At 40.1% G+C, this 235,889-nt stretch overlaps 6 protein-coding genes across 11 annotated transcripts; 3 read left to right on the top strand and 3 right to left on the bottom strand.

Annotated features, from left to right (window-relative positions):
* The first annotated feature begins 239 nt into the window (after positions 1–239).
* Positions 240–38,498, top strand: nsrp1 (nuclear speckle splicing regulatory protein 1). Of its 2 annotated transcripts, none has more exons than XM_068008251.1 (7): positions 240–469; positions 8,924–9,008; positions 21,340–21,396; positions 23,889–24,017; positions 24,937–25,144; positions 29,350–29,461; positions 37,280–38,498. In XM_068008251.1, the coding sequence occupies exons 1-7, from the start codon at positions 450–452 to the stop codon at positions 38,379–38,381; spliced, it is 1,713 nt and encodes a 570-aa protein (XP_067864352.1). In that variant the 5' UTR covers positions 240–449; the 3' UTR covers positions 38,382–38,498. The 2 variants fall into 2 exon arrangements, with proteins under 2 accessions (XP_067864352.1, XP_067864351.1); XM_068008250.1 differs by lacking the exon at positions 240–469 and adding an exon at positions 2,410–2,453.
* A 2,571-nt stretch (positions 38,499–41,069) lies between these two features.
* Positions 41,070–91,450, bottom strand: slc6a4a (solute carrier family 6 member 4a). The gene is made up of 14 exons (XM_068008248.1): positions 91,239–91,450; positions 88,201–88,785; positions 85,100–85,234; positions 80,834–81,053; positions 76,822–76,960; positions 69,878–70,012; positions 59,494–59,597; positions 57,986–58,113; positions 55,604–55,716; positions 54,894–55,025; positions 52,799–52,898; positions 51,334–51,434; positions 47,914–48,081; positions 41,070–45,336 (listed from the first exon to the last, which is right to left on the bottom strand). Exons 2-14 carry the CDS (start codon positions 88,631–88,633, stop codon positions 45,259–45,261), a joined length of 1,986 nt encoding a protein of 661 aa, XP_067864349.1. The 5' UTR covers positions 88,634–88,785; positions 91,239–91,450; the 3' UTR covers positions 41,070–45,258.
* Positions 75,798–225,080, top strand: LOC137344955 (uncharacterized). Of its 4 annotated transcripts, none has more exons than XR_010968511.1 (3): positions 75,798–75,921; positions 199,008–199,184; positions 222,760–225,080. XR_010968511.1 is itself a non-coding variant. In XM_068008254.1 (3 exons), exon 3 carries the CDS (start codon positions 117,495–117,497, stop codon positions 118,404–118,406), a length of 912 nt encoding a protein of 303 aa, XP_067864355.1. In that variant the 5' UTR covers positions 75,798–75,917; positions 98,228–98,372; positions 117,303–117,494; the 3' UTR covers positions 118,407–121,842. The 4 variants fall into 4 exon arrangements, 3 of the variants coding, with proteins under 3 accessions (XP_067864355.1, XP_067864356.1, XP_067864354.1); XM_068008254.1 differs by lacking the exons at positions 199,008–199,184; positions 222,760–225,080 and adding exons at positions 98,228–98,372; positions 117,303–121,842 and having other exon boundaries at positions 75,798–75,917; XM_068008255.1 differs by lacking the exons at positions 199,008–199,184; positions 222,760–225,080 and adding an exon at positions 117,303–121,842 and having other exon boundaries at positions 75,798–75,917.
* blmh (bleomycin hydrolase) lies at positions 114,249–202,869 on the bottom strand. 2 transcript variants are annotated; one of them, XR_010968510.1, is made up of 13 exons: positions 202,725–202,869; positions 198,969–199,166; positions 196,287–196,396; positions 195,256–195,409; positions 186,822–186,910; positions 185,738–185,830; positions 163,028–163,183; positions 162,114–162,272; positions 157,231–157,298; positions 154,985–155,102; positions 145,554–145,623; positions 144,331–144,459; positions 115,564–115,649 (listed from the first exon to the last, which is right to left on the bottom strand). XR_010968510.1 is itself a non-coding variant. In XM_068008252.1 (12 exons), the coding sequence occupies exons 1-12, from the start codon at positions 202,732–202,734 to the stop codon at positions 115,501–115,503; spliced, it is 1,374 nt and encodes a 457-aa protein (XP_067864353.1). In that variant the 5' UTR covers positions 202,735–202,868; the 3' UTR covers positions 114,249–115,500. The 2 variants fall into 2 exon arrangements, 1 of the variants encoding a protein (XP_067864353.1); XM_068008252.1 differs by lacking the exon at positions 144,331–144,459 and having other exon boundaries at positions 114,249–115,649; positions 202,725–202,868.
* On the bottom strand, positions 209,269–224,767 carry LOC137344956 (transmembrane and immunoglobulin domain-containing protein 1-like). Its single transcript, XM_068008256.1, has 6 exons — positions 224,414–224,767; positions 219,313–219,591; positions 217,393–217,677; positions 216,885–216,988; positions 213,084–213,149; positions 209,269–212,993 (listed from the first exon to the last, which is right to left on the bottom strand). The coding sequence occupies exons 1-5, from the start codon at positions 224,490–224,492 to the stop codon at positions 213,096–213,098; spliced, it is 801 nt and encodes a 266-aa protein (XP_067864357.1). The 5' UTR covers positions 224,493–224,767; the 3' UTR covers positions 209,269–212,993; positions 213,084–213,095.
* A 4,144-nt stretch (positions 225,081–229,224) lies between the features above and the next one.
* On the top strand, positions 229,225–235,153 carry LOC137344957 (uncharacterized). The gene is made up of 4 exons (XM_068008258.1): positions 229,225–229,582; positions 231,283–231,387; positions 233,465–233,534; positions 234,095–235,153. The coding sequence occupies exons 1-4, from the start codon at positions 229,274–229,276 to the stop codon at positions 234,385–234,387; spliced, it is 777 nt and encodes a 258-aa protein (XP_067864359.1). The 5' UTR covers positions 229,225–229,273; the 3' UTR covers positions 234,388–235,153.
* The last annotated feature ends 736 nt before the right edge of the window (positions 235,154–235,889 follow it).

Below are 235,889 nucleotides of genomic sequence, written 5' to 3'. Positions count from 1 at the left end.
TGCACACGACAGACATATCAACTGCCTCGTGTCAGAAATAATATTAAATGTAAATTATAAAAAGCTGGCTGTACATGTCCTAAGGAACATACGATGTAAATTGCCGATTTATTCCCTGTTCCACGTCTACAGAAGTGAATCACAAGGATACAAACACATTAAGATTTTAATTCCCTTATTTCCCCTCCTCCCTTTTGCGGGGATGTTCTGTGCAGCAGGTGATTGGCGTTGAACCGCTGGGACTGTCGGGGAGGGGGAAGCTTTCACTCGACGCGCCACATTTCGCTGAAGCACCGCCAGCGGGCGGGGGCTGGTTTGTTCTCGGGATCTTTAAATTGTGTCCGTGTGACGGGGGTCGGAAGGAGGAGGGTCGGAGCCGAGCTTTGCCTCTTCTCCTCTCCTCCTCCTCTCGCAGCTGGTTTGATTTCTAGGCCGCGGCGGCTGTGAAGATGGCGGCGCCTGTGAGACAGTAAGTGACCCGCGGGCCGAGGGAGTCGGCAATTCGGGCGGGCCCATTACTAGAACCCGGGGCCTGGGCCTGGGCCTGGATCTTTGCGAGCTAAAGCGGCGGGTTTCGGCCTCAGGCTCCTTTCTGCATTGGCGGGCGGGCCTATGAATAAAGGCGGCAGCAGTGGGGGGGGGGCGTAAACCGGGCTCCTGCTCACCCGCTGCGGCCTCTCTTTTTCCCCCCAATGTCCTCTGTCCTTGTCCGTTAGATTTGGGCCTCCTCCTGTGCTGTAAAATTCCACATTTTAACTCCTTGTATTTATAACGAGGAGTCACTTTGTTGACACGAGGCCATCTGGAGTCACCAGGTTCATCTTTACAAACACTTGGCAGATGAATAATGTAAACCAGATGAGCAGGTTTTTAAAAATTGATCTTTTTTTCCTTTCCTACTCTGTCCTGTTGCTCTCGATTTTCCTCACCCTTTGGACTTATGTGTTTGTCAGTTGACAGCGAATAAACACTGATTTTTTTTTATATCCCATGTTTAACTTAATAGTGCCAGGTGCAGTGGTACGGTAGGTTGCACCAAGGTGGTACGAACAAAGGGTGTTACTGGGCGCCACTGTTGGGTAGCTCTTGATTGCAAATGGGCTATGATGTGATGCCAATAAACTGTATTTATGTAGTGCTCCTCATGTGCCCAAGATGACTCTAAGTACTTTACAATAGTGGAAAGAAATATGACTAACACTGAGCATAGGAAAAGGGGAAGAAATGGAAAGCCAAGGATGGGGAACTGAAGACAGTAAGGAAACCTTTGAAACATGGAGGCAGGTGGAAAAGTGAAGGGACTAGGTCGACAATTCTAGAGGGCATGAGTGTAAACGGTAGCCAAAGGTGGAGTGGAGGGCAAGAGGATTGAAGAAAAGTCTGGTAGAGAAGTGGAGGGTGTGTGCAGCGATGTAAAGCAGCAGGAGATAATTGTTAGGGTAGGAAGATGTCACTGAGAAATTTGAAAACAAGGATGAAAGCTCCGTTCTCACCTCTGATTTTGGTGGTGTAATGGCAAGCATGTGACAATTTCACACTATATCCAGATAAACTATGAAAAGTATATGGCTTTACAGTTACAGGATTCTGTAGGATGGAATGAGAGGCAATTCTAGAGTTATTTTTGTTCAAAGTATCGCCCATTTTATATGTGCAATAAAATTTTGATTGAATTTTTAAAAAAATCTGTTTTCTTGCGCAGAAGTCCTTGAGTCTGGGTCTCTCTTGCTGTTAGGCTGCTCCAATGATGACTGTGCCAGTGGAGTATCACCATGTGTTCCATATTGGTTCCATAATAAACAAAAGGGGTTGTGATGTCAAACTGGCCTGAAAGCCACTTCAGACCACAGGACTTGCAAGAAACGAAACCACAGGGTGGGAATGCAGATCATAATGATTTGGATTCACTTTCTTTGAGCTAAAGAGTCATCTTGTGTGCAAAGTGCAATTACACCTTGCATTTATGTAGTGCTTTTGATGTTGTAAAAAAGAAAAGTAATCTGTAATAACATGCCATGTGTGAAAAATAAACCCATTTATTCTCTGGAGATTAGACGTAGGATTTCCACTCAGTGCTCATGTCACTTCGGAAGGTCATTAATATGCCATGCCAGGCATTTGCATAAGACTTAAATATGGAATTGGTTTTTCTGCAGATATTAATTTAGAGAAGCAAACAGTAACGTTGAATTGTTGAAGTTGGTCCAAATATCACAACAACTTTGAACAAGTTCACAAAAAGGTTAAATAGATAAATCCATCAGTTTAGTTCATTTAATTGGCTTTCTTTTCAGAACTTTTTTTCAAAAAAGGGATGGGCAACCTTTCTTGGAAGGGGCGTAGTCATCTGATCCTCCCAGTAATACTTTCTCTGAATTACTTGGACATTCCGACCTCTAGCTGCAGGACATACACACAAACACAATGACCATTTTTGCCCCACTGCTAACATTGTGAGTACAAAAGTCTAGTTAAAACTTGTGCAAATAATTTGAAATGGTGAGTCTATTACAGAAAAATTGTCTTGTGCAAAAATGAGTAAAACATTACCGGAATATCCTTTTCACACCATTGTATGTGCTGAGTGATGTTAAATGATACTTAGGCTCTAACCCTCTTGGGTTTTGTCACTCCATTGCAACTATGCAATTTTGAGTTTTTCCAGTTCAAAACAAACACTTGCAGTGCGAATGACAAGTTTTATGTTATAAATTAAGCCGATGCAAATACCTAGTAGTGAGGTTAAAGGCCATTGGGTTAATTCTTGTAATTTGTTGACATCCTTTGGACCATTCAATTAAATTACCTTTTTAATGTAATCCCTGGTGTCTGTTCTAAAATATGTGGATAAGAACTAGTGTATATATTCTTGGTCATGTGATACTATAATAGCTTAAATGTTACCCTTGCCTTGATTACCATTTCACCAACATTGTGCCACTTCTACTGAACCACCTGCATAAAGGAAAGAAACTTAAAAATATTTACTTTCAAAGCCAGCAGGGTTCCAGGTATGATCTCTGATATGCTAGTTAGCTAATCCCAGTTGGGATGACAGTAGGCTAGGCATGGGAAAATGAGCTTTGATTTGTGATTGCCATACCACAACCCCTGCTGGAAATGCATATGTAGAGATAGCATGTGAGAACAAGATTGGACTCAGCTGTGATATCCTCAAATATCCTGTTGGCATTCACTGTAAGGCTCACATTTGAAGAGTGTAGATTTGGGTGAGATGCTGTTGAGCAGTTGCTCCATCAGGAGCTGTATCCCAGTGAAGAAGAAAGTTAGAGAGGAAAAATACATTTTCTTTTCAACTTAAAAAAAAACTATAAACTATATAATTTAGTGACCAGTGAATTTAAGACTGCTATTCAGTGTTGGAGGTTCTATGATGTAGATGCTCAAGCTGCTATTTATATTGTACAATAAGTTGGAATTTGAAGGAGAAAAGTTTTGTCTATTGGGGTAAATAATTTTGGATAAATTGGGAGTTTAATATTGAAACTGCATGTGTCTAGATGTGACTGTTTACATTAGGCTTACTTAAAAGATCCTAGTGTCATCACCATATTTGCCTTTGTTTTGTTGAAATATTTGCAAGATATGTTGTAGCAGCAACAGATCTTAAAGATTTTCATGGAATTATGTTTGATAACGGTTGAAGCTACTGCATTGGTATTTCAGCAGATGCTTTGATAAGGAGGAAATTGCATTTGGATTAAAAAGATTATATTGCATGAGTTGGGAGTTGCTTTTCAGATTCACTTAATTTGTTTTCTTCACGCAGCAATCTATTTGTTCTCCCTTGTGTAAACCTCTTGTGAAGTATTTCTGCAGAATAGGAAAAAATGTTCCAACATTTAGATAAGTATTCTTTAATTTATTTAAAGGGCTAAGAAAGCTGAATGGTCCTTTGAAATATTTTGTTTTGGTTTTGTCCTTGTCACACTTTAGTTGGCCACTAAGACGTGGATGCGAGTGGCCAGGAATAACTCGCCCTCTTAACTTTCTTTCCCTCTCCCCCTCTGAAGAATTTCTTAGTGTCCACACATGCGCCTCCCCTTATTGTAAGGCTGAGGCAACAAATTTGCCTTGTAGGGAATTACGGATATGAGCCTGTTATGATGAAAGCAGAGTTTTCATCCTGCAGGGCAGGTGTATATAAAATCCCCAAATGTTTTCTTGGAATTTGTATTGGCAGCTGAAATAGTAGCTTTTGTTCCCTAGTTAATCATATTTTAAGTTCTTTGAAAAGGGTGGCTAAGGCAAACGTAGGTCCCTTAGAGGATGAGACCGGGAAATTAATGGTGGGAAACGTGGAAATGGCGAAAATGCTGAACAAATATTTTGTTTCAGTCTTTACGGTAGAGGACACTAAGAATATCCCAACACTGGACAAACAGGGGGCTCGAGGGGGGGGAGGAGCCAAATACGATTAAAATCACTAAGGAATTGGTACTCAGTAAAATAATGGGACTCAAGGCGGATAAATCCCCTGGACCTGATGGCTTACATCCGAGGGTCTTGAGGGAAGTGGCAGTAGGGATTGTGGATGCTTTGGTAATAATTTTCCAAAATTCTCTGGACTCGGCAAAGGTCCCGGCAGATTGGAAAACTGCTAATGTAACACCCTTATTTAAAAAGGGTAGTAGGCAGAAGGCTGGAAATTATAGACCAATTAGCCTAACATCTGTGGTGGGTAAAATTTTGGAATCTATTATTAAGGAGACAGTCGCGGAACATTTGGATGAACATAATTTAATAGGACAAAGTCAGCATGGCTTTACGAAGGGGAAGTCATGTCTGACAAATTTGCTTGAGTTCTTTGAGGACATCACGTGCAGGGTGGATAAAGGGGAACCAGTGGACGTAGTGTATTTAGACTTCCAGAAGGCATTCGACAAGGAGCCACATAAAAGATTATTGCTCAAGATAAAGAATCACTGGATTGGGGGTAATATTCTGGCATGGGTGGAGGATTGGCTATCTAACAGGAAGCAGAGAGTTGGGATAAACGGTGCATTCTCGGACTGGCAACCAGTAGCCAGTGGTGTTCCGCAGGGGTCGGTGCTGGGTCCCCAACTCTTTACAATCACATCGTTCACCTGACGAAGGAGGAAGCCTCCGAAAGCTTGTGAATTTAAAATAAAATTGCTGGACTATAACTTGGTGTTGTAAAATTGTTTGCAACTTTACAATCTATATTAACGATTTGGAGGAGGGGACCAAGTGTAACATATCAAAGTTTGCAGATGATACAAAGATGGGAGGGAAAGTGGAGAGTGAGGAGGACATAAAAAACCTACAGGGGGATATAGACAGGCTGGGTGAGTGGGCGGAGATTTGGCAGATGCAATACAATATTGGAAAATGTGAGGTTATGCACTTTGGCAGGAAAAAGGCGAGAAACTGGGAAGTACTGCAGTACAAAGGGATCTGGGGTTCCTAGTGCAAGAAGATCAAAAAATTAGTATGTAAGTGCAGCAGGTGATCAAGAAGGCCAACGGAATGTTGGCTTTTATTGCTCGGGGGATAGAATATAAAAACGGAGGTATTGCTGCAGTTATATAAGGTATTGGTGAGACCGCACCTGGAATACTGCATACGGTTTTGGTGTCCATACTTAAGAAAAGACATACTTGCTCTCGAGGCAGTATAAAGAAGGTTCACTCGGTTAATCCCGGGGATGAGGCGGGGGGGGGACATATGAGGAGAGGTTGAGTAGATTGGGACTCTACTCATTGGAGTTCAGAAGAATGAGAGGCGATCTTATTGAAACATATAAGATTGTGAAGGGGCTTGATCGGGTAGGTGCGGTAAGGATGTTCCCAAGGGTGGGTGAAACTAGAACTAGGGGGCATAATCTTAGAATAAGGGGCTGCTCTTTCAAAACTGGGACGAGGAGAAACTTCTTCACTCAGAGGGTAGTAGGTCTGTGGAATTTGCTGCCCCTGGAAGCTGTGGAAGCTACATCATTAAATAAATTTAAAACGGAAATCGACAGTTTCCTAGAAGTAAAGGGAATTAGGGGTTACGGGGAGCGGGCAGGAAATTGGACATGAATTTAGATTTGAGGTTAGGATCAGATCAGCCATGATCTTGTTGAATGGCGGAGCAGGCTCGAGGGGCCGATTGGCCTACTCCTGCTCCTATTTCTTATGAAAGGCAAGGGGTGTGGGATTCCCTTCAACCATCCAGATGAAGTTGAGACTTCAGTTGCTGTGAGGTGTCAAGAACAGACTATTACATGTCCACAAAATTCAATTTTCTTGTCCACCCAAGTATTAAAATGGTTAACATTTTAGTTGTCTGACCATTGGGGGAAACAAAATAGAAATTTAAACATCAAATGGGTCTCCTTTTACATCATTTTAGGGCTAGTCTCATGGCCTTCAGTTCACAGCTTGGCTGTCCCTCAATACATGACCAGAGGTTTTATTTGAATTAGTTCCCATGTAACTTCATCAGAAACTGTTAAGAGGTTACTGAAAAGGATTATGGATATTTTGTACGTTGGGTCTTGAAATAGTTAATGAATTTTGTAAGTATTGCACTTGCAGCCTTTTGGCTTCTGTGAAGTATTTAACCTGTAAATAAATCTGACACATAGTATTAGCATGTACCCGTTGATCTAACGGTTTGTTATTTTGTGCCTTTTGAAAGGGCTTGGTGAAATGGTGAGCCTATCTCATACTTTCCAATGAACAATATACTACAATTAGAGATTAATTGTTAAACCTCAGCATGCTGACCTATACACAACACTATCTAAGGAGATTTGTTTTGCTTATGGAAACTGGCCGTTAACATAAGACAAAAGTGTTCGGTAAAAGCTCAAATTTTAACACTTGCATCCTACCAATTTTTGGTGCAGTGTTATGCAGCCGTATAAGTTTGCTCCATACATTTTGCTGCTTGGTGGCAGCAGAGAGCAGGCACTGCATCTAAAGGAAAGAAAGAACCCAATGGAAAATCTGTATCTGCAGAGTTAGTGACAAAAGGCGAGGATAAAGTTGCTTAACAATACAAAACTGTAGTGCAAGGATGATCACATTAGGAAACACTATTCATGTCCTAAAGGCTTGATTCGTTTCACAGCAGATTAAGGGTTTTCTTCTGATAAATTCTAAAACAGAATGTTTATTTTGGGGTAAAATTTGATTTAAAGCTTTTTTTAAAAAATAAAACCTAAATATGTAAAGAAAACCTCCTTCCCCTCCCGGGATCAGAATATACCAGTTGCTTTACTAGTAGTGAGTTATCAGGCTGGTGAATGGGTTTAGATTAGTTAGCTGCCTGTTTCTCAGAATACTTTACAGCAGTACAGATTGCTTTCAGTTCACCATTAGGATCTATAATAAGTCTGTTCCACACACATTTGTCATTTATTTCCATTTTTCACATACAACCCTGTGGAGGTGATGGACTAAGATGGATAGTGGTACGATTTAATATGAATCAGATGGTGACTCAGAATCACACATACTGTCATTTCCACCACCTCCAACATGATCCCAGCACCAAACACATCTTCCCCTCCCTTCCTTGCTTTTGGAAAGGACCATTCTCTCCATGACACACAATCACTCTTGACAAAGGGTCTGTACGCTTAAAATGTTGATTTGTCTGTTCTCTCCACAGATACTGCCTGACCTGTTGACTGTTTCCAGCATTTTCTGTCTTTGTTAACAAATTTGGGGTTGATTTTAGGCTGTATTTTCTCTGCACATTGTTCACTGTTTATTTGTATATTGAGTTTTAGTGTTGTAACTCTATCACAGGTTCATCATACTGAGTGAAAAACTCTTCTGTACAGCACCATGAATCATAGAATCTTGCAGCACAGAAGGAGGCCATTCGGCCCATCGTGCCTGTGCCAGCTCTTTGAAAGAACTGTCCACTCCCCTGCTCTTTCCCCATAGCCCTGCAAATTTTTCCTTTTCAAATATATATCCAATTTCGTTTCAAAAGTTACTATTGAATCTGTTTCCTCCACCCTTTCAGGCAGTGCATTCCAGATCATGACCACTCACTGCATAAAAAATTTTCTCCTCATTTCCCCTCTGGTTCTTTTGCCAATTATTTTCAATCTGTGACCTCTGGTTACTGACCCTCCTGCCAGTGGAAACCATTTCTCCTTATTTACTCTATCAAAACCCCTCATAATTTTGAACACCCCTATTTAATCTTAACCTCTGCTTTAAGGAGAACAATCCCAACTTCTCTAGTCTCTCCACATAACTGAAGTCCCTCATCCCTGGTATAATTCTAGTAAACCTTCTCCAGGGCCTTGACATCCTTCCTAAAGTGTGCTGTCCAGGACTCTCTTTCCCACCTCTTTGGGTTAAGTGTCGTCTTTCTCATCGGCTGAGACTCCAGGAACCACTCGGGGGAAGAGTTGCTGGTGTTTGAATCAGTTTCTTAACAGTAGTGCTATTTCATAGTGGAAATGGGAATTATGGGGGGCTCAAGAACAAGGTCACAGCAAACGTTTCAAGCCATGCTTCAGGATCTAATATAGGAACAGGAGTAGGCCTTTGAGCCTGTTCCGCCAATCAATTAGATCATAGCTGATCTGTATCTTAACTCCATTTGCCCACCTTGCAACAACACCACAGGAGATCCACAAGTTGGTTATGAATATCCTGATTTTAAATTATGAAGCGGGTTTAGGGGTAGGAGGCTTCAAAATAATTAGGAGCAATCAGAAGTGAATGCCAACATAATTGTAACCACAAACACAACTTTATTCCCCAGAAATAGGATGAGTGGTTTAATGGTTACATCTATGGCACTTGATAGAGATTCAATTGATGTGGGTTAGGCATGCTGTGATTTTGGGGAGTAATAACTCATTGTACCAAACCTATTGCTCTTTTTTTCTTCATTTAGAATAATTGTTTTGTTTCTCTCTCCACAGATATGGGCTTATTTTGTCCAAGAAGACAAAGCAGAACACTGTAATATTGTCTAAACACTCTATTTTTGATGACTCAGATGATGAGGTAAGTTACATGTTTTGATATTAGCAGATATTGCATTATCTTTTTAATTCCCATTTCCTAATGCAACATGATGGATAAGGCATTGATGTTTCAAACTTAAAATTACTCAATTAGATTTTTGGGCTAGAGTTGTAGGGTTTTAATTTGAAGAAGGCCAATTTAAAAATTGAAAACACTTTCAAATGTTGTAAACTTCTTTGGTAGTGTTACATTTTGTGCTTGCTCCCAATACCTTTCATTTGCTCATGTCACAAAGGGCTTCTGTAGGCAAGCCCATGCTCCCTGTGATTTGAAACTTCATCTTGTGTGTATAGTATATGAAATATAGCATGAAGTAGGGCAAACAATTCTCTTTTTTATTGTAAACTTGCTACTAGGTAGAACATAGGATTCCACTGTCATGCAAAATTTCAGAAGATGGAGCTTACCATCCAAGCAAGACACTGTTACAAGTTTAACTATTAAACAGGGTTATTCTCCAATGGTATTGTATGCTAATGCCAGCAGTATAGATGAGATATTGTACAGTACTTAGTCAATCAAAATAAGCTGTCGGAATACTCTTTTTAGAACTTGAGTTGAAGTAGGTCTCGGAAAGAAACATGCAATCTTGTTCCTTAGTGAAAATATTGTAGTCTTTCTAAGAATTATGTAAGTTGACATGTTTATGAAGCTTAGGTAATCACTTTTTGCTCCATAAAAAGAAAAATTTAACTACAGATAGGTGGCGTGCGCTTTTTTTATACTCCTGATTCCTTTAAAGAACGTTCACCTACTTTGAAAACCACTGTCAGATTAAGGTGATTTGTTGAACAATACCAATAATATTTACACAAGATAGTTATAATGAGGAAGATCATTCCACTCATCATCTTTCATCCACACAGAAAGATTCTCAAGTTCCCCATTTCAATATTAAATTGTTTCTTTTAAAAAAAATTCTAGGGTTTCCTTCTCCACTATTCTTCCTGGAAGTGCGTTCCATATGTTGACCACTCTTTGTATATGGAATAATTTTGTGACATCAGTCCTGAATTACTTTTACTAGTTTGAATCTATTTCCCCTTGTCCTAACCTCACAATTTAACTTCCAAGTGTATTCTGGATTTAACTTTCTTATTCCTTAACTATCTTCTGTAGCTCTATAAGGTCATCACTTTGATGCCTCCTTTCCAGACTGAAAAGCCCAACTTTCTCCAGTCTTCATAACTCAGACTTTTGACATTTGGGATCAGCCTGGTGGCCTTTTTCTGTACTGCCTCCAGTGCTCGATTGCCTCCCTTATGTATCAGCAATCAAGGATGCAGTATTCAAGGTGTTGTCTGACAAGAATGCTATATGGTGTAGTCACAACTTCCTTTGACTTGTATTCTATTTTTTGACTCTGTAGTTCACCATTCTTTTAGCTTTGTTGATTGCTGCTCTGCATTGGTTTGATGTATTGAGCATCAAGTATACCAAGACTCCAAGTCACTTTTGGCTTTATCCTTAACTTGCAACGCCAATCATGGAGCATGTGTATCATTTATTTATTCTTCCCATGTGCAGCACTTTACATTTGTCTATATTAAACTTCATCTGCCATTGCTCTGCCCAACTACATATTTTATCAAGCTCATTCTGTAATTTCTGAGCTGCCTCTCCTAGTTTGGTATCATCTGCAAGTGTCACCACTTTGCATTGAGTTAACTGAATCCAAGTAATTTATAGCAATTTACATAGAAACTACAGCACTGAAACAGGCCATTCGGCCCAACTGGTCTATACCGACGTTTATGCTCCATATGAGCCACCTCCCTCCCTACCTACTTCATCTAACTCTATCAGCTATTCCTTTCTCCCTCATGTGATTATCTATCTAGCTTCCTCTTAAATGCATCTATGCTATTTGCCTCAACTACTCCTTGTGGTAGCATGTTCCACATTCTTACCACTCTTTGGGTAAAGAAGTTTCTCTTGAATTCCCTATTGGATTTATTAGTGACTGTGTTTTATATTTATGACCTCTAGTTTTGGACTTCCCGTAATTTACGTAAATTAGCAACACTAGTGGTCCCCATAGCGAGTCCTTCTTCCCCCATCCCACCCCCAATCCTGATGATATTCCTCTATTGACTACTTGTTGTTTTCTAGCCTTCAGCCAATTACAAGATGTAGACACAAAGGATGACCACGTGGGGTGTTGAGGACTCCAAGTATACCTCATCTGGGTTTGGGTACTTTGACACAATTTCAACACACAGTAGAGGTTAGACATTTCATTCACATCTGGTTCAAAGCATTCTTTAATTTGATGTTTTTGGATCAAAAGCAAGCAGTTGTCTTTAGTCTTGATGGGATTACAGAAGTGTTCTTGTGGTATATCATCTTTTAATGACTTGGCAATCAAGACATTAGCATATCAAAATATTTTGTCCCCTGGAAGAAGTACTGTGGCAGTAAAGCAGACATCTCTTCTCCAAGCAAACATGCTGAATTTTAAGAAAAGGTGCAACTCCCCCTTTTGAATGTAGTGTTTAAAACTACTAGGGGAAAAAGAAGAGAAACCATGGACTAAAATTCAACTTTGAAAGATTTTTGAAAGTATGCGTATAGACTATTCTTCTGCAAACTTCTTCACGATCTTTGAAACAATAAATACATTGAACAGCTACATTATACCTATCTTTTGTTTCCAATTTTCTCCCCATTACAATTTTTGTTCTTACTGAGGAACAGTGTCGTGGGTATTAGAAACATGTTTTTTTTAACCTCTCCCCTGCCCCTAATTCAGGAGTGCTGAGTCCAGTTGTAGAGCCACCCCAGTTGAGAACACTGTGCGTGAAATATGGGTTGTTCTTTTTCTTTGAGTCCATCCAATGAGTAATTGAACTAAATGTATAAACTCATTGGACCCCCCTCCCCTGCCAAGTACATTACATCTAAATTTTATTTTAAAATAACACGCAGTCCCAGTCTGTAATTCTAATTTAACCTTTCAAGACTTAAATTAGCTCACTTTAATTGGTTACATAATTTCTGTAAAGCTGTACATTAGACAGAATTAACAAAATGTGGTAATAAAATTTAAACTTCCTTCTCCCGTAACAAAATATCTATTCCCTTTTCTAAATAAGTATGCACACAATTTAAGAATATGGGAGCAAGAAGGAGACCATTTAATACATTGTTCTGTCATCCAAGTCCTGTTCATGCCCTGACCTGTTTCAACAATAAACCTATACAAAGGAGGGAAAAAATTACATTATTTTATAAATAAACTAAACCAAGCATTTACTATTGCTACATTTTTAAGTAAAAATGTTTACTTCAGTGGAGCAAGGAATCCTTTTTGCAGCTTGCATTCAGTAGAAAAAACTTTTTATCTTGAAATAATTTGAACAAAGAGAAACTAATAATTTGTATAAGTTTAAGAAGAAAATTGCTGTTTATTGCAGCGATGCTTGATGTGGCTCAAAGTGCACAAAAAGCAATAAAACATTGCCGTTGGTTTGATTGTATCTTGAGGAGATAAGATGTGTGTGTTTTTCTTAGAAAAATTACTTCATTAGTTTAGTAATAAATTGCGAATGATGTAGATAACTAAAATCATGGTAGGTAGGGAATTTCATTTCCTGTGAGGTATGATAGTAGTAGTTGCATGTCACTTTTGATATTCAAAGCTGGCTCAGAGTGTGCTGCAAAAACTTTACAGTACACTTGTCTTATTATAACATTACATTTTTCTGTGGGGGGGAGGAAATGAAAGGAGACAAGATGAGATAGATTTAGTATAAAATTTGGAGCACCAGGTATTAAACTTTCATAAACACAGTTTGTATTGTGCCTGGGAATGGCAGTGTATATGTTTTTGGCCAATATTCCACATTACACCTTGGGACAAAGGATTCATAATTAAAATGGCTTAAATTACAGGAAATTATATATTTGCTAGCCATTTCAATAACAGGTATATTTTAATTGTCTTGTTTGATGCAGGCAGTCTTTCTATACTAGCTCAAGCAGTTCAAATCCATCCACGTTACAGGTTTTGTTTGTAATTAAAAGATATAAAGATCTAGTTAGGTCATATCTTATCGTAACACGATGGCCCTGGTTATCGGTCATATTTGTATTGATGCGAACTGGTTTTGGCATTGCACTACTGGAAGTTGACAGCATAACTCGAGTCAGCTCCCTGTCTGATTCCCCGGTCCACTGAAGGGAAGTGCTGTTGAGACCCTCAGTGAGGTTGCCACGTGTCGTTTGGGCTTCGCACCAATGTGGGTGGGTGAAGCGGAGGACTACGTCTTCACTCCCTGTAAAAATGAGTTTTAAAAATCCTTGGTGCTTTGCCAGATCTTTTGGGTCCTTCATAAATTAAGGATTGATTTTTTTTCGATGTTATGAGAAAGTGGGCGTAACACCCATGCACAGAGCTCTCTCCTGGCAGACAAAGTTAGAGTTGCAGCTCACAGTATAACTTGGGTCTTGACAGCAGTGAAGCTTTCTGTCTTAGACCGGAAGTGTAGTATAACTGCAGCTTAACATACAGGGGATTGTGCTACAATATTGCAACTGTTTCTGTGACTTGGATAGTGAGGATCCATTGTACAGATGCTAACTTCTTGCAGATTTTTTTAATGTGCAACTTGAAGGTGTTCCGAATTAACTGGTACAGTTTTGAGGTTTTACTGGCCTAGGCCGGGCTGATTTTTTTTATATACTGATGAGAACCAGTTGATTGGATGTTATAATACTTAACAAAGTTTATTTACCTACTGGTTCCGATTACATTTATGCCAGTCTCGTCATCAATATACTACATAAACTCATCAAGTCAATTTGTAGCTAAGAAACTCCCAAAGAAGTAACTTTGGTTTAGTAACAGTCATATTTTGTGTTCCTATCTCTCTTTGTTTAACGTGAATAATTGTTCTGTGAAAAGTTTGTTTAGAAAATACATTTTCCTGTTCTCTCTCGCTCACTAACTCTTGTACTGAATTACCCTCGGACTTGAACATTTTGATTGAAACCTAAGCCGGCATAGAAATATAGCTGATCCCATTTCAATAACCGCACTTGGCACAATGACCCCGTGCTGCAGATCACAGCCTGAGGGGGTTTGCATTCAATTAAATGCTCCTGCTTTAGTTCTTTCTGTATTAAAATGCATTTATTGTGGCGTTATAGTTGTATAGAACTGGCTAGCTTTTTCACTGCTACAAATATTCTTCTCAAGGAATCTCAATGCTAATATTTTTACAAGTGCAATAAGATTTATGTTTGAAGGAATTTTTTTTAAGAATCCAATGTGCTGGCCATCTATTTGCTATCTTGTTTTTCTTTTAGAACTTCTGACAAATTAAGTATTATTTCTCAAGATGAGCAAGGTGAAATGCTGTCTTATTATTACCATCATAAAAGATGACTGGAATTACCAGCAATTTGAAGCGGAACATTTAATAAAGATTTGATTATATCTCACAGGCATCTAGCAAAAGAGAAAATATCTATCTCTGGGCTTAGGAAATGATTATAGTAAATTGCTGGTGTGGTTTAATTTTCATTTTATTTTACTTGAAGTTATCTATTTTAAAAGAGCAAACACAAGTGAATTGTAGAATTTATTCTGGGAGTTAGCTTTCACCAATTACTTTAGGCCCGATTTTGCTTTTAAAAAATAAGGTCGAGGCTAACAGCGTTCACCGTTATGTGCAAATCGAACAGTAACTTCCGGCGACCACGCGTGCACACTGCAGTCACAGTGCGCCGGTGGTGAAGGGAGTGAATGTTTAGGGTGGTGGATGGGGTGCCAATCAAGCGGGCTGCTTTGTCCTGGATGGTGTCGAGCTTTTTGAGTGCTGTTGGAGCTGCACTCATCCAGGCAAGTGGAGAGTATTCCATCACACTCCTGACCTGTGCCTTGTAGATGGTGGAAAGGCCTTGGGGAGTCAGGAGGTGAGTCACTTGCCGCAGAATACCCAGCCTCTGACCTGCTCTTGTAGCCACAGTATTTATATGGCTGGTCCAGTTAAATTTCTGGTCAATGGTGACCCCCAGGATGTTGATGGTGGGGGATTCGGCGATGGTAATGCAGTTGAATGTCAAGGGGAGGTGGTTAGACTCTCTCTTGTTGGAGATGGTCGTTGTCTGGCGTGAATGTTACTTGCCACTTATGAGCCCAAGCCTGGATGTTGTCCAGGTCTTGCTGCATGCGGGCTCGGACTGCTTCATTATTTGAGGGGTTGCGAATGGAACTGAACACTGTGCAATCATCAGCAACCGTCCCCATTTCTGACCTTATGCTGGAGGGAAGGTCATTGATGAAGCAGCTGAAGATGGTTGGGCCTAGGACACTGCCCTGAGGAACTCCTGCAGCAATGCCCTTGGCCTCCAACAACCACTACCATCTTCCTTTGTGCTAGGTATGACTCCAGCCACTGGAGAGTTTTCCCCCTGATTCCCATTGACTTCAATTTTACTGGAGCTCCTTGGTGCCACACTCGGTCAAATGCTGCCTTGATGTCAAGGGCAGTCACTCTCACCTCACCTCTGGAATTCAGCTCTTTTGTCCATGTTTGGACCAAGGCTGTGATGAGGTCTGGAGCCGAGTGCTCCTAGGGGAACCTAAACTGAGTATCGGTGAGCAGGTTATTGATGAGTAAGTGCCACGTGATAGCACTGTCGACGACACTTTCCATCACTTTGCTGATGGTTGAGAGTAGACTGAAGGGGTGGTAATTGGCCGGATTGGATTTGTCCTGCTTTTTGTGGACAGGACATACCTGGGCAATTTTCCAGTTTCTTGGGTAGGTGCCAGTGTTATAGCTGTACTGGAACAGCTTGGCTAGAGGCGCAGCTAGATCTGGAGCACAAGTCTTCAGCACTACAGCCGGGTTGTTGTCGGGGCCTATAGCCTTTGCTGTATCCAGTGCACTCAGCCGTTTCTTGATATTACGTAGCGAATCGAATTGGCTGAAGACTGGCTTCTGTGATGGTGGGAATATCAGGAGGAGGCCGAGATGGATCATCCACTCGGCACTTCTGGCTGAAGATGGTTGCAAACACTTCAGCCTTGTCTTTTGCACTCGTGCTGGACTCCGCCATCGTTGAGGATGGGGATGCTTACAGAGCCTCCTCCTCCTGTTAGTTGTTTAATTGTCCACCACCATTCACGACTGGATGTGGCAGGACTGCAGAGCTTTGATCTGATCTGTTGGTTGTGGAATTGCTTAGCTCTGTCTGTAGCATGTTGCTTCTGCTGTTTAGCATGCATGTAGTCCTGAGTTGTAGCTTCGCCAGGTTGGAACCTCATTTTTAGGTAACACCTGGTGCTGCTCCTGGCATGCTCTTCTACAGTCCTCATTGAACCAGGGTTGATCCCCTAGCTTGTTGGTTGTGGTAGAGTGAGGAATATGCTGGGCCATGAGGTTACAGATTGTGCTGGAATACAATTCTGCTGCTAATGGCCTACAGCACCTCATGGAAGCCCAGTTTTGAGCTGCTAGATCTGTTCTGAATCTAACCCATTAAGCAAAGTGGTAGTGCCACACAACACGTTGGATGGTGTCCTCAGTGCAAAGACGGGACTTCATCTCCACGAGGACTGTGCGGTGGTCACTCCTACCAATATTGTCATGGACAGATGCATTTGCGACAGGTAGATTGGTGAGGACAAGGTCAAGTAAGTTTTTCCCTCGTCTTGGTTTGCTCACCACCTGCCGCAGGCCCAGTCTGGTAGCTATATCCTTTAGGGCTCCGTCAGTGGTGGTGCTACCGAGCCACTCTTGGTGATAAACATTGAAGTACCCCACCCAGACTACATTCTGTGCCCTTGCTACCCTCAGTGCTTCCTCCAAGTGGTGCTTAACATGGAGGAGGACTGATTCATCAGCTGAGGGAGGGTAGTAGGTGGTAATCAACAGGAGGTTTCCTTGCCCATGTTTGACCTGATGCCATGAGATTTCAAGGGGTCCACTCCCTCCTGACTGTATATCACTGTACTGCCATCTCTGGTGGGTCTGTCGTGCCGGTGGGACAGGACATACCCAGGGATGGTGATGGAAGTGTCTGGGACGTTGGCTGAAAGGTATGATTCTGTGACTATGTCAGGCTGTTGCTTGACTAGTCTGTGGGACAGCTCTCCCAATTTTGGCACAAGTCCCCAGATGTTAGTGAGGAGGATTTTGCAGGGTTAACTGGGCTTGGTTTGCCTTTGTCGTGTCCGATGGTCCGTTTGGTTTTATTCTTATTGTGACTTTTTTTAAGCAAGATTTTACAACTTGCTAGGCCATTTCAGAGGGCAATTAAGAATTAACCACATTGCTGTGGGTCTGGAGTCACATATAGGCCAAACAGCAGGTTTCCTTTACTAAAGGGCATTAGTGAACCAGATGGGTTTTTACGACAATCCAGTAGTTTCATGGCCACCATTAGTGATACTAGTATTTTAATTCCAGATTTTATTTAATTAATGGAATTTAAATTCTCTAGCTGCCGTGGCGGGATTTGAACTCATGACTCCGGATTACTAGTCCAGTAACATAACCACTATGCTACCGTACCCGACCACGTCTAGATACGAACTAAACTCGCCAAAAAAGTTAGGGCTTGTCCTCTCCAGTGTAAGTACTCTTTTAACTGTACGTCAGTCTTAATGACTGCTAAACAACCCCTCTGGCTGTGAAAATTAACTTTTACAAGTGTAGAGTTTCATTCCTTCAGTTTTTAATTTAGACATTTAAAAAAAAATTTAAGTACTTATTTTTTCTGTCTCTTATGCCAATCTTTTTCTCTTTATTTCGCTTTCTGCACCTGATTTGACATTGAATTCACTATACTAACTTACACTTCCTGGTTCAGTCCTTGCGCTGCTCGCTAATGATTCTTCAATCTGATTGGTTAAGGAGATACATAGTTGCTTGCCCTGTTCACAGAGGTCCAGGATGCCCTATGGAGAGCACCATGCTGAATGGATATCTAACTTACAGTAACTTGCTGTGCAAAAGCTCATAGACTTGCACTTGCCCATTGTCTAACGGATGTCTAGTGCCGTTCCTTTGCTGCTCACAGCAAAATCCAGCCCCTTGTATTTTAGACCCACCATTCGAAGTGTTCAATATTTTCAACCGTGCACCACCTTGTGTCCAACTTCCTCACTATTAATAGATATTTTATTTAAAGAACATTGGTCCAAACCTCTAGATTTCTGAAATTTAATGGTATATTAATCCAGTGCATGGACTTTAAAATGATAGATTTCAGATAATTCATGTGGAATGAGGTCAGTTAACTCAGCACGGATTAGCCGGGGAGGGTTTCTCCAACTGGTGATTGCTGTTCCGAGCCCTAGTGCACGCCTGGATTGCCTTGGAGTGTGAGCAAACGGCGTCCACTGCTTTGATGAAAGCCTTGCATGACTTGTGGGCATCGCAGGACAATGAGAACCAGATTATCTTTTAACACTATGCAGGTGCACAGAAAACCGTTGTCACTGCATCCCAGTTTACTGGATTATATCACGTGCTGTCAAGTGATCTCCTTGTCTTAAGTAGGTGGAAAAATATATACTTAATCAGACTATAAGCTGCTGGACAAATTTATTGAATGTGTTCATTTACCTGTTGTGACAATCAGTAGTGGCACAGTAAATACTTTCTTTTGGACCTAGGAATCAAAACAGCAGAGGCTAACTCTCCCCTGTGCTAACTCAACATCAAACTAACCTGTGAAACATGGGTCCTTTCCTTCTTGCATGGCTTTTCACTAACATGGAGTCCTTTGACCTAACTTTATACCCCGGATAGCTCAGATTGACTATTGTCTTACTGCAGTACCACTCCACGATACCGCTTGAACAAAGGTACATTAAAAACTGTATCTCTCATAACTAGATTAGGTTGTTAGCCATTTGCAGGATTCAGAATGATGTTTGTCTACTCAAATATAGATGTCAAACAAATATGTACTGTACACACAGCCCCACACATTGCTTGTATTTGAATTGAATGGCTTAATTCATTGATCAGTTCTAAGCACTTTCATCTGATAAGCCTAACAGGTCATTCAATGAATTAAGCCATCCAAGAACAATGGCAACAATCAACCCATGCATATCAACCAGTCTGGGATGTGTATTCTTTGTGGTCTGCAGAAATAGCTCGCGGTAAACAATTCTAACCCTGTGTGAGCTGTGACTAGCAAGAAAGAGTCCAATAAATAACCCATTTATAGGCAAAATTGCTAACTTTGTCACAATAATTTAGTACTAATGTTGGAAATTCGTGGATAGCTATTGGAGGTTACATGGAGGAGACCGGCTACTAGTAGAAGGAAAAAGAGATACAGTTCGGCTAGAGCTGTTTATCTTTTTGCGAAAGATGGTACTTAACTGCATTGTTTTTCCTTGACAATTTTCTCCCTTTCCTTCCTTTACTAAAAACATTGATTTCTTGTTGGGGTAATGTTCCACAGGCAACAGTCAGCCATACTGCCTCGCTCAAGTGATCTGTATGGCTGTTATGCACTGGGTAAACACACTCAGCCATTGGGGGAGCTGTGCCAAGTTTGTCAAAGTCTACTAACAAATAGTTTACAAAAAATGGCTTAAAACTGTCAACATCCAAAAGTTTTGCAAATACTTGTTAGATTGTGATTGAAGTATTAACAAACAGTTAAACACTAGTTCAGCTCATGGTGCTTGGGGGTCCATATGAAGTAAGTTTAGTTTATATTTGTTCTGTATATGCCTCCAGCATTTGGCCACTCTACTGTATGATTGACTGCTCAGTTCCAAGATCCTGCATTTAGTACAATGTTTATTGAATACCAGTGTGTGCCTTCATTAATTGCACTTATGCATTGCTTTATAAAACCATTGTAGTGACTGTTCCACTAAAGCTAGTCTCTGTCATTGCAAAGCGCATTTTAGAAGCACATTGCAGTTGCTTTATAATTTTTCCAAGTATAGGAAACTTTTGTCCATTCCATAAAGCTCTGAAGCATTAAATTCTCCTTTTTTTGAAGTATTGCTCCGATCAATCTGTATTAAAACTTCCCCCTTAATTTAAGATTTGCCTCATTGTGAATTAGAGCATTTGATTTTTGGAAAGGCTTCCATCAAAGATAATAAACTAAATTAAAAACAGAAAATGCTGGAAAACCAGTCAGGCATCATCTGTGGAGAATCAGAGTTAACGTTTCAGGTCGATGACCTTTCATCAGGCCTGGAAGATGTTAGAGATAAACAGTTTTTAAGCAACTACAGAGTTAGCGAGGGGGGGAGGAAAGAACAAAGGAGAAAGTCTGTGATAGGGTGGAGGGCAATAGTGATTAAATGACAAAAGGGGATGGTAATGGGACTTGTAATAGATTATTCCGATGTGCTGCAGGCTGTGTTGTGAAGAGTTGCAACATTTCTTCCTGGAAAAAAATTTTAGTCTACAATTGGAACAATTTTGATAAAACTATAGCCCCATCTTCCTTTTGATATTGCATATTTTATTAAAGCACAATATTCAGTTTACACAATAAATCACTCACTTGCAGTATTAATTGATATTTTTAAAATTGAATGTCCATAGCTGTACTCCACACTACAGCCTAGATGTAATGCTGTGAGGTTAATGTATTCATATGAAACTATTTGATGTTTTTAATGGAGGCATTAATCCATTTATTATAATTTCATACAAATATTTTAAGTATTAATATACTAATAGCATACATCACAATTTCTAGACTCTGTTCTAGGCTTAATTACTTGCACTTAGTTCTGTAACTCATTTTAAATTCTACTTTGAATATTAATATGTCTCCATTGGCTTTTGTGATTCTGATTTTAAAAAGTAATAGTAAGTGTTGCTGTAATAAAATAACTGAGTTAAATCAAAACAACAGTTATTCCACATAATTTGGATATTATTTTGATAAATTGTGAGGGAAAGTGCTTTGGGAAATAGGAAATTTCTTTTGGTGATTGTAAACTAACCCTGTGTTTAGAATCTGATCATTATTGGTTACTTCAGGCTCTCTCGTGAGCAGTTACCTTTTGCAGTCAATCACTACCTAATAGGAATTGAACTTTATTAATAAGTTTTCATGTAAAGGCAGAGAAAAAATATGTTCAAATATTTATTTAATTCTCTCTCATACACTCACTTTTGCACACATGGATACACATACATTGTCTCTCTCAGCAATGGGTAAAAATTTGAAAAGGATTTAAGAAACAACGATCAGAATAATTCATATTTAATTTTGTATTGTTAGAAAAATATGTGTAATAATTAACTGCAAGATCTCAGACCATGTTTGAATGTTGTTCAGTGCATTTATTTTCTGCTTGCAGACTTCGGTCAACGAGAGCCTTCAGAAGGAGGCGCTGAAGAAAAAAATGATGAAGCAGGTAATTTTCTGTTTAAACTATTCAAGCCATAATTTTTACCCTATAAGAAAATTATCTGTATATATTCATCAATTTTAAATAAATCAATCAGTAGTGAATTCTACTTATTTCAGTAAATACCACAGTAAAACTTCATTGTAACTGGTGTAAAATCATTACAAAAATTCAAATATTGTGCAAGAAAATGGATTCTTAAGTTTCATGTGCAGTTGTATTGGTTCGGCCAGTCTCCTCAACTGTAGTATGGAGGTCATGATGTGGAGATGCCGGTGATGGACTGGGGTTGACAATTGTAAACAATTTTACAACACCAAGTTATAGTCCAGCAATTTTATTTTAAATTTAAAATAAAATTGCTGGACTATAACTTGGTGTTGTAAAATTGTTTACAGTAGTATGGAGGGAATGGGGTAGGGAATAAAGGAGGAAAAAAAATCAACAATATTAACACAAAATTAATTAAAATGAAACCACACAGTATGAAAGGGGATTCATAACACATTTTCAGTGTACACCTTTGTAGAATGAGGAGCTTCTATGACTGCAGTGGTGACCAATCTCAAATGGCCATCAAGCCATAGTTGTAAATGGCTAAGATGTCAACTAGATTGAGCTTGTGCTATAATGACCATAAGTACAGCATTTCCCATACCAGATATTTGGGTTATTTGCTGTTGATGTTCATATCTTTCACTCTCACCATGGTGGGTAGATATGCCTGCAACTTTTAACTCTAAAGTTATTATTTCTTCGTTAACAGCTGTAGGTATATACTCAACCAAACAACTTTCACTTGAATGGATAGTTTAATATTTAGAAGGCTGACTTGAAATGTATCACTAAAGTATTAAGATGAATCACAGTGAGGTCTCTGGGTTTAGCATGCTTGCTAAATTACGTGTCACGGTTATACCCACTAACTCCAAATACTTTTAATTTAGACACCTATTTGTGGTTCAAAACTGCATCCATATTTTAAGTGACTAAATATGGCTTTGTGGGAAACTCCCTTGGAATTCAGAAGGAATTCAAAGCACATGCTTTGCCATCCCATATCAAGCACATTTACAAACAAAATCTTGTATTAATGCACCTTTTGCAAGCTATTTTATATTTCAAGAAAGTTGTTTGATATTAAGTGTGCAATGCTAATTATAAATGAGAATAAAAAAGATGAGGTCCTGAATCAATAGATCTGGAGAGAATCCTGTTACAGTTGAACATGAAATATCCAAACTGCATGGAAAACACTGATTTGATTCAGTCATGTCAGCTGAATGATCAGTACAGGTCTATCATGGACATCTATTTAAAAAAAAAAGTAGTTTTGGATATGTAGTGTCCTTCTGTATTCATCAGTTCCCAAGTTACTGAATGGATAACACACGATAAGTAGCCCTTTCACTGCTAAAGAAAGCAGGGAAGAACTTATGTTTATATAGCACCTTATTTATCATAACATCTCAAAGCACTTCACATATAATGAATTACTTTGAGGAGCTGTCACTGTTGAATGCAGCAGCCACTTTAAGTTGTATTTTTATAGCACCTTTCATGTCTCCAGGTTGCCCCAAAGGTCTTCACAGCCAACAAATTACTTTTTGAAGTTTAATCATTCTTATTTTGTAGGCAAATGTCAGCCATATTGCACATAGTAAGGTGCTACAACCAACAAATGAGAGAAATGACCAGTTGATCTGTTTTGATGGTGGTGATTGAAGGATGAATGTTGGCTAGGATACCAAGAGAACTCCCTTGTTTTCAAAAAAAAAATATTGTTATGAGATCTTAACATCCACCAGAATGGATTGTTGGTTTGATGTCTCATCCAAAGGATGGAACCTCCAACAATGGAGCACATCCTTGGTACTGTACTGTACTGAATTGTCCTTGTTGTGCATTATACTTCCTTGACTTCTCTAGCTTTTGATACAGTAGACCACACCATTCTCTTTCAACACATCTCCTCCATTGTCCAGCTTGGTGGGATAGCCCTGACCTGGTTTTACTCTTTCCTAACTTACCGTTTTATGGCCTTTCCCCTCCCTATCTCTTTAATGTTTAATGCCATACAATTCCCCCAAACTCTCCATTTCTCTGACTCTGGACTTTTGTGCATCTCTTTTCCCCCCCCCCCCCACCTTTTGACCCACCATTAGAAGTCATGCCCTCAGTTGCCTAGACCTTGTGCTCTGGAATTCCCTCCCTAAACCCTTCTTCCCCTCCACATCCCTCTTCTCTTTCAAATCCACCTCTTTGAACAAGCTTTTGGTCATCCCTCCTAATATTTCCTTTGGTTCTGCATCCATTTTTTGGATTATACCTCTGTGAATTGCTTTGGAAATATTTACGGTGCTATACAAATGCTTGTAGTAGTACTGTTTGTTTTTAAGATTCTATACGTTTTATGGCAGAAGTTGTCTTCTTGCATGATGAAGTACCAAACTTCACGTTTGAGTATTTGATCAATATATAGTATTTTTTTTAAACAGACTAAGTTAGAAATACAGAAGGCACTGGAGGAAGATGCCACAGTCTATGAATATGATAGTGTTTATGATGGCCTCCAACAGAAGAAGATGGAAAGCAACACAAAGTTACTGTCTGGTACAAATAAACAGGTAGATGTGCTAATTGTGAAATTATTTTAATTTTGTATGGCTGAGGCTAACTTTTTAAAAAAAAAAAATCCCCCTCCCCTTTCTTGTGGGTCTCCATACCAAGGGTGACCTCTGGCCAAGAGAGCAATCAGGTGACTTAGTCCTAGTCCACTGTCAACACCGCTCTGAAACCACCAATCAAATTGCAAAAAAAAACTGTAGAAGTAATTGACCCAGATTTTTCAGTTGTAATATTGGTGCTAATCCACTTATGAATGGGTTACATTCAAAAAGTTTAAGTCTGTCTGGCTACAGGGTGCCTAGAACCGAAGGGAAACTCTAGCAGCGTCCAAGAACTGAGCGAGATAATAGACCAGCCTCTGGGTAGACCAGCCTTTTCGAGCATTCCTGCAATCTTGATATTTTTTTTTAAAAAGGAGTAAGTTATCAGGGAAACTATTCCCTAATTTGTCTAACATTGGAGAACATACCAGAGACCATTATCAGTATTCATATAAACAGCATAGAGGCTGTTGGGAAGCTAGCACAGTTTTGAAAGGAAAAACTCACACCTCACTTGGCTTCAGTCTTGACCTTACCGTAAGCATATCCATTATAGAATGCAAGAGATTGAGGTAATATTAATTTGATATCCTGGACAGTTTTTCACTTACTATCTTTTCAGGTTAGGAAGGAATTTCAGAGCACCTCCTTTTTAGGAAGTTACTAGTAATTATCCATCTTCATTAGAGTAAATTGGGACTAGTCCATGATGGTATACATTATATGTGGTCAGTAGGAGGAATGGGCTTCAAGGGTCTAATAACTTAATGACCTTTTCTTATTCCGTGCTTTGTGGTCTGTGTTCGTATTGGTAAGTTTTAAAAACTGATTTTAGTTGAAGAGTAAGCTGCCAGTTTTCCCCCATGTATCTTTAAAGCCCAGGTACATTGAGAGCCTTCTGAAAGCTGTAGGGGAGCGAAAAAAGGAGCAAGAGAGAAGGATGGAACGAAAAATCCAAATGGAACGAGAGGCTGAAGGAGAGAAGTATGTGGACAAAGATGCATTCGTCACTTCTGCCTATAAAAAGAAGCTCCAGGAACAAGCCGAAGAGAAAGAACAAGAACGCAGAGAAGCGGAAATAGAGGGTGAGCTATCGTGTATGTGCATGAATAATGCACAGAAACCCTATACTCAGCTTTAGGTAATTCCGAGCAACAGGATGTAGCCAGAGTTCAGGAGTACTCAAGGTTGCATTTTGTTTTGTGTAGGAATGTAATCTTGTTAAAATATCCTTTGGGGTAATGGGTTCTGTCTTAATATCTTATGCTTAGAAGGAGTTATAAATTCAAAGGCAATATGCCAGAGGGCTTTCCCTCCCCCTACTGTATTTGTGAGAATTACTGATTTGGATGGAGATGCCATCTACAATTATACACACTGTTATAGAACACATATACAGTTCAAGTGGTACTATTCTAAAATCAGGGCTCCATATAAAATAAATGAACACCTCAATTTGTACTGAAAGTTTATTAAAACGTCCCTTTTTTTGATAACTCGTCTGTAATAGTAAACAGAAGTTGAATTGGCCAAAATTAGTTACTTCCCATTACTTTCTGCAAATGATTTGAGCTGGCCTCAGAGCAACAAGATGCATCTGCTGGTCTTGACCTTGGATTACTTGAGAGATGCACGGAATCTGGCCAAGATAAACTTACAGGTGAGCTGCAACACATAACGCTTAGCACAAAACTAAAAAGGCCATCGATGCTCCAACCTCTTCCGGCCTCCCATTGCCAACATATTCTCCCATGCAGTGTTATTTCTCCAACCCTCTACTTCACTGCCTTTCTAAAGGCATGTTATGATTTAAATCAAGCTAATGAATTCAAAGTTTTTTGCACATACTCCAGATTTGCTTTACTTGGTTGATACAGAAGTAGCACTGAAGGACACAAAAACTGCCGTATGCAATTAGAAGCAGCCAATTTGAATGCTGGTCCCTGATTATGATCATAACTATGAATATAAATAGGAATTTTTATTTGTTTAATTTATGCTGAAACCCAGTGCATTCTGTTCAAATTCACTGATGTGGGGAGGTGGGGTTGATTTGTTTTATTGCTGATTAACTCCTCTGGGGGCAGAGAGGAAAAATCTACATGTAGCTCAGTGATCCAAGGATGATGGATAAGTAGGAGATTGGGACAGGATACGTGTGAAAAGCTTTTAATGCAAGTTGAAGTTTATGGATGATTAGAGGCCATCAAGGAGAACATTAAAGTAGTCAAGTCTGGAAGTGACAAAGATATATGTATGGGTTTCAACAGCAAAGGAACAGAGGTGGTCAATCTGGTGGAGATGGAAGTAAGTGGTCTTGGTGATAGATTGTATGTGCAGTTAAAGCTCAACTCAGGCTCTAACAGGACATCAAGATTGTGAGTGGTCTGGTTCAGCCTAAGAGAGTGGCCAAGGAGGTGATAAAGCAAGTGGTAAGGGAGTGGAGTTTTTGACAGTGACTGGTCTTCCTGATACTGAGCTGGAAGTAAACTGAAACTCATCCAGACATGCAGTTTGATAGCACTGTTGATTGTCTGTATAATACAGTGTACCTTTAGTAATTTGTCTACAGAAAATGGAGATGGTCAGGAGATTGGTACATCAGGAATAATGTTTGCAACAATAGCTGACCCATTTTTTTTGTGAGATGTTGAACAACTTTCTCATTGGGTTTTATAAGCTTTTTGGATAGATTTTTGGACTCTAGGGGAATCAAGGGATAAAGGGATCGGGCAGGAAAGTGGAGTTGAGGTCGAAGATCAGCCATGATCTGATTGAAGGCAGTGCAGGCTCGAGGGGCCGTATGGCCTACTCCTGCTCCTATTTCTTATGTTCTTATGTTTAAATACAGTTCAGTTCTAATAAATTTCTAAGTTTACCAATAAATATTAGGCTTGGATAAATGCAAATAAAAATAACTGGTTGACAAGTCTGAGTATAATCCATTTAACAGAAATACAGATGGTACATAGCAAAACATTTTATATAGAAGCATAAAATATAGTTTTCTCTAATTGAGGTTTGGTAATAGATTCACTGGATTTTACACAAAGATAATTGGAGAACATTTTATGCTCACATCAAGAATTCTAAACCATAGAAGTGAAAAGAGGTTAAGATTGCAGTAAAGGAAGAATTCGATGCACAACTAAGATATGTGCTCATCTGGAATGAGTTGTGTTAATCTGCCTATTTGGAGAGTATTTTATAAATCATCTTAGAAAGACTTTTCCCCCTCTGGTCCTCAAATGTTGGCAAATGAAGACTTTTTAATACTGCACATTCTGATTGCAATAGACTTTTAAGGGGTACTTAATATCATGACCACCGAGCCAAGAGCAGCAAAGCAGGTAAGAGATAACATGGTGGGGCGGAATAGAATAGAAAGAAAATAAAAGCAGGGGAAAATAAGAGAACAACAAATAGCCTAATCCCACCAAGCAGATGGGAGCTTAACTACATATTTATCATTACAAAATTAAATGCACACCCAAAACCACAAAATATGCAAAATAGTGCAACCAACGAGACATACTGGAAAAGAATTGAGATGCCAAGGAACTGGCATAAAGAATTACAGTGTCATTGTGCCTTGTACCACTATAATGCTATTCATGCACACCACGTAACCCAGACATGAAGTTGATTATGCTGCTGCAAAATGACAACTTTAAAAAAAAAAATATGAATAGGATATCAGAAAAATGTGCAATAGATTATACAAATGCAGTGTCATTCATTTTGGATTGCTTTCTACCATGCCATAAATTTAATACTTTCTATGAATTGCAAACCTGTAGATGATTGTTTCTGCCCCTAGAATGCCAGCAGGCCTAGGGAGATTAATCTTCTGAGTGATGTAATGCAATTTTGTATGTTCGTCAGTGAGAAAGCACTTTTTTTTTTAAAAAGACTGTTCGGCTGCAAAAATTATTGATCATCAGAAATATTCTGCTTCATAGAAGTGCATAATGCTCATTAAAATAGTTGATAATGCGTATGTAATTATTAATCATTTGAAAATTTTTAAAAGATTTAGTATCAACCATCCTGATGAACCTTTATAAAACACTGGTTCGGCCGCAACTGGAGTATTTTGTCCAGTTCTGGGCACCGCACTTTACGAAAGATGTGAAGTCCTTAGAGAAGGTGCAGAAGAGATTTACTGGAATAATTCCAGGGATGAGGGACTTTAGTTATGTGGATAGACTGGAGAAGCTGGCGTTATTCTCCTTGGAACAGAGAAGGTTGAGAGGAGATTTGATAGAGGTATTCAAAATCATGAAGGGTCTAGACAGAGTAGGTAGAGAGAAATTGTTCCCATTGGCAGAAGGGTCAAGAACCGGAGGGCATAGATTTAAGGTGATTGGTTCTTTTGCCAAAGGTGACATGAGGAAAAACTTTTTTACACAGCAAGTGGTTAGGATCTGGAATGTACTGCCCAAGGGGGTGGTGGAAGCAGATTCAGTCATGGCCTTCAAAAGGGAACTGGATAAGTGCTTGAAAGGAAAACATTTGCAAGGCTATGGGGATAGGGTGGGGGTGTGGGACTAGCTGGATTGCTGTTGCATAGAGCCAGCATGGACTCGATTGGCCGAATGGCCTCCTTCCATGCTGTAAACTTTCTATGATTCTATGATCCTTTCATAAATTAGAAAGGGTTGGAGCTGCTTGACACAAAGATTCAATGGCTGAAAGGATTGTATGTAAGTGGGGGGAGGATATTACAAACTGATCTGATTAATCCACTGATTGATTGAAAGTTATAAAGTGTAAATATGTCCAAGTAGTGAAGAAAACTGCTTTCAGGACTTTTTTTGGCCATATTTTGCATGCTTTATTGTAAGGAAATATGAAAATTTTCATTGTTGGCTAAAAGTGTTTTTTTTCTCTTTTGAATGAAATAAGTAAAGGATTAATCTTGCATATCTTCTATATATGGAAGTTTGTGTCTGTTATGCATCTGTCAAACTCTGGACGTCTTATTTTGTTACGGATTGAACCTGGAGCCTGAAGATTACAAACATATTCTTAGTTGAAAAATTACTCTGACCAAATAACAGTGAAACTGTGATTGACCTGAGACTTTATTTGAGAGCATTTAGACTTTGTGGCCTTATGGAACACAGCTCCTCTTAATGCACAATGTATTATTCTGCTGCTAATGTGGTACAACACTGCCACCCTATTATAAAACTAGTCTCACTTCCCATGAGCAATGCCAGTGGATATTCACTAGTTCAGTATAAAGCATGTCTTTACTTTGATGCTTTTTTTTTACTCCTGTTAGCTTCTTTGGATGTAACTAAACAGAAGGACCTCAGCGGTTTCTACCGACACTTTTTGAATCAGAAGGTGGGTGAAGAGGTGATGCCAGAATGCAGCATTCGTGGAACCAAAGGGTAAGATGTGTAGTTGTACTGCAGTATTGGTGCCTGAAAACAGGTGGGATGTGTACAACAACAATTTAAACTAGCAAATTAACGATGTAGGGCTTACACAAAATATTTGACTGCTTAAAACTACAGCCAAACATTCAATTTGGGGTCCATTTAATACTTGCAGGCTGTCAAAACCATTTCCAAAGACACATCATGATTAATAAATGATATAACACCTTTCCAAGCCATCCATGAACTTCAGTGATAAATGTTAAAAAGGCAGCTATTTCACCAGCTTAGAATAGTTTGCAGGGTACAGTACAGGAATACAACTACAAATGCCACTTGATTGACCCCAGCAATTAAGGAACCTGGGTTTACCTTGTTTGTTTTTGTTTACTTACATAAATTGTCATAACAATGTGATTCTGTGTAATGCTTTCTGATCAGAACTGCACTGTCGGTATCCACTGTTGGTTGTTCCAAATAAAGATCCCAGAATGGGTGCATTAGGGGAAGAGATGGAAGGCAATCCTTTCTCTGCATTACCCCGGCCCCAAAAGCCCAACTGTACTAGTCTGATACTTCCACTTTCTACACAAACAATGGGTTTTTGACCAATCTGATTGAGACTAACTTTAGTGTCCGCTAGCAGCTGAATCCTGAAAATAATTCTTTATCACTCATTGGTAATATAAGAACATGAGAAATAGGAGCAGGAGTAGGCCATACGGCCCCTCAAGCCTGCTCCGCCATTCAATAAAATCATGGCTGATCTTCGACCTCAACTCCACTTTCCCGCCCGATCTCCATATCCCTTGATTCCCTTAGAATCCAAAAATCTATCTATCTCAGCCTTGAATATACTCAATGACTGAGCCTTCTGGGGTAGAGAATTCCAAATATTCACGACCCTATGAGTGAAGAAATTCCTCCTCCCCTCAGTCCTAAATGTCCAACCCCTTATCCTGAGACTATGCCCCCTAGTTCTAGACTCTCCAGTCAGGGGAACCATCCTCTCAGCATCTATCCCATCAAGCCCTCTTAGAATTTTATATGTTTCAGTGAGATCACCCCTCATTCTTAACTCCAGAGTATAGGCCCATTCTACTCAATCTTTCCTCGTAGAGCAACCCTCTCATCCCAGGAATCAATCTAGTGAACCTTCGTTGCACCGCCTCTAAGGCAAGTATATCCCTCCTTAGGTAAGGAGACCAAAACTGCACACAGTATTTCAGGTGTGGCCTCACCAAAGCCCTGTACAATTGCAGCAAGACTTCCTTACTTTTGTACTCCAATCCCCTTGCAATAAAGGCCAACATTTGCCTTCCTAATTGCTTGCTGTACCTGCATGTTAACTTTCTGTGTTTTGTGTACAAGGGCACCCAAATCTCTCTGAACACCAACATTTAATAGTTTCTCACCACTTTTTTAAAAAAAAATTCCTACCAAAGTGAATAAACTCTCATTTCCCCACATTATACTTCATCTGCCACCTTCGTGCCCACTCACTTAACCAACCGATATCCCTTTGCAGACTCTTGGCGTCGTCCTCACATATTGCCTTCCCACCTATCTTTGTATCGTCAGCAAACTTGGATACATTACACTCGGTCCCTTTATCCAAGTCATTAATATTTATTGTAAATAGCTGAGGCCCAAGCACCAATCCCTGTGGCACCCCACTAGTTACAACCTGACAACCCGAAAATGACCCGTTTATTCCTACTCTCTGATTTCTGTCCGTTAACCAATCCTCAGTCCATGCTAATATATTACCCCCAATCCCATGAGCCCTAATCTTGTGTAACAACCTCTTATGTGGCACCTTATCAAATGCCCTTTGAAAATCCAAATAAGCTACATCTTCTGGTTCCTCCTTATCTACCTTGCTAGTTACACCCTCAAAAAAAACTCATAATAAATTTGTCAAATATGATTTCTCTTTCATAAACCATGTTGACACTGCCTAATCATATTATGATTTTCTAAGTGCCCTGTTATTATGTCCTTAATAATAGATTCCAGCATTTTCCCTACTACTGATGTCAGGCTGACTGGCCTATAGTTCCCTGTTTTCTTTCTCCCTCCTTTCTTGAATAGCTGGGTTACATTTGCTACCTTCCAATCCGCAAATCTAGAATCTAGGGAATTCTGGAAGATCAAAACCACTGCATCCACTATCTCTGTAGCCACTTCTTTTAAATACCTAAGATGTAGGCCATCAGGTCCAGGGGATTTCTTAGCTTTAAATCCCATTAATTTTTCTAAAACTTTCTTTACTAATCTTAATTACTTTAAGTTCCTCCTTCTCATTAGACCCTTGGTTCCCCACTATTTCCAGTATGTTTTTTGTGTCCTCTACTGTGAAGACAGATATAAAATATTTGTTTAATGTCTCTGTCATTTCCTTATTTCTCATTTATAATTCCTCCTGTCTCTAAGGGACCCACGTTTACTTTCGTTAATCTCTTTCTTTTTATATTCTTGCAGAAGCTCTTACAATCTTTTTATATTTCTTGCTAGTTTACTCTCTCATTCAGTTTTCTCCTCCTTTTATCAATTTCTTGTGTATTCTTTGCTGAGTTCTAAAACCCTCCCAAACCTCAGGCTTACTACTCTTTTTGACAACATTGTAAACCTCTTTTAATCTAATACTATCCTTAACTTCTCTAGTTAGCCACGGTTGGATCACTTCTCCTGTGGAATTTTTATTCCTCAAGGGTATGTACATTCGCTGGGAATTATGAATTATTTCTTTAAATGTTTGCCATTGCTTATCTACATCATATCTTTTAATCTAATTTCCCAATCTACCTTAGCCAACTCGCCCCTCATACCTACATAATTGGCCTTGTTTAAATTTAAGACCCTACTTTTGGGCTTAACTCATCACTGTCAAACTCAATATGAAATTTTATCATATTATGATCACTCTTCCTCCCAGGATCCTTTATTATAAGATTACTAATTACTCCTGTCTCATTACACAATGCTAAATCTAAAATAGCCTGTTCCCTAGTTGGTTCCTCAACATATTCCGTGAAGTCCGTGAAGTCCTCCAAACTACTTCTGACAACTTGGTTTGTCCACTTTATATGAAGAGTAAGGTTCCCCCATGATTATTGCATTACCCTTGTTACATGCTTCTCTAATTTCCTGATTTATACTCTGTCCAACACTATAACCACTGTTAGGGGACATGTAAACTACTCCCACCGGTGTTTTCTGCCCCATGTTATTTCTTGGTTCCACCCATACTGATTCTATATCCTGATTTTCTGAGCTAAGATCCTTTCTCACTACTGCCTTTATCTCATCCTTTATTATCAGGGCTACCCTCCCACCTTCTTTTCCATTTTGCCTATCTTTTCTAAAAGTCAAGTACCCTGGAATATTTCGTTCCCAACCTTGGTCACCCTGCAGCCATGTCTCTGTAATGGCTACTAGATCAAACCCATTTATCTCTTTGTGCCATTAATTCAAGTATCTTGATAACGAATGCTTTGTACATTCAGATACAACGCCTTTAATTTTAACTTTTTTTACTTTTTTTTGCTGATGTGACCTTAGGTCACTCATGCCCTATTGCCTTTGTTAAACTCTCTGTCCCTTCCTGGCACACTCTGCTTGTTTTTACCCAAATCGCTACTCTGCTCTACAGCCTTGACTTTTCTTTTAAGACTAATAAAATTACCCTTACCTGACTTTCCACTCCACCGCCCCCCCCCCCCCCCCCCCCCAGCTTATTAGTTTAAAGCCCTGTCTTTTGCCCTTGTTTTTCAATTCGCCGGGACACTGGTCCAAGCCCGATTTAATTGGAGCGCGTCCCAACGGAACAGCTCCCACCTTCCCCAGTACTAGTACCAGTGCCCCATAAATTGAAATCCCTGCTTCCCACACAACTCTTTCAGCCACACATTTAACCATCTAATCTGCCAGCGCGTAGCTCAGGTAGTAATCCAGAGATTATTACCTTTTTTGAGGTTCTGCTTTTTAATTTGGTCCCTAGCTGCTCAAACTCCCTCAGCAGAACTTCATTCCTAGTTTTACCAATGCCATTGGTTCCTACATGGACCACGAGAACGGGATCCTCCCTCTCAAGCTCCAAGTTCTTTTCCAGCCTCGGAGATGTCCTTAACCCTGGCAATGGGCAGGCAACGTAGCCTTCGGGACTCCCAATCGCAGCTGCAGAGTATCTATTCCCCTGTCTATACTATCCCCTACCACAACCGCATTCCTTTTTACTCATTTCCCCCGCCCCGCCACTTGAATGGCCTTCTGTAGCATGGTGCCGTGGTCAGTTTGTCCATTCTCCCTGCAGTCTTTGACCTCATCCATGCAGGTAGCAAGTACCTCGTACCTGTTGGACAAGGTCAAAGGCTGAGACTGCTACATCACTGCATCCTAGGTCCCCATACCTGCCTGACTTGCAGTTACATCCACCTGTCCCTGACCACTGACCAAACCTAAACTACTACCTAACCTAAGGGATGTGACTGCTTCCTGGATCAAACTGTCCAAATAACTCTTCACCCTCCCTGATGCATCGTAATGTCTGCAGCTTGGGCTCCAGCTCAACAACTCTGAGCCAAAGTTCCTCAAGTTGCAGAAACTGACCGCAGATGTTCAACAAGTTAGACACCACTACTTAAACAACAATTAATACTTAATAAAATTGAAAATTGCTTTAACAAAAGTTTCCAATAAATCTGCCCTAATCAAAACTTCTGTGGATGATGTTGGTAAAGATCAGTTAAAGGATAATCATTGTGAAGATTGATTTAATTATGCATATACAGATTTGTATAACTGCCTATTATCATTGTAAACAATCTTACAACACCAGGTTATAGTCCAACAATTTTATTTTAAAATCACAAGCTTTCGGAGATTATTCCCTTCGTCAGGTTGGATTATAACTTGGTGTTGTAAAATTGTTAAATCGTTGGACTATAACTTGGTGTTGTAAAATTGTTTACAATTGTTAACCCCAGTCCATCACCGGCATCTCCACATCTCAGCCAGGGGCAGTTCATTGCATGGAGATGCCAGGGAGAGGGGAAAAGAAGGAAAAAAAGATATAATATCTATTTAAAAAGTGTGGCTGGCATGGCGGAATACAGATTTGGCTTCCGGTCTGTACTGATTTCAGACATACTGTTACAGAAGGAGACTGAAAGGAGGCCGGATGCTTTCCCAACAAGGACGAATATTGGCAGGAAAATCATTCTCAGGCCATTCAACACTGCCTCCAATTGGTTGGCTTATATTAGTATTGGTGGAGGCCTGGAAGCAGTTAGTGCATGGCTTAGGAAAAAGCTGGGGAGATGTTAACATTAAAAAAGCATTATTTTAAGTATAGATGTAATTTATTTGTTTCTTTAAATGATTGTTGATCATAATCCTGCAAAGTATATTGCTCACTACAGGTATATGTCTCTATTTCTCAAAAATAATCATTCTAGAAAAGAAACGTACTATGCACAAGTTTGCACAAATTCCTTTGCTCTCGAGTTCAAATTCAGAGTTTCATGTGACTAATCTGACTCGAAAGTTCTAACCCTTCGAGGTTCAATGTGAAACATTAAAGTTACATATGGTTTAATAAATGTTAAAGTTGTGAGTGCTATTAAAACTGTTTATACTAGAGTGGAAAATTTATGCTTGTTGTCAGTTTACAGCTGGATTGCAGCAGTCATCTATTAGTGTGCGAGATACTCACTCAGATGGTAATGCAGATTAAAGACTCACCACCTGACCTTAGAATTGGCCTTGTCTTTGAAGGAAGAGGTTTGCATTGGGCTGAAATAATGTGAACCTCATGTCTTTTTTTTGCCAAGAAGAAAATCTCTACATGTTTCAAACAGGGAATGTAGTACCTCCTGGCAAATGAACTGAATTAGACCATCTGGAACTATAAACCTTTTGGGAATTTCATTCAGAATGTAACACTCTGGTCTATTCTGAATGTGGCCACTATAAATAAGGCTGAAAGTACTATAGGAGAGAGTACTTAATGTAATATGCTCTCTCTGCTTAATTGATATACCAAAGTCATGTGAAATCTTTTCCACAGCAATACTTGGCCAGTACTGACTTTTAAAAATTGGTGGTTCAGTATTGGCATCCAGAACTGAAAAGAATGCTGATTGTCCCTGACTGACTTTTTGTTAAGATTGGCAGAGCAATTATTTCTTGACCATTAAACCAAAAATAGCAGGCAGGAAGGAAGGGTTCTGACCTACACTTTTGCCCAACATCAGGATGTGGAGTCAAACTCATATCTACGTTAATTTCCTTATATGAGGACCTAGATTAAGCTGTTAGTGAGGAATAAGCCTTTACATAGCATTGAACTTGTGCATCGAAGTAGCTAGCAAGGTGCTATCCTGCTAGGTCTTTCCACCATGGTTTAGACAGGTGTTTGTCAACAGCTGACAAAACTCTTGAGAGGCATGGGACTGCAGAAGCCAAGTATGTGACTGTGTAGCCACTGTTGGAAGGTTAGATGTGCACTCATATTGTAGTCAGGAAGATGGTTGAAGTGCATTCATGAACTATGTAGTGAGTTGTGCGTGTCGCCATGCTGTTCAGGAAAAGTTCTCCTCCCTGCCCAGCAAGGCTCAAGCCCACACTTGTCAGTTGTCTAATGACCATTCAGTGACTATCTGCGGGGTGGGGGGTGCTGGGCTGAGACTGAGTAGGTAAACAAGACCTCTTTGGAATCAAGCTGGTTCTAAGGTGACATGACTGGCAATAGGAGATTGGAACTGGATGGTTACTTTTTGGAGATCAGAAGTGGATAGTTACTTAGCAGTCCGATACTTGAGACAGTTTAGCAGTACTCTAAGGCACTATTAATTGTCCAGCCAAGCAGTTAAACTCCAGCAGAACACACCATGGGGTCCTAAAGCCTTGGCTGTTGCCAACCTGCAACTATGTTCTCTGGGCTTGGACAGGTGGAATGTGCCCCTTACAGGGACATAATCAGGCAAAAGGACACAACTTAGGCAGGTTTTTCAGGTTTGTTTTGGAGACTCTTAAACATGGTGGGTCTGTGTGCATGTCAGGCATTGTGCCTGACCAAAAATAAAATAAAGTCTGGTATACATGAGCCAGTCCATCGATGGATGTTTCCCATCTGGTATAAAAGATCTTGAGTTTTGTGCATTAAGTAAATGAGAGGAATACTTAACATTTGGAGTACTGCTTCTTGTAGCAATGTTCCCCTGTAATGGGATCTAAAGCTGGACTTAGGAGAGTGGGTGTGATTTTAATTTGATTTAGTATGATTGTGAAGGAGTTGATAAATTGATGCTTGACTAAGAGTAATCAAGTTTGGGAGGTTGGAAAGTTTAAAAACATGGTCCATTTCTCAGCGTTACCATTCTGTACCTTGAACACACAATACTTCACCAAAAATTAGTGAAATCTAAATGGCACAGAGTAACTTATTTTTGAAACTTCTGGTCACCTTTGATTTTGTTACATGTGATATAGCTTGTCCGAATTTGAGTATAATTCTAGAAAAGTTTACTGTCGTGTGTCTTTAAATTAATTTTAAAATTGGAATGTTTCTAGAGATGTTGACCATTTAATACATAAATAAGACTTCTATCAAAATTTGGAAAGAGCTTTTGTCTTCCACAAGGTTTCTTGAAATCAGTCCACTAGATAATTTACTTATTCAGTAAATGAAAGTGTTTATCAAATAGAAATTTTAGTAGCATTTAGGGTCCTGGCAATTCCATCACTCATTTTATCTTAATTTTAAAAAAAACTTATATTTTACATAATTTTCTTAGTCAGAGTTACATTCTGTATTTGTCTCCTCAGTGTGAAAGAAGAACAATCAAGAAACTATCCTGATGAAAATGACTGTAAAATCCCTGATGGCATATCAATGTCTGTGGATAAAGTCAACCAAAGCCTAGATGCAGACAGTGACTTTGAAATTGACAGTGATGGTGACAACGAAGCTAAAAATGGCCAGAAAAGATGGGCTTCCAAAACAAGAAATGATGATGAGAGCTCAGAGATTAACGAAGAGAAGGCAAGAAGTCGTCAATACAGAAGGCATGTAGAGTCTTCTAGTGAGGAAGAGCAAAGTCACCATCAACGCATGGGCTATTCAACCAAAGAAGGCAGAAGTGAGAAAGGCAAGAGCCACTCAAAGAGTTACAGAGATAAGGAAAGGAACTGCAGAAGTGGGGAAAGTTCAAGCCATAAGGAGCACAAACATGACAAGGAAAAGCATAGAGAAAGAGATTATGGTAGAAAAGATAGAGAACGAGAAAAGTATAAAGATAGCAAAGATCAGAAGAGAACCAAGGAGGAAAAATCTAAAGGTAAAGATTACAACAGTGGAAGGGACGAGAGACACAGAGATCATGGAGAGAAGCATAAAGAAAGAGACGAGCAAGCGAGAAATGAAAAGCTCAAGGAACGAGAGCGGGACAAAGAGAAGTATACAAAGAAAGATGACAATAGAAAGGAAGAAAAATACCGAGAGCATGACCAAGAAGAGGGAAACCAGGACAAGGAGGTCCGTGGAAGAGAAACCTACGAAAGACCTGATGAGAAATATGGAAGCAGTGATATAAAGGAAGATAGCTCCAGTACTACATCAGAAAAAGAGAAACCTAGAAAACATGATCACAAGAGATCCAGATCGGAAGAAAAAGAAAGAGACGAAGAACAGAGTGTAGAAACAAGAAATAACGAAGAAGAGGACAAGAATCTGAATTTGTTGTGTGAGCAAAAACCAAAAGATGATCCAGAAAAGGAAACAAATGGGACTGTACACGCCCAACAGCTCAGCAAATTTTCCAAGCGCAGCAATCAAGAGACTATTATGTCTGCAAAAGAGCGGTATCTTGCAAGGCAGATGAACAGGGCTTCAACAAAGTCATATATTGAGCCAGAGGAAAATGAGTAGTTTTATTGGGACTGCTATCTACAGAAATTCAAATATATAAAATAATCTTTGGTGAAGGTTTTTGTGAAGTCTTGTATGAAACCATAATAATTATTAAAAACAATTCTTCACCTTCAAGTAGCAAGCCAAGATAATTGTGACATTGTGAATGAAAATGAATGGTGTAACACATCACTTTTGAATCAGTATTCCAGCATAGGTGTGTATATTTAGGTATTTTAAGGCAGACCATTTGCTGTTTGTTATCCCCCTAGAAATAAATACTTGGGGCTTAAAAGAGTATTGTAAACTGCATTCTGCTAAACTTGAGATTTTATTTATTAACTTAACACTTTCTTTATACAAGGGTAAAGCACTATGGTAAAACTATCAAACATGCTGCAATAATTGCAGACTACTGTAGATAGGGCATAGCTGTAAACACCTTGTTAAACTAAACTTGTTATAGCTGAAAAGTTTGGGTTTTTCCATAAATTTGATATTTAATTGAGAAGACTTTTGTGAGCTGGTATTTCATGACTACATTGAAAAAGGCTGAAACTCAGAAGGTCTTTGCAAAGTTCAACAGCCTGCTTTCTGTTAGCCTCTGATCTAGCAAGACAGTTCAACATTCTACTTGCTTTATTTATTGCTGCTCTGCAGTGATTTGACATTAACTGCCAAATCTAAAATGCTGCCAAATCTTTCAATTTCACCTTTTAGCTATTTCAACAAGATTGACTATCCAACTTTTCTTGGGGAAATAATCATAAGAAATAGTCAATGCTATACTAAATAAACACCTGCATCTCCAAATATTTAACATGGTATTGTGTTGTGGGTTACATGTATTGAGTATTGGACCCATGGTTCCTGCTCTTGATCTCTATCCAATGTTGCTTGCTTGGAAGTATGTGCACGGTGAGGACAGTATCACGCTTAGCTATAGCACTTTGTGCGGCCTGCTGATTGATGTAGCCGTCCAGCATTCACTTGAAGAATAATTACTTGGATGAGGTACTGGATGCCAACAATGCCCATTGAACTGTACGCCAACAAGGAGTTGGAATATTCTGGAGTGATGTTATTCAGTGTATCTAAAGCCCCACTAACAGCAGGTAAGTTATTTGCCTCCAAGACATTTGGGTTGAAGCATTTTCAATTTAGTCATGAAATTATAACCTTGCAAAAAGTTATTACTAAATTCATACAATATCTCAAATTTAGAGGCTTTTGTTCTGACTAACAGAGTAATCATCTGAAAGAGAAGAAAAAGGGATGACTAAGTCTAGGATCATCAAAAAAGATGCTGCTGGGTTAATTAGAGATAATGTCTCCTGATCCAGCCATTCAGATTGGTCTTAAAATTCCTTGTCCCCAAACCCCAGTCTGAGCTTCCCATGGGAAAAAAGCCATCTCCAGGATGTTGGCTGGTACTGTTCTCATTTCTAGCAGCAAGCGCATGCATCCCCCAGGGTCTGGGTAAACTATCAATGAGATAGATGTATGTCAATCAGAATGCATGATATTCAGCAAATTCCAAGAGCTGGAGAAAGACCAGGCAATCTGGGCACTTCTCTTGGAGATTCACAGAACAACTTACCATCCACAAGTGCCACACCCCCATAAAGCAGTGAGCTGACCAGCATCAATGACGCACCAAGAGTGAAGCACATCTCCACCCTAAATCTGCAGTGGATGGCAGCACAATATAAAATGCACTTCCTTACTAAAAATGGTGTCCTTCCCCCAGTCATAGCTAACAAACTATCTAGACGCATAATACCACCCAAATGTGTACAACTGAGTCAACAAATGCCAGTACCGAACCATGATTCTAAATTCTCTCAATGCAAACTAACTTCCACAAAGCTAAATTGAACAATTAGTTCTATTTGGTATGTAATATATCATATCGTACTAATGCTTTTTATGTAGACTGAAATATGTAAATTCCAAATTGCTAAATGAATATAACAAACAGTCTGATAAATTAATGCTATTCTGGCAGGGACCACCTGAATGTGGCTGGAGTATGTTAGGGAATTCATCACAGTGCAACTTGAAATTTTCTGTTTTCCACAGACCCTTGCAAAAAGGAGCAATTTGTTTTCAAATGTGAATATCGTCTGTGGCACCTTTTTGTGTTTCGTTATGTGGAACTTCAGTCTACAAAGTGAAACCAACTCCCCAAAATAGCAGGATTTATTTTGGTCTATAAGGATTATCTTCTACCAAACACAATAGGGAACAAAACCTTGTCTGCTCATATTGGAAGCTTTGTGACCTCATATACGTTGCAGATAGAACCATTTATTTTAAATTAATAGTACAGTTTAATTGTTATCTCTTGTCCTATCTCTTTATCTTTGACTTAGCTACAACACTTTGTTCTCTCTCCATTATCAGCCTGCCAGTGTATCAAGACTTTTTTTTTGTGAAAGAAGAAAAGTAAAATAACTCCAGAATGATTTCAAAAATTCCTCGCTAACTTCACAGGAAAATAAGCTTTCATTTAAAATATTACTTTTATATTTGTGTTTTCAAAAAAAAAGACAAGAAAGGAAAATTGCCATTTCACTGAGACCAACAATTCTGAAAATGAATAGCCCAGGTGAACTATGGTGGATGGGCAGGAAGCAACCAGAAGTGCATGTGATTTCTGCCTTGTTATATACAAGTTTAAGTTCCATTAGTTAAAGTGAATACTTTGGGAAATGATAAACTTTATTTAATAACCATGTAAAATAATAATAACTGTAGGCACACATTTGCATGACATAATTACAACAATTTAGAAATATAATTTGCATACATACAAAAGCTGGACAAAGACATTTGACAGTAACAGATGACTAACAGTTTCAATAAACACAGACTCAAGCAACAAATACAGTAGACATACAAAGATGGCTTGATACATTAGCAGTTGCATGAGCAAATCAATCAACCTCACAAATATGGAAATACTGTACTTAGTGAGTAAAACTTCACACACTAAAGAGCAGTTAACGATCTTTTCAATATGCAGCAAATTCCAACAGGTACATTTTTTTTTAAATGACTGGAACTCTAGCGCAAGAGTTGATCAAGAATCTATAATGTTATAGGGCATGAGTTTGTCAGCCAATCTGACAAGTTTATCCAGAATATTATTAGCCCCAGTTTACACATTTTTTGTATGTGTGTTGTGCTTACGTTGCGGAAAGCCTCATTGATAACCAATATGAAGCAAGATCTGAAATCGTTGTTCATTAGGAACATTTTGGACTGTGAAAACTAGTCAACTACAGGCACTTATCCCTGGGCTGAAGGAGGGAACAATTGCTCAGCATTCCCATTCCTGAAACCCATCCACTGATTCCTAATGGAAGTGCATTTATGTAGATGACATCAAAAACTATGGACTCATGATGCTCTAATGGCAACAAAGAATTTAAAGGTAGGTATTGTCCTAATTTATGACCACTTTCTGAATCCTTTATTGTACCATTTTTAACACCCTTTTAAAATTAAAGACAAAGTATACTTGACTGAATTATCCCATTATCCTAAATGTTCTGAAAGGAACCACCTCTCTTTATGCCCTAGAATTGTCCAAGGAAGTCATCAACGAATGGAACTTAAAAGACATCACAGACTGAGCAGTTCCACACACAATGTCAGCGTCCATGCTGCCTCTAACTAAACAGAGTAACGAGATACTGATAAGTGTGTCTATTACATTTAGGATTATGGGGTAATTTACTTGAGTGTACTTGTCCTTCAGTTCTCTAATCCAAGTATTTTACTGTAGAGTTTGTACAGTTACCTAAATCAAGAGATTGTCAGAGCTAGTTTTGACTAAGACCCAAACAACAACTTGTTACCAAAGCTGCTTACTTAAATTATAAGAATATGGGTTACTGTTGAGGGACTTTGCCTAATTTGGTGAATCCTTTTCCTGCCAAAATTTATAAAGAATTAGTTTGCAGAGCAAAAGAATTATATCAGAAAAATTATTTCTAAATACATAACCAGCAAAAACACCACTTGTAATTAAGCCTCATGGCACATCTCAATGAAATTCATTTTGCCTCTGGTGAAGCAGAGGTTATTTATTCCAATGATACAAGATAATTGTGAGCTGTACTCCAGCCTTCTATCACAGGTTCAAATACCAGCCTCTACTAACATCACAACATAGTTTTCTAATGGATGATGAGCTGCAATCTCAACTGAAGGAGTAAGGGGAAGGAAAGGGCTCCACCCCAGTACTTCCTAGTGGTCAAACAAGAAATGGCATTGATGCTGCTCTTGCAGGTGGGCCCGACCATTCAAGTCATCATGCCCTGGTGGTGGAAAAAGTTGTCTGTTGCAGAGGCAAATTGGGGAAATAAAAATGAGATTGCTACAGTTTATCATTTTAGGAATTGATCATTTAGCTTCCCCAATTTTTGTGGGGGGGGGGGGGGGGGCGGGGTGCAAAGAGAATTTTCATTTCTATTCCACTAACAAAATAAAGTGTGTACCTAGTACAAGTCATTAAGGGGTTAATCTGTGCTAAAACTAATCAATACTTAGTTCACTAGATGGAGTGTTTTGCTGCACTGTGTATGTGGAAACTTTGATATTACAAATCTTAAGCTTGCCAACTTTTGCAATATTTGCACTGCCCTTTTAATTGGCTGGTCCCATTCATCTGCTGGATCTCAGTAATTAATGTTTAAATTGATTTTACAGACAATTACATTCTTGTGCTACTGATCCTGACTCTCAAAAATAAAATACAGTGATCGGTATACTGCATAGCAGAAGCCCCTTGCCAGGAACATATATGTTAGGGGAACATTATTAATCTATTTCAGAAATGTTTTTATATTATTAAATGTTTTTTGTTTTATTAAAATACTTTTCATACTTGGCACAAGCAACAGAACAGTAACCGCAGGGGAGACTGCAGCCAATTAATTCAATCCTCCCCGCTATACAAGAATGAAATAGGTGCCTACACTGAGAAGAAAACAAAAATCAAAGAAACATTTTGTTGGGTGATGCAGGAAGACAAAAAGGGCTAGTAGGGTAACAATCACAAATGTTTCACTTTGACTGCTTCAGATCAGTCATTTGGTCTAGCCATTTAAAAAAAAAACAAATTGATGTTTTGAACAAAGTAAGATGGATGACCTTAACAGTTGCAGTGGTTCACATTTGCCTGTGAGTGGTGCTTTGATTAGAAGAAACTTAACCTACACAGCCTAGTGTTTGGATAAACTGCCACTATTTCAATATGGCCTTAGAAAAATAACAGTACTACCCATCCTGAGCAGAAAATCATATAGAATATAAACACACGAGCTCTGTCCGTGAGAGTACACAATTAACGTCCTTTTAATTGACTGAATTAGGTAGAAGTGACTGCTGTTAAGGACGTAGTGCTGAAATGTTGCCAGAACAGTTACGTGGATGAGTGATGGTGCTTTTTAGCTCACTACATAATGTAAAGCAGTAACTCCAATTTAATGTTACTGTAGTTGTCCTTTATTTGCAATAGGAATCTCAATACCCCATACACAGAATTAGACTTTTTCATGTCAAGAGGGAAGATTTTGTTGCATCATGAAATTTGCCTCTCTGCCTTTTACAATGGTTGTTAGGCATCGTAATTTGGACCAAGCATGCATGCTTAGCGCATTAGTGAGATAATGGTATGGGCCACCTTGTAACCTCCAGGATAACATTTGTAACACCTTGGTCCTGAACAGAAATCAGTAAATAGGATACAAATTCCACACAGATTCATATTTTTTTTAAATGAACAGCTCAGCCAAATATGCAAAGACTAAGGATTATGTTACTATGTGGTTGTAAATTAATGTAATTTGAATTATAGCCATCTTGTCTGTGGATGTTGCTGTTTTTATTAATTGACATTCCCCCTTTTACATATCGAATTACTGATGTTATTTGACCAGAAAGTCCAGCATAACCGTCGCATTTATTTTAAAGTACAGTATTTAAGCCTGTCTTGAATTTATTTTTAATTTAAAAAGCATGTATTGCAATGTTTTGTAAAAATTATATTCATTTCCTTTGATATGTTTAAACAGAAAATAATTTATGTACAAAAACTAAAGTTTACTATTCCAGTTATCTTTTCCTTTGAGTGACTTAGAATGTTTCCTATTTACCTGCATTTGTTTTTAAAAAAAACAATGACCTAATATGGAAGGAATAAGGCACCCTGAACATAGATGTGACGTACTCCATCACACAACCGAAAATCAGGCTCGTGACTACATTTGGATTAAAAGTGGACAAGTCAACAGCTTGTTTTAAGATTTACAATTTTAAACAATGCACAAGCCAATTACAATGACTTCAAGTGACCTTTAACAACCCAACAAAAATCCAGCTTATGTTAAAATCAAATTTATAATTAACTGAAATGTTGCTTTGGAGGCTTGGTCATAAAAAAAAATTCTAATCTATTGTAATTCACCAATAAATTGCTTACCTACAAATACCAATTACTCAGTAAAATACACAAACTACATCATAAAAGGACATAGCAACAGTATGCAAACACTGGTATTCATTCTTATAAAAACAATGTGTAGTATAATGCCCTGTGGGCAGTAAAAAGAAATGAGTACATTTTTCTGACTTTTATCATTTTGTGTGTGTGTGTATAATTAATTAATTGTATGTGTGGGGTAATATTTAATGGACCCCAGTACAGTAATACAACCCAAAAATCTAAAGAATTTGAAGGGAGTACTGACATCATTAAGCTGCATTTTGAGGATCACTGTGTCTCCTTGTGTCTATTACTCAGGGCATGTTTTTTGACCTCTTAATGCCACTGGCTGAGTTGAGTAGTCAGTCCAAGAAGTTATGGGCACTCACTATGCCTGTATCAAACAGTATTCAGGTGGACACCAGAATTAGGAGTTTCACTTTCTTCAACTTCTGGAGTTATGCTTCTCAAAATCCGCTGTTAAAGAAAACAATTAAAAGGCAAATTACAAGTAAGTTAGTGAATATAATTTATTTGCTATACAATAAAAAGTCACTGCTCCTAGAATCAATATGGTATAAAATACATAAGTGATTATAGAATAGATTTGAATCAAAGAAAAGATAAATTTCTCTTTCTGGTACTGGGCTTACTAGTATACTATATGTGCAGTGTGTACGGATGTTGTAACACAAGTTGTATAACAGCACTGCTTCAAATTTACAGAACAGTTTGCCTGACTGCAGCCTGACACATTAAATCTAACACAGCAACATAAACATCCTGGCTTCCATCCTGTATCGTGTCTGCCATGTTGTTCATAGACCAACATCTTATCTCCTTGACACAAAAGTTACAAATTGGTACTATTTGCTTCACAGTCCTTTATCAAATTGCTTAAGCTCCCCAGCAACGACAACTCTTGCAGCAGAAGTTAATGCTCTATTGTTTTAAAAATACAACCTAAAATTTGCATTAGGGAACTTTTAATCATCTTCAACATAATACAGACCAACTCTCCCAGTAGTGGAGGAATGAACTACATGCTGTGAGACTGAGCCACACAGGTCAGGAAGGTCCTAGGCTTGATCTTTCTAGGGTGAAGCAGCTGGACAGCAGCAAGTTGCTTCAATTGGCTGTGGTATCCCTGGGTATGGGGAGGACAGAAAATCATTCATAATTGCTATCCACTGGAAATAGGTATGTGTGGGGAGAGATTTGCTGCCATTGGTTGAGGATAGAACTGAATAGACCTCTAGCACTAACTATTGAGGCTCAGACATGAAAAAATGGCCACTTGAGTATAGTTTCTGAGAGGCACCACTTTCAGTGGAATGTTGCCTCCTTCAGGAAAGTAAGAGTAAAGACTGAGAATACAGGAGGGAAGGAAGTGCTATCAATAGCCCACGAAAGCTTACAACAGTAGTTTACAATATATAATTAATTAATCGAATGGACATAACTAATTCATGACATGATCGTTTATCAGCTGTGAAGTTGGGTTCCCTTTGGGTGTAAATATCAAACAACTAGTGTGAGTGTTTTATCTGTTGAAATGAAGAACCAATTGATCTGTTTTTGATTGAGGGAGGAAAATCAAAAATTGTCAAACTCGGAATGGGGCTTGAACCTACAATCATCTGACTCAAAGGCAAGAGTTCTACCAACTGAACTAAAATAACATCGAAGACAAGTGACTAGCTGAGCAATACAGACAAGGATTTTCTCAGATTCAATACTTGGTATGTGCTGAGTTATCCGATCTCAACAGGGTTTGGTTGGGGCACTACAATGTGGTCCTGGGTTAGGAAAATCAGCCTATGCTCCTGCTTCTTAATGCTTTTCAGCAACCCTTGCTGGAAGAATGTGTAAATAATTTGTATGAGGACAGGATTGGGTTCAGCTGTGCCTCCATTTGCGGTTCAATAGATTTGTCCTCTTTTACTGTCTTAGTGATGTGCTGCACTATGGGTCTTGACTTTTCACCTTAGTAGTTGTACAAGACATTAGTTAGGCCACACTTGGAATACTGTGTACAGTTCTGGTCACCCTATTATAGAAAGGATATTATTAAACTAGAAAGAGTGCAGAAAAGATTTACTAGGATGCTACCGGGACTTGATGGTTTGACATATAGGGAGAGGTTGGATAGGCTGAGACTTTTTTCCCTGGAGAGTAGGAGGCTTCGGAGTGATCTTATAGAAGTCTATAAAATAATGAGGGGCATAGATAAGGTCGATAGTCAAAATCTTTTCCCAAAGGTAGGGGAGTCTATAACGAGGGGGCATAGATTTAAGGTGAGAGGGGAGAGATACAAAAGGGTCCAGAGGGGCAATTTTTTCACTCAAAGGGTGGTGAGTGTCTGGAACGAGCTGCCAGAGGCAGTAGTAGAGGCGGTTACAATTTTGTCTTTTAAAAAGCATTTGGACAGTTACATGGGTAAGATGGGTATAGAGGGATATGGGCCAAGTGCAGGCAATTGGGACTAGCTTAGTGGTTTTAACTGGGCAACATGGACATGTTGGGCCGAAGGGCCTGTTTCCATGTTGTAAACTTCTATGATTCTATGATTCTAGTTGAGAAACAGAGACTGTCTAGGTTCACAGAGTCCTGAAGTTGCGAGAGACAGGACAGCAGATTGGAGAATTGAGCGCTCCCATTGACAAAGACTCCATACTGCAATTTTAGGACAATGAAGAATGACCAATGAGCGAGTTACTGCAGGGTGTCTGAGGTCTGTGGAACTGTACCCCAGCAAGGAGTCAACAACTTCAATGGTGGAGGAGAAAATATTGGCAGAAAAGGAGCAGAAAAAAAGCATACAAATCCTTTCTACATCTAAGCAATGAGTAGAATATCAAACACATCACTGAAAATACACGTGAATAAGCAAGTGAACATTTCAACATGTGAACACGGCAACAGTCAGTCAATCTGTTGACTCTTGCATAGTTCCCTTGGAGTAATCTGAACATTCTGTTCTCTCTCCATGTTCCTTTCCCCACTAGTTAGTAAAACTGAATATTAATATTTATTTGAACATCTGCCACATACCTGTTTAAATGTTCCTGGAGTAATTATAATTTTGTAAACCATGTAGGACAGAACACAGATAAATGATGAAGTACCAATGCAGTAGCCAACTACTGCAGTCCAATAAGGGTAAGTGTAGTTAAAGAGCTTAAGTTCTAGAGGAGTTGACAGGAAACTGGCAATGATGAACTGTTGAAAAATAGAACAACTGTTGTTAATGGAAAGATAGAAACAATCAAATCCAAACAGATTTACAACACTTTGTATTTCTCCGCTGCCAAACAGCTTAATTTATTTTACAGTTTGATGGTGCTATTACGAAACAGCATTCACACAATTAGGGTTTGACAAAAATCAGCCATTTCAGTGAGAAAGTTGTATGAAACATTGAATATTGGCATTTAATTTATAATGAGTGCTCCCAGATCAGATATAACATGGGTTAGATATAGTTCCGTTTCCCAAGACCCTTCTAAATTGTACCTTTAGCTCCAAGTTCAGAAGAGCCTTTGCCAAAGCAGTGTAGCAATTTATTTAATTCCTGTGTTCAATATTTCTCACCTTCATTCATCTCCAAATTGTATTTGTAGTGAAATATGGGAACCTTATACAATATTTTGTTTCATAGTTTTAGAATTGTTTTAAGTAAAGATTTGCAGTAAGTGGGACATAGTTTAACACAAATCCCTCTTTGTGTCTCTTTTTCTTCACTATCAGTGTCATTCCACGATCTAAGATTGGCTGACAGGACATGTGCTTGCCTTGGACTAAAACTGACCATCAATTTTTCTCTTCTCCCAAAATAGACCACTTCCTATGAAACAGTGCAAGTGTCGAAGACCATAACTCATTCAGGCACAGATATGTTGGTGGTAACCATACCAATGGTTCGTGTCAAACTGTGTCACAGTAGTATTGGTTATTGTTCATACTTCTTGGAACCAAGTGTCCTTGCTTACATATAAACAATGTTGCTTTGAAGCTATTAATTTGATGAGACTTCTCAGCATTTTCATTGAATGGATAGTAGCCTCTCACAACCTATGAACTTCACCAGACATAACACAGGCAAATTCATTACTTGTGTTATGTAGTCAGTTATCTTATACAAATGTGATGTAGTGTAACACTACATATCTTCGTAATGATTAACTACTATATCTAGTGGACCAACTGTAAACTGATGAAATTCATCTAAACATCACAACTGTGAATGAGGTAATGAATTGATGAGATGGCCTGGGATCTAAACACACCATCATCTGATCATGAAGTGGCTGTCACCTTTTATCACTATGAAACTAAATGGGTTCACAAAAGTTAAATATATATTTTGAGTTTGGTACACAAGCTGTTCTTGAATCTTCAAGTTTTCCTTGCCAAAACCCATTTTTAAAAATACTTTTCTTGCTCTTCATTTTATGCATTCATGCTTCATAACTATAAAATAGCTTTGAGAAACCACATCTGGATATCTGCAGGGTAATGTTCATAACTGCCAGAAAAAGAGCAATAAAATCTATTTTTTTGCTATCCAATTCTCAATAAATGTAGGCTTATGAGGGCAGTACAATGGAATCCAATTAAAATCAACTTGGATAAAATATCAACTCATACTTCAGATCAACTTTTTCCAAGTACAAGACCATTTGCTGCAGTGTCATATATGTAGGAAAGCAAAAGCATAAATCAAGCTGTTTGCGATAAATACTTTCAGTTCAGTTATTTTAAGATTGAGTGTTTTCAACAAACTATTTCTTTAAACGATGAATATCAATGGCATAATTGAGGGAACTGGCTTAGAGCAGTTACTGAACTTAAGAATTACAAGGTAGTTATCAGTATACAGTTATTAACCCACAAGGATCAGTTTCATATATGTTAATTCATGCTTCCTCACACTGTAGGGCTCAGAAATTCCTCCAAGCCAGTTTCACTGATGCTAATTAGCACTCACATTTAAGCAAAAAATCATCAGAACAATCCAGATAAAAAGATGCTGATGATAATCTTCTTTAGCTGATTTTAAAAGGGGGGCCATGAAGATATCATTCACATTTTAATTTACAATTCATGCCATCCTCTACTCTTTCACAATAAGTAAGAGAGCTGCTCTTTGACTCGTCTCTGGTCAATGAGGTACACTTCTAAAACTAGTTCATGTCTCAAATGAGCGAAACCACTGGCCATGTTATTTGGGAGAATAATACCTCCACAAGACTTCTTTCATATTAATTAAGTTCAAATCCCACTGAATCTTTTTTCCTTCTGCCAAATTGAAAGTGATCTGTATTAGAAAGAAGCCTGGTTTGTTTCAACAGTAAGAACAACTTGCATTTATATGGCACCTTTCATGACCTTAGGACACCCCAAAGTGTTTCACAGCCAGTGAAGTACTTTTTTGAAATGCAGGCACTGTTGTAATGTGGGGAAAAGCAGCAGCCAATTTGCACACAGCAAGGTCCCACAAACAGCAATGAGACAAATGACCAGATAATCTGGTTTTTGGTTGTGTTGGTTAAGGGGTAAATGTTGGCTTGGACAGCTGGAGAAACTTCCCTGCTCATCTTTGAAAAGTGCCATGGGATTGTTTATGTCCACCTAAATAGGGGGACGGGACCTCAGTTTAACATCTCTCCTGAAAAACAGCATCTCCATCGGTGCAACGCTCCCTTAGTACTGTGCTGCTGTGTCAGCTTAAATTATGTGCTCAAGTCTCTATAGTAGGGTTTTAACCTATAACCTTCTGACTCAGAGGCAAGAGTGCTATCACTAACTCAAGGCTGACATTTAACATAGAAAAATTGTCCTACGTACTTCACAGAGGTGACAGGAAAAACATGTAATGTCATGGCTGTCATAAAGATTGAGATATGTTGTAATAATTTGCTTGACAAGTATCTAAGATAGATTTAACTGACAGGGAAGAGAAAGAAAATACCATAGACCTGCTACAAAAGTTCTATCCTTGAGCATCTAAGATACCCAAGACCATTTGATTTGTAAGGATCAGTAAACTCGGGGGCTGTGTACTGAAGTACGTTCAAGAACACTGTCATTTCACCTTTGGGTCGAGCCAAAAAGAGAGGAAAGACCTCTTTCCCAACAGCTGTTAAAGATCTTACATGAAATTAATTGTTTCAATCCAATGTCCATTGGATGCAGCATACATCTGGTTTCACATTTGGCACCAAATGAAGTGTTTGGCCATAGTGCCCAGAAAGACAGAGCATGTGTAAGCAGAAAAATCAGTCTGATCCAGTACAGGGCACCTCGTTGAGGTTGGGAATTAGCAGTATTGTTTCAATGCTGGGGAAAGTTTTGCATCTGTTGTCAGTTTCCCATGCCCTGACACAAGTGGCTCATCTTACTTAGTACGAAATAACACAAAGAGGAATCAGTAACAAGCTGACTAAGTATTGTCCTCAAGGTCAATCTTACCAGAAGGAAAATTGGGCTAATAGCAACCCAGCATATCTGCCAGTACCAGCCGGGGCTGAAACCAAGCATTTCTTTAATGTCCGTGCAGAAACGCTTCATTCCTAAAGTAGTAAGAACAGAAAAGAAAGTGAACATGAATCAAGTCAAACAGATCAAAGTTCTATTTACAGCCATTCTTTATTTACATAATCCCTCCTGGTAATTCTGTATGAGAATGCATCGACCTATTTTAAATATTTGAAGTTTAACTGAAAGCTTTTCTAATACTTATTCCATCACCTGTGGCATTACATACAGGGAGTCGAAACTACATGTAGTCTTCAGGTGAAAGTCAGAGGATGGGGGAGAATTCGAGCGGGATGTGCAAATGTAATTCAGTCGCCATTTTAAAGTCACATGTCTGTCTTTGATTTTATATTATTATTCACAGTTAAATAGTAAAAGTACTTATATTATTATAGTGCCTTTAACTTAGGAAAACTTCCCAATTTCACAGAGGCGTCAATAAAAAGAAATGGACTCCAACCCAAAGGCAATATTAGGAGGGGTGACCGAAAGCTTGGTCAAAGAGGTGGGTTTTAAGGAGGAGAGGCCCATATCACTTCGGTTGGTGGATCATGTAATACTTTGAGTAATTAATTTTTTCCTGACACCTGTTCTAAATTTTTATTTTTCACCAATTTCCATTTATGTCCTGTTCTAACTTTCCTGACTTATTTTAAATAACCCGAGTTTACCTTATCTATAGCATTTATTATTTTGTATACTTTAATGAAATCCTCACCTCTTACCTGGCTTTTTTCTAGACTGTAAAGCTCAAACTTACATGGAAATTACAGCACAGAAACAGGCCATTTGGTTCAACTGGTCTATGCCAGTGTTTATGCTCCACATGAGCTGCCTCCCTCCCTACTTCATCTAACCTTATCAGCATACCCTTCTATTCCTTTCTCCCTCATGTACTTATCTAGCTTCCCCTTAAATGCATCTGTGCTATTCGCCTCAACTACTCCATGTGGTAGCAAATTCTACATTCTAACCACCCTCTAGGTAAAGAAGTGTCTACTGAATTCCTTATTGGATTTCTTAGTGACTACCTTATATTTATGGCCCCTAGTTTTAGACTCCCATCTTCTTTATGTCTTCCTATCTCATCACCTTTACACTTGGGATCAGTCTTACCGAGTTTTTTGTTGCATCCTTTATAATGCAAGCATATCTTTTTAGTGGCATGGTTACCAAACTGAACACTTTATTGTAAGCATGGTCTGATCAGTACATTGTAAAGCATCATCAGGAGAAATCAGTAGGCAAGGACAATCCATGAAAACCCTTTAAGCTCTGAGCTTCTTGTGCTCCTCAAGTGTGAAGTGATTTGGAACATGTTTCACAATTCTATCTCTGCCAAACTAGTATTCAAATATCCCCAATGCTGTGCATTTTTCATTTGCGTAAAGTAACTTACCATAAAACCAAGACACGGCTATTGATTCCAGAAACACAACAGCAATGACAGCAGCTCCTGTAGCATATCCTTCAAAAAATTTCACCACATATGCCCCACCCTAAAATGATAGAAATGTATGACATTTACCAATTAATGCACTGTATAGGAGAGGAACATTGTATTTACATTAAAAACATGATGATCTTCATCTTCATTTGACTTTTCTTTTCCTTCAGTAAGCTTGTTGAAGACTTATGGAACTGCATCTGTTTCGTATGCACTCGACACATAGAATTATCCAACAATGGCAAATTTTATTGGTAAAAATATGAGAGTTTTGAAAAGCAAAATAGAAGGGGGGATTTTAATTCCCTTTGCCCAACAGGAACCTGATGGAACGGGAGATAAAACTGAGGTACTTTTTGGCACTCAGATACAGCCTCATAGCTGTTTAACAACAGGCAGTTGAGGTGTCCGCCTAACTCAGGCAGATGCCTCATAAGTATACGCAAATAGGGGTCCTATTGCTCAGAGGGGACCCCGAGGCAATTTTAATGGCCTACTAGCGTCCACTGTGGTTTGCCACAAAAAAAACCTCCAGTCAATTCATGAATCTGGAGGAGAACATTGTGGGCAGCATCAAGGTGGAAAGTGAGGGAGACACATTTTAAGATGAAAAGGGCAGCAAACAAAGCTGGCATTATAGAATTCCATCTTGGGAATATGAAGACAGGTTAGAACCGACACAGCGGCATCAGAAAATATCTTATTGCTTAGCCAGGCAGCAGTAACGGCTCAAAATCACAAGATGCATCACAAGAATTTGTGAAAATTCAGACAGGCTATATCCAATTATGACAAGGCTGAAGAAGAGGAGAATGAGTGTGGTCTTAGGACCCAAGTTAAAAATAGAAAATGACGCACAAAAGGTCAGTTAGCGACTGAAAAAGACAGGCTAGCATGTTGGGTGGGGCTTTCATCAGAACTGCATTTTTTTTATCAGAATTTTAATCTCTAGTTTCAAAATTGTGATTCTGATATCTAAAGACAGGATATTCTTGCACTGTGCTGATAAAATGTGGGTAGTTTTGTACACATGTGAAGGTATGGAAGTCTGGTTCAACAAGGATCAACTGTTTTAACCCAGTTATTCTACAGGTATAACTTCATTCATTTTAATGTTGAAGTAGTCCTCTGGCCATGTCAGGGAGCAATCCACATCATTCACCTGAGGAAGGAGGAAGCTTCCGAAAGCTTGTGAATTTAGAATAAAATTGCTGGACTATAACTTGGTGTTGTAAAATTGTTTACAATTGTCAACCCCAGTCCATCACCGGCATCTCCACATCAGGGAGCAATGAGGCCGAGAAGATCAGCAACCAAATGCTATGTTAGCTCAATAGTTAGGTATTTGCACCACAGCAGTTACAGTAAATAACTAAAGCATTTGCCTCACAACTTGAAGATAAACAGTTGTGTAACAGTTCTCCTAAAAGAAATTTCTGAGTTGTTTGGTTGGGGGGGGGGGGGGGGGGTGGGGGGGGGGAAAGAGGGAACAGGATGGAGAAAATTGGCTACGATTTGAATCTTGTCCTGCACAAATGTTACTACTCTAATACATCTGCTAATGATAGGAATGGTTGTGTCTACGGAGAAGTCTACAGGCCAAGCTCTCCTGCTCTTTTAATCAAGGAAAATAACTTGGAGCTGTGGAGAGGACTAACTTAGCGACAGGAATGAACTACGTGGCTAACTGTTTGAAAGAATCTGTTTGAATTTACCTACATCAATAAAACAAAACAACAAAATAAAAAATACTTTCCATTTTGGTTACTTGCTGCTGTTAACTCAAAGCTTTAGTCTGTCGTTTGCCCAAATGTTAAACTAAGTTGTAAGATAAGGGCTGGGTGAATCACCTCTGGTGTACCACTTAATATTTTTGCAGAAAGTAAACTGTGATCAGGCAAAGTACAAATTATGTTTACTTAACTTGAATTTATAAAAATACTGGCACCAAAGTAAATATATCCATTATTAAGCACGCTCTAGTGTAATTAGAAGGAAGAGGGGAACCACCTGTAGTTTACCACTTTTAAAAAACCTTTGCACTTACATATGTAAGGGTGCTCAAAGCTCCCAAATAGCAGACTATGACCAGGCCAAGCACAAACCATTCACGCCGTTTTCCAAGTGTCTCTGAATATTCATCCAGTACTGCAGTTATCACTCCTTCCAGGCCAGCAAACTAGGAATAAAAACAAAAAACTTACCAAAATAATAGGCATTCCTATTTTACAGAAAGACCTTTACCACAATGAATTGTAAAGCCAAACAGCACACAGCAACTGTTCATTTGTTGTCACTGTTTATATTATTACTTATTCTGCATATATTGGGCTAGAGTTTCCGCAAGATTGCATTGATTTTATCAGCGCAATCTGGCCAGATCAGCACAAAAGATCGAGGAATTGCGATGTATGCTGGGCGTAAATTATGTCCAGCTTAATTCGAGTTTCCGCGATCTTTTGCGCTGGTTCAAAAATCATCACGCTGAATCCGGCCCAACCCCAAATGAAATAACGAGGATGGCAAGTTTCCACTGATTGCGCCCGCCAGCAGCTGTTCGGTGAGGGTCTTCAAATTAAGCTAGTTTTCTTAGACGTTAAAAAATATTTAATTTAATAAGAACCTGACTAGTGTACATGCTCCCTCAGGTCTTGAAATATGAAAGTGATCAATACTATTGAACCATAAAGAATTATATTAGATGACTAATGGGATAATTTGTATAATAATAATTTGTAGATAATTTTTTTTGCTTACCGTACTGTCCAAACCCAATGTAATCAGCATTAGGAAAAATATTATGGCGAAAAATGTGGACGCAGGCATATTGGCTATCGCCTCTGCATAAGTGATGAAAAGCAGACTTGGCCCTGGGAGGAAAAGGACAGAAGCAGATTACAAACTAACCAGACTAACATTCTGTTAATACTGTCTTCCTCTGCATTCTAGCTTCTTGCTCGGTTGTATCTTTCTGCAGTGTGGGAACGAGGTAAGTAGGCTACATACTCGCACGAAGCTTCCATTACTCTTAATGTTACTCGTAAATCAGCAGGTGAGACTTTAACATTGGACGAGATAGTCAGAAATGACTGATATTCACCCAGTTACTGTCTGAAAACCAATGAAATTCTGTCCATGCATTTGGCTGGCACACTTAAATCATGATGTGGAGATGCCGGTGATGGACTGGGGTTGACAATTGTAAACAATTTTACAACACCAAGTTATAGTCCAGCAATTTTATTTTAAATTCACAAGCTTTCGGAGATTTTCTCCTTCCTCAGGTAAATGTTTCAAGATCTCCTTGAAGCCTACATAAATGCGTAGGCTTCAAGGAGATCTTGAAACATTTACCTGAGGAAGGAGAAAATCTCCGAAAGCTTGTGAATTTAAAATAAAATTGCTGGACTATAACTTGGTGTTGTAAAATTGTTTACAACACTTAAATCAGACATTGCTGGGATCATATGCACTTTATTGTATTGGCAAACTAATTTTTACACTTATAGCTCTTGGAGAGCCATCCATAAAGTATATTATAATAAGGTGGGGGGGGTTTATGTTTTCAAATTTAGAGAAGGAGGCATACAATTGTTATATTAGCACAAAATTTCTTTGTAATACTATAGTTATTGTGACACTACCCTGTGTACCTACAGGTCCTATTGTCGGTGTTGTTAATAACATGATAATTAGCTGTTTAACTTTTCGGCAAAGATCTCTGTGGAGCAGCGCAAAAGTTCCAGGAAATTATGGTGTGGGGTATTTAATGGCATAAGTCACTCGCGCCAGAGTTTCCTGAAATGTCTGCACCATAATAATGGCGTACACATGGATTCGCTGTTACTATAGCACAAGTTTGCACCAAATTCGGGCCCAATATATTCTCTGTCATCCCTACTCTAATCAGCAGATGTTGATCTTAGGGCCATGACTAAACAGCAAATTCTGCAACTGTCAGGGCAGCCTTTCTGGGTATTGCAATTCTTCAAACTGAATAGCCACCTCCTATCTTTTTAGTAACTATTTCTCCTTTTAGCCTGGAGTTGTTTCTTATTTTCTCTTTCCTGCCCATTGCAAGAGCCTGCCAGAAATTCTGGCAATATGAGCAAACCAAAGTCAATCATTTTTTTTTACTTATTCATCAGTGAGAAATGTGTAATATGTACATTGATTAAATTGGTAAATCACTCCCAGCTATCTATTGTTTGTTTTGTGTCAGATGTTAGAGTGAGATAATCAATGCTTTCATACACAGTTATAGATCTGGTTCTATATTTACTTTTTGTAACCTCATTCTAAATTTAAGATTTAATTTTCAGGTACCATATTGTAATATTCTGCAAATTACCTGCAAATTATTCAAGTAAATGCATAAAATGTAATGGTTCATGAAATGGTTCATTTGTCCTAATGCTCCTTTCAGGATTTGTATTGGGGATAATTGGCTGTTTCCTACAATACACACGTTTGTATTTTTTTTAAGATGGGACCTCCATCCATCTCACAAATACTGAAACAAATTATCCTCATAGATTTTTTGTGATAGTGATTTTAGTAAAACAAAAAACAATTGGGAATGTCATTGTAAAGTTATGTATGGGTAGCTGACCCTACTTTGATAAAAAGATATTATTTTCTACATATAACTGTCAACCGTAAGGGTGTTGAGGTCCTCAGGAATCACAAGCCATTCAAAATAACTCCCAGCCCCAACTATCAACTATATTTGTGAATAGACGATGGGGTTACTATCTTCTTGCTCAGAACACCCAACAAGTGGCTTTTATGCTAGTCCTTAAAGAAAGTAAGAGTTTTTAAGATACAGGAAATGATCGTTGGTCCAGGCAAGCCCACCAACCTCACTTCCTCACCAGAACTCTCAATTTGTCAAAAACTGATTTTTCAATTTAAAGAACTACTCAGTAATCAATAATATGTTTTAGAAAACACACCACTGTCATTGGTTATCAACTTGTAGAATTGTTGAAAGTTTGATTGTTGTTATTGCAGTCTCTGCTGACATCACTGTACATTCTGGGAATCAAGGAATTGTTACTGGAAAACTGGCAAGGTGAGAGAAGCTTGAGGAAGATTTTTTTAACTTGTTGACTAAAAATAAAGTCAATGTCATCCTACCGGTGTCTTTGGCCACATCTGCCACTTCTTCATTCCTCTTTTCTGCCATGTAGCCAAGAACAGTAAATATAACACAGCCAGACAACAAACTGGTCATGCAGTTCACAGTGCTGGTGACCAAAGCATCCCTAAAGCAAGGAAACAAGAATTAGTCCATTGCCCGAATTCAATTTAGATGATCAAATTTTAATTTCTCACAGACTATTGATGAGCATACTTTCTGAATTTTGTTACAAATCAATGTAGAATACTTATTGCACCAGGTTAATGCATTCTGACCTCATTAATTGAGCTTGGTTATAATGCAGCTTGTACATTAAAACATGGGTCTGAGATCTATTCAATGTCCCACGACAAAATAAAATGCAACTATTAAATTTGGAAGTTGACATTAAGCTGCATTATAATATAGGCTGCTGTATAACAGAAGGCCTTGTAATGGGGATCTGGGGGGGGGGGCAGGTGGCAGAAGTAAGTAAAATTTTCAGGGTTATTTAAGGTCCTTTCAGTGGTAAAGCACAGAGGTGATTTTTTAAAATGAAAACATTGCAAAGTTGAATATATGTCAGTGCACTGTATTAACGGGAATGTTTATTTAAAGGGAAATTTCATGAGGCACCAGAGCATTACACATTCTACAGTGTTTGTTTAATATCAATTGGATAAAAAGTACGCCTTGCTTATCACATAGACTGCACCGTACAAATCTTCTATAGCACACATGTGCACACTTGCTTGACGGTTGTTAAATGGGATTAGCTTTTCTACAATGTCTGGAATGGGTGCAGTTCCTGGGTAGCCATCATTTGTCATTCTGGAGAACAACTTTTTAATGAAGTGTTTACTCCCCTCCCTTTTTTAAAGCAAAGTATATTTCATCATATAATCCCAATGTGAGCAGTTATGAGAAGATAATGTCATTAGACACCATATTTACTAACAGAAGGAATAACAATTTATTTTAGTAAAACACCTACAAAGTGTGTATTGAATTTTGCAATTCAACAGGATGTTTTCAAATCCCACTGATACACTTTGTATCAAAATCCTAATGATGTTCCAGATTGAGGGGTGCAGTGGGTTGGCACCATCGCATCACCCAGGGGAATGAGTTCAAATCAAGCCCAAACTGATGGAAGGAAAATCTCCACTTTCTCCCCTGCATTAAGGGCCCTTTAACCAAGGTCTTAGTTGGTGTGTGTCCACTGCGTGAAAACACACTCCATTCAGCACAAAACTGGTGCAGTGGAGGGTGCACCTTTAAGGCTGGGGAATATTGTGGGGGAAGAGCTTCACCCTGTACCCTGCCCTTGTTGTAACTGACTTGATCCAGACATTGGGTGCCAAAAGTGGAAATGTGTTTTCATTTCCCTGCACTGACATGCTCAATCCTACTGGGAGCCAACATTCAACAAAAACAGAAAATAGGAAATAAATCTAATGATAGTTGCAAGCCTAAACAAGATAACTTGTTGAAAAGTAATTCACACATTGTTTATGAGACTGACTTGTAACAGTTGTTGTTGAATTTGTTGTAGCTGGCAAATGCCAAGAGGACACCAAATCCCGGGCCAAGGGAAAAGAAAATCTGTGCTGCTGCATCTACCCACACCTGGAAACAAAAGAACAGATGCTATTCAAAACATCTTTAAAGTTTACAGCTGTATTTCTGTACATCATTACAGTCAACAGAGAGCAAGAGACAGGAAGGAGGATGAATTGTTTATTGAAGCAAAAGTCTTTTATCACAAACATTGTAAACAGAAGTAATGAATGGTTTTCAACCTCAGGGCTTCTATCCCTTCCATTCCAACGACATCCAGCTCTTTGAGACTACTGATTGACTATGCAAGAAAAAAAAACAAGCAGATTTGATGCAAATATTGTCATATCATTCCATAAAGGACTGCGATGTGGAGATGCCGGTGATGGACTGGGGTTGACAAATGTAAGGAATCTTACAACACCAGATTATAGTCCAACTGTTTTATTTGATGATATTTTGATTTTCAAATAAAACAGTTGGACTATAACCTGGTGTTGTAAGATTCCTTACATAAAGGACTGCAGCAGAACTCCAGTTGTATTGTTCGTTCTGTGACAGAACAGGAGAACATAGGGTCAATTAAAGCACAAAGCAATAGCCAAGGCTTTAATTAGCTTGCGGTCTCCTATTCCAGGACAGAATGTATGTGTTCTTGCACTCTGGCCATTATAGGTATGTAGGCACTCAGTCCCTTTAAGAACTGAATTCAAGGGGTTATGTCACTGACTTAATCTGGAAGTACGTGTGTGGATGTCAGGTAAGAACAGGATTAGGTTCGGCTGTCATGACCTCCACAGTCGAAGAGCCTGCTGGCACTCACTGTCGAGCCTCACACATGAATAGTACAAATATATGAAAAGGACAGACAGGAGAAGACCCACAGGCCCATCTAACCTGTCCCATATAGTTGTGATACCGCATACATTATGATATAGTCACTTCCTACCCACCCGGAACCATGTACTCTCCTGGGAGAGGTGAAAAACCAGATAAAAACCCTGGGCAATTAGGGGAGAAAAACTGGAACTTTCCTCTCCGGCCCCTTTAGGCGAACGAAACTAGGCCAGGAGATCATATTGACCCTGATTTATATTACGGGGTACCTACCTCTTGTACAAGGTAATCTCCGCCCCAGCCAGAAACAGGTCCAGCTCTCACTTGGAGGAATACAGTAAATCAGCATTCACTACATGAGCCAGAAACCTGTTCCACATCCACTATTCTCTGGAAAAGAACCACCGCCTAATATGCAACCTAGTTCCACCCTTTCATACCTTGTAAGCGTGATCCCTGGACCTCCTTAAACTAACCAGTTAAAATAAATGGTCCACATAAAATAATGAAGCGACTAGGTTTTGTTTATCAACCTCGATCAAATCACCTCCGAGTCTCTGCTTTTCTAAAGTATACACATCTGGGTAACTCAGGTGTTTTAAACTCTGAATTAATCTTGTGGCAATCTTCAGCACCATTTTCAAAGCCTCAATATCCCCCACCATGTGAGGAGACCAAAACTGAACACAGTATTCTAACTGAGGCCTAACAGAGGACTTGCAAGAGGACAAAATGGTGTGCTTTGTTTTATAGTGAATTGTCTTGTGAATACAACCTAGAACCTCATTTGCTTTAGCTATAGCTTCATGGCATTGATCATGAACTATCAGAGATTGATTTAATATAACGCCCAGATCTCTTTCTTTCACCACTGGCTTTATTTCTGTTCCCTGTAGTGTGTATATATATTTAGCATTAGATCTGCCCACACACATTACACTTTTCTAAGTTAAACATAATTTGCCAAACTTGGGCTCATTGCCTTCACACATCTAGGTCTGCTTGCAATAGATGAGCATCCTCTACATTCCTAACACTCGCACACATCTTGGTATTGTCCACAAACTTACAGATCATTCTCACAACACCTACATCGAGGTCATTAATGAAAATAATAAAGAGCAAAAGTCCTAACACCAATCCCTTCAGGACACCACTGGTAACTGGTCTCCAAGTAAATGGCCACTTGGACAAAGTCCCAGAAGGCAACTGCTAACCACAGAATTGTATTTCAGCAAGGAGTCAATGCCTTCAAGAAAGGAAGGGATGGGAGGGAAGAATAGATCCTGTTGTGTTCTTGGGGGAATTTATTGAGCAAACTGAATTTCTGGAATAACCTGAATAACCATGTCAGTTGCTGCAGTATAGTTGATGGTCCAGGGAAATAGTATATATGCTGCAGTTTGAAGTTTGAACTGGTGTGTGTGTGTTTTACATATTTTAACAATGCTGAAATATGTCAGTGTACATATGATTAGTGAGGTGGTCACGTCACTGTGCACTGTTACATTACTGCAAAGTTACATGTAGGGTAGTTAATCCACGGCAATGAGTTACAAGAATATCTTTCAAATTGAGTGGTTCCAATGTCAAACCATAGTAGTAAAACTGAATGTTGCGGGTGAGAGATATCGGTCTTCACTTTTGTCACTCAGTTTCAGATGAAGAATAAAGTTCTCTTTGTCCTATCGACATCAATCAGCCTTAATCCAAACTTCTGGACAGCACCACATTATGAAACTTTCCACTTCCCCAACAGCCTTCCTAAGCGCCTCTTTGAATGAGATTGCCAACTTAGTGTGCATTAATGGCAAATTATGGGTCTGTTTTGTTCTATCCAATGTCCATTGAGAAGATGTGTCGGATTGCTCAAACTCTCTTCACCTTTGTAACCACAGAGAGAGAAAAAAAGAATCCTCTCCTCACTGTAGACCCATAGGTGAAAGTATTCTGTTCTAACCCACCGTACGGCCCAGTTTGGGATTTGAATTACAGTATTGTATTCCATGCCAGCTGTTATTTTAATTACATAAAACACTTTTTAAATTGACTTTTGTTACTATTATTGAATGGATGTGCTGAGAAGTGTATAAGCAATGCAATATTGCATTGTGTAAAACCAATACCTGAAGGAATATGGTGGGGGAGGGGGGCGATTTTCAACTGCTAGCTGCCCATTTCTTGCCTGAAAAACAGGCAGCCGGCAGTTGACAATCTAGGGGATGGGGGAGGACCTCAGCTGCTCTAAGGATGGCCAAGACCCACCTGATGTAATTTTCAGCTGGGCCTGTAAATGGGCAAGCAGAACACCCACCAGTTTTGAGCAGTAGGCTGCTACTAATACAAATCAAAATCCCACACCAGTTGTAGCAGCCAGTTTACAATTTTCAGGTACAAATGGGCGGAGCACACATCTCAAACGATCCACCCATTTGTACAGGCAGTGAGCAGACTAACAAGCAGTCCTTAAAACAACTCTTCCTACATTACACAAGTGACTACACTTCAAAAGTACTTCATTGGCTGTAAAGCACTTTGGGACGTCCTGAGGTTGTGAAAGGCGCTATATAAATGCAAGTTCTTTTTTTCTTTTACTCAGCAATGTAACTCTGCAGCGCAATCCAAGATGCCTATTGTTCTATTTGAACAGCCAATCAGATGAGATCATTTCAATTATCTGTCCTCCATAATCCTCGTTTTCAGTTTTTCTGTCTTCATGAGGATCTGGTGACCACTTCATCCCTGAGACAGGAAATGGTTCCTGATAAAACCAGGAATACAGTCATTGAAGTGTAATATTCTGCAAACTGTGACTTCTGGAGAGTTGACCTGTTTACACCAGTGATAAATGGTACCTTGTTTGCCTGCCAAGTCAATATTAAGTTCTTTTATAATTGAACACAAGTGGGACAAGTTCCATTTAATTAAAGCACGGATTAAATCTTCAATTAAATCGCCACCCAGAGCTTTTATACATTTCCAAGTAACACAGTTGGACGATAATTTTATGGCCATATTTCCATTTCCTGTCTGGGATGCTGTCTCAGTTTGAGTGTTTTGATTCTAAAGGATACCTACTATCAAACCATGTAAAAATCACAATGGAGGACCTTATACACAGGGAAGGCTAACAGTTGCCCAGGAACTGCTCTTTTTATAAATTAGGTTATATATACATACTGTGCAAAATAACTGATGCTGGGATGTTTCTTAATCAGGATTGGTAGCATAATGAACTAAGTAAGAGTGTCTCACTTTCCACAGTATGGAGATCAGGAAGATGCATCAGCAAATTCCTTTGCAGCTTTGCCTGGGAGGAGACAGATGGAGTCACGTTTGAACTTGTCTTTTATCCTTGTTAACTAGTGGTCATTTTGGAAAAAATTCATGAAGTGCTACAAATGTCCAGCAGGCAAGTTAGGCACAAACTGAGACTGTGAAGAAAATTCTCACTGCTCAAAAACTGATATGTAATTCTGAGCGCAGTACATTTGGTAAAGTTGAACCAAGAGGCATTATTCAGCTTTAGTTTAGGTCAGATAAAATACTTTAAAATAAAGCAATACTCAACTTCTATTTTGATAATATCACAATTTCAAATAAAGTCAGTTTTACTTCTGTTCTATGGTATAAAATATTTGCATATTTTAATAACTCCGGATCACATTCATTGCTCACAGCGCTAAGCTTCAGAGTCAGATTTCCTCAGTGAAGCTAACTTGAGAACTCACAAGATCATACAGTTCTTCGGACTAAAATAACATCCTTCTCAGTCGTTAGAGCAAGGGAGGCTGCGACAGACAAACAACTATATTGTAGATTACCACAAATGCCCATACTTTAATCATGAAGTTATTATCTCTGGGAAGTATCTACTTTAGGAAAAGTACAATCGTTTCCCTATCTGTTCATGACTCCAACTCAAGACCCAAGATACAAGGGAGTCATTGGGGTCTGCCTTTATATAATAGGGATGGCTGGGGCCCCTCCCACATCTCACTCCAAGTAGACACCAGTGTCCTTTGAGTGTTGTGACAGACAAATAAAGTTTATAGTTAATTTCAATCGATGCAATTCTTCTCTCCCCCCCCACTTTTTATTTGTTCTTAGGATGCAGGCAACACAATCAAGGCAGCATTTATTGCCCATCTCTAGTTCTGTGAGGGCGTTAAGCGTCAACCCCACAGTGTAAATTGAAGTCTTGTGTAGGCCAAACTGGGTAAGGGTGGCAGGCTTCCTTCCCTGAAAGGCATTAATGAACCAGTTGAGTTTTTAATGACAATCCAGCAACTATCATGGTCATCTTTTTGGTGCCAGCCCACAAATGACCAGATTTATCAAAATCAGTTTCACATCTTGCCATGGTGTGATTTGAACTCACTAACTCTGGGTTGCTAGTACAGTCCCCACTTATAGCGGACACATTGGCGTTAATATGATTAATCCGCTATAAGCGCTGGACAGTGTATCACCTTTAAAGGGACTAAGACCTTCCTCGCTAATGGAGAGCTGAGAGCAGTGCACTCACTCATTCTCACAGTCTGGCATCGCTCTACGCCCGTTTGTTTAAGCTTCTTCCCTTCACAGAAGGTGAGGATCTCTCCAGAGTCAGTGCGCACTGCCCCGAGTTTGGTCACGTCCCTCCAGAACTAAGCACCCTGTTCATCTTCAACATTGGGGGAAACACCCCCTCCTACATCTGTCAACTAACGAGTGAACTCTACCATACCGACAACAACCAAATCTAACTTAACAAACCCCGCTGAGACCCGAAAAATAAACAGACACAGACTGATCCATGGAGGGATTTAAATACAAATACAGTATGATAATGAGATGGGAAAAGCTTATAAATTTGTCTGAACTAGCAGACGCAATTAATGTGATGAATGGCGCCTTTGTAATTGACTTCAGTGGAAATGGCAAATGGTTAGCGTCATTTGCTCAATATAAGCGGCTGCTCGTGATAAGTGTGGGCGGAGTAAGCGGTGGGGACTGTATCAGTATTGGCACCTTTGGTTGGGAATTGTCCACTTTGTAGGTGTCCTCAAAGGCTTCCCTTCCCCTCTCCCAGGAGTTTTACACTTTGTCACAGTCCAGTTGTACACTTTGCTAGCTCGCAATTTACAGGAGTACACATTAATGCAATGAGTCTTTTCGCATAGATGTGTTCTAGTGTTACACACTTCAGGAACAGAGACCTGGATTTCTTTTCCAGTGCTCCTGGCACTGAAATTCCTTACCTGCAGCCCATGATTATCCGACCATTAGAAAGAATTAACTAAAAGAAAAGAAAGAACTTGCATCATGACCTCAGGAGATCCCAACACGCTTTACAGCCAATAAAGTATTGTTGAAGTGTTGTCGTTGTTGTAATGTTGGGAAACAAGGAAGCCAATTTGCGCACAGCAAGGTCCCACAAACAGCAATGAGATAATCACCAGATAATCTGTTTTTAGTGATGTTGGTTGAGGGATAAATATATAATGTCTTTTGTGACCATAAGACATCCCAAAGTGCTTCAGAGGCAATGAAGTTCTTTTAAAATGTAGTCCTATTTTTCCTTTTGTAACAGCCTGCCCCTCATTGTGTGGCTCTTTTATTTGCTTCATGCTCCAGAACACAGGCTTCTGCAGCGTGACAATTAGTTCCCAGACCATATTTTTTGCCCTGCTCCTCACGACTGACCCAAGATCAGAAAATCTCATCCATTTGGGGCATCCCGATTCCAGGGGCATGATATTTACTCTGAGCCACGTACCCTGTGCGTCCACAAATATTCACGTGGGGAACCTGGAAGCGAATTGAGTGTGCTGCAATCTGCGATCGCAGCTCAACTGAAAGTATGTGAGCTTCCGAGTTTCCCACATGCCAGGCAGCCAGATTGACAGGGGTCGTGGATGTCCTCTGTGGTGTGGGGGATGGGGGGGGGGGGGGAAGTCAAGCCCATAACGGAGATCAGGGGACAGGGTGTCCAGCATTTTGGGGGGGGGCGGGTGGGGGGGAAGAGGCCGATCAGGGGTTCCTATCGGCCAGATGAGCTTGTTGGACCTGGATGAAGCACTCTTGCTCCTCCAGGCTCACAAGCACTGCATAAAGGCGCTCCAAAAAGCTGTTATTTTAACCTCTCCCTCACCCCCAACCCACTCGTTATTGGGGGTTAAAATTTACCCCCAGTTGTTAGTTAGGATTAGAATTACTCGCACCTTTCGAGTCGGAAATACAGCCATCAGTTTGGTAGCTGTTCACATCAATCAAACTAGTTGAATGTTTCACACTATATTTAAAAGCTTGAAAAAAGACTATCAGCTTTGTACAGATAATAACAACTGAGGTTATGCAGCTGAAAGGTTTTGTTAGTTTAATTACAGGCAGTTGCGTAATAAATTAGTAACAAAAGTCGTAAGGAACAAGTTATATATCGATAGTTTCGTTGCCTCTATAGTTTCATGCAATTATGGAACTATCTTTAGATAAATAATGCAGGTGGTTTAGTGTTCAAACCAAGTGACAGCTTGGCTGAAAGGTAGGGCTCTCACCTCTAAATGAGATGATGTGGAGATGCCGGTGATGGACTGGGGTGGACAAATGTAAGGAATCTTACAACACCAGGTTATAGTCCAACAGTTTTATTTGAAAATCACAAGCTTTCGGAGGCTTTCTCCTTCGTCAGGTGACCTCACCTGACGAAGGAGAAAGCCTCCGAAAGCTTGTGATTTTCAAATAAAACTGTTGGACTATAACCTGGTGTTGTAAGATTCCTTACATCTCTAAATGAGAGTGAAGCCCCACTCCAGGAGCTGAGCACATAATCGAGGCTGACACTTCAGTGTGGTATGAGGGAGTGCTGTGTTGCTGGAGCAGTCACCAAACCAAGACGTTGACTGCTTGTTCAGGTGGAGATTCCATGCACATTCAAAGGAAAGCAAATGTCCCCACAAACATTTATCCCTCATAGCATCAGGTGGGACCTTACAGTGTGCAAACTGGTTGTTGCATTTGTCTATATAACAGTGAAGTAATTCATTGGCTGTGAAGTGCATTGCGACATCCTGGGGAAAAGAAAGACACTATGTAAACAAAAGTTATCTGTCTTTCTTTAACGGTCGATACACAATTGTAGTCAACAAAGACAGGTTGAATGTTTTTTTTCTATTCATTCTTTTGATAGTGTTAACTTCTTACAGAAGAAGATGTGATCTTCTGTGACTTAGTACAGAAATCCCTAAATAAAAAGCTAGAAAAAGATGCCACGGTAAACATATAGTGTGGAGGAAGAAACTACTGATTACAATATTGGTTCACATTTTGGTAGGGCAAATCAGCCGAGTTTTTATTTTTATTTGCTTTTCAACTAAATGTCATGCATTTATTTACTTACCCTAAAAGTGATTAAGGAGAGGGAAAGATTGAAAACACATTCTGCACTTTCTAGATATATAGTTTGCAGTTAATTGGAAGACTGAAAGATGAAATTAAAAGCGTGTTGAACGATAACAGTACAATGCATATGGTTGTAATTGGATGTTAAATGAAATTTTAGAAATATTTTCAATCTAATGGTCTAGTTGTGTGTGTGGGTGGGTGGGTGGCATGTTCCCCAGCTCCCTGGTGTTTTGGAGATCTTTGTGTAATCACTTGCAAGGATCGAGTTTCAGCTCTTTAAATATCTAAATTTTAGATGCTTCAATTTTGCTGCTGCCCCCTATTTAATATTTATTATTTTCTGAAAGATGGGCTGGTGCAGATCTGGAGTGTAAGCAAACATGAAATGCTCTTTCCTGACCAACACACTTTTTTCCTCTTCCTGTGTTTAATTAGATCTGTGTGAAATTTGCATTTTGCAATTAATTAGGAGTTGACTCTTGATGCACAAGCTGAGGCTTAACATTACTTTCGTAGTGATATTTCTATTATACGTTGACTTGGACAGATACTGCCTACTTAACACAGCTCAAGTTTGATTTATTTTGGGCCTGGTTTAAAGGCTACATAAAGCCTGTACTTTTAATTAGTCTAGTGTGATAAAGACATCAGGTTTGGCAGCTGAAATCTAGTTTTAAATTCTTTGTTCTAAAAGTTATTTTTAGATAACATAATTTTCATTAAGCTTTGAAATATTGAATTAATATTTCGTACTGAGTTGAGGCCTGTTCCTCAGTCAAAGGACACAGTTCTGTTGTGTAGACCGAACAATGGCAGGAGAATGAAATATATTTGTTTCGATAAAAGTCAGATTTCCCCCTCAGTTTCCCAAATTTGTTTTTGAAGAATTTTTACAAACCGATGCAAATGTAGAGAATTTGGAGACACTTGCTAATGTGGTCAGAATGGGCAGTAACAATGCAAATTAGCAAAGCCAATAAGGGGTAAATTTTGATCAGGACACTAGAAAAATGTTCCTTGGCACTTCACAGAGGCTACCTGAACAAGCAGCCGGTGTCGGTTTAATGTCTCCTTCAAAAAAAAGACACCTCCAGCAACACAACATTCCCTCAGTACCACACTAATATGTCAGTCTAGGCTATGTGCTCAAGTCCTGTAGTGGGGCGTGAACCCATGACCTCCTAACCCAGTGGTGTTATCCTCCACTGTTAAGTCATCTCAGTTCCTCGACCGAGTGTTGCAGACTGGCACATTCCAAGGTCCAGGACTACGTGCTCAGGGACGCACTGAGGCTGGGTGCGGCAGCTGCAAAGGCTCTGTGGGGAAAGGCAACCATTTAGACTCTTCCCGCCTTTGTATATCGAGGGGCTGCAATCAGGGAAAAACCGCCCCGGGCAGAATGTAAAATTCAAATTGATGTAATGTACCTGTAATCAATAATCTCTACTGAGTGTAATGCAATGAGGCACCCTAGAGTATCATGAACTGTAATTATGTATAATGTGTTCATTGAACTGTACTTGATGTAACCTGCAAATTGTATAATCTGTATTGTGTACGTTTGGAATGTGATATGACAACTGTATTGTATGTATTGCTGCAAATTTTATGAATAAAGTATATTATAATAAAAAAGTTAAGTCATCTCAGTCTCCAGCCTCATGTATGAAGATTGGCCACTTGGACAAGGTACCCGGGGATGGGAGGCTGCGTGGAGGTGCAGTTGGAACTACACCCCGCATAAACCAGCTGCTTCAGGAGTTAAGGAAATACAAACAGTGGGAGAGGCTGAGGAGGGAAAGAAGTTTTGAGAGTGAGAGATTTTACTTTATCCCCTTACTGGGGCATTCTACAACCTGATAAAGTGAACATTGCTTATGTCTCTTTCACTACAAACCTTTATACAACACCCTGTCAGTGTCATGGCCCCAAAGACAGCTTTATCCAAGAAATCTACTGTATTATTCCGCACGGTTAATTTTGTAGTGTTTTGACAGACTTTAGAGCATTGAACCACAGAGATTACACAGTGATATACCGTGGCTGCCTCACAGGTCACAGAGGACACGAAACGTAGTAAACCAGCAGTGTGAAAGTTAGAGCCAATCTGGCTTTGGTTGACTCACCTGGGTGGTAAGCAGTTTGCTCCATTCAGGCTTTAGATAGAAGAGGAGTCCTCGCCAAGCCCCAGGAAGTGTGGCACCCCTCACCAAGAGAATAAACAGTACAACATAGGGGAAAGTGGCTGTTACCCATACAACCTGCACAAGCAATATAAATAGCAAGCATTTAGACAGTTATAAAAATAAGAACGGCAACATGCAATTTTTGTATGCCAAAAATATTTATACTGAACAGACTAACTGCTGGGAAACTTCCAAGCTGAACAGAATCATTTATAGCTTGATTATATTGTCCATGCCGGTGCAGGTCTGTTTAAATGCTGTACTGGTGTGAGCAGAGCTTTGTACTGCCAGGGGAGGGGGAGTCCTGGGGAATCAGAACTCTGCAAATGCATGTTCCAGTGCCGTCACTGACTGTAATTCATGCTGCTTCAGATCAGAAGAAGAACAGAGCAGCATTGCAGGGCACAAGTTAATTTTTTAAACGTGGGTGACCTCATGAATCTTGTTGTGCTGCAGCCAGCACAAATAAAAGTTTGACTATGGCCATCTCTTGGATGGGGTCTCATTTACACCACTAGTCAAGGTCAGAACATTGTTGGGGCACCATCTGCAGGCAAGACAGCACATCCTGCTCTGGGACACTGTCACTTGAGCTGGCTACCAGGAAGTCACAATCACAAGCTACTTATGGATGAGGAAAGGCCAATCGGCCCACTTTAATTCATCCATCCAGAGTCACCCTTATTGTTGCATCTAATTGTTTCTTAAATGACTCCAGGGTATTTGCCTCCACCACTCTGCCAAGTCCGTTCCAAGTGTGATAAAGTTGCTTATTGCTCATTAGAACCTGTGTCTCCTTGTTCTACTCCCACTGATTAAATTAAAATACTATCCCGAATTAACCTTTACAGTGCCTTTACTATCTGATATATTGCCTGCAAATGGCCAGGAATGACTTTTTCTGACTTATTTTTCCTCCACCAAAGTAAAGGTGCCTGGCCTTCGGAGGCTTCCTACAACATGGAGCTGAGATCAGGAACTCAATAACATGAAGATTAAATCTATGTTTCCTCTTTTACTCCCCGCCCTCCAACAACCTTAGACATGGTGCAGCATCACATAGGTGCTCCAAAAATGTGCACACCACTACCATTTTTGTAACTCTAATTTTGAAAGCATTTCATTTTTTGCACACCAATAGATAATGTAACTCAAAATGAAATGTGTGTCTAGGATATTTGGATTGCAAATAATTAACCATTTTCTAGAACCCTGTACCTTATAAAAGACAGTAGGGCCTCAAATCTGGGGGACAGCAATCCCAGCACCTATGTTGGCATCAGTCCCATCAGGAACTTCCACCACTGACCCCAACAGACCTTTTGAAGTCAGGGGGATGTTCCCTCATTACCACTGGAATGTTGGGCGTTTATGCCACTATGGTAACATCTAGAGCACCCACCATGCTGGATAGGCCAGAAATTATGGCCAAAGATTGGCAGGCCGGAGGGGGAAGACTGGGTCCCTACCCCACCCCCGAAAGATCAGAACTGTCCCCATTGTCCTTTTTGTAAGAGGGCCACCTATAAATATGCTGTCGGAAAAAGTATCCCCTCCTCTTCGGGGGACAAGGTGATGTCCCTGGCCTGGACCTCCAAGGCGGGCCCCACATCCACCATTCAGCAGCTTGTATACCTGGTTTCATCGCCAGGCCCCTCAGAGGCCAGGGACAGGGCCAGGCATGGACTCGATGGGCCAAATGGCCTCCTTCTGTGCTGTAACCTTTCTATTCTATGACACGTGATCTCTTGGTGTAAGAAATACACGCCCCCTCTCCTGTGCCAATGGTCTTGTTTGGTGCAAGCAGAGGCTCTGCCACAAGGCCAAACTCCATGGCAATATAGAGAACCAGCATATCCCGGTTTTGACCTATTTGTGGCACTTGGAGCTTCCAGAGGTCACGAAGGACACCATATAAATGGGAGTTATTTTTCTTTGTCACTTTGTGAACATCAGACATTTTAAACAGCATCAACTCATCCAGGTATGTGAAGTTTCAATAAAAATTGGATTATCTACAGTGTGCTTTCATCCTGCTTAATAATTTTACACCGGAGATGTGTGTGTGAATAGCTTGGAGAATTTTTACAGAACCTAATGGAAACGGGGGAGAATTAAAGCTGGATATTTTTGCAGTATTTTTATCAGATCGGTATGATAGAATTACATGCCTAGTGATAAAATATTTAAAACAGAATTAAAGAGATTTAAAAGTTTGGTATTAAAATAATTGTTAATCAGGCGAGTTAGAGGAATTTCAGTCAATTGGAGAAAGCGGTGAATCAGCACTCAGTGAAAGGTCATTTCCTTGCACAATTTCCAGAGAAATGGTACTACTGTCAGAGCTATAAAAGAATTCAGCATCTTTTCTGTCACAGGAGATACTGTGGGATGAACAAAAATCTATTTCAGGCCTGAGGCAAATGTACCTCCCTCCCCAACAGGTGCCAGGCAGACGAGCCTCAGCATCTGGCTTTGGAATACTGTTAAAGGACATGTAACTATGCTGAATGTTTTGTGTTTGACGAATGTTCTTATGTTGTAAATCGATTTCAAACATCTGTGAATTGTGAACACCTAATACAGTTGGATTATATTTTAAAAATTTTAATTGACCATGTAAATGTACAAAGTATAATCTCTTAAGTATTAATAAATTCAGTTTATGTTTGTTAACAGCTGCAATGAAACATTGAGGTTAAGAGTTAAGCTAGGTGCAGTGAAAGGAATTGTTTGAACACATCAAACTTTTTGTTTAAATTGAGAAGCCTAGCTAAAGGGCGAAGGCCCATAGTGCAAGGCATTACCAAGGATCAAAACAGTGAGAGAGGAGGAGGTGGTAAATCAACATGCAGTGATTAGGCGACCCCAAGGCTAGGTTTTAAAAGCCTACACATATAACAAGAAGGAAAGACTAAGGGAAGGGATGGGAAGGAGTCCCATAGTTTTGAAGTTGTGAAAACAACGAGTTACACTAGGAGACAATGGAGAGAGTTGCGATTTCAATACAGTGAGGATGCAGGGGAGGAGCAGCATCATGTCAACTGGTACATTTAAAGCTTATGAGGAACAAGAGAAGGTCAGAAAATAAATGAGAGTAATATGGATAAAATCAACACAAGAAAATTGACACAAGTAAGGTTGTGCTGGAGACAGTTTAGGGGTGAGAGAGGGACTGCCTATCAGACAAGTTTTTTTTGTATCCTGTCCAAGAGAATCAATAAGATGTTAGGAGAGCTTCACCCCCAGAAGCAAGAACAGTATTCAAGTTTCGGGCAGATTTTATAGCGTTAAGAATGAAAAAGAAGTATTTGGCATTAAAATGGACACCAAAGTGTCCACGTAAAAGCGGTAGGAAGAGAAAGGCTAAGGATTTGTGATCACAAAGGGTATGCACAAGGGTGTCTGACAGACTGTCATGTTTTTCATTTATATTTTGTTAAAGTCACATTAAATGTTATCATTCTCACCACCACTGCCACATCTTGCCCATTTTTGACTGGCTTTTGTGACAGCACCCTTTCATGTGCTTCATCATGAACAGCAACACTTGATGCCACCCATGGATCACTTTACAGTGGGTGTATGTGTAATTGCAGGACTGTTTTGTGCAGGGCGGGGAGGAGGGGTGGGGCTGGTGTGGGCACTGCTCTTTCCAGGTGATGTAAGGGTTGGACTCTTCTCACTTTGATCTTATGAGAACTGTTCACATATGAGTGACTCCCTGGCCTCACGAGCAGCCAGGTAAGCTGCTGCTCTGCCCATGGGTTCGTCCTCTTCAATGTGGGTGGCAGATGTGGATGGTGGATGAGGCCTCCTCAACCGGTACCCATCTCTGTTGCGCCATGCTGTGCAGGACACAACACACTACTATAATGTGACCCGCTCTCGCTGGTGCATATTGAAGCGCTCCTCCAGAACGATCGAGGGACCAAAATCGCATCTTCAGCAGTCCTATCACATGTTCAATTATAGACCTGGTGCCGATGTGGCTGTCATTATATTGACACTGTTGCTTGCTGATGGGGTTCCTCAGAGGTGCCATGAGCCACATGTGCAGGGGGTATCCCTTGTCCCCGAGGAACCAGCCCTTAAGGGTGTTCGGTGCGTGGAAGAGCCCCAGGATGTTGGAGTCCCTCAGAATGAATGAATTGTGGCAGCTGCCAGGGAATCTGGCACACACATGAAGAAATCTTCTGCGGTGGTCACAAACAAGCTGAGCATTGATGGAATGATACCCCTTTCTGTTGATGAACAGTCCTGGCTCACGCGGGGGTGCTCAGATTGCTATATGCGTGCAATTAATTGCACCCTATGGGAACCCAGGCAGAGTGGAATCCCACTGCCCTCTCCGTCTGGCTGAGGTCATCCATGGGGAAGTTGACGTATTGCGAATCCCTGCGAAACAAGCAGTCGGTGACCTGCCTCATGCATTTGTGTGCAGGTGACTGAGAGACCCCGGCGATGTCACCTGTGGCACCCTAGAATGGTCTGGTGGCGACGAAGTTGAGGGCAGTGGTCACTTTAACTGCGACGGGTAATGAGATGCCGCTAGGCCCAGCCGGGAGCAGCTCGGCATGAAGGAGGCTGCAGACGTCAGCGACCACATGCCAACTCACTCTCAGCTTCCGTATGCACTGCTCCTCAGAGATCCAGGAAGCTGAGCCTTGGTCTGTAGACCCTCTAACGAGGGTAGTGCTCTTGTGCAGGTGCCTGTAGCGCAGTACTGTGTTGTGGAGCTACAAGTGGCAGAAGTGCACGCCATGCCTGGTGAGGATAGTGATGTTGCTCGTCCTCTGATGTACTGGTGAATGCAGCCATCGCACCCCCCCATTCTGATAGTGTCAGTTTGAGGGAGTCGAAAAGTTAGTTAATATGTGTAAACAGAACAATTCTGAGTGGAAACCAAGAATTTTCAGTCTAAACACAAAGATCTCCCAGCCAAAAGTTTGTCTGAGAGACCTGTGTGCCTTGCTGCAATAACTAACTTTTTATCCCCATCTTTAAAACAGAGATTTAAATGTCCAAATGGCTAACGGCTGAAACACGACTCCTTCACCATGGCACGTTTCACATAGCACGGAAAACACTTTGAAGCGTTGAAATTGTTTGCCTTCATTATAAATTGCATTTATTCATTTTTAAACTAATTCAATTGCTGCTTTAAATATCATCCCGCCCGATTTTAATTGTTGGCAGGACTTCTGGGTTCGGGAACTGCGCACGCACCCAGCTGACTCTGGGTCTTGCATGTTCTTCAGCGTGTTGCAGCCGGGATTTCTGCCCACCTCAAACAAACACGATTTTCTTTGCCCCCCCCCTGAATCCAGACTTTGCTTTTAAAATTGAGCCTAATGAGTCCAAGAATGTCAGCAGATTAACTGCTTCTATGTGAATAAAGTACAAGTTCTGTGGGATCATTTTCATTATAGTTTAAGGTTTTGTTTTCCTGGAAACAGAAGGCATGTCCTGGGCCAAAAATGGCGATTTCAAAAAAAAAAGGTTACTTGAGCCTGACCCAAGGTTGTTTTGGCCCAGCCAAATTAAGTATTCTTCTGATGGTCCAAGATCCATGGTCATTCGTAATTATGACATGAGTTTATTGGAGGCATGGTCAGCACTATTGCACAACAGACGTGGTCATATATGTAGTAGTACTAGGTTTGTTCATATTTTAGTTAGTGGCAAACAGAGACTGGAATTGTCGAAGAGTTGGTCCCTACAAAACAGTACGAGCAGTTACCAGTAACATATTAAGATTGAGCTTTGGACCTTTCCCAGGGAGATGTCACTGCTGAAATCATACACTTACAATTAGACATTGGACTGTTGTGCTTCCAATGAAACAACTTAAACTATCTGCTGAGCAAGTCGACCCTGAATGAGTCCAAGAGATTACATCACTGATGTGGAAGGAAAGGACTGCAAAACAGAAGCATGACAGTGTTCCAGCAGCAGAAATGGGAGCCTCCAGAGAAAAGTAGGCAAGTATTCTTTAATAGGGCTATGATCTGAATCACAGTTTCTATAAATGTTCTGAGTTTGTTGAAAATAATAACTGCTTAAAAACACTATTTTCTGTCTCGTGTTCTGAAATGATTTTATCGGGCGAATGTACCTGTTCTCTGTGGAATTGTTCTGTTTTGCTTCACTGAATAAAATCAAATGACTTCTTAGATATTCTTTATGGAGAACCTGCACTATTTAGGATTCCCACTTCTACATGTGCTGTGAGAATAGAAATTTGTGAGGATTCAAAATTAAATAGTGTAACTTCTAAATGTGCCAAATTTTACAAAAGTAAAATTAGTAGAGTGCTCTAAAAACCTTTACTGAGGCCCTTAAAAAGGAATGTTCAAAAAGCAACAATGAACTTCTTTGCTTGCTAGCCCTGTGTCCAATTATTCAGTGTATTGCTCGATATTTAATTTATCAAGGTAGTATAGGTATGCCATTTATTGCCTGGACAATAGCGAGCTCATGGTACAGTATGGACAAGCAACAACAACTTGTATTTATATAGCGCCTTTAATGTAGTAAAATGTCCCAAGGTGCTTCACAGGAGCATTATCAAACAAAATTTGACACCGAGCCACATAAGATGGTATTAGGACAGATGAAGGGTAGGTTTTAAGAAGGTCTTAAAAGGAGGAGAGGGAAGTAGAGCGGCGGAGAGAATTCCAGAGTTTAGGGCCTGGGCAGCTGAAGGCACCGCTGCCAATGGTGAAGCGATTAAAATCGGGGATGCGCAAGAGCATAGAATTGGGGGAGCGCAAAGATCTTGGAGGGCTGTAGGGCTGGAGGAGGTTACAGAGATAGGGAGGGGCGAGGCCGTGAAGCACATGCTGACATTCTCATTTTTCACATGATTTAGCTCCACCTACCTTCCCAGAAGTCTTTACGCCTTTCCAAATACTGAAATATACCACAACAAATATAAAGAGCAGGCAAAGTGCTAACTGCCAGCTGATGCCACCCAGGTCCTCCAGTCCGTGAGATTTGTGTACCTGAAGTACCTGGCGGCTGCAATAAAAATAAATGTCACAAATGAATGATATTTTCAAACATAAATTTGCACCAAAACACATCATTGGTTTCTTTCGCACCAAGGTTCCTATGGTAGTTTTCTCTTACAACCTCCTATTCCCCCTCCTCTACAAGGTGTTCACTATTTAACAAAATCCTTTCACTGAATGCCAGGACAGGATTATCTGGGCCTTTGAATTATTAATTAATGCCATTCAATGAATGACCACCGGTAAGTATTGTGGGCCAAATAATGCTAGGTTTTTCTTCTCCCATTCTTTCTCCTCCAAGAAGAGACATCACACACATTCCATCTAATCGGCTGACTCAGTTGAAACTTGCCCATTTGAGGTAAATTAATTTGTCTGAGCTTGAAATCCCTGCATTGCGGTTAGGACTCAGTCTTTCTCGCATCTTGCCAATTAGAATGGTATATCCCCGTTTCATCTCTTCCCCCACCCAGAGTTCAGAATTCCAGAAGTTCTTTAAGCCAGTAAAAGGATTGTTGTTCTGAGTTTCTATTGATTTAAAAATAGAAAATGCCAGATCTACAAAGCAGGCTGCTGTAACATGAAAAGATGGGATAATGTTCAAATACAGACTAACAATAGAAGTATTTTGTCTAAATTTTAGCTTAGTGTTGGGTTCATAAATTCTGTCATAACCCTTGCCACAATTTGGGGGTTTTTGCACAAGGTAATTTCTTGAGTTCAGCACTAATGGCCACTCCTGGAGAGCACCTTTTCGGGTCTATTATCTAGGTAATCAATAACATATCCAGAGATCATAACAGAACATTTACTCTGCATACTAGCTACTAAAATATAACATGTCACCATGTGAATTCTTCACCCTTTACTCAAAGCAGTATGAAATAACATTTTACTGAGACAAGAGAGAGCTTCAAACCTCAAACTGATTTATTTAATATATGAGTGAACAGTATATAGTTTTAATAATGAATACAATCAATTTCCCTACACCCATCATTTATGGAAAATAACAAAAATGCCACTTAGTAACTCTTTGTACATTAGCTCACCTTCTCTAACTAAGCCTCTTAGTTAAGAAGCTAAAACATAGCAAGCTTCTTATTGCTGCCGTGAGACTATAGTTCACCCTCTGTGAATGTCTGTGCATGTGTCTGATTTTGTGTGAGCAGAGAGAGAGAGCGCGCAAGTGCGCAGATGTGTGAGCTCTGCGACCTTCCCTCTTAAGTCAATGAAATAGGGGTTCATCCCATCGAGCTGTCAATCACAGTTATTACCCTGAGATGAATGCCTATCCTTTGATGTGTGAGCAAGTGGCTCCCCAGCTTCTGCATAATTAAGCCACCCTGAAAAACAGAATAAAGCAAATCCTGTACTCTCAGATGTTGCTAGGAGTAATCTCACAATAGCTCAAAATATTTGAAATGGTACATAATCCTACCTTTATATAATTAACTATAAAACACTTCAAAACACCATTCCAAGCCTAAATTAACTTTCAGGCTATGGGTTCACTGTTGAGAAAATTGCTCAATCTAGCACTACAGAAATATAAGAAGTTTAAAAGTTCAAGCAACCCAGGGAAAATCCAAGTTGCTGCAGCACTTGTTAAAAACTTCCTTCACTCACAGAAATCATGTTCCAGCTTAACTAAATATAAAGTTGTGACAATTATTCAGTTGCCAGGCAGTTTGCTTAAGGGAGGAGCCACGTCACAATTCAAACATGAACTGTGAGATTTGTTCAGATATTTGTCTGATTGGCAACTTCTAACATTTTAACAGGCAATTATTAAAATTCAGCTTGGTTCTGATTACTGTTTCAGCAGGAGATTTCAGTCTACCTCGTTAAAAATCGAAGCATTTTGATCTAGTCTTTCAGGAGCAGTTTATATAATCAACCTCACCTGTGAGAATAATCTGAAATATGGAAGCCAAAAATATCCATAGTAAAAAGGGTATAAAAGTCCAATAAATGCTGTAATTCATAAATATAACATTGGTTCCCACTACTTTCTGTTTAGAAACAATGGGGTTCAAGTTATGTCTTGGGTGGTCGCTGAAAAAGGGAGATAGGGAATCAGCAGCCTGTTTTACACTCTGCCCGATTTTCTTTTACATTGTTGGAAAAGGAAATTGGGCACCGTGTAAATTGGGCAGCTAATTCACTATTGCTCACTTTGCATTACTGCCCAAATGAATTTCAGCCCCAAGTGAGGCTTTTTCCTTTTAGCCGACAACGTTTTGCTGCGCACCAAGTATAGCCTCTTTTTCTACCAATTTTTAATACAGATTAGAATTAGTTCTATGATGCCTGAAATGTTTCAAGTTTGCAAAGGGGAAATTAGGGGCACAATTTTCATTCGTCACTTCCAAGCTCAGCTTCTTTTAACACGCTTCTTGGCAGCCTCATAACCTTCAGCCTATACAAACTGCAAATCATCCAAAACTCCACTGCCCACATCCCATCCTGTACTACGACCACCCAACCATCATCATCTTCTCGCCAACCTCCACTGACTCTCCATCCTCCAGACAATTGATTTCAAAATTCTTGTTTTTGTTTTGAAGTATCTTCATGGCCTTATCACATCCACTGCAACCTTCTCCAGCCCTGTGTCCCAGCTTACAGACTGATTCTTCTGATTCTGGCCTTCCATGTATCTCTTCCTCTCTCTGCTCCACTGTTGATTGATAGTTGACTTAAATAAAATGTATTTTCAATCTTCTTTTGCCCCTCATGTAATAATATATGCAAATATAATGGCTTGTGTTAAAATATATCTACACTTTTATGCAAATAACATTTTTACAGTTGCGCCTAGATGAGACTCTGGATGGAATAAGTAGATCAACGTCATTTCACAACCAGGATCTAATTTGTATTGGAGCAGTTGCCTATTTTGTTTAACTCAACATTATAGAATGGAATATGATTTTAGTTCAGCCATTGTAAGTTTTGGAATAAAAACGGGAGTAAGATCTCTGCAGGATTGTTAGTGTGAGAAACTGGGGGAAGGGAAGGGGTGGAAAACTTTCCCTGCTGACTGCAACACCGATATATGTAGAACTATTCACAGGAGAGACTGGAAAAATCAACAAACAACTTCACTGTTGCACATCAAAGAGCTGAAACTGAATGAAGCCAAAACAGAGCCATAGCCAGGCACCTGCTATATCAACAGCCTGGAAAACAAAATGAAGGTTTCAGTTTGCCAAGAGCCAAAACAGCATATTAAAGCAATTGCTGCCAAGTGTTCCTAGACAATTAATCCTCTACAACAACAAAAATCTTGTTAGAATTGTCGAATAAGCATTCAATGCTTAGGTGATAATTTTGTAGGTTTTCCCATTTGTCCTACAGAATCTTCTGGATTTTTTGAGTGGGCTATCCCCATGGAATATGTCATAATAGTCTATCACAATTAGCGAGCAATGAACCCAGGATTTATGGAGGGGGTGCAGATTAATAAGAACTAGCTGTGATAATTTGTAGTGCAGTATATAATTATAAAATGCACATACAAGATCATTTGACAGAACACACAACGAAATTGGACCTGCTGTTCCTAGATTGAAGGACACAATAGCTAGTCTCAGAAAACACACTATCAATAAATACCACTACAAACCATTCCACAAGTCTATTTGAGATAATGGAGATCTTAATCTATTGACGGTGTGCTTTGATCAAACTATTGATAAAAGGATTTTAAAGTGACAATGACTGAGGCTACTACTGCCATGAGTCATTGTGTGAATGAAATCAGAAGTGTTGTTACAATGTACACTGCTGCTTCCTGGAAGTGACTGGTAAGACAGATTCTTAATTTGACTGAGTTTTCTCGCCCCAAATGCTGCATCCACTTACATGCACTTACGTATAAAATTCTTCCGCAGGAGAGGTGGAGTACTTTGTCCAGGTGATGTTACCTTTTAGAAAGTAGTTGGTACAGTTTTGAGTGTTCCATACATTGTTACAGCTAGTCCATGGGAGCTCAGAAGTAAATGATGAGTAGAGGTAGTACAGAGCCCAGGCCATAATTGTATTGTAGTAAAAGGAAACAATTAGAGCTATTATACAGATTGCATATCCAATCCCTGCAGAGAATAAAAGGGGATAATTTTTTAAACCATCTAAAATTGATATTTTGTTCCAGAAGAAGCATTTATCCAAACACTGAAGAATCATTGCAATAGTTAAATATTCAATCTATCAAAATTAGTCATCAAGGCCTTAGTCTTATTTACTTGAACTCATTTAGGGTCGACAATTGTAAACAATTTTACAACACCAAGTTATAGTCCAGCAATTCCAAAAATAAAATTGCTGGACTATAACTTGGTGTTGTAAAATTGTTTACAATTGTCAACCCCAGTCCATCACCGGCATCTCCACATCATTTAGGGTCGCAACTGAACTGTTACCTGCTCAAGTGACTATCTCAACGGTCTTTGTGGTCAAAGTGTGAAAAATAAAACGATTATATACTAAAACTCGTCCCTGTCGATTTCAAATCTTCATGTGAAAGGATCTCTTTTGGTAAAGGAAGGTGAACATTAATGTAAAAGGTAGTTCTGAATATTAGTGTAATGTACCACCTAATACAAGAATAACTACAACATCCCATGGGATATATAATAAATTAACCCCTCAATTATTTTGTACCAATATCCATTCTGTGTAGTAACCAAAAGATTTTTGTCACTTATTCTTTAGGTGTATGTCAGTTTATTTGTGTGAGTCAATTACATAAAATAGCTGTGCATACTAATTATGGTTCCCATCTTGGGTTTACAGCAATCTACTTTCAGTTATTTGCTGCTTTAAGTTCCATTTCAATTTTATAGATTTTTCTTTATGGTTCCCATTTTAGATTGTCTAATCTTCTCACCAGTTGTAATGCAAGTTGTTGATTCAACACAAGTCCAAGGTATTGCTTTTTTTAATTATTGATCGTGGCATTCTAAATTTTCTGATGCAGTGCACTTGTTTTATGTGTATCATTCATAATGAAAAATGTTATTTAAGCCAATAATAAAACAAATGCAAACAATTATGGGTTCATACTGACACTGTAGGTTTGTGCTGGTGGAAGAGTTCATTCAAAAGTATCCTCCAATAATGACATATTGAAGCATTAGAGGATTAGTGGTTACTCAGGCTATTAACATCCGTGATTCGAATCTGCATCTGTGAAGTTGCAATTTTATTTTCTCCTCTACTAGTAATCCAAAGCACTCTCTATAGTGACTCCTTATAACAGGTGTCACAGAATCCCATTTACTTACAACCCAGCAAACACTTCATGTGTTGCATTTTGTCGCCAGCATGTGTTCATGCGTTTCTTCAATGTGTTAGTACTTTGCAATTCTTTCTTGTCTTTTCTGGGGGGTGCACAAAATTCAGCGAACTGCCAGTACTAGAACACCAGTACTGAGGGCATTCCTAATTTTCAGACCATTTGTATAACCTACTTATTTGACCATTTGTGTAACCTGCCTCTTTGACCAAGCTTTTGGTCACCTGTCCTAATATCTCCTTATGTGGGTCGGTGTCAAATTATGTATGATAACGCGCCTGTGAAGCATCTTGGAACATTTTACTACCTTAAAAGGTGCTGTATAAAGGCAAATTGTTGTTGTTATATAGTTCTAGTGAAGCTGGGTTTAGGTTGTATTTAATACTGTGCTTTAATCCTGTTTTCCATGAGAAACAAATATTCCAGAATCAGATTCACAGCAAATATGTTTGCAATGTTAAAGTGTGACACATGCTGCTATGAACCCTTTTTCGATACATGATGATAATGTAATTCATAATAGGTACGATAACCCAGACTGGGGATGCTGAAGGTTCGAGTGAGTTATCTTAACTTACACCTCATTTACAGTAGAAACGGGACACAAGTTAACCTGTAAATCTGCTTTTTTTTTTACTATGAATAGTACAATTTCATGTGACAAACTAGAGCCAGACATTAGCCGTACATGAGTAATGAGGATAATAATGGAATTGATCAGAAGCAAATTTAAGGATTACCTGTACAATAATAACCTAGTTAATAGCAGCTAGCTTGGCTTCTGAAGAGGAAGATCATGACTGACCAATCTCCTTGACTTTTTTGAGGAAGTGACATCCCTTAGATTGTGGAAGTTTTTTGATGTATTCAGTAATTTCCAGAAAGGTTTGGACGAAGTTGCAAATGAAAGGCTGTTGCATAAAAATTTTGGGGGAGGGGGATTTAAGGTAAAACATGGAAATGGGCTGAATGGCAGTAAACTTTTAGGGGTGAAGTCAAGGAGAAGTACTCAGTGGGGTACCTTGGGGATTGGTGTCAGGGTTTCACCAATGAATTATTTAAGAGGCAGTTGGATGTTGTGATGGGAGGACTATAGATTCTTTCTGATGGATGAGCTGAAATACACAGAATGGCCTTCCTTTGGATTATATATTGAAATGATCTTACACAAGTCCCTGGTATTTCTCAATTGTAAACAATTTTACAACACCAAGTTATAGTCCAGCAATTTTATTTTAAATTCACAAGCTTTCGGAGGCTTCCTCCTTCCTCAGGTACATTTACCTGAGGAAGGAGGAAGCCTCCGAAAGCTTGTGAATTTAAAATAAAATTGCTGGACTATAACTTGGTGTTGTAAAATTGTTTACAATTGTCAACCCCAGTCCATCACCGGCATCTCCACATCATGACTGGTATTTCTCAGCATTGTAAACTGTAGCAGTTCTGACAGTAAAGACAGTGGTAGCCAGAAAATGAATGCCACTGCCAATCTTGGTGACCAAACCACAAGTTGTGAAACAGTTTCACTTGCATAGTGCTTCTCCAGCAGTGTGGGAAACTGTTTATAAAAGAAGAAAGCTTATTTTGTTCAAGAAAAAAAACTGCACTTCTGCTAACATTGACATATCCTTGTGCAGGCCGATGAAGTTTAAGAAAAAAATTCTTAACAGCTTCTTGAACTATTGGAGAAGCTCCATAGCAGGAAGATAAGAGATGATATTGTGCTACCAGAAAGGAAATAGAAGGCTTCAGCCACGCGGGTTGATGGTAGCCATGCCTTTTGGTTGCTGCTTTTAATCTTCCTGCTGGTAAAAGCTTCCCACACTATAAACAGGCAATTTTAACAGCGGGAGGATGACACCCTGAATTTACTTTTGATGGGGCCTCTGTACTATAAAAAGAGGTTAGCTGTATGTCTTAAGTGTAACAAAATCCAGATTTCACTACCATCTGTGTAATGGTTTGCTCTATTAATATAAATGGAAAAAATGATATATTTATTTTTTTATTCCTAGTTTGAGGAGGAAAGGGCGGGGGGGGGGGGTGGATTATATTTTTACTTTCCATTAGTCATTTTTTTCCACTGTCTCCTCTTCTCCATTATCTTCTGAGACTTGTATTTTTTCCTCCCTTATCACTGCTTCTACTTTATGAATGACCATTATTTTTAATCCTTAATAATTTAAAAGATTGTTTTCAAGTTAGTCGCTACCTTTCCTCCCTATTTTCCTGTGATTGTGTTGCTGAGATCAGTAACTTGCCACACGAGGAACCACGGGCAAAACCAACTTCCCACCAGTCTCTGGCACAGCCCACTGGTGCTGCAATGCACTGCATTAATGTGCCAACCTAAACACCAACAACTTGCATTTATGAAGTGCTTTTAACATAGAAAAACATCCCAAGGCACTTCACAGAGGCATAATGGACACCAAGCCAAGGAAAGATATTAGGATCAAGCTTGGTCAAAGAGGTGGATTTTAAGGAGGGCCTTAAAGGAGGAGAGTGAAGTGGAGAGGCTGAGAGGTTTGTGGAGGGAATTACAGAGTGTGGGTCCTAGATGGCTGAAGACACGGCCGCCAATGATGAGGCAAAAGGAGTGGGATGCACAAGAAGTTGGAGTTGGAGGAATGGAGAGTTCTATGGGAGTTTGTAGGGCTGGAGGACATTACAGAGATGTAGAAGGGTAAGGCCATGAAAGGGATTAAACTCGAGGATAAGAATTTTGAATTTGAGGTGTTAGGGGACAGGGAGCTAATGTAGATTAGCGAGGACAGAGGTGATGGGTGAGTGCGACTTGGTGCGAGAATGGTTCTTCAGTGCCAATAACAGAAATATCCTTACCTTTGAAAATTGGGCATATTTTCCTCCATATAGAAATTGCTCCATTTCTGTGGTACTGTCCCAGTGCCAACTCCATATAAAAGAGTGGAATACCTCCAAACACAGCCATCAGGAGATATGGGATCAGGAAGGCACCTGGAATTTATGAAATTGATTGGTAACATATATATGGCAAGAACATTTTTGAAGACACCATGAGTATTACAAGGGCAAAGAATCAACTCAAGAACCTGGTGATTTTAACACTGACTTTTGGATTATGTATTAAAATGGTATATACAAATCTGACAGACAACAATTTTTTTCAGTTGTTTTACTAATGTTTAGATTGTCATTGGAATAAAGTACATTTGAATGTACCTAATAGCGTAGTTTTGTTACATTACTGGACTAGTGATCCAGAGGCCTGGACTAAATCCAGAGAATGTGAGTTCAAGTCCCACCATGGCAGTTTGAGAATTTGAATTCAGTTTATAAAATCTGGAAATAACAAAAAGCCGGTACCAGTAAAAGTGACCATGAAGCTGAAGGGTTATCGTAAAAACCCAAATGGTTCACTAATGTCCTTTAGGGAAGGAAACCTTCCGTCCTTACCTGGTCTGGCCTATATGTGACCCCAGTCCCACACCAATGGGGTTGACTCTTAACTGCCCTCAAACTGCTTTGGGCAACTACAGACGGGCAATAAATGTCAGCCTTGCTGGAGATGCCCACAACCCGAGAATGAATTTTAAAAAATTCTAACATGCCCACTCATAATTTACATAAGAATATCATGCAAACAGTATGTCACGCGAATTTGATCACAAGATGGAACTGTAGTGTACCATACAGTGGTAGTGCATGACTTTATACCAACAATTCAGCTGAACTGTCAGGAAGAGACGCCAAAAGTGTAAGCAAAAATTGATGTCTGTCAGATTTGTATATATGTAAGGAATACCAGGTTATAGTCCAACAAATTTATTTTAAAATCACAAGCTTTCGGAGATTATCCCCTAGATTTGTATATAGCATTTTAATACATAATCCAAAAGTCAGTGTTAAAATCACCAGGTTCTTGAGTAAGTAAGTGTAAGCAAGGTTTTTTGTCACTGGGAGGGAAGGAAAATTGGAGGATGTCAACCCAAGCCAGATTCATACACTTCCTCGTGTCTTTTTATATAGCAGCATTTACTGAAACCGAGGAGCACATGCTTGCCTATCTTCCAGTAAGGGAATGGTCCATGATTTGAGGTGCTGCAAAGGAGGAAGAAATTATGATGAAAATGGGGAAAGAAAAGCATATCATGAAGAAGGTTGAGGAAGAAAGAATAAGTGTTTGTACAGTGTTTTATCACGTCCTCAGGACATCCCAAAGTGCTTTACAAGCCAATGGATTACTTTTGATGTGCAATGACTGCTGTTATATAGGCAAATGCAGCAGCCAATTTCTGCACAGCAAGGTTCAACAAAGAGCAAATGAACAATAACCAGGTTTCAAGTGTTAATTACAATGACTCAGTATTTCTTATAGCAAAGCACTGAGCATCAAAGTAGAAAACCCAAATTCAAATTACAGCTACAAGTACCAGTGAAAAAGAAAGCTTGATTGTAGTTGGCAGAGTAGGTACATGGAGGAAAAATGATTAACAAATATAAACATCAATAAAGAAAAAGTTGTTTGCTATTATTAGGCATGGGAACTTGCAGTGCATTTCAATGTGGTGCTCACTTTAATACTGTAATAATCCTGCATCAAAACCTAATGGCAAAAGTCAGTTTAGGTGTTATCTTGATTCGGTTTTCATGATGCTCCTTGATTTGGCTTGAAGGATCCCTCTTGCTAATTTTATGACATATGTAGCGTTGTACTTCAAAACTGGTAATGGGCAATTGCAATTGGATCTCCTCATTTTGTTATATATAGTTATATTTAATTTTATTTCAAATCTTGAATGTATATTAGGCCATAATAACCATATCCAGTGTTTACATCACATCAATTTCATTCCGATAGAATTCATGGGTTTCAGGGTATCTTTATAAATCAGTTCAATTGCATGCAAAGTTCTGTGAGTTTGTAATTCATTTTCAATAAAATCCCCTTGTAAATAGTGTAATACAAGTAGCAAAAGTACACTCCATGGGTGGAGTCTCCTTTTTTCTTTAAAAATTCCCTTACTTTCCCTTCTTTGCCTTTCCCACAAGAATGAGCAGGTAAACTGCCCTCAAGTGCCTGTATTGTCAGTCTATAGCTGGCTATTAGGATTTGCAGAATGAGCAATTCTATATAATTTCCACCCTCCTTGTGGAACAAATGTCTGGCTTCCAGTTGGTGCCTCCCCAAGCTTGCTCTAAAATGATGGTATGGAGCCAGAATGCTTCTTACCAGTCAATGACTGATCTCAAACACTTGCATAACAGTACGGCTCCATGAATCCTTAAGATAATATTTACATAATCTAAAACTGGAATCCAAACCCTAAACATTCAGAGCACAAAAGCTCACTTCATAGACTGAGCACATCATTGTGTTTATCATTTTGTAACGACATAAGTAAAGTGTGACAACTTTGGAAAGTGTTTCCCCCCTCCCATGACTAATTCATAACTCTTCTATTGGCATAAAGGTCGAAACAGAATACTCAAGAGGGGAAAATTCTACATTTTGACCACTAGCGTGATGTGAATAGAAGTATTTTACAACAGTGTGGCACAACTGAAAATAAACACTATTCTGAATTCCTCATTTATTTTTCTCAATGCAGGTGCCATCCATTGTCTATACGACTCACTTCAGATGGTCATAAGATCAATAATATAACAGCTTAAACCTTCTGATACAGCTGCAGGGAGTGGGTAATGAATATAACCCAAATGAATAATGAACCAGTTGAAACCGTTTCCACCAGCAGTAGAAAGGCAGGGGAAATGGGACTAATTGGATAGCACTTTCAAAGAGCAAGCACAGGCACGATGGGCCGAATGGCCTCCTTCTGTGCTGTATCATTCTGATTCTAAGAATATCAGGCAGTGCGCCATCGGATGCCGGATTTGCACCACAAAACATGGTAAAGATGTGCAGGATTGGTTTGTACCGGGTGTTACCCACCACTTACCGCCTCCGTTTTGGTAGCAGATGTACGGGAAACGCCACACGTTCCCCAGGTCCACCGCATACCCTATGACCGAGAGCAGAAAGTCTGCTTTTTTGCTCCAGGTTTCCCGGCCAGTTGGAGCCAACTTATTCAGCTCCCGGACTTCACACGCGGCCGAGGGCAGAGGACAAGCCCCATCATCTCCATCGCTATTCCCATTACATCCAGCCGGACTCTGGACAGCCGAGTAACCGTTGGATATGCGGCCAGATTCCCCCTTCTCGCACGGGCTGGAGGGCGACTTGCTGCTCTCCTCCGAAACCTTGAGGGTCGATCTGGAGTTTTTAATCAAAACTCCGTTCTCTTCGCAATCCTCGAGTTCCTTAATGGTTTCCGACGCCTGTTTTTCGGAGTTGAGAGGCGAGAACTCGTTCAAGGGAAGAATCACCTCCATTCCGCTGGTTTATGGGACTGTTTTGATGTCCATTTGTAGCAAGGGCTAAGGGGTGACACCTCGATCCGCTCTGGAGACACCTTCTCCCGGTTACAAATCGCTGACTGCTCCTCACAGATCCGCCTCACATGCGCTGGATTTTCCACGCACACCTATAGATTACACACACACACAAAATAAATATGAATTAAACAAACACACAAAGATAAGGCGTTTCCCGTATAACAAGATTAAGGAACACGCGTATGGCAAGATAATACTGAACAGCTGTAGATAATAAAGGATTTGGTGCACGATTTTATATTAAAAATAATTTTAAAAGCATGTACTAAAACCTGAGATGCCATATTGTCCCAAAGTACAGTGTTCCAACTCCAGCCCTTTCCCTGTGAACGTTTTTATGTATTTGGCTTTGAAATAAAATTCGACCTATACAAGTTAGATCTTCCTTTTGGTTACTTATCCAGGGAAATATAAGCTGCCGACCTCCTTAAAAAATGTTTGCTTTATCTATCTAAATTTAAATGCATTTTGTCCGGCTCCCTCTGAAATTTCCCAAACGTTAGGTGTTTATTTGCACAAACTAAATATAAGCTAGATTGTAAATACTAGAGCCATTTAAAACCTCTTGAAAATGATCATTTTAAACACCAATAAAACGCCTCTGTGGTCCCACGAGTACATGTCTAGTAACATGTTCAAAGTATCTAACTTGTATAAACTACTTGCCTCTTAGGAAAGATGAGTGAACATTGCACGTGCTCTATAGGAACGTCCCAGTTGTAATGACTAATAGAAGTCCGTGTGCATAAGAGAATATATTAAACCTTAAAAAACACGAACATTAATCGAAGTTGGGGAGTTTAAAGTTGGGGAGCACCTGCTCTAACTGCGACAGTTGTACGTTTCCCCTTTTCGAGTAACATTTATAAATGTAAACTCGACAAACACCTGACTATTTGAGATTGGAAGTTGGTACTCCTTATAAATAAGAAACATTTAATCGTTATTAACCTGTGGTTCCTAATTGTACAGTCACACCATTGCCCAAGGCAACTGCAGATCGCAATGGGTAATTCAGTTTTCTCTTTGTTGTTGATCGGTTAAAGAAGAATTGTCTTCTTGAAAAACAGTAAGAATTCTAAGCATATTCCCTGTTTACAAGACCGCTCCTATGCTCTTAAAATAATACTCGGCTAATGTATTGGTGCCTTAAGATGCCCCACTTCATTTAGGTCGATTGCGAGAGGTTTTAAATACCTTGTGTATTTGCGCCTAGGTTAGATTTGGATTATAGGGACAAATACCTAACACCTGACTTAACGCCCCCCTCTTGTTGGCTGATCTCTTCCAGACGCTTATTATAAATGTGTTAAAGTGAAATCATAGCTTACAAGATGAATCTGGTACTATCTGGTGTTGTGTCCTGGAATCCACTCCTGAAACATCAAAATATGAAGTTTCAGGTTGTAAAAAAAAACTGAACTAATCGCTCCAACTGGTTGGTTCAGAAAACAACTATGCCTTAAAAAAAGCTTTCATCCAGATTTCTTAAACTATGAGAGTCAGAGTGAAACCAACGTGTTTTAAAACAAACACACTGGGTATTGCATGGGGCGATTAAACAGATTGCTATACTTGCCCTCTGAATATGCTGTGAACAAAAAGTGAAATTAGAAACGCAAAAACGTAAACGATATGCTCACGGGCATTGTAAACTACTGATGGCCGAGAGCGGATTTTAAAATTGGAGTTTCCACTTTGAGGATGTGTTGTGGAATAATTTCTAACAAATCAAACTTGCTGGTAACTGACCCGAAAATGAAGCTACAAGTGACGCCAGTCAGCTCCCTTCAAAGTTAAAGGGGAAAGTAACATTCCTTTCAATGTTATTGCAGTCGATAATCACCCGGTTTACATTATGTTAGTACCCTGTTTGTCTATTGCATTTAAAAAGGTTTAAATAAAACAGCATGCTCAGCCCGTCATTCCGTTTCTAAAGCACCGCGTTTGCTTCCTCTTATAGTTGAGTTGATTAATAGCACCTTCCTTACATTTCAAGTCATTTTGCATTCTGACTCACCCAGGACAGTTACCATCAGTTGCATTTAAAGAAAGATTTGCATTTATATATAGCACCTTTCAAGACCTCAGGACGTCTCAAAGCACTTTACAGCCAACGGAGTACTTTTTGAAGTGTAGTCACTGTTGCATCGCATCTTCATTTTAACTGCATTTAAAGTTAATGCACTCCATTAACTATATTGCATTGAACGACAGTCACTCAGCGTTGCATGCAAAAACAGCTTTCTGCACTCTTATTGCCTCATAGTTAAAGTAAGGCACTCACCTTAAAAACACAAGGATCCACCGTTAAGCAAAACACAAGCAGCAGTCATTGTATTTGCAACGGGGCCACCTTTATTGTGAAGACTCACCTTCCACTAGTAACACGCTCCCCTTCAATGACACACGAGACACGGTAACAAGACTCGCGCTCTCTGTCGCATTAATTTTAAGCAGTAGACTTGTTATTTACTACACTGTCCAAAGCACCTAGCTGTTCAAATAGCAGAGACGGTTCCCCTAAACTTGAACACATTACCTCTCACTGGGTCGCAGGTTACTGGGTATGAGTGATAGCTGAAGCTTGTTCCTGAAGTTGTGCCGTTTTCAGGCTCTTGGTAACCTGAGTTCAGTCGTTCAACACCTCCTAGGAAATATGGGCAATCCAACATATTTCAGAGCTTTTGTAGACAAGCCCTCTCACATGGTTTGATTTTCAGATAATCTGACTGCCAAAGAGCTCTTTAGCGCGTTATTCACGTCACATGGCAAAATTTATGTTTTACACCCAATACTCTACACTTTGGCAAATGAGGACGGTCGTTGATTTTGTTTTTTTCCCCCTCTCTGAATTGGATAACAAGGAACCAATGCTTATCTAATGCCAGCCAACCGCGATTCTTTGGTGATCCTGTTTGTACAAACCAGCAGTGAAGTTAAGATTAAAATTGGTTACTAATCCATACGTTTACAGAGAGAGCGCTGTAATATAAATGTTTTTAAACAAAGTGTCTGCATGTTCTGAACCACACAAAGATTTGAAGGTTTGGCGAAGTCTGTACATATAAATAACTTGGGTTGTGATTGTAAATGGCTTTAGTTGGACCTCTTTAGCTAATGTTAGAAAAGCAGGAAAAATGCCAATTAATAATAGATGCTTTTTATATATCAAACAGACAACATGCAAACCCGCTCTCTATTCACGTCACTCTATTCATTGAACAATATTTAAGTGAATGTTGGAGCAAACAGCGGTTTCTATGTAGTTCTGCAGACATGGAACAACTGGGCAGCGAGATACGCAGAGCAATTTATTTTTCAATAGGAATTTGAACCAAGGAGTTTTGAAATATTATTCCAGTTTTAATAAATGCACCAGATAGACAGCTAGTCCACCGAGGGGATGACACGATGATAATTCGTCTGAAATATACTGTAGTTCCTGAAATGTGAAACTTGCCAATGGTAAAATTACTCTATTAGTCAGTCGTCCAATTATTTACTGTACAAGTGGTGCCACCCTGCAGAGATTGAGTGTATTACAAACAGTTGAAACGACAGTACTTTCAGAAGAAACCTTGCAGCAGGTCATGACCGGAGAAAGCGTTCAAACCTTTGGTGCAGTGCAAAATTTACACATTTATAGCTGTGTGTGTTTTCTGCGAATTTGACTTTAAAATAAACTTTGGATAAAACAGATGCCTTCGTTTTGCAGTTCTTGTTCAAATGATTTGGATATGTTGAAACTCAATGCACCCCAGGAAAATTGAATGCACAATTGGAGTAGGCAGCATTTCCAATATATTAAAGCAGTCTAAGGGAGCAGTGGGAGAATTCTTGGAAACCATAAGGATGTGGTCTCTGTTTAAATGTAACGTTAACTTGGGGGTATAAATATATTTGGATTATATATGACCTATTCAAAGAATTGCTTACAAAACAAAAAAAACTTTGTATATAATTCCCAAAGACTATATATATATACATATTATTCATTATCGGGATTAGGCCTCGTTGGAAAGGCTGGCATTTATTTCTCATTCCTAGTTGCCCCTTGAGAAGGTGGTGGTGGGCCTTCTTCTTGAACCGCTGCAGTCCGTGTGGTGAAGGTGCTCCCACAATGCCGCTAGGTCGGGATTTCCAGGATTTTGACCCAGCAACAACAACAACTTGCATTTATATAGTGCCTTTAATGTAGTAAAATGTTCCAAGGCACATCGCAGGAGCAATTATCAAGCAAAATTTGACAGCAAGCCACATAAGGAGACATTAGGGCAGGTGGTCAAAGGGGTAGGTTTTAAAGAGTGTCTTAAAGGAGGAGATAGGTAGAGAGGCGGAGAGGTTTTGGGAAGGAATTGCAAGAGCTTAAGGCCTAGGCAGCTGGAGACATGGCCGCCGATAGTGGAGTGATTAAAATCGGGGATGCGCAAGAGGCAAGAATTGGAGGAACGCAGAAATCTCAGGGGGCTGGAGGAGGTTACAGAGATAGGATGGGGCGAGGCCATGGAGGGATTTGAAAACAAGGGTGAGAATTTTTAAATCGAGGCATTCCCGAACCGGAAGCCAATGTAGGTCAGCGAGCACAGGGGTGATGGGTGAACGGGACTTGGTGCGAGTTAGGATATGGGCAGCGGGGTTTTGGATGAGCTCAAGTTTATGTAATGTGTAAGATGTGAGGCCAGTCAGGAGAGTATTGGAATAGTCAAGTCTAGAGGTAACGAAGGCATGGATGACATTTTCAGCAATAGATGAGCTGAGGCAGGGGTGAAGAAAGGCAATGTTACGGAGGTGGAAGTAGGCGGTCTTGGTGATGGAGCGGATATGTGGTCGGAAGCTCATCTCAGGGTCAAATAGGGCGCCAAGGTTTCGAACAGTCTGGTTCAGCCTCAGACAGTGGTCAGGGAGAGGGATGGAGTCGGTGGCTAGGGAACGGAGTTTGTGACGGGGACCAAAAACAATGGCTTCGGTCTTCCCAATATTTAGTTGGAGGAAATCTTTCCTCATCCAGTACTGGATGTCGGACAAGCAGTGTGACAAATGAGAGACAGTGGAGGAGTCAAGAGAGATGATGGTGAAGTAGAGCTGGGAGTCGTCAGTGAACCTATGGAACCTGAGGTGAAGGAAGGGCAATATCTGTCCAAATTGGGATGGTGTGTGACTTCGAGAGGAACCTGGAGGTGATGGTGTTCCCATGCACCTGCTGCTCTTGTTCTTCTAGGTAGTGGAAGTTGCAGGTTTGGGAGGTGCTGGTGAAGAAGCCTTGGAGAGTTGCTGCAGTGCATCCTGTAGATAATACACACTGCAGTCACAGTATGTTGATGATGGAGGGAATGGATGTTTAAGCTAGTTGATGGTCAATTGGGTTGCTTTGTCCTGGACAGTGTGGATCAGGTGGAATACTCTCCTGTGGCTGTGGTCCATACCTATCACAGATGAAGATGGTTGTGGTCATTGAAGGCCAATCATCTCAGCCCCAGAACATCACTGCAGGACTTCCTCAGGGCAGTGTCCTAGGCCCTATTATCTACAACTGCTTCATTAATGACCTTCTTTCCATCATAAGTTCAGAAGTGGGGGTGCTCGCTGATGATTGCACAGTGTTTAGCAGTTTCTCAGATAATGAAGCAGTCCATGCCTGAATGCAGCAAGACATGGGCAGCATCCAGGCTTGGGCTTATAAGTGGCAAGTAACATTTGTGCCACACAAGTATCAGGCAATGACCATCTCCAACAAGAGATCATAACCACCTCCCCATGACATTCAATGTCATTACCATCACCAAGCCCCCATCTATCAACATCCTGGGGATCACTATTGACCAGAAACTTCATTTGATACAAAATGGTTTTATAACTAGCCTATAAGGTGCGCAGGCATACCTTGTACACAATCTCAGGCCAGTTGGGATGGGTGTTCCAAAGAAAGAAGGGTGCTGAACCGATACAGATGCTCAGCTATCAGACTATTGACAGGATGCACATGTGTAAAAGTATTTAAAGACATTGGGCCAGAATTTGCTGTCAACGTAACGGTGAGGCTAATGGCACTCACTGTTATTTATGCACAAATGCTACAGCAGCTTCAGGCGAGGGTCAGATGTGCGGATAAAAGCGGAAATCCAAAAGTTGCTGTCCAAGATCCACCACTCTGCTGTTAGCTTCGCGAAAATGGCATCTCACTGTCTGCCTCACCATTGAAATGTATTGAATGGCATGAATTTGCTTTATTTGCACGGTAGATATGAACTAAACTCGCCTCAGAAAGTTTAGTCTTGTCCATTTCAGTCAAAGTACCCTTTTACCAAAGTGATGTGTTAATTACTGCCAATCAACCTCTGGGACACTGAAAATTAAATATTACAAGTGTGGATTCTCATTCCTTCAGGTTTCAATTGTTGTTGGAGCTTTTAAAAATGTAAAATTTACTTTTCCTTTCTGTCTCTTTTGTCTCTCTCTCTTAATCCAATCTTTCATTCCTTCTTCTCTTTCTGTACCTAATTTGACATTGAATTCACCCACTCTAATTTATACTTTCTTATCAGTTCTTGTACTGTTAATTTCACAATCCTTCAATCTGATTGGTTTAGGAGATACACTGTTGCTTGCCCTGTTCACTCAGGCCCCAGATCCCCTCGCTGTGACGTTATTAGCTTGCACTTTCAGCAACTTTGCCATCCAAAAAATGTAAAAACCTAAACGATCAAGGGCAATTAATTAATGGCAGATGATTGCACAGTGCTCAGTTCCATTCGCAACCCCTCAAATAATGAAGCAGTCCGAGCCCGCATGCAGCAAGACCTGGACAACATTAAGGCTTGGGCTCATAAGTGGCAAGTAACATTCGTGCCAGACAAGTACCAGGCAATGACCATCTCCAACAAGAGAGAGTCTAATCACCTCCCCTTGACATTCAACAGCATTACCATCGCCGAATCCCCCACCATCAACATCCCGGGGGTCACCATTGACCAGAAACTTAACTGGACCAGCCATGTAAATACTGTGGCTACAAGAGCAGGTCAGAGGCTGGGTATTCTGTGGCAAGTGACTCACCTCCTGACTCCCCAAAGCCTTTCCACCATTTACAAGGCACAAGTCAGGAGTGTGATGGAATACTCTCCACTTGCCTGGATGAGTGCAGCTCCAACAACACTCAAGAAGCTCGACACCATCCAGGACAAAGCAACCCGCTTGATTGGCACCCCATCCACCACCCTAAACATTCACTCCCTTCACCACCGGCGCACAGTGGCTGCAGTGTGTACCATCCACAGGATGCACTGCAGCAACTCGCCAAGGCTTCTTCGACAGCACCTCCCAAACCGCACCCTCTACCACCTAGAAGGACAAGAGCAGCAGGTACATGGGAACAACACCACCTGCATGTTCCTCTCCAAGTCACACACCATCCCGACTTGGAAATATTTCGCCGTTCCTTCATTGTCGCTGGGTCAAAATCCTGGAACTCCCTTCCTAACAGCACTGTGGGAGAACCTTCACCACACGGTTCAAGAAGGCGGCTCACCACCACCTTCTCAAGGGCAATTAGGGATGGGCAATAAATGCTGGCCTCGCCAGCGACGCCCACATCCCATGAACGAATAAAAAAAAATGCCATTAGATGCCCTGCCACTGAAGGTTATGGCCCAATAAAATCCTATACCCATTTTATTATAAGTGTAGGACATGTAACCACTGACGTTTTTCTTGAGGCATTGTTGCAGTTCTGATAATTGAATCAAGATCATTTCAACGTTGTAACATATATGGTGTAACCACATAAAAATGAATGGCATAAATGGTGCTGCATATGATTCCGCAGCTCTTGCTGCCTTCGAGAAGTAGACTTATCAGGCTAAAATTATCATCTGAAATCCCTCATATACAACAATATGCAACAGCTTTCAAAGCAGGATAACACAAGTGGTCCTACTAAGGCTTGAGATTAATTTTATAAATCCCTTTACAAATTATCAGTTCACCCAAGCACCTCTGTTTCTGCACTCGTTCTGTTATTAGCCATGGCTGCAATAGTTTCATTATTTGCAATATTTAAATATTTGGGCATTTCACTGAAAGGAACATGGGGTAAATGTATATTATAGGACCCTGATTTGCATACTAAACGGACCTACTGCCTAACTCAGGCGGGAGCTCCGGCCGCCCAGTGATAGGCCCGGGGGAAGATTGCACCGGCCATGGCAAGGGTGGCAATGGGATGGTCAGTTGCTCCCCACCATTTTCTGAGTGGTACTGACCCGTTTCCACCGGGTGGGAGACCTTATAATCTACCCACATATGTTTATGTACACCACTGTCTTTTATAATCTTATGGGAATTAATGGTGACCACTATAAATATCCTATTAGCAGGATGTAAAAGAGTGTGAATTTAAAAATAAGTTTAACATTTAGAGCATATTAACTACATAAACAAAATGAAAGTTGTAGCAAATTAGATATTTTGTAAGTAGACCACTGACTATTTTTGGGACCTCTGCTGTTTGTGGAATACCATGTTCTCTTTAATCCTACAATGTTGAACTAATCAGTAACTGTGCGACAACATGCAAGAGTAAGACATCCGCATAACTTTGAATTAAACTTTACAATGAATAAATTATCATGACTTTCATGCATCACTGTGGTCAATCCTGGCATGACAAATGACATCCAATAATAGATTCATGGAGCAATTTCAAATAAAATGACTTTCTAAAGTTGTATTGTTGAGGTTTGTACTGGCTATAAATAAAACATGTGGAAGGAGGCGAATTCTCTGGTATTCCATCATCCAAATTAGCCAAATATCCTGGGAGGTCCTTTGTAACTTGGTACTTGCCTGAAATATCAAAAAAAAACATGCGACCATTATTATTTTTCAACTCCATATAGTCTAAACCGTATTAGATCTCCAACACAGGGCCACAGGCAGTAATCTAATCTTTCTGTTCAACTGAAGGAATAAAAACATTCAAGCTTTGCTTTTGTGGTTTGTAACATTATCCAAACCCACCAACTTGGTATTACTGTGTAATCCCCTGCCAGACATCCAATATCCTCTATTTGTTTTTAAATCAAGGCTCTCAGTTCTTCATATTGAGTATTAAATATGAATAATTTAATTGTTAAGCAAACCTGAGCACTCTTTCAAATTAGCTAGCTGGTCTCTGATAAATCAGGTGAAGGGTTTATTATGAATCTTGAGCAAGGATGGATCAGTCTATTCTCATCTTTTAACCATTGACATCCTACTAGAAATATACAGAATCTCTGTATTTAATATAAATAGATAACTAATCTGACAGTTTCTGTGCAATATCTGATTGTCTATTTATCTCTTACAAGTAAATAAACTTAAGGTTATTATCTCATTTAAAGACCTACAGCATGAGAGTAAATTACATTTTTATTCTATTTAAACTGATTTCCTGGGCAAAAAAAATCAACCTATCAAACTAAAGGCCATATAGACATGTCAGTCCATTGCTCACCACCTAATGTATTTTCCTCTTCTTGTTTATTTTAGCTTAAAAAGTGTTTGTGAGTAAAAAGGAGCAAGTGGAATGTTACTTGTAATGACAGTAGAAAATGCATATGGGCAATTCATCCAGCTTCAGCATTGATCTAAAGACTCAACCTTTTCAAAAATGGATTAACAACATGAGTGAAAAGTGAGTTTAAAAAGTCTGTTTATCTTTTGCTTGATAAAGCCATTATTGGGTTTGGTAGCCTACTGGTTTTGGGACTGGACTAGCTACCTAATGACCCTGAGTTTAAATCCAGTCAATTCTCTAATGCCTTATATGGAAGAGAACTTGCTGCCCCTAAATGCTCTGACCTACATGTGATTGGCCTCCAGTCTCACACTATACGGTGGACTCTTAATGCACTCTGAAGTCGTAAAGCAATTGATACAAACCAAAATTGGTAATGATCGAGGCATCAGATCAGATCAGGACAAGACTCACGCCATCCCAGCAGATTTGACCCTGCATAGTCCACCAGGTGATTGGTACCAGAGTTAGGAAGGTGGTCTTGCAGACTAGTCAAGCAACAGTCCAACAGAGTCTTACTTACAGAGTCATATCGAGCAGCCAACATCCCAAACTTTTGCATCACCATTCCTGAGGATGTCCTGTCCCATTGCTATGTGCAGTAGTGTACAGTTGGGTGGGCCTGGCTCTGGGAATCCTCAACATTGACTCAGGACTCCATGAAGTGTCATGGCTTCAAGTCAAACAAGGTCAAGGAAAACCCAGCTAATCACTACCTGCCACCACCCGCCCCCCCCCCCCCCCAAACACCCCAGTTGATGAATCAATGGGGTGAAATTTAATTTTGGCGGGACACAAAACAGGCAGCAGCAAATCAACAGTGCATTATATAGTCTGCCCGATTTTGCTTTCCACTGAAGGTGTGGAAAGTCATAATTAGACATAAAATAAGCTAAGGGATAGAAATTGTTTGCACCATTAGGACAGCACGAACTGGGCACAAGGAATGATCACTGCACCCGAACAGGTAGGCCCGAAGCACGATCGAAATTGGGCCTCGGACCTCAACTGAAAAATTGGTGAGAGCTCCAGTGGCAGCTCGCCCATGTCGAGGGATGCAATTTGGGATGCCTGTCTCCTAAGTGCTAGGAAGGGGAGGGGAAGGAGAACAGGAGGGGTGCGATCGCGGGCCGGCAGCTATGGCTCCTCCTGGCTCCAGATGAAAGTTTTTATTTTACAAAAGGTTCACTTTCTGATGGCGACCGCTTATAAGGCCACATCCACGACAGGAAAACCTCAGCAAAACAGGCTGCTGCTCAGGGCAGCCAAATTTCAGGAAGGGGTCATAAAACAGTCGTTAGGGCCCTCATTAACTTATGCAAGGTGCTGAATACCTGTTTTAGGTGGCCACCAGAAACGCCTGAAAAATCGCCCGACCCAATATGGAGGGCGGATATATTTCAAGTGTCTTTGGCACTTGGGACATAGCCCTGTGAAATTGTTTCTTTTTGCTCCCGGAAAATGGCGCAACAAAGTCCAATTTCTACCCCTATATTTCCTAAAGTCGTCAACTCTGTGCAATACGTTCTTCACATCTATATACCGTATAATATGAAAAGCTTGTGTATGCTGTCCACAAGCTTCACTTCCTGTTGTCACAAATTTTCATCAGGCTTTTTATATAAACATTTAATATTGCAAATGGCTATGTAATCAGTTATAATAGGAATTGGCTATGTAAACTGATCCTGGTGGCGCTGTCGTTGCAGGCTGGGGCCACTAGGTGGTGCTGTTCCCTCTGAGGATAGTTGTGATCTGAAATGCTCAGATCCTTTATATCTTTAATTTACTCTAAACATTGGGGGTAGGGGGAATGTGGATGATGAGGGATACAAGGAAGTGGTCAGAGACACCCTTGGCTGTTATCTAGACCATGGGAGTAGAGAGGACACATGAGATGGCAAGGTCGATGGGGTGGTCATGAATATGCATAGGAGAGTTTATATGGTGGGAAAGTTTAAGAGAGGGCAGTTTCTCCAGTGTTCCCACAGATCTTCTGCTGAAGTTATGGCGGGCGATCGGGGGGGGACCTCTGTCTAAATTCAACCCCATAATATATTCCTGCAAGTAAAAAAAAGGGGTCTGGGTTGGTTGGTAGTTAAGATGATAATGAGCTAGTTTTGATGTTGCTTCCTTATGGACAGCAAATAATAAGCTACTGACTGAATTGAACTCTTTTTTCTTCAGTCATGTCAGTGGAATATTTAATTGGCAGTAATGAGGACTTACCTGTCAAATTAGCTCGGAAAATAGAGTGGTTAATAGAAAAAGAGAATTTTTCTGGAATATAGCATTTAGCGCCATCCTTTTTAACAATTAGGATAGTGGAACCCGATTTAACTAATCTCCCACTCGTCCTTGGAACCTGTCTGATTGCCTAGTCTTTTCTATCTATCAAAGCATTTATTTTTTGTGGCCAGTTGTGCAGCACAGTTGTTCATTAAACTAGGGCTGTTGTGAGCCCGTGCCAACACGTAGCTGCTTGGATGGGATGAGGCACCCTGCATTAATCAATATGAGGTACTTGATCTGGGCCTTTTGACTGGTAGTTGGGGTGTCAGTCCCAATGTGCTACTTGAGAGCATTTCGGTCAGCCCTGTCATACAGAAAAAAACGTGCACTTAGTATTCCTTACAAGGGACCAATGAAATGTTGGATATAGACCAAGGTCATAATTGCCACATGTTTGGTGTCTTATTAAGTGTTTTTAGTTGATTAGATGTTTTTGTCAATTTTAGCTGCAAGTTGCCATTAAGTCCAAAGCAGATTAGCTGGATGAGGGCATGAATGATTGAAGATAGGTTCCACTTTTGCATGGTCGTCCTTTTATTGTTAGCCAATTCTCATAGTGGCATTTGAAGTCCCCGATCAGAAAAACGGTGTATCGTAGGGTAAACAATCAGATTCAGTCAATAATATCTGACAGACATCAATGCATGGAGAACTGTAAACAGCTACCGAAATGATCTTCCTTTCCTTGAGTAGTTCTTGTGTCCAAAGGCATTCAATGTGTGATGCACTTCAAGACATTTTGACATAATAGGGGGCTAAATGAATGCAAGTATTTTTTATAAATTTAAATCTAGGACCTGCCCGTAGGAGGTTGCCACTGCTTAAAATATAGAACAATCCAACCAAACATGGTTTCATCAAAGGAAAATGATAGCAGTGCCTCTACCTGGTACTTTAAGAATAATTCATAGTTAGTTTTTATTCCAGGATTGTCAGCAGCTACATCTGTGAGAGATACTATAGCCTGTCCTGAAAGATCTGAATATTTGTGTCATGCTGCATAAAGTTTTAATCCATATATGTATAGAAGGCAAATGAATTCTGAGGACAGAGCTGATGTACATTAGCCAGTGCAGATGAACCATTCCAAACATACGAAAATAACAGGCAGGTAAAGACCAGCTGGTCCATCAAACCTGCCCCACACTCACGATGGCTGGAGCACTATGACTAGACATTTCCTACCCCCACTTCCCCCGGAGCCATATCATCTCCAGGGAGAGGCAAAAACACAGAGAAAAACCTAGGGTCAATAAGGGGGAAGGAAACGCTAGAGAATTCCTCTCTGAACCCCTCAGGTGTTACTTTGTGCCAGTCTGATGTTATACTTGGCCTGAAAGTGATTGATGCTAACTAACACGATAAAAAAAATTCCACTCCAAGCACATTCACCAGAAAACACAAAAAATTCCATCCTACTGAAACAAAATATGGAGTGAATAACTTACATTGATCTAGTTTCATGGATTCTTGAAATTTTAAGTTCCTGGAGAAACACTCCACAGTTCTCCGTCCCAGGGTTATGATTTTGTTCACATCTAAGGCTAGAAATTAAAGTTGGTGAGAATAATGGACCAGCCATTACATGTTCACATGGCGCTCCTCTGCGGGCTACTTGAATGGAAACATTTAGATTTAATTTGAATGGATTGACACTTCTGTTAAAATAGCAGACAGTGGAATGTCATTTAAATGCGTCAAGTATTTGCAGGCTATTATTGTGAACAGTAATTTCTAGACTATATTTCATGACACACTAGCTTATACAATGTGTTTAAAACTATGATTTTTTTTGCTGATGAATGAACTAAGCAAGCAAAAGAATGCTACAGTGTAACAAGTTACAAATTTGTCAACCATACACCAACTCCAGAGTCAATATTGTACAGTACACATGACTGAATCCAGCACATTGCCACAGATTGTGATCATGGCTCTATTTGTGGTTATTTATCTTTCCATATGCTGTGCACACATAATGCTTTCCAAAAGTATGCCTCGTAAGTACTAACAGTTTCCAGATCTTCCAAATTTAGGTTAAATTCCGTTTTTTCCCTTAACTATATCGGTCTGACAATGGGAGTTTATAATTCTAATTTAACCTCTTCACTACCTGGGATTTTCACTTTTGTTCAATACTGTTCCTTAGAATCTTTTCCTATCCATTTTTGCTGCAAGTCTGTTACAAATGTTTTTCTAAGATAGAAAGAATGCTTCTTGTAATGAAACAATTGTTTTAAAACTTCCACAATTGAATTTTAATATAAGCAACTTATTTGTGGCCAGAAATGAAGAGGTTAAAGTAGATGTTCAGTTATACCAGACCTGTCATCCAACAGAAGGAAGTATTATAGTCACCTTTAGCTTTCAAGCTTATTCCTTCTACTGATACGTGTGGTTGCTGAGTTAAAAAGCTAAGATTGTGTTTGAGGATCGGGGAGGCTTTTACATCAAAAAACTGTGTCGAACAAAGAAAACGACTGGTGCCTTTGATCAGAAATGGGGTACATTTGGCTTTTATATTTAGTAATACTCTACAGGTTCAGAGACTTGGTACATGACTTTGATAGAATATTTGAAAAGGCTCAACTACTTAGAACTCATATTTTATTCATTATCTCTCACAACTGCAATGTGCATAGTTTCACTATGAAGTGTAGATTTTGTTATCAGGGCATATTTAGGACTACTAGGATTTTTTTCACTCACAAAAGACTACAGTAAAGTTGCTTGCTGGCTCAAGGACCATCCAGACCTTTTAAAAAATAGACGCATGGTCCCAGTTCAACTTAGATACTTTCTCAAGATTTCAGCAGATTTGTATCCCAACCCCTCTTCCATGAAATCTGACTTAACATGTTTTTAGGGCACACTTGCATTTAAAATGAAAAAGAAAATCCAAACTGAAGGCAGTAATCTGGTGCCTTGTCTTAGATCAAATTAATCCACTCAGGTAGTGGAGAGCTTTAGCAAAGCCTTCACGTTTCCACAGATAAACAAGTTCTTGCTTTCAATTTTCTTCACAGGAAATCATTCTTAGATGGATAAACCAACTGCCAGATGGCTATGTGTTTAATATTTGACCATAAAATAGTCATGAACATTCTTGGGATAGCTCCTTGTGCATGTCAAACCTCAATTTTCAACTCCATTTGAACAATGATGTAGCTCTTAACTGCATCCAAAGTGTTCTTAAAATTAAACAGCAGTATCTTATTTGATCAGGGTAGTTAGTTGTAGTTAATGTGATGCTAAAAGTCTGCTTGTCTGGTATGTTCAGCATAGTCATTCTTTTGTCAGTAGAAATAATACGCAGGCAGATCATTTTTTGATATTCTGCTTTCTTGTTGCCTTTTTAAATGGTTGATATTATAAATACTAAATATCACTTAGTACCCAATAGTGATGAGATGTGCTTGTGTCAATTAATCCCCATTTTATTGGGTTCCTCATCCCTGCAGTGTTATCTTGGGATGCAGTAAGCAGAGGCCAAGCAATTTCCCATGAGAAGGTGAGACAGGGTAAGAAAAGTGAGATATTGGATTCACACTTCACAACAAGGCACTTCTAGTCTCTAGTTCATAGCAGTTGGGTTGGAAGCCCAGTTGATGCATTAAAGGGACAAAGGGAAGAAATAATTTTTTTATATTCTTAAACAATGCTGTAAGAAGCTAGAGAAAAGAGAAGGCTGAGAGGTGACCTGATAGAGGTCTTTAAAATTCTGAAGGGATTCGATAGGCTAGATGTAGAGAAGATGTTTCCACTTGTGGGGGAGTCTAAAAGTAGGGGCCATAAATATGATAGTCACCAATAAATCCAGTAAATAATTCATGGGAAACTTCTTTACTCAGAGAGTGGTTAGAATGTGGAACCTGCTACTACATGGAGTAGTTGAGGTGAATAGCATAGATGCATTTAAGGGGAAGCTAGATAAGTATATGACGGAGAAAGGAATAGAAGGATATGTTGATCGGATGAGATGAAGTAAGGTGGGAGGAGGCTTGTGTGGAGCATAAATACCGACATAGACCAGTTGGGCTGAATGGCCTGTTTCTACGATGTAAAATATATGTAATTCTACGTAAGCTGATCTTTACATCATTAAAGATCTATGTGTCTATACAATATTGACCCAGTTTTTAACGCAAGGGCGAGGTTGGCGACATACACCGTAAATCTCAGCATCTAGCCTGACAATCTCGCTATTGCTAACTTGCTTCGAATTTTGCTGGTTTTCTAATTATAATGTACCACGGCAAGCACAGTGACGAATCAGGCACTCAGTGCCCATCTAAGAGCTGAAGTGACAGCACATTCATCATCTGGAGCCACGGGAGGCTTTCAGTGAATGGAAGTGTAACTTCTTAAATAAACTTTAATGTACAATTAGTTTAAGCTGGAGCGATCCTTTTCGAGTTTCAAGATTGTTGTCAATTTCACATCTGTGTGTGATCTATGGATTCAGGCCATTCCAAGTCGCTACATTATAAATTATTCATGATTTATGAATAAATGACTGACTTTTATCTTCATGGATTACGAGGGCATAAAATGAACTAAGCAAGCTAACCGTGAGTTTTTAACTTATTAAAAAGTTCTGGGTTTAAATGAAACTGAAGATCGCAAATCTTTGTGGACAACAAAAATTTACATAATGACTTGCTGGCTTTCCTCTGAGTAGATGGGCTTGAAATGTTTTGAGGTATATGTACATCAATTTACTCATAACTGATTGAAACAATAGTGATTAATAAGCAAATTAGAGTTATTAGAAAATATATTTTATTGTGTTAGTGGCTTTAGTGACGTTGAGCACTGTGGGAAACAAGAGAAGTTATTACATTCTGAAAACAATTTGTTAGAGGATTGATTTTCTATTCATGATTAGATGGTCTATCTATTCCTCAGAATTAATAAGGTTCTTGAAACATTGAAGTCAAGCATTCATAGATTTATTAAGTATATAGTACATACAACAGTACTTAGGAATACACTTAAAAAAGTACTTACAACCACACCTGATGGATGGAGACTCTATTGTGTTACAGTTCTGAGCTAGTATTCATATTGATCGAACCCTACAAATCCTAATTCTCCTTACAATTTGGCACTTGTACGTTTCTCTTACCTCTTCTACATATCAATTAGCATGTTTTCCCATTACAGTTACATCAATTGGTAAAAATTCCATATGAAGAGAAACTAATCAGAACCTATACTGTATCAATACTCAGTTAATAAATTGCCTTCCTTACTAACCATCTCTTTTTCCATTGAAAGACCAGAATAATTCCCTATTTCTGTTGTCTTATGCATATTCCTGTTACATTTCACCAAGTGAAACCTGCAGTTATGAGTCTGTCTTTGATTCTGTGTCATTCGGCACTGGTCTGATAACTCTAATTAAAAATATAATGTTCTGTACTTGCAGCTACAGATGAGTGCCTCAATGATTGACATGTTGAAAATGACTCAACCTTTAGTCATCTTTGTTTCTAACTCCCTTAACTTGGCTAAAGAAGGCACATTCTCCCTATCCTTCCCTCTCAAAGTCACCAGTTAATTTTGTATAATATTGAGAGCCAAACAGTCTCTCTCTCTCTCTCTCTTTAGTGTTTTGGTAGAAAGAGAACCTTTGTGCCTGTGATGCACTGTTTCACTCTTGAACCCATATATACTGCCTGCTTTACTGGGGTTATTACCATTGGGTGTAAAAGTTCCACTTGACTTTCCTTATTGCTTGTAACATCTTCGTTTTTATGTTGTGGCCCCTGGTATTTGAATCATTCACCATGTCAACAGCTTTGTCAGTTCCATTTATAATCCTGAAAACTTCAATGAAGTGACTTCAAAGTCTCTGCTTGTCCAAAGTTAATTTGCTCAACTTTCTTAACCTTTTCCTCATAAGTTAAATTCCTGAGCACTTGAATCGACTTCATAAGCAGAAGGTTTTTCTAACAGTCAATTTGGAAATATGAAATTTATCTGGAACAAATAATGCTTTTAAACATTGCTTGCACAGCAACTTATCCCTTGTTGGAGTGGGGGAAGGCGCTGCCTATTTTTACCCTAGAAGAGATTCATAAAAGCTGTCCCTTGGAATTTCCCTACCTCTCTGGAAGAAAGCATCTTGCCTCCATTTGCCATCTCCCCCTGGTGGCACATCCAAGATGGGAAACACATGTATGAAGCCATGTGGTACCATTTCATGGCATAATATGTTGGAAGCATAACAAAACTAGCAGGGACACTCATTGATATCTCCCAACTCATAATCACAGCGTGAGATTAAAACATAACTGTTTTGGTCCATAGTTTTCAATATTTTTGATTTTTTATTTGGCCATCTTTCACTTTGGCACCAAGATGAAAAGAGCAGTGATCGAGGGCTGTATATTTTGCACAGAGTGGAGTCGCTGAAACTCTTTGAAGTTGGGTGGGACCAAATGCATTTCATAAATGTATGCTGTAGACTATGTGGAATATTTATGCAGAATATATTGGGATCATTATGCCCTCTCTCTCGGCCAACTTCATAAAAGGTTCAGCGACTCCATGAAAAAGTATATTCTTAATTACTCAGTGACAATTAATCTATTAAGATAGTTTGATAAAATTATTTCAGTTTCCATTTAAAATATTAACAGCGTTTTTTTGTGTTTAATTTCAACTTTTTGTGTAAAATAGTAGCGTACATAAATGCAACACCAATCTCATCACATCGTTCTAATGGGTTCTGTGCATTTGTCCATTTTTCTCCATGTTTTTTTTCCTATATGTAGTCACGTTTTGGCCTTTTTTTCCCTTGATGTTAATGAATTTATGGTGGCATGGCTTGAGCCAAGCATGTGTGCATTGTGCTCTGTCATTTGATGTTCTACATAGTTACAGTTTGGCTCCAAAGTACTTTTCGTACATGTCACACTTTACAAATTACAATCCATGATGGTATATGTGAGGGGTTATTCATAATATTAATCATTAAGACATGTATCGGTGTTTATTTGTTTGACTCAAAAGAAGCATTGGGAAGATTACTATATATATTGGGATTGCTTCATCTATAAACTGCGGAGTTTCACTCAAGATAAATATGTACCCATGATTCTTCTGAAGAATGTTGTAGTCGCATAATGGGGAAATAATGATTTCATGACTTTGATTTTTCTGTCCTGGATGACTGTACCATCTGATTTTTGACAGAGTTTGACTGGTGGTAAAAGCTATCCCCTGGCCATACCAGCAGCAATAACTTACTGTCAAATGGGTGGAACAGGGTGATAATGGGGAGAGACATGTTCTTGAAATTACTCACTGTTATCTCACTAGAAACTGGGATTATTTCTGCACTGCTAAGTTTAAAGAAAGAAAAAGAGAAAGAAAACAAAGTTATAGATTACTTAAAATACTACTAGAGTGATGCATTGTCTCAGTTCAGAATCAGAAGATTGTGGGTTCAAGCCCCACTCCAAGACCTGGGCAAATGATCTAAGTTGACATTTCAGTGTAATATTAAGGTAGTGCTGTATTGTTAGAGGTGCCATCTTTCAGATAAGACTTTAAACTGTAATCCTATCTGCCTGTCCAAGTGGATGTAAAAGATCTTATGGCACTATTCAAAGAAAAGCAGGGTGTTCTAGTCATCATTCCTCCATCAACCAATAACACCAAAAATGTATTTATATGCTGTCTGTGGGACCTTGCTGTGTACAAATTGGCTGCCGTGTGACTTCACTGCAAAAGTAATCCATTGGCTGTAAAGCTCTTTGGGATGTCCTGCGACATGATAGGCCACTATCTAAATGCAAGTTCTTTCTTAATTTTATATTTGACATTAACTCATTCCTATTTCACTTTTATTGTCTTTTTATTCAGAGAAAGGATATATTTTGTGAAGTCACTGCACAGTTTTGTCACATGGCACATGCAGAAAAATACAATGGCGTTATGCTTAATGGGTTGTCATTATGCTTGAGGACACACTGGCAACAATGCACTGTTGGGGGTCAGGAGAATTTGGCAGTGTTCCTAGGGTTCAATTAGTAATGGGAATATCGAGGGTCCTGTCTATGTGGCAAAGAAACTTTTGGCTTGGGTTGTTGCCTTATGTGGGGCTTCAGGATCTCAATCGAATAGAAGAAAATTCTTGTTAGCTTGTGGCTGTGTTCGATGTTGGTCTGTTCTTATCTTCCTGGCAGGCAACTTGGGTGTATGTGGTTAGGGGAAGGGACATGTTTGGACCATGTTGACTTTGAGGAAAGGGCATAAGACCAACCTGTACCTCAGAGTTTAATAACTCTTTACATTTAATTTGCTGTCAAAGAACAAAATAAATAAAAATAAAACTGAGGTGATGAAAAGTACGATTGCATCTTATGTAGAGATATAATTTACAGTTTTAGGCTAAAAGTTTTAAAAGTTGCTTTGTAACAGCTTCTTAAACTATTATTTTATTTCATATCTCAGATTTGTTGATATGTACTAGAATGAGCGGCAATTAGCTTTACACAAACTAGTATATCTTACCTTGGATTCATCCCTTCTACCATATCTAAGAGAAAACTCATGGCATTTTACTGATCCTTTCTTTATGGATCCAACATCATAAATAATATTAAAATATTTTCTATCATCTATCAATAAATCGCCCTTGGCCTTGCTCACAGCTCATTAGAGAAAGTGATATATCTTTGATTGTTTGTTGCAACAGGCCAAAATGGTGGGCGGACCTGGGCAACTCACACTATAATGCCACCAATGGTGGGAGGACTGAAAAGCAGGTGTTAGTGATACCTATTGGAAGTAATAGAAGCAGACTTTAATGTTACACTTCAGGCATTACCTCTAAGTATTAAAATATCACATAAGTGTTACCAAATCTTGATAGCAAGAAATAAATGTAAAAAACAGCAAGTCTTAAGAATTTTGATTTTTTATATGACTATTTCTTGCCAACACAGCTTAGAAAAAGTTGGACAAAAATATCCTATTTGGTTGAGGGTAAAGAGGAAAAGACGAGACCCACTTCCCTAACATTTAACACAAACAACAATCTCCGATTTTCCAAACTTTTAATAAATATACTTAAGCAGTTTCCCATTGTTTTCCAATTCATGCCAACCCTGGGTGACTGCTATCTTAGAAATGGTTACACTCCCAGAAAAGGATGTTTTCAACAGGTAATGAACTCTTTGACAAAGGTTTGTCTCATCATTTTGTTTTTACAACCTTTGTTTATGGGCCTGTAAATCACCCGCAGACTGTACCTGCCTGTACCTTGCTGCAAAAACAAAGCTAATCAATAACAGGTGCAAGGATTGTATTTTTATTGATTTGAATCAGATTAGCCACTTTGAAGAGCAACCAAATTATTACTTGCTTTTCTCTAAATGTAAAGAAAATAGAGTTTGACGTTTGACTACTTGTCTTGAACATTGTTTACAAAGTTTGCTTAGCTCATTTCTGAGGGGAGGGCTCTGTGAGAGTGACTTAATATTGGCAAGGATAGATGGGGCAGAGTTTTCCTATATTCCAAACATAGGCTGGCAACCTCCAACAATTAAAACAAAGACTTGCATTTATACAGGGTCTTTCATGACCTTGGGATGTCCCAAAGCGCTTTACAGCCAATGATGTATTTTTGAAATGTAGTCACTGTTGTAATGTAGGAAACGCGGCAGCCAATTTGAACTCAGCAAGGTCCCACAAACAGCAATGTGCTAATGACCAGATAATCTGTTGATTTTACGTTAGTTTAGGAATAAATAATGGCCAGGACAGCAGGGAGAACTCCCCTGTTGTTTTTCGAAATAGTGCCATGGCATCTTTTACATCCACCTGAGAGGGCGGATTAACATCTCATCCAAAGGTAGCAACTCAGAAAAGTGGATTGTATTATTCATTTACTTAATAGTCTTTTACTTGGTAAGGTGTAGCATTTTTTAAACCGAGGAATTTGATTAAGTAAATTGTTGACCCTCTCTACAGTTTAATAAAAATGACCCAGTACATATGGGGTTTTAAAACTCCATTTCCCTATAGCAGTTAATTCTAAGATCACTTTTCAAACAAAATTTCTTCATTTCTAAACTTAATTTAACCAACTTGCAATTAATCAGTTGAACCAGCTTAAAAAAGCAAAGGAATCTCAACATACATAGAAACATAGAAAATAGGAGCAAGAGTAGGCCATTCAGCCCTTCGGGCCTGCTCCGCCATTCAAAATGATCATGGCTGATCGTCTAACTCAGTACCCTGTTCCCGCTTTCTCCCCATATCCCTTGATCCCTTTAGCATTAAGAAATATATCTATCTCCTTCTTGAATACAGCTAATGACTTGGCCTCCACTGCCTTCAGTGGTAGAGAATTCCACAGGTGCACTATCCTCTGAGTGAAGAAATTTCTCCTCATCTCGGTTCTGAATGGCATACCCCATATCCTGAGACTGTGACCCCTGGTTCTGGACTCCCCAGCCATCAGGAACATCCTCCCTGCATCTAGTCTGTCTAGTCCTGTTAGAATTTTATATGTTTCGATGAGATCACCTCTCATTCTTTTAAACTCTAGTGAATATATGCCTAGTCGGCCCAATCTCTCCTCATACGTCGGTCCTGCTATCCCAGGAATCAGTCTGGTAAACCTTCGTTGCACTCCCTCCATGGCAAGGACATCCTTCCTCAGATAAGGAGACCAAAACTGCACACAATATTCCAGATGTGGTCTCACCAAGGCCCTGTATAACCGCAGTAAGACATCCCTGCTCCTGTACTCAAATCTTCTTGCAATGAAGGCCAACATACCATTCGCCTTCCTAACTTCTCGCTGCATCTGAATGCTCACTTTCAGCGACTGGTGTACACGGACACCAAGGTCTCGTTGCACCTCCCCTTTTCCCAATCTATCACCATTCAGATAATAATCTGCCTTTCTGTTTTTACAACCAAAGTGGATAACCTCACATTTATCCACGTTATACTGCATCTGCCATGTTCTTGCCCACTCACCCAACTTGTCTAAATCACATTGGAGTCTCTTTGCATCCTCCTCACAGCTCACATTCCACCCCAGCTTTGTGTCGTCTGCAAACTTGGAAATGTTACATTTAGTTCCCTCATCCAAATCATTGATGTATATTGTGAATAGCTGGGGCCCAAGCACTGATCCCTGCGGTACCCCACTAGTCACTGCCTGCCACCCGGAAAAAGACCCGTTTATTCCTACTCTCTGTTTCCTGTCTGTCAACCAATTCTCAATCCATGCCAGTGTATTCCCCCCAATCCCATGTGCTTTAATTTTGCACACTAACCTCTTGTGTGGGACATTATCAAAAGCCTTCTGAAAATCCAAATACACCACATCCACTGGTTCTCCCCTATCTATTCTACTCGTTACATCCTCAAAAAACTCCAGTAGATTTGTTAAGCATGATTTCCCTTTCATAAACCCATGCTGATTTTGTTCAATCCTGTTAATGCCCTCCAAGTGTTCTGTTATCACATCTTTTATAATAGACGCTAGCATTTTCCCCACTATTGATGTTAGGCTAACTGGTCTGTAATTGCCTGTGTTTTCTCTCCCTCCTTTTTTAAATAGTGGGGTTACATTTGCCACCCTCCAATCTGTAGGAACTATTCCAGAGTCTATAGAATTTTGGAAGATGATCACCAATGCATCCACTATTTCCAGGGCCACTTCCAGTAGTACTCTGGGATGTAGATGATCAGGCCCTGGGGATTTGTCAGCCTTTAGCCCCATTAATTTCCCGAGCACTATTTTCTAACTAATACTGGTTTCCTTCAGTTCCCTCCCTCTCACTAAACCCTTGGTTCCCTAACATTTCTGGGAGGTTATTTGTGTCCTCCTTTGTGAAGACAGAACCAAAGTATGTGTTTAATTGTTCTACCATTTCTTTGTTCCCCATTACAATTTCCCCCATTTCTGACTGTAAGGGACCTACATTTGTCTTCACTAATCAAGTAAGTTCATTTTATCAAACTGATAGATATTTGTAAAACAATCCGATTCCTTACAAAAAATCTGACGAGAACAAAACCTGTCTTGTGTTAACAATTCAGTTAACTTGTGAAACTTTAAAACAAATTCCCTATTCCTGGTCTGGCCTATGCCTGACTCCAGTCCCACCCTCAGTGCCCACTGAAGTGGCCTAGTAAGCCACTAAGTAAACAATCACTATGAAGTTTAATAATAAGAAAATTGGACAGACCTATCAACAACAACCCAGGATGCTTACGACAATCTCAGCCCAATCGGCCCTGCAAAGTCCTCCTCACTAACATCTGGGGGTTGGGTGCCCCATTGGGAGAGCTGTCCCACACATTAGTCAAATAACAATGCAACATAGTTGTACTCACAGAATCGTATCTACCAGCCAATATCCCAGGTTCCTCCATCACCATCCCTAGATATGGCCTAGCAGGCTAAACCCAAAAGAGGTGGGGCACAGTGATATACAGTCAGGTTGGAGTCTTCAACATTGACTCTGGACTCCACAAAGCCATATGGTTTCAGGTCAAACAGTCAAGGAAAACTCACAATCAGTACCTGCTGCCTCCCCTTAACTGATGAATCAGTGCTCCCTCGTGTTGCTCATCACTTGGAAGGGCACAGGTTGCACTCTGGGTGGGAGGACTTCAATCTCCACCATCAAGCGTGGCTCAGGAGCACCATCACTGACTGAGCTGGTCAAGCCCTGAAGGGCATAGCTGCCAGACTGGACCTGTGTCAGGTGGTGAGGGAACCAACAAGAGGACGTACCTGACGACCTCTTCAGCAACCTACCTGTTGCACATACGTTTGGTCACAATAGCACTGATAGAAGTGACCACTGTACAGTTCTTGTGACGGGCAAGAAGCATTTACTGCCTATCCCTAATTGTCATGAGAAGTTAGTTCTAGGCTTTCTTCTTGAACTACAACTGTCCTTGTGGTGATAGTGCTCCACAATGGCGATAGGTAGAAAATTCCAGTATATTGATCCAGAGATGATGAAGGAACAGCCATCTTTGTTGCAGTTAGGATGGTGTGTGACTTGGAAGTGATGGTATTTCCATGACATTGCTGCTCTTGTACTTCTCCGTGGTAGCGGTCACAGGGGAGGAAGGTGCTGTTGAAGTGATCATGGTGCGCTGCTGCAGTGAATCCTGCAGATCGTACATTCTGCAGCCACAGTCCGCTGAGTCCCCCACTATCAGCATACTGGGGGTCACCGCTGACCAAATTACTTGGACTAGCCATATCACCATAGCAGCTACAAGAACAAGGCGGAGGCTTGGTACTCTGTGACAAGTGGCTCACCTCCTGACCCTTACAAGGCTCAAGTCGGGAGTGTGATGGAATACTCAGCACTCACCTGGTTAGTATTTGCCACAATGTTCATTATGCCAGCAATAATGATTTCCATTTTGCAGACCTGGTGGGTCTGCTCTCAGCTCTCCTCTCCTCATTGGTCGATAAATCCTACATCCCTGGTGATTCCTGCCTTCCCCCAGTTGATAATCTTAATATATGTGAAGAATAATGGAAGGAATAATATTTTATGTTCTATGCATCTTTTTACAATGTCCAAGGCAAAGAAAGGTGATTAAATTCAATCATTCATGAATAGTTAACATTTTGAAAATTTCATGCTATTTTAAATGGCAGTAACAAAATATCACAATAAAAACAGAAAAGAGTTACAATGCTTTGCATTCACCTTTATTCTAGTACCTCAACAGCAACTTAACATTTCTTTGCTTGCCCTGCATACATTCAAGTAGATAATGGGGCACTGAGCCTGCACCAACATTTACACAAGCATGCATAGTGTAGGTCTGCTAGTGTAGCAATCGTGTTGTCTGATTTACTATCCTGTTTTCCTAGGTTCAGTTTCTCAGAACTGACTTTCATTTGAATCTAGTTAAAAGTAAATATAGAATGATGTTGCTCAATGCATTGGGCCAACAACTAACCCAAGCTGTGAATTGAAAGGACATGGCAATTCCTACATAGTGAGTTCCAGATCCCTGCTACGCCCTTAAAAGAGGATGTCAAGTTGAAGCAGGTAAGAAATTTAAAGATGCATCACGAGGTCATTTGCGCACATCTTAGTGACTGGCTTTATTGTGGTGTTAGCAGAGGCCTAGAAATAGATCACCCGCCCTTTCAGCTGAGAATTGCTGGATGGGCTTTGGGAGATCGAAGGGGAGAAGAGAAAAATTACAAACACGGTGAAGGGAATAGCAAAAATAGGTGTGCATGCAGATTTTAAAAAAATTTTTGATTAGTGGGCTTTGAACAGATACTTCTATCAGGAGTTCAGGGAGAGAAAAATTTGAATGGGGCTGGGTATGTGCTGTGGGTCCAAAAAGAGTACGCACTCACCTCTGGGATCTTTGCCAGAATGCAGTTCATGCAAATAGGATAAATGTCTCCTCTCTGATAGATGGTAAGGGATGTGTATAATTATTTCAGATTGTCATTACCTAACCTTCAGTAGACTTTGCCCAAGGTTTACAGCAAAAAGAATATAATTTGTATCCATACTGCTGCCTACAGTGGCACTTGTTCACTGCATCTGTCTCACACAACTGGGTCACTGAGTGCAGGGTGTTTTATTTTGTAACATCTCTGTTCTTTGTCTTGAGGAACATAACATAATATGAGCAAAAAATATACTCCATGCATACTTGTTGAAAATATTGAATAGTCTTTGTTGAGGTTGCACAGTAGATGGATCTTTTCAAAAATGCTAAAAGACTAACTACAGGGCAACAAGACAGGAATTCTCATCCCTTCAAAAGTCTGCAATTTTGTATCTCAAATGCACATACAATGGTAGTTCAACAGTGAGAAAAAAGTTCCAGCTAAATGTAAAAATGCATATTTGTAATTTTAAAAGACTAGTATGTAGAATGCAAAACATCCTTTTAAAATGAAGAAAATCTTCGCTGTTTATGCCAGGGCGCCCATCGGATCCCAAGCTGGTAGAACTTTGGGTTCCTGCTCCAATACTTTCAGAATCTCTGCTGGTACATACTTCTTATCCACAACCACTTCAAAGACATATTCATTGAACCAATCATCCGATAAAACCAGGTAACCTTTCAAAACAAAGAAAAATGAATAGGATTATAGAACTGAGACTTTAATAGTGTTGTGAAAACAGCCATGGAAAAGTAAAGACCATGACTGATTCTTGAAAAGTCTGTCATGCCTTTTCCAGATAGCATTTTCAAAATGCAGACCATCTTGATTGTTCGTTAATCCATTCTGAGGCCAAAGCTCCATTTATTTTTCACCACTATAAAGTTCGTCTGCCTTTTCTTGTAAGATTATAAACTAGAACTATAATCAGCTCCCTTCATTTAAGTGATATGTTAAATTTCCCATCAAATTTATTCATTTGCATTCTGATTCTTCCTTTTTGATGCATTGCAATCTTCAAAATGGTGGGATTCGAATCTTTCATACCATTTCACATATTTTATTGTGTATTCTATTGACTGTTGCCTCCTGCTGCCAGACTGCCAGTTCTTTTTCTTGATCTATATATTTTTTCATCTGACATGTAACTTGTTAATTGCCCATTGACACCTTTTTCTTTTAAAAAAAAGTATACATTTTCTTGTTCTCATGTCACTACTCAAAAGCGTGTTCGGGTCCCCTCTACATAATCAAAATAAGGAAAATTTCCACAACTGTTTCCCTGAGAAAAGCATGGTTTAGTCTCTTTGACTATTACTAGACTTTGACCAAATCTGTATTATTAAAAGTCTTACATGTGCTATGATTTCCTATCCACATCACAATTTTGTGTCAACATTTTATAATGGAAAGACCATGGGCCCGAATTTTCTCAGGGAAACATTATGAAATTCAACCCTTCCACATTATCATTTTCCTTTCTGCTATATGTTGAAGCTTTTATCAGTTACTGACACTGAACTTTTAAATACTGCAGCATTAGGGCTTTACGAGAGGAATAGGCTATGTTTTCCTTCGTGACAATTTTTTGTTATAGTGCTGGCAAAGCCTGCAAAAGTATATGGAACAATTTACAGCCGACAGTGAAACATAAAACACTGAACCATCTTCAGGATATTTCAACACATAGTAAAAAGAAAAGCAGCATTTCTATAGCATCTTATCACCTCTCTCAGAAATGTCCCAAAACACTCCATCTGCAATTAGTTACTTTGAAGTGCAGTAAGTGTGGTAGCCATTTTCAAAACAGTAGCATCCTGCAAGCAGCAATGGCCCGAGTGGCCAAATGGTTGAGGGGAGAGTGTTGGTTAGACACTTGCCATGGAATCTTTAAAACCCACCTGAACATACAAATGGCTCCTTGGTTTACCACTTAAACCCTGCCGATATTTCTCTTCTGGTGAAGTATATATGCGTAATAATCGTAGGCGTATTAGCTAAGTAGGTCAATGCATTAGTAAGTTATCTATCCCTGCCACAGAATGCAATGAAGCTTACACAACTTGTTACATTAATACTTTGACACAGTTATTTAAAAAAAAACATTGATCCATAATAAGATCTTATAAAACTGCTTGACGTTGCAGTGGAAACTTGATGAGCCTACTTCCTGGTTGTTGTTTCTTTTTACCTTACAAACTGAAAGAGTGATTGCCAGAAACCATTGTATTTAATAACCTATTTTAAGTAGCTTCATGCAGATATATTTATATTCATCAGTTTATAGGCAGAGTAATGACTGGTTAACAACATGCCTTTATTACCTCTAGACTTGACTATTCCAATGCTCTCCTGGCCGGCCTCCCATCTGCCACCCTCCATAAACTTGAGCTCATCCAAAACTCTGCTGCCCATAACCTAACTATAAATCAGAATCAGTTTCTTTCTTGGACACACGAATCTCCATCAAAGACGGGCACCTCAGCACCTCACTCTACCGCAAGCCCACGGACAACCTCACGATGCTCCACTTTTCCAGCTTCCACCCTTACCACGTCAAAGAGGCCATCCCCTATGGACAGGCCCTGCGAATACACAGGGTCTGCTCAGACGAGGAGGAACGCGATGGACACCTACAGACGCTGAAAGACGCCCTGGTAAGAACAGGATATGACGCTCGACTCATCGATCGACAGTTCCGACGGGCCACAGCGAAAAAGCGCATAGACCTCCTCAGGAGACTAACACGGGACGCAACCAACAGAGTACCCTTTGTCGTCCAGTACTTCCCCGGAGCGGAGAAACTACGCCATGTTCTCCGCAGCCTTCAACATGTCATCAATGACGACGAACACCTCGCTATGGCCATCCCCACACCTCCACTACTCGCCTTTAAACAGCCACCCAACCTCAAACAGACAATCGTTCGCAGCAAATTACCTAGCTTTCAAGAAAACAGCGTCCACGACACCACACAACCCTGCCACGGTAACCTCTGCAAGATATGCCAGATCATCGACACAGATACCACCATCACACGAGAGGACACCACCCACCAGGTGCATGGTTCATACTCCTGTGACTCGGCCAACGTTGTCCACCTCATACGTTGCAAGAAAGGATGCCCCAGAGCATGGTACATTGGCGAGACCATGCAGACGCTGCGACAACAGATGAACGGACACCGCGTAACAATCACCAAACAGGAGGGTTCCCTCCCAGTCGGGGAACACTTCAGCAGTCAAGGACATTCAGCCACCGACCTTCGGGTAAGCGTACTCCAAGGCGGCCTTCGAGACACACGACAACGCAAAATCGTCGAGCAGAAATTGATAGCCAAGTTCCGCACCCATGAGGACGGCCTCAACCGGGATCTTGGGTTCATGTCACGCTACACGTTACCCCACCAGCGAACAAATGTTATCTGTTTTTAATATAACGGGTCAGTTGCGGTCTTTTCTATGTTTCTACCTCTCTATCTCTGTTTTTTTTTTGGTGATTTGTATATTCAGAGAACTTGTAGGTAACACCTGTTTGTCTGCACACTGATTGCCTTGGCAACGGGCAGTTGAAAAAACTGTCTGTAATCACCAAGCATTGTTCTGTGATTTATAAATGCGATTTCATTTCGAGGATTTCATTTCCAACAACGTTCACCTGAGGAAGGAGGAAGCCTCCGAAAGCTTGTGAATTTAAAATAAAATTGCTGGACTATAACTTGATGTTGTAAAATTGTTTACAATTGTCAACCCCAGTCCATCACCGACATCTCCACATCATATCCTAACTCGCACCAAGTCCTATTCACCCATCACTCCCGTGCTTGTTGACCTACATTGGCTCCCGGTGTGGGAACGCCTCGATTTTAATACTCTCATCCTTGTTTTCAAATCCCTCCATGGCCTCGCCCCTCCCTATCTCTGTAACCTCCTCCAGCCCCACAACCCTCCGAGATCTCTGCACTCCTCCCATTCTTGCCTCTTGCGCATCCCCAATTTTAACAGCTCCACCATACGGCCGTGCCTTCAGCTGCCTAGGCTGTAAGCTCTGGAATTCCATCTCTAAACCTCTCTGCCTCTCTCTCCTCCTTTTAAGACGCTCCTTAAAACCTACCTCTTTGACCAAGCTTTTGGTCACCTGTCCTAATATCTCCTTACGCGGCTTGGTGTCAAATTTTGTTTGATAATGCTCCTGTGAAGCACCTTGGGATGTTTTACTATGTTAAAGGTGCTATATAAATGCGAGTTCTTGTTGTTGAGAGGCTACTGTGGTCCTGATTTAGTTTTGTACTGTATGCGCAAGAGCAGCACAACTAAGAGTCCAACAAGAATACCCAATGCCTCTCTGTACATAAATACAAATTTTTAAAAAATTCGTTCATGGGATGTGGGCGTCACTGGCGGGGCCAGCGTTTATTGTCCATCCCTAATTGCCCTTGAGAAGGTGGTGGTGAGCCGCCTTCTTGAACCGCTGCACTCCGTGTGGTGAAGGTTCTCCCACAGTGCTGTTAGGAACGGAGTTCCAGGATTTTGACCCAGTGACAATGAAGGAACGGCGATATATTTCCAAGTCGGGATGGTGTGTGACTTGGAGGGGAACGTGCAGGTGGTGGTGTTCCCATGTGCCTGCTGCTCTTGTCCTTCTAGGTGGTAGAGGTCACGGGTTTGGGAGGTGCTGTCGAAGAAGCTTTGGCGAGTTGCTGCAGTGCATCCTGTGGATGGTACCGGTGGTGAAGGGAGTGAATGTTTAGGGTGGTGGATGTGGTGCCAATCAAACGGGCTGCTTTGTCCTGGATGGTGTCGAGCTTCTCGAGTGTTGTTGGAGCTGCACTCATCCAGGCAAGTGGAAAGTATTCTATCACACTCCTGACTTGTGCCTTGTAGATGGTGGAAAGGCTTTGAGGAGTCAGGAGGTGAGTCACTCGCCACAGAATACCCAGCCTCTGACCTGCTCTTGTAGCCACAGTATTTATATGGCTGGTCGAGTTAAGTTTCTGGTCAATGGTGACCCCCAGGATGTTGATGGTGGGGGATTCGGCGATGGTAATGCCGTTGAATGTCATGGGGAGGTGGTTAGACTCTCTCTTGTTGGAGATGGTCATTGCCTGGCACTTGTCTGGCGCGAATGTTACTTATCTATGAAAACAAAGGTGAGAAAGGACCATCACGCTCATTAATGCTCATTCTAGCTATAACAAAAAGTGCAACCTCATGTACTACCCTCTCCAACCACACATAATGCTTCTCCTGACCCCCTGTGGCCAATTTAAAAAAGAACTCTCTGAAATTTCCTCCGTGATAATCTAAAGCAAACAAGTAAGGTTACCTATGATACATCATACGACATACTTAAACTGACACCCACCTCCCACGTATCCCAATATCCTTAGGAGTACTGGACTATATAGGGCCGAAAAGGACTATTTCCATTCATCCGACATTCACAGATTTCTTAGCCCTCTACTTCTGATACTCTTCAATTGCCCTGTCTGCCAAAAGTTTATGCATCACCCGTTTGAAATTTATAATTTTCTGTTGTTTGTATCTCAAATATTGATTTACATAAAAATACAAATTCTTTTTGCCTCCTTCTGTCAATGAAACAATGGCAGTGTTGTTTTCGTGGACTGCATCGATTCAGAAGCAGTGTGTAATGAATAAAATGTGCCCTGTGTTTCTCAGTGCTGCAACTCAATGGAACTTGTTCAATGACAATGGTACCTCCTGTGTTTGGATCCTTCCATCAGCTCAACCAGTCAGCAGGAAAAAAATTAAATCCAAAGGAGCAGGATGATGACTGAGTCATAGCATTGCAATTGTTGGCCATAACTGTGAAAGGAGGAGAGTTGTGGACAGAGCTAGGTCCATCACTAGGAGGGGGTACCAGCACCGGCAAATGAAGTACAGGCAGGGATCTGAGGATAAACACTGGAGGTATTGAGAAAATTCAAACTCTCACTGAGAAACGACTGAATAAATAACACAAAAGATCAGTAAAAATAGACACAAGGAACCCTATGAATAAACAATAGTGTGATATCAGAGATACAACATTATATCATTTATTCAGTACCTCAAGCATAAAGTTAGACCAAATAATCCATTAAGTTTTGACAGAAGTGTGCAGCACGCCAGATTTTGGTAAAAGGAGCTGCTATTAATTATGCTTTTAATTATTAAACAAAATAACTTTCTATTCTGCAGAGATATCACTAAAAATCAATTTTTAAAAATGATAAGCTAAGCAACCATTTTAAAATAGGAAAACAGTTTTAAATCACTGCCTACAACACACTTGCAGTCCATTCTGTAACTAATAATGTCATTTTAGTACCAGAGCATGGTCAATATTTGTAAACTACAGAGAAAATGTAATTAATTTTGAGAGTTTTTATTCAAAATGAATACAGTTCTTATCTGGGGTTGGCTTTCATTGTCAATTCCTATGCATGTTTGCCAATAATTGAAAGCAGGACAAGTTGTGATAATGATTTTGAAGCCAGCATTCCTGCATCTGTTCTCTCAGATTAATATTCCAGCTATGTAAACAGCACACACTTATTATACAATAGGTGTCAGCTTTTACAGTGCAATGTGAACGGAATGCATTATATATCGTTAAATAAAACCTTCCAGTTTTCCAACAGAGTAATAAGTGAAAGTGCGTTGATGTTTATTCACACATAACTACTACTGTACCATGAAAGTCATCCAGAACAGCCTGTGATGTTTGTGCAGAACACTCCATTTACTTAATTATATTTGTGTATTTTGTTAATTATTTTGTTTGAAGTACACATGACTGTAAAGAAAATATTTTCCAAGGTTATATATTTCCAACAGCTTAGACTCTGCTTCAATATATCCTTTATTGCTCATTAATTCAAAGTTTAAAAAAAAATCTTTTAAATAACTTCTCTGTGCAAATCCTTATTTCTCAATTATGTCACATTTCTTTTAAATTCATTTTACGCTTGTGATTTTTTTTTTGGTGAAAAACTGCTCACGGACATCCCCAGATCATAGGATGTGTCTTCAGCAAGGATAGAGAGTGGGGAAAAAAAAACTATTTCCCCCCACAGGATCATGGATGTGCAGAATAGACGTCTGGAGAAGGTAGTTAATTGAGGACCAATCCGCACCTTTGAAAAGGAGCTGTGTTGATAGAATGAGAAGCAGGAGTGAGGATTTTTTTCAGGGAAGTTTGGGGAAGGAAATTAGTGTTCCCTAAAATAGGGGATTAATAGGCAGTGCATGTGGGGAGTCCATGTTAGAATAATCAAACATAGGATGGGGAGGTCGTAATGGACTAAATAGCCTTTTCCCACTGGTGAAATGGGAGGTTGGGAAGAAAAAGTACATCCTTTTAAATGGAAAAGTTACCTGAAACATCACACAGCGACTCTGAGCCATAATACTGTAATATTCTAAAGTCAAAAGGGACGAGAAAAGCTGTCCTTTGTTTATTTTTACAGTGCCACTGAAATCAGTTTAGAGAGGCCAATTGAGGTAGTTTCCACAACTTTGAGGAATTTTATAATATACTTTCAAGCTTGTGAAATAGCTTGGAACAAAATACTTGGTTCATTATCATTTTAAGTCATGCTGCAAATATATTTCTAAGTCTGGTTGAAAATAGCATTTCTACTTTCTCCTTTGCTACTACTTTGGACCAGGATCCTGTCAAAAATATTTATGGAATGCTCTGTTTTTACACAAATTCCACAGTATTTGGATTTCCTCCATATTGAAATTAGATAACTTAATGTAAAACCATTTATTTACTTTATTTTGGTGCTGACTGTCCAATGTACTGCAACATACAAATAAACTAATCCCCAGACTAAACATCCGATTATCCACTGGTTAGGATCTTGCTCCTATTATATGACAAATTATACACTTAATGAATAAGAAATTGGCCCATGAAAAATTTTTTAATTCGCAACTGTGATTTGTTATGTTACTTTCATTACTGTAGGCAATTGTATTAGGGTGCTTATGTAGTTTAGAACATAAGAAATAGGAGCAGGAGTAGGTCATACAACCCCTCAAGCCTGCTCCGCCATTCAATAAGATCGTGGCTGATCTTCGACCTCAACTCCACTTTCCCGCCCGATCCCCATATCCCTCGATTCCCTTAGAGTCCAAAAATCTAATGATCTCAGCCTTGAATATACTCAACGGCTCAGCATCGACAGCCCTCTGGGGTAGAGAATTCCAAAGATTTACAGCCCTCTGAGTGAAGAAGTTTCTTGTCATCTCAGTCCTAAATGGCCGACAGCTTATCCTGAGACTATGCGCCCTAGTTCTAGACTCTCCAGTCAGAGGAAACAGCCTCTCAGCATCTACCATAAAGTCCTCTCAAAATCTTATATGTTATATCTTATACGCGATATAAGGGATATTTAGGGGTGATGCAATAATTTTGAACATCAATGCAACTTGGTAGTACACAAACCACATGGCATATTTCAACCCTTATTATTATGGGTTGGGGATTTTCTTTGCAGCAGGCCAGTGTGGGGTAGCGAGAACACTATCAATGCACTATTAGAGATGCTACCAACATTGTTTTCTTTGGAGTGATGGCTCCATCCATTGCTGGCAATACCACCATGTCCCACTGCACAGATAAACAAGAGGGGTTCCTGTTAGTTTAACTTGTGTACCTTCAATTCCAGTGAGGAAAAACTTCCCAATGCCAATGTTATTACTTTTGATAATTAAAAAAAAGACTTTCAGATATTAGTTTAGCAACCTTGGAATTATCTTCTTCATGCTTTGAATATACTTGAATCTCCACATAGGAATGATTATGCCATCATCCAAAATGCAACGGGGGCAGAGAAGGGGAATCTTGGGATAGTCCCTTTCAGAGTTTGGTGATATACAGGAGCCATACTGTAGTAATGAATAATTAAATTGCAACAGGTTAGAGATATATCAGAGGAATGAGAATTGTGTGTGGAACCAGAACTACATTCATTCATTTATCTCCCAATATAAAATTAATATGGCCACAGGAATACAAAAAAAGAGGTTGGAGCTTCAATAATGGAGACCAACATGAAATACCGATGTGAGAAAAGCTTGCATTGTCAAATCAAGATATTATTGCTCTGTAAAAGCACCTAAGTTATTTTATGTGCTAGACTGTAGACGGTGTAGGGAAACCCTTAGTGTGCAGGCCCAAAAAGTAACTAAAACACCAGAATGATTCGATGATTCTAAGAGTGAGTACTGCTTTTTATTCCAGAATGGATTACAACCAGCTAAAAATTAATCTAATAAAACACATTCTAATATATATTTGGCTCAACACTACTTATTGATGGATTTGATAACAAAATCTTAGGTAGACGAAGCCAACAACTGCTCAGATTGGGGATGGTCCTTAGTTTTATCGACAAAGACTGCTAAAGCTCTTTATTCATTAACACAAGATGACTGAATGGTTGAGGAAGATTTTTTTTTTAAAGCTGTTGGACAAGGAGGACATGGCCCTTTAAACTTTCTATCCCACGTGCAGCCATCCCCTTCCCATCACGGACTGCAATAAATTAGCACAGAAGTATAACGTAACCTGTTTTTTTTTGTTGCTAGCACAAAAGTACGCTGTAGCCTAGGTTTTGTGTCATTAAATCAAATGAGTTTCCCTGGCCCTCCACTTGCCAGCAACTATTCTGCTCACAAGTTTGAGAACTTGATAAAGCTCCAATATAGTACTTGGCAAGCATTGTACTACAAAGGAATCTTTATATTCACTTAATCATTGAGAACTCAAAGGTTTCTGCTGTCAAGAGGAGAAGGATACCAGAATTCTCTGAGAAACGTTTGTTAGGTTAACACCTAGTTCAAACAATTGGCCTATCTCCAGTCATAAAATACCGACGCACAACCTGAAGCAATTGGACAGCTGCAATATATCTATATCGATCATATTCAAAATCTTAGAACTGCACACATTTCCTGTCAGCTTTTGCCATTATTAATTCTTATGTCCACATTTTATAATGGAGACTGCCTGTTGTCACACTGTAATTCTCTCCCCACCACAGTGCTGCAGAACCACCACTGGTGGGTGGGCATCATTACCTGACATGTTTACATGGTTCCTTCCATTCTAAATGTGAACATGGGAATTTATAATAAACATACAAAAGGACAGAATCTATGACTTTGAAATGGGAACTAAATTACGTCTGAACACCTTGGTCCAATTATGCCCCACCCTCAATTCTCACTTTACCTGAAGACTACACTTGGTCCTGACTCCTGATACGCAATGCCGTTAAAAAAATTGATGTGTGCATACACTTCCCATCTACTTTTTCCATTATAAATTCCTATGTCCATATTTATGATGGAAACTGGCTATGTAAACTTGTCCTGCTGTAATTACACTCTCTGCCATTGGAAGCATTATAGTGCCACCAATGGCAGAGTGTGTAATTATAGCATGACAAGTTCATATAAAGTTTACATTATTAACATGGACATTATTTTTATATTTGCATTATAAATTACAAAGACACAGTGTATGACTCTAAAATGGGGACTGAATTATATCTGCACACCCTGGCCAATTATCCCCACCCTCTAATCCTGTTTCACCTGACGACTACATTTGGTCTTGAATCTCCATGCACAACACCATGGCAGATTGACTGGCCTTCACAAGGTCACAAGATATTTATGGATGAGTAAGGCCATTTGGCTCATCTTAATTCATCCACCCATAATGAACCTACATACATCACATTGCTGCATTTAATTGTTTAAATGATCCTAGGATTTTTGCCTCATCACTTTGCCCAGAAGTCCATTCCGAGTGCCCAATGAAGAACTTCCTAACATCAGTCCTAAAGTTACCGTTACTAGTTTGAATCTGTGTCCCTTTGTCCTATTCCCACGGTTTAATTTAAAGTAGTATCCCAGCTTAACCTTTTCCATATCATTGACTGTTATATACTTCTATAAGATCACCTCTCAAACTCTTGCTATACCGCGTGAAAAGCCCATGTCTCTCCAGTCTTTTCTCATAACTCAGACCCCGATACTAGGGATCAGCCTCATGGCTCTTCTCCGAAATGCTGCCAGCACTTGAATATCTCCCTTGTTTCTCAGTGATCAAGACTGTACACAGTACTCAAGGTTCAGTCTGACTGGAGCGCTGTTCAGTTTGATTATGACCTCCTCTGACTTGTATTCTACTGTTTTGGCTATGTAGTTCAACATTCTGTAGTCTTAGTGTGAAATTTTGTACAGTACTGCACGAGCATGGCTCACACTAGTGATCGGAGAGCTAATAGGATGGTAAATATTTGCAGAAGAATCCAAAATCATTTGTATTTTAAAAGAACTGTTACAACTCCAAAAATTAATTATAAACGTACTCTTAAATGAGAATTGGCACTAACTGCTCTACGGGTGAAGTAGTTAGTAGGTTCTAAATTATGCTCATTCCATGTAATGTCATTGTCCTGCCATTTCTTCCCTCCCTTCCATTTCCCCCCAACTGGTTTCAGGTCCCCCTGTGCATACATATAAAGGGATAAACAGCAACACAGCAATATGAACTGAGGCGCTAATCTCTTCCCATAACAAGACTTTGACTTCTTTATGATAAAGACAACTTTCAATCAGAGTGGTTGCAAACAAGTTTATACCAGAAATCAATCAAATTCAGTGAATGTCACATTAATGATCCAAACAGAACCCCCAATCTCCCTAACAGTTACAGACACCTATTTACTGAGCATACTGTGAAGCATGGCATATTGCACAGTTGACAGTTGGCAAGGACTTTGTTAGCTAGTTATGTAATTCTAATTAAAACTAATCTGCTCTCAGGCTCATTTAAAACTGAAAAGTAATAAGTGAAAGAAATCTGCACCATTCCTATTAGGCTAGCTGTGACACTGTTCAAACATGTTAGGTTGCATTGACATGTTCAATTATTTTCACTAGAGACTTTTGACTGGTGTATATAGAGAGTAAATCTAAGAGTCAAGTCTTGGACTAAAGCAAAAGTATATGTACTGCCTTGGGGATTTTGAATAAGTTTAATTCCTAGAATAGCCAGGGACAGTGCTTCAAAAATACTTATCAGATGCCACCAATCGACCACAGAGAAACTTTTGCATTGCAGCAAAATGCAAACCTTTACATCACAGTTTACAGATTTTGATCTTTCTTAAAAAAATATACTAGAAAATGGTGATGTAACTGTAATTGCTCACTCTTCTACAAACAGGGCACACTGGCAAGAAACTCTCCTTCAAGAAATGTCATCCATTGCAGGGCAAAATTCAACCAATTCCCATCACATTAAGAAGATCCATGGGATTTGGTCAAATTACATTGGGCTGTGTAGATATTCAGAAATATTCACCTTAAAAGTGTTGGACCAATAAAGCTGGCTGAAGACCAACCATTAGGGTAATGACATTACCAAAATTCAACATTCTTACGAAACAACTGTAATATTATCAGCTTGATCAGACTCTGTTTTTGTGTGGCCAAGGGGCTAAGTAGATCAACTTTCCTGTTTGCACTAAAATAACAGTTGAAATTAATCTGCTTTTTACAGACGCCAGCTGATTTTTGTGAGGACAGCGATTATTATTATGAGGTTGCAGCTTCATTTTGGCGCTTTCATTTCAACACAACAATGACAGATCTAAAAGGATTTTAAAAAGCCTTGGCAGCAAACACTTAACACGTTTTCATTCTTCTTGAACAAATATTTCAATACAATAGGAGCTCTGTCATCACCATAGAATCATAGAATCATAGAAGTTACAACATGGAAACAGGCCCTTCGGCCCAACATGTCCATGTCGCCCAGTTTATACCACTAAGCTAGTCCCAATTGCCTGCACTTGGCCCATATCCCTCGATACCCATCTTCCCCATGTAACTGTCCAAATGCTTTTTAAAAGACAAAATTGTACCCGCCTCTACTACTGCCTCTGGCAGCTCGTTCCAGACACTCACCACCCTTTGAGTGAAAAAATTGCCCCTCTGGATCCTTTTGTATCTCTCCCCTCTCACCTTAAATCTGTGCCCCCTCGTTATAGACTCCCCTACCTTTGGGAAAAGATTTTGACTATCGACCTTATCTATGCCCCTCATTATTTTATAGACTTCTATAAGATCACCCCTTAACCTCCTACTCTCCAGGGAATAAAGTCCCAGTCTGTCTAACCTCTTCCTGTAAGTCAAACCATCAAGTCCCGGTAGCATCCTAGTAAATCTTTTCTGCACTCTTTCTAGTTTAATGATATCCTTTCTATAATAGGGTGACCAGAACTGTACACAGTACTCCAAGTGTGGCCTCACCAATGCCCTGTACAACTTCAACAAGACATCCCAACTCCTGCATTCAATGTTCTGACCAATGAAACCAAGCATGCTGAATGCCTTCTTCACCACCCTATCCACCTGTGACTCCACTTTCAAGGAGCTATGAATCTGTACTCCTAGATCTCTTTGTTCTATAACTCTCCCCAACGCCCTACCATTAACGGAGTAGGTCCTGGCCCGATTCGATCTACCAAAATGCATCACCTCACATTTATCTAAATTAAACTCCATCTGCCATTCATCGGCCCACTGGCCCAATTTATCAAGATCCCGTTGCAATCCTAGATAACCTTCTTCACTGTCCACAATGCCACCAGTTTTAAGTATTAAAATGGTGATGTACTGTAGTTACAATAATGAAGAAATCTTGCATTTATATAGCACCTTTTATGATCTCGGAAGATCCCAAAGAAGTTCTTCACAGCCAATTAATTACTTTTGAAGCTTAGTCACTGTTGTAATATAGGGAAAAACAGCAGCCAATTTGCCCCCTCACTTGTGCACAGTGAGGTCCCACAAACAACAATCGGATAAATGATACGATAATCTGTCTTAATGATGTTGGGTGAGGGACAAATGTTGGCCAGGACAGCAGGAAAATTCCAGTGCTCTTCTTCAAATAGTCCAATGGGAATATTGATTTCCACCTGAGAGGGAAGTTTAACGTCTCATCCAGAAGACGATACCTGACAGTACATCATTCCCTCATTACTGCATTGAAATGTCAGCCTAGATTATGTGCTCAAGTCCTGATGTGGGGTTTAACCTACAACTTTATGACTCAGACGAGAATGCTACCACTAAGCCTAGGCTGACACCTAAAAGCTGTTAAATGCTAAATGACTTTGAAGCTAGCTAAAACTCAACTTCAGATTATTTAGTCATGTTTGAGTGACACTATATATAGTTTTGGTTTTTATAACCTTGTTATGAAGGTTTAATTCTATGCCTTCAATGACAAAGTATATAAAGGCTGAATGCTCTATCTGAATGCTTTACAAAGGCAGCATAACACAATCTCCTAATTTTGAGCAGAATAAGTATTGTGGTACAGCCCCTAATATGAAAAAATTATAATATTAAAGTATCACTCAACATTTTATTAGAACAACTGGATTTTCTTCCAGTGCGTAGTTTGATATGCTTGCAAGAGCATTTTGGTTTAAGCCAAGGTTGAGTTGCCTTTAAGTGTCAATTTAGTTTCATGAATAAGACAGTCTCTGTCTCCTTCCTTAATGTTTTGCATTGTATTCATTTAAATTCTTACTCCTCCCATAAAATAGTCTAAGTTTAAACCATTTTAACTTAAAAGGATTAGCAAAACTTCCTTTGTAATTAAAACAGAATATTTGAGCGCCACACAGAAATTTGCAACTTCTCTTTTTTCCTGCTCATCAAGGTGCGGTGAAATACTGCTGTGGAATGGTAACACTTTGCATTTCAACCACCCAGTGTCAGCATTCAGCACTCCTAAGTCACGAATAGCACAGGTCGGTAATGGAGAATATACATCAATAAACATATATAATTATGACAATGAAAACATGTATATTAGGGGGTTTTGCACATGATGGCCAAACCATAAACTTGATAAGAGTCTCAAAGCTACAACTGAAGCTGACTAAAATGTATTTCTCTTCAACACTTACTGCATTCCCACAATTTTTAACTTAAGGGGTTATCAGTGTTTACTCCCCTCCTTTTTGAACTGTCCAACTATTCCATTAACTCGTTATAATTCCTCTTTGAATTTTCCCTAAAAGGCTGGCTTGTTGTGCTCTTTCACTGCTGTGATATCCCAATAAAAAGGCTCCACGTGAGAGGTACTACTCAAAGCATTTAACTGCCAAATACTCCTTTTACCAAAGTTTTTTTTCTCAAACAAGCAATTTAGCTTATATGTTTTATCTGGAGCATGCGGGTTGGGGAGGGGAAGGAAGCAGTCAATGGAAAGAAAGAACATACATTTGTATTGTCCCATATCACATCCTCAGGACATCTCCGAGCACTTCATAAGCAATGAATTATGAGTTACAAAGGGCTAGGTCGGAAAGTAAGCTGTTACAAAGCTAGGTGGGAAAGTAAGCTGTGAGGAGGACACAGAGTCTGCAAAAGGATATGGACAGGTTAAGTGAGTGAACAAGAAGGTGGCAGATGGAGTATAATGTGGGAAAATGTGAGGTTATTCACTTTGGTAGTAAGAATAGAAAAAGAGTATTTTTTTAAATGGTGAGAAACTATTAAATGTTGGCATTGAGAGAGGTTTGGGTGTCCTTATACAAGAAACACAAAAAGTTAGCATGGAGGTACAGCAAGCAATTAGGAAGGCAAATGGCATGTTGGCCTTTATTGCAAGGGGGTTGGAGTACAAGAGTAAGGAAGTCTTCCTACAATTGTACAGGGCTTAGGTGAGACCTCACCTGGAGTACTGCATACAGTTTTGGTCTCCTTATCTAAGGAAGGATAAACTTGCTTTAGAGGCGGTACAACGAAGGTTCACTAGATTGATTCTTGGGATGAGAGGGTTGTCCTAGGAGGAGAGATTGAGTAGAATGGGCCTATACACTCTGGAGTTTAGAAGAATGAGAGATGATCTCATTGAAACATATGATGGTGAGAGGTTGTTTGCCCTGGCTGGAGAGTCTAGAACTAGGGGGCATAGTCTCAGGATAAGGGGTCAGCCATTTATTACTGAAATGAGGAGGAATTTCTTCACTCAGAAGGTTGTGAATCTTTGGAATTCTCTACCTCAGCAGGCTGTGGATGCTGAGTCGTTGAGTATATTCAAGATGTGGAAATGCCGGTGATGGACTGGGGTTGACAATTGTGAACAATTTTACAACACCAAGTTACAGTCCAACGATTTTTATTTGAAATCTACAATCTTTCGGAGGCTTCCTCCTTCCTCAGGTAAATGTTCAAGGCTGAGATAGATAGATTTTTGGACACTAGAGGAATTAACGGATATGGGGATCAGGCAGGAAAGTGGAGTTGAGGTTGAAGATCAGCCACGATCCTATTGAATGATGGAGCAAGCTCGAGGGGCCATATGGCCTACCCCTGCTCCTATTTCTTATGTTATGTACACAAATGTGGTACTCAACTTTGCACACACCAAGATCCCACAGATAGTAATTTTTAAAAAAAATCTTCTTGAAGTTAATCTTTTTTTCTGGTGGCGTTGCTTGAGGGAGGACTGTTGGCCAGGACATAAGGAGTACCACTTGCTGCACTTTGAATAGAGCCCTGGAATCTTTTATCTCCATCTCAACAGGCAGCCTGGGCTTCAGTTCAACGTCTCTGAAAGTCAGCACTTCTGAAAGTGCAACACTCCCTCAGTACTGCACTGAAGTGTCAGTCTGGATTATGTTTGCAAATCTGTTGAACCCACAACACTGTTACCTCAGGTGAAAGTGCTACAACTGAGCCACACTGACAAATTTGGAGCCACTAGATAACTGGGAAAGGAACTTCCTTTCCTGAACAGTATAAATGTGGAATGCATTTGCAGCATTTTTTCTGAATTTTCCTCGAGGTGGTGACTAGAGTTTTCAAGGAAGCTAAAGCCCTACTGTACATCACACAGGTGGTAGATCTACAAATGAGAACCCAAACAGTGAATACAAGCTGAGCACTGCAGCATCATGTCTGAGCCTGACCCCATTTGCACCCAAAGCCCACACACGAACCTTTTCTAGTAGAGTTCACAGAATAAAGATCAGGAGGAGAAACCCAGGTTGATTTTGTTCCTTTCCTTAGTACAGAAACTATTAGGCCAATTGTACTCACCACTACCTGGCTAACTCTGCCCAGACTAGGGATTGAACTGGGGTTGGGGGGCTCAATACCACGCTATGTGGTGCATTTACCCACTGAGCTATTCGAGAAGCCTCAACAGCCACCTTCTTAGAATAATGTTTTGTTAATTTTTTTTAAAAAATCGTGAAGAGGCCAAACTTGTGTGGACAGAGAAAAGAAAATTGCAGGCTAAGTGTAGTCATGATGTCAGTCTGCACTATTATCCAGAATGAACTGGAAAAGAGAGTGAGTTCTTCAATTACAGCATTACAAATTGGATTTTCCTACAATGCATGGCTTAGTACACGTGAAGGATTTTGTTCATGAATAAGTCATTGAAATTTAAAACAGGGCTGAGTTCCCTTTAAGTGTCTATATGGTTTTCATAAGAGATCTCAGCCTCCTTCCTTATAGTGCATGTTCCTCAAAATGTGGATTTACTATATGCTACCGCATTATTTCCAGTAGGAATTAAATGGTGAACTAGTACCTGCCAAATAGAATGTACCTTGGGTCTCAGGATTTTGTCAGATGCTGTTGACAAGTTACAATGCAAATTCACGATTGCGATATCTCAATATAACAAAATGTTAACTCTGTAGATCAGCGATTTTCACCAATGTTTTGTCACAGATCCACAAACCAAAACTCATCTTTCTCAAGAGCCACTTTCAGGAATTTTCCAACACTACATCATGGAGTAATGAGACATGAGTCAGTACTTGTACAGACACAACGAGCTCCTATTTCAAAATGTGCCACCCTGGGCATTTGTCAAGTAGAGTCTTGGCACTTTCTTAATGGGAAGGGAAGGGAAATAAAAACTTCACTAATAGTTCTACTAAAACTACAGGTCCTGTAACTTTCTTAATGCTACTAACCTTCATGCTCTGCAGGCTGTGCTGCTTATTTTTGAGTGTGCAGCTTATTCTGCTGAATTGTAAACTGTTAACCTTTGACTAGTGACTGACCCTTGTTATCCTCATTGTGAGGCAAGGCAGCTATGTGATAAAAGAGGAACAATGACCCAAAAAGTGGAACAATAATCCAAAGATAGCGATAAAACCAGGTCAACGACGAGATAGCTAGTTGAGTGCGGTCAAAGAAACTGGCCACTTTGAAAAACAACCTTGCAAAGGATCTTGTGGTTAGATGGGTAATGTTATAACAAGCTGACAATCTTGAATTCTTTGAAAAAGCAACTTTGTTAATCTATAAAGGGTCTTATGACTAACAACTCCACATATGGTGTGAGGTTCCTGCCAGGGGAGACATAAAAACCCAATGTCTTTTGAGCTCTGGGCAGAGGAATCAGCAAAGCTCACCCAGCTGTCAGAAGTACATCTAGCTGTCTCAAGATGGCACTGCCGTCAGAAGAACACCTGACTACCAGAAGACTACCTCACTGCCGGAAAACATGAAACGACCACGTCACCAACTTAATTACGAACTCTGCCCAGAGATCCAATGGGGTAATATTGTTTTGACCTTTGTTCTCGAATATATTTTATACTTTTACATGTTTGATTTAACTATTAATAAGTGAGACATTGATTACCAATTGGTGTCATGTCCGAATCTGTAACACATAACGCAATGTAAAGATCTACTGGCACGCTCATCTCCACAAGCTTGACGGACACAGGAGATCTGAAACCCAGCATCTGCCATGGTTTCAAACAGTGCCAGCCAGTGATTGTGATTGATGGGCTCTTTCATAGTTCTGCCCACATGAAATGTCCCAAGGCCTGAAAAGGAAGTCCTTTAGCTTACAAGGTTATTTACCATCTTGTGTTTATATTTCTAAGCAGAACATTTTTTCTCCATTTCCTAAAAAACAGGATGCCAGCAAGCAATCAGGCAGTTTTGGAATTGAAACAAGAAATAGATTCCAAAATTGCAATTAAACTAGCAATGGGGAGACAGGTGCCTCCCTTCCTAACCCCCTGGAGCTAGAGCTACAATAACAAGCAACAAACCATAGCAGTACATATTTCTACTCTTTAAAAATTCATCTGATAAAATCAATTGAATTTGCCGATGCCCAAGTTAAAGGTCTAGATTTTTCTGCCCACTACTGTGAATGGGTAGACCTTTAACATATTTTAATGTTACATCCTGCATTGTACAATGCCCCAAACTGAAACAATCCATTCTTTATCTTTCAAAATATTATCCCTCTATAAACAAGTTCTCTTACCAATACGACATGATTGAGAAGGGATTGAAATAATATGAGGGAAAATATTGGCAAAACATGGAGAACTGCGTGTTCCTCATTGAATAGTAGCATGGGACCTTTAACATCCAGCCAGACTACCAGATGGAGCGTTGGTTTAATGTCTCATAAAATGAGAACAGCTCCGACAATGCAGCACTCCCTCAGTACTGTACCAAAGTGTCAGCCTAACTTAGTCTCAAATCCTGGAATGGGGCTTGAACAGACAAGCTTCTGATTGAAGGGTGTGAGCTATCAACTGGGCCCAGCAAGAACCACAGTACACTCTAGAACAATGAGGGTAGGCATGCCTCAAACACAATCCTATTCACCACCCTCAGACGGACAGTTTCAAAGGCAATTCAGTGATTACTAATGCTGTTCTAGATCATTTCCATTACTTTTCTCTTGCCTAAAGTAGCTTTTAGGCATTCAGCATGAGGCCGTTCCATCTTATAGCTGTTGTATTTGCTACTATTTTCTATTTCGTAATGCTGGTCTATATAGGGTAGAAATTACAGTTGGTCATGTAATCAGGTGAACATTTCATATGCTTGTATTAAATTCCTCTCTCTCTGCTCGTTTAAAATAAACTAATGTCTTCATTATGGTTGTAATTAGTAGTTTGCCATTGTTTAATTTTTAATGAAATCCTTTGGGTACTACATAGATTTTGCAAATTTCAAACTACTTACACATTTTCTGCAATGTGGCACCAGTGAAAATGACTTTTTTTTAAAGGTTTACTTAAGAAGTGGAACTAAGGTTTCCATGTCCCATGACAGACATCCTTGTGTTTTTTTCTAAGCGAGACTACCGATCGGTGCTGAATTAAGGCAGGAATGTCTAATCTTTTGGAGCCGAGGGCCGATGTGTGTGCCATAACTACTAAGTGGACTGTGTATGATTAAATTAATTTTGAGTCTGGCAAAGTCATGATTAAACACCACATCCAACTCCCAATCTATTTTGCATTTCTTGGACCAAACCATTTCCAGCAGAGAAGACAGGTTTAAAAAAAAAACAAATAGCTTTGAAATAATAAAAAGATTGCTCCAATAGAAGAAAGGATTGATCAGTTGATATTCTTTATCAATCTGAACTTGTTTCTAAACCAGTGGCAGTCACGGCTGAATTTTCAGCTAGGCAGCTGTATGCACACATTGTCAGATATGTCAGATGTGTTACCTCTTGCTGTTCAAGTGGGGGTAAAGTAGGCCAGGATGATGCAAGACATTTCATTGCATCTCACTGGGTATTTATAGTACCACTGAGTACTTACAGTACTCACAAGTAACCAGTGAGTCAAAGTTGGCTTTTAAAAAAAAAATTGTCCATTGCATTTTGCAAGATTAGGAAAAGTAGTTTGTGTGCCTGCTTGATTCTCAATTATTCTGACTTACTATCAGTCCAGTGATTTCCCATTACTAGTGCAAGTAAGTTTATCTCTTTAACCTTTTATCACATTTTGCCTGTCTCCATTGACCGATTCTTGACTGGGGCAGAGATCGCATCATATAGAAGGTAAGTGCCTTTATAGATAACACTTGGTCCATGTAATCTCCTGGACTGGTTTTGATCGCCTGAGGGGATCGGAGAGGAATTTTCCAGAGTATTTTTTCCCTTCTTGGCCCTGGGTTTTTTTCCCTCTCTGAGGAGATTACATGGCTACCGGAGGCGGGGTGGGGGTGGGCGCGGTTAAGGAAGTGTTTAGTCACGATGCTCCAACCAGCATTGTACGGGGCAGACTTGATGGACCAGCTGGTCTTTTCCTGCCCATCAATTTCATATGTTCGTAACACGAACAGATTATTCATCTGGTAGCTGTTGGTGGTCACAGAATGATCATTGTCTTCGCCTTCACAACAAATCACCACTCAAAGCATAAAAGCAACTCATTGTATGAAACACAGATGTTTTGTCATGATAAGGAACTGTACAAGTATTCCTCTCCATTCTGTGTTTATCCCCCTCTCTCCGTTCCTTTACTTCCCCTTTATTACTCTTCAGCAAGAAAGACCAGTGTCTGTCTGTCTTTAAATAAAGATACATCTGGGCTTTAGTTTTAAAAGGCAATATCAAGGAATCAGAGGATAAACACACCAAGACTTTTACATTGAACAATGTGTTCTCAACATTCAACCAGCTCACTGATAACAAGCCATTGAACTTCTGATTTCCTTCAAGAAGGCTTTAATCTGTTTTGACTATAGCACAAATTAACTGCAAATAGGTTTTATTCAGATGAGGAAAGCAAACACTCCTGTCGTCGGGACTTCCAACCTATCTTCCCTTTTACCTGTGTAGGCTCTAGATTTATTTTTTGCTCTGCAAGTTTTCTCCCCTTGCTTCCTCTCCTGAAGACAGATTCCTTGATAGGGTACAGTTCCACTGGTGCCAGTCCCTCTTTGGTACCATGCCCAACTGGTCATAATTCACACACAAGTCTTTGCATCAAATGTCGGCAGGCTATTCAACTTTAGAGGGCTTACAGACTTAATCCTGTTCAATCCATACTTCCAGCAGGGATCAGGGCTAAATTATCGAGATCAGGATCCCTGCCACAATAATCCAGGACACTGAAGGCCAAATGTAACACTCTTACAGCCACTTCTGTTAAGATCAGCTAACTCAACACAAACTGGGGAACTGCCTGGTCTGTATAGCTCAGTTACTGACTGGGTAAGATTGCTGAATCATGGAGAGCTTCCCACATTAAAGCAAAAATCTATTTTGCAGGTGGTGTTTTGTAGCATATTGAATTTTGCCTGGATGGTGATCTAAGCACTTGCTTTCTTGGTCTGGATAAAAACCATTTGCAGTTAATGTGTGCTACAGCCACAACAGCCTATGTCTTTCTACCAGGAAACCAGAAGGGCTGGATAAATGCTGAAAGCACATTCTTCAGTGTAAAAGGCTACAATAATATCCAGCATTAGGAGAGTACAAAACATGGGGTGCTAAATTGGGCCATGTAGCGCCCGTTGTTTCAGCGCTACACGGCCTCTCGAGGCGCCAAGATGGCATCTTGACTGCGCACGCACGTTTCCAGCATGACGTGCGCCGGATGCCATCTTGGTATTGGAGTTAGTGCATGCGCAAATACCGAATGCCGGCTGCATGTAAAGTAAGGAGAAAATGGATACAATCAGTGTGCAACACTGATTTAAAGTGATAGAAATCATTTTGGCACTGAACACTCAACTCAACGCAGAGTCTTAACCCCGACCACCAGAACGTATCTTAGAGTGCCTGGAGGACCCCCACCAGCGCTATTTAAAGGGACCATGCAGGATTTACAGGTTGGTGGCTGGATTATTGCTTCTGGCTGCAGAGACATTTGTAACTGTTTTTGGAGGTCTCCAATACTTGAATACTAGGGCTAGGGGACATAGCCTAACAGGGAGGTATTGCTGCAGTTATATAAGGTATTGGTGAGACCGCACCTGGAATACTGCATACAGTTTTGGTCTCCATACTTAAGAAAAGACATACTTGCTCTCGAGGCAGTACAAAGAAGGTTCACTCGGTTAATCCCGGGGATGAGGGGGTGGACATATGAGGAGAGGTTGAGTAGATTGGGACTCTACTCATTGGAGTTCAGAAGAATGAGAGGCGATCTTATTGAAACATATAAGATTGTGAAGGGGCTTGATCGGGTGGATGCGGTAAGGATGTTCCCAAGGATGGGTGAAACTAGAACTAGGGGGCATAATCTTAGAATAAGGGGCTGCTCTTTCAAAACTGGGATGAGGAGAAACTTCTTCACTCAGAGGGTAGTAGGTCTGTGGAATTTGCTGCCCCAGGAAGCTGTGGAAGCTACATCATAGAATCATAGAAGTTACAACATGGAAACAGGCCCTTCGGCCCAACATGTCCATGTCACCCAGTTTATACCACTAAGCTAGTCCCAATTGCCTGCACTTGGCCCATATCCCTCGATACCCATCTTACCCATGTAACTGTCCAAATGCTTTTTAAAAGACAAAATTGTACCCACCTCTACTACTGCCTCTGGTAGCTCGTTCCAGACACTCACAATAAATTTAAAACAGAAATCGACAGTGTCCTAGAAGTAAAGGGAATTAGGGGTTACGGGGAGCGGGCAGGAAATTGGACATGAATTTAGATTTGAGATTAGGATCAGATCAGCCATGATCTTATTGAATGGCGGAGCAGGCTCGAGGGGCCGATTGGCCTACTCCTGCTCCTATTTCTTATGTTCTTATTTAGAGCCAGGTCTTGCAGGAGTGAATTTAGTAAATGCTTCTACACGCAAAGAGTGGGAGAAGTTTGGAATGCTCTTCTGCAAATGGCAGTTGATGCTAGCTCACTTGTGAATTCTAATCCGAGATTGATAGATTTCTGTGAACCAAGGGTATTAAGGGATATGGGGCTAAGGCGGGTATATGGAGTTGGGTCACAGGTCCGCCATGATCTCATTGAATGGCGGAACATGCTCGAGGGGCTAAAGTGCCACTGCCAATTGCTGCCTCCTGATATGCACCACCTTCTCCTGCAAGAAAGCAGGACGTGTGTCTGGGTGATGTGCTTGTCATGGTTGAATAGCTGCCAGTATGTGTGGCCTGTGAGTTGTGGGTGGGCGGCTTGAAACAGTGGTAATGTGTAAGGGTGAGAGGAAGCAACTGATTGGAAGAGTTGTGTACTGATGGAGTTTGTTGGTATGTGGGTGATGGGGGGTGTAGTGCATGGAGCAGTGGATGCGGTTAGTGATGTAGTTGGTAGGAGACGCCACCTGACAGTTGACCTCACTCACCTTGACCACTTGTATCAAAACACTGAACTTCTTCCTGCACTGCATCCATGTTTGTGGTTCTATGCACCTGGCATTGACTTCGTCCCCTGCTGCCTCCCACCGCCTTTTGGGCATATGTCTGGAGGGCCTCTTGTCCCCCCCCGTGGATATAGGATGTCCCTCCTTCTGTCCACCTCTTGCACCAAGGCCTCAAGTGCAACATCACAGAACCTTGGTGCACGCACTCTCGCAGGCCTGGTACAAACACAGATCGGCAGATTGGTGAGGTCTGGCATGCAGATTGGAGGATGTGGGATTTAGTAGTGCTCAAGCTTTATTCAATGTTTTAACATAACTCAGTGTGTAAACATAGGGACGGGACCTGCATCTGTGTTTTGTGTGCGAGATGTCTGATCTCCGTTCAGACTCCGTGCAGACAGCAGACTGTTATTTTTAGCAAATAACAGGTACCATCTATCTAAGATTTTTTAAGACAGCCTCCCTTTAAGAGACTGGGGCTCCCCCTGCTGGTGGAAAGTGTGAATTGCATTGAATTGACATGCAAGGCCTGGATTTGAACACAGCTTGCAGGTGAGTACTGAGGCTGGATGAAGTTCTTCTGCCTGCCTGCGCAGGGGCTACTGGGCACGGGTTAATAGCAGATCATGCTACCTACACCCAATAATAGGCCCTATTGAATTTTTCCCCCTTGATCTTTATAAGTACTTAGTTATAAACTATTTAGTGAAAAGGTTAAGTCAACTCACACAATGGTCCAAAGCTTCACTTATGTACACAGCAATTGAAGGAGACATGGCAATTAGTGGAGGCAGTCTATGAACTGATGAGTTAAACAGCATTCCAGATCATAGCAGGAGTTTGCAATGGTTGTTTCAGTTACTTAAAAAATTAGATTAGTTCATTTCCTAGATTTAATTAGCACTAATCCATCAACTGAAAGAACAGGTCTGTTCCATTGTGAAGTATTGGTATGGTTGACAAAGATGTGCAAAATGTCCATATTTTCCAGGATAGTCACTGCTGTATTTGTGACATCTGTTCCTGGTTGGTAATTGGAACACGTATGCAGTATTGTAGTAAAAACAGAAAATGCTGGGAACACTTAGCAGGCCAGCCAGCATCGGGAGAGAGAGAGAGAGAGAGAGAGAGAAACAGAGTTAACGTTTCAGGTCGATGACTTTTCATCAGAACTGATGACATTTCGTCATCAATCTGAAGCATTAACTTTGTTTCTTTCTCTCTCCACAGGTGCTGCCTGACCTGCTGAGTGTTTTCAGCATTTTCTGTTCTTATTTCAGATTTCCAGCATCTGCAGTATTTTGCTTTTGTTGAAGTATTGTAGTGAGTTCTTTCAAAAGCTACTCTCTGATTAGAATGAGGGGCTCAGCTTGACGGATGAACGAGTACAGGTGGTTTGTGAGACGATAAAGTGGGTTGAATTTGCCGTATGGAACCAAGAACTTTGTTCATCCAATTTACAAAAGACTCAACCAGAAGCTGTTCTTAAAAAGACTATTTGAGCCGTTACACGCTTTGTCATGCAAGGTGCTTTTAGTGTTTACCAATTACAGGTTACTTATTTAAACAAATATTATTTGCTTTACTCTGTAAATTCTGGTCTGTGTGGTAATATGTGCCGTTTGAAAGAGAATTTGTCGTGTTGCGCAAGTTCATGTTAACTCTGTTGATTGCTGCAACTGATGTAATTTTAGATCTTTCTGTATGCAGCTCGGTGAGGACAGAGCAATGAAAAGTTCAGCTTCTGGATCAAAGAGCACAAAAAGTGTCCTTACAGAACCATGTTAGACCGTTGAGAGGGAAGACAGCTCTTGAAAAAAAACTTTAACATTAATTCAAGCAGTACCAAATTTTTCAAAATACTCGATTTTATTTCCTAGAAGAGATATTAGAGACTTTTTAAACCTTATATGAGAATTCTTGAACCCATTTTGTTCTGTTATTCAGACATTCTTCTCATTAGCAGTAAACTCTTAAAACAGCTGATTTCAGACATGGAAAATCCTTCAAGAATGTCTCCATTAAATTGAATTGCACAGGCTAGACTGAGTAATTATCTTAGTTAATTTTTTGGCAAACCTTGAAAGTAACACCCAGAAGGTTCTTGACCTCTTAATTATGCCGCTTGTTTATTCATCTGCATTATTACATGTGTGTAGATTAGCAAATAGAAATACCTGGCAACTCTGAAACCAATTTTGATCTGAAGCAAATAGTAATAATAATGCTCTTTCTAGTCAGTCAAATAGTTAGGGTTATCTAATAATAGTTTCAAATCAGGTGAACTCTGTTGTTCCCTGTGATTAGTACAAATGTATTCATTCATAAGTAAGTGCTCAGTAGAAAAATGCACCACTGGAGGTGAAAGGTAATGTGGTGTACACACAGTTCATTAACCCAGTGCTGCTCTATGATGGCAAAGAGTAGGCTGCAATCTGATATATATTAATGACCTGGACTTGGATTTAGGGGGTGTAATTTCAAAGTTTGCAGTTGACACGAAACTCGGAAATGTAGTAAACAATGTGGAGGATAGCAACAGACTTCAGGAGGAAGACAGACTGGTGAAATGGGCAGACACATGGCAGATGAAATTTAACGCAGAGACGTGTGAAGTGATGCATTTTTGGTAGGAAGAATGGAGAGAGGCAATATAAACTAAAATTGGTACAATTTCAAAGGGGGTGCAGGAACTGGGAGACCTGGGGATGCACATACACAAATCTTTGAAGGTAGCAGGACAAGATGAGAAGGCTGTTAAAAAAGCATTTGGGATCCTGGGCTTTATTAATAGAAGCATAGAGTACAAAAGCAAGGAAGTTGTGCTAAACCTTTATAAAACACTGGTTAGGCCTCAGCTGAAGTATTGTGTCCAATTTTGGGCACCACACTTTAGGAAAGACGTCAAGGCCTTAGAGGGTGCAGAAGAGATTTACTAGAATGGTACCGGGGATGAGGGACTTCATGTGGAGAGACTGGAGAAGCTGGGGTTGTTCTTCTTAGAACAGAGAAGGTTAAGAGGAGATTTGAAAGGGGTGTTCAAGATCATGAATGGTTTTGATGGAGTAAATAAGGAGAAACTGTTTCTAATGGCAGAAGGGTCAGTAACCAGAGGACACAGATTTAAGGTGATCGGAAAAAGAGCCAGAGGCGACATGAGGAAACATTTTTTTTAAAAATGCAGCGAGTTGTAATGATCTGGAATGCACTGCCTGAAAGGGTGGTGAAAGCAGTTTCAATAGTGACTTTCAAAAGGGAATTGGATAAATACTTGAAGGGAAAAAAAATTACAGGGCTATGGAGAAAGAACAGGGGATTGGGACTAATTGAATTGCTCTTTCAAAAAGCCAGCACAGACATGATGGGGCCGAATGGCCTCATCCTGTGCTGTACCTATGATACTATATTAAAGCTATGGAATTAAATAAATAAAGCTGATGTTTTACATGAAAGGGCTCATTAGACACAAAGTACCAGTTTGAGAGGGAAAAAAAACACTGGTACAAATCTACTTTCTACATAACATTGGACCACAGGAATATGAGTCAAAATAATTAAAGGTAAAAGCATTTTTAATTATATGCCCAGTCATTGATGTAAAGTAGCAATTATAAATGCAATTATGTTAAATATATAAAACCTCTAAATTTGCATATTTTAATTTGGATTTATTACTGCTTTTCAACCTCTTGCATCATCCTTTTTAAGATGGCCATAAGCTGAACATTTACAGAGTGAGCAAAACCTTGCATCCCAAACACTTCACTGCTTCCAATTTGGTCTTGTAACAATTCTTCATCTGTCCTGAACTTTTATAGTCGTTGATAATAAATATTTGGGTACGTTCTAATTTTGGATTTGGCATGTGTAAAACTCTCAAGTCACAACTTGAAATGGTGATGGTATTTAACAGCAGTCCACAATGTCCCACCGACCCCCCCCCCGCCAAAAAGAGAATATTAGCCACAGCCTAACTGGGACAAGTAAAGAGACTAGTATGAGCATTCTATAGAAATGAAATTGAAAAGACGTTTTTGACTTTGACTCATTCCACAGAAAATGAGCATCTCTAGGAAACATTGCTGATGTACTCTGCCTTAAGTTTGAAAGTATATCACTGGTGAGACAGAAGAGGTTTAAAGTTTTCATAACATAATGGGCGAGAATTTGCTGTCAAAATAAAGGTGAGGCTAATGGCGCTCGCTGTTATTTATGCGTAAATGGTACAGCAACTTCAGGAGAGGGGCAAATGCGCATTAAACATGAATATCTAAAAGTTGCTGTCCAAGTTGTGCTGCTCCGCCATTAGCTTTGCGAAAACGGCATCTCGCTGTCTGCCTCACCACTGAAATGCATTGAATGGCGTGAAGTTGCTGTATTTGTGCAGCAGATACGAAGTAAACTTACCACAGAAAGTTAAGTCTTGTCATTTCAAGTCTAAGTACCCTTTTAACGATGTGATGTAATAGATAATTGGCAGTAACTAACACAAGTGTGGAGTCTCATTCCGTCAGGTATTAATTATTGTTGGAGATTTTAAAAATGTAAAATTTTAAATTTGTTTTTAACTTTTCTGTTCTTTTTTCGCTCTCTCTTAATCCAATCTTTCTTTCCCTCTCTGTACCTGATTCGACAATGAATTCACCCACTCTAATTTACACTTCCTTCTCAGTCCTTGCATTGTTTATATCACAATCCTTCAATCTGATTAGCTAAGGAGATACACAGTTGCTTGCCCTGTTTCCCTCGCTGTGACGTTACCAACTGCACTTTCAGCAACTTGCCACATGCAAAGCCAAGTCTAACTATGCCCTGCTACAGCAAAATCTGGGCCATTATCCCCTTCAAACCTAAGCACAATTGTGGTGCAATTTACTAAAGTTTGATTTACCCAAGGATGTTCATGAAAATATTCATTAAATTCAACTGTGATTTTTATCTGGGGCAGTCAGTTTACTTACAACTTTGTTCATATTTCCCATACACTTAAGAATGAGACTCCCATATCTGTCGTCTGTATCTTATTTCACTATATCCAAAATCAGTAAACTATTATGTAATTATACTTTATACATAACTATACAGAAAAGTATCTATGCAATTATCAGTTATCCTATGCTGGCTCCAAATTTTGTTATTTCATCTCACGTTCATTACTCTAGTGGTAGCACTCTCACCTCTGAGTCAGAAGGTTGTGGGTTCAAGTCCCACTCCAGTGTCTTGAGCACAAATTCCAGGCTAGCACTCCAGTGCCGTCTTTCAGATGAGATGTAAAACCGAGGCCCCATCTACCTTCTCAAGTGGACCTAAAAGATTCCATGGAACTATTCAAAGAAGAGCAGGGAAGTTGTCCCTGGTGTCCTGGCCAGTATTTAACCCTCAACCAACATCACAAACAGATTATCTGGTCATTATCTCACTGCTGTTTGTGGGTCCTTGCTGAGCCCAAATTCACTGCCGCATTTCCTACATTACAACAGCCACTACATTTCAAAAGTACTTCATTGGCTGTAAAGCGCTTCACGACGTTGAGAGGTCGTGACGCAAGTTCGTTCTTTCTTTCATTCAGTGCATTCTTTCTAATGGTCGGATAATCATGGTTATCCGATATGCAGCTATAAAATTAAATATTGAGCTACAATTTGTCATATTGAACACTGAATGTGTGCATTTAAAAGCATCGGATGAGACCTTGAGTATGGAAGGTTATGGGGTGATTTAACTGAGGTGTTTAAGATGATTAAAGGATTTGATAGGGTCGATAGAGAGAAACTATTCCCTCTGGTGAGGGAGTCCAGAACAAGGGCCATAATGTTAAAATTAGAACCAGGCCATTCAGGGGTGATGTCAGGAAGCACTTCTTCACACAAAGGGTAGTGGAAATCTGGAACTCTCTCCCCATAAAGCTGTTGAGGCTGGGGGTCAATTGAAAATTTCAAAAAACTGAGATTGATCGATTTTTGTAAGGCATGGGTATTTAGGGTTACGGAACCAAGGCGGGTAGATGGAGTTAAGATACAGATTAGCCATGATCTAAGTGAATGGCCTACTCTCCTGTTTCTACGTAAATAGAAAAATAATTTCCTAAGAGATCAATAAGGAAACAAGTGATTTGATTTAATTTCCACTGTTGAACTTTGCTGTCGTTGTTCATGACCTTGCTCGTGGAGATTTACCTGTGCTGTGTAAATGCCACAAAAACAACAATTTGAAAACTTTTCATGCAACAGTCCAGAGAAGCACATTCCCGATTATAGCATAGATTTCCAATTGTACAGAATTTTTGTTTGTTTGGATTATCCTGATCCAAGCACAACAACATTTATTTTAAGAGTTATACTTTCATCAGGATTCAAACTGTGTCATGAGTTAATTTGTATATATTTTTTTGAAAACTTACCTTTGTTCCCACTTTCCTCTCCCCATGAATTTTCCACTCTCCATTTTTCAAAGTCACCTTCATTTTCATCCTGTGCGCCAAAGTACACAAGAACAAAACATTAACAAGTTATGTTATTCAATGTGAATTAATTTAATGAATAAGTAGTTTTGGAATAGTGTGATGCAGTAGTCTTATAGAAACATAGGAACAGGAGTAGGCCATTTAGCCCCTCAAGCCTGCTCTGCCATTCAGTGAGATCATGGCTGATCTGTGACCTAACTCCATATACCCGCCATAGCCCCATATCCCTTAATACCTTTGGTTAATAAAAAATCAATCTCAGATTTAAAATTAACAACTAAGCTAGCATCAACTGCTGTTTGCGGAAGAGTGTTCCAAACTTCTACCACCCTTTGCGGATAGAAGTGTTTCCTAACGTCACTCCTGAAAGTCCTGGCTCTAATTTTTAGGCTACCCCCTAGTCTTCGACTCCCTCTCCAGCGGAAATATTTTCTCTCTATCTACTGATCAGTTCCCCTGAATATCTTGAAAACTTCAATCAAATCATCCCTTAATCTTTTAAATTCAAGTGAATACAACCCTAGTTTGTGTAATCTCTCCTTGTAATTTACTCCTTGGAGTCCAGGTATCATTCTAGTAAAACTACGCTGCATTCCCTCCAAGGCCAATATATCCTTCCTAAGGTGCAGTGCCCAGAACTGAACACAGTGCACCAGTTGTGGTCTAATCAGGGCTTTGTATAGCTGTAGCATAACTTCTACCCCCTTGTATTCTAGGTGAAGCTGTAGCATAACTTCTACTCCCTTGTGTTCGAGTCTTGCATAAAAGTAGTGGGGTATTCACAATCAGAAGCAACACCACACATACACATATATATTGTACATGTATTAATAGATTTTGGGGTACATAGCACTCAACTTCCCCAACTTTGCAGGTGAAATTCAATCCTTTCCAGCTGTATGACTACAATCCACATTCACTCTGATTGATACCATCTGGTGTCAGCGACTACACTAGCAATGACATCTACATGATTTTCAGTAGTGAATGAGTTTTAAATCCTTTTTAGATTTTGGTTTCTGTACATTAAAAAAAAAATCTAATTTTGTATGATTTATGCTTATCCCAAAATTGTGATTTTTTTTCCCCAAATCCTTATTTTAATATCAGCATTATTTTCCTTTCAGATCACATTGGGACTACCAAATTTTACAAGACAACTCTGTGCAACTTAAATTCCACTTTCACACAAGAATGTTTTTGTAGTTGGACTGACTTCAATCCCAAACTACAAAGACCTAATGGCTAAATGAATTTGTTCAAGATGAATTGTGGCCAAACCTCTTTAGAAACTGTGAATCTGAATAGCATTTACTGCTCAAAAGAACAGAAAATCCATGGCACAAAAGTTGTCATGTATCAGATTGAAAAGTTTCAAGGTATGCAACATCGGGTTGTCAACCCTCCAGGATTGACTGGTCAGACCACACCTAGAATATCGTGGGGTGTTTTTGTGGTATGGTGACCAAAACTCAAGATATACTTGCATTAGAGAGGGCACAGAAAAGAGCAACAAGAATGATCCCAGTATAAAAGGGGGTGAACTACAAGGAAAGGTTAGAGAATCGTAAGGTTTATGGTATAGAAAGAAGGCACTTAGTATAGTGAAGAAAGAAGGCACTTAGGTGGAAGTGGACCTCATAGTACATCAAATATCAAGTACAAAATATTAAAAGAGCATATATAGATAGAAAAGATAAACCCAGATCACTGTTTCAACGAATGCCACGAAAGTAGGATGAGAAGACATAAATCGCCGTTCCTTCATTGTTGCTGGGTCAAAATCCTGGAACTCCTCACCTTACTGTGGGAGTACCTTCACCGGTTCAAGAAGGCGGCTCACCACCATCTTCTCAAGGACAACTAGGTAATAAATGCTGGCCTTGCTAGCGACACCCCTACCCAGACAATAAATTTTTTAAGAATGGAAATTAATGAAAACAGATTTAGAATACATATTAAGAAAAACTTATTTGATCAAAGAGTGATAAATAAGTTTTTGGAATAAAGTTATCAAACAAAGTAAAAGGCAAGAAGAATGGGTTATTCAAAATGTAGTTAGATGCCACAATGGGAGAATTAGGGCTCGATTTTCAGACGTCCAAGCCGGTGGGTTCGTGGCGGGGGTCTCCGAAAATCAGGGATTCCCGGGGCGGGTCCGGAGCCCGGCTCCAACCTGCCCACTTCCGGGTTCCCCAGTGACACGCTTAGATGCGCGTGCAGCCCCCGCATGCAGGACTCCCGCCGGCAATTAAAGCCGGCGGGATGCCACTTAAACCAATTAAGTAGATAGTTCAGGTCGTTTGCAGACCTGATTTGTAGGAAATTTTAGGAGGGGTGGGATTTTCAACTCAACTGAGACTGTTTCCCGTACTCCCAGTTGAAATGAACTGCGCAAACCAGACAAGATTTTCAAAGACGTGGCAGTAGTGGTGGTAACAATTTTTAATGATTTTTTGCAAAACAAAGGAAAATAAATCAAAAACATGACATTTCGTCTTTCACCCCTGTGCATCCCCTTTGTGCTCACAAATCCTTCGCTTTACGTTTACGGGAACCCCTACGTGGTGCTACCCATGTGGCTTCAGCAGAGGTAGTGGCAGGTTGCTCTTGTCCATGCTCTGATCGATGAGATGCTTTGCGCGGACGTCCTCTGGGTTTCGGTGCCCATGAGGGCCCCTCCAAAGACTGCTCCACCTGCACCTGTGCAGGGGCAGACTCGGCCACCTGGAGAGGGGGCAGCATTGCGGATACAGGTTGAGAGGGGGGCAACAGGTGAGACGTGGGAGCGCTTTGAGTGGCGTCCCCACTTCCATGTCCCCTTTCACCATCATCCCTCTCCTGGCCCAGGCCCAAATCACTCCTTCCACCCTGCTGGACGACAGTTTGAAGGACTTGTGTGAAGCCTTGGAAGACCAGTTGTAAGGTATCTGTCAGCCTGTTTAAGGCGGCAGAATGTTGCTCACCCTGAATCCGAACGGCCGTTGTCAGGGCCTGAATGCACTCATTGTTGAGCCGTGCTTGACGCTTGATGGAGGCTAGCCTTCCCTCCATCGCAGACATTCCCGCACCTACCCGCGACACTATCTCAGAGATGCCTTCACGTCCATGACAGTATTCCACACATGCAGGAGCTGGACTCCTCCATTCTCTGCGTGATTGTGGAGAGTGCACGTGGCAACTGTTCCAGTACCTCGGCAATGTGCTGCTTGCTCTCGATGACTGCTCCTAAATTGGTTGTTTGCTGCTGGAGGAGCTTTGGAGGACTGCCCCTTTAAATCGGGCTCCTCCTGCTGACAGCCTGTGATGCGGGTGCGCAGTGCGCCCACTGCGCAGCATTCCAGTGCGAAATCCGGAAGCCAAGGTAAGTGCCTTCAATTAGGCTGCGATCGCGTGCGGAGCACCCAGAATTCACTGGGCGCGTTACCCACGTTTCTTGTTTTGTTTTGTTTTAGAGCCCTTAGCAACAAGTATTTTACAAAATGGGAACTTAAACATGAGATAAAAAGAACTGCGAGGAGGCACTACTGCTCGATTCAAATATAGAGGATACTGAATAACAGTCCATATAATTGAACAATATTTTCACCAATGAGTAACTGAACAAATCCTTTCATGCTCGCCTTTTAATTTGGATTCTAGGAGCCAAGCATTTATGAGTCAGTTCCTGATATTTATACTGTTAAATCCGGTTTCTGCAGACTCGCAATTGCTTTACCAGACTGTACATATCTGCAGCTGGCCCACAGAAACTAGATTCAACAGCAAAAATGGGCAGCCAGCTCCTAGGATAATTTAAAATGTGCTAAAGATGCAATTTTAGGCAGCACACGGACTGACGTTTAGTGTTGTGTTTATAAAATGTTTATATCACAAGTGTGATATAGTCAGCCAAATCAGTTGAAACTATCAACTAATGTTCTAGTAAAAGAACTGCATAAATACCATGTTAGAATGGATCTGGAGGTTCTAGGGATATGTAGGTCCAGAATTTCCTGGAACTTGTTGGCGTAACTATATAAAAGTGGAGTTGCACCATTTTTTCCCCCCCAAGGGAATTCGAGCTTAACTGAGTTACGCTGGTTTTATGCTGAAACGTTGTAATGTGCAAATTTCCGCCGTTTCCACACTACATCTGCCAAAAGGCTCTGCCGTTGATGTTGATAGCTCCACCCTCACCATGCAAAAAACCAGCTCACGCAAATTTCCTGCATTTACGCTAGTAATGAGCTGGTGTAGATTTACCCCCAAATTTAGACACAACAGGACCTGAAGTCAGTTGATATCAGCATAACTGGGGGAGCAGCTGCATTTAGGTCTAAACAGACACTTCTATAACTTAATGAACATTTAGTCTGAATACATAAATTGCAAGATCCAGAGCATTCTCCATAGAACTGTATTAGTGCACACGTAATTTCTGAAGAAGTGTGGTTAGCTAGCATGGAGGACCGGAAGGGAAGTTGGGTGGTCAGCAGATTAGTGGGAATAGGGTCAAGAGAGCAAGAGAAGGGTCTTGTGGATAAGATGAGTTCAGAGAGAGCACTAGGGGAGATAGGAGAGAAACTAGAGAAAGGGCCAGGTTCAGGGCTAGCGCAGAGGGGCAGTTTGCGTTGGTGGGCTAAGGGATAGAAGGGGTGCAGCAGAGGGAGCTGAATGGATGGTCTCAACCTTACTATCACACTAGTGTTCAGTTCCATTCACAACCCCTCAGATAATGAAGCAGTCCATGCCGCATGCAGAAAGACCTGGACAACATCAGGCTTGGGCTGATAAGTGGCAAGTAACATTCGCGCCTGACAAGTGCCAGGCAATGACCATCTCCAACAAGAGAGGGTCTAGCCACCTCCCTTGACATTCAACGGCATTATCATCACCGAATCCCCCATCAACATCCTGGGGGTCACCATTGACCAGAAACTTAACTGGACCAGCCATATAAATACTGTGGCTACAAGAGCAGGTCAGAGGCTGGGTATTCTGCGGTGAGTGACTCACCTCTTGTCTCCCGAAAGCCTTTCCACCATCTACAAGGCACAAGTCAGGAGTGTGATGGAATACTCTCCACTTGCCTGGATGAGTGCAGCTCCAACAACACAAGAAGCTCGACACCATCCAGGACAAAGCAGCCCGCTTGATTGGCACCACATCCACCACCCTAAACATTCACTCCCTTCACCACCAGCATACTGTGGCTGCAGTGTGTACCATCCACAGGATGCACTGCAGCAACTCACCAAAGCTTCTTAGACAGCACCTCCCAAACCCACGGCCTCTACCACCTAGAAGGACAAGGGCAGCAGGCACATGGGAACACCACCACCACCTGCACGTTCCCCTCCAAGTCACACACCATCCCGACTTGGAAATATATCACCGTTCCTTCATCATCGCTGGGTCAAAATCCTGGAACTCCCTACCTAACAGCACTGTCGGTGATGGACTGGGGTTGACAATTGTAAACAATTTTACAACACCAAGTTATAGTCCAATTTTTTTTTTTCATTTCGAGGATTTCATTTTCACATCGTTCACCTGACGAAGGAGGAAGCCTCCGAAAGCTTGTGAATTTAAAATAAAATTGCTGGACTATAACTTGGTGTTGTAAAATTGTTTACAATTAACAGCACTGTGGGAGAACCTTCACCACACGGACTGCAGCGGTTCAAGAAGGCGGCTCGCCACCACCTTCTCAAGGGCAATTGGGGATGGGCAATAAATGCTGGCCTCGCCAGCGATGCCCACAGCCCATGAACGAATAAAAAAAAAACTTGAAGCAGAAATCGCTTTGCTGCAACTCTAAAGTTGGTGCATAAATACACCCTAAAGATACACTGCTCCCTTAAAGAAAAACATTCTGAAGTTAAAATTTATTCCAATAACTTTATCAATCAGTTTTATGGATGAGTTGAAATGGTCACAAGGCCGTCTTCAAGATTTATCTTATGGTCTTATGACCACTGGACACAGGTCCAAAAGATATTGTTCTCCTCGACTTGGCACCTAGTTTTTCAACATTGACTTGGCGAGATCAAGGAGAGTGTGTGGGAAATGAAAAGTTCCCACCAATGTGGCGGATATGTTCCTCAATTCGAGGTTGAAGTGCTCATTGTGGGAAAAAAAAATAGAAATCCAGCAATGATTCAAATCTGCCCCATATTCGAGCACCGAATCTCTATCCCTAGCAGTTATTTATCATTGCTAAACGGGAGAAAGTCTCACACCCACATCAGCTTTCTTTACTGCAGATGCAAACAAAAGGTTGTCAAATAGTGATTAAAGAGAAAAATAATTTCAGGAAGTCAGTCACCAAGTTTTGTTTCAACTAGTATTAACAGTAGTAGGTCATGTAATCTATTTAGTTTCTGATACCATTCATATGGTTTATAACAAAGAATCTGACAGAGCTCTGTCCAAACAAAGATTAAAGAAGCAGCTTCCCTTTAATTGGATGTACATTTTACTTAGGTTTATCTGTTATCAGTTTAATTCCATTTTAAAATGGAACATGGGCGATGGCCATGACAGGCAGCTCCAACTGAACTGCTACACACAGGAGGCATTGTGATTTCCTTGCACTGTTTGCACACATTTCTTCAGTTCGACAAAGTTCTGCTTCAAATTCAGAATTACTTCAGTCACATCGACTATGAATGGTAATTTAAAAATCATTTTTATTTTTAATTTCATCAAAATGAGAGGTGTTCTTGCTAAGGAAATGGAACTCTTCGCATTTCAGGCACCCAGTATTAGCATCAAGCACTCCCAGGTCACGTATAACATATCCTGAAGCACAATGAAGCTCTCTCTACTCTGCCCCAATAATGTGCCTCAGCCCCAGCCTCAGGAGAGCATCTATGTGACATTTTTTCCACACCAGCCACCCTACTGGCTTTCTGAGCAAGATTGCCAAATAGTACAGAATTCGGGGCACTTTTGAGCTGCAGGCCCATGTCCACTAGGAAGTGGACTAAGAATACCAAAAACTCATTTCACATAGCATCCTTAAAGTCAGCAGACAGAGGAAACTTTCATCCCACCACTCTAGGTTGGATTCAAACCCAGGGCCCAGAAAGACCAGTGTCTAACTTACTGTGCTACTTAATTACTGACATGTGAAGTACTTTTTTTTTAAAGTCTAATCGCATGTGGTGATCATGTAGTGATGGGACCACTATTAGCACTCTCTACTAAATCTGCAAGAAGATGTGATTAATAGTGATACTATCTGCCAACACTAAAGGGCCACTGAACAGAGTTAACACATAAAAATGTGAGCAGTTCTATGATCTGGGCCTACACTCGATCATACGTGTGTTTTACTGTGCAACAAGCTAGGTGGTCACTGATTAGTGATGTAAAACTGGTGAGAATAACTATTTTCTTTTATATCTGAATTGGCTGCTTGAGCTGACTATTCAAATTATTGACTTTAATATATTTTTCATAATCGCATTCTTTTCACTTGGTAAGCGGGACTGTCACTTTTTACAGCACATTTACGTATAATGCAACTGATGGAGGCAGACGTGATTTCATTCAGTTAGCTGCACTCGTACAATGTGAACAAGCAAAACTCACTGATCCCTTTAGCACTGCAGACCCATGAAAATCTTTTTAGAGTTCTGCCATTGAGAAAGGGGAACTGTTTTTTAACAATGTAAACACAAGAAGGCAGTACATAAATGTCGCCCTCCCACAACCTGATCTACAGAAGTGTGAAACATAAAAAGTGCTTTTTTAAAATTTGTAATGGAGCCTACAGATGATTCAATCATGAGGCAATTCAACAACTTACATTTATATAGCACCTTTAACATTGTAAAACATGCCAAGGCGCTTCACAGGAAGATCAAGCAAAATTTGACAGCGAGCCACATAAAGGGAGATGTTAGGTCAGGTGACCAAAAGCTTGGTCAAAGAGTTAGGTTTTATGGAGTCTCTTAGAAGAGGTGAGAGGGGTAGAGAGATCAGCGAGCACAGGGGTGATGGATGAACGGGACATTAATTCATCCCTAGGACCTCATTAAATCAACCCAGGGCTTGGTGTGAAAAGGCTTAGGTGCATTTTACATTAAGCTGTGGTCACTTCAGATGAAAAAAAAACTGGACTCTACTCGGTCACAAAAATTAGGAACCAATTTCAAATTCTCTGGTGTTTGCAATGCAGTATGAAAATAAGATGGGCTTTAAGCTCTAATCATTTCAGCCAGCTCCCAGTTTGCAATCATGCCAGAAAAATCAAGGACCAGGAGAAATTTGGAAAAAAATTATATTATAGGTATAAAAACAAAATCTAAATCAATGCAATTGTCTTGGGTGAGGAACAGAAAGCAAATATTTTACTGTGTTTAAAATTTGTTCTTGCCTGCAAAAGACAACAGAAGGCAAATTCTCAGGTTCTGCATTCATCTCAAAACAATATAAAAAGGAGGATTTGAAACATGCACAACAGACTCCCCACACCTTGTAATGGGTTTTAAGAAATCTTATTGAAATGGACATTAGTAGCATTTTATACCCACCATGATTGAGATTGATATTTCCTAATTGAGTCTGGTTTACGAATGGCCTTTGAAGTTTATGGTACTCTTATAATTACGTTAGTGACTTAAATGGAAAGCAGTATCATTTTTTTTTAAATTTCCCATTTTGTTGACTCACTGGGTCTTTTATTTTAAAAACACTTTTACGTTGTGCTTTGCTTGCCTCTCTCCAATTCTGTTCCCGAGAGCCAGACTGCATGAGCTTTACATCCATGCCATTTGTGTCGGTGTATTCTTGTGTCGGTGAGTAATATGAAATATTGTATTAAGGGGTTTACATTTTCAAGAAGTTTCTTCTCAGCTCATTTGGTTTATGTAAACATTAGTACGAGGGCATACTAGGTCCAATTTTTTTAAAAATGTCAAATTATTGATTTCAAATGCATTGAATTCAAATACAAGCAATCAACTGAACTAAAAAAAATGCAGATTAAAATGACATGTTGAGGAATTTTGTACACACTGGTGAAACTTAAAATGCAGAAGGCATTTGGCCAAACTAAATTTAAAGAGGAATGTTTAATTGTAAGCCTGTTGTTTGTGCAGTTTTACTATGGGCAAATCCAAAGTTTGCAAGTTCACAACATCATACCTCCTTCCATGAAGTTGAAAGTACACAGCAGTGATGTGTACTTGTCTGACTTCAAAACCAATGTATTAACTTTTGGTAGAACAATGCACACTATTGTGTATGAAATAGTGGCTATACACTGTTTCCCTCTCTCTCTCGAAAACATCACTACAAATCAAATGGCTCTGGACAGGCCCAGTCACCTGAGTAAACAAAACCTGAGGGACACTTAACTGCTGAGTATGAGTTACCTTTTCAGAGAAGCCAGTCAGAACCATAGCATGCGTCATCAGTGATTCACCATACATCAGCCTTTCTGCTTTGTCTAAGTTGCTTAGAGAAACTCCAAATAGCAGCTCTCTGTTAAGTCTGCAATAAATACAAACTTTTGTGAATTGCCAGTACATCTTTATTTTTATTTTTTAAAAAGAGCACTTACGTTCGTCATCATTCAGTCTCATTTCCAATACATGTTTTCTTTTTGTAGCTATGCACCGCTTTTCCCCCATTCCCTGCAACAAGATACTCTTGTGTAGAATAAACAACATCTATTTGCCTATGCTCAGTCTGCTAACAGGTAGAAGGAATGATAATCCACACCAGAACTTACATCAGTGACCAAAAATGTTTAATACAAGGGTTCTTAGCTGCTGTATGGAGTGGTGCTGTACATGAAGAATGAGTACCATAAAATCTGGTACATTGGTTAAAATCTGGTATATTGATCACACCAACAAATATTATGCCTACTAAGTGTTCACAAAAATGACACTAATCATAACTTTAAATGTATAAGCTGCACCTTTGTACAAAAACAACTGATACCTTCAAATTATTACAGGTGTATACACTACCTTTTGAAATGACACAGTCCATATTGTCCTTGCTATTACTGGATGCACACTTCCAATAACCAGGCACTAGATTATTACTTATTGATACTTACCAAAGTGCACTAAGGATCAGATTTACTGCTTAGATTCTCTAGGATAATGGCAATCTGGGTCAGGTGACAGAAATTCATGCATTCTTTTCTATATCAGGGTTATTTCAGTAATCTCCCCTGCACCCAGCAAGCTGCCTTGCTTGAAGGAAGCATTGATTGGAGAATCAGTGCTACAAGTATTGGAGCCCTATCCCTTTGAGCACACTCCATGGTGGGAGTTGGGGGGGGGGGGGGAGGGTTCACTGAATTTACCTGATAGTGTACACCCCACAATTATACCCATGTAGTTTATACCTCCTAGTGCCAAAATTTCCCCAACTCATTTATTCAGAAGTATATCCTATTAAGTGCGTTACCCATAACCTAACCATTCCTAACTATACATCTATTTATCAGCTTCTGGAACTAAATGAAAATGAGAATACACAGTACTTAATCTTAAAATCAGCTATTTTTTGCATCTAGAGGGAGCTGTGAAACCTTCATTTGACTGGTGTTACAAAAAGTGAAAAGTGCACATGTGTAGAAAGGCTTGCATCGAGAAAAGAATTTAATAAGTGGTGATACTGATAAGAAATAAGCCCATGATCTTGCCTGATTAAAATGAATAGGTATTTTAATTAAATCCTCTTTTGTTACTTTTTTTCAAAAATCTCAATTTTGTGGAATCCACTGCAGTTCTATTTTTTTTTTAAAGAGCAGAAATGATTCAGAGCATCATAAAAAAGAGATTGCATTTTGTGACAGCAATTTTATTTTGGTGTTTTAGAAAAAACATTTTGGAGCTGTATTTCACATTATTTGTCCAAATAGGGTGAAAAAAAAGAGTATACACGACCATCATCTCAATGACCCTTAAAAAAAAACTTAGTATCCCTGCACTGAAATGAAACCATACAACTTGATACAACTGTACGCTTGTGGGGGTTAGGGCTTTTCAAGGTGTCCGGTCATGATCTCATGCCTTAGCTAAGTGGCTGTTTTTCGTACAGTACGGTGAAACAGCTGACTATTCAAACATGGAAGGGGCATCAGGGCAGACAGCGATCCTGTCCTCACACAAGCGATTTCCAGCAAGAGGTACTTTTCAACAAAATGAGAGGAGAGCCCTGGCTGATTTATTTTCTCTTCCCCCTCCCACCCCCACCCCCACCCTGCTCAGGGGCATCGAGTCCAGTTACAGCGCCCATACGCCCGCCTTGGCTGAGATCTGCTACCTTGGCACAGAGCAGAGATGGTCGAATCTGGGCAATTGGACTTTACTGAGGGAACACTGAATGGTTGCACATCTCTCCAAATTTATCTTGTAAAATTAATTATTGGAATTTGCAGTAAGATCACTTTTCACTGGAGGGTATACAATAAAGAAAATGAAAATATTGCAAAAGTATTTCATGTTCAATAAAGCAAACAGTAAAGTGTACAGCAAAGAATTAGGCCAACTGAAATGGGCCTATTATCCAGACAAATGTCTTGCAATGTAAAGTATTGGTTTATGCTACTTTTAATCTATACAGCACAACTTTATTTGTTTCATGGCTTTGTACTTACATTTTGGGATCACTGATCCCCAGCTTGCTGTAAAATTGTTTCCCTACATCACAACCAAACCAGACTGCCTAAACAGAAAAGATAATTTAACAATATTAGAAAGAAACAAAGAACTTGCATTTATACCTTTCACGACCTCAGGACAACCCAAAGCGCATTACAGCCAATGAGGTATCTTTGAAGTACAGTCACTATTGTAATGTAGGAAGCACAGCAGCCAATTTGCCCATAGCAAGGTCCCACAAACAGCAATAAGTTAATGAGCAGACAATCTGTTTTAGTGATGTTGGTTGGTGATAAATATTAGCCAGGACACCAGGAGAACTCCCCTGCTCTTCTTCGAAATAGTGCCATGGATCCTTAATGTCCACCTGAGGGGGAAGACAGGGCCCCAGTTTAACATCTCATCTGAAAGATGGCACCTCCAATAGTGCAGCACTTCTTCAGTACTGCTCTGAAGTGTCAGCCTAGGTTTTGTGCTCAAGTCTCTGGAGTGGGACTTCAACACACGACCTTCTAACTCAGGCAGGAGTGCTACCACTGAGCCCAGGGTGACACCTCGAAGTATTCAGAGAGATACATCACTAATTTATTATACTAATAAAAAGGTTGTGTCTGCTTTTAGGCACCAAGTCACAGGATTAGCAGGGATCAGTCCTCCTAGTGGTATTTCTCCATGTTATCAAGGTCCTGGGTCGGACACTGTACTTGCAGTAGGTCCAGAAAAAGTTCAGTTTCTGCAACAAAAGTTGTGGTCAGAATCAGGGCCAGATCAGTAGCCATGACTTTGGGCCAGGGCACCTGCAAATGACTGAGCTGGACAGGGAGAATGAGTCCCATAGGGACCGGCACCCAGGGAATAAACAGGAAATAAAGTAATAAAAAAAATGATAAAATATATAATATGCAACAGAGTCGCAGTGGATGTGAGGTGCCAGCTCCCACTCTCAGATTTTCATGGTCTGTGAGCACGGGGAAAATTAAAATGGAACCAAAGAATCTTTTATAGTGTCCCTTAAAAAAACAATCTTCTACTTCGCTGCTGTGCAGTCATATTAAGGAAACTGCATAGAGACAGTTAAAATTAAAAGAAAATCTCATTAAGTTGATACAATTTCAAAGACATTTTCTAACAAAACCTGAATGTTTTGATGTGTTTTCATATTGGGTATTAGAGAGGTTTGTCGAGCAACTGACCACTAACAGACAGACTCTTCTGTAACTTAAAAATTATTATGGTTGTGAATGTTTTTAATCTTGCAGAGCCACCTTCTGGTCTAAGGAGTGTCTCCAATCCAGGGGGTAAGGGAAGGTGGAGGAAACTCCCAGTAAACTCTGGTGGAAGCAGGGCAGGGCTGCTCACACTCCCACCCAACGGTTGGGACTCCTGCTTTATGTGAGAGGGAGAGAGAGACCAGTCAAGGAGCAGACACAATGCATCCCATGTGTGGCTTCCAGACTCAAAAATCAAGCGGTTTTAGCGAACCCACATCTGTTCGGAGAGCAGAAGGCAACTCAGAGATCAATTTACCACAATTATTTTAAGGTTACAATGAGGTCAGTTACTTTTTAAAAATAAAATTGTCCCTGAGCAACACCATGGGAAATGAACTAGTTCTTTCTAAAAGGTAAAATAACGTGGTCAGAGCAATGAATGGTTTCGACAAGTAACATATACACTAAAAGTGGAAGCTGAAGTTATACTTGAAATGTGTGTGCGCGTGGCATTGTTCACGGGTAGTCTGGCACTTGGCGTGTGATTGTGATGTTTAAGATGGAGCTGTGCTTAACCTGGTCTGTCTGGTTAAGGTCACTGCTCCAGTGCTCCCTGTGGGGAAGTGGTTTAAATGAGTACAACCTGAAAATCCGTAACGGGCTAAATGTTGAGGAAAGTTTCTTAGATTGGCAGCTGCTTGTAAATCCACAGCTCCTACCCTTGGGAAAAGACCAGGTTATTAAGGGCAGGAAAAACACAGCAGCAAATGACAAGCTTTATTCCTCTCTTTTATTTTAAATACCCTGTTGGCAATATGAAGCTTGATGATCCTGTGCTAGCCACAAAACCTTTTATATATAAAAGGAAGACGTGCATTTATATATCGCCTTTCACAACCTCAGGTCGTTCCAAAGCAAAAGTGCAGTTACTGTTGTAATGTAGGAAACCTGGCAGCCAATTTGCACACAGCAAGGTCCCACAAACAGCAATGCAGTAATGGCCAGATAATTTGTTTTTACGTGTTAGTTGAGGGATAAATATTGACCAGGACACAGATAGAACTCCCCTGCTCTTCTTCGAAATAGTGCCCTGGGATCTTTTACGTCCATCTGAAAGGGCAGACGGGGCCTCAGACCAGCAAATCTTCCATGGTGCCGTTCAAGCTAAGTCAGAGGATGCGTTGTTCCATAACAACAGGAACATTATACCATGTAAAGCACAATGTATTATTCTGCTGCTAACATGTAGGTGCATGTTTCTAGAAGGCTACAAAGTCTAATTGATATTAAGTAAACAGCTTTTGTGTCTTTATATTTTACTATCCCCAAAGCATGACACTGAAATTTGCCCATGTGTGCCAGAGACAGGAAACGTGAGTATATGGACAGCTTTTATAACGTTACCAGTAGATCTCCAGCAGCATTTTCTGGGATGTGTAGCATGGTTTGTGATGTTTACAGAAACCCCATATGATTAAAAGTTACCATTTGTCTGCCATGCAGTTAAATAATAGAGGAAATCCAAAGAGAATTTATTGGAACATTTTCTTTAGGAAAGTAGATTAAAAGTGTGAAATTTTAAAGTGATTATTGGCAGTTTTAAAAAGAACTAGAATAGGGGCGAGTAGAGGAGTTGGGAAAATGCAAATATATGAAATTATGAGCAGCAGTGATGGGGAAACACATTAAATGAGAAGCAGCAGCTGCTGTGGAAAATAAATGAAGAAAAGTGTGGGGCGTAGATCCAGGTTTGGGTATAATATGAGCCTTTAAAATTACTTGGCTCTGAAAGCCATTGTTGGGAGCCACTTACATCAGTCGGCTCAGGGAATAGAGACAGGTGACGGGACGATAAGCTCAGCGAGCCATAACAGGAAACCATTTAAATTACTGGGCTCAGGGAGCCATCTTACATCAATATAAATTAATCGGCTAAAATGCATCTGTAATGAAAACAGGCACATAGATCCACGTAAAATATTGAGAAACGTTTCTCTGAGTAAGTATGCTGAGTGAAGGGACTTTGTTTCACTAACTCTCCTGACTCTTTAACCAATAACACTGGAGGCGCACCTTTCGCTTGGGACTCTGGACCTGCCACCAGTTCTGAGACCTTGACCTCCTAAGACAACACATTTAAGCAATTTATACACCTCTAACATAGAAAGGAGTACAGAGGCATAATCAGAGTAAAATGGACGCCGAGCCAAAGAAGAAGATATTAGGAGGGGTGGTCACAGAGATGGGTTTTAAGGAAGGTCCTAAAAGGAGAGGGGGAGGGATTTAGGGAAGGAATTCCAGAGAGTGGGGCCTAGACAGCTGAAGGCACAGCCATCAAAAGGTAGGGTGAAGGGAGGTAGGATGCACAAGAGGCCAGGGTTGGAGGAACGGAGAGCTCAGGGAGGTGGGTGGTTATAGGAGGTTACAGAGATAGGGAGGGGTGAGGCCATAAAAGGATTTAAACAGGAGGATGAGAATTTTAAATTAGAAGTATTGGAGGACTGGGAGCCAATGTAGGTCAGCAGGGACAGGTGTAATAGATGAGCAGAAGTTTATGGATGGTGGAGGATGGGAGGCCAGCCAGGACAGCATTGGAAGAGTCGAGTCTGGGCAAAGGCATGGACGAGGGTTTCAGCAGCAGATGGGCTGAGATAGAGGCAGAGGCGGGCAATTTAAAGGTGGAAGTCGGCGTTCTTTGAGATAGAGAAAACATGGGGTCAGAAGCTCAGCTCAGGGTCGAACAGGACGCTGAGTTTGCGAATAGTCTGGTTCAGCCTCAGACAGTGGTCGGGAAGGGGGATGGAATCAATGGCTAGGGCACGGAGACTGTGGCGGAGGCCAAAGACCATGGCTTTGATCTGCCCAACGTTTGACTACAGGAAACCCCCCCACCCATGCCGAATTCCTGCCCAAACGAGACCATGCCAAATTCCTCCCCCCGTAAACAGATGAGACCTCCTCTTACTCCAGGACACTCAGGAAATCACTTTCAATGTGTGCACCAGAACTATTGGTTAAAATTTCAGGAACATCGCATTTTTGGATGTCGGTTTATCTTTTCAAAAAAAAAAGCAGCGACTCATTTGTACTATAAATCTTCAGGGGTTAACAAATACTTCTCGATTCTAACTGTAGTGCAAATGGGGCATCATTCCAGTATTGACTTGGATATAGAATTATTTTCAAATTTTGGTAATTTTATCATCTTCTCCTCCTCCTCCCAAAGTCTGACTTGTACACCTATCCTAACCGAGGCCCACGTTATAGAAAGTCTCTACAAGGGGCGCAAGAGCAGTCCAATGTGTCCAGCCCTCAGATTATACTTTTCCTCCCCCTGGGAGGTGCGGGGCAGAAACGCAAAGCACCAGGTCTCTACTCAGTACCTCTTCAGAACAGCATGACTGAAAGACATTAGTGCAATACAAGTAGACAATTGAGGCAGAATGGTCATGAGTTCCTCTTTGGGATGGACATAACTTTCTTATAATAAAACTTGCTTATAACCAATATTAAGAAGCAGATTCAGACTTTGTAGAGGTTTGCCCATTGGTTACCAACTGTTTACTCCCATAGATTTAAACACAAGTGGATTGCACTGTACATTGGTGAATGCTTTAATTTCATTACAAACTGTAATTATAGACGGGTAAATTTTAGAATATGCAAACCTCTCCATCCTTGATGGAAGCAGCGGCCATATGCTTTAACACCTCAATTGGCTGGTTGATGTATAAAATCTTCCTTGCATTCAACATGTTATTCAGGAAGTCTACTGTGTACAGCTTTCCATAGGGGTTGAAGGATCTGGGATCGTTAACCAAGCACACCTACAAAATAAACATCAAAAATCCTTCTTAAGTATGGTTATCAGTACTGGAGAAATAGTTCACCACCAAGTCTTGCAAATTAAGCCCAGCAACTATCTCAATCCTAACTGATTAGTCCACTTGACTGCAAACTGCATCTTCAATTAGTTTGATAGCCTGATACCATTAACAGTGTTAAGCTTCATCTTTTTTAGGGCAGCACTAGCCAGCACCAAGGAGATTTGAGCAATGTTGAAAGCCATCTTAAAGGTCTGTCACTAGATGCCTTTTAGCCTGTTCTGGCATTGCTTTATATTATTGTGCTTGCTGTAAGACTTACAGTGCACTGAATTCCACCAGTGAAAGCACATCGTAAGAACACAGCATTGTGCAGGCTAGAAAAGATCATTGTGGTTCATCTGACCAGATCCAAAGATTCAGAAAATGCTACATTCCTTGATCACTTATTTTTAAAAAAATGTAAAATCAATACATCTTACAATGATTGGTCAAATCCAACAAAGAAAAAGACTATATAAAGTACATGAGGGAGTAGGGAATGGAAGGATATGCTGATAGACGTAGTAGGGAGGGAGGCTTGTGTGGACTAGTTAGGCTGAAGGGCCCGTTTCTGTGCTGTTAATTCTATGTAATACAGAATATTGTCTCTGATCGGTCCAGAACAGAGTTGGTGTTCAATTGTCACTACAGGAGAAGATATTACAAAAGTAAGGACATCACTTCTGGGCAACAACTCCGCAGTTCCTTTCTCGTACCTTGTCTTCCATGTTGAAAAGTGGCTTCACATGTTCCGTGTAAAACTGAAGAGGTGTTAGTGGCCCAATCTTCTGGTAATTCTTTTCTTTGTCTCTGAATTCCCAAGTAAACGTTTCAGGAGGGGTGCCCAGACAAATATTAACTATTCTGAAGACCTACAAAAGACAACAAACACCTATTTAAATGGCAGATAATGGAACTATTTACTCGGGAGCAACTGCTAAAACAGGAGGAAAATATTTTTATTCTGGTTGGAAATTCTGCAACTACAAAATGGATGAAGTAAGATTACAAAATACGTGAGCATCCATCACAAACAAGGCTGCTTAAATATCAAAACTATTACCAAACATTTGAGGCATTTTAAATTTTTTCCATTGTGTAATCTTCTGTCATTTCTATATGGTCAAATGTATATACTGTACATACTGTGTTGTTCCGTCATCATCACTGGGTCAAAATCCTGCAATTCCCTACCTAATATTATCATGGGAACACAGTCAGCACTGCAGTGGTTCAAGGAGAAGGACTACCAACACCACCTTCTCAAGGCAAGTAAAAGATAGATAATGATTGCGGCTTAGCCAGCATTGCCCACGCCCAAAGAGAAAAATAAAATTTAAAAATTGGAATAGGAGTGCAGCAATCATTTTTAAAATTTTAAATTCCTATTAGAAATTACATAGTGAAAAATAAAAGATAGGTCAATCTCACAATTCCACTTTGAGTGTTTATAGGTTACAACAGTTTAAGTATCAACAGTGATGCTGGGTCTCACATTAATGCATCCCATTCTATACAGCAACACCAGGCAATAATTTGCACATTATATGTTTGTGCTCAAGTCATTTAGACTTTACAATTCTGGTCGCATACCCTGCCCAACGTTGGGGAAGGATTTGTGCCTGCCAGTAATGTGAAAATTGCATTGTACAGGGTACTGGCTGGAACAAAATGATCTCCTCCCCGCCTCCCCACTGCCTGCCTGTCCCTTGCTGGTGATGGCAGCCTCTTGTGTTTAGCAGTGTTCCACCTCTGGAAGCATGGAACAAAACCACCCACATGATGATTCACTGTGCTTCCTCAGTTATATTACAGCAATGCTTCAGAAAGCAGTTCTGTAATACAAATGAATATTATACAATCCAGGCTACTAAAAGTAAGTGCAGTTTAAATAACTTAAACAGAGCAAAGTATTATTATCCACATAGTTCAGCCAGTGTTTTGCAATTAGTGAAAGGTTTGAAAATAAATTTGAGAATGAGAATTTTACCTGCAAATAAATTTGGTCTTTTTGGAATGCTAGAGAATTTAAATAATGCTAGCAGAGAAAACAGCAATAACTGCAAAATTTAGTTAACGTACAAGATACTAAACATTTCTGAATCAACACTCCCAAATGATAATGAAGTTTAAATCTTTTCCCCCATCATTTTTAGAACATACTGCAGTTAAGTGGATGGTGTTTTGTTTTCTCAGTGCACTATCCCGCAGTGTTCAGTAAACCTTGACCAGCTGCATCAGGCAACTTGATGTCTGCTGACGTCCAACAGTTATATTTGATTACCCTCCATCAACCTCTGCCTCTATTGGTTTCTTTCACTAACCCAACTCAGCAGACAAAATGAAAACAGAAGTGTCTCTTTTTTTAAAATACGTAGTCCTGTAGAAAGACAAGCATTTTCACTGCCATCATATGAACAGTGCAAGCACAGAGATACCTGCCTCTAGAGAGGGAAGAAAAACAAGCAGGACTTTAGATTTGGTCAACCCTCGAGCTGTGGTATAAATGTACATTGAATTTTAAGCACCGTGGGGTGGATTTTCAACATGCCACCTGGGCGTAAATCTGGCAATGCGGATCGACCGCCTGTCATTTCCATTAAAATCAGCAGTAGTTTTACGCCCAGGTTGCAAGTTGGAAAATCTACCCCTATATTTCTTCTGTGGATTTACAGTTGGATGACATATTGAATACAATATAATTTTATGTGGATTGTACTAACTTTACCTCAATCTAGAACAAAACCCATGGGGGAAAAAAAGAGGCAAGAAAGGGTCATCATCCCATTGAAACAACAGCATAACTTGCATAGGATTGCTCGTGCATAGAGTCGGCACGGACTCGATGGGCCGAATGGCCTCCTTCCACGCTGTAACCTTTCGATGATTTTAACTTCATACATCACTGATCCCCTAACCATGCAATCTCCCGAGAGGCAAAAAAAAAGTTTTAAAAAAAACAATTTGGGAAAAGACCTCTGCAAAATTCCTCACCGACTCTCCAATGAAACAAGACTCTGGGAGACTTTAGTAGCCCATAATTTCTCATGATTCCAGATAATTTACCCTCTATGATTGGCAATACCCTCTTCTCAGAAACTTGTCAAATTCTCTTTTGAAAGAAAAAAGGAAAGAAGGAACTTGCATTTATATAGCGCCTTTCACGTCCTCACGCGTCCCAAAACACTTCATAGCCAATGAAGTATTTTTGAAGCGTGGTCACTGTTGTAACATAGGCAAATGCGGCAGCCCACTGAAAGGACCCACAAACAGTGATGACTTTTTAAAAATGATTTTCTTTACTTTGGATCCAGTTTCAGAATACAAAATAACTTGGGGAGGTAAAAAGAGCTTGTTACCCTATACTAATGTAACTTTTCAATAGTCTCAACAGTTTCAGTAGCCTCAGCTATTTCCCATAACCTGTCCAATACAGTTTGAGTGATTTGATCTCAGGAATGGAAAATAATTTTGTAATAGATCAGTTTTCTCAAGTACATTTGAAATAAAGTGAATATTATTTCAGTAAAATTATACTCTCTAGTATTTCTGTTCTAATCTCCTGATAGGTCTAATTATAGAAAAACGATCTATAAAATTTGAAGACTGACAAGGAGCAGGCAGTTCTTTACCATGTCTTCAACCTTTTCGTATAGGGAATTGCTGCCAAGATTGCTTTACAATATCAGTCTTCAACGCAGCCCACTGGGGATTCTGCAAGTCATAGCAAATTACAGGTAATAAAAATAATGCCCTTACAGGAAGTTGCAATTAACAATAATCATTGAATGCACTTTAACTGAAGCCTTGGCATATAACTAGAACACTTTACGTCACAGACTTATTCACTGGGGGAAGATTCCTGTAAATTCATAGAACTGCAATAGTATCATCTTCCTACAGCTTAGATGGGTGGAACTTTGAGGTACCACAGGACAGGTGAGGCTTCACCCACAGCAGGTGACTTACCAGAAAATTGTGGGTGCTTTGACATTAATGAAGAGAAAATAGTGGGCAATGCACCAGTGACTTTCTGCTAAGTTGCCCGCTGCGTGCGAGGCCCCATCGGTTGTGTGCAGCTTTGGAAAGTTCCACCCCAGTCTCTAATAACTCAAGGCCTTCCCAGGAGATTGTAAGGAAAGCACTCCCATGGCCCAGATCCTACCATGTTAAGCTCATATTACAGGCTTTTAAGAGTTCATCTGGTCCAATGTTCTTGGAGCAGTGATAATCAGGTGGTTTGAACTAGGAACCTTCTACTGGAGATTTCTGTGAAAAGGTTCAAAAGAGGGTGGAAAAAAAAATTAGGGACAAGGGGTTCATTTTGTCAAAAAACACTTCAATATGAAGAGGGCATACTAACATTATCTATACAATTGCCCTTTAGAAGTCCTCGGTTCCTTATTAAAATATTTTGTCCAGTGATACGTTGTTATCATCGACATATTTTTTCCACAGTTCTCAGGTGTTTGAGCAACTTTGTTGGACTAATTGTCCAACCTAGTCAATGGTCCTCAATAACTGACATTTTGCTTTTGCAGCTTGAAACAAGATCATTTACCACAGAAAAAAATACAGGGGTAGATTTTCAAAAGTTAAATTGTTGCATAAATACTCAAAGCCAATGTAGAGCATTTAGACCTCGGCTATTCACCATTTTGCCTCTTTACTAGATGGACAAATTGTAGATGTGGGATTTTTAGTTGAAAACTGTGTAGCCGAGGCCACTCATAAAACATGGAGCAAAGTGCCAACTTACATCAATCACAAGAGCCTCGAGAGGCAACCAAGTTTCTCTTTTCCTGCCTGTTGTGGGATTTGAAAAGGTTTTCTCTTTCTTGTAATAAAAGCACTGCTATCACAGCCTTCATTTGAACCTGGGATCTTCCTTTGCTGTACGGCTCAAGTCCACTCCGGGCATGATGATTTGACATTGACTTGGAGTCATTCATTTATAATGGGTCACCAGCTTGGCCCAATCATTTATGTTCCACCTGATGGGATAACTGACAATTCTCAACACTGCAGAAAAGATAGCTGCTTACACTGCTTCAAACTTTGAACTTGCGGTATGGAGGAATAAAAGCAGCAATTTCCTCGTGACAATAATATCTAATGAACAGTGCCTCCTTGTTTGAATTACAGAAGGAATGTGCTCCCTCTTAAGGGAAATGCTATGAAGTAACAAGCCAAATGTGGTGTTTTTGTATTAAACGGCACAAAGTTGCTGAATAAGGAATGTGCTTGTTCTTGAAGTAAATGCCATTAGGTGACAACGGCCAAATATGCATTTCTGATATTCAAGGGCACTAAGCAAGGTTTGTTTGAGCTAGATTTCTTTAAAAAAAATCCTTCACTCTGTTACGCAAAAGGTTTTATTTGGTTCCCATCTCCAGTTACCATACTGGAATCCTATCTGGGTATTTTATGCAATCATATATTTAAAGACCTAGGATACAAATGACTATTTAAAAAAAAATCTCTGCTGCAAGAAAAAGGGACATATCTAAATTGTACCTATAAGAATTTAACGGGATAGAAATTGGTAATCATTACGCCAGTTTTCCACACAGAAAATGGTGAGCAAAAATTAACAATTTCGGACGGCAATGCCCTGCACCCTAAGGACGCTTGGAAAAAATCCAAAATGATATTGGGTCGGGCCATTTTTCAGGCGTCCAGGCTAGCCACTTAATATAGCCGTTAGGCCCCACGTATATGCTAATGAGGGTTCTAACACTTGTTTTGGGGCTCCTGAGGGAAATTGGGCTGCTCTGAGCTGAGCAGGTGTCGTCCCACTGTATTCCACCCGTCCCACTGTCTTCCACCCTCACCCCCGGCACTTACCCGAGGGCTGCTGTCAGCGAGGCAAGCTGCCCGAAACTCGTTCTCCAAAAACAGGCCTAGACAAATTTCCACCCCAACATGTATCAAACTGTACAAGACACGGTCAGATGAAGAAAACCCTTCAGCCCATTTCATTTCATCCTTCCAGAATACCATCTTAACAGTCCAATGCCCCAGCTTCAACCACTCTTCCTAGCAACCTGTTTCAACTGTTGATTACCTTCTGTGTAAAGAAATAGCTCATGGCATCTGTCCCTACAGATAGAGCTCCAGCAGCAATCATTTGATAAGAATCAGGAGCAACGACCTTGGGCGATTTTACCCTTCTTAAGCAGATGTGCAGAGGCCAATTGACACCCATATGCCCCAGATGGGAATCAGGGATTGAACCTGGGACTTTCCTGGTCTTTATGGCTCAACTACACACTGAGTTATTGTGGGAGTCAATGGACTGCTTTCCAACTGGTTTTACATGCAACTAAAATGAGTTTATCTTTATCTTAAAATAAAAAATACTACTGAATTTTACAGGATGATTCCTATCGTGGTAATACGTCTGGCAAAACAGTTTACCATATTTGTAAGCAGAGGATGCAATTGGCAGTATAATCACAAATTTAAGGCTCACTACATAAATTGGGCTTAGCACCAGTTTTCGTAACCTGTGAAACTGGAGGTGTCACTGCTTTGAGTGATCTTTTACCATTCAGCTGCCTGGCATAGGGATAACATTTTGAAGGTGATCTTGTGTCCAATAGCAAATGTATGGCACAACCACAATAATAATAACAAAGACTTAAAGCAGGATTGAAGTTTGCACAGCAGTGGATAGTGTATTTTGCTGATAATTTTTAAAGAAATAGGCAGATTGAAAACAGCAGATTTACTTTAAAGCTAATGGGCACAGAAAAGTTAAAATGCTGGAGTACAGCATGCTCCAGGGCATTCATAACAAATCTGCGGAAATGCTTCAAAAAGAGGTACAATGATTACCTGTACTTTGTCTAGTTATTAATCTGTGCCACTACATTATATTTACGCAGGTTTAAAAAGCATCAACCGCGCAATCTGCTTCTCCTTTCATGTCTGAGTGCACAGCCAGAGACACGAAACAACTAATGTCCTGTTAATGTCATCCTAAACCTTGTTTTGACAAATGGCATCAACCTATTTAGAAAAGTACACAGTAGTTAAACTATTCCAGAGGGTATTCTGGTATCAATTAATGTCATTCCCAATACTGACATGAAATCACTGATCCTACTCATTTTTCACCCACGCAAATGTGGACTCAAAGTTTAATCATTTTAATCCTCAAATATTCACTGGTTTCTTTTTATTTATTACAAATCCAGGGAGATCTAATTGTACGTGAGATTAAAAATTCAATTTTAGCTCTGCATGGAAAACATCAACTAAGAAATGACAACGGCTATAAAAGTGGACATAAAACAGATCATTCAGATCTAAGGCATCGTCACCAACTTTAATCTTATAAACTCTTCACATTTTCGAGATGATGACAGATGAAAGCTCCAATTCACATATGCTCACAGGTGGGTGAGCTGCCCGATGTCTCAGTCAGTAACTACAGTTTAGTGTGGAGCTGAGCTATAAATTAAAAAACAGAAAATGCCGGAAAGACTCGGCAGGTCATCGGCTGTGGACAGAACAAACCAGTTATTATGTCGGATGCAGACCCTTCTTCAAAATCCCGATCTGTGTCGCATTAGCTGATCCTTGCCCCGAGTGATGTGATAGGGGAGGAAGGCAGTCTTGACTACAAGAGAGAAGAGCAGTTATTTTATTCTTAATGAACTTGTTCTTAACTTGCACTAGAATTCCTATCAAATTATTGGTGTATCTTTGAAGGTTTATAAAATGAAAATAGTTATCAGTGCAAAAATTCAGAATGCACAACTGCTTGACAGAAGGTGGCTGCTAGTTAAAATGTTTAGCTAACTGCAATAAACAAACTATGAAGTTTAAGTTTTGTGTCCCAGTATGCATCAGTTTCTATTAATAAAATTCTCATTTGTCTCACCATTTAAGACAGCTCTGGCATAAGCTGCCATGGTCAAGTGTACAATGTAAATGGTTAAGGATATTTAGCTCTGTCATGTGAAGCTTATGAGCCACTTACAAACAGCCATTTAAACTGGAGGAATCATTCTAGTATCAGTACATTGCACCTACAGACGCTGAAAGACGCCCTCGTAAGAACGGGATATGACGCTCGACTTGTCGATCGACAGTTCCGACGGGCCACAGCGAAGAATCGCATAGACCTCCTCAGAAGACAAACACGGGACGCAACCAACAGAGTACCCTTAGTCGTCCAGTACTTCCCTGGAGTGGAGAAACTACACCATGTTCTCCGCAGCCTTCAACATGTCATCGATGATGACGAACACCTCGCTAAGGCCATCCCCACGCCTCCACTGCTCGCCTTCAAACAGCCACCCAACCTCAAACAGACCATCGTTCGCAGCAAGTTACCCAGTTTTCAGGAGAACAGCGTCCACGACACCACACAACCCTGCCACGGCAACCTCTGCAAGACATGCCAGATCATCGACACGGATACCACCATCACACGAGAGGACACCACCCACCAGGTACATGGTTCATACTCCTGTGACTCGGCCAACGTTGTCTACCTCATACGTTGCAGGAAAGGATGCCCCGGAGCATGGTACATTGGCGAGACCATGCAGACGCTGCGACAACGGATGAACGGACACCGCGCAACAATCGCCAAACAGGAGGGTTCCCTCCCAGTCGGGGAACACTTTAGCAGTCAAGGACATTCAGCCACCGATCTTCGGGTAAGCGTTCTCCAAGGCGGCCTTCGAGACACATGACAACGCAAAATCGTCGAGCAGAAGTTGATAGCCAAGTTCCGCACCCATGAGGACGGCCTCAACCGGGATCTTGGGTTCATGTCACGCTACACGTAACCCCACCAGCAAAAAAGGGGGAAAAAAATTATATGTTTTTTAAAATTCTCTCTCTCTCTCTGCCATTTTGAGTTTCTTTCTGCCTGCCTGTGTAATAGACACAATGTATATCTAGTGTACTGGGACGTGCTGTTCTCCGTGACTGGCCTGTTTGAATAACAACGACACCTTTTGATTGGTGTGATGCTGTCCCAACATAGTATAAGATATGCGATTTGAGAACCTTTTCATTCATTCATCTGACGAAGGAGATAATCTCCGAAAGCTTGTGATTTTAAAATAAATTTGTTGGACTATAACCTGGTGTTGTAAGATTCCTTACATCAGTACATTGTAGAGGGACTAAATGATTGTTGATACATAACAGTGACTACACTTCAAAAATACTTCATTGGCAGTGAAGGGCTTGAGGACGTGAAAGGTGCTATATAAATTCAAGTTTTTTTGAAGAAAAAACAATCCTAATTGATTGTTCGTGTCCCATTGAAAAGGAAATGTAACCTAAATATTTTATCCTAGTTTCACAAAATTGCAGATAAACATGGTCAGAGTTAAATCTTATACAATTTGCAAATAGTGTACAAACATTATTTTCTTGCCAATTTTTTTCTCCTCCTCTTCTCATTAGGGGACCCCACTTGTATCTTGCACAAGTGTCCATTTTTCATGCAAGTCACGATAGAGAGTATTCAATCACAGTAGACATGACAAGTGAGCCCAATCCTGTTTTCACCCAATATCTGTGCACTTCCAGCAAGGGTCACTGCATATATCAAATCAAGGGGGAGTCCAGGCTGATTTTCCCCATCTCAACCAAAATGACACTGAGGCCAACTGTAGCGCGTCAAAACCACCTGTCTGAGGCCAGCTAGCTCAGCACAGGCCAGGGATAAAACTTGTTAATTTCCTGGCCTGCACAGTTCAGCTAGTTGTTGCATAAACTGAGGAGCTCAGATTCACTTTCTGATCCTGAAAGCAATAAGACTGTGCAGTGTCTGCATCAATGACAGGAAATGCTGACATTTCCTGTCAGTCAAGTTGTGCAAACACATAATAAAAAAGGAGCAAATGTAACAGTCTTTATTCAGTATTGTATTACATAAAAAAAATCATAGAACACGGAGTCTTTAATGCAAAAAGGTGTGTGTCTGGCTAGTACTGTACAGAGCAACTGTGTTACAGTAACTCAGATGATCAATCAATACAAGTAATAAGGAAACCAATAAAAAGCAAAATTCTGCAGATGCTAGTAATCTGAAACAAAAACAAAAAAATGCTAATAACACATATGTAGATCAGTCAGCATCTGTGGAAAGAACAGACACGTTTATGTTCAAATGAGGACTCTTCTTCAAAACAGTTCTGAAGAATGGACTGCATCCAAAACATTAACTTGTCTGTTCTCTCCACAGATGCTGACTGACCTAATGAGGAGACTAGTTAAGACTAAGCTACTTTAAAGAACTGTGTCGACTTTGTTATATCGAGTTTTATTTAACATTTTATAGTAGAAAGAGAAAAAAATTACCAACTGTGGAAATCCAACAAAAACATAAAATGCTTGAAACAAAACAGTGGGTCAATCAGCAACTGGAAAAAGAGCTAAATTAACATTTTGGCTGTAGACCTGTCTTTCTACAGCTATTACTGGATCAGTAATAAAAATACGAATTTTTCTGGTTTTATCACATCTTGTAGACTATTAGTTTTATAGGACTGTAACCTATGCGCATTACTTTAGATGTAAATTGAACTAAAACTTGTTTACTACATGTAGTTTCAGTACCTATCTGTAATTTTAAAATGCCGGTGATGGACTGGGGTGGACAAATGTAAGAAATCTTACAACACCAGGTTATAGTCCAACAGTTTTATTTGAAAATCACAAGCTTTCGGAGGCTTTCTCCTTCGTCAGGTGAGTGTGGGATTCCTTGAAATTTACCGCATATATAGTCAGAGAACAATGCCTGGTGATGTAATATTGATTAGGCTGTTTTTGATAGACACTGCAAAGTAGCAAATTAATTCCTAGCTAGAAAATCACAGCTGCTCTACTGGATATTTGTAATGTACCTCTGCGCCTCATCATATGCCATAGACTATTTTATCTCTAATTAAGTTACTGTATAAACCACCAAATTCACATGTTTCACAGTTCATTCACACTACGAGTTTAGCGTCAGTGTGAAGAGGTTTTGGCTTTGCACAGATGCTAAACTTGGGATGTGTAAACTGGGTGTGAAGACCTGATCCAACTCCAAACCAAAGCAGCTTGTTCAAGTTAAACCCAGGTACCGAATTCTATTTGCAATTACACTACAACAGAAGCATTGATGTGAAGTGAAACTGCTTCAGACCAATGGTATATTTGTCCTGTAAATGCACCATTTTAGGTCTGCCATATATTGGTCAATGCTTTCATTTAATCCTTTTACTCTATATGTTCTATTTTTGCAGAGTTACAAACCATTAAAAGAATGTTAAACTTATCCCTTTGTTCCCCTGCAAGTATAAATGTATTGAAAAAACTTCTAAAAATGTATTTACATTACAACTGTAACATTAGTGTAAAGTTTCACAAGGATTCCACAGCTGTAGTGTAAATGCAGTTTAAACTATCTTCAGGAACAGGGAATATTAGAAGTTTTTCAGCTTTTTTTTCAGTTCCAGTGGTAGTCAAATATAGCTGGAAACATGGCTTAGTTTTCACTCACCACGTATTCCAGGCTCAAAAACATGTGTTATAATATTTGCTGCAAAAACTTTCAATGTTGGCTGCTTTCATACAGAGCAAACTGGTTCCTCGTTGAACAAACAGCCTAATAGATACCCTACAAGTATAATACTCTCAAATTCCAAATGATTTTTGAATGCAGTCACCATCTTATTTTTCAGATGTCATTCTGCATTTAAAATTCAGAACAAAAATATTTATTCTATAAGCAGAAAAACAGAACCCAAATTTGAATTACTGGCTCTGCAAGACTTGATTAAAAAGTCACTGAAAAGTTAGCCAGAATCTTTTGTTTATCAATGCACAAAAGGTTCAGATTACCAGCCAATGACATTTCAATTGATATCTCTCAAGTACGTGACTAAATATTCAATGATTCTAGGAACACTGAAAATGCATGCATATATTCCAAGAATTTTACTGATGGATTATTCAACCGAAAGGCCTCTGCGGCATCACAAGAGTAATCTTCAGGAGGTTGCTTTTGAAGAGCAAATGAGTATGTGGAACGTTCCTACTAATCATTTCCTCAAGTATAAATCACTAGTCCATTCAGCATAATTTTTAAATGCAGTGTTTTCAGTTTCAAGGGAACATAAATCGGCATTTAATTTTAAGAATACTGTAAAGTCAGAAACTCCACAACCCCTGTTATAGTGAGGATTTCCATGCCATTATAGTCATACACATGAATACAAAAATAATTTCTCACATACCTATTTGGGGCCTTTTCCTCTTCATCACCTGGCATAAGGCGGAGCATGCACGATGCGCACTCCGCCCATTTGTACCTGAATTTGGCAATCAAGGTCATACAATCAGTGGACGACCCAGATTTGCATATCTAAACACCCGTTTCAGGCACATGGACTGCTCGGCCATTTACAGGCCAATCTGAATATTTCATCAGGCAGCCAATCAGGTGGTCAATAAAGCGGTTTTTCAGGCTAGGTTCTTGGTCACCCCTTCTAATCTCTTCTCCTTTGGCTCAGCATCTGTTTTCCTCACACTTCGGGACATTTTTCTGCATTAAAAGGCACTATAAAAATGCCAGTTGTTCACTTTGGAAGTATTGACACACCAAACTCACCTAGCTACTTTTTGATGTATATACACTGGTCATGATATCCTTATGTTGCTGGTATGCTCAAACTAGGTCTCTCTCATTGCAGGTATCATACGCCAAACAAGTGTTTTCCTACAGCCAAATAATGTTCAAATATTGATTATTCTGTCTAAAGTTACTCACGTTTCTAAAATCTTGACTGTTTTGTTGAATTTTGTGCTCATCAAGATGATTGACGTCGGTGCTGGGACATTTTTCCACTTCAGGAACCTGTGTCAGAAATAGCTAACTGTGCAATAAATTTCCCTCTAATGTACCTCAACAATATACCTCAGCCTCAATTGAACAGCACCATCTTTTACACAGGAACACAGGAATTGCTAGACGAAAAAAGACCAAGGTCCATCTAGTTCAACTTCTACCATCCTGGTGGACACATGTTACAACGATAATGGAGCTGTTGACTAATCAATCTCTATCAATTAATGTACAACAGACCCAGACACAAGGCGAGGAAATGCCCCATTGGTGGAAAGGTTTGGGAACTATAAGTTCATTCTACACTTACCAAATGTCAGGTCTCAAATTATTCATATTCAGGTACTGTATTCCAAAATACTATTTTCTGAAATAAACCTAATTTGCATTTGAATGGATTCACACTATCTGCTTCCACAGTCTCCCTAGGGAGCCTGTTCCATAGACTGACCACTCGCTCATAAAAATAATGTTCCCACAGATTAGTTTTGAATTTACCCCCCTTCAAACACAGGCTGTCCCCTCTGGTTCTGCTGTTCTGGACAAAGTGAACCAGCTCATCATGTTCTACATTATCTAATTCCTTTATAATCCTAAAAACAGCAATCACGTTACCTCTCAACCTTCTCTTTTCCAGTGAGAATATACGCAGTTTACTTAATCATTCCTCAGAATCCAATCCCCTCATTCAGGTTGCCCTCTTCTATATCCTTTCAATAGCTGCAAAATCCTTGCTGTACAGTGGCAACTAGATTTGTACATTGTATTCTGATTGCGGTTGCACCAATGATTTATAAAGTGGCAGGATGATCTCACTATTTTCGGCCCAACGTTGACCTTTTAATACATCCCAACATCTGACTTACTTTACTCACTGCCACCAAGCTTCAATTTATTGTCAATCAGGCCCTCCAGATCTTTTTCATTTTCCATACTGATTATTTTCTTTCCATTTAAGTAATAGTCCGTTCCTGGATTTTTTGTCCCCATGTGAAGCACTTTGCATTTCCCGACATTGAATTTCATCTGCCACCTGTCTGCCCAATTCTCAAGTATATTTAAATCCTCCTGCAGCTTATCTTGTTTAGCTTTGCAGTCTACCATCTTCTTTAGCTTTGTATTTGCAAATTTAGCCACTGTGCTTCTGACTCCAAGCTCTAGATCGTTTATAATGATATTAAACAAAACAGTTCCCAAAACGTACCTCGGCGGACCCCACGGGTAACATTCTCCCAGGCTGATGCCATTCCCTGTATCACAACCCTCTATCAATTCTTTGTAAAATATTTTCACTGATTCGTGCTTTATTTTCAGTACCAGCCTTTCCAGAAGAACCGTATCAAAGGCCTTCACTGAAATCCAAATACACCACATGCACTGCCTTACCCCGATCAAGCTCCTTTGTCACACCCTCAAAGAAAATAAATAAATTAGATTGGCAGAACCTCCCCTTCATGGGCCCATTGCATCAGTGGACTTTTTTCACTTTCCACACCAGCCTAGGCATGAAACTGCCGATTAGAGCCAGCTTTATGCTGTGGGCCCAACTGTATTAATAGCGGAATTGAAACTAACCAAACTCATTCTGCTTAGGACTCTTACAGTAAACAAAGAAGCTTTCATCCCATCAGTCCCAGACTGGATTGTAAACCATGTCCCTGGGATGAAAGGAGAGTGTGCAAACCCACTTTAAGACTATGTACAGAGTGCTTGAGTCCAAAAGTACATTCGGAAGGGCACAGGTGCCAGTGCTTGAACACAGCAGGAAGATGCAAGGGACCACATAGCACATAAAGTCCTAATGTTTTATTTCAAATGCCTATGACAGCTGCAGCACAGCTGTGCTTACTAAGTTCACTGTTCAAACACTGACAGAATGCAGGTCATCCACAAAGAAACACAACCTGCAGTGTTTTTTTCCCCCCTTTCAGGTTTAGTTTTTCACTCCTAACAATGGAAACATTCCCTTTCACCACCAATTCAAAGCAAAATACAGTAACGATGCATCGGGCCTAATTATACATCCCCAACATGGTTACTGCAGACCATCTCAAATGAAATGGTCAATTAACCCCGACCACCAGTAAATTGCTAGCAGCTTGTAGTCGCATTGCTGTAATACTTTCCTACTAGCAGTTACTTGCTAATTAAGCTATGCATGAATTCTACATGGAAAATAATAAAAAAGTACAACAGATTTTTTTTAACCATGTGTCAGCCATGGCTCAGTGGTGGCACTCTCACCTCGAAGACATAAGGCTGTAGATTCAACCCCCACGCCAGAGACGTGAGCACATAATGTAGGCTGGCATTTCAGTGCAGTACTGAGGGAGTGCTGCACTGTCGGAGGTGCCGTCTCTTGGATAAGACATTAAACCAAGTCTGTCCTCTCAGGTGGACTATTCAAAAGAGCAGGGGACTCCTCGGTGTCCTGGCCAATATTTATCACTCAATCAACACCTAAAACAGATGATCTGGTCATCACATTGCTGTTTGTGGGACCTTGCTGTGTGCAAATTGGCTGCTGCATTTCCTACATGACAATAACTACACTTCAAAAAGTACTCTTTCGCTGTAAAGCGCTTTGGGACATCCCGACGGAGTTAAAGGCGCTGAATAAATGCAAATTCTTTTTTTCCTTTCTTCATCATTTGTGATCTTGTGGGGGGTAAAGAGCAGTTGTGGAAGACCATTCGGCCCATTTAGAACAACCTCCCGTGGAGGCATATAGATCCTCCCTCATCCCAACATAGCATCTTGAATGATTTAATGACACAAAAGAAAAATCTACTCTGGATACAAGCAGCTTTGCCGGTATCCGTTTGTAGAATTGGAATGAATGTTTTCACGGAGGACTGCACCACTTGCTTTTGCTCTGAGCCAAGTTACGGTAGTTTTGAGCACACACACACAGAAATTTTGTGTATTTGCCTACTCAGTTGTCATAATAGTTGGTCACAATCTTATAATCATAATTTAATCTGCCTATGTGAACATTTACAATGGGAAATTCTGTAAATAAAGTTACCTGTCACAATGTAGCTGCAGGCCCTGGCCTGTAGATGGTGCTATGGAGCAAGTTTTGAAGTGTCTCCCAACTCTGTTGCCATCTTGTAAACAAACAGATTCAGCAACTGACCGTGGGCAACTTATTAGTTTTTTTCTTAAAAGTGAGGAGATGTTGGATAATAAGGGGAAACCGCCTCGTAATTTTAATGTAATTCAATACTCCAAAAGAATTAGCCTTCCTACAATGGATCAAACTTACTGAAGCAGCAGTATTGGCTGGGAGAGGTTGTTTCCTTCTTAAAATGATACCATTTGTTACGTCACATACATGCAACATAAAGAAAGACTTGCATTTATATAAAGCCTTTCGCAACCTCAGGATGTCCCAAAGCACTTTACAGCCAATGAAGTGCTTTCCAAATATAGTCACTGTTGTATTATAGGAAACACAGTAGCTAAATTACACACAGCAAGGTCCCACCAACAGCAATGCGATAATTACCAGATAATCTGTTTTAGTGATGTTGGTTGAAGAATAAATATTGGCTAGGACACCAGGGAGAACTCCTCTGTTCTTCTTCAAATAATGCCATGGGGATTTTTTACATCCACCCAAGCGGGCGGACAGGTCCTCAGTTTAACGCCTCATCCGAAAGTTGGATAACAATAACAATCCATTCACAAATGCGTTTCATAAGCAGTTAAAAATAAATTGGTTGTATGCTCCTTTTCACCATCAGCAAGCACATAGCTGGACCCATGGGAACTCTCACTGTAACTGTCACTAAGTATTCTGAAGCATTAATAGTATTGGGGGGAGGGGCACAGAAAGAAACTCCTGGGCTTTGCACAAGGGACCCAAACAACAACAAGAAAAGGTTTAATCTACAACCATTTGAATGACCACTAAAATAGAATATAACTAGATAAAGTTCATGACCACCATCAAGCACTAATAACCAGCAAACTCACTTTAGCACACTCCCTCTTTGGCCAATGCCAAGTGATATCATCTTGACAGTTTGATGGCTGCCTCTAAGCATTGTGGAATTGTAGTTTTTTTTCCCCAGAACATTCCATGATTTATTAATACTTCTCTTGATAAAAGCAGATAATATAAAATAAAGCAGACAACATAAAACTCCAAACTTTCCTAACTGTAGTCCATATTTCATATACATATATACTGCTCAGGTTTATTGAATACCATCATTGTTTCACTCAAAAGGGGACTATTAACCTAGTCTTCAGACAACTTTCTTTTCATAATAGTATCCTTCATTAAGCAGGCATAAATCGGGAAATTTGTTCTACCTATTGCAAATACATGAAGAAAATCCTAGCAGCATTCAGCAGATTGGTTATTTGTGTTTTAAAAGGGGCCCAAACACAAAATTCACATAATTAGCTAACTCTCCTCATGAAGTAATAAATTGTCCTCAGCATTGTTAAGATTTTGAATCCTGTCATAGTTAATGATTTTTTAAAAATTCGTTCATGGGATATGGGCGTCACTGGCAAGGCCAGCATTTATTGCCCATCCCTAATTGCCCTCGAGAAGGTGGTGGTGAGCCGCCGCCTTGAACCGCTGCAGTCCGTGTGGTGAAGGTTCTCCCACCGTGTTGTTAGATAGGGAGTTCCTGGATTTTGACCCAGTGACGATGAAGGAACAGCGATATATTTCCAAGTCGGGATGGTGTGTGACTTGGAGGGGAACGTGCAGGTGGTGTTGTGCCCATGTACCTGCTGCCCTTGTCCTTCTAGGTGGTAGAAGTCGCGGGTTTGGAAGGTGCTGTCGAAGAAGCCTTGGTGAGTTGCTGCAGTGCATCCTGTGGATGGTACACTGCAGCCACAGTGCGCCGGTGGTAGAGGGAGTGAATGTTTAGGGTGATGGATGGGGTGCCAATCAAGCGGGCTGCTTTGTCCTGGATGGTGTCGAGCTTCTTGAGTGTTGTTGGAGCTGTACTCATCCAGGCAAGTGGAGAGTATTCCATCACACTCCTGACTTGTGCTTTGTAGATGGTGGAAAGGCTTTGAGGAGTCAGGAGGTGAGTCACTCGCCGCAGAGTACCCAGCCTCTGACCTGCTCTTGTAGCCACAGTATTTATGTGGCTGGTCCAGTTACGTTTCTGGTCAAATCAGTTTCTGATTTGCTCACAGGAAGCTTGAGGTTTATTAACAGACTGCAGTATTGTATATACATTCCTCTGGGTGTAATAGCAGTAAAAACAAGTCTTCTTGGTGTCTAGTCTTAGCAAATGCGGTAAGTTTATACTGGGGTTGTGCTCGATGTGGAAGACAGGCACTAGCATCCCCTCTAGCTGCTTTTACAATGGCCTTAATGTAATTTCCAATTTTTATCATGTGTAAGTATTCTGGTTGAGGTGCCTAAAAACTGCAGGCGAGAGAGGAGACTAACTCAGGCCATTATTGCATTTCCACCAAGATCTTACATTGCTAAGACTCTTTGTTTGCCAAGGTCAATCTTAAAAGAAATTGCTTTTAACCTCAAAAGGGGGAAGTTTCCTTAAAACACAGGAATCTTTCAGGGGTCAGTCATTCTAGCATGAGATACAGAGTGCACAGAATTCTGTAAGTAAATTATTTACATGTTACTTGGGACTGTCATTTCAAGAGTTCGTCAGAGGAGCATAAAGAACCACAGATTCTTAAAGACATGTACGCATTGAAAATTACTACTCGTGTTATGTAGTGTTTTGTCTATATCTTTGCATCTGTGAATCATCTAGCTGATTAAACTTGATCAGTAGATTTTAGCCTGTATGAAGTGGGTGGATGCATGCGAGCGAAATTTTTCACGGTGAACTCCAGTAGTCAATTGAGAGTGATCAGAGCCAAGTGTTGGGCCTGAGCTGCACTAACTCCTTATGGCAGAGGATAAGAGATGCAGATTTTAGTGTTAAGAGACATGGTCTGCTTACAGTAACTGGCCAATCTGCACAAGGAGATGCTGTTAGAAAAAGCCCAAACCATAACACTCAGTGCCAGTATCAAAGCACTCTACCATCAATGTATTTTAATCTTTTGAGGGCCACAGTAGCATTTCTGCAATGTTAAAAAAAGGTGAAAAGTTATAATTTTTCAGGTTTATTCCAAAAATACAATGAAATGTTTTGGCTCTGTACACATCCCTAATTGTTAAATGCCCATCAGTTGAAAGTGGAAAAAACTACTTTGATTCTGTGTGAAGGAATATTCCTCATGCTGAAATTCCTTTCATGATGTCAGATTATCAGGAGCATGCCTACTACATTAATCATTTCACACACTCGCCATCTTTATAAACCTCTCTGAATTAACTTGTCCAATTAGTATCAAATTATGGGCGGCTTTATGCTGGATTTCCCTCTCAAAGCACTTTCGTCTTGGGGTTTTTAAGAGCTATTATATAAAAGAAGTCTTTCATCCCATCCATCTAAGCTGGATTCCAAATCAGGCTCCAAGACCAAAGCTGTTGTTTCATAACCCCAAAATGTTATCATATTACACCTTAAATTGTACTAAAGTGTTTAGCCATAAAAATTGTTTTCCCACATACAATGAATTGGCCAGGAAGTGTGAGGTGAACGCATGGAGTAACCTGATGCCAAGAAGCTGTAACCTATGGGTCTGTGCTACTGTTTGCAGCTTAATTTCACTATGCATTTTATGCAGCAGAAAAATTCTAAGAATTTCAACAAACCGAGCACCATCTGGTTTTTTTTGGGTACTAAATTTAAACCATAATAGAACAGTACTCGGCTTCAAATGGACCACATCAGATTTCTTCCATTCTCCTCAGGACATAGAAGAGGTGGAACTCAATCATTGTCACTTTGAAATTCTAGGTCAGGTTAAAGTTTTATTTTTGTAATTTGCCATTTACTAATTGCACACACCAATGCAATCGCTATAAATATATTCGCCACCAGTCTCTGGGTAACGCACAAAATACTTAACTAATAGTTATTATAGCGTTAATCTGTTTTTCTTTTACCTTATTTGTTCATGGGATGCGGGTGACATTCCTAGATGCCCCTGTAGGGCGGTGAGCTTGTTTTACAACTGAAAGCTTACTAGGCCACTTCGGAGAGCATCAAGAGTCCCCCATGGAGTGCAGGACTGGAGTCACATTTAGGTCAAACCAGCTATTAGTTATTCAGTTGAATTTTTGTGACAATCCAGCAGCTTTCAAAGTTCACAAATTATCAGATGTATTGAATTCAATTTCACATCTTGCGATGGTGGGATCGGAACTTGTGGTCTTTGAGTTGCTAGCCCAGTACTGTAACCATCAGGCGACCATATCCCACAAATCACATTGTGGCGTTGTATTTCTTGACCAAGATGAAATTTTACTCCCCCCCACAATTTTTTCCCTTTACCTTCCCCACAGAACTTCTACTGGATGATGCAACTTCAACTGAAAACAGCAGTATTGTGGCACACAAGGTCCCTTGGTGCTAATGTTGCTCCATGAAACCACTAGAGGAGAACTAGCTGATGGTCAAGGCTGTCTGACTTTTCTAAATAGTGATGCGCCCATGTAATGGGTAGTCTCAGGACCGGTAAAGTAACAAGACAGCCTGCAGTGTTTACTACTAACAGCACTTGGAACTCAATCTGAAAGATATATGGAAGGGAGGAGAGAATAATGCTTATGTGGAGTACGACCATGATATACACATTTCATTCAGCGGAATTGACCTGGACCAATAAACCTCAGTTGATGCACTGATACGAGCTGACTTCAGTCAGTCTTTGCTACACATGGCAGGCCATGAAACTGTACCATTGCACTCACAAACATGTCCAATATTGCTTTGAAGTTCATAACCATTCTTTTTTAGCACTCCACCATGATTCCAGGTTATTTCAGGGGTCACTGTGACTGCAGGAAGGCTGATATTCTTTTTTCACTCATCCTGATGGACCTTAATTGCTTTGTAAGATGCAGAAAGTACAGCGAGTAACGCCAAGACTTGAAACATCAGGCTGAAGAGAACTGCTAGGAGTTAAAAATGTAGATGTAGGAACAGGAGATGGCCATTCAGCCCCTTGAGCTTACTCCACCAATCAATGAGATCATGGCTGATCTGTTCCTCAACTCCATTTACCTGCCTTAGCTCCACATCCCTTGATGTACAAGTGAGGAAAGAGGGTTAATCATTACAGAAAATTTCCCCCCATTCCTACAAGAAGTCTCACATTTAGATTTTCATTCTATGTTTGTACACTGTCTGTAATAGTGTACATCAGTGAGCACATTAATTTATCTCACTCTGCCACCTACTGGTTAGTTCTGAAAACTACAGCAGGAAAAACAGTGATCACTACCGAGCTACCGGATTAATAGAGTACAGATTGTTTCATAAAATCAAGTCTGTACAGAAGAAATAACGTGACCTTAATTGGAACCAACTCTAGTTTTATTCTGATACTTACAGTCTACTCAAATTTATCACCAGATTGTGTTTACGTTCTTGGCTCACTGTGCTCTAAATTCATATCCAGTACTGCAACAGTTATGCATCCTCAGTCAACTCTGTGCTGGGTGATTTCACACTTGGATTACACTGCAGTTTGTGTCGACACGAAGCCAACACCACTTTGGGCTGACTTGAACTGTGCAATATAATTTGCAAAAAGATCCAAGGAGAGTAGGGATATAAGAAAGCAAGAAAGTACACACTTCCCCCAAAATAACACTTCTTTCAACCTGGTACGGTTCCCATTAGTAATCTCCGAGAATTATTTTTGCATTTTTCACAGCCAATAAATTCAGTAAGAAATCAGCTCAATTTTGCGACATTCATAAGGAAAACAAAAGAAAATAGGAAATGTAGGAGCAACTTTTTTTTAAAAAAACTAAAAGGGTGGTAAATGTGTGGAACAGATGGGTGGTGAAACAAGAAACTTTAATGGGTTTCAAGAAGGAACTAGACAGGTCTTTGTCAAAAAATGTAATTCAAGGTTATAAGAAATGCACTGAGGAAATACCATGGGTAGGTGGGCTAGATAGATCCACGGCCTTCTGCCTGAAACTGTTAATACATTGATCCTGCAGTCATGTTCTGGTAAAGTAAGAATGGTTATGACTTCAGATCATTATTAGAACATAAGAAATAGGAGCAGGAGTAGGCCAATTGGCCCTTTGAGCCTGCTCCGCCATTTAATAAGATCATGGCTGATCTGATCCTAACCTCAAATCTAAATTCGTGTCCAATTTCCTGCCCGCTCCCCGTAACCCCTAATTCCCTTTTATGTATAAGAAAATTCTATATTAGGTCAAGCACAATTAAGTTTCCGTTTATCAAATGGTTCCAATGTGAATAAGTGAGTAAGCATTACCCTGGATCTACCCTACCTTTGGAATCATACAAAATGGATATTATAGTGAGAATTTTTATGAACTCTCTACAATAGAGAAAGAAGCATGAAGTAATTTGTTAGGATAGAATGGATATTCCCCCCCCCCCACCCCCACAAATGGGAGGAAATTGGGAAGTGTACTTTGATACCCAATATTGAGCGTACATCTGCCCTACCCATCTGGCACAGGGATCGTGCCCTGTGCCCAGTTTGCATCGGGAGGCCGACACTATTCAATTCACCCCCTATGTTTCTGCTTATGTATCGATTACTAATAAGATGGTACATACAGTCAAGCCAAGTTGCACACAACAAATTGGGCACAAAATAGATCACAAAAAATAGTGCAAACAACAAAAGAAATTGTACTATTGTATTGTACAGTTTCCGAGAAGGAATCAGCAGGTTCCCTTCAAGTTTCTTTAAAGAGAACCAGCAAGAGAAAGATCCAGCAGGACAACTTGGTAGAAGGTAGATAGGAAGGCATGAAATGGAAAGCTACAGTTCATTAGGATAAAAGGTGATGCTTACCCATGCTCTTAGGTAAAATTACAGTGTACAAGAAATGAACAAGAAAAGTCACCATTTTAAATTATGTACCAAATGGATGTATTACCCAAGTAAAGCTGGAAGTGACATCAGCAGATGCTAGATAATCAACACCTGATAGTTAACTAACACCTACCTGCTATTGTTCTTTTTATCAGAGATGATGAAATGCACAGGTGAAGAGGTGCAGAAATAAGAGATAGGTAGGTCATAGGTATTAGAGGATATCTGATGTTTATACACAGTTTATTTATGTACATCTTGAGTGGTGTAATAGTCATAATAGATTACAGAGCAGTTCCACTGTTACTTAGCAGTATGGGTAAGCTCTGCCACCATTAGTAAGTAACTGACTCTCTCTCAACATTGAGTTCTGGAAAAGGACACACAGATAATGAGATTGTGGGAGGGGCAGTTCTTGGAGCATGTCGTCAACATCAGTGCCTTCTGTCAGGGAATGTCACTTGTAGAGCATTGAGCACATTGGATTGTGTGTAATGTTGCTGGCAGGATGTCAGGCCTAATGCTGCAATGTCACATTAATTGTAATATTAGATATAGGGCTCTAAATTCACTCCAAGGTTGCAAATTCTAAAATATATTGAATTACCAGCATTTATTAAAAGCTCACCTCCTCAATCATGTTATCCTTTTCAGCTGAGAGTTCCTCATTAGATGACCCATTTTTCACCATCTTTCTTAGACGCAAACAATATTCTCGCAACTAGGCATCAGAAAGGAAAGAAAAATTATGCAATTTCAATAGTTAACACAAATATTAACAAACTAAATAAGAAGATTCAGATTTGATCTCTGCTTTTCTTCTGATGTCCATTTGGGATCACAGGAACATGAGTAGTTCACTCGTCCCCTCGAGCCTGCTCCACCATTCAATTAGACCATGACTTTTTTTTTATTCATTCATGGGATGTGGGTGTCGGTGGCAAGGCCAGCATTTATTGCCCATCCCTAATTGCCCTTGAGAAGGTGGTGGTGAGCCGCCTTCTTGAACCGTGTGGTGAAGGCTCTCCCACAGTGCTGTTATGTAGGGAGTTCCAGGATTTTGACTGATCTGTACCTCAACTCCATTTACCAGTGTTAGCTCCATATCCCTTGGACTGTATTTGTACTGCTCAATTTTAGTTACTTTTTAACCTGCAAATTTCTCAAACTCCTTTGTGCCAAACACTCGCTCCCCATTGTAACTCTTAACTCTCGACAAAGCCCAAGTCTGTCGAATACTTCAATATTGACCCTATCTGGGTAGGCTTTTCTAGCACCTCTCATGTCTGGACAGGAAACAAGATAAAGCTCATCAGCCGACTGTCAATCTAGCTATAAACTGCAACCTCTCTTTCCCGCCAACACCACCCTCCACCCCTTCACCTTTCTTGTGACTTCCCATTTGGTCAATCTGATATGATCCTCAGCACTTATCTCTTGTTTCCCTAAGCTTTAAATACACCATCCTCCAAATATCCTCACTGTGTTCAGATCAAGACTCATTGTAATGTGACAGACTAAAATTTTAAGTTTGTAAATAGGCTGGATGAAATTTTCCAAAGGTTTGCTGATCTTGATCACAAGCCACGTAGGCCTTCATTGGGCTGACATTTACATTATTTCCCAAGACTTCAGTTCAGAATACAATTGTTAGGAAACATACAGGCAAATCAAAATGATTTCATTTCAACAGTTGTTTAACTTATTCATACCTTGTGATTCAACACATCATTCATAGCCTTGCTGGCTTCGGAACTATGAGATTCAGGAAAACACTTCTTCGGCATAATTCCGTATTTTTCTACAAGGTAGAGAAAAAGATTTTATTTTCGTCCTGAAATTTTTTTTTATTTTAAAAAAAAGCTTCCTTATATTGTCACCAGTTTTGTTTCCTCCTTTTACTCAGTGAAGCTCAAAAATTGAGGTCTCTTATTTAAATCGATAATTTAAAAATTTAAGAACATAAGAAATAGGAGCAGGAGTAGGCCACACGACCCCTCGAGCCTGCTCCACCATTCAATAAGATCATGGCTGATCTTCGACCTCAACTCCACTTTCCCGCCTCATCCCCATATCCTTTGATACCCTCAGTATCCAAACGTCTATCGATCTCAGTCTTCAATATACTGAATGACTGAGCATCCACAGCCCTCTGGGATAGAGAATTCCAAAGATTCACAACCTTCTGAGTGAAGAAATTTCTCCTCTCAGACCTAAATGGCCGACCATTTATCTTGCAACTATGCCCCCTAGTTCGAGACTCTCCAGCCAGGGGAAACAGCCTCTCAGCAACTACAGTGTCAAGCCCTCTCAGAATCTTATATGTTTAAATGAGATCATCTCTCATTCTTATAAATTATAGAGTATAGGCCCATTCTACTCAATCTCTCCTCATAGGACAACCCTCTCATCCCAGGAATAAATCTAGTGAACCTTTGTTGTACCATCTCTAAGGCGAGTATATCCTTCTTTAGGTAAGGAGACCAAACTGTCCTTACTCTTGTACTCTAACCCCCTTGCAGTAAAGGCCAACACACCATTTGCCTTCCGAATTGCTTGCTGTACCTGCATGTTAACTTTCTGTGCTTCATGTACAAGGACACACAAATCCACTGAACATCAACATTTGATCGTTTTTCACCGTTTAAAAAATATTCTGTTCTTCTATTCTTCCTACCAAAGTGAATAACCTCACATTTCCCCACATTATACTCCATCTGCCACCTTCTTGCCCAGTCACTTAACCTGTTTATGTCCCTTTGCAGACTCTGTGTCCTCCTCACAGTTTACTTTCCCACCTAGCTTGTATCGTCAGCAAACTTGGATACATTACACTTGGTCCCTTCATCCAAGTTATTAATATATATCATAAATAGCTGAGGCCCAAGCACTGATCCTTGCGGCACCCCATTAGTTACAACCTGACAACCTGAAAATGACCCGTTTATTCCTACTCTCTGTTTTCTGTCCGTTAACCAATCCTCAATCCATGACAATATATTACCCCCAACCTCATAAGCCCTTATCTTGTGTAACAATCTTTTGTGTGGCACCTTATCAATGCCTTTTGAAAATCCAAAATATACTACATCCATTGGTTCCATAGAACCATAGAAAAGATACAGCACAGAAGGGGGCCATTCGGCCCATCGTGTCTGCGCCGGCTCGAAGAACAACCAGGTGCCCATTCTAATCCCACCTTCCAGCACCCGGTCCGTAGCCCTGTTGCTTACGGCACTTTAGGTGCAGGTCCAGGTAGTTTTTAAAAGAATTGAGGGTCCCTGCCTCTACCACCAATTCGGGCAGCGAATTCCATACACCCACCACCCTCTGGGTAAAAAGGTTTTTCCTCATATCCCCTCTAATCCTTCCGCCAATCAGATTAAATCTATGTCCTCCAGTTCTTGAACTCTCTGCTAGGGGAAACAGATACTTCCTGTCTACTCTATCTGGGCTCCTCATAATTTTGTACACCTCAATCAAGTTACCCCTCAGCCTCCTCTGCCCCAAGGAAAACAATCCCAGCCTATCCAATCTCTCCTCGTAGCTGCAATTTTCAAGCCCTGGCAACATTCTTGTAAATCTTCTCTGCACTCTCTCCAGAGCAATTACATCCTTCCTGTAATGTCGTGACCAGAACTGCGCACAATACTCCAGCTGTGGCCTTACCAGCGTTTTATACAGTTCTATCATTACATCCCTGCTTTTGTATTCTTTTTTTTTAATTCGTTCACGGGATGTGGGCGTCGCTGGCGAGGCCAGCATTTATTGCCCATCCCTCATTGCCCTTGAGAAGGTGGTGGTGAGCCGCCTTCTTGAACCGCTGCAGTCCGTGTGGTGACGGTTCTCCCACAGTGCTGTTAGGAAGGGAGTTCGAGGATTTTGACCCCTTGGCTAATAACAGAGAGCATTCCGTATGCCTTCTTCACAACCTTATCTACCTGTACTGCCGCCTTCAGGGACCTGTGCACATGCACTCCAAGGTCTCTCACTTCCTCTACCCCTCAATATATTCCCATTTACTGTGTATTCCCTTTTACTGTTTGGCCTCTCTAAGTGCATTACCTCACACTTCTCCGGGTTGAACTCCATTTGCCACTTTTCCGCCCACTCCACCAACCCATTGATATCTTCTTGGAGTCTACAGCTATCCTCTTCACTATCAATTACTTGGCCAATTTTTGTGTTGTCTGCAAATTTGCCAATCATGCCCCCTACATTCAAGTCCAAATCATTAATATATACCACAAACAGCAAGGGGCCCAACACTGAGCCCTGTGGCACACCACTGGAAATGGATTTCCATTTGCAAAGACATCCATCGACTTTTACCCTTTGTTTCCTGTTACTGAGCTAATTTTGGATCCAATTTGCCACATTTCCCTGTATCCCATGGGCTTTTACCTTTCTGACCAGTCTGCCATGTGGGACCTTGTCAAATGCCTTACTAAAATCCATGTAGACAACATCCACTGCACTATCCTAATTAATCCTCCTTGTCACTTCCACAAAGAATTTAATCAGATTTGTAAGGCATGACCTTCCCTGAACAAATCCATGTTGACTATCCCCAATTAAACCATGCCTTTCCAAGTGACAGTTTATCCTATCTCTCAGTAATGATTCTAATAGTTTGCCCACCACCGAGGTAAGACTGACCGGCCTATAATTGTTCGGCCTTTCCCTCATACCCTTTTTAAACAATGGTACTACGTTTGCAGTCTTCCGGTACCTCCCTTATCTATGAGGATTGGAAAATGATCCTCAGAGCATCCGCTATTTCCTCCCTGGCTTCCTTCAATAGCCTAATAAACTAATAAATTTGTCAAACACGATTTCCCTTTCATAAAACCATGTTGACTTTGCCTAATCATATGATTTTCTAAGTGTCCCGTTACCATATCCTTAATAATAGATTCCAGCATTTTCCCAACGACTGATGTCAGGCTAACAGGCCTGTAGTTCCCTGTTTTCTATCTACCTCCTTTCTTGAATAGCAGCATTACATTTGCTACGTTCCTATCCACTGGGTCCATTCTAGAATCTAGGGAACTTTGGAAGATCACAACCAATGCGTCCACCATCTCTGCAGCCATCTCTTTTAGAACCCTAGGATTTCGGCCATCAGATCCAGGGGGCTTGTTGGCTTTTAGTCCCATTAATTTCTCCAGTACTTTTTCTTTACTAATATTAATTATTTTAAGTTCCTCACTCTCATTAGACCCTTGGTTCACCAATGTCACTGGTATGTTTTTTCTGTCTTCTGCCACTTTCCCTGTTAGGAGGAAAGACTCCACAAAAAGGGTGAACCAACCATGGCTAACTACAGAAGTAAAGGAAGTATCAGGTTAAAAGAAAAAGCATACAACATGGCAAAGATTACTGGTAAGCCCGAAGATTGGGAAAACTTTAAAAACCAGCAAAGAATGACTAAAAGAATAATAAAGGGGGAGAAAATAAATTATGAGAGTAAACTAGCAAGAAATATAAAAACTGACAGTAAAAGCTTCTACAAGTATATAAAAAGGAAGAGGGTAGCTAAAGTAAACATTGGTCCCTTAGAGATGAGACTGGGGAAATAATAATGGAAAACAAGGAAATGGCAGAGGAATTGAACAGATATTTTGTATCTGTCTTCACAGTAGAAGACACTAATAATATACCAATAATAGTAGGAAATCTAGGGGCAAAGGGGAGGGAGGAACTAAAAACCATCACTCTCACTTGAGAAAAAGTACTAAGTAAACTAATGGGTCTAAAGGCTGACAAGTCCCCTGATGGCTTGGATCAGAGGGTCTTAAAGGAAGTGGCTACAAAGATAGGGGATGCATTGGTTGTAATCTTCCAGAATTCACTAGGTTCTGGAAAGGTCCCAGTGGATTGGAAAACCACAAACGTAACACCCCTATTCAAGAAGGGAGTGAGACAGAAAGCAGGTAACTATAGACCAGTTAGCCTAACACCTGTCATTGGGAAAATGCTAGAATCCATTATTAAGGAAGTAGTAGCAGGGCATTTGGAGACTCAGAATACAATCAAGGAGAGTCAACATGGTTTTATGAAGGGGAAATAGTGTCTGACAAATTTATTAGAGTTCTTTGAGGAAGTAACGGACAGGGTGGATAAAGGGAAACCAATGGATGCAGTATATTTGGGATTTCCAAAAGGCATTCGATAAGGTGCCACATAAAAGATTACTGCACAAGATAAGAGCTCATGGTGTTGGGGGTAATGTACTGGCATAGATAGAGGATTGGCTAACTAACAGAAAACAAAGTCAGGATAAAAGGGTCATTTTCAAAATGGCAATCTGTAACTAGTGGGGTGCCGCAGGGCTCGGTGCTGGGGCCTCAACTATTTACAATACACATCAATGACTTGGATGAAGGAACAGAGTGTCTTGTGGCTAAATTTGCTGATGATACAAAGATTGGTGGAAAAGCAAGTTACGATGAGGACACAAATGTCTGCAAAGGGATATTGACAGGTTAAGTGAATGGGCAAAAATATGGCAGATGGAATATAATGTGGGAAAATGTGAAGTCATCCACTTTGGGAGGAAAAATAAAAAAGCAAAGTATTATTTGAATGGAGAAATACTGCAAAATGCTGTGGTACAGAGGGATCTGGGTGTTCTCGTACATGAAACACAAAAAGTCAACATACAGGTGAAGCAGGTAATCCAGAAGGCAAACGGAATATTGGCCTTTATTTCTAGGGGGATGGAGTATAAAAGCAGGGAAGTCATGCTACAACTGTACAGGGTGCTGGTGAGACCACACCTGGAGTACTGCGTACAGTTCTGGTGCCCTTATTTAAGGAAGGACATACTTGCATTGGAGGCAGTTCAGAGAAGGTTCACTAGGTTGATTCCGGGAATGGAAGGGTTGCCTTATGAGGAAAGATTGAACAGGTTGGGTCTATACTCATTGGAGTTTAGAAGAATGAGAGGAGATCTTATTGAAACACACAAAATTCTGAGGGGACTCGATAGGGTAGATGCTGAGAGGATGTTACCCCTCATGGGGGAATCTAAAACTAGGGGGCATAGTCTCAAAATAAGGGGTCGCCCGTTTAAGACAGAAATTAGGAGGAATTTCTTCTCCCAGAGGGTTGTGAATCTTTGGAATTCTTTACCCCAAAAAGCTGTGGAGGCTGAGTCATTGAATACATTCAAGGCTGAGTTAGACACATTTTTGATCAGCAAGGGAGTCAAAGGGTATGGGGAAAAGGCAGGAAAGAGGAGTTGAGGTGAAAATCAGATCAGCCATGATCTCATTGAATGGCGGAGCAGGCTCGAGGGGCCGAGTGGCCTACTCCTGCTCCTATCTCTTATGGTCTTACTTGCCCTCTCACTTAACCTGTCTATGTCCCTTTGCAGACTCTGTGTCCTCCTCACAGCTTATTTTCCCACCTAGCTTTGTATCATCAGCAAACTTGGATACATTACACTTGGTCCCTTCATCCAAGTCAAACAATATTTGTTTAACATCTCTGCCATTTCCTTATTCCCCATTATAATTTGTCCTGTCTCAGCCTCTAAAGGGTCCCACATTTACTTTCCCTGGTCTCTTCCCTTTTACATGTAGAAGCTCTTACAATATGTTCTTATATTTCTTGCTAGTTTACTCTGATATTCTATTTTCTCCCTCTTCATTAATTTTTTGGTCATCCTTTGCTGGTTTCTAAAACTCTCCCAATCCTCAGGCGTACTACTCTTCTTGGCAACATTATACGCCTCTTCTTTTAATCTAATACTATCCTTAACTTCTTGAGTTAGCTACGGATGGATCACTTTTCCCATGGGCTTTTTATCCCTCAATATCCATTTATATTTGCTTTGAGATTTATTTTAAACTGGTAAATACTTTTCCATCTAGTACACCTAATGTCTGCAGCAAATACTTCCAATAGCACAGATGTAAGGAATCTTACAACACCAGGTTATAGTCCAACAGTTTTATTTGAAAATCACAAGCTCTCAGAGGCTTTCTCCTTCGTCAGGTGAGTGTGGGATTCAATGAAAGGTACCGCATATATAGTCAGAGAACAATGCCTGATGATTACAGATAATCTTTCCAACTGCCCGTTATCAAGGCAATCAAAGGAGTTGAATAGTGTTCAGACAGAGAGACATTACATACAAGACTACTGAATATACAAACGGTCAGAACCCAAAGACAGAGAGAGAGAAACATCCAAAAGGAAGAGAAAGAGAGAATGACCAGTTATATTAAAAACAGATAACTCTTTTTCGCTGGTGGGGTTACGTGTAGCGTGACATGAACCCAGGATCCCGGTTGAGGCCGTCCTCATGGGTGCAGACTCATGAGGACGGCCTGAACCAGGATCTTGGGTTCATGTCATGCTACACGTAACCCCACCAGCGAAAAAAAAAGAGTAATCTGTTTTTAATACAACTGGTCATTCTCTCTCTTTCTCTTCCTTTCGGATGTTTCTCTCTCTCTGTCTTTGGGTTCTGACCGTTTGTATATTCAGTAGTCTTGTATGTAATGTCTCTCTGTCTGAACACTATTCAACTCCTTTGATTGCCTTGATAACGGGCAGTTGGAAAGATTATCTTTAATCACCAGGCATTGTTCTCTGACTATATATGCGGTACCTTTCATGGAATCCCACACTCACCTGACGAAGGAGAAAGCCTCCGAAAGCTTGTGATTTTCAAATAAAACTGTTGGACTATAACCTGGTGTTGTAAGATTCCTTACATTTGTCCACCCCAGTCCATCACCAGCATCTCCACACCAATAGCACAGGGTAGATTTAAAGTAATCATCCCTTTTTTTTCTCTCTCTTGTTCTCCCCCCCCCTCCCCCCTACCCCGCCCCTTCTATTTCAGAGCAGTGCTCCTCCCTGGAGCATTATTCTACCTCCTGCACGAGCCATCCTTATGGCTTTCTGAATGAGACTATCCAACAGCACCACAATGCAGGAGTTTTCAGCTGTCTCGTAAGAACTGGGCTGTGTTTGCTCCAACCCCATTTAAAGTAGAACCTCCAAGGCCAGTAGAGAGGGCTCTTCAGTTCCACATGTCCAGGCTGTCTCCTGACAGGTATCAGGAGCGCAAGGGCAGGCTTCTAACCCACTGTGCTGCCTAGAATCTCTCTATTCAGAATTTTGCATTGTACATAAATGTTTTTCATCCAACCACCCATCTATGGTCATGAATACTTAGACATTTGACTTCTCAATGCAAGCTCACAGGTGCCATCTTCTAAAACACGGTCCAATATTTTTTTAATAAGCTTAGTTTGTACTTTCTTTTGTTTTTATATGAAAACAAAGTATTGTTTTGTTTTTTGTCTTTTCATTAACCTTCTCCTCTCCTCACCATGAAGCTGTTGGCTTTGCTACTGTACAATTCCATCAGGGTCAGACATCCTTGAGTAAGTAACCTAAATGACCGTGATTCAGATGTGAACTTCAACAGATTTGGCAGGCTGTTCCACTGTGGCGTCTCACCAGGTGTTTCACCTTGAAGTCAACCTGATCCCGAAAGGGACCTTCCCCCACTAAACACAGAAGGATTATTATTAAACAGCTGACAAGCCCAGGCTCGAGTCCCCATTAAATGAAAAGCAAGATACCAAGGAATGGCACAGTGAACAGCACAACTGTAAAATGTGCAAGTGCATTGCCACAGTATGGACACATATCATTACCCGATCAAACAGACCGTCACCAGTAGGAGGTGCAGAGCTTCATCAGCAACCATTCGGCCTTCCTGCAACCCAATCCTGGTAGGCCCTGAACTTTAGAGATATGAACATGTCGTCTCGTATCAAGCCTCCAATACCAGCAGCTGTCATGGCAAGCCACAGTGTTTCCGTATTAGCTGTACAACAGACATTTGCTTTCCACATGGGTGACAGGACCTACACAGGACAGCTCATGACATGTCAGCCACCTTTACATTCTATAAGACAGTCCACTGTTTAACCCAGACCGCACATGAAGGCTTTGGCAAATAGAGTAATGAAGAGGCGGGGCCAGTGGAATGGAAATACAAAAATGTGAGAGAGAATAATCCTGCCCTCTCCAACTTTTACTATTTGCTCTACAAAGGAAACATATGACTGGATAATAATTATTTCTAATTTTATTTGAAAACAAAAGAGTTCTTACCAATGAGGTTGACAAGCATATCCCACTGTCCCCCATCATTTGTGGGGTTTGCTAGCAGAAACTGTGAAAGTCTACCATCAAAGGGTTCTTCTTCTTTGCCTGTTCTCTGAGCAACCTCAATATATGCACTCAAGTGGTAGTAGCAACGCTCAATCTGAGAAAAGGAAAATATTTACATATGTTCAAAAGTAGTGTGATGCCTGAATATCACAGGTTTTCATACAAGGCTTTGTGAATCTTAGAGGGCCCACAACGTCACGACAGGTACAGTGTCTTGAGCATTCCCTTTATTTTATGTACTTGTATGCTACTTCTGTTGCTGTACACTGATGAAGAAAAGGTGTTCCCCAGTCACTGCACTGTTTTCCTTTGGCTGTCTGGTACCACTCAGAAATTAGAACAGGTATCTGAATATTTGCAAGGGATTCTCCCAAGAGTGCGAGTATTAGCAGGAGCTCTGCAAGAGTGTGAATATTTGCAGGAGATTTGCTCCCCAAACAAAAATTGAAAAGCAGAGTCATAAATGCACATTAATAAAATACATGCATAATTCAATGAAAAGTAACTCAAACCCTTAAGAGAATCAAAGAAAAATGCATCAAATTGACTACCACAGAGCTATCAGAATGGGTTAGGAGAGTTACAAATTATATGCGAGACTTCAAAAAATATGTATACCATAAAATCAACATTTAACGTAAATTGCATTCTTAATGTCTTCAATATCACTGTCATTTATGCTGCAACCTTCTGTATCATTGTTCTACTTATTTTGTCTAAAGTCTAAAAAAAACTTGCAAGATTTTACATTAAATAGATACTTCAAAAATCAAACACTAGAGGTCAGAGAGCTTCACGATATCTCAGTCACATCTTACTGGTTACTGTATACTGATTCTCAAGGTATTCTGGCATGTAAACAATACAACGTTACACTCCAGACTTTTAACCAAATTATACTGCCCCTTTTTAAGACCTTTCACAAAAAGCAATGGTACATTTTTAGAGACGCACAAATGTTTTTATAGTACCTTATCCCAGAAGAACAGGTAGGATTGGCTGAACTCAAATTCTTCAATATTAAATTTCTTCATCAATGGAAGACGTATCACATTTAGGCAGGAGAAAATCCAACACCGCCCTGAAAATATTTTATGTATGCAAAGTTAATACGAATAATCAGTGTCTCGTGGAGTGGAGAATTGCATTTTAATCACAAGAATATTGGCATCCATCAGTTTTGGGCCCAGACGAAGAGCAGTTAGGAAAATATTGTGCTAACAGGCAGCAGAGGCAGCTGCTGTGAGGGATAGCTTAGCCAGTGCACTGGGCTACTTTCCAGCTTGCTCTCTCCTCCCAAAGCTAAATATACTGCCTAATATGGTACTGATCCAAATAATCAGGTAGGTCCAAGTTTGACCATTAGACTGTGTTAAGTTCTGTGCTGCTCTCAACCAGCAATAATAGAGCTAAAATTGTCCCATTACCACAGGATAGGAAGTGGGGAAGGACACCACCAAGGGGTCTTACTTGATGTCACTATGTATTGACCCTAATGAAAAGTGTACCCAGAACATTACAGCACAGAAACAGGCTATATGGCCCATTAAGTGTTTTCCTCCACATGAGCCACCTAGTCTCATCCCAATGTTGTCACTGTCATCCCATTTATCCCCATGGCCTTGAATATTCCTTTCAATTCTCTTTCAAAAATACCAGTGGACTCTGCTTCAGCAATAATTTGTGGCAGAGTATTCCACGTTCTAATCACCTGCTGATTTTTTCCAAACTCCCCTTTAGTTCTTCTGTGATTATCTAAAAGTTCTGCCCTTTTGTTATTATCTCGTTGACTAGTGTAAATAATCTTCCGTTATTTACCATAACATAACCCTTTATAATCTTGAACACCCTTCAACTTTCTCCTTCTCAACCTTCTGAACTCCAGTAAAAAAGAGCCCCAATTTCCCATCTCTCTTCATAAATGTATCCCTCATCCCAAGTAACATCCTACAAATTCTACACTGCACCTTCTCCACTGTTTTTATATCCATACAATGCCTGCAGCATTGCACCACAGAAATACTGCACATCTAGAGAGCAAAAAACAGTGATGCTGATTGGCTCATACATTCACTAACTAACTAAACACATATTACCCGGTTCTGGTGGTGTAGGGGAGAGATTAATTATGGAACATAACCATTTTATTGGTCATTCAGAAATGCCTGCAACAAGTTTGCAGCCTGCCCTTCTGCCTGGGCTTGACCTGAAAATTTCACTTGGGCCTTTCATGCTGGGGAATTCCAGTTGCTCTGGACGGATATATTTTCTGAGTAGAGGGGGGGAAAAAAAGGGCAACCGTTTGATATAGTTTAAGACATTAAATAAAAATTCCCTGCTAACTGCGTTGTTTACAATTAGATTTTTAGGGGGACCGATGATTGCGACTGAGGCTAGAAAGATATTTACAAGGCACCTTGATACCCATCTTAAACATTGGAGGCAAAAATCAGCCTGCTAGGCCTGAACAATAGTAAATGACAAATTGTTCAAGGCTCTGGTCACTGGAGACTTGAAGAAGTACCGTGCATCTTAAGCAAATATATTTTACAGTGCAAATAACAAGAGGAGGTCTGGAAAGGGATGAACAAAGTTACTTGCATTTTAAGCAAGTTTCATAAGGTGGTAAATAAACAGTATTACAAATATATTTGTAAGTCTCGTTATTAATAAGGTGTGTTATGTTTTTACTTTTTGCCATTGATGTGATACACTGCTTCAGTAGGTTAACTGTACTTGGATGGCCAAACTGCTGTTCGGTTTAGGCTGTGGTAAACATTAAAAAGTCATGTCACCCAGGTGCCAGACTACTCGTGACCAATACCATAGGAGATCTACTAGTATTGAATTTTTAAAAATCACAGGCATTAAACAAATCTTGTCAAATCATTCAAGATTTGGTTTCATGCTTTAACCTCTAAACCCAAAGACAAGGTTAGTCTTAGAACTCTCTCAGGAAATCCCGTTTTCTGTACACACTCTAGGGGGCCAGGATCGATGCCTGAAAGAACCGAGAACTCAATTAATTTTGGTTGTTTCAACCAATTTTCACTATAAAATGGGTGAAGTGCCCAAGTAGGCAATGCAGTAACTAGAATATTAATACTATGCTGGTTTACATAACCCGTTATGCATCATTTATATTGCAGTTAGCAGCTTTGCTGTAATATAAATGAGGCAGTGCTAATGCCACAGAGCAGCAAAGAACAACCTCATCAGGTGCTGTTGGCAAACATGAATCAGCTGCCTTTGACAACACTAGACACCGTGGGGTATAATCTTTTCTCTCAGCGCACCCATACAAACCAAGGCTGCAGTTTGTTTTGTTACAAGCCTGTAAACATTTTCTGCTAATAACTGGGGAAAGTCTGAGTCCATCAAACTAAAGTCACAATCGTGACCTTGGAATTCTTTCCCACATAGTAAACCAGATGAATTCAGAGGATCAGGAAGCCAATAAATATTGCAGAAAGGACTTCTGTAGTATAAATGGGGTATTATATACCACCTAGTGTGATGCAGGACATACTAACGGCAAATATCAAATCTCTACTATAATTAGGCACCTATTTGCAATAATACGAAGTGTTCCAAACTAAGTGCTGGGGTCACAATGTTGACTATTTCAGAATAGTTAATTGCAGGACTATTACCTGTACTTTTCTGGTTTGTAACTGGCTTTCCTTCTGCAGGGATGGCATGCTTGAATACTTGCGACGTTTCCTGAACAACCTGCCTCTGGAGGTAAGCTTGTAGAAGGTCACCGCTGGTTGCTACATTCTGGGCAAAGTTGTAATGTGGCACAGCCTTGAAGTTCTTGGTGAAAGCAGCAGCCTTTTCTGGACAAAAACCTATATCAGTAACCAGAGGTAAGAGCCAATTTTATGTTTTGCAGACAATTATATCAGGTTCTTTCCGACACTAGTTAATAAGCATCAGGTTTATCAGATTATATTCTGTTACCTAATTCTGGCCAGCACATTATGAAAGTGATACTAAAACTGCACAAGCAGTGATTTTGAACTGTCCTTGAATAAGGCAAATCAGAATTACTGGTTAGGATGTTTATATCATGCTAGGGTCATTTTAAACTTCTAGCGCAGACTTACGCCCACCAGGAATGCATATTGGGAAGTTTGGATAAGGAGATCAATAGACATAGCAGGATTTTCCATCTATGTCAAAATTCTCATTCTGTGCCTCTGGGAGGCAAAGCTCTACCCTGGTTGAGCTCATTTATGTCAATTCTAGCTCCCACCTAATTCATAAATGCAACATAACTCAGCCTTCTGATTTTCTGGTTTTATCTTTTGCCTGAATCCAGATTACAATGAAAAAAAATGGGTGGTATCATGTTTTTTTGGGGGACAGCAAATAAAACAGAAATGTTTACAATCAGAAAACTTTGGGTTTAAACCAGCGAAAGAGTTTGGAATGAACAAATAACACACTTCAAGTAAATAAACACAACTGAAGTCACAAAGTATAGGGGACAATTTTACTAAGTTTGCAGCCTAGCTAGATGGCAGCATAGGGTTGCAGAATCAGCCCTATAACCTTATCTTGGGCCCACACTCTCACCCAGCAGGGCTCCTCACCAGGAGCAGAGCCTTGCAAAATTACCCCTGTAAAGTATAAAATTGTTGCTGTGCATCATTAGCCACATCCTCAGTGCCTCCTCCCCCGATGAAACATCATTCTTCTGTCAGCACACAACACAGGCAACTGAAGGTATGTATACTCTAGACGTCTGCTGTCGACTGCTACAGAGAGGCGATGGGCAGGATTTTAACTGTCAAAAACGGGTGGGTTAGGGCGGGGGTGGGGCATTGAAAATTCCAACAATTTCAGACCCGCCACCAACCCGCCCATTTCTGGTTTTCACTGGGGCGGGACGAGGGGCGAGAGGCGAACAACCAACCCGCTCCCAGGGGGCCGATTGGTCACTAAAACCTTTCAAGGAGGCTGCGGGCTTCCATTTTGAAAGATTTCGCGATTGCAACCCCTGGGGACGGGATTCCCGGGCCTTCTCCTTCATGCCACGTGAGAGGAGGCAAGAAGGCCCGATACTGCAGGCAAGTGCCTTTCTGGTACAGCTTGTGGGCCCGGGGGAGCAGGACTGCTTCCCCCAGGCCCAACAAGCCTACCTGCAGACACACGCCCCCGCCCCCCCCAACCACCAACAATCGCAGACCACTGCGATGACCCGCGATCCCGAAACAGGGACCTCCGTGACTGACACCCGATCCCACCCCCCCCCCCCACCATGACATTCCAATCTCCTCCCCCCCCCACCCCATGACCCCCATGCCCATCGATACCCCCCTCCCCAGTGCCCCCATACCCCATCCATACAATCTAAAACTTACCTTTTCACGTCCTCGTCCTTGCTCTGCTCCCATCCGACCGAGACCAGCCAGTCAATCAGGCCGGTCTGTCGGACGGGAAACAAACAAAACAAGAAAAGTCCTTACATCAAAATGGTAAGGACATCCAGGAAACCCAAACTTCCAGGTTTCCCCTCCGCGATCCGACCCCCCCCCCCGCCCCGCCCCCTCCCCAGCTCCGAGTCAAAATCCTGGCCAATGTGTTTCATATACCAAACAGAGCATTTATCACACCAGAACTGCAGCACACTGAACTAGTCATTCCCGGCTTTTACTGGGTTTAGCCCGTATTATGGAATTAATCTTAGTTTGGGGGGGCGGGGGGAGCATTGTTATCAGATTTAATCCTAAAATAAGAATTCTTAAAGATTTTAACGTAGACATCAAGCAAAAGGGAAGAACACGGAATCACTTGATGTGAAACATCGCCTGACGCTCAGGCCCAGCAGTAACTCAAGAGACCTAGCAATAAATGAAGAATATATAAAACGTAACAGTCACTTCACTTTTAAAAGTAATTCATTGTGTGAAATGTTGAGACACTGAAGCCAGTGTTAACTATAATTATTAATAAATGACATCTATATCAAACTAGTTACAAAGGTTATGCAAGGAATAGAGTAATTAAGAATGTAAGCAAGCTAGAATCATATTTGCTAGTATTGCAAGGTCGTATTTTGCTGTGAGCAGCGAACAGTCACTGGATTAAGAGACAGAAAGAAAAAGTTTAATTTAATTTTTTTTTTAAATGTCCAACAATAATTAAAAGCTGAAGGAATGAGACTCCACACTTGTAAAAGTTAATTATCAGTGCCAGAGTTGTTTGATAGTAATTAAGACTTACCACACCTTTAAAAGGGTACTTACACTGGAATGGACAAGCCCTAACATTTTTTGGCGAGTTTAGTCCATATCTATGAGGTAAGTACAGGAACTTCACACCATTTAATACATTTGAATGGTGAGTCAGACAACAAGACTCCATTTTCGTGCAGTTTCTGGCGCAGGACATCTCGGCCAGCAACTTCTGGATCTCCACGTTAAATGCATACGGCGGTCGCTGGAAGTTGCTTTCCGATAGGCACATAAATAAAAGGTGGGCATTGTTAGCCTCACCATTACTGTTACAACAAAATCCAGCCCATTATCTACAAACATTATCAATCCCTTCAGCAGAGAAATTAGATGTACTACGTAGAAAGCTAAATTGAAGAGAATACTCCTCACTCCTGCATTCTACCCAGACATCACATCAGAACAGTTTTCAACTTGTATCCCACTTAATTTCTAAGGCATATGGTGACTGGCAATACAAATCTTGCAGACAGGCAATCTAAAGGAACACTATCCAGCATTAAAAAGTAAGGAGTCTTACAACACCAGGTTGTAGTCCAACAGCTTTATTTGAAATCACAAGCTTTCGGAGGCTTTCTCCTTCGTCACCTCTGAAAGCTTGTGATTTCAAATAAAGCTGTTGGCCTATAACCTGGTGTTGTAAGACTCCTTACATTTGCCCACCCCAGTCCATCACCAGCATCTCCACATCATAGCATTAAAAAGGTGTTTAGTCCCCTTTTCTTTGTTTAACTTATTTTCAATTCCTATTCCTTGGAGGTTTAACAACGCTGCCTACATACAAAAGAACATTACAAAATATGAGCAGTGTTGCTTTAAGAGGAAACAGTGCTTTGGCATTAATTGGGAATTCAGTACAAAATCTTGAATCCCTGTACTCATATTGATATGCTTGCTGAATGCAGGCCTTAACTCTGACTCAGCATTCACTGAGCTCTGCACAAACTCTGTTTATAGCTAAGCCACACGTTCACTCAATGTGAAACTGGGCGAGACAAATCAGCACTCACTACCATTAACACAGCAGATTTTTGTTTTTGCACAGAGGCTACTGCATTGGAAGGCAAGTGCCACAAAAGGATGGCTCAGGTACTAACAGCACAATCTCTAACACAGGGAGGCTGGAGAGAGGGGGAAAGAGAAGGGGGGGGGGGATAAGGTTCTTACCCGCTGCCATTCTGTGATAAGAGAAACAAAACGAAAAAAAAAAGTTCCCTTCTTCAAGAGAGACTAATTTCTGCAACTTTAAGGATTCAGCCTGGAATCACTACGGCTGCAGCGTCTTAAAAGAACAACCGGAAACCGGAAACAGGGACCAGTAGGCAGCAGAGCTCAGTCTGCAACGCCTTTTATTGGCGTCGGGGTTTTACTTTAGACTGTATTTTTCTTTTAAATGGCAAGCAGGAAAACTAATTTGAGGGAAATGCAATACCCTGTGACAGGACCAGGAGTGCAGACCCTGGCAGCAGAGTGCATTGCACTTGCATAAAGGCTGCAGCATTTTTATCTCTTCATTTGCAGAAAACGACAATACTGAAGAGCCCTCCACTATTCTATGATATTTCAATATCTTCCCCCACCCCCTCCCTCCATAATGAATTGTAAAAGCTACAAAATAAGGCTGTTGCAAACTTTTAAAATGTATTTATTTTATAATCTAATTTTAATTGTTGAAAGACACTACCATAAATAGTGAGGACAGAAGGCACATTAAATGGAATGGAAGAGAAGGTGCTCCTTCCAAAGTGCACGTTTCATAACTTTTCCATGCATTGTTCCCACCCCCTTGCCCTAATCTCACAGGGTATGAAACTAGGTGTACATTTTCTCTCTGCCACTAAAGTTAACACTGGGGAAATGCTGCCAAGGTGAAGAATAGATTTTAATTAGTCATTTTAAAACTCTTGAGTGCGAAAAGTTGGTCTCCGCATCCCCAGTAGTTCAGCAGATTTATCCAATGCTGAGTCATACAGACCAGGAACCCTTATCCATTCTCAATGCCAGCTCTGTGCTGAGTTAGTTGTCAGAGTGGCAGTAGAGGTGCTACAAATGACTTCAGTGCCCCCAGGTTAGGGAGGGGAAAACCATTTAGGGCTTCTTTACTCCTCTTCATATCCCTTAGCCCGAGCTGGAGGTATGCATGGACCAATAACAGGATGAAGGGAGGATAGGGCTGTGATTCCTTCCATGGTCAAATAACTCAGCAAAATATAACTTTATTGGAAACCATTTAGATACTTTTGGTATTGGGTTTTTGAAATAGCAACAATTGTTAATTGGAAAGGCAGGATTTAAGGGGAATGGGACTCAATGTTTAATATTTTGATGGCTAGAGCTATCCTCAGTATTGGGGTGGATTTAAGGCTCAAATGATATGGAGGGAGGAGGGGGTGGGGAGGAGCTGAAATGACCAAAGGTATTTTAATCATAGGAACCTGCCCATTCTCACTGCTTGAGTGATCTTTTATGCAACCCTTTGCCTCTGACTCAGCTTTTGTAAAGTAAATCCAATTTATGGTTGCACTGAGGAATTGTAAAATGACTCAAAGCAAAACTGCTGGGCTTTCATAAACCTTACAGAAAAAGCAATGGGGATTTTGCATATGACTTCCTTATTCTACTCATTATAAATAGATGGATCTGAAAAAACATTTCCCAATTTTTTTTAAACTTACACACTGCCATTTTATTCCAGCAGTCCAGAGATCATCAAAACATTTTTTACAGTGCAGCATAATATCTAAATGTTTCTTTAATGAGCCATGAAGTCACTGATGAACAACTGAATACAGGAAGATGTTCCTACTGGGACACGAGAGTCTGGACCCTTAATGCTTTGAAATTTTAGTTTACCAAGATCAAAGCATCACATTTTGGGGAACACCTATAAGTATATATAAATATATATATATATATATATAGAAAGAGAGAGAGAGAGTTTTTTTTAAAAGTAAGATCTATATGCTGTAATTAATTGGAAAGGCAGTGTCTAAGACAAGCAGAATGGGTATTGAACATTTTGATTAAAAAAAACAAAGGGAGTGGGACAGGGAAGCCAGGGATAACTTGGGTCACAAGAATATTGAAAAGATGGGAATTTTTAAAAAAAATTGTTCCCAAATTCCATGGGACCAATTATTCTGGTTTTAGGAACATCGGAACAGGGGTTGGCCATTCAGCCCCTCGAGCCTGTTCCGCCACTCAGTTAGATCATGGCTGATCTGTATCTTAACTCCACCTACCCACCTTGGTTCCGTAACCCTTAATACCCATGTCTAACAAAAATGTATCAAGCTCAGTTTTGAAATTTTCAGTTGGCTTAGCCTCAACAGCTTTTGAGAGAGTTCTAGATTTCCACTACCCTTTGTGTGAAGAAGTGCTTTCTGACATCGGCCCTGAATGGCTTAGCTTTAATTTTAAGGTTATGCCCCCTTGTTCTGGACTCACCCACCAGAGGAAATAGTTTCTCTGGTTTTATGCCCTAGAGCCAGGATTTGCATCTGCCATTCCTCTGCAGCATATTTAAATATCCATTGGCAGTTTTGCAGGGAAAATCCAATGTAAAGTTGGAATGCTGTGCTAGGAGTGCTTGGAAATTAGAGTGCGGCCTTTACAAAGCCATGACTGGCTGACGTGTGCAGCAGCAGGCTGAGGGAGCAGCCACTAAGTAGGGAAGTTCTTGGATTATTGAGTTGAATGTTAAGGAACTTTACTAGATGGCTGGTGTGTGATTTTATGCCACTTTTAAAAGATGTCGTCCACTGGAGGATCTGGCAGAAGCAAGGATGTGTGGCAATAGACAGGGGTGATTCCAGAGTCTAAAGTCATCATTTGCGGCAATATCAGGGAATCTTTTTCTTCATTGCAGACACTAATGGAGTGGCAGCTTCATTGGAATCTGCAGCAGACCTTCACCTCAGAAGAAGCATCTCTTCCTCCATGGAAATGATGATGTGGAGATGCCGGTGATGGACTGGGGTTGACAATTGTGAACAATTTTACAACACCAAGTTATAGTCCAACAAATTTATTTTTAATTGCATGGAAATGCAGAGGGGACAGATTAGACAACACCCTACATACCAACTTTTAGACTCTGGTGTCGGCATGCAGGCTGCTGTCAGGAGTTGCCATTAGGCCAGCTATCCCAGGGATGGCGACTCTGAGCCACAACCCAGTACAATGGCAATGGCTGGAGTCGACCTACATGAGACTACCATTTATCAGGACAGCAACATGTGCTAGGTATCCGGCCTTCCCCCTCCCAGCACCATGTAAGTGGAATAGAGGTAGCAGGACCTGGCTGCCCTTGTAGTAGTTCCAGAGATGCAGCTCCCTCCCAGGAGCAAGCCACCATTAGTGGAGGACCACCTTAATCCCATGAGCCTTTTGTACCACAGGAGCAGCTAACCACCTTTTACATTACCATCGCTGAATCCCCTGCCATCAGCATCCTGGGGGTCACTGTAGACCAGAAACTTAACTGGACCAGCCGCATAAATACTGTGGCTACAAGAGCAGGTCAGAGGCTGGGTATTCTGCAGTGAGTGACTCACCTTCTGACTTCCCAAAGCCTTTCCAACATCTACAAAGCAGGAGTATGATGGAATACTCTCCACTTGCCTGGATGAATGCAGCTCCAACAACACTCAAGAAGCTCGACACCATCCAGGACAAAGCAGCCCGTTTGATTGGCACTCCATCCACCACCTTAAACATTCACTCCCTTCACCACTGGTGCCCCGTGGCTGCAGTGTGTGCCATCTACAGGATGCACTGTAGCAACTCGCCAAGGCTTCTTCAACACCACCTCCCAATTACGCGACCTCTACCACCTAGAAGGACAAGGGCAGCAGGTGCATGGGAACACCACCGCCTGCACATTCCCCTCCAAGTCATACATCATCCTGACTTGGAAATATATCGCTGCTCCTTCATCGTCGCTGGGTCAAAATCCTGGAACTCCCTACCCAACAGCTCCGTGGGAGAACCTTCACCACACGGACTGCAGCGGTTCAAGAAGGCAGCTCATCACCACCTCCTTAAGGGCAATGAGGGATGGGCAATAAATGCTGACTTTGCCAATGATGCCCACATCCTATGAATGAATAAAAAAAAATTCTGGCCCTCAGGTTGCACATAGGAGGAACACTAGAATAAGAGAAAGAAAAGTATATTTAGACACCCTGAGGAAGCACATGTGAGGAGAAAGTAGGGTGGCTTATGTTCACTTAGGAATTGATTGTAATAAAGGAGAATGTGCACTTATTTCTTGCTCTGTTATTCATGGAAATGATAGTCATACAGGAAAGGGTGCTCTTATTTCATGCTGATTTATTCAATTAGATGATTAAGAGTTTCATGGTCATGTAGGGCTAAAGATGTTTTGATGTGCTAGGTTGAAGGATTTGCTATTTATTTGAAGGTGGCGTAGGAGCTACGGGAATTATAACAAAGGCATTCTGCTAAATAGATGAGAACACCTCATTGATAAGTTGTGTTCTGGTCCCTCTTGCAGCAGTCACTGAGCAGTCCTCAGAGGGACGGTCATCCTGATGCTCTTAGTTGTTCTGCTTCCAAAAGCAGTTAGGGCCATTTCTCCAGGAATGTCTGCGTCCAGGTCTTTTTGGATTGCAAATTTTGGAGGGCACAACAGAATATAACCATGCAGGACACACAATCTGGAGCATATCACAGAACCCCTCCTGACCTATCAATGAGGTGAAAGACCCTTATCATCCTGTCAATGACTTGTTTAACACATGACTCCGTGGAGCGGTCCTCTGTTGTTGTTCTTGCAACACTTAGAGAGGTCATTATCCATGACAAAAAGGGGTACACGTGGTAACCCACAAGCCATCTATCCTTATTTTTCTCTTCTTTAAAGAGCTCAGTGAGGGCCGAGTTACTAAGGACGAATGCATCATGGCAACTTTGAGTAAGTGTTCAAGCAATTGAGGGGGTTGACCGTAGGAACTCACAAAACAAAAAATGATTTATTTAAATGGAAGAGAAAATAAACACATCACAAACCAAAACCTCCTCCCACCACTTCACTCCAGCCCAACATGGCGGCAGCTCCGAGCAGCACAGATTTTTTTTCCCCCAGGAGACCAAGCCCCTCCCTATTGCATCTTGCACTTTGGGAAAGCCAGCAACATTATAAAATTGGATGGCTCTATCTTGTTGCTGCCTTGCTGTGATGTCAAACGGGATGAATTGCCTTAGCTCAGCATCCATTCTTGCTTGATTATATTTCTCTGAAGCAGCTTGCGAGATTTTACATCTCCCAGTGGGAAACCTGCAGGATATGGGTGCAACAGCTACCCAGAGGAATCAACATGGGGGGGGGGGGGACCCGTCCCTGTTTCTAGGGTCCCCCTCTCGTTTGCATGTTTGAGATGAGCTGGCAGCATAAAATGTACTCTCCATAGGCCGCTTGACGATTAGGAGGCGGGAAATCAGGTGCTGCAGCAGGTTCTTAGGGGCCTGAAGCAACTTAAAGGGGAGGTGCTTTTCTTGTGGCCAAATCAGGGAAGCACCAGCATGGAAATGCAGGTAGATGTCTGAGGACAAAGAGAATTCCCGTTGCGTCCGGAGGTATTCAGATCCACCCGTGGAGATGTTAGTGGAGCAAAATCATAATAAAAAGGGAGGTCCTCACCTGCGTGGATGGTCGGCGGGTACCAAGGCAAATTGGTGACCCAGCACCCCAGCATGGTGGAACACGTTAACACAATAGTGTTTGAAATGGCCGCTTCAGGCCTTGTACCGTGCCTATGGTTGGTGGGCAGCAGCAGGAAGTGGCATTAGGAAATGATGTCAGTGTCATTATGATGTCATTGACCCTGATTTAAATATATTAATGAGGCGCCCAGCTGGAGCTCCCGCCACCAGGATTCATGTCCCCCAGAAGATCAGGCAAATTGTTTCAGCAGTTATAAGTGGATGGGAGGAACAGATAGTTTATTTTCCGTGCAAGCCGCCCCTTTTTTTTAGCCCAAATGGGTCTGTAAGGAAATGAAAAACACCCTCAATGTTTCTAAATACTGCTGCACAATTAAATATTTCCAAATATTTATACGAGCTTAGATTTGTTGCATCACATGTATGTGTGCTATACAGATTTATAGAGATACAAAGTCCTATGAACGAGAATGCAATTGCTTTTACTTCAAGTCAGTTGTGATTTCACTCCTTCATAAACAGCCTTTATAAAATGTACGTCAGTGTACAAGGCTATTGACTTTATGAACTGATGTTTATAGACTTCATTTAACAGCCCCAGAAAATGTTTGTAATCTTATTTCACCTAAGCTCCAAATGTGTTTGTTCTAACTATAAGGACATCATAAATGCCCATTTAGTGGGTTTAGAATTCCCTGTCTAGATAACCTCCTACTACCTCACTTTGCTATTGTTGTCTTTTCATCCAGTAAACGTCTTGCCCTCAAGTGGCTATTTGCTCTTTAAAATGCATGTTAGTCACCATACCTTTAAGAGATCAAAAAAAGTTACATTTCCTGTTAATTTATGATAATGATGGTGATTATAATATAAAATAAACCATGATTCGCCTATTTTAAATATCGCATTGTATAAGTATATTGTATTATTGTAAAATCCAGAACTGCAGCTATGAGACACAGAACAGACACATGTAGATTTGAGAGTGGTATGTATAGGATATGGTGAGAGTGAAGAAACATAATAACCTTTACATTGGTGGTTGGTTTATTCTGATTGTGAGTGTACAAGAAGACACAGCAAAAGATGATACCTAAAATTAAACACATCACAATGATACTTTTCATTTTCATCCATTATGTACAAAATCTGTGTGAATTTTCTTTCTGTGTAGTAATTCTTATTACTGAAAACATTGTCATTCTAATTCATATAAATCTTGAAATAAAGTTTCTTGTTCGAAAGAATTCCATAGAATGCATGGGATCTTCTGAGTTTTTAGCATTTCCAGAGCTAATTCAATTTGCCATGCAACCTAGGGGATGGATTAACAGTGATATCGAGAAACAGCTCCTTTGAGAATATCATTTAACAGTGTTATTCTGATCATCTATTAGTTTCTGAACTTGTAACATCAAATGGAGCAGGTACACATTAATGAAATTATAAGTAAAACTGCCTAATCAAGAAACCTAAATTGTTCTTGCTGTGAGTAGTCTGTCTGTAGGCTGGGGTTGTTTTCCTTGGACCAAAGGAGGCTGAGGGGAGATTGAATTGAGGTGTATAAAATTATGACGGGACTAAATACAGTGGATAGGGAGGACCTATTTCCCTTAGCAGAGGGGTCAGTAACTAGGGGACATAGATCTAAAGTAATTGGTGGAAGGATTAAACGGGAGCTGAGGAGAAATGTTTTCACCCAGAGGGTGGTGGGGGTCTGGAACTCACTGCCTGAAAGGGTGGTAGAGACAGAAACCCTCAACTCATTTAAAAAGTACTTAGTGGCGCACTTGAAGTGCCGTAACCTACAGGGCTACGGACCAAGTGCAGGAAAGTGGGATTAAGCTGGATAGCTCTTTTTAGGCTGGCACGGACACGATGGGCCGAATGGCCTCCTTCTGTGCCGTAACTTTCTATGATTCTGTGATTCTCTCACTACAACTGACAAGTATGACAAAGAAAGTTCAATTAGTAAAGAAGGAAGTAATTTCAGATTTTACTTTGATATTCACACTGAAGATGCTGATAAAACAAACAGTTGGACAGGAACTGTGCACCACTACTTCAATATTCATTCTTCATAGAATACATTCATAGAACCAAGACTGCACTTCAAAAGAATTAATTGTATGTGAAACACTTTGGGACATCCTGAGGGGTGTAATAAATGCAAGTTCTTTCTTTCAATCTCCATCCTCTAGTTATTTCTCTTGCTATCTTCCAGGTGCTCTGGGCTGGATGCCATGTCGTGGTAAGGTTACGTCAGCATGTTACTAAATTAGTGAAACCATTAAAGCTGCCTCCATGATGTTAACATTGCACTGTATTTTTATAATGGCTCTGACAGATTTTCTCTTTGGAGTCTGTGAAGTCAGTAGGATGGTACTCAGGTTACATGGGACCAGTGGACGCAAGCACCACTATGGGTGCATCTCCAGCGTCCGCTTGCTCCATGTAGTGGAAACTCCAATGCACGTGCACCATTGGTAGGAGGCTTGGTCAGGCCATTCCCGTTCCCCGACCCTTACCAAGTCCTCCTTAATTCCCCTGTATAAGGGGAACGATCTGCTTTTTTTTTCCTTAGGTGAGGGATGGAAAGGAACATTTTTCTACTTTTATCATGTGTCAGTATCAGGTATTCCCAGGTCTGGTATGGCATGGCAAGATAAAGAGGAAACTTCCCAAACATTACTCCCAGTTCAGAGCAGTACCACTTAGTGCACAGGTATGTACTTTTCCATTTCTCCCACCATCCATTCTTGCGATCTCTCTTGGTAATATTACCAATTTAGCACCAAACTGTGGGTAGTTTTGTGCTTTGGGCCCACGAAGAACTGGGTGGACACTATTCCAAGCACAAAGCAGAGCAGACTTTATCTCATCATTTTAGGGGAGACTTACATCCAAGCCTCAGGCAGAATAGGATTCTAACCTACTGCATCACTCATATTTTTAATCATTGTCGATGTTTTATTTTCCAGTGCTCTATTTTTGCATATGGAAAGCTAAAACATCTCATCACATCTCTCAGCACCATCCAAGTGCTTCACATATAATGAATTACTTTGAAGTGCAATGATTGATATTTAACCAATTGCAGCAGCCATTTTCTATGCAGCAAAATGCCCAAAATAGCAATGAGATGAATGACCAATTAACTTGCCTTTGGGGATATTGGTTAAAGTAGAAATGTTGGCCAGGAATGAAAATTCCCCACTCTTCAATTAGTGCCATGGGATTTTTAATGTCCATCTGAACAGGAAGACAGGGTCTCAGTTTAAGGTCTCATCCAAAGGATGGTGTTTCCAACAGTATAGCACTCACTCTGTGTCAGTCTAGATTATGTGCTCGAATCCAGAGGTAGGGCTTGTATAGACAACCTTCTAGCTCAGAAGAACAAATTCTACCAGCTAAGCCAAACTGACATTATAGTAGATTTTCCTAACTGGGTATGAGAAAGTGGGTCAATCAGATCTTCATTACACATATGAAAGAATCATACAGTGATTTAACTGAAAGAAGGAAACAAAACAATGAATGGTTTAAAAGTGCCCAACCTTCACTGGAAAAAATTATCAATTTAAAGAGATGTACAATACTTAACAAATTTTAACAGCAATTAAAATACTTATAAGTATATTTTTCCCAAAGTATATTTTGGCCTGATGTATAATACAGCTTTGAGATTATTCTTAAAATATTTTACCTCAGATAAAGGCACAAAACAGAGAAATAATTTTGATTGGTCAATGTAAAAAATCAGTGAAATTGTTGTTATGTTTACTGAAGAATGAGATCATTTAAATAACAAATCATGGCTTATAAAAATCTTGGTAAAATATAAAAATGTTAATTCATGTACGAAATACTATGAAGAAGGTTATAGAAGTGTTTAGGAACATAGGAACAGGAGTAGGCCATTTAGCCCCTCGAACCTGTTCCACCGTTCAGTGAGATCATGACTGACCTGTGACCTAACTTCATATACCCGTCTTAGCCCCATATCCCTTAATACCTTTGGTTAACAAAAATCCATCAATCTCAGATTTAAAATTAACAATTGAGCTAGCATCAACTACCACTTGCGAAAGAGAATTCCAAACTTCTACCACCCTTTGCGTGTAGAAGTGTTTCTTAACTTCACTCCTGAAAGTCCTGGCTCTAATTTTTAGGCTATCCCCTAGTCCTAGATTCCCCAACCAGCGGAAATATTTTCTCTCCATCTACCCTATTAGTTCCCTTTAATATCTTGAAAACTTCGATCAAATCACCCCTTAATCTTCTAAATTCTGGGCAATACAACCCTAGTTTGTGCAATCTCTTCTCGAATTTTAACCCTTGGAGTCTACTAAATTCTAGTAAATCTACGCTGCACTCTCTCCAAGGCCAATATATCCTTCCTAAGGTGCGGTGCCCAGAACTGACCACAGTACTTCAGATGTGGTTTAACAAGGGCTTTGTATAGCTGCAGCATAATTTAATTTAATTAAATAACAGAATAGCAATTCAACTGTTTGACACAAATAATTAAGGTGGGTAAGTGAAACTCTACATGCACAGAGGAATATTAAGCAGAGTTGACATCAATTCATTTTTCATCTTGCACTGATTTATACTTTAAAGATTTTCTTCCTTATTTTTGTCTTTGTTCCTTTGACATTTTAAAGGGCGTCTTCTGCAGAAAAAAAACTTTTTTTTATCTTGGATTAAATTTCCTTTGAGGAAGTTGTAGGTTTTCTCCAAGCTCATCTGTAATAAATGTGCAAAGCATAATTAAAATGTAACTGTAGCTTGTCTTTAATTAAATATGAAGCACAACAGATGATGAATGGTACTTACAATCTTGCCTTCCTATTGAGTATCTAACTCATTACATGTGCTGGGATTGGTTTTCTTTCTGCAGCACTGGAAAAAAAACACACTTTTCATCAAGTATCATGGGGTGGAATTTTTCCGTGGGTGTAGAAGTATTTTGCCCAGTAAATCTACTTAGGTTTTGCCCAAAGCACAACAGAAGTTTTCCCCTAAGATGGGGCAGTAATAATTCATTCAACCAATATTATGCAAACATAATGTTGTGGTTATGGTCCCACTTATCTATATGAATGAAACACTTTATATTAAGGTTTTTGACTGTTTTTGCAGATCCCACAATTGTCAACATTGAAAGTAACAGGAAAAACTGGAACTGCCAGGAATTTAGGGAATAGTTCTGTTACTACCAGAATGGGGCAAAATGCCTCTTTTACTAAAAATGAGAGAATGCTTGTTCCTCTGTAATTAATAACCTGGTGACAAAATTGCAGGAACGTATGCTCTGAAACATGTGAGTTCTGAGAGTGTCATTTGATTAGCAGGACATCGATTGTGAAAAAAAAATCAGGCATACTCTTATTTTCCATTAAAACAGGAATTTCCTTCTCATCCATCCCATGTTGATATGACTACAATGTTCAGGGAAGGGAGAACTTTGGTCAAATCTTCTTTTATAATTGCAATAAATGTGTCTTATTCCAACAGCTTGCAACAGAATACGTGAGAAACTTTGGCTGTGAGCTAATCTTGAGCTGAAACATTAACCTGTAACCCAATATAAGTTAGTCACATTTAACTAAAGAAGTGCTTTATTAAGCAACTCTGACCTTAAGTTCATCAACTTTTTCAGAACATTACTCAATACAATGCATATTCCTACTGTTGGGAGTGCATACATTTCTTATACTGTACTTGACTGTGTGAGGTGTAACATTCAGTATGTAATAGTTAGTGAAACCCTGTGCCTGTATTCTCACACATTATATCTGCATCTTTACTGAAATAGGAACATAGTAACTGGAGTTGGCTATTCAGTCCCTCAAGCCAGTTCCGCCATTCAATTAGATCATGGCTGATCTGTATCTCAACTCCATCTACCTGCCTTGGTTCCGTAACCCTTAATACCCTTGCCTAACAAAAATAAATGAATTGAGTGCATAGCTCAGAGAGCTTTTGTACTGGTTTTACAATCAATCTTCTGCCAGACATACTAAATTCAATTACTTCTCTTTTTATTCCTGAAATATCCATTAAATTCTTTCCTACTGCGAGTTTTATGTAACTGTTCCCAACTTTTAGCTGGACAGACAACTGAATCGCAGGCTTCTATGTGACTTCGGAAAGATAATCAGCTGAACAAATGTCATGCTTATGGCAAGGGAGATGTACTATGTCAATTTTAACTATCTACCTATAGATTTGGTAATTAAAGAATGGATAAAGTTCATTCCAAAAATAGCTGATGGTTTCAAATGCTCTGCACCTCAGAGTTTGAAACAGTGAGCGCTTTGATCATTATACGTCAGGGCTCGTGTACATCCTTTAAATGCATTTAAGAGAGGGAAATTGTTCCTTATGAAGCTTTTCAGTTTTAAGTCCCATACAAAGTCCATTTTCCCCTTCTTGTCACCATTCCAGATAGCTCCATCTTGTTGAGGACAAAACCATCCGTGACTTATGCTCCAAAATAAAAAATGGTTACATTTGTAATAAGTATAACAGAAAATATCATTCTTAGAATTATGTTTTTAGACATTAAAGTACATCCATGATACTGGACATTGAAGAAAATACTGAGAAGCTGAGATCAGGAACTGAAGGTATTGGGAACTGCAGGATTAGAATGTGTTTGATTGCCATGTGACAAAGAGTGTCATGCTGAACAAAGGTGTTCTTTAATGTGTATAAACTTTTCCAACAGTCACTGCAATCTGTTTATTATAATTGCTACCATAAAAAACAGTACAGACAATGCAGCAGAGACTTCTAAGCCAAGGCAAAAGATTGTTTGCAATAGTTTGTAAGCCACACCCAGGTCATAGTCATAAAAATCCTTTGCAATAGATCAGAGATTTATCCTGTTTCATTCCATAAGAGACTCTATATTTTAATATGGGGATTGATAGATTGGCAGTTTTATGACAAGTTTAAAATGTCCCCAATGTTAATTGTATCTATGTGATTTATATCAATTAGTGCTAATTGTATTCAGGTGGTGCATATCAATTGAGAACTCTCTGGTATCCATTTATTGTAAACAATTTTACAACACCAAGTTATAGTCCAGCAATTTTATTTTAAATTCACAAGCTTTCGGAGACTTCCTCCTTCCTCAGGTAGATCCGGCATCTCCACATCGTATCCATTTATAAGAGAGCTGATGTAGGGTATGGTCTGGGTGTAATGTGGAGCTCTGTGAATAAAGGCTTGGAAGCAACTGAAGACTAGGTTCTAGTATTCTATCCTTTACCACCTGGCTATCCAGTTTATAACACCCAATTCTTCCTGGAAGGGCTCCCTTCTTCTCTGTACTGGAAGAAATACCCATCTTGACTAATGTTTTAATGTCACTTCAAAGAAGGTTGTCTGACCCTGACAAGGTGGATTGCTTAACATGTATCACAGAGGACCATCATTAGCAGTGCTGCACAGCCCACTAGGGGTAGGTTATCGGTCTCCATATCAGAGTCACATTATATATCAGGAAAACCAGTTTCTGGGCCTTTGAACACCACTTTGGTTGGCAGTGTTGTTTAATTGGGAAGGATATCTTTTCTTTTATCTTCCAGATCATACTTTGAACTAAGAGAGTTATTGTACTGGTTTTGCTAATTAAGTCTACAATTAGTGCCCCGCATCAAGTTTTGTTTGTGAAGCTCTGCTTTCATAGGCAGCAAACAAGCTGAGGCTGGTGGAACTCAATGAATATTGATCCAAAATAAAAGTCTGATACCACAGAGAACCATTAAAACTCAAATGTTTTATTATTTTGTAATAGGTTTTGTAAGCTAAGTGAGAAACACTGATTTACCTAACTGCTGTTGTTCTTACTTTAGCTTCTGCTAATTTTATTTCTCAATGAACTTGATTTTTAATTGCTGCATGAGCTATACAGTCTGTCAAGCCTGCTAACTATTCATCAGTGGGAGTGTTTCTGTGTTACCATTTCCAGCATACACATCAACAGTAAATAGAGGTTATTGGTCACTCAGGGATCGCTATCTCACAGCTTACTTCACACATAAGATGCAATTTCAATTCATGGGAAGTGTGGGCTTGCCTATAGAAGTGGTCCATTGTATTAGGTATGAGAAAAAGTATCTGGAATGTTTCCAAATCATAACACCTGTTTTAAGGTGTGATTTATGCACCACTTTTTGCAGTACGTACAAATAATAAAGTGATCCATATCTTGAGTCAGTTGTTTGTGGTTTGAACAATAGTCTTATTGCACAGGTTATAGATTTCTCTTTTTCTCGTTTCTCTCTTTCTCTCGCAGTTTGCCTGTACTACACACAATTGCCTGTTCAACAGGGCAGGTAGATGAACCACTACCAGATTTCTGCTAATTTTACTCTTGAACTAGTTGCTAGATGTACAAAAGCAGAGAAATTTGTTTCAATTTTTGCTTTCTGCTTGCGGCGGTCTCCATTCAATACTTGATGACATGGCAACAATTTGGAATTCACTGAATTGGGATCCCTCACCGTGAATCTGTGTATTACCATTCTGTCACAGAACTCTGACCACTCCGTACCTTGGGCTGCACTTTTCTAAATGCTATTCAGCTCTTGTTCTAAATGTTTCCATTTTTAGTACACTCACCTCAATAATTTTATTTCTTCGTGAAATGATTCCAAAAATGATAGTCACCACAACAACCACTAGCCCAGCAATGATCGGTTCAATTGGAATTTGAAATGGTTTATCTGTCAAAGAATATAAGGACTGTTTGTTACAGGCTGCAGCAATTAAAAGCTTATCAATCAAAGATAGCCTTAAGAATAATGTTGTGCTAATACTTTGTTAAGAATAGGTAGGCACTGAATAATAGCACACATTCAGTAAAATGGTTTCAAGTTATACACTTCCAGTACAGTTCAGCCACATCTGCATACTCTGTGGTCAGTGCATGTATTTTGTAAGCTTGTAAACTGTATAACTGCTAAGGGAGAGAAGCCAGTATTTGATATTAGAACAAATCATTATTTGTATTGGAAAAAAATCTCAGTAGAAAGTACATTAAAATGGAATTTTTGAGGGAACAGGAATAATATATTTGCTCATTTTAATTTAGCTGTTCTTCTTGGCTATAAGTTTTGATCATTCCTACCTTTCACATTCAGATAGAAGGCCAAGTTGCTGCTTCCAAGTGTGGAAATAGCCATACAGACGTACGTCCCATTTTCCACTTTCTGTATCTTCCTAATAGATAGTGTAAAGACACCACTGTCCCAGTACACATGGTGCTTGCCAGCCACCATCTTCAGGGTATTGTTATCTTTATACCAGGACATAATGGCCGGTGGATTGGACTTCACATTGCAAGTTAACGTCACATCATCTCCTTTATGTACTTCTATTTGATCATCACCATTCCCACTCAGCCTCGGAGTAACTGCAACAATTTAAGCACAAAAAAAACTAAACACAATTATAAAGCAATTTTTAACTTGTTATGTACAATTTTTGAACATGAAAAAACAAAAATGACAATTCAAATGATCCCACACTATATATACTAAAGTACATTCCTGGAAGTTGAAGAACTAAATGTTCATGCTGCTTCTAAGCATATTGGACATCCCAATAGTGGATGGCCTTTAAGGCACCTCAACAATAGAATCATAGAATCATAGAAAGGTTACAGCATGGAAGGAGGTCATTCAGCCCATTGAGTTCGTGCCAGCTCTATGCAAGAGCAATCCAGCTAGTCCCACTCCCCCGCCCTATCTCCGTAGCCCTGCAAATATTTCATTTCAAGTACTTATCCAGTTCCCTTTTGAAAGCCACGATTGAATTTGCCTCCACCCCCCACCCCCGGCAGTGCATTTCAGATCCTAACCACTCGCTGCGTAAAAAAGTTTTTCCTCATGTCACCTTTGCTTCTTTTGCCAATCACCTTAAATCTACGTCCTCTGGTTCTTGACCCTTCCGCCAATGGGAACAGTTTCTCTCTATCTATTCTGTCTAGACCCTTCATGATTTTGAATACCTCTATCAAATATCCTTTCAACCTTCTCTGTTCCAAGGAGAACAACCCCAGTTTCTCCAGTCTATCCACGCAACTAAAGTCCCTCATCCCTGGAATCATTCTAGTAAATCTTTTCTGCACCCTCTCTAAGGCCTTCACATCTTTCCTAAAGTGCGGTGCCCAGAACTGGACACAATACTCCAGTTGTGGTTGAACCAGTGTTTTATAAAGGTTCATCATGACTTCCTTGCTTTTGTACTCTATACCTCTATTTAAAAAGCCTAGGATCCCGTATGCTTTTTTAACTGCTTTCTCAACCTGCCCCGTCACTTTCAACGATTTGTGCGCATATTTGTCGGACTTCCACCAAAATGGAAAATCCCAGCCAAAATCTATTGATGATTAAAACTAATTTCGACTGTGGAGTCGTGATTCCATAACTTATGTTTACCTCAAAATTTCCTTAACTTTAACCATCAGTCCCCTAGTTTTTTTTTCTCATGGTTTGGCTCAAACAATTTCTCTATATCCAGCTGGACAATTTCATTTATACCTTGAAAAACTTGGGATTATGTCTTCTCCCCTTCTCACAATATTTTCAACAAGAACAGATTTTACTCAATTACCCTTCCTTCACAGCTAATTTACCATCCTTGTTAACCCATTTTTGAACCTTTCCAAAACCTCTATATCCCTTTTTAATTTTGTTGTCCAAAATGGATAGCTTACCTCAAGCCTGGTCTCACTATTGCCTTACATGGTATCAGTATTGTCTCATTGAAATCTATTGATTTATCATGACATTCTATTAGCAGTGGGAACTGCTGTCATATAATGCAACAACACTCACAACATTTAGTCAACTCCAAATCCTTTTCTTGCTGCATGTTATTTACCGGCATACTTTGTTGTGTGGTCAAATTCACTATTAATTAATACTGTGACTGGTCACAAACTAGAAACCTGTTTGCTTTCTTCATTAGCATCATCCCTCTCCCTAGTTAGGTTCCTTTAAATAATTTAGTTCTTCTGGCTTCTTAAGATTGGTAGGTTACTCACACTTGATGTCCAGAACCACAGTTGTATTGATGTCATGATTTTTGTTTAAATGGCAGCTGAAAGTAGCTTCATTGTCAACTTCTGTGATTGGATCGATGCAGACAGTGCTAACATTGAACCGATTCATAGACTTCAATTTAATTGCTCTGTTGTCCCGAAACCAGACTAACTCTTCATCCTGGGTGTTGTTGACTGCTGCGCATTTTAATGAAAGAGAATCCGAGACATTCATGGTGATTCTGTAGTCAGTTGTGATATTATTAATAGCAATCTCTACACCTGAATAAGGAAGAACAGCATTATTTTCCATACATGTAACAGGAAAAGAGTCAACTAAGGAAATAATAAGCACAATAGCTCTACTGTAAGTTATATCATTGTATTGTAACAGGGTCCTTCAACTGTCTCCATAGAATCATAGAATGGTTACAGCACAGAAGGAGGTCATTCAGCTAGTCGAGCCCGTGCCGGCTCTCTGCAAGAGCAATCCAGCTGGTCCCACTCCCCCGCCCTTTCCCCTTAGCCCTGCAAATTTTTTTCCTTCAAGTACTTATTTCATTCCTTTTTGAAAAGCCACGATTGAATCCGCCTCCACCACCCTTTCAGGCAGTGCATTCCAGGTCATAACAACTTGCTGAGTAAAAAAGTTTTTCCTCATGTCGTCTTTGGTTCTTTTGCCAATTAGCTTAAATCTGTGTCCCCTGGTCCTCGACTCCTCTGCCAATGGGAAAAGCTGCTCTCTACCTACTCTGTCTAGACCCCTCATGATTTTGAATACCTCTATCAAATCTCCTCTCAACCTTCTCTGCTCTAAGCAGAACAACCCCAGCTTCTCCAGTCTATCCACGTAACTGATGTCCCTCATCGCTGGAACCATTCTAGTAAATCTTTTTTGCATACTCTCTAAGGCCTTCACATCCTTCCTAAAGTGCAGTGCCCAGAATTGGACACAATATTCCAGTTGTGGCCGAACCAGTATTTTATAAAGTAATCATTACTTCCTTGCTTTTGTACTCTATGCATCTATTTATAAAGCCCAGGATCCCATATGCATTTTTAACTGTTTTCTCAACGTGCCCTGCCACCTTCAAAGATTTGTGCACATATACCCCCAGGTCTCTCTGTTCCTGCACCCACTTTAGAATTGTACCCTTTAGTTTATATTGCCTCTCCTCGTTCTTCCTACCAAAATGAATCACTTTGCACTTCTCTGGGTTAAATTTCATCTGCCATGCGTCCGCCCATTCCACCATCCTGTCTATGCCCTCTTGAAGTCTATCACTATCCTCCTCACTGTTTACTATACTTCCAAGTTTTGTGTCATCTGCAAATTTTGAAATTGTGCCCTGTACACCCAAGTCCAAGTCATTAATATATATCAAGAAAAGCAGTGGTCCTAGTACCAAACCCTGGGTAACACCACTGTACACCTTTCTGCAGTCTGAAAAACAACCGTTCACCACTACTCTCTGTTTCCTGTCACTTAGCCAATTTTGTATCCATGCTGCCACTGCCCTTTTTATTCCAAGGGCTTCAACTTTGCTGACAAGCCTATTATGTGGCACTTTTATCAAATACCTTTTGGAAGTCCATATACACATCAACCGCATTGCCCTCATCAACCCTTTCTGTTACCTCATTAAAAAACTCAATCAGGTTAGTTAAACACGATTTGCCTTTAACAATCCGTGGTTGTTGGTTAGTACAGTAATATTGAGATTTCAACCTCAAGGAAATATTATGAAAGTCTGCATTTTTGTAACAGCACAAGATAGCATTGTTATTTTGATCACACGATTTAACCAAGCATGATGGGCCAGCCTATCTTGAAAAGTAAAAGTATCCTTAAAAGAATGCTGTGTACCCAGTTCTTTCGTAGTCTGAGTATATCGGAAAGAAGAAATTGTGCAACTAAAGCCGATTTTATGCTATTCTTATGAAGGGAGACCTAATAAAACCAAAATGTTGCCAGTGTAGAGCATAATTCAGTGGGGTAGAAATTGGACCTAGTTGCATCTGTTTTCCAGGCGGAAAATGGGGGCAAAAAGGACCAATTTCGTGGGGCTATGTTCCATGCCATAGATACCTGAATTACCTCTGACTGACCTGGCGGCCTCCTAAAACAGACCTCTTGCGTATGTTAATGAGGGTCCCAACGCCTGTTTTAAGATCCCTTGCTGAAATTGGGCTCCTCTGAATGGAGCAGGTGCTGGCCCTGCACCGCTCAGGTTTTCCTGCCATGGATGCGACTAAGCAAGTAGCCCGCTTTAGAAAGGTAAACTTTTTTTCAAAAAACTTTCATGTGGAGCCAGAAGGAGCAGGCGTGCTACACCTGGCTGCACAGCACTCCTCAAGGCCTCTGCAGGCTGCAATTGTTCCTCCTTCCCATTCTTCTTCCAATGACCCAGCGACAATGAAGGAACGGCGATATATTTCCAAGTCAGGATAGTGTGTGACTTGGAGGGGAACGTGCAGGTGGTGGTGTTCCCATCCGCCTGCTGGCCTTGTCCCTCTAGGTGGTAGAGGTCGCGGGTTTGGGAGGTGCTGTCAAAGAAGCCTTGGCGAGTTGCTGCAGTGCATCCTGTAGATGGTACACACTGCAGCCACAGTGCACCAGTGGTGAAGGGAGTGAATGTTTAGGGTTGTGAATGGGGTGCCAATCAAGCGGGCGGCTTTGTCCTAGATGGTGTCGAGATTCTTGAGTGTTGTTGGAGCTGCACTCATCCAGGCAAGTGGAGAGTATTTCATCACACTTTGGACCGGTGCCTTGTAGATGGTGGAAAGGCTTTGGGGAGTCAGGAGGTGAGTCACTTGCTGCAGAATTACCCAACCTCTGACCTGCTCATGTAGCCACGGTATTTATGTGGCTGGTCCAGTTAAATTTCTGGTTAATGGGGACCCCCAGGATGTTGATGGTGTGGGATTTGGCGATGGTAATGCCGTTGAATGTCAAGGGGAGGTGGTTAGACTCTCTTTTGTTGGAGATGGTCATTGCCTGGCACTTGACTGGCGTGAATGTTACTTAGCCGCAAATGGGGTGTTTCCAGATCTTTTATAAACTGTTACCATACTGTATAGTATTTTTCTAATATGTTTGTAAATTGTTCGTATAAATAAATTTGATCACTTATTTTAGCCGGTATGAAGTGGGTCTAGCATTTTATACTTTCTGCCTTGGAGACTGACAGATGTAATGAAAATACTCTGTGAATTCCAGTGTGCATTGTTAGAAGAGGTAACTGTTAGCCCTAGGCTACACATCTAAGACATACCTTATTTGATCTAGAGGGGTTAACCTGGTACTGTACTCTTGTTAGAACAGAAATTATGTTTTAAAGCCCGATCCATAACACCATTTTTTTGTATTAATTTTTCGTTGAAATGAATTGTGCTGTATCTAGGCAATCCCACAGAATGAAGTTTAATCTGACAATCATTTTCCTTTAGGTGGGACACTGAAATGGAGAGTTTCTGCTTCCATACAAAAAACACTTCATATGTCTGGTAGCACACAGACTCTACCTGAACAAGACATGTAGTTGGTTTCGGACAACACAGGGAAGTTCTTGAACCGCTTCTCCATTATCCTACCCAACACAAATTAACCGCCGGCTTTCACAATTTGTTTTATTAAGCTAGGAATTATTTTGCTTTTATCGGTCAAGTTCAGTCTTTCAGAACAAAGGAACAGGAGTAGGCCATTCAGCTGATCTGTACCTCAACTCTATTTACCTGCCTTTGATCCATAATCCCCCGATATCGTTACCTAATAAAAATCTATCGATCTCAATTTTGATCATTTCAATTGACCTAGCATCCACAGCCTTTTGGGGGAAAGAATTCCAGATTTCCACCGCTCTTTGAGTGAAAAAGTGCTTCCTGATTTCACTCCTGAATGGCTTAGCTCTAATTTTTCATTTCTGGTTCTGTGCCCAGGTCTTAAATTTGACAGATGTAGTGTGTAGCAATTTATTTCACACAAGTATCACTTCAGGAAAGGCATAAATAAAAGATGTACAGCAGGGAGCCATGGAATATTAACAATATTCAGTGATTCATTCATTTGACTGTTTAATTCACAAGCAGTAAAACCACACACAAACTGACTGCTATGAGAGAAAAATTCTTTGCTCAAAACCTAATAAATATTTGTTATAATCTACCAAGTAAGGGAATGGAATCAAAAACATTCGGGCATTCAAAATGTGGCTAGATGCTAGGCTGGCTGAGTTAAGAGTGCTGGAGAGATGAGTTCCATGGAGCAAATGAGCTTTTCTGTCCTTTTTTCATACGTCCTTAAAAGTAAATTGCTGTAGTCATTGGAAAAGTCGTAGATTTGCTATAATCAGTGGTCCTTCAATATTCTATTTATATTATAACATTGTCAGCACCTTTGGCCACACTTTGAAAAAATGTTTTATGTTGCTAGTTAGTTATGCAGAGATGCCTTCCAATGCTTTGTAATGTGATCTGATGCCACATTCTTGCTGTGTAGCATTGTTACATATAAGTATCCCATTGTACTTGACAGATGTTAATCAACAGTTTGGGGACGGCAAATTCACATTTTTAAAAACATATTAATCAAACTCTTGCAAAGTCATCATCAAGTTACTGAAAGCATAAATTTATTAACTGTAGATTTTTGAAAGCCAAACTTTGTTGACCTTTTACAAACTAAATGCGCCTGGCACACTCTCATTACATATTCAAAGCAATAGCACATTTTAGCACAGAAGCAAGTCTTTTGTAACAAATTCTATTTAACTTGATTTCACTAAGATGCATTCATAACTTATATTGAGCTTAACACTTCCTTTTTAAACACTATAATGTTAATCCAAAATTGTAAACAATTTTACAACACCAAGTTATAGTCCAGCAATTTTATTTTAAATTCACAAGCTTTCGGAGACTTCCTCCTTCCTCAGGTAAATGTTCAGGAGCTCCTCGAAGCCTACGCAAAATATGACAAAACCAAATAACACCAAATGAACATATGCTGAAATAAATAAAATAGTTCACATGGTTCAGATGAGTTTAGAACATTTCCATTATCTGTGCTGGTCACTAAAAACAAAATAATATGCAACATACATACCTGTATATCCAGGAACAAAATGTGATGCCACAATAAAAATTAGCCCAAAGATGAGATTCTCAAAGGTCCGTGGAGCCATATTTCAGGAATAAACAAAGAATTTGTAAAATGCCAAAGAGCCTTCAGTATTCCTGATGAAATTCCAAAGATAAACAAGTAGCTAGGAAAAACAAGGTGTAAATTTATTAAAATTACTTTAATTATTGTTCTGACTTTTTTCAGTGGTTCACCTCAACAGATATGCTAACAAAGGAAAATCTCAACAAAACTGTATAGAAAGTTGTAAGAAACAGCCGTAGACAGCTAGATCTGATGCTTTCATCACCAAACTTTATACATAATCCTTTCTGATGATTTTTTATAGCCTCAGTAAAATATATTTGAATTGCACAGCTTATAGGTCTCCATTTTCATTTTATAGTTTTAATAAGTGAAAGTAAATAAAGATTAACAAAATGACCAAGGACATGAGATTTACCTATAATCAGGTCAACCAGACAAAGCGTTCAGTGTTACTGCAAGGGCACAGTTACACTTTTTTCTTGATGATATCAATGTGTTACTTTACTAAAAGAATGTTTACTCGGCACGAAAATACGAGTAGCTTTGAGATAATTTTTGTTGTTCAAGTGTATTCCAATATATGAAATAAAAGTTAAATATTAAACCACGTTCCACTTGAAAATGCTTTCTCACTGCAGAAAAAAACATTAACCAGCCAACAAATTGCAGGTACTTTTATTTGTCTCAATGTCTACTATGGCCTCCCTTTAACAAAATACCTTGAATCTTGTGAATTACTTTAACTTGCAGCAATTAACTGATGCGCATAGTTATCTTTGTAATTACTAGTAGGCAGTTTAAGAAATGAGTAAAATCCTGAGGAAATGGTTTCCAAACAGAAACTGGAGTCCCTGTAAATGTTAATTAAAAAGGGTAAAAACTCAGAACAAAAATTACAGATACTTAAATTGTAAATTAAAGATTGTGAGATTAAACTGACTTTAATCACATTGGTATTTATGTGGATGAATGAGGTTGGAAGGAACAGCATAAAAAGCTTGGATTAAGAAACAGCTAGTTTGCTTTTTGAGGCCACTCCTTCTGAAAGACAATTTATAATCTTTAGTCATTTACTTAATCTAAAGAGGAACAAAAATAACCACATGTAAGACTTCCAGGGGAAACCTAAAAGGCAGACATCAAATGATATAAATCTAACATTATATAATACATTCCCTTGAAGGCCACTCAAAATGTAATGAGCTTGAAACTGACAAAGTTTTAGTTCTGAGACATTAAATGTCCTGGTTGGGGCAATATTGACAAATCTTTTAAACCTCTAAATTCAACTCAACTCATTTTTCACGAGCACTTTTCTGTAAATTCTCATGACTAGAAATAGCATGATTAAAGTTTGATTTCCAGTGAAGGAGCTCCCCCCCACCCCTCCCAAAATAATTTCCTCTGGCGGTGTACTGATTGAGAGGGCACTGCGCAGGAGGCCATACCCACAGCCCACAGTGGGTCTTCAGGGAGCAGTTCTCATATCTCAATTTCACCGAGGAGCAATGTGTGAGGCGTCTGTGCTTCACCAATGAGACTGTCACAGTGCTCTGTCACCTGCTGCAGCCACAACTGGAGCCCCAAACCAGGGCATGGACAGCACTGCCTCTGACTATCAAGGTGACTGTGGCCCTTAACTTTTACATCATGGGGTCGTTCCAGGCTGCAATTGGTGACATCAGCGACATCTTGCAGTTTGCTGTGCACTGCTGTATCAGGGAGGTGACCGGAGCTCTCTATACCAGGAGGAACATATACATCACATTCCCCATTGACAGAGCGAAGCAGGACGGGAGAGCACTCTGTTCGCCCACATTGCAGGCTTCCCCAGGATCCAAGATGCCAGAGACTGGATGCACATTGCCTTGTGTGCTCCCCGTCAGTGGTCTAGCATCTTTGCATATGGAAAGAGATACCACTCCCTGAATGTGCAGCTTGTTTGAGACCACAGGCAGATTTTTGTTTGGCCTAACTAACCATTGATTAAATTTGAACCAATCTGCAATTTAGTCAAATATTTCATTCATTAAATACAAACTAGAGACGCTACCAATCAGCAAGCAGCAGCCACTATAAAATGAATCGATCAAATTGTTCAATTGTTTTTCAAAGATAAAATTCATAAACCATCAAACACCTCAAATGTGATTTATCAAATTACTCAGAATAATTTTCATCAAATCATATAAGCGACCATCTTGTTTCCATTCATATCCATGTCATATAGGACAAAAAATTAAATGTAAGTGTTTATTTGAGCCAATCACAATTTTTGCCTTATTAATGTGCATAACCTTTGTGGTGTGAATCCTTTAGGAGATTAAATGCTATAGACGGACGCTGTACGCAATAATTTTAATTATTAAGGTCTTTGTGGTTGTCACACAAATGTTTAATTGGATTCAATTGCACTTTTGAAACTGTTCCGAAACAAACTTAGTGAGAAAATTACAGTGGATCCTTAATATGATTCTCACTTATCATTTTGTAAGTTTCCAGGCTGGCTGAATTGCAAATTTTCTTACACAAATTTAATCAAAATTAAACAGCTGTAACTCTTACAACAAAATACAAATTGAGACATTTATATTATCCTCATCCGTATACAGATGAAAATAAAATACATTTTTCACCTTAATTTATGGCAAAGGAAATTAGATGTGCAAAACACAATCAGAGTCCTTAATACAGAATTCAGACAATTATCCATGGACGTGGAAAAGAACAAAATGGGGAAAACAACGTTTTTTTTTCTTTCAAGTGGGAGTGGCCCTTTAAGGTTGATTTGCACTATGATTAATCACCAGTGACATGTTCAACATGGCAAAATACAGTCAATCAACTCCCTTGGCAAACAGTGACCAACATTCCAATGGCAGTTAATCATGCTGACATCTGCTTTAAAGGGTTACTCCCATTTCTTATAGGTTCCCTTATTTGGGAAAAAAGGAAATTAAAGAGGTATTGTCACTCCTGAAAAGTTGTTGGTCAAACTGCTACTAAATAACGTGGTTATATCAGTTGTTTAATTATGATATACACATCTAATCACATTGGTTGTGCAACAACAACAACAAATTGCATTTATATAGTGCCTTTAATGTAATAAAATGTCCCAAGACCCTTCACAGGAGCGTTAGCAGACAAATTTTGAAACCTGAGGAGATATTGGGATAGGGTGTAAGGAACGTCTTAAAGGAGGAGAGAGGTAGAGAGGTGGAGAACTTTAGGGAGGGAATTCCAGAGCTAGGCCTAGGCAGCTGAAGGCATAGCCGCCATTGGTGGAGCGATTAAAATCGGGGATGCGCAAGAGGCAAGAATTGGAGGAGCGCAGAGACCTTGGAGAGTTGTAGGGCTGGAGGGGGTTACAGAGATAGGAGGACTGAGACCATGGAGGGATTTGAGAACAAGGATGAGAATTTTAAAATTGAGGCGTTCCCGGTCAGGGAGCCAATGTAGGTCAGCGAGCACAGGGGGGGTGGGTGAACGGGACTTGGTGCACACAGAAGCATCATGACGAAAATGATATACAACTATTTTGGTCTCTTTTCCCCCCAAAATGCTGATAATCCTCCTTTAAGGCAATCTTTCCTTATGGCTCAGTAGTGGCAAAACAGAGTCTTTTCATGCTTCCCATTCTACCTACCTATTCCCCTCTATCTATTTGCACACTCTCAGTATCTCATTTATGTCTTTTACTTCCTTGGTTTCACTCATTATACCATCTTTTGTCTCCTGCACATATCAATTCTGTCATTAAACCATTTCCTGTTCCCCATCTTAGTATTTACAGGTCATTTAGATATTTATTTACCTGTGTGTGGTCATTGTGTGTTTTCTCCCCTTCCCCTTGTTCTGTTCCTTTTTAAATGCAATCATCAGTAATATCTTTCAGTTTAATGAAGGGTCTATACCTGAAGTATCAACTGATTTATGTTCTGTCTACAGATGCTGCCTCCTCTGTTGAGTGTCTCCAGCATTTTCTGTTTTTGTTTCAGATTTTCAGAATCGGCAATATTTTATTTTCCGTTCATTCTTTATAATGTTGTGTCACTTTCACAATATCCAAATCCTGGGGTTTCCAGACTGTGAAACCTGGGATTTCGAGGCTATTAAAATGGTTAAAGTCCCTGGATACCGGGATTGCAAGCTGTAATCATGAGATTTTACTGTAGTCTGCTCTCTTGATCTGTCCCAAAGCTCCTAGTGCAAGATACTGTCTCTTTAAACTAGCTAACATTTGATATAATCCAGTTTTGTCTCATGCGGATTTCAACACTAAGACAATCAGTGCACACATTGCAAACTATTTAATGCATACTACTGTGTATATTTTTAAGAATTACTTGCGTAAAAATACTTGCATTAAAAAACAAAATCAACTTTTGTTTTTAAAATGTCACATTTTAATGCGTCTTATTCTGAAAACCAAATAGCATTTCCTCTAATTAAACGATCTAGCAAGGAGCCTCACTTTTTGTCATTATAAATTTCACTCTTAATATTGGCAGTTCTTATCATTCCCAGTGGCATGTCTGGGAGGTGGTAAATATGCAGTACAAAGATTCATTTATTTTTTAAAAACCTGGCACAAGTAAATTAAATAAAAACAAGTCAGCTTCGTGTGTTACCATTCCAATGGTTATGCTACTCTTGAGTTTTGCAGGAAATTTTTGCCTGTAATCATTTGTTTTTCCTCAGGGAGGAGCTGTAATGCCGAAGGTTGCATTTTAATCGTCTGCTCACTTCCTACTTCGTCAGAGAGGGCGACAATTTGCAGGTTGGGAGCAAGTAATGGAGAATGCTGAGTTAGGTGGTAGTGATGCAATACAATGGCAAACAGTCGAACAGAGAAAGTGTGGAGGTGAAAATCTGTATTACAAAATGTATTGCATGAAAATGGAGCAGTTTCCAACAGACATTCACAGGTTTTGCGACCCTCAGTTACAGCATAGACGAAGAAGAGAGCTGGTTCACCTACTGAGGGATATCGATGAATTGAGTTGCCAAAAACTGCAAATATTATTTTCTTTTTCTATTCCAAATCTAGAAGCAATTACCTTTATTGCAGATTTAAAGCAACCTGTGGTTTCAGCTGGTGCTGTAAGTAATGTTTAAATTGGAACATGATCGTGTTGTTATTATTGCTGGTACATCAACTGACAACAACTGAGCCTGGGGCTCAGTGATATACGCCCCCTCCCTGTCACTTACCTCATGTACAATATCTAGATCATTTGCTTGCTTGCCAAGGCTATAGGCTGTAATATAATTAAATTTATCAACTCAAAGCAGGCTTAGGTTAAGGCATAGCAAATAAGCTGCATGCCAAGGGCACCACAGGAAAAGGTGCATCAAAATTGACTGGCGAAAGTCGCAATTTCACAATCCTAGACATAAATCCTGAGAAGTTTGAAAATGTCATTAAATTTTGACGTTTAGAATGGATTGAGCATACTCCCATTGGACTCCTGGACGATCATTAATGCCTTCCAGCTCCTCCACAATCATCCCTTGCTGCCATTGATTATTATGCAATGATTTCTGCCTCAATTACTCACCATGGTAAAGCATTCCATGCTCCAACAATCCTCTTTGTAAAGAAATTCATCCTACCTTCTCACTCTCTTAAATGGCAATTTTAAATTGATAAGCCCTTGTCACTGACTCCCCAACTAGAGGAAACAGTTTTTCCATAATTCAATCTATCAAAACCGTTATTAATTTTAAAAGCCTGAAATAAATCTCTTAAATTTTAATAACCAACTTCATAGGCATTTTGAGACGATAACATCTCGAAGTGCTCGGAAGAAAGCCATATGACATAGTGAAGCTAAACTTCCAAAATGATAAAGTGGACCGAGAGACTCTTACAAACCAAGATAAAAGATAAGACATGGATTTGATTAGTATTGAATGGGCTGCTCGGAACGTTCTTGTTGTGATCTCTCCTGTTCATGGTATACATAAATGATCTGAAATTGCAATCTTAGTACAAGATAGTTACATTTGTGGATGACACCAAGCTGGGGAGGGGGATTAAGTGGTCTCCCAGGAGGCAGCCAAGAATTCACAAAGAATTCAATGGAGTTTGCACCGAGGGTGATTAGTGACCAATGAAATCCAATATGGACAAAAGCAAGGTGCCGCATGTTGGAAGTAAAGGTAAGAGGCACATTTGCTCCATGTGTGGAATAAAACTTGCCAAGGGGGAAGTTGAAGGAGACCATGGTAGTTGCTCATGATGCCTGAAGAGTGTGAAGCAGCAACAAAGAAGTAACTAGGATGCTGGGTTATATTTCAAAATCAGTTGAGTTCAGACCACCAAAAGTCAAGCTGAAGTTGTACAGTGCCATGTGTAGAGGTTATATCTGGATTACTGCATACACTTCTGATCACTGTGAAATCAGGGGTCCATCCAGACCCTGGAGCCACTGTCAAGGTGAGCCAAAATCTCAGTGGGAACTTTATAGATGTATAGGATTCCTAATGGGATAAAGTAAATCCAAATAATACTTTCCGGGCAGAGCACCAGATTAAGAGAGGGCACAGATTCAGGATTGTAAAAGATGAGTTTAGGACAGACACCAGGAAGTATTTCTTTACAGAGGGTGGTCAACTGTTGAAACAAATTGCCATAAAGGATGGTTGAGGCTGGGATGCTGGATTAATTTAAGGAAAGCCATACTCTTTAATGGTAAGGTTAATAATATGGAAGGATGAGATCAAATGGTTGAAGGACTGAACCTTATTTATGATTTTAACATGTCATGTTTAATCTTGCTTGTGAATTTTTTATGTAGGGAACAGGATACTGGGAGTATCTGCTTCAGAGGCACGGAGTAGATCTGATATCATTTGATACAAATATTGTTTATCCACCAGAAATGCGATATTCGGATATTTTGGTACGTACAACTCTTTTACAGAGAGAGCCATTAGAGGCTGGTGAGGACAGCACGATGGAGGATTATGACTTAATGAGGAACAGGATGTGGTCAGCAAAGTTTTGGACTCGTAATTATCAAGCTGGGCTGTGTAATCAACAAACCTTTTTCTCTTTTCTAATTTACTAATTTGTGTCCAGTGGTGTTTATCTCTACAATCTTACCTCTCTTCTGCTCCACATCCTGCCTGTACACTTGCAGTCTCCCAATTCAATGCTTCTCTGTCTCCTGGTAGTACACCTGTAGGCTCTCACTTCCACCTTTCCTTCCTACATTTTACAACCAGATCTGTACATTAATCCAGATCTTTGTAGTGCCCAATAATAACTTATTTTGAATGTTTGCTCTTTACTAAAGTGATCACGTTACGATAAACCTATCAAAACTGGAAAACATGAAGTGAATTATATATTTACAGTTCGCTAAGACTGGTTATAAAAGGCCCAAGTAAGTTGAACTTACAGAAGAATACACTGAAATTTGCCGGCAGTAAGAACAAAGCACAAAATCTAGGCTCACACTCGAGTGCAGTACTGAGGGAGCGCTGCACTGTCTTTCGGATGAGATGCTAAATTGAGTCCTCGTCTTCCGTTTCAGGTGCACATAAAAGGTCCCATTGCACGATTTTGAAGAAGAGCAGGAGAGTTCTCTCCTCATGTCCTGGCCAATATTCATCCCTCAACCAACATCACTAAGACAGATTATCTGGTCATTATCACATTGCTGTTTGTGGGACCTTGCTGTGCGCAAATTGTCTGCCACGTTTCCTACATTGCCACAGTGACTACACTTCAAAAGTACTTAATTGACTGTAAAGCACTTTGGGACATCCTGAAGTCGTGAAAGGTGCTATATAAATGCAGGTCTTTCTTTTTCTTTGTTTAAATAGAGTGAAATAATAAAACTACTAGTCTGTGAAAGGCCAGTGATGAAGTCCCAACAACCCCAAAAAAATGGATCAAGCAGGTGTCCTTAGTGCAAATTCACTGACAAATCTTCAGCTGGGTCTTGCAGTGTTCCAGCAAGCTGGCACTTTATGGTTGAATGCTAGCTATGATCTTTGCCTGCAACCTGGGCCACTTCCCATATCTCTTTGTGGCTTGATCCAAAGCTTCATTGGTGGGAAGTAGGATTCCTGACCATAAAAGTGTAGTATAAAATTATATTTTTTATAACGTTTTTTGTTTGTATTCAGTGACTTCAAAATCCGCTGCTCTGGTCTCATTGAGTTTCCACAAAAACTGTTCTGCAGCTAGTGTCTGCACACAGTTTTATGTACAGCATTATTCAAGTCACATCCCATTTCCCAGTTAGAATACAATTGTCACTGAACAGAGTATGGAGTTGAGTTCTAAGACAGAGAGAAATGTATAGTTTTTTTTAATTCGTTCATGGGATGTGGGCGTCGCTGGCGAGGCCGGCATTTATTGCCCATCCCTAATTGCCCTCGAGAAGGTGGTGGTGAGCCGCCTTCTTGAACCGCTGCAGGTCATTGCACAGTCATTTTGAAGTTGGAGCTCCAATAAGGAAAAAATGAACATTGTAACAAGCCAGAGTGCTGTGTCAAGCCGGAAATGATGAAAGGTCAACATCATTTGCCAAAAAGCGAGTACACTTCAAAATTCATGATTCATTGCCTTTACGATGCCCTGAGGACATGAAAAGTGCTATGTAAATGCAGCCTTTCTTTGTTAACTAATTACTTTTAAAGTTTCAATTCAATTAAATGGCGAATGTAGAATATGTAAATTGTAGATGATCTGGGAAGGAAAAGAGAATAATAAATATAAATGAACTTTGACTCCATATGAAGTTTTGTAAATATGACTTAAATATTAGAGTAGTTGAATTGTACAAATAGTGTACTGTATCACCAAGCAAAATTTGACTAATATAACAGTATTGGTCAAAGTTTGCAGTCTATAGATGTTTAAAATTGTCAGGTGACTAAAGTTCTCTTATTACAAATACTTAAAAATAATAATGAGTGGGAAGAAAGCGTTTAATATTAAAGATGACCTTTGCTTTGTAACTTTAGACCAGTGGCCCTGAAATCCTGGAACAGTTTCCTGATAGAGTGCTTTTTCTGGCCTGGCCAGATACAGACGGTAAGAAAGGAAGGGCCCATCTACCTAATCAGTTCTTCACACTCCTACTCCTAGGGAGAATTTTCTTTGGCTCAAAGTAATTATTATTCCTTCCCAGTGGCACGCTGAGAAAAATGACTTAACCTTAAGTACAATAGTCAAAAGGGTTCAAGTGGGGTTTGGCTGGTACATTACTAGAATTCAAACCAATTAACTAATTAAAGTTTAATTGAAGCTTAAAGAATCAGAAATAGCAAGATGAAACTGTTTTGTATAATGCATTTACCAAGAATTTTAGTAGTGAAATTATATTTTTTGTTGCACAATTTCTTTCTTGATTTCAAATGCAAAGTAAGATTATTTGAATAGTAAGGGTTGTAGTTTCATTACTTTAAATTTTTTGTATTTTAGCAAATTGTTAAAATAACAGAACACAAGTCTCTGTAATTTGGGACGAGAAACATTTAACAGGAGTAACTAGCCGAAGTGCTTAACAGTCATGAGCTCATTTGTAAGTAGTGGAAATTTTTGTTGTTCTGTATTTTTAAAGAACATTTGACAACATTGTTTTTCTTCTGCAGAGTCTTCGACATTTTCACTTGATTGCTTGAGCTATTTCAAAGGGGATACCATCCTTCATATTGGAGAGCTACTGGGTGAAACGCTGTCAGCCAATCACTGGGGACAGTCATCGTCTCGTGATTTCCAGCTGGCACTTGCAGAAGATTTCTGTTGTCTGAGCAGAATTAAACTCCCAAACTGGCCAGGGCACTTGGACACCTTAACCATGTGGAAAAGAAAGAGCGCTCAACCAGTTCTGTGTGATGGAGCACATTTTCATTATGTGAACACTAATCGCAGGATGTATTTATAATGAATTTATGACAAGTTAGTCTATGAGTCAATCTTCATCTGGCAAATTCTGTCTCTCGTGTACTTTATATAATAGGCCAACAATGTGATAACATGCAGGCTGCCACTTTGAATCAATTTGAAGCAGCAGGATGTATATGTTTGTTGGAATCTTACCGAAAAGCAAAACATAAATCGAATACAAACAGACTATCAATGTGTTGGAAAACTAAGATGTTTGTGATACTGGGAACATAATCCACTAGTGGTTAATGTGCTTTAAGCCTCATGGCCAAATGCCCAGAAGCCAGCAACTTGTTATGCTTGTCTGCTGTATATTATAATCTAGTAGAAAACAAGTCTAATGTGTCTCTCCAGTCAAGCAGTTTTGAAACTTTAGAACAAGTGATCGCTCATAGAATGATATAGCACAGAAGGAGGCCATTCGGCCCATCGTGCCTGTGCCGGCTCTTTGGAAGAGCTGTCCAATTAGTCCCACGCTAATATACTTACTGCTCTTTCCCCGTAGCCCTACAAATTTTTCCTCTTCAAGTATTTATCCAATTCCCTTTTGAAAGTTGCCATGGAATCTGCTTCCACCATCCTTTCAGGCAGTGCATTCCAGATCATATGACTCTATAGGCTACGGACCAAATGCTGGAATATGGGATTAGAGTAGACAGGGCTGATGGCCGGCGCGGACACGATGGGCCTCTATCCGTGCTGTATAACTCTATGACTCTATGACTCTATCATAACAATTTGCTGCATAAAATGTTTTTTCCTCATGTCGTCTCTGGTTCTTTTGCCAATTACCTTAAATTTGTGTCTTCTGGTTACTGACCCCTCTGCCACTGGAAACAGTTTTTCCATATTTACTCGATCAAGACCCTTCCGTGTCAGCTGTGGCTCAGTGGGTAGCACTCTCACCTCTGAGTCAGAAAGTTGTGGGTTCAAATCCCATTCCAGGGACTTGAGCACAAAATCCAGGCTGATACTTCAGTGCGGTACTGAGGGAGTGCTGTATTGTCGGAGGTGCTGTCTTTTGGAAGCGACGTTAAAACTGAGGCCCCGTCTGCCCTCTCAGGTGAATGTAAAAGATCCCATGGCACTATTTTGAAGAAGAGCAGGGGAATTCTCCCTGGTGTCCTGGCCAATATTTATCCCTCATCCATCACCACTAAAACAGATTATCTGGTCATTATCACATTGCTGTTGGTGGGACCTTGCTGTGTGCAAATTGGCTGCCGCGTTTCCTACATTACAACAGTGACTACACTGCAAAAAAGTACTTCATTGGCTGTAAAGTGCTTTGAGATGTCCTAAGGTCATGAAAGGTGCTATATAAATGCAAATCTTTCTGACTTTCTTTTGAACACCTCTATCATCTTTCCTCTTAACCTTCTCTGCTCTAAGGAGAACAACCCCAACTACTTCAGTCTCCCCACGTAACTGAAGTCCCTCAACCCTGGTACCATTCTAGTAAATTTCTTCTGCACCCTCAGTAAGGTCTTGACATCCTTC

This window comes from Heptranchias perlo, chromosome 28 (assembly GCF_035084215.1).
Source record: "Heptranchias perlo isolate sHepPer1 chromosome 28, sHepPer1.hap1, whole genome shotgun sequence".
Taxonomy (NCBI): Eukaryota; Metazoa; Chordata; class Chondrichthyes; order Hexanchiformes; family Hexanchidae; genus Heptranchias; species Heptranchias perlo.
Note: the sequence above shows the minus strand (reverse complement) of the source record. Positions and strands in the feature narration are given on the sequence as shown.

What these genes read in the sequence shown, in the direction of transcription:
- LOC137344956 (XM_068008256.1), bottom strand. Translation starts at nt 224,492, where the DNA reads ATGGCTCCACGGACCTTTGAGAATCTCATCTTTGGGCTAATTTTTATT. An exon ending in TGTGGTTCTGGACATCAAGT is followed by an intron (nt 217,678 to 219,312) that starts GTGAGTAACCTA and finishes AAATTGTTGCAG; the next exon opens with TTACTCCGAGGCTGAGTGGG. An exon ending in CTTCTATCTGAATGTGAAAG is followed by an intron (nt 216,989 to 217,392) that starts GTAGGAATGATC and finishes ATTCTTTGACAG; the next exon opens with ATAAACCATTTCAAATTCCA.
- LOC137344955 (XM_068008255.1), top strand. Translation starts at nt 117,495, where the DNA reads ATGCTCCACTTTTCCAGCTTCCACCCTTACCACGTCAAAGAGGCCATC.
- LOC137344957 (XM_068008258.1), top strand. Translation starts at nt 229,274, where the DNA reads ATGGAGAATGCTGAGTTAGGTGGTAGTGATGCAATACAATGGCAAACA. An exon ending in TGCGATATTCGGATATTTTG is followed by an intron (nt 231,388 to 233,464) that starts GTACGTACAACT and finishes TTGTAACTTTAG; the next exon opens with ACCAGTGGCCCTGAAATCCT. An exon ending in GGCCTGGCCAGATACAGACG is followed by an intron (nt 233,535 to 234,094) that starts GTAAGAAAGGAA and finishes TTTCTTCTGCAG; the next exon opens with AGTCTTCGACATTTTCACTT.
- nsrp1 (XM_068008250.1), top strand. Translation starts at nt 2,425, where the DNA reads ATGACCATTTTTGCCCCACTGCTAACATT. An exon ending in TTTGCCCCACTGCTAACATT is followed by an intron (nt 2,454 to 8,923) that starts GTGAGTACAAAA and finishes CTCTCTCCACAG; the next exon opens with ATATGGGCTTATTTTGTCCA. An exon ending in CAGAGAAGCGGAAATAGAGG is followed by an intron (nt 25,145 to 29,349) that starts GTGAGCTATCGT and finishes TACTCCTGTTAG; the next exon opens with CTTCTTTGGATGTAACTAAA.
- blmh (XM_068008252.1), bottom strand. An exon ending in TATGCTTGTCAACCTCATTG is followed by an intron (nt 186,911 to 195,255) that starts GTAAGAACTCTT and finishes TCTACCTTGTAG; the next exon opens with AAAAATACGGAATTATGCCG. An exon ending in CTTCCATCAAGGATGGAGAG is followed by an intron (nt 157,299 to 162,113) that starts GTTTGCATATTC and finishes TTTTCTGTTTAG; the next exon opens with GCAGTCTGGTTTGGTTGTGA.
- slc6a4a (XM_068008248.1), bottom strand. Translation starts at nt 88,633, where the DNA reads ATGGAGGTGATTCTTCCCTTGAACGAGTTCTCGCCTCTCAACTCCGAA. An exon ending in GCGTAAAGACTTCTGGGAAG is followed by an intron (nt 70,013 to 76,821) that starts GTAGGTGGAGCT and finishes TTGCTTGTGCAG; the next exon opens with GTTGTATGGGTAACAGCCAC. An exon ending in CTCCAGGAACATTTAAACAG is followed by an intron (nt 45,337 to 47,913) that starts GTATGTGGCAGA and finishes TTTCTTTAACAG; the next exon opens with CGGATTTTGAGAAGCATAAC.